This window comes from Aythya ferina (genome assembly GCF_964211825.1).
Source record: "Aythya ferina genome assembly, chromosome: 11".
Lineage (NCBI taxonomy): Eukaryota > Metazoa > Chordata > Aves > Anseriformes > Anatidae > Aythya > Aythya ferina.
The window spans coordinates 1424064-1665000 of record NC_140307.1 but is presented as its reverse complement, the minus strand read 5'-3'; the positions used below and the strand labels follow the sequence as shown (position 1 = coordinate 1665000).

The 240937-nt window shown below is 50.9% G+C and overlaps 8 protein-coding genes and 3 long non-coding RNA genes across 25 annotated transcripts in view; 7 read left to right on the top strand and 4 right to left on the bottom strand.

Moving 5' to 3' along the window:
- MAP2K5 (mitogen-activated protein kinase kinase 5) overlaps window positions 1–35320 on the top strand; it is a 127195-nt gene extending 91875 nt beyond the window's left edge. For all 5 annotated transcript variants that reach the window (XM_084532596.1, XM_084532594.1, XM_084532595.1 and 2 more), the window contains 3 exons: window positions 12057–12118; window positions 14655–14700; window positions 33855–35320. In XM_084532596.1, coding sequence (XP_084388722.1) covers window positions 12057–12118; window positions 14655–14700; window positions 33855–33959 — 213 coding nt within the window. In that variant the 3' untranslated portion in view covers window positions 33960–35320. The remainder of the gene's footprint in view (window positions 1–12056; window positions 12119–14654; window positions 14701–33854) is intronic.
- A 6398-nt stretch (window positions 35321–41718) lies between these two features.
- SKOR1 (SKI family transcriptional corepressor 1) lies at window positions 41719–46467 on the top strand. The gene is made up of 9 exons (XM_084532375.1): window positions 41719–41752; window positions 42370–44368; window positions 44458–44557; window positions 45012–45119; window positions 45210–45281; window positions 45565–45639; window positions 45737–45811; window positions 46173–46238; window positions 46360–46467. Exons 2-9 carry the CDS (start codon window positions 42386–42388, stop codon window positions 46455–46457), a joined length of 2577 nt encoding a protein of 858 aa, XP_084388501.1. The 5' UTR covers window positions 41719–41752; window positions 42370–42385; the 3' UTR covers window positions 46458–46467.
- An 8680-nt stretch (window positions 46468–55147) lies between these two features.
- Window positions 55148–62229, top strand: LOC311442748. Its single transcript, XR_014696821.1, has 2 exons — window positions 55148–59615; window positions 59811–62229. It is a non-coding gene; the product is annotated as an uncharacterized lncRNA (long non-coding RNA).
- A 3255-nt stretch (window positions 62230–65484) lies between these two features.
- On the top strand, window positions 65485–118328 carry PIAS1 (protein inhibitor of activated STAT 1). 6 transcript variants are annotated; one of them, XM_084532317.1, is made up of 14 exons: window positions 65485–65550; window positions 84529–84973; window positions 97713–97797; window positions 98413–98460; window positions 99996–100086; window positions 100721–100855; window positions 103664–103769; window positions 105276–105349; window positions 110599–110759; window positions 112328–112458; window positions 112778–112955; window positions 113868–114010; window positions 114334–114371; window positions 116084–118328. In XM_084532317.1, the coding sequence occupies exons 1-14, from the start codon at window positions 65527–65529 to the stop codon at window positions 116117–116119; spliced, it is 1695 nt and encodes a 564-aa protein (XP_084388443.1). In that variant the 5' UTR covers window positions 65485–65526; the 3' UTR covers window positions 116120–118328. The 6 variants fall into 6 exon arrangements, with proteins under 6 accessions (XP_084388443.1, XP_084388439.1, XP_084388441.1 ...); XM_084532313.1 differs by having other exon boundaries at window positions 115884–118328; XM_084532314.1 differs by lacking the exon at window positions 65485–65550 and adding an exon at window positions 81744–81758 and having other exon boundaries at window positions 115884–118328.
- On the top strand, window positions 70594–76673 carry LOC311442749. 3 transcript variants are annotated; one of them, XR_014696823.1, is made up of 3 exons: window positions 70594–75737; window positions 75832–75909; window positions 76064–76673. It is a non-coding gene; the product is annotated as an uncharacterized lncRNA (long non-coding RNA). The 3 variants fall into 3 exon arrangements; XR_014696822.1 differs by lacking the exon at window positions 75832–75909; XR_014696824.1 differs by having other exon boundaries at window positions 75832–76673.
- On the bottom strand, window positions 78525–89049 carry LOC311442750. Its single transcript, XR_014696825.1, has 2 exons — window positions 85324–89049; window positions 78525–78943 (listed from the first exon to the last, which is right to left on the bottom strand). It is a non-coding gene; the product is annotated as an uncharacterized lncRNA (long non-coding RNA).
- Window positions 118329–120851: 2523 nt separating the features above from the next.
- On the bottom strand, window positions 120852–124914 carry CALML4 (calmodulin like 4). The gene is made up of 5 exons (XM_084532319.1): window positions 124387–124914; window positions 124247–124277; window positions 123276–123416; window positions 122870–123058; window positions 120852–121149 (listed from the first exon to the last, which is right to left on the bottom strand). The coding sequence occupies exons 1-5, from the start codon at window positions 124513–124515 to the stop codon at window positions 121052–121054; spliced, it is 588 nt and encodes a 195-aa protein (XP_084388445.1). The 5' UTR covers window positions 124516–124914; the 3' UTR covers window positions 120852–121051.
- Window positions 124915–125029: 115 nt separating this feature from the next.
- On the bottom strand, window positions 125030–133120 carry CLN6 (CLN6 transmembrane ER protein). The gene is made up of 7 exons (XM_084532318.1): window positions 132983–133120; window positions 131426–131540; window positions 130766–130864; window positions 128146–128334; window positions 127979–128034; window positions 126709–126831; window positions 125030–125695 (listed from the first exon to the last, which is right to left on the bottom strand). The coding sequence occupies exons 1-7, from the start codon at window positions 133063–133065 to the stop codon at window positions 125407–125409; spliced, it is 954 nt and encodes a 317-aa protein (XP_084388444.1). The 5' UTR covers window positions 133066–133120; the 3' UTR covers window positions 125030–125406.
- Window positions 133121–135887: 2767 nt separating this feature from the next.
- Window positions 135888–142325, top strand: FEM1B (fem-1 homolog B). The gene is made up of 2 exons (XM_084532819.1): window positions 135888–136504; window positions 139228–142325. The coding sequence occupies exons 1-2, from the start codon at window positions 136257–136259 to the stop codon at window positions 140861–140863; spliced, it is 1884 nt and encodes a 627-aa protein (XP_084388945.1). The 5' UTR covers window positions 135888–136256; the 3' UTR covers window positions 140864–142325.
- Window positions 142326–146330: 4005 nt separating this feature from the next.
- ITGA11 (integrin subunit alpha 11) lies at window positions 146331–205889 on the bottom strand. Of its 2 annotated transcripts, XM_084532183.1 has the most exons (30): window positions 185352–185510; window positions 180021–180132; window positions 169730–169839; window positions 167850–167941; window positions 167477–167591; window positions 166431–166558; window positions 165224–165372; window positions 164388–164532; window positions 164068–164233; window positions 163322–163392; window positions 162548–162692; window positions 160811–160959; window positions 160531–160671; window positions 159615–159818; window positions 158932–159062; window positions 158107–158273; window positions 156830–156972; window positions 155921–156031; window positions 155344–155429; window positions 154255–154462; window positions 152966–153064; window positions 151976–152052; window positions 151046–151135; window positions 149847–149937; window positions 149651–149764; window positions 148936–149022; window positions 148642–148752; window positions 148216–148311; window positions 147881–147994; window positions 146331–147529 (listed from the first exon to the last, which is right to left on the bottom strand). In XM_084532183.1, exons 1-30 carry the CDS (start codon window positions 185401–185403, stop codon window positions 147458–147460), a joined length of 3576 nt encoding a protein of 1191 aa, XP_084388309.1. In that variant the 5' UTR covers window positions 185404–185510; the 3' UTR covers window positions 146331–147457. The 2 variants fall into 2 exon arrangements, with proteins under 2 accessions (XP_084388309.1, XP_084388310.1); XM_084532184.1 differs by lacking the exons at window positions 167850–167941; window positions 169730–169839; window positions 185352–185510 and adding an exon at window positions 205014–205889.
- A 1148-nt stretch (window positions 205890–207037) lies between these two features.
- Window positions 207038–236790, top strand: CORO2B (coronin 2B). Of its 3 annotated transcripts, XM_084531579.1 has the most exons (13): window positions 207049–207099; window positions 216104–216170; window positions 223244–223444; window positions 231523–231639; window positions 232471–232620; window positions 232892–233056; window positions 233254–233370; window positions 233605–233709; window positions 233813–233909; window positions 234263–234375; window positions 234798–234888; window positions 235016–235155; window positions 235581–236790. In XM_084531579.1, the coding sequence occupies exons 2-13, from the start codon at window positions 216120–216122 to the stop codon at window positions 235710–235712; spliced, it is 1479 nt and encodes a 492-aa protein (XP_084387705.1). In that variant the 5' UTR covers window positions 207049–207099; window positions 216104–216119; the 3' UTR covers window positions 235713–236790. The 3 variants fall into 3 exon arrangements, with proteins under 3 accessions (XP_084387706.1, XP_084387705.1, XP_084387707.1); XM_084531580.1 differs by lacking the exon at window positions 216104–216170 and having other exon boundaries at window positions 207038–207099; XM_084531581.1 differs by lacking the exons at window positions 207049–207099; window positions 216104–216170 and adding an exon at window positions 212798–212819.
- The last annotated feature ends 4147 nt before the right edge of the window (window positions 236791–240937 follow it).

Genomic DNA, 240937 nt, shown 5'->3' with positions numbered 1-240937 from the left:
AAGGACAAAATGAAAAGGTAAGGAGTAGAAGGTCCAGGTGCGAGTAGCAGACTCCCTGTCTGAATTGAGGTGTAAGGAGGGGGTTGCAATTCTTGATAGCAAATCATTTGAGTGCTTTCTCAGGGCTGACTGCCATCAGTTTTGCTTTGTTTGTTTTTAATTTTAATAAGGTGCTGTTGTTAATTAGGAACCATGAACAAGGAAAAAGTCGTAACTTTTTAAAGACTTGCCACAACCTCTAGCAGCACGTCCTTGCTGGCTTGCCAGGTCATGGTTGCTGGCTGCTGGCATGCCCCGTTAGATGTTCGCTAGCCCCAGCCCAGCCCTTGCAACGTGTTTGTTGAGCTTGATCTAAGCTCACCACCGGTGCGATGCCCGAGTGCCCGATCTCAGTTGAGTCTCAATCTGTAACTACTCCTTGCGTGAACCTGCTGCTCTTACCTGCGGTGAGCACTTTTGTCCTTTTATTAGAGAATGACTTATTGACTTGGCTGAACTTCTTTTAAAAGTGACATTTGGGCCTTGAGGGATGCAGTTAAATTGAAATGAACGAGTATCCTTTGTGTAAAGGAAGGAGGGAGTTCTTCCAGTCCTGGCAAGCCTCCAGCGGTGCTTGCTCTTTTACCTGGCTCTTTACGGCGCTCTGTTTCTTTGAGTGGTTTTTAGGCAATTTTGCTTCTTTCATCTTTTTCATCCATTGTTACTCCTATTAAGTGCGTTTTTGTATACGACATGAGAATTCCAAAACACCAGTGCTGGTTACACCAGTAACAAAAGGCCATCCCTGTCCTGAAGATGTGAAACTAAATATGCTCATATTTTTACGTGTTTTGCTACTGCTAGGAAAATTGCTTTTAAATGGACTAGACAAATTACTTTTAAATAGTGGCACCTAAATCCGAGTTCAATATTCTAAAACAGAGCCTTAAAGAGTTACACATTATGATGGAGCTTCATGCAGCTTTCTCATACTTTCTTCAAGACCGGGATTGTGCCCATCTTACAAAAACCTTAACCAAGGAACTTGGTATAGACATCTGAGTGCCAAGCTAGCTTTAACGTTAGCATTCTGGTATTTACTCCTTTTAACTTGATGTTCTGCAGTATGCCACAGAGCCATCATTCTCCTGAGCTGGTGTTTCAGGGAGCACTGCGCTTGTGGGCATGTTGAGACTTCAGGTTACGGAGCATAGCTCAGCTGAAAGTTCTTTAAGTGCAACTCGCTTTGTTTTGCAACACACTCAATGTCTAAATGGAAGTTGCATGCCATAACGTTTAGAGCCCGGGGGGAAGAGGAGAATGGATTGGCTCTGTAGTGTTATTTGCTCGCTACGTGTGTATTGTGAGGGGGTCATTTAGTGAGATATATAGCGTTTTGATAGTGGCTGCCACACCTGGAAGTGCAAATTCTTGGCATGATGGTGTCTTGGAGGACATTTATATTAAGGTTATTCTGTTCTAGCTGATGGGCAGCACTGACTTTAACAGTTCCTCCTGCCACCCCAGTGCTGTCCTGTATACAACAACCTCAGAGCAAAATGTGTGTAACTTCTGTTTTTTTCCTCCTTGCTTTGTCTTTTGTAAGATGCCCATCCTGGGGACCTGCTTATTTGGCTAATACACACTCATCCTTCTACGCAAGGACCTTTTTTAGAGGGAGTCTCTGCACTATCTGCTACTCTGAGTGTTAAAGATTAAAAATGTTTAGTGTTGTAAGACTGATGGTTTTGGGCCAAACTTTTCCCTTGACTGTAAGGAGGTCCTAAACCTCGCAGGAGACAGGATCAGAGCCCCTCTCCTGCAGCTGTGCTGTACACCCCATCCCTAGGGCAGCCCCAGAATTCCCCACCTCACTTAATGACGGTCATGGCAGCGAGGAGTGATGGTCTGTAGCTTGCTGCTTCCTCCAAGCAGACGGTGCACAGCAGTGGTCCTATAACGGGATGTTTCCTAGAACTTGTTTCTCAAGTCCCTTAATAAATATTTTTTATGTGACAGAAGATAGTTGGGACCTCATACCAAATAGCTCATACCAATAGCTCATACCAAATTTCTCTTTGCACAACTATTTAATCTCTTCATATAGCTTGGAACATACGAGCCCAGGAAGGAATCATATCCCCAGTGCTCCAGGCTTGCTCCAGGCTCACCCAGAGAGATGGGGAGACAGCACCAATAGCTAAGACTGGTGGGGAAGGCTTTCAGCAGGCACAGTGGTTGTCAGAGGCCTTTGAATAGACCCAGAGTACCTGATAGAAACATAATTTTTTATTTTCCGTTATTTGAGGCCTAAATTCAGTGAATAACCAGGTGTGTTGATGGTAATTTATAAAAATATGGCAGCAACAAGACTTAAGTATCTGCTTCATTAATTTGGTGTTACATCGTATGTGTGATGAACTGCATTTTCATAGATTTTATTTTAAAAATTATACAAGTAGATTAGAGAAAAGTAATGATATCTTCTCATGTTTTGGTCAGTTTGAACAGCAATTTAACAATATATTTTTGGGAGATGGAAATTTATTCTGCTGTTTTTAACTTAAGAAATGATCCAAAAAATCTGACTTCTCTTGAACTTCAACATACAGAAACTAACACAAGTTGTCTTTAAAAATGATGAAACAGACGTAATTTAAGGCCTTGATTCCTCATAATAGTTGCTTATTGTATTGGCAGTTGATGTGTTGTTTTTTTTAGAACTGGCCCACGTTCTACCAAAATATAGAGGTAATCCAAAAGTTAATGTTCTGCTCATTCATAATCATCTTTAATTCATAAGATTTGTCAAAGACTGAACTAGTTAAGAGGTTGCTTGTGTACTACCTATGTATCATGGACTCATCATGCTCTGTAAGGTAGCACACGATGGAATAAAAACCATCCATGGGAGTTTTTAGATGTTCTGCAGTAGTGAGATTTTTAAGCTGGCCTTTTTCTTTAAACTCTCAGGGAAATATGTGAGACATAACAGGTGACTTTTGCAGTTTAAAAAATCTACCTGTTTGTTTCCTAGGACTTAAATTTACTTTGCAGAAATTCTGCAGAATGAGCAAGTGGTTTGAGAAGCATTGTAAACTGTGCCTGACAAATTTTTGTTAAATTATGTTATCGGGCTTTTAATGACATTGTTTCTGGGATGATTTTTTTTAATGCCAAAATTAGCGAGAATCATTGTGTGAATAGGATGCGTGCCTGCCAGGACCTTTATTTTTTAACATGTGGTAACTTACAGTGAAATCTGATCCAGCTACAAATAAGACACGCTCATTTAAGCAACAGTCCTAATCATAGCAGCATCTCCCACCATGATAAGACTCCTGCTTCTGGTCCAAAGATGAGGATAAACTAGTTGTTAATGTAGTTCATCCTGCAATACAGCCAGCAATAAAGGCAGTCTGCTGTTATTTGAGATCTGAGAGTAATTTAATATTCTAGCACTCAACTTAGTTTGTCTCCAACTTACCGAAATGTTATATGGAAAGCACTGAGCGGTGCAGATGAATCCCTATTGGGAAGGACATGCATCGCTTGCTGTGCGCAGAGCCTTTCCAGAAACACTCCAACATGAAGGAGAATGGAGTCCTGCTGGAAGCAGGAGCCACTGCCTGGCTTGGAAGATGTCCTAGATGTGCCCCTGTGTTTCAGGATCACGCAGCCAAAGAATTTGCAATGCAGTCTACTCAGCAACAGGACCATGCTCCAAAAGCTCTAGGTGCACAAAAAAAAAAAAAAGAAGTTGGTATCATCTGAGTCTATTCCAGGCAATAAATTAGAAATATAAACAGCAGAACCCCAGAATAATGCCGTTAATATTACAGGCCCAGAAGTGATGCATCAGAGAAATGCAGGCCACCCAATTTTGCTTAGTGGGTTGACTCTGAAACCTGAAGATTGCAATTAAAATTAGTGTGCTCTTCAACCTCTCTTGCTGCTCACAGTCTCGGAATTCCTCCCACAATTTTTTAATTGACAAAACACCTTAACTGCCCCCTGCCCAGCCTTCAGATCTCCAACAACCTCCCAAGCACCAGCATGGTCTGGTTTTGTGCTCACTTAGCTGATGTTTGCACGAATCACCCAGTAAATCAAATTCCACTTCAGAGCAGAGATTATGAGAACCATAGCTTTGATTATAATTGTGCATTTTCCTTTTCATGCATTAGAAGACTCTACGTTTAAAAGGTAAATGAGGGTGCTGTAAATGTCCAGTTCGGTAAGCAGTGGGTTACTGGGCTCTGCAACCCTGCAGCAGAAGGCAGGTTTAAGTTTTCAGGAAAAACAGGGCTATGATCATAGGATATTTTTGCAGAAAAGTGGCATTGTTTTCGAGCTTCTCCCAACCTGTAGTTGTTCATTTCACTGTTATCTTGGTGTCAACATGTATTATGTCGGAAATTACTGTTTAGTTGCTTCCTCGTTGTGTTCCAGATGCAGTATTTCTAAAACCTTCTAAAAATGTCATTTTTCCTGATTGCCAGTCAGATCAGCAGTTAGTAAAACACCTAGGTGATTGCAGGCTTGCAGATGAAGATCCCAAAAGGCCAAACCCGACAGCTCTTCGTTTTTCAGCACGTCAGCTTCCCATCCTTTCTGTCCTGTGGTTTTTGGCTTGGCAGGTAGCTGCTCTGTAGCTGGAGATGGCTGGATAAACAAAACTTGCCCTGTGGAATGCATCCAGTACGCTGCCGTCCTGATTTAAGCAACTACTTCAAATTTTCCTTAAGCTCTCCAGGGCTATTTTGTTTGACCTTTATTTAGTTAGAGTATCCCTACTAGGAAACCAATTATTGCCAGCCCCTTGGGTGGTTGCTGTAAACTGGGTTTCTCTGTACTGGAGCAGTTGTGGTCACAAGCTCTGTAGTTAAGCATCAGCTCTGGTTTGTAACCCTTTCTTCTTCATAATCTGAAACACATTAATTTTGATTTCCAAGTTTCCATAGCTTGTCTTAGTGTAATAGTGTCTTAGGTGTTGGTTTGGGCTTTTTTTTTTTTTTAATATGTTCAAGTAAGTAGAAGAAAATAACCTTATTTTTGTCCATCAATTTTAGTTAAAATACTGGGATTAGTGGACATCCAAATTAATTACATTAGAAGCTTCAGGAGGAAAGGCTTTCAAGAGCAAGTCCTATTTTTGCACATAGGAGACAGCATTGAAAAATCTTCATATTTTGATGAGTCAGGCAGAAATTTAAAAGAAAAATTAATTAGTTGTACTCGTGAATCCTTACCGTGACAGCTTCATGAGTGAGTAGTGAGAAGCTTTCCATGAGTTTCCTGAACATTTCTGTTAAGTGCCCCCACAGAGATACTCGGTCTCACAAGACTGCAGTTTAATCTAGCTCAAGGACTTTACAAACTTCACAAATCAAAGACCTCTTTTTTCTTTTTAAATTCATACTCTAGAAACATTTAGCAGCATCAGTTAATGTTAGCATAGTGTTAATGTTGAGCCATGAAGCATTTCAGTGTCGATAAATTTTCAAATTTTTTCATGGGAAAAACAACTTGGACTTAATACATGTATCCTATATAGTTATTTCTATTCCTTCTTTTTTCCTCCTGGTTAAATACATCCCTCTATTTATTGCTACAGCACAGCCTTAAAAATTCACAGTATGTTCAGCTTGATCAAATAACACAATGAAGACCATTGCCTCTTGAGTGCTGAATTTCTTTACCTTATGCATCAGTGCTACATTTTGCTCTTTCTATAAAAAGAAAGTAGAAAACTTGACAGGCTCTGAATGAAACAAGATTTTGGTTTTTCTTTGGGAATTTCTTCTTAGATTCTTATGAATTGATTCGAATGTATGGATCTCTCTGTTTATCCCTGAAAATTTCTGGAGTTTTGAAGATTTCCATACAAGAAAAGCAGGTGTTAGAGGATACCCACGTATGTGTGCATGTGTACGCATATCCACCGTAATTTGTCCTGTGGATAAGTTGTTTTGGGGTATGCTTTTATTGAGACAAAAACTGTGACCTTACTAGTGTATGAGATTCAGGGACTTATATAGGAACAAGGTAAAACCACAGGTAGGAATTGCTGAATAATTACCTTTAGACCAACCTGAGCAAGAACCTTCCCAAGAGGGCAAGCTCATTTAATGGTTCCTAAAACTCAATCTTGTGGATGTCAATGGTCATGCTTGATTATTTGCAGCAGTGTTTTATGAAAAAGCAATAAAAATGCATTGGGAGTGTACAGAGGAAAAAGGGAACAATAAATGGGTTTAGTTTTTCAATTGAGTCCCTTTGGTGCGAACAGGTAGAGGCTACGTTTCATGCTGCTGTGCCTTAGCTATTTGAAATGTGCGTATGTGTGTGTATCTACCCAAAACACTGCTGTGCTCTGCTAGCTTATGATCGACAAGAGACCAGCAATGAGAAGAAAAAATTCTTATGTTTGTTTTAGAGAGAAAGCAATTACAGTTACGGTTAAAGGATTAACCTGTTTTCCAGCTACCTGTACGCTTATCTGCAAGGCCCTTTAGAGAGCCTCACTAACAAGTACAAAGCTTGGTAAGAGGTAGAAAATGTCATGTTGTACACTCTAGATTATTCCTAATGTTAATTACACTCCTCGGCTTCTTTCCTTGCCTGTCCTGGGTTCTGAAAAACATCCCACAGCAGCCAGTGTTGCAGAAGTGACAAGCCAATAGCTCCAAGTACCTGCTGACAAATTTAACCACGAATGTCTGCGTGCCTCCCGTACAAATGTAGGTTACTCATACGGTGTATTTTCAAGAACTTGGGGTGCAGGTAGTTCTGCCTGAGAGAATAGCTGGTTCTCACATGATTTGAGGTGTTAGAGGTAGGCTGAGGGTTTTGGTGGATAAAACACTGGCCTTTTGACCTTGGTTCCAGTCCAGCTAGAGATCTGGAAATAAATGAGTTTACTGCTGACACTCCAATCCCAGCAGACGGAACTTCACACCAAAATGCCCCCACGTATAATTTGTCACATTTGGCATCTGCTACTAAGAAAAGAGCAAGAAGCGACCTGGCGCAGAGATGTAATCATCTCTCACCTTCCTGCTAGGGGTGGGAGTATAATGGGGACAATCCAGAAATTCTTTTAAGTCTGGGCCTCTGAGCCCCCTCCAGACATCATTGCTTTCTGCAAACTTGCTACTTGTAAGAGTTCACCTGCCATTAGGCTGGTGCAGGGCTTTTGAAGTAGATTGGCTAAAAGTCAGCAATGGAATTTTTTTTTTAGGAATGCTGTAAAAGGAAGTTGACCTTGAAGGAGTAAATCTGAACATGTACAATATTGTAATTTGCTGTTCTCGTTGAAACAGCTCTGTAACTGCAGTGCGGTTATTACACATAATTGCAACTGGCAGCATTTCTGGTACAGCTAAAACTTAAGTTTGTTTGAAAAAAAATCACTATTTGGCTGCAAAGTAAAAAACAAGTAAGGGTATTATTTGAAAGCTTTAGCAACAGGGAAGCAGGAGTGCATACAAATTCTTCAGTCCTAGAGATTTGTCTAGGCTGAAGTGATAAGCCAAAAATGCTTTGTAAAGCGCACACATGATTTATTAAATACTGCCATTTCAGCATCAATGGACAAGTTGCAGAATAGGAATATCTGCCCAGAGGAGATGATAATTTCAAAGACAGGGTGTGCTGGGGAAACCCAGAGGAGAGAGTAGCTGAAGTTCGGTTTACTCGGTTCTGCTAACTTCCCTCTTGTGGCCATAGAGCCATAGGACCATGGCATTTCCTTCTGCACAAGCACGCACACTGAGGAGAGAGTATTGCAAAATCGCAGTAGCTCTGGAGCTGTGGGGAATGGGGAATTTTAACCCTTCATGGAGAGGGAGTTAGCAGATGAGGAGGCAAAACTACTTGTGAGCTGTATCTGTTGCTTGAATTTGGGTTTACCCAGGGAAAACTTTCAAGTTGGACAGAAAGGAGAGGAAGGTGCCTCATCCATATTTATTCTTCTTTCCATCATTTGTGAGTTTGCTGTACATTATTTTTTCCCTGAGCCTCAGCAGAAGCTCTGCTACTGCTCTGCTTGATGGGAGCAAAACAGATCAGCAGACATTTCGGATAGCAGACTTGAGAAGCAGGTGAGAATAATGCTTACACCTCTCATTTGAACTCTTATTGCACAGACAGGAAAGGATTGGTTGGCTTCTGGACACATTACTAGGTTGTTCACTCTTTGTTCAGACCTGTGGGGGTGGGAAAAAAAGAAGATGCAGATAGTAATGTCATCAGTCCCTTCAAAAGAAAGGACTTTTGAAGGGATTGTTATGGTGTTCATCTTCCCACATCTTTGTCTAAATAATGGGACTTCCCCTAACTCTTGGAAGTCAATAAGGTTTATACCAGAGCATTGGCACTCCATAAATTAAATATTAGGATCAGTGTTTGAAGTTTAAAGCCCTCCCTTCTCCTGCTAGCTCAGATTTTCTGCCGCTGTGCTTTTTTCTTTATGCCTGAGCACCTTGCTGACAAGTGCTAATAACAAAATGCCAAGAGAGGGTCCAGTCGGAGTTACCACACATTAAACATTCTGAACTTGTCCTTTTGCTCATAGATTGTGCATAATTAATAATTAAACGGTTTCAGTTGTAATGGGTTGACCTTCTTGAACTGTTCATTATTCACAAGGCAAAGGCATCACTCAAACTTTTTTTCCTATTGCCCTTCCCCGTTCGCACCGTATGTGCACGGTTCGGCTGGTTTTGAGGCTGATCACAGAGAAATCACAGAGGTTGATCCTGTCTTCTCCTGCAGCAGATCCCAGTTGCAGAAATGTTGCTCGGGGGCTTGGGACAATAGCCAGCCTTGGGAATAAGCAGCCAGGGGATGTAAGAGGCAATGGGTACGTTGCCCCTTGCAACCATTTGTGACTCTACTGCCATTTTAGCAGCATCCACAATATATTGTTCTTCAAGATATTGGTTAAATATGTTGTCTTTAATGAAAATGAAAAGTTCCCATCCCTTTGAGAGTCAGCCAGAGTCATAGTCTGAGGAACATCATGATAAAATACAGGCTGTACTTATTTTGTGTAGTTTGGGAAAATTTTGCTTATACCTGATGCAACAGCATCGTAATTGCTCGAGTTCCAGAGGCAGCAATAGGAACACGTCTTTCACTGGAATAGCTCAAAGTACAAAATACTCTCATCTTTCCACTACTCAAATGTTCTTGAATAGAACAACGGCAGAAACAGAAATATTTCAGTCACCGGTTTCCCCAGGTAGATATCATAACTGAAGGGATGTTTTCTGTTCCTGAAGTTGTTTTAAAAAAGGAACTTTTCAGCATTTACCTTTGTAAGTAGTTGAGATCTCATGCTTTCCTGGTTCACCTAAAACCAAAATCTGCAGCCTCCTCCCCTGACTTACCTAATGCTGTAAAGTAAGAATTGGCTCATATTTACTGGAGTAGAATTATTTATTTCCACTGATCTGTTTGCCCTCAAACACACTTCCTAGCGAGTATTTTCTTGAGATCGATGTATCATCCCAAAAGACTTGCAATTCATCAAGTGAACGACCAACAAATGGGTGGGACGTGCAGTCTGAAATCCTTGGGAAGGCTGCATGAAAGCATCGTGTTTTCATACTGCTGAGATCCAGGTTTATCTCCCTGCTTCCACAATCTCTTCCTGAGCTCCAGAAGGAAGGCCAGCAAAGACCTGGCCATGCCTGCCAGGCCTGGGCTGAAGAAGCTAGGCCCAGATGAGGTTAAAATGCTTGAGTTTTGACAGAAAGCTGTGCCAAAATGTAGTGTTTGGGGTCGGTGAGATATTCTTGCATGCCTATATCGGAGCACCTCATCTTCTGGCTGTGTTGTAGTTCAAAAGCCACCAAATGAAGGCACCCATGTGGGTCTTCATGGCCTGGTCCCTGCCGCTGGCTTTGCTTGGCGCAGCCCAAGCGAGAGGCTAGTGGCTTCAGAGCAGTTCGTCAGCCTCTCTTCAGCTCTCATAATGAAGCTTCACTCTATTAGGGGTCCGTCATCTCTTTGCGATTGCAGAAATTATCACCTACCAAATTGGTGCGAAGTGCCGCGTGCCCGTCCTGCTCCCCCAGCGCGCACCATCCGCGCTGGCAGCCCCGCCAGAGGGATGCTCGCGAGGAGCTCCTCGCTCCCATTGTGCTGAAACAGCGGGGGAACATCGCCAGGCAGGGCCACTTCCCCACGGAGAGGGCTCCGGTAGCTTCGCCTTACAATTTTCAGTGATCTGTAACATGTGCCCAGCATCTTTCTCATGCTCCTGCCCCGATTCTGTCCCTCTTGGGGACGGCGGTGTTTGCCACCCCAGGTGCCAGCGAGGGGAAGACTTCTGCAGGACAAGAGAAAAGGATGGGGAGAGGGATAAACCTGCTGGGCTCCACGCAGTGGAAGCAAGCCTGACATTTGGCTCTGCGTTCTCTGTATTAATATGAATAATTTTCATGCACGGTCCTTTGAAGTGGAGAAAGTTTAATTGCGCTGTTTATTTCCTTGTGTTCCTTCCGCTCTCCAGTGCAAACCTTCCTATATTGATGTCATTTATAAGTTTGGAGACAATAACCTCTCCCTCGCCCGGGCTAAGTTCAAAGAGAATTTGGGCATGGTATATCAAACAGTCCTTGTATTTAATAGAACTCTTTGAAAATTGTAAAGCAATTTTGGCTTCTCCTTTTACTCTTCACTTACTTTTGATTTAATTGTATTTTCCAGCAGTTTCCAATTGTTTGAATTGGAAACAAAGCCTTAATAAGAGTTCTAGTTAATTTTCTGTCTTGTAATTACCGATCTCATTTTTCTGATAATTGGCCACAGCAATTATATGTATATTTACTAATCACATAGGAGGCTCTGCAGTTGTGTCTATCTGCCACCATTGATAATGGCACACACATTGCAGAGGTGCTTTTATCATCTTCTTTTTTCCACTACATCAAAGCTATTTCCTCACATTCTCAATAATGAATACATGCATGCATTTGACACAGTTGTGTGCTAGAGAAATTGTTTGGCTCCCACCAAATGCTGCACGCTCTGAGTTTCTTGCCTGCAGCGCTGGAAGGTTGTATGTAATGATATATTGCTCATCCAAATGGCCAAAGCACTCCAAAGCACAGTGAGATTAAAATAAGTCATTCCTTTGTTAATTTAAATAGGTGCATGTATCATACTTTGCAGGGTACTTTGTGTAGGGATGTCAGGGAGGAAAAAAGCCGCCGAAAGGTATTTTTAATAGCAAATGAGAATAGATGAGAATGGAGTCATTTGCAGCTGCCTGTTTTATGTGGCTCTCTTGTTCCAACTGTAGGTCTAATGAGATGACACTGTTAAAGTACTCTGCAGTGTAATTTCATTACATCCTGAGCTGTTACACTATAAACACAGTGGAGCTCTCTGTCATTCTTGGAAAAACTCCTAAATTCGTAAAGCCCTTCTTTGCAAATGGTGATGTTGTTTGTTCCCCATTTCTATATTTTTTCCTTGTGCTCTTAATTTTTTTTTTTCTTTCATAAACACTGAGTGGTTATTTTCACTAGACTGGTAAATCTTGCATATTTTCCCCCTAAAAATTATTTCATCTTTTAAATCTAGAACAGACTGCGAATTAGGAGAGCCTCTAAAATGAATAAGTGTAAATAAACATGAGTGTAAATAAATAGCAAATGCAGTGAAAGAAACAAAGGTCAACACAAGAATAATTTCACAGCTCTTTGTTAATTACAAGACCATTTGTGTGTTACTTAAATAATCATTAATTTCTCATTTACACTTTCCCTACCTTCCTTTTTACCCTGTGGCTATCATTGTCCTTTTTTCACCTCCCCTCAGTGTCTTTCCACATGTTTTTACCCATTGTGTAATACTCATTAGTTGAAATTCAGTGTTTTATAACACATTCTCGGAAGAATTTGTACCTTTCTCCCTCAAATTCTCTGTGTGAAAAGGAGGCTTTGTTGATTCCTTTTTTTTTTTTTTTTTTTTGGCTGTTGTTGTCTCCGTTATATTACTCTCCTTCTAAAAAATTGTCTTCTCTGCTTCTGACTCTGCTTCTTGTTTCAATCCAATCCCAGGAATCGCCCGTCCTTCCAGTCGGGGAGTTCTCTGAGCCATTTGTACACTTCATCACTCAATGGTAAGCTCAGTTTGCAAACATGCCATGCCCTCAATGTAAATGATACATGCCATTAACTCTGCAGCTCTGCGAGACCTTATGGCTTTCCTTGCATCCTTTCTGAGAGAAGAGGGACTTGGGGGCCTTGGGCAGATGGGGCAGCAAAGCTAAGCAAACTGTTTAAATTATGTAAACGTTATTTACACAAAGGGTCGTAAAAGTACTTACAAGGGTTTTTCCTGTTTTAATAAACCTGCCCTGGATGTGGGTGCAGTCTTGTGCAATGAGACTCTTAAAAATTCATCTGAGGGTAAAGAGGCCACAAAAACCCAGGTGTATAATATCATTATTTAGGGCTTTTTAAAATATTACTTATAAAATTGCCACAATGTTTAGAAAGGCAAGTAGCCTTGATTAATTCATTGGCTTTTCAGTAAGTAATTTTTACTGAGAATCGTATTTTAAAACACACCATAGGGTATATTTTCTTTCCTTAAACTGAATAGTTCATTGAAGACCATTTAAATTAAAGGAGAATAGGCAAGGAGGAATTTGTAGAATAAAGAATACACTTCTCTAGTGACAGGAGAATAAAAGTCTTATGGGTAAGCTATCCTAAAGAAACAGAGTGAAGGGAAAATCTTTTTTAACTGTCATTCACTTTAAAAAAAAAATAATAATGGGCAGTCATTTATGTATGGCAGAAAAAACAAGCTTGAATTTTGTACATTTAGGATTTGTTTGACAGAGAAGCATCCCTTTTGTGAGCATGCACTTCCAGGATGCTCAGCTGTGCTAAATCAGATGGAGCCATCTCAGTGTGTGCCACTGAGCAGCAGCCGCGTGGACGAGAGGACTACTTCAGGGATGTTTTCTCAGCGAAAACAAGGCACTCGAAACCCTTGGCTCCACGCAGATCTGTAGGTCAGGCTTCACAGCGTTTTCCAATTCTCTGTACTGTGTGCGAGAGCCACTGCAGAAAAAGCCATCTAAAATATTTCTGTTTTGAACATCTAACATAGGAGAGAGTGCCTTCCAGGTCTGACATAGTATGTAACAATCAATACAGAAACAAAAAGCAGTCTGATGATCAGTTAATTAAAGCAAATAAATAATTCAAGTTTGCATAACGTAGGCCTCCTTTTTCAATAGTTTCAGTTTACAAAGAGCACCTCCATTCGGGGGATTCTGCAGCACAACTGATGTGCATGAAGCTGTACGTTTTTAATCCCTTCAAAAAGTAACGACAGGCTGTTGTTTTTTTTTTTAAAAAAAAAAAATTAAAAAAAAAATCTCATTGAGGCTGGGGGAGGGATAACCTGTGTTAAAATTTCCACAGATGTCAAACTGAAGCATAACTGATGGTGGCTAATAGCCTTGTTTTCCCTGGGGACGCAGCTACTTTGGACTGTCAGATTAGAACTGTTACCAACCTACTCGTCAGACAGCTTGCTTTACTTGCTCATGCCTGCATTATTTGAGGTGCGTGTAGTTATTTGTAGGGAAGGTAAATCGTATCATTAATGCAACCTAACTGCATCGTGGATTATCTAATATTTTAGATATAGTGTTATGTAGGCTGTAGAGCACACAGCTCTTTTTAGAAGGAGGCGTTACTGTTTAAAAAAGCAAACTCTGAATGCTATTTAAGCAATCAATTTCTAGTAAGTATTAGAGATGTCAAGTGAGCAGCATATCAGACATTATGACTTTATACCAGATACGCCATAAACACTGGCTGTTTGGATGTAATCCAATTAGTCAGTAGGCAGCTCCTGATGGTCACCTCTGTGCCATGTTATTGTGTTCCTTCATGCAGCTAAGCACAGTCTTCAATAGCTAATTGCACCTGTTGCACAGAAAACTAGGACTATTTGGATGAGAAACATGATCTTATAAACAGCTTAATGCTGTGTAATGAACTATCACCCTGCAGTGTAATGGAAATGAATGTGAAAAAATTAAGGTAGAAACCCCAGGGTATTGTGTGTTTTCCTGAAGCTGTTTAGTGTTAGAGTTAAATTTCCCACCTGTTTGTATAATATGTTATGTCAAGCTATGTAATAATCCCTAGCAAAATGAGAATCAACTTATTATACCTTCTGAGCTGATTGGTTTTCAATGATCTTCATATTTACACATATTCATGGTTACAAGCAGCGTAGACCTATAAATAAAAGGGAAACTGTTGTCTCTACGTCTCATTGAGAGGAAGGCATTAGTAGGTATGATGTCTTTCAAAAATGAAGAATGAAAGCTAGACATTTGTAGGGAACTTCAAAGACACATGTACATACAGAAAATTGAAAATTGGCTAACAGTAAACAAAATAATAGAGGAACACTGACCACGAGGGAGAGAGAGGAGAGGAGAAGTTGATTAACATCTTGGCCACCGTTAGGAGCCCTGTCTTCTGTTGGTATGTGATAAAGTTAAGAAATACATTGAAATTCTAGACACAGTCTGTCTCTGTTAAGAGAGGATGTCTTCACTATTTAAGCAAATGGAATAAATAAACACTTGTTTATATATGAACATTTTGTTTTATGTTACACAGCATGAAAAAGCAACCAAAGGAAAGACCAGCTCCCGAAGATTTAATGGTAAGTAAAACTTCAGAGCCCTCCAGTGTGGTTTTTGTATGAGTGCTTTTTATTAATGTATAGGGAAGTGGAGTTTTTGCCATTTTTTGTGTTGTGTTTTTTATTCAGCATGTACAAATTTAAATCTGAACTGTTTCTGGCCTGTGCAGCAATTACACACTTAAAGAGAACACCCAAACAAAAGGTGGGATTCTGATTCTGCTCAAGTTAATGGATGTTTTGCTGTGGCAAAACAATGGATGTTTGTTGTGGCCAAAGCTTCATTTGTGGTTTGGGGAGTTAATACAGAACTTTCACAGCCCGTATCAAGTTTCAATCAAAGCGATTGTGATGCTTAATACACATTTTTTTCAGTTTGTATGTCCAGGGATTACAGCTTAATGTAGGTCACTCCTTGTCATCGTTTGCTAGTCTTAACCTTTCAAAATCTGAAGATTGAAAACAGGGGATGTGGTTAAAATACTGTATTTTTAATGAAATGCAGAAGCTACTGTTTTCACTTATATTCATGTAAAATGAAATCAGTTTGGCTACAGAAGATTGAGTTAATATGTTGCTTTGGTCTTTCCATAGAAAGGCTCTCAGTGTTGGAATCTGAGCTCAGAGACCACTTCTTTTTCTAGCAAATGTCATTTTTTCACTAAGGCAATAATGGGGTACCTGCTCTTAAGCTGGTCCCTTGTGGCTGTGCATTTAGTGCAGAGTACTGTTTTTAAGCTACTAGAAAAATACAGAATCAAACAATTGTTTAAGTATTTACAATAATTTATATGGGAGATAGGAGTTGTAGTCTCCTCTGATTCACATCAAGTATCTTTGGTTTTCAAGTGTTTCATTACTTTTTGTATGTGCTATGTTTCCTGGCACTTCCAGATTTATGTAAAAATATTATAATTTATTTTCTGTGCATTGAATAGGTAGGAATAATTTTAGCAGACTTCAACAAGATATGGAACACGTTTGCGTCATTTCCTTTCTTGCTTACATGCTACAAACTGCAAGTAAAATAAACAATTGTTTTTACTGCAGTGATTCTCTAGTTAAAGGCTAATCTCCACAGATGCCCTGGGGCAGATATCTCACAATCCAGACTAGTCTCAGTGCAGACCCTGGTTAGTAAAGTATTTAACTGTGAATCTCATTTTAAGGATATTAACTTAAATAGATCTGCATTTGAAGTTAGGCACCTGCTTAAATACCTTGGCAAAATGAGGCCTTGAAGTTTATCAGAGCCCCCTCCACTTTGTGGTGGTGTGTGTCTCGTATGAAAGGCTTACTCTGCCTTATTTTGTCTTTTTTATTAACTTTTGATGGTTGGAAAATTCTTGCAGTTAGTCACATCTGAGAAAACTTGGAACAGGTTCTAGAGATGTAGACACATTTACCTTGTGCACTATTATGCTATGGCTGGATAGCTTAGCTATTAAAACAACGGAATAGGGTTTCATAAAACCTGTATCTGTTTGTAAATGCATGTTTCAGTGATGCAATAGGCCTGCCACTTATAAATAAAACATCTGCAGATCGCACATACCCCCATAAGTATATATGTATGTTTGTAAGCAATAACACCACTCCAGGGTGTAGAGTCATAAAAATGAGGCCAAAGGGTGAGTGCCTGCAGTACCAGGGAAGTGCACAGATTTATCTTTACAACTACATGCCCTGGAGTGTGCTAGTCCCCTTTTAAGGAGGTATTTTGTAAAATAATTTTAAAATTATAGCAGCCCAGGAAAAAAAAAAAAAAAAAAAAAAAAAAAGAAAAAAAAAAGCCTTCCTACTTTTTAAACAAAATCTTTTGTTTAACACATTTTTTCCCTCATGCTACTTCCTATTCAATTATAAATGAACTTGCAACAGCAAATACTAAAGCATGAAGTAGACTGCTGCTGAAATAGAGAAGTGACCCAGTCCTTGCCTGCAATGTGGCTGACCCTCATAAGCTGGCCTAAATTCCCTCTCCCAGCCGGATGGGCTCAGAGCACCCTGTGCTTTTCTGCAGCAGGCTCTCTGCTAGCTCAGTAGTTGCTCTCCGGTCGGGTCCTTTGCATTCTTGCACTGACCCAGCCTTGTCAAGGAGCACTTCATTTCTGATATTTATATGCATACATACATTTGCATATATATGCAATAAATACACGTACATAAGCATATCAGAACATACATATGTGTATGTGCATTTCCATGCTTAGCTGGAAAACGGGGCCAAAACCTTTAAACATCCTCTGAATTCTGGAATTTGTGACCGCAATAGCCTTTCTAATTCCCCATCTTCTGTTTCTGAAGCCTCTGTTGTAATTCTGACGGCTATCTCTGTGTTAACTAGCAGTAGCAGGTAGAGTGATGCAGATACTATCAGTGAAATCCTGGACCTCTCAAGGTCAGCTTACCGTTGATTTCACTGAGAGCAGGATTTCACATTGTTCGCTGTTTGTTTTGAAATGTACTAGCAAGGACGAAAGGTGTAACGTGTAATCATCGTTAGCTTCAGACAAAACAGCAGAGTGCAAGTTTTCTCCCCTATGGACATTAACCGTACTGGAAGTCACTATTTTGTAACCAATTTAGTATAATTAAAGACTGGAAGCAAAATGAAGGGAGCAGAACATCAATCTTTTTCTGCTCTCCTGATAATCAGTGAATTGTTAAATGCATTTTAAGAGCCAACTAACAATACCTGGAGAGCCAGATTGGCAACTCCAGTGAAGTCACAGGGTTACATCAGGGATGGATTTACCCCGTCTATCATGCTAAGAAGCCCTTTTTTTTCCTTTTTTTTTTTTTTCTTTTTATAAAAGTCACTACACACATTTTGTTAGAAAATAGGGCCAAAGCCAAGGCTGTATGAAATTCCTGTATAAAATCAGGCTTTCTAGTACCATAGGTATTCTTGTGGAAGCGAACACCAGATTTCCGTAACAGCTGACAAAAAATAACTTCCTCTATTTATACCCAGTCTTCCTTACACCTGTCCACAAAAATGATGTAACACCAGTTTCTCTGTGTATACATAATCAGCAATTTAGTTGATTCAAAGTATTTCCAATTAGCATACTTTTTCCACAGGAGTGTTTAAAAAAAAAAAAAAGTAATTTCACCAAGCAATGGGAAAATTGTCCGTTCTGGGGAAGGAATGTTCTTTATAATTCACCAGTGGTTATTCTGAACATTGTTCTTACTGTGTCTGCTCTTTTGTCTCCAATTTGCTCCTTCTTAAGACAAGAAAGGCATAGAGTCAATTAAATTGAACCTGCTCCTGTTTCAGCACCATGGAAATCTGCACATCTTAGTGTATTCCTCCATCTCTCTTCCCTCCCCTTCCAACCAGAAAAGCAAGATCTCAGCAGTTCTTCTCTGTAAAGATTATTTTTTTCCGTGAACTTCCCGTTTTCATTTAAACCACGGAGCCATCTGGCATTGCAAGCCAGGCTGCTGGGGAAGCACGGACAGTCACGAGTGGGGTGCATGCAGTTTGCGAGCGCGACGTGGCGGCACGGGGAAGGTTCGAGCTCCTGCTTGTGCCGAGTGTATGGGTAGGCATCCGCACGCTGGTTTGGCTCAGGAAGCTGTAGATCTGACTGTATTTACGGTATTTTTCAGAAGCTTTCCATTCTAAGCTCTATTTAATGGAATCTATGCATAGTAAGTAATCAGGTCAGAGAGAAGCAACATCCCCTGTTTGAGATCAATCGCTGGCTAATACTTTATCTAGGCCACTTTATTATCTCATGCTGATTCCATTCCCATTCTCCTCCTCCTTTGTACATGCACTTCAGCTGTGGTAAAAGTACGTATCGCATACATATTAAAAACATATACCCATTCTATCTGTATGTAAATGTGTGAGACACAGCTGGATATTGCAGGAGTTTGATTTACTAATAGTTATTATCTGTTCTAGCTGTTCAGAGGCAAAGAGAGTTTCAGAAAACAAGCTAGCGCAGAAATTGCCTTTATGATATCACTATCCCGCTTTGGTAATTGTTTAAAATCTCTTCTTTAGCTGGAAGCTTGGCCTTTTATTTTGCAGATTGTATGTGCTTTTCAAAAAAACAGCAGATTTGCTGAAGTCTCCGGTTGAGTTTTTTTGTTAGTACAGCATTGAACTCTACTAAGCTACATATTGCTGAATAAATGAAAGCGATCTACTTAAGGAAATTGTATTTGAAATACCAAAAGTCAAGCATGTAGCATTTATTTCTTTATGCTTTCCCATGGATGCCTCAAAGTACAGTCATTAGGATGCCATTTGGATTTCTTGAGGGACATATTGGGCAGATAGAGGCAGTGCTTTTGGCCAAGGATCCAGTCAGCTTCTGCACTTGATTCCTTTTGCACAGATCTCCTCATTTTTGTTTAGATCTCCAAATAGGAATTACAACTTCTAGCTTTTCTCCTTTTTTTTTTTTTTTTTTAAACTTTAAATTCATGATACTTCTCATGTTGGCACGTGATTAATTCAGAATTGTATGATAAATTGTACATTGTCTGTGTCAAAACCACTGACTTGCTGAAAATATTTTTTTATTGTTTATTATTATTATGTTTGTTTGTTTTTTTAAACGCCTAGTGCAATATCGAAATTCCCTATTCCTGTGCATTCAGCAATCCCTCTGTACACTTCAGGAATGACATTTAGGTAGGCACCTTGGTCTTATTAGCTACAGTGGGCATTTTTTCATAGATCATTTGTTATATTTAAATATGTTTTCATGAACATTGCAGACTGTCAAATATGGATTCTGGTTGTTTGTTCCCCTACCTGCAGCAAATGAGAAGCATTTAAGTAGCACTATTTTAAGTAGTCATTTTCTAGAGAGTCTGATCAGTAGCAGTTCTTACCAGGGAGAGCTACATTTTTTTGCAGCTTGTTGTGTTAAACCATAGTTTGTAGCCCGTGGGAAATACTTTAGTGCTTTAAACAAACAAGTGGAGGATCAGCGTAATCCTACCTGAATTTCCCTGTAAACCTTCAGAATAAAGCCAATAGCGTACTTCCACTCGTGTTTGTCAATAACAGTGTTTTCCCCCAACAGCTAATTTGGCTTTGCATTACAGCAGTGGCATCACTGACTGAGTAGCTGAGAGCGCTGAACAGGCTGGGTTTTTTGATGACCTTAAATTTTGACAAAAAGCAGAGGGCTGTCTGCACTTTGCTTTTCATAGATGCATCCAGTAAATCTTCTGAAGACAGCTTACAGATAAATGTTTTCTGTCTCGATCTGTCTAGATGTTTATGCATCATTGCTGGATCACATTGAGCCAAGAATTTTCACTCTTTGGCTACTTACAAGCATATTTTTTTTGTCCCCGAGCCAGTGCAGGATCACCTATCAGAGATGATTTGTCCAGCATAAAATTGTCAGTGCTTGAACCTGTGATGGATAGCTTTGTTTGCAAACATTTAGGCTGTCCTCTGTCACAATGATCCCAGTTCATTCACCCCATGACAAGGAGAAATTCTGACAGACACCAAAATACATACCAGATGTAAAGGAAAGGGCTTTTTCTTGACTTCCTAAGGAAAAATAAAGTACAGAGCCAGGTATTTCAGCTGTTGTAAACATGATAAATATTAAACTGTGTCCTCAATCGATCACAGACACACAGTGGACAAGGAGTCCTGGATGAAATCCTGGCTATGCTGGAGTCAATGAAGAATTTATATTGACTTCACCAATGCTGGGATTTCACACTAGGATTCGAGGTGTTCCTGTTACTGTGTGTTTGTCATCTTCCTTGGTCAGGATAGTTGAAGATTTGGAGGAAAAAATGTATATTATTTCAGGAGGCTGCATTACTCAACACTCTGCTGAAATAGGGGAAGGTGGGTTATGGATCTTCCCTTCTCTCTCTTTCCTTCGCTCTCTCTCTCTGCTGTTTCTGTCCTTAGGGATATGATTTGCTCTTCTTTGTCACTTGAGAAATCAGCTATCGAAATGGAGAAATACATTCTATCAGTGTCACTAAATCCAGCAATTACAGAAGACTAAGAATGTGACAAGGTTAACTTGTTAGCATTAGAGTTTTAAGGTGTTATATTCATTCACTGTCTTCTGCAGTCCCATTGCTCATACCACTGCTGATTTTTTATAGAAAATGTGAAAATCTGACTCTTTCTTTCTAACATGCCCTAAAGCTGCACAATATAGTGGCATTTTCCAGTGAAATGTGAAAAGAAATAACTTGAGCTGGCACAAAGAAGTATTGAAAATCTAAGGAAATTGGGCAAAAACAAATTGGCAACAGCTTAGAGTGATACAGCTTAGATGATAGTTAATATTTTTGGTGTCTTGAGTCTCTTGGGCTTTGCAGTTTAATTTGAGCAAATGTTCCATTTGGCACTTCTAGTTGTTCTGTAGTTCTCCAGACACTTAGGCAAATATTTACATCTCACTCATTTTGGTAGCAGAATTACAAGTCTTTGAATTATGATACATTGAGAAGTTGTGCATTTATGATATTAATATTTCTATGTCAATTGTCTTCCCTACATATTTTTTTTTTAAAGAAAGAAAATGTTAATAGTTCCAAAATAAGAGGCGTATCTGTAACTCCTAGAATACTATCCTTCCTTTTTGTTCCAAATTCATCACAGAATTTGCTGTAATGGGCAGCTCTGGAAATCTTTGTACAGTATTTATTTGTTTAATGACACCGGAATTTAAAATTGATTCAGACACGCTGGACAGATTGAAATTGCTGACATTTGTATAGTACCAGCAACAGTGGGCCTGCGTTCTGATTAGCACCTCAAGATTCTCCTGCAGTATTAAATAAGAGTAGTAATTGCCTATGAATGAGCAGGGTATAAAGCAGGAGATACAGATATGGCTTCCTATGACCTGTGTGCATTATGCCTCAAATCCCTTAATCAGATTTGTGCCAGTTGATTCTTACATCCACAGAAATTCAGCTGGAGGATCAGGGCCTAAAGTAGTAAAAAATCAATTAATACGACTTTCTAATTTGTGCAGTTGACAAAAACGCATATAAATAGGGAACATTTTTCTACTTAAGAGGGCCGCACTGAAAGATTTTTAATTGGATTTTCATTGTGATTGACAGCACTTGATTATGACAGTAACTTTATTTGGCTGGACTGTTATAGCCCTCTTGTTCGGATTTTTTCCATCAAAGCTCTTTTTTATCCGCTGAATTCCCAGCGGAGCAGCAGTGGCTGTGAAAGAGCCTTTTAGCACCTTTGTTGCAGCCATCCCTGGTGATGATTGGACCCAGCTGGTAGCAGATAAGAAAATGTCCCTCTCACAAAGAGGTTGCATCTCCCGTCCCCATGGCTTCAATAATTTTAAGAGCCCCAGAAACCTGTTGAGGATTAGAAGTAGCTTTAGATGTGAAATGAGTGTTAAGTATTAGTAATCGGGAGATTAGGGCCCCGGGGACAATGGGAGATAAACAACTGCAATTAAGGCAAATCTGCCAGAGTAAACAAAATTTAGCAGAAACAGATGCCCTAACCATTTTGGGGGATTGATTGGAGGGCACCGAGGAATCGATTTTTGTCTTGTTTACACTTTCAAACCCCTGTGATAAACTGGGAGGCTAAATATTTCATACAGCCTGATTTTAGTTAATTTTTTTCCAGCTCCTCACAGTAGGTCTGCTCTCTTCTAACAGTGACCAGGCCTGAGTTTATTCAGCGTTCACAGGGAGCAGCTAATTGTCTATGAAGGGCCCCTGTGTTTAAATGGGCTTGACAGGAATTTAAATTTTGTTTCAATCAACCTCTGCGCTCACAGCCTGCTCCAGTTTCTAATTTTTAAATTAAACATGATTTTTTGAAGCCGCGGCCTCTCCTCTGGAAGCGGCTGCCCGCGCTCCCGCCGAAGGCAGCTGCCGCAGAGCGGGAAGCGCGCGGGTTTATTAAGGCCGTAACGGCAAAGCGCGACGAGCCGAGGCCCTGGAAAAGTTCATTGTCCCATAAACACACATCTGCCCCTTCCAGTTTAATGGGGGATGCTGGGGTGGATGCTCAGCTGGTGTAGGCCAGAACGGCTCCGCCAGTGCCTGCCTGCGCCATGGGGAGCGCGGCCCTGCCGGCCTCGGAGCCGAGCTTGGCTCCCAGTGGGGTCTGGGGGAAGTGGTCGAGATGGCCTTGGTCGTTTGCACACTGACCTTGTGTGGGATTCAAATGATTTTTTTTTTTTTTTTTTTTGCCAAGCCAACTAGTGGTTATTTATTTTATGGCCTTCTCTGTATTTTTAGTAGGGTTCCATACATTTATTGACACATAGTTTTGTACCTGGTCGTCAGCTCCTGACGCAGCATGGTTAGACTGTATGTTTGTGCTTCAACATTTAATACTTGCTCTATTTATTCTTTTTACTGAAACCTGGCAAACATAGCCGTGTTATTTTGCGCTAGATAGTGTTTAGGCATGTGATGGGATATGATCTTATGGAGTACTTTTAAAAACAACCTGTTAATTTGCAGAAACTTCCCTATGCCAGTGACGTGTGGGATGGTTCATTATTCCTTTTTGTTTCCAGTCAAATCATCTTTTTTTTTTTGTTGTCATTGTTTTGGTTGTTGTCGGTGTGTATATGTACGCTCACATGTATTCACACAGCATTTTCTACTCCAAAGTTGGAGGATACTTTTCCAATTTTTTCCAACTCAGTCAGTAGAAAACAGTTTCTTTAAACTTGGAGAAAGCACATTTTTTTTCTCCCTTCTTTCCCTGTCTGGGAAATTTGTTTGAAGGAAACACTACATCAGTTTTTAGTGTTTGTCTGCTTGGTGTCAACAAGACTGTCACAGTGAGCCAAGAGCTAAAGTACCCTGCTGAGGATGCATCTGAATTAACATTAGAGTTTAGGTCAGGTGTGCATTTTGGTTTGAATCTCCACATCTTTCAGAGCTACTGCACTTCCATTCTCATCACAGATGGGTCTTGAAGCTCATGAATCGAATCAATTTAAAATGAAACCAAAGCAGAAGATGTGCTCCAGGCACATACCTCATGTGCTCCAGCTACTAATAGGCACTGCATCCATAGACCAGACCAGAGCTGGTCAAAAGTAAAACCTCTTCCATCCCTGAAACACTGCACCAACCATTTCACTCTGCAGATCTGCTTCTGTTGTCGACAGCTTGCTAATGTTGACATACTCTATCAGCCTTGGGCCACTCTCTCTATTCCTCTTCTACAGCTCTTCTTAACCTCAGCAACACTTGCAAAAGCATGTTCCAATTATATTTCGGTTGCCTTAGTTTTTTTTAAGAGTCATCATGAAAAATACCTTTGCTGGGAGTTAGCTCGTTTTGTTAGCTAAGCACCAAGAAGCATGCCAAGCACAGTTATTGGTTTAACGGCAAATATCAAAAGCAAAACTGCTGTAGAAAGAATGATCTGCAGATGGGTGAATAGATCTGCCTGTGCCACAGCCAAAACCAAAACTCCATTGCACATTTAAGACGAGTATGCACAACAGGAAGAGCGTAGCAAAAATCAGACTCACTCGTGCGCACCCTGGGGTTCTGCAGTATGGAGGAATTGAATTACAAAGTCAAGTCAGAGGAGCTGTACTAGTTGCTGCTAACCTGATCTGAAAGAAAATCACCTCTTGACTCCGAGTCTGGTGATAAGTTGCTGTCCTGAGCGGCCGGCCCAGACACACTGGTCAGGGCTGCTTTTAGGGCCACCAGCACGTTATTTGGCTATGGCCAACATCCAGAGCTTCAGAAGATGGTTATAAAAGGGGTTTTAATCATAATGGAAGATGTATATTACTGTTTAAAAGTGCAAATTTGGGTGTGATTTGTGCACAGCTTGTCTTCAGGTTAAGGTTTTCAGGTTTAAGTTAAGCTGTTGTTCCTCTGGATCCACCCATTGTGCTTGGAAATTGTTATTATGTAAAGACAAGTTCTGCAAATTGCAGAAGAATTTTGGTGCATCAACAAAACTACTAAACCTTCTGAAAATCATTTACCATTAATTTTATTTTATAAAAACTAAAAGTGCATTGGAAAAAGTTCATCTACATTCAGAGAAGTAACATGGAAAAAAGTGAAAGGAGTCTTCATCAGAGGAAAAAAATATATATAGGAAATTGAGCTCCAAGACTTCAGCATTTCATAGTGTTATTCATTTATCATTGTTTAGTACATTTTGTATCATCTCCTCACTATCTTAAATATTATCAGAGGGATAAAATCATTAGTGTGCTAATCTAGATAGCCGCAGTTCTAGCACTGACCTAGGCTAATCTGCCTTTGCAATTTCAAGAACTATGTTTGACTCCTCTGAAAGTAACCTTAAATTGTAGTCTTGTAAGAATTCCAGAGCTGTATCCTTCACTCCTTCTCCTAATGAGGTTATGACCAAATGCTCATTATAATTGCTTTAGACTCCTTTTAATTTTCAAGCTTATTAATCATAAGAAGAGTTATTTAAAATTGCATAAATTAATCTTAGATTAAAAGCCCATCAAAGCCTCGAAACAATTAAGAATAAGTAGGATTTCCCTGGGGCAGCAAGTTTTATTTTAATAGTGTAGTCAGGTGGATATCAGAACATTGAAGTATGGTAGTGATTAATGTATGCAAAATTTAAATGAGAGTTTTTAAATGGCAAATCTAAATCACATATTGACCTAACTGTAGGCTTTAACTGCATTGTCTGTCATATATTTAAACTGTTTAGTAATCAACATTTTAATTACAGTGTATGTTAGGGAGGCCATGCAACAAACAAAACTCACCACTTTCCGACGCTCCGCGTGGAACTGTTTAGCAGGCGAGGGCCGTGCTATTAACTGCTCAGAATAAGGAATGAGGAAAGAGAGCACAAACTTCAAGGAGACTAATGATACTTGATTTTGCTTATAGGTGTATTCTTGTCCCTGCTTTATCTACACCCAGGAAAAGCCACTGATCAGTGTAGTTTCTGACCCACTTCAATACCCCCACCATAGACTAGACAAATGGGTGCTTTGTGCTCTCCAAGATGGCAGAAGCTACAGGTGATGTCCCCATGGGGTGGGAAATTCTGGGAAAACATTATTTTCTGGATGCTTTCATCTTCTGATTCCTGAAGTCCCTCTGCCCCCCACAGCTTTGCAGATCTGTTTGAAGACCCCTGTCTTTTTGGCCCATGCTATGGGACATTTCGCTCTAGCAGCCAGTTGAGGACGGACTTGTGGGCGTGCTGAATTCTTTGCCAAGTGCAGTGAGAGGCAGCCCTTGCCCAGAGTAGTCAATATAGAGAGGGTGGCAACTGGGGGAGAGATCTGGGCCAGTAAACACTTGGTTACCTGCTGTGGGCAAAACACATCCTAAAATCGCAAAAGTGAAGCAAGGGATGCAACAGCCAGATCATACTTCAGTAGTGTCTGGCAGGGCCTTCCCACTCGTGTATATATCCTGTGTCTCCACGGATCAATGTGAGCATGTGGAGCCTTCAGATTTTTTACCCCCATTGAGCCTTAGAAGAGAGCGATGGAGGGAAGGCAGCTGCATGGCGCAGCCCCTGAGGAGGACTCTGACACCTTCTGTGCCTGTGAATTAACAATGTTTTGGGAGTCAGCAGTAGAGTATTGGCCTGAGGATTCCTCGCTGCTATTCCTGGCTGTGGGAGCAGAAATCGGCCTTGTGGATAGCTAGCACAGATAATTAGAACAGCGTTTAGTTTGGCTTGTCCTTGGAGGCAGAAGCTCTAGATGTAAAATCCTCCACGACTGGAGGCAGTAGTAATGAAATCCTGCGTGTGCAGAGGTCACTAGAGGGGGACGCAGGGTCAGTTTGGGGGTAATTTGGGTTGCTTGAACACTTTGTCTCTCCAGGCATCCGGGGAGGTAAAACAGCTCCAGAGCTGAGGTTTTTATTTGTCATTTTGGAGGTCTGACTTGTATTCCCACTAAAGATGGGAGTGGGCAAGAATTTCCTCTTGAATATGTGCCCTCATTTAATTATAAGAGCTGTAAATAGCATAAAAACATCAGTAGCAATCGGAGAACTAGCTGGGATGCTAACTGTGGTGCACTAGTTTACAGCCAAGTTCTTATTTTCCATAATTGCAGGGCTTGCACTCCTTCAGACAGCAAAGGGATGAGTTGCCAAACAGACTTTTTACAGATCAAGCCTGCCTTCAAACAGAGGGCACCTCCAGTGGAGTAAGACATCCCAGCTCATTCAGGAGCAAAAGTGGGGTGGGGTGGAAATGGGTCACAGATGTCCTGCAAGCAGCAATGGGGCTGTGCAGAGCTGGGGCAGAGCAAGTTCTCCCAAGGTCTTAACTCCACCTGCCAGGGAAGCCTTACCCGTGTCATCAGGGGTGAGGGAAGGGCACTGATTTTTTCATTTTTTCTTAAAAGATGCCCCAGTGCTCAGAGCTGCCATGTTTTTGCAGGAAAAGCTCTGCGTTGAGGCATCTGATGCACCACGGAGATACTCGGTGCTGCAGAGCAGTGACACGCCGGCTCCAATATTGCCTAATAAACTGCTGCATTGTCTTTTCCCTCCCCCTTTAAAAAATGGCATCAGAATCGCGTGTTGAGCGGAGAGTGAGCTTCCCTTAAAGCAGCCTGTAGCCATCAGTAATATTTATTTTCTCTATTTGTTTTAAGCCTGTGAAGACTGTGGTTTCCTCCATACTGTCCTGATGGAGCCCTGACCAGAAAGCGTGCAATGCCCCTAGCCCTAATGTGCCATTAATGATAGGTTAATGTACAGTATAATGTTTTTTGGACTATGGGTTCATTACACTTCTGAGTGCAAGGTCCTTCTGCAGAGCGCCCAAGGTCCCATTGCATTATATCATGCAATAAAAATACCCTTTTCATATCACAGGCTAATAAACTGTATTTGAAATGCTGTCTAAGGGCACTGCCATCGTCTTGATAGTCTATGTCTGCAACAGTTGGGATCTTTTTATTATATTTTTTGTTACGCTGAATTCAAATTTTTAAATGAAATGCATAATTTGTCTGTGCCTCCCCGTAATAAATGGAGCACAGTGCTTTTACTACACAATCTGGGAGGATTCCTGTAAAAGAGAGCGTGAAAAGGCTCGCGCTGGTGCAACCAACAGCAGCGCTGCCTGTTTCCTAACATCCCTTGCGTAAGCATGAAGTCCTTTAGGGTCGTTTCCAATTTGCCAGGTGTTGTGATCACGTTTGGATGTCAGACAGTTGTTACCAGGAGGTTTTGGGCCCTGAAGTGGTGTCCCTCCTTCCTCCTCCATACCCCTCAGGTTCGTGCTGAGGTCTGTCTTTGCAGCTTGCTGCTGAGAGGCTGGCCCTGGCCGTGCAGGATCAAAAGTCAGGGCATGGCTTTTTTTTGCTGGGGAGGAGGAAGGAGGGAGGGTGTGCAGCACCCCAGGAACCTGCTGCTGCTTTCACCACCACCAAAATCAGAGGTGGGTGCCGTGGGGGCACCTGGCTGTGATCCTGGCAGTGGCATGGGCAGGACAGGCACAGCGCTGCTCGTCCCTGTGCTGCTCTGGCCAGAGCCATCCGTAAGCTCGAGGGGCCACGGGATGGCATTCCCAGGTGTCCTCCCCTTAACCTTCGTGTCCTCCTGCAGGGATGCAGCTCTCCGTGCAGGTTTGAAGGGCTCACGTGCCCCTGAGTAATGAAGTGAGCCAGCCCTGATCCCAGCACGTTCTCCAGGATAGCCAGGAGCAAGTTGTGCTGCCCCAATTAACCTCTCACCGCCCAGCAGAAAAAAATTAAGGAGGTGATGCTGGGGTTGGATCTGACCGTATTATCAAAATAAGAGCAGTGTCCCTGGGCACCGCTTGGATCTAACGTTCCTCTCCGTGTCCTCCATGTACCCCCATGTCTTCTGCTCCAGGAGATCCCACCCTGTCATTTTTGCAGATTTGCAAGGAAATAGGTGGCTCATTAGTGTTTCAAATTGGGAATCTGCTTTTTCACCATCCTGGTTAAGGTCAGCAGCTGCGTATCTCTTGGACCCATTAAATCAGCCTGACCCACACTTGCTTTGTGCTTGCAAAGTCCTCTGAAATCACAGGAGCGTTGCTTAAACAATGTTATTTATTGTCTGCCTGTCCTGTGGCAGTGGTTATGGACCTGGCTGTAGGTCTAAACCTCCATGGTGCCATCCAGACGTGGACATTTCATAGTCAGTGGCAGAGGAACCCATGAGCAGAGCTGCCCCTGGGGGCAGGAAGCACCCCATGTGCCTGCAGCCCTGCCGAGGACACGATTCAGGGTCTGTTGCAATAAGCTCTGTGCAGATTAATATCAAAAATGAAGATTTCTTAGGCCGGAGGAGAAAACCATGAAAGCAAATTACTGAATTTTAAGGGTAGGTAAAATTATGGAACTTTTACCCTTGAATAATGGCGATTTAATTGACTGGGCTAAATGATTGATGGCGTGTGGGCAACGAGTTCGAATTACCAGGGCTGTGTGTTCAGGGGGGTGCTGCCCTTTTAATTTCATGTCAGATATTTAAATCATTTATATCCCCCTCTGCGAGGCGCTCCCCTTCGAAAGAGTTAACCTGTCTGACGGGACACTGCAACTTGAGAAATGTACCCTTTATCAAGAGAACGAGATGAGACAAGTTCATTTAAAAAGCCTGGTTTGTCATTGTTTATCTAATTTTCAGAGTTGACACACAAAATTAGGCTGGCTGACACTCACTCTGTGGCTATCCCCGGCCCCGTCCCGCCTGACCTTTTCTGCTCCGAGCCTCCGGCAGCAGAAATCGCCGCAGGCTGTGCCCAGCCAGACCCCAGGGCTGGGGCGAGGCGGATCAGTGCCTGGCCAGGATGGGGGAGTGCTTTGGTGCTGGCTTTTGAGCGTATTTTCTGCTGCTTGGGTCTGCTGGGTGTGCTGATTGCTGAGTATTCGTCACGGTGAGTATTTAAGAATTGGCATTTGCAAAAATGAAACGCGTCAAAAAACGGATGGCAGCTGCAGCAAGGTACGTGCACCACCCAAACCAAGAGAGCCATCCTGCTACTGGTAACCATCCACTGCAACAAAAAAAAAAACACGTTTCAATCCTCCGTGCATTCACCCTTTATCAATGTTAGCTTGCAAAGCAAAGCAAATCTACGCGGGGATTTTTAAGTCCAGCAGGTTGTGTTTATTTTAGAAGGCATCGCTCACTGTTGTAGTGAGGGCTGGGATCCCTGTTTGTTGCTGAGTCGCTCAGTGACCAGAATTCACTAATAGCTGGCCTCCAGTGTTGCAGCTTGCCTTGGCTTTTTTGTTTCCTGAAGTGACAGTTCATCCCCAGCCCCATCCTGCAGCCTGGGCATGCTCTGGGGCAGTGCAGCTGCATTTCTCCTCCAGCAGTTTTTTTTTTTAACCTTTTTTTCCCTTGTATTTCCCTTCCCTCCTCATCTGATCTCCCTTCCCCTTCTTTCCACACTCCCCTCCAAAAAACATCTCCAGTTTAATTCGCTGCTTTCTGAGGTGCATGGTTTGGTTTGTGGGAGTTAATGGTTGCCCTTCTCTAGGTGCCTGAGAAGGGATGGAGTCAGGGACTGGATGCAGAATAGTGGCAAAACGTGGAGAACCCGACGGGGTGACCTTGTGAAGAAGTTGCGAAGAGTAGAGGAGACTGCTGCTGGTGCAACCATGGTGATTTGAGCCTTCAGAGGAAACTTTGATTGTTTTCCCCGAGACATTTCTGGATGCCGAGCTGACTACAAGTACCTCTTAGATAGGTCGTACTGCATCTCAACTTAAACGCTGCTGTGAGCAGGCCAAGGGCAGGTTTGATGGGTTCACACATTGTCCACAGTTGTGTGCTCTTTGTGTGTTTTTGTTGCAGTTGCAGGTGTGACTGCAGCAGCAAGGTGCTTCTGAGCGAGGTGTGGTCTGGTGAGGCCGGGTATTAGAGGCAGGAAAGTGATTTGGGGCCATCCATGGACCTTGTGCACCCTGTGCTCCTTGTGACTTCCCTACTTGATGTGCCTGACCTCAACGTGCCATGGGCTGGCTACCAAGATCTGCAAATACAGGTCCCACTGACGCTGTAACCTTAGCTTTGGTGGAGATGTCTGTTCTCACATTCCCCATTAAAAAAAAAAATATATCAGCAACAACAAAAAAGAGCCTGGTAAAAACATCCCTTCAGGCTGAGAAAAATCCTCGCTAGGGCAGTATAAAGACGAGAGAAATCTAAACAGTGGTTTCGGGTGAAACTTATTTCTAGGGAGAAAAACGAGTGCGTAAAACCCAAGGCTTCAGCGGAATAACCCCGCAAAGCAAAGCAAACAGGATGAGCAGCGTGGCGAGCTTTCCCTGCGTGCTCTGAGCAGCTGAACGGCAAGGATGTGGTGGGTGGGAGACGTCTCCTCTGCGGGGAGCCGCTCCGTCGTAAAGGAGATTCATGGGAGAAGCGGACTGTCTTGTAATAGCTTTTTTTTTAATTGCCCCAATGCATCTGCTCTTCCTCGTCTGTGGGCTCCGTTGTTTTTCCCTAGTTCTGACTGGTGTCCTTGGCTGTTGTTTTGTGTAAGAGGCAGAGCAGCTACCTCTAGGCTGTGTTGCTAATAATAATAAGCCTTTCCCTTAGTCTTGCACTTTTTGCACCCAAAAAGGTGGCGGCGTGGTGCAAACCACGCTTGCGCTGATCCTTTCAGCACTCCCACGAGAGAGCAGAATCGCGTGTTCCCTTTTAGCCATAAGGCTGCGGGAGGTGAAGCAGCCTCCTGAAGGTCAGGCTGGAAAGTCTGTGGCAGCGTGGGGAGAAACCCCAGGACTCCTGCCTCCGGGTCCCAGGTCGTGCTCCCTCCCAAATTGTGCCCTAGGTAGGAATCGAGGCATATTTCAAAACCGGGAAAGTTTCAGATTGCATTTGTTTAAATAATAAAACCCAAATGTTTGTGGGATAGCTGCAGTAAGGAAAAAAAAAAAAACAGAGGGTGTAGTCTTGCTCCATCGTTGTTCCTGACGTTAGACATTCAAGACCAAAGCTGAAGATTTCTGGTAGCCAGGTGTTGGAAGGGAAAAGACGTTGTCCATATGCTCAGTGCCGCGAGCGTCTGTGTACTCAAATGCATCATTTGAAGATCATCCATCTTCCCTCGGTAGCATTGAAGTGTCTGCTGCCATCCTCCGAGCTCTCGAACGGACTCTGGGACCTCTGGGCATGTTCCTCGTCCTCGGCGGGCCGTTTTACCAGCAGTGATGGGGGCCGAGCTCACACGTGCCTGCCTGCACCTGAAATTCAGAGCCCTCGAACAAACCTAGCGTTGCTCCCTGAAGCCAGACATGCCTGAAAGGAGGCTTCAAAAGAACTGAATATTGGGGGAAAAAATATCTATTTCTGTAGCAGTTAACAAGAGCGAATTTGGAGCATCGCTGTGGCTGGCAGGGGTTTGTGCTTCAGAGAAACTCATTGCCGGGGCTGTTAGGCAGCTGTCAGGGCACCAGAGGCTGTGAAACAAAACACTTGAGACGTTTGTAGCTCCTCGTGGTCTGTGTGGGGTTCCCCTGGTGGTGGACCTCCAGCTCAGCCGAGCACCTCCACCAGAGGATTGCTTCCATCTCCTCCCAGAGGTGAACTGGGCGAGCAACCCGAGTCTTACAGGTCCCAGTAAGACTCGAAGAAGGGCTCCCCACATCTCAGACTTCTCCCAAAAACGTTGTAGCTGAGATTCCAGCCATCCCAAAGGGCTGAAGCACCAGCGTCTCGCCCTTCCTGCGTGCGTCTTGCCGCTGAGCGGTGTGTTTTATCCCTGCGCCTCCTGCGTTCGCTGGCCCTGGCCCGCCGAGTGTTTTATTGCTTCAAGCTGGCGCTGCGAGGATTTATTGTGCTCTATTTAGCCCAGTTGCTTCTTCATTGTTCCGCTCGGTGCCATCCTACCCCGGCCGACCGCAGGCATCCCGGGCCCCGTGTCGGACCCGCTCGGTGCCGGTAATTCCCGCATGTACGTCACCGTCCCCGCGGGCTCCCCGGCAGATCGACTCCGATTCCTTTCAGGCATTGTTTGCGAGAGCCATGAAGTTTAGTGTTGCAAAAACTGAGCTGCTTTTGAGTGATTTGGAGGGAGAGGTTTTCATCATCTGTGATGGTTTCTCCTGGCGATCGCTTTCTTGCAGCCGTTTCTGTAATTGCGGTGCTTGGTTTCCTGTGGATTTTTATACTTCATTTGAGATTCAGCTGAAGATGGCGTGTTCCCATCTCTAGGAATGGGGCCAGATTGAGGCATGAGCTGCCTAAGCTGGCTGCTGAAATTGCAGGCCGTATTTTTGTTTAATCCTGAGATGCTGTTCTGATTTTCGGAGGTGCCTTAACTCTTCCGCGGTGTCTGCGGTAGCCGTATAGTTTCATGGGTGAGAATATTTTATCGTCATCCCTCCTTCCATCGTACTCTGGTTCTTGCAGTAGCTTCTCCTGAAGGCCTGTTAGGGGAATGCTTAGGTGAGATTTTAATTTCTTTGTCAAATGATTGCTCCAAAGGACTTGTGCTCGCATGTGTGTGCACGCGCCATGCCTCTCCTGATGGCTGCTGGGTGCTGCAGAGGCTGGAGCCTGGTCCTGCTGCATCTGCAGGCACAGAGCTCAAGTAATTGGGGGAATTTAACACCAGGAAGGGCATCGCTTTTCCTAGATAGTTCATACAACCATCTGTGTAAGGGTGAGGTGAAGAGGAAGGTGCCTACTGGCAGAAGTCAAGGGTCTTACAAATCCTCTGCACAAGGGATTGCATTTTGTTACTGAGCAGGAGAGTTGCACAAAGGGGCTATTAAAGAGAGAAACCTAAGAAATCGTGGACTTTAACAAACAGATGGGTGGGTTAGTGTTTTTGTCAGAATATCTTTTTATCAAAACGTGATTTTGTGGTTGAAGAGCCTCGCAGGCTGTCCTAGGAAGGAGCTGCTCCAAACCGTGGTGAGCTCAAAATGTTTTTTTAAAAAAAGAAAACCTGATGTTTTCAAGGCATGCCAGGCTAAGGCCTCAGCAGAGTTTGGGTTCTCCCAGCCTTCCCTTTTCTGTATAAAGGACGTATGTGGATAATATGGATCCAACTAAAAGTCCACTGGCTTGAGTAGGTGTTTCATTGCATTTTTATCAATGTAACTGCAGCACGTTCCAGTGCATTTTTTCCAAACATTACAAATAATGATAGAAAAACAACTATTTGGCTTTTCTTAGGAAGAGTTGTGCTTCTCTTGGCTAACTCTGCCTGTCCCCTTCTCCAGGGTCACCCGTTCATCATGCAGTACAACGACGGGAACGCCGAGGTGGTGTCCATGTGGGTGTGCAGGATGCTGGAGGAGCGGCGATCGACGCAAGGACCACAGTGAGCTGGAGCGGCTCACGGCAGCAGCTCGTCGGGGACTAGCACAAGCAGTCCCTCGCTTCGGACTCTCAGTCTTTCTGGATCATATTTTGCTAAAAATATTTTCTAGAAGCATCAGCAAAATCTTTCAGGATGTTTGTTGATGCCTCCCTCCCTCCCTCCCATACACACACATTAAGGAATTTCCTTCACACATTTCTTTTATTGCTGAGCAATTTAATGTCCTCAGATTAATCTTCAGTTAAACTGTACACAGCCTTAAAGCAAGTATTTTTATCTATATTTTTTTGTTATTGAATGTACTGTATATTTCATGGCTCCAGAGTATTTTTTAACTGTTAGTCTTTTGCTATTGTAAGAGCGACACGCTGACTGTTTGGAGGACTTCCTAAGGAGTTGTTGGCTGTCTTCTGAGCGCAGACATCCACGAAATGCTTGTTTGAGATTGTTGTTTGTTTTTTAAGGGAAAAAAAAAAAAAAGAAAGTGTCTGGATTTGCCCATCCTGCAAGGAGGTGAGGGAATAAAAGCATGTCAGGTGTATCAGGAGTCGTGCTCTCACGTGATGGGTGATGCTCTGTGCTCCCGGGGGCTTGCTGCTGGGGCTGGGGCTTGCTGTGAGAGCCACGCAGGGAAGGCAGCGCCCAGCCCTGTGCAGAGAGCACCCAGCCATGGCTTGGGCACCTCGGGGTGCTCCCCGTGTGCAGGAAGGTGACTTCAGCCCTTGCCACACCAACGTGGTGGCTTTGCTGAGGTGCAGAGGGAGCAACCGAGGGCAGCCCTCTCCTAAAAGGGGAGCACCAGGTGGGCACGGGGAGCTGGCAGCAGCTGTAGGGTGCTGCTGCTGCACCGTATGAGGAGGCTGAGGAGCACGACACGGGCTCACAGCATCCCCTGACCTCGTGGGGGAAAGGACGAGGTGCAAGCAGCAGGGCTGAAGCTGGCCCCGTGCTCCCCACGCGTCCCCGCTGCCTGTTTGGGGAAGGGGCTTGGTGCTGGGGGCACGAGCGAGCGTGGTGGTGGCCACCAGGAGCCAGGGAGCACCGCTTGCTGCTGCTGGGCAAAGCTCCTGGCTTTGCTCTTACTGCAGAGGAAAAAAAAAAGACATGAGCATCTCTGCTGTGTTTGTCAGTCCTGCAGTGTCTGTGTGTGTTTTCACAACAGGTTGGCACCCGTTTAATCAGTCCTTGTGTTCGGGTGCTTCCTGCAAAAATACAGCAGAGAAGAGGAGGGTGACAGGCAGGCTTGGCGTGTAAACAGAGGTTTAGGTCAGCAAACTGAGCACTGCTGCGACGTGGGCAGGGGAGGAGGTTGAGGGGTTTGTTTGCTTGTTTTTGCATTAGAAATAAACTTTTGCTAAAAGAAAAGCTCAGGTAGTTCATTATGTACCAGCAGCCTGAAAAAACACGCAGTGAAAAATTCCCACCGAAGCGCTACAAATCCTAAATGTTACTTTGGAAGCAGCCTGGAAAATATTTGTTTCCTTCCTTGGAGGGATCATTTGTCTTCTTTTGATGTATAGAGGTTGCAGGCATGAACTTATAGACTAAAGTTTGTCTTAATTGCTCTGATGTCACAACCTCCCTGGCAGATAACAGTACAATGAATGAGTCAACGGGACCGATACCTTCAGGTCCTTTTTCTAAAGTGAGACAAATTTCCTCCCTTTGAGCCAACCAGACTACAGGCAGCCCTTTCATTTATTTATCTCTAACAGTTCGCATTAGCTTTCTCTGGATAAAAAGTCTCTCCCTCAGATTTACTTAAAAAGTCAGTAAAACCAAGGCTTTTCCTCTCGCTGGCGCTGGCAGGGAGGTCGGGAGGGGAAGACGTCACCCTGAAAACCTGCGCTGGATGCCAGCTGATGGGAACGTGACAAATCTGCCAGCTAGCAGGCTGACAGTGGCATAATTCACTGGCACAGGTATTAACCTTGCTGTCTTCATCAGTGTGCTTAATCAATCCCACAATCATGGGGGAAGTTTGGAGCCTCTGTCCCATTTCCCTCCCCAAGTCCTTGAGCTCGGTCCTGGCCTCCCCTGGGTGCTCCCAGCCACGCCAGGTGGGTCCCTGCTCCTCATGGCTCCTCTCCCTGCAGCAAGTGGGTGCTGAGCCCACACCGGTGCTCTGTGGGGTGTTGGGAGCTGGGATAAGCCTGGTGGGGGGCACCCACGAAGACAGACAAAGGAACCCCCCCGGCATGCACCCTGCAAGCCGCTGTGCTGCATTTCAGCCGCGGAAATCCTGCCTCGGCGGGGCTCTGCGCGCTCGCAGAGGTGACTTTGCTCTCAGCAGGATGCGCACAATGTGCTGCTGCGAGCCCGGCCCCGGGCTGCTCTGCCTCCAGCCCTGCACCAACATCATCCCAGCCCCAAAACCCGCTGCAGGGATGGGAGGTGAACAGGCAGGGAGGATTCCCCAGCCACCAGGCAGAGCTCGAGGCGCTGGGTGCTGCTGCGGGTGCTGGCTGCTGCACGTGCCCATCCCCATAACGTCAGTCGTAGCGGTTCCGGGGGGTGTTTGGGGAGCCCCCAGGCTCTGGGAAAAACTGGGCATGCCCATCGGTGCCAGGGCCTCAACTGTTCCAGTTTTCTCTGCCCCTGATCCTTGCCAGGCGCTCATCCTCTGAGACAAGCTGGGGGGGTGTTTGCCCTTACACACGATGCAGAATTAGAAAAGATTTTATTTCTCGTGTCCTGTGGCCAAGTCCATCCTGCTGTCAGCTTTCCAAAGGCAAAGTGGCAGCCTTTGTTTTCCGAATAACAGCCTGAAAAGCTGCCCGTGCGTGTGTGTGTGTGTCTGCGTGCACGCGTGCATCTGCCAAAGGCACCACAAAGTGGGGACTGCGGCCGGCTGCGGCTTCGAGGGCTGCGTGCGGTCCCTGTCCCATCCCTCGCCGTGGGCTTTAACGTCTGTGGGGCAGGGACAGCACCGACCGGCCGCCCCTGCAACCGAGCAATCACTGGAAACAGCGCCGAGGAGCTTCATTTGATCCTTCTGACATCAGAGAGCAAAAGCAAACCGGAGCGTGGAATCTGCGAGCAGCTCGTGGAGCTCTGTGGTCCTACAGGGAAAGTTTAACGGGAGGCAGCAAGGGGAAGGGGACGGACCGTGGGGGACCCTCTCCGTGATGCAGGGAGCCTGGGGGGCACCTCTGAAGCAAAACCTGGGAATTTGGGTCTTTGTGGGAAAAGAAAATAAAATAATCTAACCTGCTGGCTGAGAGCGAAGGCTTGGGGCAGGAGGTCAGAGGGGAGCCCCCGGCATCCAGCCCCCAGGGCTGCACCCAAGGCCCCCAGGAAGGCTTCGGCCTCAGCCAGAGAGGAAGAGGAGGGAGGAGGCAGGCGGGGGCTGCTGCAGGAGCCACGGTGCGGGGCTCAGGGGGGTCACCACCGGTGGCTGCTCCCCGCAGCGCAGGGGCCAAGGGCAGTGGAGGCACCCTCGGGCTCAGGGAATCGGAGCCGCAAATCCCGTGCCTTTGCAGGGATTTGGAAGCAGGCGGCCCCCACGCTGCTCCCTGCAAGAGCTCCGCAAGGCGCAGAGCGGCTCAGCCTCCTGGGGACAAAGCATCTTTGTGCAGAGGCTCGTCCTGTGCTCGCACGAAGGTGTGCAGCCAGCAGACCCCACGGGTGAGACCCCCACGGGGGAGACCCCCACTCAAGCAGCACCGCCAGCAGCCGGCCTGTGCAGGGCTTGGCACCCGACAGGCTCTGACGGTGCTGAGTTAAACGTGTCACAGACACCCCCAGCGCTTGGAGAGCCGCAGAACAACCAGCTCCGGACCCCCAGCTTCTCCAGAGGGTGCTCCAGAGGGGGCTCAGGGTCCCTCTTCTGTTGTGCGAGGTTATTTGGGGGTGGCTTTCCATTGCCTGCTGCGGCACAGGAGCAGGGCTGCAGCCTCCAGCTGCTCAGCGCCCTTTTGTCTGCTTTCCCTCGGCCCCCCCGTACCCCACACAGCCCCCCCTGCCCTGGGCAGAACCAGCACGGCCCCAAAAACCCCAGATGAGGGGGCAGCAGCAGGAGCCGGGCCCTGGGCAGCAGAGGGGCTCTGTGGCACCGAGCAGGAGCCGTGCCCCGCAGCGTGGTGGCGGGGTGCTGAGTCACAGCAGTTATTTTTGGATAACCCATCCTCAGCCTCCACTGGGGACTTTTCAAGCTGGGAGGGGGCTCACGGGGCACAGAGCCTGACCCCGCTCACCCAGCTTGGTGGTACTGCAGTGCCAGGTGGGTGAAAGTCTGGTGGGGGAGGAAAAAATAAAAATAAAAATATAAAAATCTCCAAATATTTTGGGCTGCAGGAGGCTGCAGCGGGAGTGCTGCGGTGTAGCTGCCCCGAGGATGGTTTACCTCCAGGCGGTAAAGGGACGGCCATAAAGCACCGGGGTGCGCCCAGCCGGGATTTATGGGGTGAGCCTCACTGCCTACCCCAGCGGCTGCCGCTCCGCCGGTCCCCCCCGCGGCGTCCTGCAGCGAAAGTTCAAGGTTTATAAGGAGCCGCTCAGCCCCGGGGCCGCTGCATGGCAAATGGATCTCGGGGGGGTTTTGGGGCGGGGGGGGGACTTCGTGGCAGCGGAGACAAAGCTGAGGGGGAGGCGAGTCCCGTCCCGTCCCGTCCCGTCCCGTCCCGTCCCGTCGGGGGTCGCAGCTGCGGGGTGCTGGGGGCTCGGGAACAGCCCCGCAGCCCCCGAAAAAATGTGGGGGGGGGTCCCGAGGCATGGTCTGGGCGGTTCGGGGGGGTCTCAAAGGTGAAGGGCAGCGCTGCCGTCGGGGGGTGAAGGGGGAAGTAAAGGAGGCGAGGGGCTGAGGAGCATCAATGGGGTGCAGAAAGGGGGAATCGTGGGGGGGAAGCAGCAGAGGGGGGGTCACAGCCAGGGCGCTGGGAAGGGGTCCCGGGGGTGTCCCCGCGGCCCCCCTGCCCAGCGGGAGCTGAGCACGTCGGGGCGGGCGGAGTGTGCCCGACCTGCAGAGAGCCGCCGCCCGCTTCCTTTGTCAATGTCCAGTAATTAAAATGTCACCGTTTAATTTTCAGGCCTCTCGGAGCAATCTTTTCCTAATAAAGAGTCTAATCGAAACGCTCCTTCCCCCCCCCCGCCTCCCCGGGAAGGGCCGCGGAAGAGGCTGTAAATGCGCAGAGCCGCTGCGGATCGATAGAGAGAAGCCCGGATTGATCGGCCTCTAAAATTAAATTTATTGGGGTCATGGTTTTATATGGTGCTGATACAACTGTTAAATGGGGAACATTCATTTCCAATAGGAGGCGTTTATTAAACTTCCACTGAATTAGACCGCCGTGATTTATGTGGCAATCTCGGCGCAGCCCTCCAGGAGAGAAGGGCCTTTCGCGGCCGGCCCCGGGTGATTATTTATTTATACACCCGTGACACGGCTCCCTAAGTTTTAACCTAAATTATCCGCCGGCCTCGCCCGCCAGCGGCACGGGCGCGGGGGTCCCGTCGGGGCGCAGCTCCCTGCCCGCAGCCCCTCGGCGGCCGCGCACCCCCGGGCCTGGGGGGGGGACCCAGGGGGGGCCCCGGGGCGGCGGCGGCGCCCGCAAACGTCCCGGCTCTCGCGTGCGGCGATCGTTGAGCGTTAATTAGAAATTCATTACAATTAAAAGCCGCGCGCACACGCCTTAATTACATCTGATTTTTAATTCCGAATCCGTGTTTACACAGTAAGCGAGACGTACCTCCTGATTATCCCCAATACTCTTTATACTGTACTAATTATGTAAATTAAACCTAATTAACTGACAAAAACTGCAGTCAATTCAACTGTTAAAAGATACGGCGAGGAGCGGGGAGCCGGCGGGGAGAGCGGCCGGAGCGGCGGGGCCGGAGCGGAGCTTCCCCGGCCCGGGGCTCCGCGCTGTCGGGGCGGCCTCGGCCGGCTCCGGTGCGGGGAACGGGGACGTGCGGGGACGGAGCCCTGCGGGGAACGGAGCCTTGCGGGGAGCGGGGACGGCCGGGGCACGGCCGAGGGGGCCGGGGCAGAGCCGCAGCCCCCTGCCCCTTGGGGACCCCCGACGTGCCGCCCCCCATCCATTCCGGGAAGGGGCCGCCGGTGCCTCGCAGCCCGGCGAGGAGCAGCAAAAGGGGCCGGAGCCGGGCTGCCGCGGCCCGGAGGGGGGGGGACTCGGCGGGCACTGCGGGCATCCAGCCCCCGGGGACCACCCCGAGCCGGCGGCGAGAGGGGCAGCGCCTCCAGGTCTCCCACCGCCGGCTCCTTCGTCCGCCCGGCTGGAGGACGAGGGAGCGGATAAATAATTAAAAGGCGAGGAATAATTACCGGCTCGGGTTGCCATCGCCGCGGGAAGGCCGCGCTGCAAGGCCCGGCCGGCAGCACCCATCCCGTCTGTGTGTGTGTCCCCCCCGCACCCCCCGACGGGGCGTCCCGACCCCCGGTGCGGCGGGGCCCCGGGGGCAGCGGCGGCCGCGCTCCGGCCCCGGTGCTGCGGGGAGCGGGGGGAGCGGAGCGGGGTCGGCTCCGGCCCCGCAGCCTCCGGGACCGCGGCATCGGCGGCTCCGCACCTGCGTTTCGCTCCGCGCCGGCTCCGCCGCATCCTCCCGGCGCCGGGGACAAAAGTGATAGCTGGGGGCGATCCGCGCCGTTATTAACTTCTGTTTGATCAGTGTAATTGCGCCGATCGCGGCCGGACGCGATGATTAATTACAGTTTAATTAATGTGGCCGTGACGAACGCTGCATGCGGGAACCCACCCAGGGCGGAGACGCGGCTGCGGGGCCCCTTCCGCGCCGGTAGGACCTGGGGTGTCCCCCCCCCCCGGCTGCGGTGGCCGCCGGTGCTGCCGGCGTGGAGGGGGCCCCCGGAGCGAACGAAAACCCGCGGCCGTGCCCCCCCCGCCGCCTCCGCCCGGCGATTTCGTTGCCGGCCCGGTTCCCCCCCCCCCCCCCGCCTCCCATCCCCGCCCGCATCCCCCCGCGGCCGGTCCCGCAGCCCCGGCGGAGCGCTCAGCCCGGGGGCGGCGGCGGCGGCGGGGGGGGCCCGGCGGGAGCCGAGCGGCGGCGATTTCGATGGGGCCCCTCCGCCGCCCCCCCCGGGCTCCTCTTTTCGTTGCCTCCCTCGCTCCTCGCCAACTCGCAACGAGCCGCGGCCCCCCGCGGGTGCCCCCGCCGAGCCCCTCCCGGTGGCGGCTGCCGGGGGGCGCGGAGGGACTGGGGGGGGGACGCGGGGAGGGGGCCCGCGGAGCCCCTCGCAGGTGGGGCCGGGGCCGGGCCGCGCTCTTACCTCGGGCAGCCCGGGCGGGTCCCCGCTCGGTGGCGGCCACCCGCGCCCCCCCGTGCCTGAGAGCCGCGCCGTGATTGACTGGAGCGCGTCGGTGATTGACGGCCGCGGGGTCCCGGAGGCAGTTAATGTAAATATGCTGGTGCTAAGTGGGTGTGTCTTCCCGTTATTTTAGCTGTCACCGGATCAATGTGCGGCGGCTCCAAGTACGGCTCCGGATCCTCCCTCGGCGGCGCGGCTGGCCACTCGCTCTTGTTGCATCTCGCCCGGGCAGACGCGGCGGCGGCGGGGCGGGCGGCGGCCCCGGAGAGCGGCCGGGAGCCTTCAGCGGGTGCCCGAGGCCCGCCCGGCTCCCCGCGGGGGCGGCTCGGCGGGGCCGGGGCCGGGGCCGGGGCCGGGGCGCCCCCCCCGCCCGCCCGCCGCTCGGCGGAGCGCGGCCCCCGGCGGATGGCGGCCCCGGCGGCGGGCAGCGGAGCGCCGGGGCTGCGAGGCGGCCGCTAGCCCCGAGGAGAGCCCCCCCCCCGGCCGCCCGTCCAGCCGGGCTCGGAGCCCCGGTAAGTGCCGCGGGGCGGCGGGGGACCGGGGGGGGGCTCTCGGGGCCGGGCGCGTCCCGGGGAGCCGCTGCCGGCGGTTCGCGTGATGGCCGCGGAAGCCGCTTAGAGCCCGGCTAAGCCCATTTGTGCTCCCCCCCCTCCCCGGGATCCGTGCGGAGGCTCCTGCCCGCCCCGGGCCCTGATCCGCCGGCACCGGGAGAAGGGGCGCCCGCCCCGCTGCGAGCGGCAAGTTTCGGCCCCGGCGCTCCGGGACGCACCGGGACGCGCCGGGACCCACCGGGACGCACCGGGCAGCCTCCGCCGGTGCCTTTCGTTGGAGCCCTCCCGGGGCTCGCCGCAACGGCCCGGCTCGGTTGGGCACGGCACGGCTCGGCGAGCCGGCACAAAGGGACGCGGCTCGACCCCCGGGGCGAGCAGCGGGGTCCCCCCCGCACCCCCCGGGCCGTCCTTGCCCCGGGCGGCCGCTGCGTCCCCCCGGGCTCCGGCTGCGGCGGGGCCGGGACCGGCGGCGCTGGGGATGCGCGGCGGCCCCGGGCCGGGCCGGGATGGGAGCGGCGGCGGCTGCGGGGCCCCGGGAGCGGTGGTAACCGGCGCCTTTCCCCGATTTTGTTTTGCAGGGGCGTTTTGGGGGGAATGGAGGCGATCGCCAGTCAGATGGGAAATGGGAGAGATGCAAGCTCCTCCCCAAATTCAAAGCAAGAGCTGCAGCCGTACCAGGGCTCCAATACCCTCAAGCCCAACCAAGTGGGTGAGACCTCTCTGTACGGAGTGCCCATCGTGTCCCTGGTCATCGACGGGCAGGAGCGGCTGTGCCTGGCGCAGATCTCCAACACGCTGCTCAAGAACTACAGCTACAATGAGATCCACAACCGGCGGGTGGCCCTGGGCATCACCTGCGTGCAGTGCACGCCGGTGCAGCTGGAGATCCTGCGGCGGGCCGGGGCCATGCCCATCTCCTCCCGCCGCTGCGGCATGATCACCAAGCGGGAGGCGGAGCGGCTCTGCAAGTCCTTCCTGGGCGAGCACAAGCCGCCCAAGCTGCCCGAGAACTTCGCCTTCGACGTGGTGCACGAGTGCGCCTGGGGCTCGCGGGGCAGCTTCATCCCGGCGCGCTACAACAGCTCCCGCGCCAAGTGCATCAAGTGCAGCTACTGCAGCATGTACTTCTCCCCCAACAAGTTCATCTTCCACTCGCACCGCACCCCGGACTCCAAGTACACGCAGCCCGACGCCGCCAACTTCAACTCGTGGCGCCGCCACCTCAAGCTCAGCGACAAGACGGCCACGGAGGAGCTGTCGCACGCCTGGGAGGATGTCAAGGCCATGTTCAACGGCGGCACCCGCAAGCGGACCTTCTCCCTGCAAGGCGCCCCCGCCGCCGGCCCCGGCGGAGGCTCGCCGGCGGCCAAGGCCTCGCTGCACCCTCCGCCGCCCGCCGGCCCCGAGCTGGCCCCGGCGCACAAGAGCCTGCGCTGCAGCGGCCAGGAGCCGGCGGGCGAGCGCGGAGCGCTGGGGCTGCCCGCGGCGCACGGCGGGGCGGCGGGGGCGCACGGCGGGGCGGGCGCGGTGCGCAGCTACCCGGTGATCCCGGTGCCCAGCAAGGGGTTCGGCATGCTGCAGAAGCTGCCGCCGCCGCTCTTCCCTCACCCGTACGGCTTCCCGGCCGCCGCTTTCGGACTGTGCCCCAAAAAGCAGGAGGACGCGCTGGGCGGCGCGGGCGGCGGCGAGCCGGGCAAGGGCGGCGCGCTGCCGTCGGGGATGTTTTGGGGGCCGCCGCACCCGCACCCGCACCAGCCGGCGCAGCCGCCCCACCAGCCCGGCGCCGCCAAGGACGGCGGCGTTTACCCGTCCTTCCCCATGTTCTGGCCGGCCGCCGGCAGCCTGCCCGTGCCGCCCTACCCGGCGCAGAGCCAGGCCAAGGCGGCGGCCACGGCCGTCGTGGTGGCGGCGGCGGCCGCGGCGGCGGCGGCGGCGGCCGAGCCGTCGGGGCTGGCGGGGCGGCACGGCGAGCCGGAGGGCTCGGAGCCGTCGGGCAGCGGGCGGAGCAGCGCCACGCCGCAGGAAGGCTCCGGGGCCGACGGCGAGCGCTGCTCCAGCGCCCTGTCGAGGGCGGCCGGCGAGGAGGAGCGCTCCGGGGACGAGGCGCTGCTCGGCCCGCTGCCCCTGCCCAGGAAGGGCAGCTACCTGTCCGCCTTCCGCCCGGTGGTGAAGGACACCGAGAGCATCGCCAAGCTCTACGGCACCCGCGAGGCGTACGGCGGCGGCGGCGGGGCCGCCCGCGGGCCCGGCTACCTCTCCCCGGACTTCCTCAGCGAGGGCAGCTCCAGCTACCGCTCGCTCTCCCCCGGGGGGGACACGGCCGAGGAGCCCGAGGTGGACGTGGAGTCCAACCGCTTCCCCGACGACGACGACGAGGACGCCGCCGCCGCCGCCGCCTCCGCCGCGGCCCCGGAGGAACGGGAGCCGCCGCCGCCCCGGCTGCTGGCCGGGCCCGAGGAGCCGCTGCCCGCCGCCACCGACGGGCCCGAGGAGAAAGCAGGCGAGGCGGCGTCGGAGGAGGGCGGCCAGCCCCCCGACGGCAGCCCCGAGCGGAGCAGCAGCGGCAGCGCCTACGAGGTGCGGGGCCCAGCGGGCTCTGCCCCGGGGAGGGGGGGGCTCTGCCCGCCTCCCCCCCTCGCCCCGGCCCTGAACTCGCTTTTTTGTAGGTTTACGCGCCGGAGCGGGGGGAGCAGCACCTGCAGCCGCTGAAGACCGCCGCCTCCCTGGGAGCCTCGGCCGCTTACCTCTGCACCCCCGAGGCCAAGGGTAAAGCTCGCCGCGGGGGCTGGGGGGCTCCCGGCCGGGGCCCCGGGGGGGTGGCGGCGCGGTGCCCATCGACGGCGCGGCCCTGGGTGCCGCTTCCCCCCGCCGCTCGGCCCCGGGGGGGAGCCCCGGCCGCTGCTTTCGTTTTGGGGGGTTTTTGGGAGAAGAGCGAGAGCGAACGGTTTCTGGAGAGGGGTCGGGGCGAGGCCCCCGCCGGGCCCGGGGATGCCCCCGCCGGCGGCGTGGGACGGGGCCGGGGCTGCGGGGCCGGGGCTGCGGGGCCGCGCGGCGCGGTGGGGCCAAGCTCCCGGCAGCAAGCTACTTTCCAGCGGCAAAGCGATTAGGATGTCCGCTAAGAAGGCTTTAACGAGGGCTTTGTCCTTAATTATGTAATTAAGGATATATCAGGACCATACTTTCGTTGCTTATGGTTGAAAAGCGGTTTATTAACTTTAAGAGCAAGATAAAGAAGACAATCACTCGACGGCAGAGGATTTAGAGACCAGAAAATCCTATCAGGACCAAAGGAACGTCTCGCATCCCAGCCCTGTAAATACCGACAGAGGTAAGCGCCGGCCCCTCCGCGGGGCTCTGCGCGGCCGCGGCTCCCCCGACGGCGGCGGCGCTGACCCCGTGCGCGCCCCCGACCCCGCAGGAGAGGACGGCCTCGGCATGGACGTGGCGGGGACGCAGCTGGTGGAAAAGGACATCGAAAACTTGGCCCGAGGTGAGGCCGGGGGGCGGCCCCCGACGGGGTGGGCTGGGGCGGAGGGGAGCGGCCGCTCCGCGGAGCTCCGCGCCCCGACGGCGCCCGTTGCCCCCTCCCGTCGGGCCGGGGCCGGGCAGGAGGGACCCCCCGGCGTCTCCTCGCGGCTCGAGGTATTTAGGTTTTCGGCAGGAGTGATTAACTCCTGTGATTAATGTAACGTAATGCGATTAGCGCCGCGCTGAGCCGCCTCCATCTGGGAAGGCGCGGGCTGCCCCCGACCCCGCCATGTATTTTTAAACAGACGAGTTGCAAAAACTGGTCCTGGAGCAAATGGAGCTGAGGAAGAAGCTGGAGAGAGACTTCCAGAGCCTGAAAGGTACCGGCGAGCCCCCCTCGCTGCCCCCCGCCCGCCCCGCGCCGGGCAGCGGGAGCCGGGCCGGGGGCGGGCGGCGCTGACCCCCCCTGCCCCGCAGACAACTTCCAGGACCAGATGAAACGGGAGCTGGCGTACCGCGAGGAGATGGTGCAGCAGCTCCAGATCGTCCGAGGTATTTTTTTTTTTACCCGTTTATATATTTTTTTATTTTTATTTTTAAAATTTACGCCTATTTTTGTTTTACTCCGCATCCTTCCGTGCGCTCTGATCCCCTCGGCAGCGCGAGCTGCGAGGCATCGTTACGCTGCGACCCTTCCGAAGGCAGCGATTTCCCTCCCGGAAAAAAAATAAAAAAAAATTGCAAAAATTAAAATCCGAGCCGCAAAATCAGCCGGGAGCGCTGCCCGGCCGGGTCCCCTCCCCGCTCCCTCCTCCGCGCCGTCCCCCCGGCCGCGCAACCCGGACCCCCGACGGGGCGGTCGCACCCCGGTGCCCCCAGCCCCGTTGTGATGCTTTTACCCCCCCCCCCCCAGATACGCTGTGCAACGAGCTGGACCAGGAGAGGAAAGCTCGCTACGCCATCCAGCAGAAGTTGAAAGGTACCGGGGGGCAGGACTGGGGGGGGGGGAGGGCGCAGCCGTCTAAGGAGGGGGGAGCGACCCCCTCCCGACCCCCCACCCTCGACCCCGGCGATGGGGTGACGGCGTTGTCGCTTTGCAGAGGCCCACGACGCGCTGCACCACTTCTCCTGCAAAATGCTGACCCCGCGGCACTGCACGGGGAACTGCTCCTTCAAGCCGCCGCTGCTGCCCCAGTGAGCCCCCCCCCACGACCCCCGGACCCCCCCCCTCACCCCGAAGCCATGCGCCCTGCGGCGCGCCGCAGCCGAGGGCAGAGCCCACACAAGCCATTTCCACGAGGAGACACTTGTACATAGAGGACTCGGAGCTCGGCCCTCTCGGACTGGCAATACGGCGGGGAGAAGCCCCGGGACGGCGGGGGGGGGAAGGCACCGTGTCCCCCCCGTCCCTCCCCCGAGCCCCCCGGGACCCCCCCCCCGCTCCGCGTCTTCCCCTCCCTCCCTGTGTGTCCGCTTCTTCCACCCTCGTCCAGACTGGAAACAAAAGTGGCTATGTGCAATGGATATAAATGTACTGTGATTCTCTTGGTACAGTATTTGTTGGATTTTTATTTATTTATGATGTATATTTATTTCCCCCCGAGCCCCCCCCTGCCCTTCCTTCCTTCCTTCCCCCCCCCCCCCCGTACATTTATGGATGTAACAGCACTTTAACGGGCGGTTCGCGACTCCGCAGACAGAGACACCACCGCGCTCGCCCGCTCGAGGGAAGAGGCACCTCTGTACGCGATTTTGGTTCTTTAATAAAAACCGACTTTAAGAAGCCGCCTGGTCCGTGGGGCTGGCCCCGGGGGGTCGTGGCCGTGGGGTCCCCGCGGGCACAGGGCGAGGGGGGGGCTCGCGGTGGCCCCGCACGGCTCCGGTGCGCAGGATGCGGCCGGGGCCGCCCCGTCGGGGCGCGCACCCCGGGGGGTTTCGGCGGTGCCCTCCCGAGCCCTGGGGGGGTCCAGCCCCGGCTCTGCAGCCTCGGGGGGGGCCGCCCGCTCCCCCGCCAGGTTCCCCGCTCCCCCTCCTCCTCCGCGCCGCAGCCGGGAGCTCATTAATGCCCATTTATATGCTCGTTTCACACATGAAAGTATTACGTTAATGAGCTCCGGGAGCGGGCTGGGGGGGGGGGCTCGCACACCTATTAGCCCGAAATACCTGGTTCCAGCCCAGGATTAACCTAGCACGGCGCCCCCCCCCCCCCACCGGGCGGCAGGGGGTCGGGGGCCGGCCCGGGGAGAGGGGCTGCGAGCCGGGGTCCTGCGGCGCCCCCGGGCTGCGGTACCGGGAGCGCCCCTCGGGGGTCGGGGTCGGGGGTGGGGGCACCGACGGGGCATGGGGTGTGTGTATGGGGGGGTCAGGGGGTGCTCGGGGGGGTGTGAGCTGCGCCTTGCCCGGTCGCGCAGCGCGGAGCTGCCGCAATTAGCGGCTGGCGCTCATTAAAGCATCCCGGGTTCCGCGGGGCTGCGTCGCCACCGCGTGGGCAGAGCCGGCGGTGCAGCCCCCCCCCCCGGCGGGCAGGGGGCTTCGAGGGGGGCCCGGGGCTCTCCCCACTAAAGGGACCGGGCGGGGATGGGGCAAAAGGAGCCGGGTCCGGGGCTGAACCGAGCCGAACCGGGCCGAGCTGGGCTGGGATAGGGAGGGAGGGGGGGGGGCGGCGCCCCTGCACCTGCCCGGCATCACCTGGGTGGGGGCGGTGGTCGCGGATAAAAGCCGGGGGTCGAGGGGGTGGCTGCTTCCCCTGGGCTCCTTTTGGGGTGCCAGTGAGGTTTTGAGGAGCTTTCCGAGGACTTCTCCTGGGACAGAGCTGAGCAGGTGCCTGAGGTGCGTGACCCGGGTGGGATCTCTCATGGGGGGGGGGCTGTGGGAAGGGGGGGTCTTGCTGGGGTGCTCAGCTGGGGAGGCTCCGGCAGAGAAGTAAATAGAAAGTTAGAGCCGGGATCTGCATGCCAAGAGGTTGGTGCCTCGTGGGGATGGGGTGGTTGGGCCTCGGGAGCTTGCGGGGGGGCAGCTGAGATCTTCCTTGAGCACTTCTCCTGCTGCTCCCTGGGGTTTGCTGCTCCTCTGGGGGCTGGAAGTGGCACGGGGCGACCCTGGGGGAATCACGCAGGATCTCACCCCAAATCCCATCCCTTGCTGCGGGGAGGAGCGTGCTGCAGCACCCCCATGGGCTCCTCTATGGGGTCCCAGAGAGGGGTGAAGGGCCCCAATCCTCTCCACGCTCCCCTTTTCCCAGCTCCAGGCACCCGGGGCCGTGTCCCTGCTGCTCCCCGGCACTCACCTGCCCCGCACGCTGCGTGTGGCACCGGCGCCTACCAGCGTGGGTGCAAAAATCAACTCTTGCCTTGTATTAATATTTTCACACTACTTAGCTCTCATTAAAATGTACTTTGCTGAATTTAATATGCGACTTCAAATGACACAACGTATTAAGTGCTTAATATACTAGAAATTATGAAACTATTATAGTCTAAGTAATATGAAATAATTAGAGTGAATTAAACTTCAGCAGCAGAATGAGGGAGAGGCTTCAAATATTTTTTTTTTTTTTTTGGTCTTAAAATAATTGAATGCAGTAGCAGTCCATGAAAATAAACAGTCAGAGTTAGGATTTTTAAATAATTAAAGCAGGAAAAAGCCTGGAGTGTCTGTATTTGAGCCTGTGATGAATTCTGAATCGGGGGAAGCAGAAGGTCTGCTTGCTGCAGCTGATGGAGTTGTTCTTTCAGGCCAGTGGCAGAGCAGCTCCGAGGAGCTGATCACCAGACCTCCAGCCTCGCCAAGGCTTCTCCCCATATGCCATTTCCCTCTTGTGCTGTTTGTTTGGAGGCAAGCAGACGTGGTGGCTCCCAGTGACGGAGCAGCGCCTGCGCTGGGTTTTGCTGCCGCGTTGCCTCTTAGCTGAGAGCCCCCTTTGCTGAGCTGCTCTCAGAGGAGGGTGAAAGTGCCAGAGACCCCAACATTAAACTCCTGGCAGCTGGCTGGAGCCTGGTCTCGTGTTCTGAGAGGTGCTCAAAGCCCTCGGGGTGCCATCCCAGGTGGGAGCACCTGGGGGCTGCTGTAGGCTCTCGAGCAGGGCTGCAGCAGCGATGCGAAGCACCCCACAGATCCCCTCTCCGCTTCAGGCTCCCGCAGAAGATGCAGGATGCTCGTGCTGTGGCGTGAGCACGTGCTGGGCCCAGCCAAGTGTCCCCGTGTGGTTTGGGTCCCCAAATTCAGCCACCGACCCGTGCACAGTGGGGTCAGCTCAGCCGTGGCTGCCTCGCGGGCTGGAGGCAGAGGACGCCAGGAGATGGCGTTCCCAGCGCCGCGCTGCTGCTCGCTCCTGCCAGGGCTCTCAGCCAAGGGGCTCTGCAAGCTCCGTGGAAAATACTAAAATTACCCCTTGGAGAAGCAGCCTGGGCCTGGGGGGGTGCAGGCAGAGCAGCTCGGCTGGGCAGTGTTGGGCCATCGCACCCCGGGTGAGCAGTGAGGGAGGTGTCCAGTCCCTCCTGAAGCAGCTCCAGGGGCAGGGAAGGGAATGGGGGCCCAGGAACTTGCTGTGTGTGGGTTTTTTTGGGGTGATGGGTGTTGCTGCTATGATGTGGGGCGGTGTCCATCAGTGACATTGTGAAATATCCTGAATAATGGGAGGAAAAAGAGCAGTGGGTGGGTGTAAGCCCCTGTCCGTGCAGTGCTGGGGAGCAGTCCTGAGAGATTCCTGTGCCCCTCACAAGCTCCCATCACCCTGGGGAGAGGGAAAAGCAGCTTTCCTGTGAAATGCCTGGTGTCAGGCAAAACCTGGGCTGAACTGAGGTCCCAGACCTGCTGCTGGGCATGGATCAGCAGTATTGCTGTGGATAGCTAAGATGCTCTATCCCAAAATGAGGACTGATACCTTTAGTAAAGGTATCAGGCTCTTAGCGGATTCATGGAGCAGTGTCAGAGAGACAGTGCTGTACTCTAACTCGAGTTAAAAGTGAAGAAAATGATCCTTAATTTGCCTCCTTGGATTATTTAGGTTCTACCAACTGTATCATCAAAAGACGTGTTTGCTTGGAAAGTCTAATCATTAAGTACAAAGAACTTGCCGGCAAGCATCTTAGAAGTGTTAAATTTTTATATATGGCTCTTTGATTTCCAGCTCCTATCTGCTGTTGGTGACAGGGAGGAAAAATAATCACCTGTTCATTTTTGTTTTGAAAGTGGGTCGGTCTAATCTTCAGCTAGCATGGCATGCTTCCATAAAGCATAAAAGAGAAGTGCTTGTAAGATTCGCCTGACTTGGAGCGTGCCCTTTCCGTGCAGTTTTACTGCTGTAGGAAGTGCTGTCCCAGGCTCTGGGCTGATGAGTTGCCTCTCACCATGCTCCTGGGAGAAGAGTCAGGCTCCATCTCATCTCCACCCTCCCATTTGGGATGAACAGACAGCAGCAAGCCCTCTCCTTCCCCTTCTCTTCTCTGGGCTGAACAAACATCTCCCTCTGCATCTCCCCATCCATCGTGTGCTCCTTTCCCAGCCCCACGTCCCACCAGGACCTTCCTGTGGGGCTGCTGTCCAGCTGCTCACCCCCAGGGGCAGGACGTGGTGTTGATCTCCACGAGGCCCTGTCACTTCTCCAGCTTCCCCAGCCTTCAGCCTCCTCGCCCTCCCCAGCACCAACTGCTCCTCCTGGTTTGCTGTCACCTGCCGACACGGTGGGCACCTTGGCACTTTGGGCATTTGTTTGCCCAGGTGGCCACAGCGGAGCTGAAACCTGCAGCTGCAGCAGAAACGGCCCTTTTCTAGGGGGAAAATCCCATCTAGTCCAGGGTCTGGTCCTTGCTGGGCTGGAGGCTCCTCCTGCCTTCATCTCGAGTGCTTTGAGTGAACCAGCTCGGTTTGGTTTGTGCAGGGGGTGCGTGGCTGGGCTCTGGGTTTAATTCAAGTATGTCAGGGACAAGTGTGAACAGGATGGCCGTGAGCTGTATGTAAACAGGCTGGAGCATCCGCATGCGGGGAGGAATGGCTTTAATTAACTTGGTGGAGGTTTGGGCGCAAGCAAGGCTTTCCATGTTGTATGGATGAGAGGCTGGCGCATGGCAGCTCCGCGCCGCTTCCAAAATCTCACATTTACGCTCGTGTAACAGTGAACTCTGCGGTTTCCTGGAAACTTAAAACATATTTTCCCATTTTTAAGCTGAGAACTCCTTCCTTTGATCTTCTTTTTGCCTTGTAATGAAGTTGCAGGCTCTGACATCCTGCGTTGTGCCCGTTGTGTGCGCTTCGCTTTGCTGTCTGCGCGCCGTGGCACTGAGCTCGCTGCTCCGGGCATCTCACACCTCCTAACGCCGCCCGGCTTCAAAGCATGCCACAGACACCGAGGGCCCATGGCTGCACACATGAAGGCCAGGCTTTCATTGAAGTCCGTACGAGGTGAGCATGCGCCTCCAAAGGCATAATTTGACACTAACAAATTAATTCTCACTATTTTTCTGTGTGGGAATTAAGCCGATATCGCCCTGGTGCGGGTGGATTCCCGAGGAGGGGAGGGCTGGGGAAGGGATGCTCTCCAGCTCTCCAGCCCATCATGTGTTGGAGGCAGCAGCAGGGCGACTCAGACAGTGGCTTCTCTCCCATTGCAGCTAAATTGGTGCTAATTGCCAGCCTATGAAATGAGCAGTGGGCACTGTGCATTGCGTGGGGCTTGCATGGAGAGCTATGGGGATGTTGCTCCTATTTTGCTCATTTCTAAACCCCCCAGTGGGGGCACTTGAGGTTTGCCCCCACCCCTGGCCTGTGTGGAGGTGATTCGTGGTGGGTTCCTCATCCCAAGTTGCCAGTGGGGAGGACACAGGCTCACAGTGCCACAGCAGCTCTTGCACCCAAGGCAAAACCCTCCTGGGAGAGGAAGGGAGCGCTTTTGGGGAAGGCTTTGCTGCTCCTGCCTGTGCTATCCCAGCTCTGGAAGAAAGAGCAGCCTTCAGCTGCTAGGGCCTTTAATGTCACCTTTCACGAGTGCTACGCTTGCAAAGGAACCTGCCAAGTATAGCACGTTTTAATTTGCTCTTTTCCCATGCATTCCTGGATTTATGGCTTAGTTTAGTCTGGTTACTGCTTGCTGCGGAGATGTAAAGCCCCTCCAGAGGGTTGCTCCGTGCTGCAAGCCCCGTGGGTTCCCTGGAGGAAACCCATGTGCTATTCCCTGAAGGGCAGCCACCTAGAGAGGGGGTCCACGTTTGATTTTGCAGAAACTTGATCTTAGAAAGCCACCGGGGAGATGTCTATCCAGTGCTTACACCTCACAGGCTTCTGTCTGAACACAGATACGTTACTCTGCATTCTCTCCATGCCTCTAAATTCTTAGTTGTTTTTAGGTAGTATGGGTTTGGCAACGCGTTAATAATGTGTAAAATGAAGAGGAAAACAGCTTAGATGAAATGCGTTTTCAGTGATGCCTGCACCAGGCTGGGAAGTACATTTGCAGTTGCCTGCCATCTGTAGCAACTTGTCCAAAGCAAACATTACCAGTCAGGCCAGGTTTGGCTGCATAATTGCCATAAACCATCGCAAGGGCATCCAGCATAGCACAGCCCTGGAACTACTTCTAGGATTAGGTCCTACTCCCTTGAAAAATAAACCTTGGCAAAATCTCAGTTCTCCCTAATAAAAATTCCATTTTCACAGCTCTAATCAAGTTTTCCAGAGCCGTGGTCCAAATTAGAAACTGCATGCAGAATATCTGACCCAGGAGAACAAGATGGAGATTTTCATTTAAAGCGGTGCCAGGCTGGAAATTTCCAAAGTTCTCAGCAGTTCACCTACAGCAAGAGCACGGATTGTGTCCGAATAACCCAGTCCCTTCCACGGCAAAGCTTGGCAGACCCAAACTCCTGCTCACCCATGGGATAATCTCTGTGGGGGCATCCTCTGCCAGAAGTGACCTCTCCCCTGAGAGCACTCACCTGGAGCTGGGAAGCACCAAGTGTTTTAAGAGCTGCTCGTAAAGTGAACAGCAAATACAGCTTTTTATTTCACTCCCAGAATTGTTTTCTACCTTTGTCTTTCCAGCCTTAGATCCAACTGTCCATCAGTAGCTTTCAGTGTGAATCTATTTTGCTTTTAACCTGGTAAACACTTGTCTTGCAATAATTTGCAAGCAATGGACCTGTTAGCGTCTTGAAGATGGATAATCCAGCTGTATATAACATTGGGGAAAATCTCTGCTTGTTCTGGTGAGCAGCGCACAGGGTTCAAGCAAAGTAAGTTTATTTTTTTTAAATGCAGATGCAGAGGAGATCTGTGCTGCACGGGCCACAGCTGAACTTGGCCGTCAGTAAATGGCAGTGTAGTCTGCAGCAGAACAGAGGAAACCACAGCCACAGCTCATCTTTGTATCTCGGGCTGGCTGGGCTGAAAGGTTCGCAGAAAAAACCCTGGGCAAGATCATTGCTTAAATGCTCACGTGGACTCCTAATTGTGGAAACATGCTGAATTATGTGATACAATGCGCGGTTATATAACACCTTTTATGAAATTCTTGGCAATAAAATAATGCATAAAAATAACAGATGTGGCAAATCACAACCACGTTCCGAAATCTTTCTGTAGTTCGGTTTTGTGAAAACAATGGGGTTGATTTAAATGGATTTTTTTTTCCTTTTCCCCAAAATGTCCACGGGCAAAGAAATATTTGAAAGAAAAGCGAAAAGGCTAAAAGTGCAAGCAGGGTTTCTTGTAAAGAAATCTGTGTGTGCCTGTTAACTCCAGGGCTGCGGGAGGGAGCAGAGGCTCCAGCCCTGCTCGTGTGGCTCCTGCTCCCTTCAGCACGGCCGTCCTCATAAGCCAGGTGAGTTGTGTCCCCGATGGTAAACTGGCATGAGCATCCTGAGCAACACCAGTGTGCAATAGCCTTTGTAGGCTCCTTGCTTCACCCAAACCTAGCGGATTGCCAGAGGTGAGCTGTGGGGGCTGCTGTGAGGGCAGAGAAGGGCTGTGGGGTTGGTGTTGATGGCTGAGACCTGGTGGATTTCCATGGGTTAAACAACCAAAGACTCACCGTGGTGGAGCTGTGGGCTGGCTGCTGGATTGTAAAGGGCCCTGAGAGTACATGGGCCTGATCCTGCTCCTTGAGAGGAGACAGGTATGTGAAATATGGGCTCTCCATCTTCCTGTTTCTAAGGCTGAGCATCCTTAGCTGAGCTGCCCGTTGTGTCAGGCCCTAAAGCAGCAGAAGGAAAGCCTGGTGCCACCGCAGCGCAGATCTGCTGCTGAGGAGCATGCAGGGCTCTGGCCGTGCCCTCAGCCCCTCGCTGTCCCCAGAGGCTGCCAGGGGACACCAAAGGAGGGCTGGCAGTGCCAAGGGGACAGGTCTGGGGCTCAGCTCTCCCCGTGCTGCTGTGGAGCTGTGTGGTGATAACGGGCTGTAATCAGGGCAGCATCTGCACGCGAGCAAACGCTCTGCGACTCCACGGAGCTGATAACGAGGAACAGGCCCCAGATAAACACTGACAATTTACTCCTCTTCGCTGGGGGACATGGTGTGCTGAACGTGGGCAGCCCACAGCTCAGGGAGCCTAAAACCAGACCCAGGGCTTTAAACCATGAGGCAAGGCCGTGCTGCTGCTGTGCATGAGGGACAACATGGGATATTGCTGATATTTGCTTGCTTTATGTTTTTTTCTTTAATCCTCTTTTTGCTTTCTGGCTACGAGCCTTGTTACCAGCTGATTTTTACATCAGCTCGAGACCTGGCCCCATGCGGGACTGTCCCTGACATGATATCTCTGCAATAACTGTGCTTCCCAAAACAGAATTTGGCCCTTGGTCTGCTCTGTGATGTCCCAGGAACACCCTGAGCATCGCCTGGCAGCCCAGACGTGGGCGCAGGACCATTTCTGAGCAATCTGCTGAAGAGGTGCCAATTATTTCTTGGTATCATTTTAAGAGGTTTTTGTTCCTAGATGGAAGAAAACGGCAGGACATCTTCAATGAAAGAGGGAAAAATGGCATTAATAGCTGATTTTTATTAGTAGCAAAAAGAAAGACCTTTCGGTGAAAGGCTTCCAACTTTAAAAGAGGAAATTTCGACCAAAAGAGAGAACTTACTGTTTTGAAAGAGTTTGCTGGGTGGAGGCATCAGACTGAGAGGATCTTGTGCAACTCTGCTTTTTAGGCCTAATACTAAATTCGCCCACTTATTCCTTTGCTTTGCATGGGAAAATCACTGCGGAATGCTACAGGAAAGGCAGATTTTTAGTTGAGAGCTCTTCCAGGATCAGGAAGGCCACACAAGACGTGTGTGGGGTGCTCTGTGCAGGTGGTGGCAGCTCGGGGACCGGGGCACCGTGTGCCTGCCCCTAACCCCGAGGCTGGAGAGGTTCATAATGAGAGAGGTGCTGCTGGTGCAGGGTTTCCCCTTCTCTGACGTTGAGCTTTGGGCTTGCTGCCCGTCCTCCCCCTTGCACTGCCCCAGCGTGACCCAGCTGCCAGGCCCTGATAAGGCTGAGGGGAGATAAGAGGCTCGTTGCCTTCTCCTTCATCTGCAGCCCCAGCAAATGGTGAGGGTCAGCTCTCAAAACCCTGTGAGGTCTGTGAAATACAAGGGAAAGTGGCTCCCGAGTGCAAGGGGTCATGCACAGCCCTGTCTGTGGAGGACGGATGTGTTAAACACAAAGCTTTGGTGAAAGAACTGAAAGGGGAAAAGGATTAAAGGGCAATAGCAGGGAACAGGTTCCTCTTTTCCCCCGCACAACACCACGTCCCTCAAGAAGATGCCTTGAAGCTCCAGGAAGGTTTTACCTTGAGCCAAGCCCCCGGTTGTTTATGTGGCAGAGGGGCAGAGACACACCCCGAGAGACACAGGTAGGAATTTGGCTCTGGAGCAGTTTCCACTGGAAAACAAAGGGGTTTCTGTGACAGTCAGGAACAAGTGCCAGTTAAAGGGCATGAGCTCCTCTCGTGCTGTGTTCAGCTGCAGAAACTCAGCGGCGAGGTTCACAGGAGCCAGCAGCAGCCCCCTGCGCCCTCCTTCCCCAGGCAGGCTGAGCACAACGTGGTGCTGCAAAAAAAAACTGCAAAAACTTGCTTCTTACTGCCTCTGGGCTTCTTCCTCAGCAGTGCATTTTTAGGGTGACTGGAAAAGTGCTGTTCTTTCCCCAGAACGTGGTGTTTCACTGCACCAGGACCTGAAGGAGCAGCGCACACAAACTGCAGCGGGGCACGGAGCTCTGTGGCCAGCGCGGTTTCTCCTGCAGCACGTGCTGTGTCCCGAGGAGGCACGAGAGGCAGAGCATAAAGCAGCAGCTATGGACTGCCTGGGGTCTTCCCTGCCCCGAGCTGTGGCTTTGGAGGCTGCTGTCACTGCAGTACCTGCGCTGGTGTCCGTAGAGGATCAGGTTCAAGCGCTTTTGCTGCGTCGTGCAGGGATGAATTATGATGTCAAAACAGAGCGATGTTGTCACACAACCACCTCCCCTCCTGGGGTCAAGGTCCTGTTTTATAGCTTGAGAGCCCATCAGTCCGTTTAAAAGCATATGGCCAAGCACGGCCACAGAAATCTCGTGTGTTTGGGTCAGAGCCGCAGACAAAAGGCTCTTTGTGCGAAGAGCTGACAGTGACAAATAAAGAGGAACCTGTTGATCTGGGGGAGAAATGGAGGATTATGAAAAGATCACATGGTGAGAAAAAGACCTTGGCTGTTTGTCTGGATGTCAGTCTTGTCTGTCATTAAACTGCTTTCTGCAGCTATTTGCTAATAGAAATACCACGTGTGTTTTGTCTGTCCTGCAAAATGCTACCTGTGTCTGAGCGTGCCAGCCTCGTGGGACCACATCAGAGAGGAGATATGCTCTTAACTGGATCCTTGCCATGTGCTAGGTGTTGCATAAAATAGTTAATGCTTGCAAATTCCTCTGAAAGCACTGGTAGTACCAGAAACAGTAAACGCTTAAAAAAAAAAATAATGGTGTCTGTCCAAGCGTGCTACATCAGCACAGGACACACGGACATGCACACAAAACACCAATAACAAACCCCTTATAATTCAGCAAAGTTATTGGAGGCTGAACCAAGAGCTATGTCTAATGCTAATAACAAGGATATTTCCCAAAGGTGACATTTGATTTCTATCCAAACCCAGACATATTTGAAGCTTTGCCTGGAAGTCGTTGCATCGCAGATTAACTGGGACAATTTAATCTGTGAATAACTTTGTAAAGCCTTCAGCCAGCTCTGAGGCAACAGCAATACAGTCTTGAGACTGGGCTACAAAGCACTTCACAGGTAATGTGTTTTTTTCCACAGTAAGTCTGGAGAAAATAGAGAATTGCTTTGGTTTTGTGGGACGCGCATCTGGCAAGTGCGTAGTTCTGATCGGCGTGCAGAAAACACTCTGAGCAAAACCATTTATATCGGGCATTGATGGGCTGCCTAAAATGACCTCCAGAGTCTATGAAGTGCACCATAGATTTTTAAAAAATCTATTATAGTCCATTACGTTCTGGATTGTGTCCGAGCACATCATGCTGGAGAATGAAGCGATTCTATTTCCTGGAGTAAAGGAGACCTATGGAAACGTGTTTAATTCAAAATAAATGGGGAAAATAACAACAGAATGCCTTTTCTCTGGTTTTATTTATATTTACAGCTGGAGAAACTGAGATGGGGAAGGTGGCTGGAAAATGAAACACAGAGGGAAACGTCCCTTGCTGTTCTTTCTGCACTGGTTTGAAATCAATGCAGATAATGCACTTGGAAGGACTGTCTCATTTACTGGTTTTCAGTAAATTGCTGGGCTGTGTTTCCCAGTGATAACGTGATAGTGACGTCTATGCCAGTAAGAATATACTTGAAAAAAAAAAAAAAAGTCTGCAACCCCTTGCAAGCAACGTTTGGCTAGTTTAGTCTGGGATGCCCTAATTCTGGACATTGACAGTAAATATCTGGGGCTGCTGCCTGTCGCTCCCGGTGGCACAACGTGCTTCTGAATTATCTGTGGCTTCTCCCAAAGACACAACAAACCCCATTTCAGCACAATAGCCTCCTGCAGTGTCAGGCAGCAAGAAATGCCATTGCCTGCTCACTACAGCCTCGCACAAACCTCCCTGGCACATCAGAGGTGTCTTCTAACCAGGGCTCTTCCTTCTTCCTCAGTCCTGATTTTTTGCTCTGAAGTTGGTGATAAACTCCCAGTGACTTTGTTGCTGCTGGATTAGACTCAGGGTCCAATTATCCTCCTTAAAAGTACAAACTAATAATTCATACTTCTAAGTAGGCTTGCTATGGACAGCACCACTAGGGATTTAGTGCACAATACTGGAGTTGGTGCTTGGGTTTTCTCCTAATAATATTTTTTAACTGGAGGCAGATCTATTTATATATGCACCAGGAGAATAATTTTATGAGTAAATATGATCTTTATTAATATTTTTCTTTGTTAATTCACTCATGCTAGTAAAGAACTTTGAAGATGAAAGCACTGTATGCAATAAACATTAAGATTATTCCAATTTATTTTAATGTTGCCAGCATTCCAGCTCCATCATCTTTCATCCAAGAATCTCAAAGTACTTTCCAAGTGCTAATAAATTTTCTCCCAACAGTCCCGGGAGATATTTATTATCATCATCCCCATTTCATAAAGGAGTCCTTCTGAGCGCATTTTACTTGGTCAAAATCGGGTCGTATGGCAGGAATCTATTTGGGAAGGAGCCAACAATCCCTGATTCCCATTCTCCTGCCCTTGCTGCTAGACCACATTCCCTTCTGGGGAGTGTGGTGTGACACTCACCCGCGGCGCTCGCCTTCCTTTGTCAGGTGCTTGCAGTGGTTGCTCTTAAAACAAAAAAAATAGACAACAATAACATGCCCCACCCAGGATGGGAGAGGAAATGAGACTCTGCAAAGTCAGAATGATCGCAGTTGTTCATCGCACACAGTGGGCTAGGGTGAGGTTTGCTGGGAGTCCTGGTGTCCACCCACCTGCCTTGTAAGCGTGGGGACAAAGGGGCTGCTTGGAGGGACAGATCGGGGACATGTGTCCACGTCTCCTAGCTTGCAGGAGTAAATCTAAATTGGAGGCTGTTTTAGAGCCCTGTTGTAGTGCTGGAATCTTACAATCCATACCCAAAAGACAGTTAAAATGGAAATATTTTTCTCAAACAGCATAGGTGAGGGTGTACAGAGGTGAAGAGCGCAGCTAAGCGTGAAAGATCTGGGCTAAATAGCACACGGCGCTGCTGCACTTCTAAAGCACTCTCCCCAAACCAGAGGCTAAGCTAATGATGAGAAGACCGTTTAGAGACAGCATGACTCCAGCAATCCATGAGAACAATGCAAAGTTCAAAAATAGCAGTATCGACTGGTGGAAAAACAGCATACATATAATTTTCAGGTAATTACTACAGTATAATTAGCTCTGTTGTTTTCCTAAGAGCCATCTGAAATGAACTCTACTTGCTGCTGGGACCCGGCTTTATTTACAGCGTTCCCAGGACTAAAGTGATTCTTTAAAAATAGAGATTAGGTTAAAAAAAAAAAAAAAAAAAAAAGATGCGAGCGCTTCATGTGCGATACCATCTCCATGCAGTGGGTGGAGGCTACCTGCTGACGTCTCGCTCTGCATTTCATCCGCCCTACTCCGAGCCACGTTGGGCAACACGAGAGCTGAAGAGCTGAGGAGCAGAAGCAAAATCTACTCCTAGGCTGTCTGTATGAGGGGGAGTAACGTGTAGCATCATAACAGGCATTTACTCTCAAAGTTATGGAAAATTTAGCACCTTGATTTATTTTTTTATTATTCTTTTTTTTTTCTTTGCCACAGAACTTTGCTTGTTAGGAATTGCTCAGTACCAGTAAAAAAATAAATTCTTGAGCACTGGGGCCTTGCAGTCTCATGTAAAAACACTTTTAATTGGAATGAAAGAGTTTGTCACAGTTAAAGCTTGTTTTTTTTTTGTCCATGTCATAAGTCTGTGTGGTTTAATTATAAACCTGCCTCACCTCTCTGAAGATATTCTGGAAGTAGATGTAACTTTCTGTAGTTTTCTGTCATTGTGTTTTGAATTGTTCTTGGCCAATTTCGAGCTCCTGAACGATCTGACACTCGAGGTGGTGCTTGGCTTTGGTACAGCACTGCACACTTCACGGCTCACTCTGAATCGGTTACGGCCCGCTGCAGTTGCTTTACTCTTTCTTCTTGTACTGTGCCTACGTGTTATGAAAATGGGTGCTAATGGGGAAAAAATCACAATTGTGACTCAGTGAAGTGGAATTTTGTTGACAAAATCTGAATTCAGCTCAGCCAAAGGAAATGCTTTTTGAAGTGTAGATGAATATCTCAGGAATGACCATTTCTTCTAGCTTTCATGGAAAGAAAAATAAAGGAAAGAAAGAAAGAAAGAGATGCAAATTCTAATAAAAGGCCAGAGAAAAGTGAGCAAATATATATACAGAAATGGATCCACTCCACAGGGGCAGTTTTCCTCGGATAAAAGCTACAGAAGTTAACTGTTGGTAATTAAAGTAAATGTGGGAAGGCCAGTGGGATGCTGTCACCTTCTTAGCTAGGACTGTCCATAACTCGTGTGCCTCACCTCAGTACAGACCACAGTTCTCCTATGGCATAAAATCACCTCGCACAAACAACTTTAGCTGTTGTGACTACTGTAATCCTGCATAAAATCCAACGAGGCTGCATGAATGCCTTTTCTTGGGAACCCTCGGCTCCTGAAGCCTTTTTTTCCCCCACACCTTGCTTTATGAGCGTGTAAAGCCCCAAATGCCCCGGACAGCAGCAAAGCACCACTGGGATCTGTGGGCTGCGTGGTGCAGTGGGGCTGGTCCCCAGGGAGCCCCATGGGGAGACCTCCTTCTCTTCATCCTCACCGAAAAACGTGGTCTCCACTTGACATCACCGATGCTTCCTTTGACACAGCCCAAATATAGAATAGGTTAATTATGAAGGACGGGCCTTAAGGACATCAGCAGGGCTATGAGCAAGCACATATCACCCGCTGATATTAGGGCGGAAAGAGCTAAGCAAATAGTTGTAGAGAATGGGCTAATTGTTGTGCCTATTACTATTGTCCTGCAGCTGCAACACTTTGTATGGCAGCAGAGCACACAGGGAGCCGGGCTGGACTTGGCATCAGTAATCCCAGGCAGGGAACACAATCTACAGGGCATTCAAATAGCAGCGAGCACAATTAAAATTTTGAAAGATTAATGCAAAATTGCAACGCGAAAGGAGTTTTGTATCACGGCCAAGGCAGGCTACGGGTGCTTGGCGTTGTAAACTGCGCTCGTATGTGTACAGTAATAAGGCGAGTTGATATTTAGGAACTGAAAAAACAGGAAATACGCAGATGAAGCCTGTATGTGTCACGCTGTAACGCTGCATATGTAATTAAAGATTATAGTAACTCATTTACATATGCTTTCCATACTGCAATAACATTGTTATACTGGCAAGTCTGAGGATATAAAATAGGTAATGTTAACAAAGTGCTTCAGTATCTTTTTCTAATTTAGGATTTTAGGTGATTAACTCCCTCTCTGTAAATTTTAATAACACTGCCAGCAACGATGTAGTGAATGTTCTTTTTCTAAATAAGCAGCAGCCCTTGTTTTGGGCCTAATTTGAGAGATGGTGATAATATATAATAATAATATAAAATAATATAATTAATATAATATTGCACTTGGATGTGTATTTAGAGGGAGATGTGTGTACCAGCTGAATCTGAGTTACTTCACATTGTTGAACTTACTGTATAGCACATTGAGCAATTCCATGTGTATTTCATATAAAGAATTAAATGGACTTATTTTATCACCTGTTGTACTAGCTACTCCATCATTCAATTTCTTCACATATATTGAAGTAATTTCCACTAAAATCTACCTCTGCAACCTTTTTATTTTTATTTTTTTCACCAGTGACACATCTAATAATTTTTTATGCTTCCAACAGTCTCAGAAATAAAAGATGATTTTAATTGTTTTTATTGGCTTGATTGTGTTTTTTCTATCAAAAAAGACAGTCATTGAGAATCTCTCTTTAAGTGACTTTTAACATTTATATTCAGGATCAAAAACACTTCCCCTCCCTTGCTTTTGAGCAGAAAGCAAGTTTGGACTATTGGAAAAAGGGGAAAGTCTTGGAGACTCAGACTAATGAAAACAACATGTCAGTAGAAAAACTGAATATCTGTATAAGAATGTTATTGTACCCGAACATGGTTCTCAGAAAGTGACTTATGTGACATGGGGCATTTCTGGGGAGGTTAAAGAATAGGAAAATGGAAGATACAAGGGTGGAAGGTAGATTTTGGCCAGTCATTTACTTTACTGCAATCTGGCACAAAGCAGGAAATGAACTTCTGAAAACTGAGAATTTTAAATACCCAAACTATGAATACCCAAACTTTGAATGGTTAACAAAAGCCTTTGATCTTTATTTTCATCCCTCTTCTCCTCCCTTGGCGGATGTTTGTGTGTGTGTGAGAGGTTAAAAGAAGGAAATATTGCAGTTTTTGCTCAGAAAAACAGAGGTGACTAACAAGTGGAAGTCTGTTTTGTAGTTGTTCTTAACCTGCTCTGGTAGCAGCCTTGTTGCACTGCTTGAGGGCCATGTCCTCTTGAAATGAAGACAGAATTGTGACAAATCTGAATGTTGCTATCACCGACAGAACTGCAGTAGAGCTGGAACAACTGAGAGCATCTCTGGAAATTACTGTCTGTTGACAAAGTCTTTTCTTGGCAAAGAAACCATCATTTAAGTCTCAGGAGTAGAGAGGAACAAAGTTTCATTACTTGTAAATAATTGTGTAAAAATAGAAGCACAGATTGTTTTTCACATTAAGTTCCTTCTTCAAACCAAAGTCTATACTGCATTAAAAAAGAAGGGACTATCAAAAGTCTAAACTCAAAAACAAAGGGCCTGTACTAGCTTTGTTTGTAAAAATACAGTACTTCGGGAGGACTATTTTGAACTGAATATTCTGTACCCTCTCATTTAGTTTGCTTCCTTATTTTAATGTATCTGAAGACATTCTCAGCCCGTTTTATTTAAAGCGATTTTTGAAAGAGGACACTGTGGTTTATGGCCATGTGTCAGGTTTGATAGTGTTATGCCATGATTTAGCAAAGCACTTAAGCACATGTCCACATCCCACTGAATTTGGTAGGAAGTGAAGAAGCAGAGAAAAAAAAACTGTTTGCTGTGCAGCAAGCTTCTTTCAGGAAAAAAAAAAATAAATGAAAAGAGGATTAATCTTTATATGATCATAGATCTTTTCGCCAAATTCTTTAAATTAGACACAAACTAACATATTAAGATCGTGTTTATTAAACATATTCAATCAATTGCAATGAAATATTCTAAACTGGGCTGGTTCAGACCACTGAAATAGATCAGCTAATTATGGTACATGTGGGTGTACTGGGTAGTCATCTGACTTATTTTTTTTAGATATCTTGCCTAGCGCCCTCCCCCCTCCCCACACCAGCCTTTTAGACACCACGATAACTCTTCATTACATGCAGTATTAAGCCAGAGTATCTGAGTATCACTTATCAGCCTTTGCTAATTGCTCCTCATTTTCTGAATGTTTTATTCGATATGCCAATGCTGAACACCAAAAACGGTAAAAGAAATCAATGAGAATGGTGGATACTTGGCGTATCTGCAGCAGAAATGGGACGTACACATGACCTGGGGAAGAAAGTGGGGTACCAGAGAAGTCAAAAAATGCACCTGCGACTTTCTGTCAATCTGGTCTTGAGACCAAGCTGGGGAATGTTTCTGGATGAAATGCTTAGAAATTACATGTTTTTGAAGCGATGGAGGTTGTTTTCCCTTGTTCAGAGAAACAGGACTTCGCCTGTATTCTTACTAATAACAGGATGGTATCCAAAAGCTACTTAGTAGAAAGATATTTGATACTGCTGTCGCATTTTTCCCTCAATGGAAACTGCCTAATTTTAAATTGTGGCTAACTATTCAGGTCATATGGGAGATATAAATTATAATTCAGTAATAATCATGAGTGGTAATCTCTTCACCACTGATTCCCTGTGTGGCCTCAAGCATGCTTCCTTCAATCTGTAGAGTGGAGACATTAATGCTTTTATATCTGGCAATGCAGATAATGTGAGTGCTTTCTGAATGCATGATGATGAATTTTATAGAAGCTATGGAAAACTAGCAAATTTGGTCTCTATCGCACACTTAAAAGGATGTACAATATTGACCTTGTGTTCCGGAAAACTTTTTCATCCTATACTCTAAGGTGAAGGCCAAGTGGAGAAAGTGCCATGGTGCTCAGTAATTACAGAGCAAGCCACAAGTAGAAGGCAGCCGAATTGAGGCAAGGGGCATGACAGATGCTAGTGTTGAAGCTGATTGACTTCACAACTGCTGCAGTCATCTTGTCAGACAGCATTTTCCCCTCTATATTATCAGGTGTGCTGTTGTACAGCTTCCACCCCAAAACGAGATGACACAGGCAATTACAGATCTTAAAGCTCTGCTCTGGTGCTTTAGGCCTCCCTAAAAAGATGCAAACGGTGGATACTCGCTGCTTTTTGTGATTAAGAGAAAAACCCAGGGAAGCTTGTATGGATTCCCTGAGAATTCTGTGCAGTGGTTCAGGAAAACAAAACTATTTTTGGATCTCGTTTTTGGATTCGGGTACTGGGGGATGGAGGGCACCCCACTCCCTCAGCCCCCGGCTCGCCCTGGGTTTTTTCGCTCCTCAGGCGTTTCAAGCCGCCGCTTCAGTGGCAGGAAACAGAGTTGAGAATTCCCATTTTTAATCAACTTCTAACTGCAGGAATGCGCATCCACCTCTCCCCTCCGGTGCTCCGCTTCGGGAGCCCCGGCACCCCGGGGTGGGGGGCAGCTCTGAGGGGAACCCAGGGACCCCTCACAGCACCGGGATGGAGGGGAGGGGGCTGCACTGCCTGTGTGTGTATGTGCTGGGGGGGGGAAACTTTCCACACTGAGCTCTGCCTGAGGGGCTGTGGGGGGGGGTTCATCGTCCCCCAACACCACGAGGGGACGGTGTGTGAGTGAGGGGGGGCGATCCACCATAGCCCCCGGGGAGGGGAGGCACAAAATGGCGCCGCGATTCAAACGCTGCGTGCCGGGGGGGGGGCGAGGCGGGGATGGAAGAAGAAGGAGGAGGAGGAGGAGGAGGAGGAGGAGGAGGAGGAGGAGGAGGGAGAAGGGAGAAGGGAGAAGGGGGGGGGGGGGGCGGTGTCCCGGCGGGGTTCACTGCGCCTGCGCCCGGCCTCGCAAGATGGCGGACAGTGCGGAACTAAAGGTAGAGCGCAGCGCCCGTCCCCCCGCCGAGCCCCCCGCGGCCGCTTCGTCCCCGCTCCGTGCCCCGGGGCGGGCGGGAGGGGGGGGGGGGAGAGGACAGCAGGGAGGCGCTGCTCGGCTTCGCTGCTTCACCGTGGGGAAGGCGAAGGGGTTGTGGAAGGGCCCTAGCTGGCTGAGCGGGGGTTGAGGTGGACGAGAGCGGGGCGGGGAAGGAAGGGAGCTGTCCTCCGCTTCCCTGCCGGGCAGTGCTCCTCGTTTGTGGGGAGCCGCTGTCGGTGGTGGTGGTGGTGGTGGTGGGGACAGCGGCTGGGTGGCTCCGGGGATGGTGTGGAGAGAGGTGGGGGGGAGAAGCAAGGAGAGGGCGGCGGCCGGGAGCCCCAACCCGGGGGTGGGAGCTCAGGGGGTGCTGAGGTGCTGGGGGGGGCAGCACCGGGAGCCCCGAGAAGTTTCCTGAGGGGCTCCGGGAGCGGCACCGGGCACGGGGAAAGCCGCGGGGTTGGGGGTGTGGGGGCTGACAGGCGGCCTGAGCGCGGGTAGGGGTGGTGGGCAGCCCGCGGTGGGGTGTCGGAGAGGGGTTATTTGTGGCCGCAAGGTTCCCAAAGAAAGTTGTTTGTGCCCTAAAAGCCCCGTGGAGAAGTGATTTCTGCCCTAAATGCGTGAAAACTCGGCGGGGGCCGCCAAGAAAGTCGGTGGGAGCCGGAGGGGGATGGAGGGGGGGATGCGGCTCGTCAGGGGCTGCGGGGTGGGTGGCGGGGGACACAGGCTGTGCGAGGGGGAAAAAAGAAGAAAATTTTTTAAAAGAATCAAAAGTTTCCAGCCGCTTTGCGTTGGCGAGGCGGGGGTGCGGGCTCTGCGGTGCACGGGTGTGTTGGAAAGTTTGAGAAGCTCCCTGCGGCTGTCACAGGGTCGTCGTTCGGCAGGAGGGCTTCGTTTTGGGAGCATTAACTTCAAAACGACAGAGGATGCAGGGATCAGAAGTGTACCAAACATAACACAGGCTTCAGAAACTGAAAGTATGACCGGGGAACCTTTTGTCTTTCCCTAGAAGCTCTCAGCTCTCCGTGCACCAGAGGTCCTTGTGCTTTCGTTTTGAGGTGCTTACAGAGCAGGCAGGATGGAAAGGAGGAGAAATATTTTGTGCGTGTTCCAACTTTTTGGGGTCTGTGTCTGCCAGGTCAGGACAAACACTTACCCCTCTGTTCTGCGTTTTTCAGGGTATGTTGCCCCCAAGATTTTTTTTTTTTCTTTCGAATTACGCTTCCCACATAATGGGATAAAGGCTTGAGACTTGATTCCAGCGTTAAACTTTTGTTAATCTTGGCAAGCCGAGTGGAGTGGTGTGTTTTGGTAGGTGGCTCTAGAGCTTTCGGTGCACAATAGCTGGTTTGGGTACACGCGAGCCTGACCTGAGTGCGGCGAGAAGAGGCAGGAACTAGGGGATAAAGTTTTTCTTTTTAATATGTGGTAAGGTGGCAGGATGGTGGTCCACGGGCAGCGCTAAAAGGCATGGCTTTCCTATGAAAATCAACAACTTATTGATCTCGGGAGCTTTGAAATCTGAAGCCTCTCGTCCCTCGCAGGGCTGCCGGGCTCTGTGTCCATCTACGTGTTGCAGAGCTCTCTGCCAGCACGGCGGAGGGGAGAGGCCCGTCCTGCTCTCAGAGCTCTCCTGGAAGTGTGTTGGAGTCTGCTTGTCATCCCTGACTTCTTTATTGATCTCTTGCTGAAACCTGCTTCTCGAGAGCCAGCGGAGGGAAGTTATGATTTTATTTTTTTTTTCTTTAAAGTACTGTTGCTACCTCAGGGATCCAAAGGGTAAATGTCAAGCTGACTAGTTTATTTTCAATCTGACTTCGCTGCTCAGGATATTTAGTGGTGCTTGCAAGCTGGGACTGTAGGAGGGTAGCTCTGCATTCTGTGAAAAGATGTTTTTTGGTAGCTGGGAGGGCTTGGCAGTTTACATAAAGGGGAAAAAAGTTAGTTCATAAATCCATACTTTGAGGACTTCAGCGTGGAGGGGCCTGAATGCATTTTTTCTCTAGTCTGTACAAATTAAAAGAGGTGTGTGGATGTGCTCTTGCGGGGAGAGGGAAGGATGGGGGCGTGATGTTTCTGTGCAGAGTTGTGGCTGTCACACACTGGGTTATTGGGCACTGGGTGAGGTTGGTGCTCCTTGGAAAAACGAGGCTGATGGAGAGCAGTTACCTGCTGCACCCAGCTCCGAGGTATTTGCAGGCAGGAGTACATCCCCAGAAAGCACACTTCTACATTCCTTGGGTTTTGAATGTTGAAAGGAGACGTAGCTAGGAGAGGGTTTGTGATAAAGGCTCTGCTATTTGAAGAATGAGCGGTGAATTCCTTTCATTATTTTAATTTTCTTGGGTAGAATCCTTCCGCGTTTCTCCTCTGATCAATTAGCGAGTGGCATTGATTTTAGATCTAGTGACCTTTAAAACTGAAATCAAATGGAAGAGTTGCACAGTAACTCACTTGGCTGCGCAAGGTGAAGTTTGTCAGAGAAACTTGGTCACATTTTTGTCTCTAAAACTTGTCTTCCTGTGCAAAGAGCCGTGGGGTAACGTGTGGGTGTAGTGTACGTGTGTAAATAGGAGCGTGACATACAACACGTGTTGTGTGTCAAATGCACAAGGTAAAATAAAAGGTCTTGCTTCTGTGAAGAAAAATAGCAGTCGTTCTTGTTTGCCACAATTTTAAATCACAAAATAATGTTTTCTGTAATGTGTTCTTACCGTGATCAAGAGTGTTTCAGTCTTTTGTCCCGCTCGGAAATGTTTGTCCTGCTGGAAAAAGAAGAAAATGAGATAAGATCAAACGTACTTTGCAGATCCCAGACTTGTGAGGTTACTGAATTCCTTGGTGCTCTCGAAGTTTTGGATTAATCGAACCAATGTGTTGTCATTATTGTTGATGAAACAAGGTAACTGCGAAGTCTGTTCTTCGCTGGCTTACCTTCCTAGCTATAGGCAGAGGCATATGTGAATTTTCCTCATCTTAATTACTATTCGTGTATAATTGCGTACAGACTCTAATTTATCTCCAGGTAAGCTATTTAAAGCTCTTTCTAATTGGAAGGAGTATACTTGAGTGATTAAATCTTTCCTTCAATATTTCTTACATCTCCTTAAATTGGTTATTAGATTGTTGTGATCTTTGCCTTCTCCTCCAGTCTTTTGGAAATCATTACACAGTTTGCAATAATCAATTCAATTATACGTGGATCAAAGAATGAAAAAGAAAAGCTTATGTTCTAGTATTGTCATTCTTGATACTGTCCTAAGAAGCTGCTTTGGAAAGCACACGCTGGGAGGTTTTCTCCTTTGTTCTCTCTCCTTTTAAGAAAGTGCCTTTGGGGATTGGAGAGATCCCTGGTGTGTTTCTTGTTAGACACAATTTATACTTAAAAAAAAAAAAAAAAAAGTGAGCCAAGAGTTTGAATGAAAATTCATAATAGCATTTGCACACAATGGTGATGGAAAACAAGGCATTGAAAAACATGCGGTCGGGCACTACCCCTCCCCTAAATGCAGGGGGGAGTTTGGTGAGGGGAGAGGCTCTCAGGTGGCGGTGGTGTTAGTGCCAGGCAGAGCTCCGGTATGGAAATGTGTCCGTGCTAAATTACATTGTCAATGCTAATAAGCATAAGCTACCTATTTCGGCGTTCAATTAGAATTTTACTCTTCTGTATTATGAGCTATTTTTGCTTAATCCTTTTATAAGTTGCTGGGGTTGCATGTTTCTGTGATTAAAGGCAATATAATCCACTTTTCATTGTTATGCGAGTCCACGGATTACGTTACTTTCATTCCCATCATTTGGCGTGTTGTCACTGTAATTGTATTTTTACCCGTATTTTGGTCTCAGTATCTTTTTTTTTTTTCCGAGCTTTTGGTCCTCAGCGCTGGAGTTGCAGATATCAGATGACTGAAATTGGCAGCTGGGCATCACTGTTTAGCTGTCGGATTCCCAATCCATAACGCTTCTTTATGGCCGATAAAAACAGATTTGCTTCTTGTATACACGTAAATACGGCGTCAGCACATTTCTCGTGCAAACCCCTCCCAGGCCATCCTGGAAGTGTTTGTAGGCCGTGCAAATAAAGTTCAGATTTATTGCCACTTGTGAGGAGGAGGAGGAGGAGAGGTGTAACAGCCAGTCCTTCGTAGCAGTGGGCTTCTGGTTGGTTTGGGTTGCAAAGGTGTTTAGTGATCGTGGTTAAAAAGCTTAAATGGTAAGAAATGAGCAGGTAAAAAGGCTCCTCATTTAGCTTTATACAGGTAAAAAGGCTCCTCGTTTAGCTTTATGCCATTAAAAAAGGGAAAAGAGCCACCCTAGGTATCGGAGAGGCTGAGGACAGCTTGTCTGGTGAGGATGGCTGTGGATCAGCCACAGAAGAGCAGTATTTAAAAGCATCCCTTGAAGCAGCAGGTAGACACAGATGTCTGCAGGTACGGGGGTGTTTGTAGGGCAGCAGCTGATCGGTGTGGTTCATCCTCTCTTCTCGCAGAAGTCAACATCTGATCTTTTTTCTCTTTAGTGCCATTATGGTGAAAAATAAAAGGGAACTTCTGAACGCTTGAGATGTGAGTGCTGTGTAATTGTGCTGAGATAACCCAGCCCCTGCTGCGCTTCCCTGGTCCTGAGCCACTGGGCTCCGTCCCCTGCAGCAGCTGCATTTGGGGCACTCGCACCTATATTGCTGTGACTCGGTGCTTTAGAAAGGTTGCTTGTGGGGCCTTGGGGTCGCCCGTTGTTCAGGGGATTCGTGGCTGGGAAATGGATTGGGTTCTCTTGCAGCTCTTCTTACACGGTGATCCCGGTGTTTGGCCCTTCAGCTCCACAGGGAGGGCTCGCTACCTGCAGGCATCTCGGAAATGTTTGTTTGCTGCCGTGCTTCCACTTCAGAAACTTCTGCTTTGATGTAAGACGTTACAGGTGCCCTTCTGGAGGAAGGCTCTGCTTTATTGGCCTCCATAAAAAGAAATAAAAGTCTCAAGAAAGCCGTGAGTTTGTGAAGAATCTCGTGCTGTCAGTAAGTAGGAACTTCACCTTCGGGTAACACCCAAACGTGCCTGCAAGAATCAGAAATGTTTGCCCAGGTCTTAACAGGAGACAAAAGGGAAATAGTGTTGTTTGGGTGGCTGCTGGGACGTGCTCGAGCAGCTTTGGAGTCCTCCGTCAAGCTCAGGTATTGATTGTCTCGTTGCTCTGTCACTGCTGCAGCTCTGTGTAGAGCAGTAAGTGTGCATTTGGGCTTTTTTGAAACAAAACCGGATTTCACAATGCAAAAATTGCATATAGTACCTTCACAAAAATAAACACCCTTCTTAAAAGTAGGTTCTTTTGCAAGTAAAAATGATAGGAGGGGGTGAGGAGAAGAAAGGACTTCTGGTAGTTTACAAAATGGATTTTATTTCTGTAGCTTAACTCGATGCTATCAAAGCTATTTTGAACAACTACAGTCATTGCCAAACCTGTGGCTATTTCAGAATAATTTAGAAGCTTTGGGGCTAAGACAAAAAGTGGAGGATATTTAAACCTTTGAAACGGAGACTGTACAGAGTTGAGGATGCACGGGATGGGAGATGCTGGCTCATCCACACTTGTTCAGATCTTCCAAAATGTTTGGTAGCAGCCAGGACCCAATTAAACCAAGTAACCTTATACTGTTGCTCACTGAGTGCTGTGACGTGGACCTTTATTGTCGTTTCTGTTCTTACTCCTTTGCTGATACTCCTGTGTCTGCTACAGTTTTATTGATCCAAGAATTTCTCAGCCAGTTGCTTAATCTTATTCTCCTGCTGGGATTAGGGATGGCACGTCCCTGCTGTTATCTTCCCTCTCTGAGCATGTACTGCAGGGATAGCAGAGCCTCTGTAAACAAGCATCACCTCCTGAGACTAAAGAGATGCCTCAGTCTACTCGTGAGTAAGGCAGGCAGCAGCAGCAGGTGAGTATTACGGGGCTCATCTAGGGTAAGTGAAACAAAGAAATGCAAAGCTGGAACAGAACTAGCCCAAAGGTCAGCCAAAGCTTGACCTTTATGTCTATAGGAGATGATATATGAGAGATTTATACAGGAATTAGAACGGTAATTAAGGGAGGAGGAAAAGGAGCATCTTAAATCCATCACTTGATGTGGATAACACGTGAGGCCGTGCAGCAGAGCAAAAACTGTGGATATGGTGAGGTTTGTTTAGCATGGCAAACGTGGTTTCCTTCTTCAGAACAGCTTCTTGGCTGGTTTGCCACGTGAGCAGAGAGCTTGCCTCCACTCTCTTGCCACACAAAGGAATTCAGCATCACCTAGGGTGGGACGGTCAGCTGGGAATCATTCAGAGCCGAAACCTCTTGCTTAACCTCATTTATAGTCTTCTGCAAGATGTTCCTCCGCTCCCTCTGTACAGTGGGGTCTAAACTTAATCAGGCTCTTCGACTGAAAACAGCACTTGCTAGCAGGCAAAATGCAAGGTGGGATGGAAATAGCGGTGAGCCTGGTTTTGCTTGGCAATTTAGCATGGGTGCAGCTCACTTTTTGAGAAAACCAGAAGACACACACAAGCAGAGGTTAAATCCAAGAGGGACAGCACGTTTGGTTCAGGTAAAAACTCGTAATCTGAGCTGCAGAAGTGTGCCGTAAAAAGTTGTGTGGATGAGAAAGTATGAGGAATGAATAGATCAGAACAGAGTTTCTTGAGACTCCCCTGACAAAATGATCTCACTCTTGTGCAGATGTTGTATCTGGTTTCCCTGGTGCAAAATAAGAGGCTTTGAAAGAGTCCAAGTATTTGTGTAGATTTTCTCAGCTTATTGAAAAATCTGTTAGAGACAGCTCTGCTCAGGCTATCTATGGAGTTGTTGGTACACCTATAAATATATTGCACCAAAATGAAAAATGCAGGAACTTGAGCAGTGGAACAGAAACAAAGCTGTTCTTTTTCTTAGCTTCCATGTTGATTTAGCAGTATCTCCGCAGTGAATCTGCTGAGGCCACTTGATGGCAGGACTTCAAATTTTTTTTTAATCAAGTACCAGTGCTATTGTCGGGTTGAATTGCGAGTACTTGGGATAATATTTTTCTAAGGGGTGTACACCCAGGTTTTCGTGCGGTTCTTAATTTTCACTTTTACCTCTTTGTTGCTAAAGCTCGACTCTTTCAGCTGAGAAGTAGCATTTTTGAGAGCTCTTGACAGTGTCATTTGGAAATGGCTAAAAATAGGCGTGGGTTATAAACAGAAGTTTAAGAATATAAGGCCGAGAGTACAGCTAGCCCCGTGCTGTCTCCTTACAGCTTGCAGAAGTGAATGGCTAGGGAAGGGCGAAAGGGGGACGAGCATGAGAAATAATTTCCCCCCTCCCTGCAATCTTCCTCTGAACCTGCTGGGGGCTGCGAGCAGGGCAGGCTGTGGCAGAGCTTTCCCCAGTGCTCGTACAGGTTCCTCCCCAACCTTTCTAAGCTGTTTTTTTGTTCCCAGCATTTTGACAGGCATTTCTGTTGTTCTGCTGCTGGCTGTGTGAAGACCCTTCTCGTTTCAAGTCCTCTCATTTGAGCTTCGTGCCGTTTGGTGGAACAACGGGGCTGAACAGCTGATCCCTGTCCACTCTCCTTGTGCTCCGTGGCTTTATAAATCGCTGTCGTGTACATCCCTACGTTCTCTATTTTCAAGGTTGAGTAGTCTTAGCTTTTGCCAGACGACTTCTGTCATCCTTCTGTGAACCTTGTCACTTCGAAACTTTTTAATTTTTTTTTTTTTTTTTAAGGGGAGCCCACCAAAGCCACCTGCACTTTGCGATCAGGGTGACCCAGGGATTTGCATAGCGTGTAGTGATTTATCGCTTGTCCTGTTTCTTTTTCTAATAATTTCTGGCAATGATTTGTGTGCTGGGCTGCTGCTGAGCTGATGTTTCCGTCTGTCTGTTTATCTTGGGCCCGGAAGCTTGCTCTGGAGTGGGAAAGGTCACGGCAGAGCCCATCATTTCACATGGAGAGCGAGGGCTGCCCGTCTCCATGGGCATCGCTCTCCCTTTACGCGCGTTGGATTGCTTTCGGTCTGAGGTCTTTCAGTGGTTCTTCAGCCTTACAACCACGTCGTAATGTCAGCAGCTCTGTCAACACATTGATTACTTCGTTTTCTAGGTCGTTAACAAATGGGTTAAGCTCCAGCATAGCCCCTGCAGAACTCCACACCTGACCTTCCTCTCTGGTTTGGACAACCTGGACAAATTCATGATAGAAGAACTTTGAATGGCAAGCTAAGGATCTCTGGCCTGTTTATTTTTTATTTTTTAATAATGCTCTAAGAATACCTGGTTTGTGTGAGTACTAGGTTTTCCTAGTTTCCTTCCACCTGCACTATTCTGTTGTTTTTAAACATATGTACAACTCGGAGGTGTTGCCAAGCTGTTTTAAGGGGAAGCAGAGATGTGTTGGAACTTGTTCTCTGTGTTCACTTAATTAGATAAGTTTTCTTGAAACGTACTTCATGTTTCCCAGCATACATTCACATAGCTCAGTGAAGGACTTGAGCTAAATGTTAGTTGAAGCACTGCTTCACTCCTTGAGGCCTTTGTTGTTTTTTTTTTTTTTTTTCCTGATGCAAGGCTGCTCTTCTCTTTCGATACAGAGGCTGAGCAAGGTTATGAAATAATGCGATGCTTACAACTTCTTTACCTGGAAATAGAAGCTGTGTGTTACCGAGCGAGTGCATCAGGAGGCAGAAGGGTGAAGATGCTACTAAAATGCTGGGCTGAAACCCAGAAGATGCTTCTTTTGCCATGAGATCAGAACTTTTTTCTTCCTTACTGCCTTTGACCCACGTGTGTGAAAAGGGGCAGGCAGAGCCCAAATGCATGGACATGGGAAAGTCATTATTTGGATGACATTAATGAGCTACAAAAGGCTGGTATATATGCAAATTCCTGCTCAGAGAGGGATTTGGATGAGTGCAGCTGATGAGGTGGGGCAGTGGTTTGGTGGCTGGAGCAGTGTCCCCCCCTCCTGCCCCCTGCCTAGGGCTGGGAGGGCGAAGGAGCTCTGCGTTTGGGGCAGTGCTGCGGGGCCGCCCCGCGCCCTCCGCTTCCACTTGCTCAGGATTTCCATGGAAGTTTCAGCTCGCTATCAAAGTTTTCTTAGGCAGCTCTTTCAAGCCTGGCTGTTCTCGCGGGGAAAGCCAAGTTAAACGCCGGATCGTTTCTGGAGTTTACTCGCGATGGTTTTAATGTATTTTAGATCATAGGCGTGGCTGGAACTTGGCTTATAAAACCCTTCATTCCATCATGCGGCTCGGTTCCAGGCAGGGCAGGGGTTATTGTGTGAACGGATCAATTTTCTTCGGTCTTATTTTGATCCTGAGAAAAGTGCAGTGCTCGAGGGATGAAGCAGCGGGGCAGGTGTCGGTGTGCTGAACTGATGGTGTGGGGAAATGGGGTGTCCCTCGTCCCGCTGAGCACGGATCCCTGGCGCGTCCCCGTAACGCACACCGGCATGGTTTTGGAGGGAGTGCTCCTATAGGCCCCGTCTGCGCTGTGTGTGCCAGGAAAATATTGCATAGGGAATGTATTCTTAGCTTGCTTTCGAACTCACTGCTGAATGTTTTGTCCTGGGATTAATCACGGCTAACTAATGGGTTCTTAAGCGCTGCGTGCTCGTCTCCGAGCCTGGAGGTGACACGATGCAGTTAACACACGAAAAAGTTCATTTTTCTGTTGTAGACATCCCCAGAAGGCAGGAGGACAGCACCTCAAACTCTGCAGGGCGAGGTTGGCTTGGGGGTTAGGATCAGCTCTCTGAGGAGTCTGGATGCCTCTTGGCAGCCTGTGGCTGTCTGGTGGTGTCACTTGAAGCTTTTCTTTATCCTCGTCTGAATGCAGAAGAAAGGCAGGAAGGTCTGCTTCCTCTCCTATTATTCCATCATCTCTCTGCATTTTTCATAGTGGGAAGAAACCAGTCGTGGCGGGGGCTATGAAAAACGGAGCTTCCTGCTTTCTCTGCCTTTGTCCCCTGCCTCTTTTTAGAGGGGTGGCTTTCCCAGGCTCTGGTGGGCTGCTGCCCACCGTGCTGGGATCACCGTGATTCCTGCCAGTCGTGGGGTGGTAGCACCGGGAGCATCCACTGCAAAAATCATCCACATCTCAATAACTGGACTCACCCAGGATCCTGAACCTGGCTCGGTAGGGACTGGTGAGGTTGTGGAAGCAGGAGGTGAGCTGCAGAGTTCAGCATCTCCACCTGCCTTTGGACGAGTGACATACGGGTTTTTTTTAGCCAGGGACTCATTCTGCCTCTACAGTAATAAATGCATTTTGGCATTTCAGAATTGATCTGCCTCCATCTGATGTAAACGTGAATTCTGTGTCGTGTTGTTGCATGCAATAAATAATTCATTTTTTTAATGCGTCCCTCCAGTTAGGAATAAATTAGCTTTTAGTGTACATTCAACGGCTCTGTAACCCGTCAGACCTGTGATTTGTGTTTCGTGTTGTGCTGTGACTGACAGCGGTTCTGCAGCGTTTGGAAAACTTTCCTCTGGAGTTACTGGGTGGCCACGTGTGGCTCAGGCACAGCTTTCCTGCTGGCACCCTGTTGCTTCTCTCCAGATGCCTTGTTGAGACAGGACATCAGGTGGGTAAGAGTGACTTTACTGGCTGACTTGGGGCTGGTTGGATGTGCAGCCCTGTGCATTCCTCCAGTAAGTATCACGAGTCCTGTTCCAGTGCTGGACCATTCCCCGATTGATGCCCTCTCCTCCTTTGCTAGAATAAGCCTGAAATCCATCCCTCGTTGAGGCAGAGGAGAACTTTTGATGAGCTGGGCTTTGGGAGCACCGATACGCAAACTCCAGGCTTCCTCGGCTTCCAGCAGCGTTAGGCAGCCCCTGCAGAGCAGGGGAGATGATATTTCACTGCGTGGTGCACCTTACCTGGTACTCCGAGGAGCAGTACAAGGAGAATTTCTCACTATTCAAGCTTTTAATTCGTCCTGACGACTCACTGCTATATGCCTGCTTAAAGAGAGTGTGTGCTTTGGCTTCCTTACATCTTTCTGTGTACGCCTCTGAAGGCCATAATGGGAGACTTTTAAAAATAAAGGAATCGTGTGCAGAATGACTAGCTTTTTTTTTTTTTTTTTAATTAAGAAAAAATAAGACTATATTGATGCCAGTATGATTGCTTGATGGAATATTTGTTTTTCAGTTTATTGACACAGTGGGAACTTTTGGCTCCACTGCTTATTTCTGCCATAACAATTAAGACTAATTGTTAGTGGTAATAAATTATTATCCTCGGTGGACCTGTATTAGAAGGGAGTAGGGTATTTGGGCAGCGTATTTCGTAAGTATTTGGTGTCAGGAGATTTATTTCCTTTGGGTTCCGTTTCTCCCTTTGGAAAGGGAAATCTTTTAAAGATAAATCACCGAGCGTTCCCCATGCACGACGTTTTATCTGATCTCTGACTTCCCTGGTCTTCGCTTCCTCCGGAGCTTCCTTTTCCCAATTTTCTCTTGATGGACTTGCTGTTGCTGCCGTCCCTTGTATGCTCACGTGGCTGCAGATGAAAGCACCAAACACTTTGATGCCTTCGGTGAGAACAAGGTGGTGCTGCCTCGTGGTGCACGATGCCCTTAGCTCTGTGCCCGGATCCTGCCTGGTGCTTGCTGCCTCCCTGGGGGCACATTTCTCACAGTGGAGCTTTCTGAGGAGGGTTGCTTTAAAATCTAATAGGAGATGCTAATTTTATCACATGGCATTTTGGCTTTTTTTTTATTTTTTATTTTAATGAGAATTGTGAACGGATTATTCCAGTTTTTTAATTTTCCTTCTCTGGGGGCACGATTGGTTACTTTCAAGGGAAAGGAGAATCAATTACAGGCTGGCTTCAGTCTGCTGTTCAATATTTTGCAAATCGTTATCCAAATTTAATGTGGTTGCTAATGAAAACTTTTTTCAGATGTCAGTATGAAAGTCAGTCATGATGCAGCCTCTGTCTTGTGTTATGCCCTAGGAAAATGGGGCAAATGAGGGAGGAAAACCCCCAAACAACAACGGGAGCTCACAGAAGTCTGTTCTAGGCATCTGTGTGTATAATTTCATACCCTGGAGTGTTATCTCAGATGAAGCTAACTGAATAATGAAGCTTGCAGTGGACAACCAACTCTGCAGCACTTGCTGGTAACTTATGGCATGTGCAGAATAGAGCTCTGTGCAGTTTTGTAATGTATGGAAGTAGTATTAAAAAAAAAAACTTGCATGAAAACCTGCATCTGTGATTGCAAAAATCAGTTTTACTCAAGTGATGCTGAAGTTAGCTGGCATGCGTGAAGGAATGATGCCTGTCGATGCAGCGCAGAGTTAAATAGCTGTTGCAAGCAAAAAACAAAACCGAGAGCAGGAGTGGAAGTCCTGAAGCTGTTGCCTGGCCTGCTGCGAGGAGGGTCTGTGAGCTGCTGGTGGGAGCCGCCTCTTTATCCTCGCTGCAACGCGAGCGCATTCATCGAATTCCAGGTGCATTCTTCCCCAGCTCTCCTTCGGAATCGACTTCCAGCAGCTCCACGTGCTTCAGGCAGATATTTGAGATATTTAGGAACTACCCAGAGCTTCATTCCCTAGGGTTCTGCTGACAAACAATAGCCGAGCAGACCCTCGCTTGGTAATTCAAATCTGGAAATCCCCAATCAGTCCAATTGTTTATGTAACCATTGTTTGTTTAAATTGGATGTTAAAAAAAAAAAAAAAGTGTATTTTCCTTTTTAACTTAAATCACTGGGTTTAGGAATAAATGCGTGTTGATGTCCCATATGGCTTCCAGAAGCCTGAAACTTCTTGGTCCTAATTGTGTGTGGGTTTTTTTTTTTTTTTTTTTGGTTAAGTGAATAGATAATATTTTGGACTATTGTTGAATGCTGTGGAAGTTATATTCTGATTTTTATTTTTCCTACTAGTGTAGGCTTTTTGCGTTACCCCTTAGGTTAGAATAGGACACTCTGCATTTAGGCAGGTCTTTGGCCAGCTGTGTTTGCGGCTGGCTTGGGCTCCGCTGAAGTTTATTGCGTTGGAATTAGCTCTTCTGTCAGCCGGTTGGAAGGCTTAGTTAAGGATAAGAACACGGTTAATAAAAAGTAAATTTGTCTGGCAATGACCCTCTCCCAAATAGCTGCAAATAATTGTCTTCATAATTAGCCTTAGGTGTAAGCTGTTTGTCTTGAGAGGCATGTTGTTTTGTATCCAGAGATTGTCTAAACTAGCGTTTCTGCAATTACTTGTCATGAAAATTATGCTAGCGCATAGCTCTGTAAAAATAATTCCCATCTGCAGGGATAAATACACGAGGGACAATTAAGTCTGAGCGCGGCTGAAAAAACCTTTTGAGTCTCCAAGACCTGGAATGAAGATTACTACTGTCAGCAATCTTATTTAATAGCAAACGTACTAATATAGCTCACCTAGTGGATCAAATCTCTTGAGAACCACAAAACTTTTGTTACGGATTAAGATAAAAATGGGCCTTGCTTTAAATCAAACCCGACTGAAACTTGATGGGAGCGTCAGGCAGGCTTCCTGCAGCACAGCCAGCGTGTTGGGGTGCTGCTGTGTGGGTTTTACCTGTACCGTGTTAAAAGAATTTGGGGTTTGAGTTTACAGGCACCGAAGTGGCATTTCGGGCACGCCGTCTGTTGTGCTGTGCTCTTGCAGAAGCATTGGGAAACGGCATGGAGAGGAGATCCGGGGGCAGCCCCTGCAGTCATTTGCCAGGGGGTGTGTGTCAAGGCTTTTAGAGGGTATGTCACATTTCTGAGACCGTAACGAATACTCTACCACATCAAAAAAAAAATATAAAAAATTTATATAAATAGCACCCAGCAGCTTGAGCTTTGCATCTCACTCACTTCACTAGCATGGGAAGAAATAAGTGAACAGAGGAAAGTCCTGAATACAGCACCTGACCTTAGGAAGCCCACAAAAGGAGATGAAAACAGCCCGGATTGAGTGCTGGTGGCATTTGCAGTGTACGATCATCACACTGATGCGCTCCGAGCGGATTAAAACGATTTGTGTTGCCAACTGGGTGAACGTGGGGATTTGGTCACGCAATTGTGAAAGGTTCTTTATGAGCACAGATAGAGTGGGTAAACACCGAGTGCTGCTTAACCAAAGAAACCCTATCTCCCTCTGCGTGTAATAAAAGGCAAATAAAATTTGTACCTGCCATTGGTTTGCACCTATTCTTTGCGTGCTGCCTCCTTGCCAAGCTGTGGGACGCACCACGCTGGCCGACAGCTGAGTTTTTCATTATTAAACCAAGAGGCTCCTTACAGGCTGCAGCGCGTTGCATATTTACGGCCGTTCTTCTGGGCTTTTGCCTCCCTTCCCTCCTGAATTACTGTGACTTCAACCTTTTAGTGGTTTGGTTGCATTAGACAAACGCAGGGAGTTACAACCTGTCACAGAGGCGCTTGAGCTTCCACGAATCGCTTGTTTCACTCCCTCCTGCAGCTTTTCTGGGGACTGATTTCTTTTTTTTTTATAGTTTCACCTCGACAGTTTCCTTGCGAAAGTCTTGCAGATAGAAACGAGGGGATGCGCCTTCATAAAAGATGGGAACGTTTTTACCTTCGTGGTCTCTCCTGTTCCAAAATCTGACGTTTCGAGGAGCCCAGGAGCTCAGCCTGTGAGAGCGGAGGTAGCTCATGCACAGCTTTCTTCTCCAGAAGATTTATGTCACGGGTTAAAGAGCCTGTTCATGGCGTGCAGGAACTCTCCTGTATTTTTACAGCTGGATGTTGGGAACACGCTGAGATTAATTCAAGACCATTTCCATAGTAATCTAATGCTTCCTAGTCCCTTTTGTTAGGGGGGGGAAAAAAAAAAGAACAATGCTGGTTCTTTCTTCTTTTTCTCTCTTCCGCCCGGTGCGAGGTGTGTTCTACTTTTCTTCCTCCTCCAGCATTGGTGGTGATGGTTAGGGAGCCGTGCGGGACCTGTTGCATAGCTCTAGGCACACACTGTGGTGTGGTACCCAGCCAAATGGTGCTGGTTGTCCTGGCAGATATTTCGAATGCGTTTTGGAGCCTGTTCACAGCTTCTGGTTACCATAAGCATCCGGAAATAACTGCAGTTCTCCGGATAGGTCCTGGGGCTGATCCCTGGCCATCGAGCACTAACCCCTTCCAGAAAGCTTTGGTCTGATGGCTGGGGCTCTAAATGCTGCTGCTCCGAGTGGGTCAGGGGCTGCAAAATGCGCAGTGACACCGCGGTGTGTGCCAGGCTTGTAAAAACCTCACCTCTAGACTTTGGGGGACTTAAAGTTTTCATGCCTGAGCTTTTGGTATAGCCACTGAAGGAGCAGCAATGCGGGAAGGAGCTGGGGGCAGAACGCCCTTTCCTATTGCCAGCCCCGGGGGAGAAGTGGGTGGCTGATGAAGGATGCCGCCCGTGGGTTGCTTTTACATCCTGAAGCTGTTTTCTTTCAGCCCTTGCCATTTACCTGAAGCAGGCGTGGAGCAGGATGGATGCCCCCTTGGCTCCAGCTGAGGTGGCTGAGCTCGGTTTCCTCAGCGGGCAGGAACTGGATCAAGTGCTTGGGCTCCTGGCCGGGAGAGCCACGGCCCCGATTTGGGAACAGGGGGGAAATAAAGCAGCCTCGGGATGCTTCCGTGACCCTCCTCCCTGATAAATAAAACGTGGTGGCTTCTCTCGGGGCACCCAAGGGCTCTGCTGGCTTCGGGAGCCCTGGGCGAGGGGCTGTGGGTTGGGGGGATGTTTGCAAGCAGCCAGGCGATGCTGGTGACTAACGCAACGTCTGCGGGGAGCACGTGGCTGTGTTGTGCTGTCGAGCAGGAAATGTCAGCTGTGTGTGTGTGCAGATCAGGGTTACCTTCTAAACCCTCTGAAGGTCTGCGCAGTGAGTCAAAAAAGCGCTCCGCTAAACTGCGGCGAGTTTCTGCAGAGCTGGTTTCTGCTCTTCTGCTCCTTGAAAGTTTTTCCTCTTTTCCTCACCCTCTCTCCAAACTTTAGATGCTGGGTACCAAAATGCACCATACCCTCAGCACACCCACTTTGTTTGATACCGGTTCTCCCGCTGCAGTTACACAAGCAGCTTAACCTTTTCTTGGCCAAATGGCCCCGATTTCCCCTGCACTGGTGCGATGTCTGGAGGAACAGGGATGTACTTGAGGACACAACACCTCCTTACCTGTAACTGCAGTTTGCAAATCTTTCCCTCTTTGATATCTGGATTTAACTCGAACCAACCTTGATTTATTTATTTTTTTTTTGCCTGTTCCTTCCTCTAGCATTAGGAAGGAGCAAACAAGCCTCTTGCCTGTGCTGATAAACAGCCAGAGGTAGGGCCGGGTCTCGTCCTGGTTATCCTGGCGTCGGGAGGAAGCAGCTGCACTGCCCCAAGCGAGCCGTGGCCGCCCAGGACCAGCAAGGCTTCCCCAAGCAAAACGCCTCGTGGCTTTGCTGATGTAGTTGAGCCAGCAAAGGGCTCGAATTGCCACGAGGTGTGGCAAAAAAAAACGTATGGACTGGTGCTTCCCGAGCCTTTGCTCTGCCTGCGGGGGGCTGCTGCCCTGGCGGGGAGGTTGGCCAGGAAAATGCAAACCGGAGCGAAACCACAAAGCTCTGTTGCTGGTTGTGATTGACTGTTGCTAATTGACCCATCTGTCGGTGCCCCTAACGTTGCAAGGAACATTTTTTGTGTTCTTCGCAAGGACTGTTTCAGGGTGGGGAAAATCTGAGGAATTTTGTTTGCTTTGGTTCGAGAGCCTGGCTGCGCGACCGGCCCTGCTGTCGGTGTGCTGACTCCTTACTCGCCTGTAACTTCAGAAATGGAGAACTTCCAGGGCGTAGCAGCAGTTTCTCACTTAGCTCAATTATTTCTTATTCCTCAGCATTTATTTATTTTTTTTTTTGCCAACGGGGCCTGTAAGTTTATAGCAAAACAAGCCCACGGAGCAGCTCCGGGAGCCGGCTGCCGCGGAGGGGATGCTTGATGGTGACGGTCACAGGCGGAGCCCTTCACTGCAGCTCCTCGTTCTGCTGAAGAAATACTTGCTAAGCATTGTGGTGTGCCTCTCCGTGTTTCAGAGCTGTTTGTTTCGCTTTCCTTTCAGCTGTCAACACTTCAGCCCGTAGCAGAGGTGTCTTGAAAGAGTAAGGCGTTGCGGCTCTTACGGAGTGCCTCGGCTGTTCCCGTTCGTGGCTCCGTGACAGGCCCGTAGTTGGAGGTGTGAAGTAGGTTTTTGGGGCTTGGGGAAGGGATGTCAGCAGCCTCCTGTGGGGAAGGGATGTCAGCAGCCTCCTGGAGGAGCTGAAGTCTTCGAGCCAGCCTGCAGCGAGGCTTCTCCCGGATTTGCAGCACGGTGGTTCGGTTCTGTTGGTGCAGTTCATCAGAGCACAAGTGTTGTGGCACAGTTAGGTAAATCTACCTGGGTGCATTCCTCATTAAGTACATGAATCATCTAATCTAGGACCATTAAATAACACAACCTATTTCAGTGCAGGGAAATAGTTCCTTTGGACACCCGTTTGGTGAAAATCTGGAGGTTTGAGGAGCTGGTAGGAGTTTCAGGCTGTTTTCATTAAAGCAGGGATAGTGTGCTTCCTACTAGGGCACTTCAGCTGTAAGAATTGATGGCAAAAGACCTTGAGTAACACATGTCTGAGTATTTAACGCAGTGAAGAACTGGAGAGGATGAGACCATTTGTACTCTGAAGGCTGTTTGCGAACGCCCGTGCTGAGTTTGGTTATTCAGCAGAGGGTATATTGCAGGACCCTGACATGCCGAATTAACTAGCACACACAACATCCTGCAAGTACTATTTAGAACTTGATTTTTTGGAATTGATGACAAAGTATTCAGGGTATTGAATGGCTTCACGCAGAAGATCCAGATAGCCGCTTGTGGCAACGGGTTGTAGGCGTCTTACTCTCACGGGATGTTTTGCGAGTCCAAAATTCCGCAGGAATATCATTTCAGCTCATGTCGTGGGCCTTGTTATGGTGAGTAAGCCACTATCAAGCGCTGAAACAGGCTTTAAAATAGAAACCGGGCTGGTGAGCTGACTTTCTGGCTCCTGCTTGACCGGCGGGGAAGTACTTAGTGCGCTCAGGCGATTGCTGGTTTCGCTGCTTTGCATAGTGCTTTTCTCAGTTCCTGAAGAAGTGAAGCAGTTTACAAGTCCTACCAGTTTGATTCATTAGCCCATACTGGGAGACAGTAAAAGACTGCAAATGAAGATGCTAATTACCAGAGGGCAAAGCCAAGCTGCCCTATCCAAAACAAAACACGTGGCTCTGATGGGAGAAGGGGAGTTAGCAGCTCGAAACTGAAGTTCCCTGTAACTCAGTAATGGTCATACACATGACCATTACACATGACTCAAGTTATAATTTCTTCTTTTTAGCATCAATCATTTCCCTCCTTTCCTTTGAACCTGTGTGGAATAGTTATGCTGCGTGGCAAAAAGTGAGAGAGGGACTTGAAAGTGAAGTAGGGTCCTGGAGTTAAGGGCTGGCGCTGCTTTTAAGTGCAAGTACTGGAAACTTGGGTATTGTCAATCCGTGATTTTTTTTTTTTTTTGACTTGCAGCTAGATGAATAAAATTGTTAAATGTTACAGACGTTAGCGGAAAACTGATTAGGAAATAGTTCTGTTTACAAGTTTAATTTTTTGTACTGGCAAGTTGTCCCGGTCTCAGTTTTTCACCAGTATTGCTGTCCTGAATTCCTTATGGCAAATGGAAATCCCTTGAAAATTGCTCGTTACAGACTTTGGAAGTGGATGCACCTCTCTGTGAGCAAGTCCTGGTTTCACTGCATGTCAGAAAATCAGTGGGAGAAGAGCAGTGGTGGTGTGCCTTGAAAAATGTTATGCTTAACAGGCTTAAGCCGCATCCTAATGTTAGTGTTTAGGCTGATGTAACTCGAATACTAATTTTTTGTTTTGTTTCTTTTAAGCAAATGGTTATGAGCCTTAGAGTTTCTGAACTGCAAGTACTTCTGGGCTACGCGGGGAGGAACAAGCACGGACGAAAACACGAACTTCTCACAAAAGCACTGCATTTGTTAAAGGCTGGCTGCAGTCCCGCTGTACAAATGAAAATCAAAGAACTCTATAGGCGAAGGTTCCCGCAGAAAATCATGACGCCTGCAGACTTATCTATCCCCAGCGTGCACTCGAGCTCCATGCCAGCCGCTTTGTCTCCGTCTACCATTCCACAGCTCAGTTACGATGGCCACCCCGCCACGTCACCGTTGCTTCCCGTTTCGCTCCTGGGACCTAAACACGAACTGGAACTCCCCCACCTCACATCTGCGCTCCACCCTGTCCATCCCGACATAAAACTCCAGAAGTTACCTTTTTATGACTTGTTGGATGAGCTGATCAAGCCTACCAGCCTAGGTAAGGTTGCAAACAACATTCGAAGGCTTTTTAAACTAGTAATGGAGGAATTAATCCGCTCGTGCAGTAACTGGTTAAATATTGCATCACATCGGTGTTTAGAGAATTGCTATTTTTGGTAACTTTTGGAACAGATTGTTCTACATGGAGAGGCATCTTACGTAACGCTCATTAGTTGCTTTAGCTGAGCCACTAAATGTGGTTCAAAGTTCTGTTATATTTAAGGGGTGAGTTTGAGAGGAAACAACTGAACCTTAGAAAAAGGAACTTAAAATAAAAACAACAACTCACATCTGTCTGCTTTGAGTGGTTTTTAAAAAACATTCAGCTTAATTATAAAAAAAACAAACCTTGAGTCCATCAGGCCCACAAAAATCTTCTCGTCTGTGCTGGGAAAGAATGCCAAGCTAGATATTTGCTGTGATTCCTTAGGGCCTGGACATCCGAGTTCAGGATGACTTATGGTTCTTTTGCTGTTGTGGCGACTTTTCTTGAAACTTTTTTTTTTTTTTTGATGAAGGTATAAATCACTCGCGTAGCTGCTGAGAATCATCTGATGCTTACAGAGCATTATATAACAGTGGGTGATTTTTCTGGTGTTGACTCCATGTAGCGCTTCAGAGCGTGGCTAACTTTTAATACTCGTAAATACTGCTGAAATACAATGGTCCTGTTGATTCCCGGAGGGGCTGCTCGGATGCTGGGGCCTTCTGCTGTCTTGAAACCCTGCACAAAAATCTCTGAGGACAGCCGGTAGGAGGAAGAGATTTCAGAGAGCAATAGGAAGGTGGTGACTGAAAAGGTTGCCCTTTGCAGAAGGGATCCCTCGTAAGCCAAAATGAGCAGGTAATTCACACTGATAATTACCCCAATAGTCTGAGCTGCTAAAGGAGGCCTGATAGTGAGCAGTGCTGGTTGTCTGCAGGCTTCTGAAGCCTGTTGCACAGTTGTCACACGCGTTTTAACTGCTGCATCTGAGACATTGTGAGGAAAAATAGAGAGTCACGCATTCAGGTCCAGGTATTCTTTTCAGAGGTATGCTGGATCTATTTAGCTCTAGTCTAAAATCTGATTGATGGGTAAGCATTCCAGGCAGTGCTGGTGGTACGGGATAATTAGGTACTTGGAATGTGTTTCATCACTTTTACATTATAAATACTTAAAAATAACGCTGTAATTTCAACAAGACATTCCAATACAGGAATTATGGCATGCATTTATTCCTAGATGCGGTAAGAACGCTTGGCTGTCAGCACCGTGCCTGCCAAACCAGCCCCGAATTAAGAGACCATAATTCACGCTCTGTCATTTCTTATTGCTTGAGGAGTTCACATACTATAGGAGATTTTTTTTTCCCCACTTTGTGGACTCTGAGTGCTAGGGTAAGAAAACGGAAGTGGATGAAACTCCAACCAAGCACCTTCTGAGTAATCTATTTTGTTTTTTTTTCGGTTAATGTTTGGGGTTTTTGTTTTGCACATGCATTCTTCGTCTTTCTGTCTGTCTGAAGCAGTCCTGTTAAAAAGCTGATTTACCCTGTGCTTTGCAGGGAAGAGAGCTTCAGTGTCCATGCATGTGAGAGACATTTGTTTCCTTTTGTGATGGAAAGTAACGTGGCTACGGATTGTAAAATTGTTAACTGTAAATGTCATGAGGGCGTTTTAAAGTAATTAATGTATATGTTGATGACAAAAACGATTGGATTAATAACCAGCAACATGCATTTTTATGCACTTTAACAGTATCCCAGAACGGCTGAGCCCTCTGGCTCCATCTGGTCCTCTCCAGGTGGTCCAGGCAGGGCTACCTGTGGGGGCTGCCCAGGGCAGAACAACTTGGAGCAATGGGCTGTGCAGCTCAGGGGCTTTAAATGGAAGTGCAGAGCGGACTTGGATTTCTAACTACATAAAAAAAAAAGCAATTAATTGTATCAATTTCTACAGTTACTGGCTCTCCAATTAAAAAAAAAAAATAAAAATGATTTTGTGAATATTTGCCCCAAATGGTTAGAGCTTCCTCGGTGCTGCAAGCAGTGTGAGTTTCCTCAAGTACCAAATTTCGAGGTTCTCTGGCTCTGTTTCCGAATGGCAGATGCATGCTGCAAACTCAGAACTTCTCCTTGGCTCCTGGCCAGCATTGCAGGCTCTCCTGCTTGCTCTTCCCCGGCAGATTCGTCATGAGGTGGCACAAGAAACTTTGAGTTTTACTTCGTTTCCCTGCACCGCAAGAACAAACTTAGGAGCTGATGAGGGATTTTGGATGATCGTCTCCCTGCTGAAGTGGAACCTGCTGGAATGGCAGAGATGTGTGAGAGAGAATGAGGAAAACCCCACTGGTTTGGCAGTATTTGGATTCTTCTGAAATAATAGTTACGTAGAAATTGGGTGAAGCACATCTTTGGATGTGATTCTCCCTTGGTCTTTCTCTATTCAAGGTGGGGCTGTTTGAAGATTGCCCTTGGTAGTCCTCTGTCCCCTCCAGAAGTAATTGTGAATTAGACAAACAATAATTTGACAAAGCCGTGGGGAAGGGAGTCGCAGAGCAGGGCACTGGAGCATGCGTTCTGTGCCCAGCTACTGTACGCAGGTAGGCAGTGCGCAAGCTAATGTGAATAACAGATAAGGAAATTAAGTCTGCTAACTATTATTTTCGATGCGAAGAACAAAAGGAGGAAATGGATGTTACCTTCTTACACTCGCTTCCTCAAAATGTAGCTCTGACCTGCGATAAGATCCCTGTGCTGGCAGCTGGCTGGGCAGGACTCACATGGAGGAGGGAACTCGGTGCTTTATCTCCCGTGCCCTGCTCACCAGCAGCTGAGGAGCCTTTCTGCAACGCCTCTGCCTCTGAAACACGTGCAAAAAATCAAGGGCAGAAGGCTTCTGATTAACTTTTTATTTATTTATTTATTTTTTACTTTCTCTGGCTCCAGCAGCCCATAAAACTGGAAGCAGCGAGTGGGATGCTTGCGGAGCTGCCTAGCTAGTTGAGCTTGTAAACTCGGCCTCTGCTACTTCAACCTGCTCGTCTTTGAAGAGCCCCAGATAGCACCTAGGTGCTGCTGACGGTGGGACTCCTCTCCTGCTGCTGCCCTGCTCGGTTAGCACAGTCTCTTGCTTTGCCTTCCGAGCGTTTCAAGCACAAAACCCCTGCGTGGTGCTCTCGGAGCCCTGCAGCTAACACTGGCAGTCATGGTTGTGTCAGCTGGGCTTGGGGGGTGACAGCGTTCTCCTTATCCCAAAAAGACTGTCAGGTGCCTTGCTTAGCTCAGAGGAGGAGCAGCTCTCCAAATGCAGTGCAGTTTGATCCATATTTGATAAGTCATCCTCACTGCAAAATCAAGGAAGCACCCATCTTTGGTATTTTTGTGCACGAGTCGACAAAGGATGCTCAGTTACGAAAATGTGTGGTTGTGGGTGAATCTGTACCCTGAGCTCTTGCAGCACTAAGGAGAGCCTGGGCACACTGCTCTGTGGTGAACAATTCCATGTCATCCAGTTTTTTTTTGGAGGAAGAGAGATCCCATTTGGCCTCGGTGAATGTATGAAAACTGCCTCTCTCCTTGGTTTTCCACTTAGGAACTCCTTTAAATAGGAGAAGTTTGGTTGTTAGTTTCTCAAGCGAAGCTGCAGCTTTCACTTATTTTTTTTTCCTTATTTTCAGCCCTCAGTGAGTGCATAGGCACGGCTAATTGGTTGGTTTTTAAGCGTGGGGCCAATTTTCTAAAAGAAACTTCTATCACAGATAATATCTCGTGTGTGGTGAAATGTGTTTACTATGAGCTGAGTAATGAGTACCCAAATTCTGCCAGATTCTTAGGGAAGGGACATCAGATCGTTAAACAACATCTTAAAAATCCTTCTTGTTATAGCATATGTCATTGCTAATTGCCTTAGCTCTGCGGTTGTTCCAAAAAGCGCTGTGACTGGGTTACAGGTCTTTGTTTACCTGTCTGTACCGGGAGATTAACCTTTTCTTTGCAATTTCAGGGATTAAAGAGGTTACGGGCTATGCTGTGGGATGTACGTACACACTCCTGTAAAGCTGTCTGGAACACGTAGGGAAGATCAGCCTGGAATTTGTGCTTCTGTGCTAAGTGATGCGGAACACGATGGTGGGTCTTAAATCAGGGCCCTAAATCGGAGCTGTGGAAATGGGGCTTTTTGCCTACGTTTCTTTGCACGCGATTGATCAAGGACACGATGCCTTCCTGAAGGCAGAGCCTGAAACTGATCTGACCGAAATCTTCAGGGTGGCTGTAGTTCTAGCTACAGCTATAAAACAATTTAAATCAGGTAGAAATCTAGGTTGGAAGGTATAAAAGTTTTGTTTGGCGAGTGTTTCACCCTTTCGTCTATCAGCAGGCTGATCTGTTGCTGTGTCTAATCGGTATCATGGTTTAGATGAAAGTCACGCTTTTACTGTCTTCTCTGTTTGTTATTTTTTTAAATGTGCTTTGCGGGAGGAAGTTCAACAAAATACTCCATTCTCAGCTCGGGCCTGAGCCATCTGACTTCCTGCTCGACAGCGTTTAATTGTGCAAGAGTGAGCTGAAATCTTCGCTCCTGCTTCGTGCTGGAGCAGAGCTCGAACTACAGCGCGCTGGGCTTTCTCTTTTTGGCTTCGGCTTTTATTTGCATGTGGTATGCTTCAAGGTCACATATAGAGAATCTTTCCATCGACTGCAGCCTGTTTCTCTCGAGTATGAGGTAGTTTTACCCAGCTGTGTTAAAAGAAAAGGAGAATTATTTCTTCCTCTTCACCCCAGCAGATTGCTGTCTCCCCATGCTTGGATGCCCAGGTTCCGGGACCCAGGACTCTGATATAAATGGAGCTAGGAAGCTACCTCGCTTCCCAGGATCAGATTAGGGTATCTTTTTGATAATTTTAGTAGAAGGAATTATGGCAGACCACACAGTTTACTCAAAATACACGAGGAATCCATGAGCACTCGGTGAATAAGCTCGGAGCAGGATCCGAGTGTGCTGGGGCTCGGGAGTGTTGCTCACACAGCGTGAGGGAGGAAGCTGTGCTATTACAAGGTGTATTTTTAAGACTTCCACTTGCAGCTGAGACGCTGGTATCGCTTCACAGATGCTAGAAGTGCTGCTGGGACTTCCAGCCTTCAGCTTGGACCCTTACAGATACTTCAACCTCCCGTTAGGGTGGCTTTCAGGAAAAGGTGTTGTGGGTTGTGCTGCTCGTAGTACCGAGCTCAGCAGGGACTCTGTTATCTAATCATAAACTTCATATTTATTGTTTTGCCTTCCTCCTAGGATTATAAAACTCGTTGCTAGCTTGTTAAGACCAAAAGCACGCTAGAATGGGGGTGGGCCTTGCAGTGATGTGGCGGTGCCAGCTTCGTAGCACGGCTCCCTTGGGGTCCTTACCCACTGCCTGTGCTCACAGGGGTAGAAGCCAAGACTACCCAGCCCGAGTGGCAGCAGTGGAGTTTTTGGGACATGCATTGAGGTGTCTGGGTCAATCAAGAGGCTTGAGCAGGGTCTGGAGGCTCCGGTGGGCTCCTTCCCTCCAGCAGCGTGATGGAAAAGGTCTGCAGTGGGGATCTGTGGGCCCATGGGGTTTGGGGCCACTTAGTGCATGGGGTGGGATGGCAGGGGGAGAGCCCTGGCACTCACAGTCGGCGTGGAGCTGGCCCTGTTGGTCGCCAGAAATCCATGTTGCTCAGAAACGCAGGAGTATGTGACCGACATAAAGAAAACAAACCCAAAACCCCATAAATGTCTGTCCAATTGCACGGAGCTTCCAGCTGATCTAGTCTTTTTATACAACATATCATGAGAAGTTATAAAATGCATAATACTTATGAATTAATTGTAGCCCTTGGAGTATTTCCAGGCTATTTCTGTACGTGTATATTTAGGCACTGTTTCAAATAAGCTCTCTTTACTCCCTGCCTTTCCCACCCCCACTGTAGCTATGCCTATTGCTTCTGAGTATTAACTGTTAGCAGCGGTGACTAAAGTCAAGTAGAATCTGCAAATGGTCCTCAGAGATGAGTGCAGCAGACTGACCAGAACCCGAGCTCATTTTTTATCAGTTTTAAGCCCCAGGATGTGATGCTGTCACTTGACAGCAATGCTGTGTGGTTGTGAGGGCAGCTGTAAGCCGTGGAAGCGGGCTGGGAGCTGGGCCCTGCAAACAAAGGCAGAATGGGTTTAAATTTCCTTAAAACACTTCCCTCTGAGGGGTCTCGAAGTGCCTCGAGGTGTCAAGGTTGTGCGGTGTCTGCTGGGGTAAGTGGTTGGGGTGAAGTAAAGGAACTGAGGGATGGCAGCAAGCAGGGGGGTGATGCAGAAGCGGTGGCTGGGGACACGCAGGGTGGCAGGAGCTGGGCTCGGCGGTGGTCCCGGTGCCCACAGCTCAGGTAGGAAGAGCCCTGTGCAGCCCCACGGCCCTGCTCTGCCCTGCCTGGCACCCGGTCCTGCTTCAAACAGGGCTGGTGCAGCTCTGGTGGCCCTCAGGAGTTGGGTACGAGGAGGTGAGACCCAGAACGGGTTGCCCGGAGAGGTGGCGGTGAGTACCCCATGGCTGGAGGTGTCCAAAGGTGTTTTGGTGGGGGCTGTGGGTGGCCTGGGCCCATCACAGGGCCTTGGGGCAGGGTCCTTGTCACCCCCAGCACCTCTGGGCCCGCTTGGTGTGGCGGCGGTGCTGCTCGGCGCTGAAAGGCTGCGGTTAATGGGAAGGAAGCGCTGGCGGATAAACACTTGCATTACCCACGAGCTTCATAAATTGTGGTGGTTTTAAAAGCGCTACTGGGGCATCCGGAGGTGCTGCGGGTCCCCAGTGAAGGTGTATCGGTGTCTCCTCGGTTCTGCGCCACTCAGAAGCTTGCTTTTTCCCCCTGTGGCTATTACCAGGTGCTGTAACATGCATTCGGTCTCACCTCCCAAAAATCTCCAAAAATCAGGCGTGCAACTGAGCCCCTTCCTGGATCGATGCAAGAGGACTTGGGCGAGCTGCATTACCAGTATTTACGTACATGGTGTTATGAATTTCCTGGTTCTCTTGCTGCTGAGCACAACCCAAAGCCTGCCTGAATTTTGCCTTTTTAAAAGGTGAATGTTTGCTGTGCCTCCATCTGAACACGGCAATTTTCTTCCTAGCGTGGAGCCGGCGTGTTAAATTTTCAGCGGTGCTACTTGAAAGGGGCTCGAACGTGAATTGGTACAACGCCTTCTGCAGGAGCTGGAAAGGACGAAGAAACAAAATGTCTGGTGCAACAAAATGAGGCACCTTACGCTGGGGGGGGAGATGCACACGAGTATTTATGTTGGGTTGACAGCTTCTGCGGCGCTTAGGCTTTTCTGGTCAATATTTTGACAAAATTAACTGATCAAAATTACGTACTCGATTAGCTCAGTGAATAACCAATTAGACAGCTCTTGTTTAGCTTACAGCATCGAGCAAAAATTTGCTGTAGTGTTGCTCCTCTTGCTTAACATAACTGTTGCTGCTCCCAGAAATAAACATGCGATTATTCCGAATCGCTGGGAAAAGGCCAAATCAGAGAGCTCAGGCCAACAGAAAAGCGAAGGTAATTGTTATGCTATGAAATGCAAGCTTAATTTTAGCCGGTGTGTTTCTGCATAAGAAATTAATGAGTTCCCTTTGCTATTTAATAAGCTACTCCCCGTGCAGATGGATGAAGATCAGCCTCAGTTTATTGCCCATCTGATGGTCAGCTGCTGTCGCGTTAGGAAGCATCGGAGCCTGCAGCTTCGGTGAAGGCGTGCAGGTATCTGGGTTTGAATGGGACTTTAAAGGCTGGCTTTTTCCTCAAGACAGCGAGAGGTATTTCACTGCAGAGAGATTGTGTGGCTATTTTTAGCTGTGGGTACTGGTGAGGTGGAACAGAATATTTTTAGAGCTGGGGAAAATGCAGCCACTTGAGCTGCATTCGAGCCACTTCTTTTTTCACTCTGATGCTGTAGATTTTATTTTGTTTCAAAATAAAGAGTAGAATTGGTAGATTTATCGTTATTACTTATATTCATTATCTTCATATATAAAATATTCATATAGATTTTTTAATAAAGTGTTCTAGCCCTATGAATGGTATTCCAATGTATTAAACTAGTTTTTGCTCAAATTTTGAAAACTCATCACTCGTGTGAAATGTTCAATAAAATATGCAAGCAGCAAGGCGTAATTGAGTCACTCTCCCTTAATGCATACCAATCCCATATGTTGTTTGGATCATTACTTGAAGGAGGAAAGCACGAAATAATTCGGGAGACTGTGGTGATAGTGAAATGGTAAAAAAAAAGAATTATTTTGGAGGAAAAACACTGCTCTGCAATGTTTGTGCAACGTTTCGGCATGTTAGCACGTCTTGCACTGATGCTGAGGACCTGCAGAGGCAACAGATCTGAGCATGTGCTGATTCCTGATGAATGTAGGTACGTGTCCACAAGGAAACGTGTATTTTCTTCGTTGCTCTTCCCAGCTCGAAGCTGGTTGAATGAAGTAGTAGCGAATCGTTCCCTGCAGCACCCCCTGTGAGCTGGGAAGTGGGTATTTGTATGGCTTGTCTGAGACCGTTCCCGCTGATGCTCATTTAATTATACAGGTTTGCTCGGAAAGCTTTTCTCGTATGCACTTTCAAAAATGTACCCTTCCAAATTCCTGAATTATTCAGGAAACTTTTTAGCAGCAAGGTGAAGCGATACTTGCGATTCATGGCATTTTTTTTTTTTAATTCTTTGTTCTTAATATGTAAATGCAGAACAAAAACCCATCCGCTAGACGTTCGTGCGCCATGCCTCCTCCCTGAGATTGCAGAGAAGTGGCCTACAAACCCCTCCTGCAAGCTCTAGCGTTCACAGAGTGCTGGAGAAAAGGTTATAAAATTGAATAATTTATAATTATGGGGAAAAAAAAGCTTCTGGCAACTTTTGTCAGGGTGTTCATATGAACTGTTGCCTTGGCTAGATTCCAGCTTTATTAGATTACAAATTCTATTTTAATCTGCTCGGTTTGCAGTTGGGGATCTATTTCTGCTTTTCTTTTGTTAAATAATCATAGCTGTTTGCGGGGCATGGTTGGAGGTTTTTAGCCATAAAAAAAATGATTTTCTAGTATGAAACTCTATTTTCTTATTTCTGGTTTTAATTGTACTCCAGAACTGTGAAAATAAACCCTGTTTGTCTTGTCAGGATCTGTTTGGTGTTCCTAAATCCAGCAGATAACACCAGATGAATTAAGAGAAACCTGTTATCTCTTCTACACTCTTGAAGTCCAGGCTTCCAGTATCTCTTCTGTGGGAGATCTGAAATCCTTAGAAATGGGAGCTCGTACAGTCAGAGATGAGCTTGGAAGCTTCGCATTGAGTGGTGGAGCTGCTAAATTAGCTCCGTTTAATTTGTTTTGTTGAAACTTTCATGCATCGTTTGTAGGGTAAATAGATACAGAAATAATAGATAAGGATATAAAAAGATAGTGAGGAAATGTATGGGGAAAACCACAAATGAAAAAAAAATAAAATAAAATCCTCCTTCCCCTCCCGGGACAGCCTTGCGCTTTGTTAGCAGCACGCCTTGAGGATGCGTGAGCTGTCACCCCACACCCCCTAAAAACAGGAGGGGGAAGAAAACAACCTGAAAAACCAAGCCCCAAACCCTCGGGTTTCCACTGTTGCTCCTGGCTGTTTGTTTGCTCTTGCTGGTTCCCAGTATGCCAAGAGCATAATGTAGAGGTGCTGGGCGGTGTGGCCGCACGTCGTCGTCCTCTGGCTGCACTGCTCCATCCATCAAGGGTTTTGCAGTCTTTTAAGATCAGCGTTTGGATCATCTTGCACTAATTAACAAGTTGCTTCTTCCTCCTTTGCATTTTGGCCTCACTCCCATGGTAATCGCAAGGCTTGCTTGTACACAAAGCAGCAGATTGGAAACGCTGCGAGGGGGATTAATGCTGCTTCCCGGGGAGGGAAGGCTGAGCGGCGCGTGGTGGAGCTCATCGCTGATCACTGGGGCCGTGGACTTGTGCTTACAGATGTTGGGATGAGTGCATCTGAAGGTAACAGCCAGTGTAAGAAGTACTGCTGGGGGCTGGCTTGCTCTTGGAGCTGCAGCTGGCAATGTTAGGAGGAAACCAGCCCAGCCCCAAAGCTTTCCTCCGTCCCTTTTTTGCTCGCAGTGGGCTCTAGTTAAGGGTCAGTTTAATATGTGCAGCACAGTTCTTGGTATTGCTCACCTCTTTGATGTTTTAAAGCTTTTGGGTTTCTGTTGCAAAAGAACTTGATTCAAGCAGAGGCAGTTCACTGCCTTACCTCCAGAACTGCAGCTTGTGAAGATGACTTGAATTACCAAAGCTCCCGTGTCAGCACTGAGGAAGAAACTCTCATTTTCTGCCATTTTAATACATAATGTTTTAACTTCACCGATGCAGGAACGTGATGAAACTGAAGCTGGAAACTCACTTCAGAGAATCAGAATGGCTTGGGCTGGCAGGGACCTCAAAGACCACCTTGTGCCAACCCCTGCCACGGGCAGGGACACCACCCGCTGGATCAGGTTGGCCAGGGCATCATCTAACCTGGTCCTGGACACCTCCAGGGATGGGGCATCCACAGCTTCTCTGGGCAAAATCCCACTATTTAGCAAAAATAAGCATTATTTTAGTACTAGCCAGTAACGAACAGAGGGAAGGGAATGAATTTTGGGATCACTTCTGCTGGTCTGCTTTGTGTTCCTCGCTACACCAGAAAGCCTTTGCAGAAATCTGTGTTAATTCTGCCCTTAAATTGGGAATGCTGCAAAAATGGAGCAGGCCAAAAGTTGAGCAGCTGAAAGGGAAACAAGATTACTTGGGAAATCTGGTTTTAGACTTTCCTTTTGTGAGTTTTGGTAACTGCTGTTTAACTTTCTTAGTTTTTAGTGAAGGTAGCCTTAGCTCGATGCCTTGTCCTTATATTAAAGGCATTGGAGTTAGCAACAAGAGCTTCCAGAGACCTTCCAGAACTTCTCTAAGAAAACCAGAGCTGGCAATTTTTAGGATAAAGCAGATAATACATAAGAAGAAAAATAAATTAATAAATTCAGGCTACCTTAAAAATGTAAAAAATATGAAATAATTTATATTCATCCCATTCTCTGGCCCGCAATGCATTATTTAACATAACTGACTTATCTCGCCTTGATTACAGGACATCACTCTGGTCCTCCCTTTTGTAACTAAAAGTAGCTATAACTTTTATTGTTTGTGGCCCGTATATGACATCTTTTATAACACATTGCGTAAGCTGTGTTTGCATTTCCTGCAAATCTTTACACTGTGATATTATGGCTGGCTGTCATCTCGAGTCCTGCATGTTTTCACTTGAAGAAATGGAACTGAGAATATATTAAAATAAAAATGGTGTTGGGTGACACTGCAGGCAGGAGTGTAAGGAAACATTCACTTGAGGCTGTGCTGCACCCCAGCCCAGCGAGAGCTTTTGGACCTGACAGCACAACCTGTTATTAATACCTGTGCTTTATTTCCTATTTCTGCACTCCAGGGAGCACTCACGGTATGCCCGTTATGATATTTGTGTAGGAAACGACTAGTAAAAAAAATAAATACATGTATATAAAAAACAAATATTTTGTCATATAACTTAATGCTTCTAGAAACACTGGCTATAGGTAATATTTTCACAAAAATAGAGGTTCAGGATACATTGCCTATTCTTGCCCATCTGGCTTTAGAGCAGCTGATAAATGAACTGCATGTGGATGCTGCATGTAATGTAATAAAATGCAAAGGTCTTGTACTGCTGTCATACGAGAAAGGTATAAATGTAATTTCGTGTGATTGCTGCTGTTAATATTTATACGAAGTCAGCGTCTCTCCTTTTGTTGGTTCCAGCCTACCACATGCTGTTTTTAACCAAGGATCTGAAGTATCACCCTGAAGTATTCACTCAGCTGTCACTTAAGAATGAGTCAGGAAATGTATTGTAGTAAAACAAAAAAGGATAAATTTTTATTAGGCTATGAACAATGGTTCTGTACTGAACATTCAAATGCTAATAACGAAATCGAACGGTGAACTTGCTCATCAATACGGGTATTGAAATGAAAGTTGTCACCTGTCAGACACTTCTCTGGGAAGATGGTGATGCTTTTGGTGTGTGTTTTTTTTTCATTTTCATAGCCATTGGGTATGGTTCTGCTGGGTGGTGGTGCCTGCAGCCCCCCAGAAGGGGTGTCTGATATAAGCACTCCGTTGGAGCTGTTTGCATATTATATGTTTGGTGCATCTAACTCCACAAAATAGATTCTGGAAATGTGAGAAGTTGCATGCCTTGTACTTGTCTTTCTGCAAGCTTTTACAGGGTAATCCATGATCTCATGTGTTAAAGGAAATGAAGTGATTGAGACTTCCTAAGAGGGTTGTTTTTATTTAATATCAAAGAATGCTTAATGTTGAGTTACCGTGACTGATGGTCTTAAGCTGATTTATCTCAGTTTTGCTGGTGTCTGTATTGCTTTTTTAATGTATACTTTATATATGAATATAACATCTGTTTATTGTGTTTTTATTTACAAGAGGGATTAAATGGCAAACTTCTTGTTGGCTGTAAAATGGCTTACAGAAACAGATGTAAGCCGAACTAGTGGGCTTGCCATAAAAATGAGTGTATGTATATTTAAAGGTTTAATGAAAGGAGGTTGTTCTATTAATTATTCTCTATTTGCTGTTTTTAAAGTGATGGTCTCTTGTTCTCTTCTAGCATCAGATAACAGTCAGCGATTTCGAGAAACCTGCTTTGCGTTTGCACTGACGCCACAGCAAGTGCAACAAATCAGCAGCTCAATGTAAGTGAGTTTGACCAAAAATACAGCATTTAAATTTCAAGGGGAAAAAAAAAAAAAAAAGCTCAAATACCAAACCTAGCTCGCCCCACATAAACCTAGCTCACTCCACATCTTTCATTTTAAAATGCGATCTTCAGCAACACAAATGTATGCAAAGTGTCTCAGAATACTCGTGTGGGGAATGTTTTCCTCCTTTGCATGTACGCTGATGGAGAAGAAAAGGGTGAGGAACTAAATAACACCACCACTGTCTGGTGGTTTCCTTTGTACTAAGTGCTGTGTAAATTCATAACTGCCCTACCTGCAGCCCTTTCTCACCCTCGGTCAGATCCTTTTAAGTTCTATGTAGATTTGGTGTAAAGATGTTCCTAAAAGTGACCAACAGAATTTTCTTTATAGTATACAAAAAAAAAAGGTAGGCAGATGAGAACATAACCGGTTTATTCACCTTGGAAAAATAAAAAGTGCACTGTATCTTGCGTGGTGTTTTGACTGACCAGAAGGCAAGTGCGGTATGTAAAGGGGTTTACGTACCTCTTACAGCAAACTCTGACAAAACATGGAAGAACCTGTTACACAAACAGCGTGTTGTAACCTGTTTTCTCTCTTTGCTAGGGATATTTCTGGGACCAAATGTGACTTCACAGTACAGGTCCAGCTAAGGTATGTATTCCTGTGACCTGTTCTCAGTGGTTTTGATTTTAAAAAAGCCAAATATTTACTCCCTGACATGTCAGGCTTTCCTGTATGGAGAAGAGTCTCATCCTGCTGTAAAGCTTGCTGTTGGCCCCCTTGGAAAAAAAGGGAAGACTTAACTACTTGTCTCTGTTCCACGCAGCTTTCCTGAAGCTCCTGGTGGCCCAACATCTGGCATGTCAAAAATTCTGCATGTACTTAGCTGTAACCAGCTAATTTCTTCCTTTTTTTTTTTTTTTTTTTTTTTGTTTGTTTGTTTTTTTTTTTGTTTGTTTTTTTTTTGGTTTTGCGTACGCTCCTCTCTTTTAGGCTGCAACCCTCAGGTTTGAGGTGCCTGGGCCTTCACAATTTATGTGCAGGGAGGGTTATTTTTTCAGCAGAGAGGTCAAACACAATATCTGCTGGTTGTGGCAAACCACAGTCTCCTTTTTTTTAGGGAATGGAAGGCAAGACTTCAGGAGTGACCAGTTCTGGTCTTAACCCATCAGTTATTTTAGAGGCTTTGACAAACTTATCATAAGTTGATTAAATCCTACGCATCCGTGTAATTCTGTGTAAGTCAGTAAAGGTGATTTCACAGCTTACTCTCCTCCACACTGGCTGTCTTGCCTTTCATCCTCCTGGTCCTGGAGGCTGTCTCAGTTCTCTTGCACTGGGTCTGCTGCTTGCATGACCCCACAGTGAGCAGAAAACAGCTGCTTTTGGGGCTCGTTCACCGGGATGCCCCCATCTGCTGCTGATCAGCAGGTCGGGCTGGCTTGGTGTGGGGTCAGGTGGACAACAGGACAAGGAGGGAATGGCAGAAGATGGGAGCAGAAGGCAGCAGCCCTTGCTTGCAAGCAGCAGGCTGTTAGGGTCAGTGTTGAGTAGCTGTACCCCCACAGGGGGTGCTTTGGGTGGCTGGGGCAGGCCCCTGGAAGAAGCCCAGTGGAGCTAAGAAACTCCTCTTGGTTTGTCCTCTGAATATCTATGGTCTGCTCTCTTGGCCTGTACATGTTTTATAGGGCAAGCAAAGCTGTATTTTTTTCTTGTTGCTCCACCAGCAAATAAGCCTTTGAAATATCAAAGCCTCTCCGAGCTTAACTGGGAAGCTTGAGGTAGGCACCAAGATAGCATTTGATGCCGTTTGCTGGCGTTGGAGTTGAAGAGGCTGTATGTGCTGTCCTCTGCGAAGGTCTTGCGTTGAAAAGTGGTGGGAAAGAAACGTGGATGATCTCTCTCTTGTAACAGGAACCTGCACATCTGAATGAGTCCATTGTTAGGCAGACCCAGCCTGAGGAATTCAAGACATCTTGATGAGAAACCTCTGACTGCCTAGATCCAAACCTGTAATTTTGGGGTGCTTTCCTGCTTAATGATCCGCACAGCTAATCTGGGAACTTTGTTTAGCAAGATTTGGCATGTTTTCACAACTCAGTGGGAGGAAAAAATGTTCATTCTAGCAAGTGGTGGTCTTTAAATTACATCAGAAATGAGTGGTGATGGAAGCTCTTTGCTTTTAGGTTTTGTTTATCAGAAACCAGTTGTCCACAAGAAGATCACTTCCCACCCAATCTGTGTGTGAAAGTAAATGGGAAACCATGCAGCCTTCCAGTAAGTAAGATGTTATTTTGACATACATAATTGGATAGCAGTGGTAAGAGCTGTCTGTCAGGAGTTTGCCTGAGAATGTATCCTAACCTTTGTTTTCACGTTTTGGAGCATTTGAATGAAGATGGATAGATGAATGAAAAAGGTAATTAAGTAAATTGTTTCTCAGGAGACCAGCCAGTAGATCAGGAAGATTTAATACTCTGAAAGCATGACAGTAAATTTTCATTTGACAAGCATCCGCCGAGCCTGGCTAAAATTGGACTATTTTGGAGGCTGCGTGTGCTGGGAACAGAGCATCAGTGACCAACAGGAGTAGTCCTGGGGCAAAGCACGGGGTTGGGTTGAGCAATGTTAGCTTGGCAGGTTGAATAAGAGCACTGAGAGACAGCAAAGCTGCTTTTTAATGTTCCAGCGGGCAGGGTTAGGGTTTGGAAAGTGTCAGGCTTAGCGTAAAGAAGAAGGACTTGTGAAATATCTCGTGTTTGCTGTCCGACAGGTGTATTTTTAAACTGAAGAGGGAGCCTGGCTCAGGTGGGACACAGCAGATACTGCCGTTGGGTTGGGGGGAGCGGGGAGGGAGAAGGCAAAAGCACTTTTCTTATTTTGCTGAGAGAAAAAGTACTTTGATTCCCAGGGCTATCTTCCACCAACCAAAAATGGTGTTGAACCAAAGCGACCTAGCAGACCAATCAACATTACCTCACTCGTCAGATTATCGACGACGGTACCAAACACAATCGTTGTTTCGTGGACTGCAGAAATCGGAAGAGTAAGTGACTTTGCTTGGTGCACAGTGCTGTCTGAAGCTTACTGATTTCTGCTTTGGCATCTGCTTGAAAGATTTGAAAGATAAGCAAGTTTAATTGTGCAGAAAATGCTTCATGGTTTAACAGTAGGATGTTCCTTCTTTTGGTTGTGTTTCTGTTACTTTATGCTAGGCAGATAGGACACGCTCCCTTAGATCAGTAGTCCTCCAATTTTTTGGCAGTGCGAGCTCTCCTTCACCCACTGCCTGTCCATCTTTGACTTGGTGAAGGCACAGATAACAAGTTCAAGAAATAAAACTAATTTATTTGTCCTAACTTCAGGCATTAAGCACTTCCTGACTTGGGGACTTGACAAAAACCAACTTTAATAAGTCAGTCCTTGAATCAGCGCATTGCTTCTGCTGATGACAAAACACTGGATGTGCACTATGGCATCTGTATGGGCTTGAAAAATTCTGGCTTTGCCACTGCAACCGTGCTTTTTTTGAAGTCCTGTGAATTGTCCTGAGATGCAGCTTTGTCCAAGAACTGGTCTGTGTGCAAAGCCCAGGACTCCTGAACCAGTGTGGAAAAATGCTCACAGCTCAACCACGCACAGCAGGCGGTCGTAAAACATCCCGGTGGTATTTCACTCCCTCTGTGTCATGATGGATTTCTTTGGGGTGTAAAACAGCCGCCAGTTACATCACAGAATAAATAATGGCAGAATGAGTTTTTTCAAAGTTGTCTTTTATCTAACGAGAACCACAGGTGTCAGAAATAATGATGTAAAATATACCTATTTCGGTTTGTTGCAGAAGTATCTGCACACAAATTGAGGAATCTGGTTACTGCTTTCAGTAAGGAGCTGTGCTTTTCCTTAACATGAATTTAGGGAAAATAAATGTCAAGTCTGCATGGACTCCAGGCTGTTCCCTTGTGAACTAGCTCTTTTCTCAGCTTTCATAGATATTTCAGCTGTAAAAGAGTATAATGGCTAACTTCTAATTTACAGTATGAAATCAAAGATAGGGGCAAATTCTTGGTGTCCTTGATGAGAATTATGTGCTGGTCAGAACTTCCCCACTCCTAAGATCTAATGCTCCCTAATGTTGGAGGCCTTGACAGTTAAATCTGGGGAATTTTATTTTTAGATGTGCCTGTGTGGAAGAAAATTTGAATTCCCCTCCTCCCCTCCCCTTAAGAGTCAGTTGCATGCCTCAACTCGTGCGCTCTACCTTTCCTGAAGTCAGAATGGTGATTTTTACACAATCTGTTTCAAGAGCCTTCTGTACAAGATGCCTTGGGCAAGTTCCTAGCTTTGTAGATTCAAGCTGTCTGTAAATAATTTCACAATGTTAATTAGCTTTTTTTTCTAACTTCTATACTAATTGAGGCATTAAACAAACAAGTTAAAGCAGTAGTGGTTTTTAACGATGTGAGAGGCATTCGTTGCAAGAATAAAATATTTAAAATGTGTTTCTGATGCTATTTCCATTTGTGTAATTCTATACTAAGATGTATGACTGAAATCCTGTCTTTGGATTATGATGACATCCTAAATAGTGGTAGATGTCACAACTGGATGGATTTTTTGGATTTGTTTTGTTAGTGGAAACCTACATGACAGTTGCTGGGGGCTAAGGGGGGGGGGGGCAGCTCTTTCATTTCTCAATTTTAAGTATATGGATGCAGCTACAGGTTCGGAGAACGCTCTTTATATCAAAAAGTAAGTGTGAGCATGCAAATTCTGTGCTTCCCTTTTTGTTTCTAGGGTGTGGGGGTGGTGGCGATGATGCTGGTGAATGCATAGTACAACATCCCATTTTTAGAAGGATGGTCTTACCTGCTGGTAGTAGCTTGCAAGAGAAATGAAAGCTTCAGGAGCCGTAGGTGGTGCTCTGAGACCCCTTAGGGATGCCAGCAGGAGCTGCACTCCTGCCTGCCCTGTCCCTGTAGCAAAAGGGGAGCTGGTGGGGAGGTGTTTGCCCTGCCTGCATGCCAAATCACCTTCTGGAGGGGCAGAAGCGAAGATCTCCGGCTCTTTGCTGACACAAATAAGGAACATTCGCCTGGTCTGGTCTGCCAAAGGGGAAGGACAGGCGGTGGGGAGTGGCGATTTCCTGCCCCCCTTGCTGGATCCTGAGAGTATTCCTTGGCCCCCTGGCACTGCTGAGCTCTCACTGCCTTACTGCTGCTGAGCTTCGGCAGTGGATTAGCCACAGACATTTCACAGACAGATAAGTGCAGGAGGATAAGAAAGGAAGGCTGAACAGTGCTTCCAGACCGAGTAGGGGACTCTCCAGATGATGCATCTTAGTTATTACTTTCAGAGAGACACAACTGTTGTTTTTTTCCTCTTTTGAAAAAGAAATCAGCTTTTATTTTTAAAAAGAAAAAGAAAAAAAGATCATATTTGGTCTGACAGCTTCCCTTGGATGTGTTGCACAGCTGTAGCACCTAACATAATTTATGTGAAATTACCCTTTTAAAATGGGCTGTAGGCTACATGTCCTGATTTAGATGTAAGACTTGTAGAAGAGCCCTAAGTGCTCCTTTGATAGCTGAAGGAATAGCTTGTTTTGCAGCTAAATCTAATCTCAGTGAAGCCCGAAGTCGCTCTTGTTGCATCTCTAAAACTGCAGCCCTGTGAGCTTCCTGCAGCACCGTGGGTTTTGTTTAGGTTGAAAACTGCCTCCTGACGTTCCCTAACTCCTTCAGAATTGCAGGGCCCTGTCATCGTGTAACAAAGGGCATAAACATTGCATAAGATGCAAGCTATCTCCTGATTAAAACGGTTTTTATTCTGATTTTTTTGTCCTGTTTTCCAGAACTATTCCATGGCAGTCTATCTGGTTAAGCAGCTATCCTCTACGGTGTTACTGCAGAGGTTGCGAGCAAAAGGCATACGGAACCCCGACCACTCTCGAGCACTAAGTATGTCTGATGCACTTCTCGTTTAAAAAGGAAAAATAGCTTTTGTAAGCGAAGATTTGAAATAGAAATAGAAATACTAACCGAGGTTTGGACTTCCTACAATTCTCTGAGTTTCGAGAATCTGATAGTGGTGTTCTTTGTATTCAGTTCCAATTCAAAGACTCAGAGGCTTTTGTTTGTACTAGGAGCCAGTCCAGGAACCCTGTTGACACTGTGTAGGGAAAAATGCAAGAGAATCTCTTTCAGTTCAGTCATGCTGGCTTTGTTTCTTCAGAATACAACAACTGTATTTACATAGTTAACTGGTAATTCAGTACCTCGAGCAAGCTGAACTAAATGGCAAATACTGAACCTTGATGCTGAAGTGCTGGGGGAAGGTCGTCGTCAACATGATTTCTGTTCCTTTGGCACGGTACTGTGGTTGTGGAGAGGGCTCCTGGAGATAAAGAGTCTGGCACAATGCTCCCTCCACTCCCCTCCTTCCAAATTTAGTGTGAGGTTTGCTGCTTTGTTGTTTTCTCTGACAAGTACGCAGCGGTATAATAAAAATGCAAACAGAATCTGCTACACACCTTTCTTTTCAAGGGAAAGGATGAAAATACCAACACCTGCCAGCAGCTGTTGGTCAGACTCGTTCATGCCCTGGTGGGGGATGCTCAGATGATGTGCGTTGTGCACAGCACGGGACCTTCCACAGGAGGGAAGAAATTAGCCCACCAGTAAACGCAGTGCTACAAAGCCAGTGGTATATAGCACCGGGCATCAGCTTGTGCTAATCCAGTATGATTCACAATGCACAAAAATCCAGAGTTTTTCCAGGTGGCTCCTGCTTTTTGTCTACAAGGGGACAATGGGTGTAGGTACGGTTCATAGAGCAGGAAGAATGTGGAGCTGTGACTTGTTCATTTAAACAAAAGCTGCTTATAAAACAGTCCTTATAGATAAAAATAGAGGTTGGGCAGAGATGAAAGACTTCTGTAGTTTCACTGTTATTTTCACTGCAGTTATTTAAAACACAAATTTTGTCAGGGTACTTCTGTAGTTTTCTATTTCTCAGTTTGCTCTTCAGTCTTGAATCACAGGATTGCTTGATGAGTATTGCAGAGGTTTACATAGACTTGTCCACGTTTGAATTACCAAAGTTTTTTTTTCTTGAAGTTAGCAGTAGTGTTAATGTTGCTCATTTTATTGATGGATTTTAAGTAACTTCCAGCTATATATTTGTGTATATATGGAAAGACACATCTCTGTGTAAATATTTTTTCTAGGGATCTTGGTTTAAGATGAACTTTTCCTGTTTTTAGCTTAAATTATCATTTATGATCTTTCTAGACAATAAAGACTACTTATGTTACATATTCATTGTGCAGGTTTGAAACAGTAGGTACTGCTGTTTGCTTCCAGTAGATATGGTAAATTGTTTAGCACAGAGTTTTAAATCTGTTTTGTCATCATTTTTTAAAAAAATCACTATAAAGTTAACATTGTTTTTCTTTCAAATAACAGTTAAAGAGAAACTGACCGCAGATCCCGACAGCGAAATAGCAACAACAAGCTTAAGAGTTTCTCTTCTTTGTCCAGTAAGTGTTCTTGATACCCTCACAACTGATTCTGATCAAAAGGAAAAAACTAGCTGTTCACAGACAAGTGTTTGTAGAGGTTAGCTTGTGCACTACCTTTGTGGGGATGGGATTCTGTACTGAGCTTAAGCATGTGCTTTGGCCCTGAGCAGATGAGTTATTCCCTTTACTTGAAAATGCTATGCAAAATTACATGTAAGCATACATTTAAATCTATCACTAGATCATGTGAATGTGCAGCTTGGGTCCTTGGTTGTGATAAAACCACTCTCAGCAGTAAGGTAGGTGAATCTATCTATTAAAAACAGCTCTTCAGATGGTGTCTGTAGCCAAAGAGTTGAGCATCTTTTAGTTGATTATATACGTGTGTACACTTAAAATATTTCATCGACTTAGATGAAAAATGAAGCAATGTCCTAGAGGATGTTCAAACAAAATTTGTCCCAGCTTTGAAGTGGGAGAGTCCAATTCCAGTGAATGTGGAAGAGGCAGGCTTAATGTTTCTTGGCCTGTTAATTGTTTAACCAAATACATGCAGGGATAAGCAGTAGGTTGTACCTGGATTTGTTACCATTGTCTGAACTGCACAATATCAATATTATGTGTGCTTTCTTTTAAGCTTTGGGACATGGTGCTATTCTTGTTTTAAATATCATGCACCTCCAGAATACTGAATTGTTCTGTGTTGATTGACACATTGTCTTTATTGCCGTATAACTTTTTAACCTCTCGTCAAGATTAAGGATGCATCTGTTTCCTGGTTTGGCTCAATCCACTCAAGCTTGACACGAAATTCTCAGTTCTGAAATCTAAAGAAAGTTGACTTCATTTATTCTTAGAAAATGATTTTTCAAGTTACTAAATACCTGCTTATACTCTAACAACATAAAGATAAACTTTTTACGAAGCAAACCTTTTATATCTAACTGCATATTTAACACAGTTGTTACTTTTTATTAAAAAAAAAAGTAGATTATCTGTGTGGTATTTGCACAATCTTCAGTCTTAACACTTACCATCAGTGTTAATATGGAGAACTGCAAGTAATATATTTACTTACAAGCATGTTCTGTCTTTCTGTAAGATTTAGGAATTGTCTTTAAGATAAAATCCTGATCTGTAAACTTAAAACCTCATAACTTGAAATCTTAGAAACATGTAACACTATGAATCACATCGAAACTACTGCAGATGTGGAACACTGAAGTGTTTCAGGTCCACACCTGGTAGTTCGTTTTGCTGAGTCGCTTTAGTTAATTTTTGTTGTGCAGTCAATACTTTGTTATTCTAGAAAGTATCACAGCAATAACCCCGCTGCTTTTTACGTCATTCTTCAGGCATGATGTTTTTCCCACTTTATTAGTTTCGAATACAGACAAAAGTAGTGAACAATTAGTAGGAATTAAATGACTCTAAGAGTTTAGAAGTACCTATGGATTAATTCGTTATCCTAATCTTCATGCATCTTCTGGAATTACTTTTTTTTGTAATTTTTTTTTTTTTACTTTAGCCATGCTTAGTTTGTCAAAACTGCCACTTCAGGTAGTCAGGTTTCTATCCTGTCTTAAGTTTTCTGGCATACTTCAGTTTGCCCTAATTGTGTCCATTTGATTTCTAAATGCATCTTCCTCCTTGCTGACTGTGATTCAGATCAGTTATTAAAGCAGGAAGATACAAGATTAGGTATTTGTAAACTTGCAATCCTAAAAACAAACGCGTCAAGTTCTACTTGTCTTTATCAGTTTTGTCAGGGATTAAAATGAAAAACTAATCAACCATTAGGCTGCAGCTTATCAGAAGTGCTACTTTCTTCAGTATTTCCTCTTTGAAACGTAGTTCTTATCTGATAGGCATACAAACAGTCTGTGGCAACATATTTGTCTCTGTCATTTTAATACTGCTTACAAAACGTGTATGCTTGAGTTTGTTCCAGCACGTTCCGAATTCTGTGCTGTTTGATCTCACTGTAGCTCTTGGAATAATCCATCATTGCAAAGCTCTTTGGGACAGAGCCTGGCCCTTTCAAACTGTCCTGTGAAGAGAAGGATGGCTAGCAGGATTCAGACTGTCCTCAGGTCTGAATGCGTTTTTATTATAAGCTCCATATTTTCACCTGCTGGTTTGTAATCATTTGGCTTAGGCAGATTTTTTTTTTTGCCTGTACTTTGTGCTCACTTTCTAATGCTTGAGTGGAAAGTGGATGCCTCGAAAGTATGCCTTGAATATGCTTTAGTCTCCAATAGCAGAACCAAAGCTTAAAATATAATGCATCTTCGGGTCTGTTGATGTGAAGATGCTGTTCCTCGTATCTCATTCATTATGGGTGTGATTCTGTCATGTTATGTACATGTGTGTACTAACAAAATAAGTGGAATTGGATAGCTGGATAAATAAGAGTGGCAGGTTTAGATTTTATAACCTTTATTTTGCCCTAAGAAAAAGCACAGGGCGAGACAGCTTCCTCCGAATGTGTTTTGGATTGCTGCTGAGCTTTTTTTAGCACAGAGGCCTGCTCTCCCTCAGAGACCGTGTAGCGCAGAGAAAAAGCTGCCCTTAACTGCTGGCTGAATCTAAGAATCAGCAGGCAAGGAGGCTGGGCTGAATCTGCGTTTCAGGAAGGCACTTGGATTCATGTTCCCCCTCCTCTTTCCCCCCTGGAATAAAAATAAATAAATCCTCGGGCTCTGCAGCAGGACCAAATATTTAGCTGAACAAAAATTCCAAATCTAGCATTTTACTGTAGGTTTTGCAGCGTTGTTTACAAATTCTTAGCTCCTGTTCTGGGTGCATTTTTTAACATGAAGAGATAGCAATGTTTTGTAAGCTAGTAAAAAAAAAAAAATAAAAATAATAATGCAGTGTTTCTTCAGCTGATGGGAGGCAGGGATCAAACAATAACACTATTGGGAAAGAGTTTTTCAAAACTTGGGATGCATCCTTTCTTTTGTGACCTTTCCTTTTTGTCAGTTCTGGCACAGCTTGGCCAGTGTGGCAGAGCTGATCCGGGATGTTCAGTGCCAAAAGTGGGGAAAGGAGACGTGGCTCGTTAACGCTGTGTGTGCTGCTTCTGTCAAAGCCAACTGCTGCATAGAAGTTACAGGCACGGTTCTTGTACCAAAAAATTGTGATTTTTTTCTGGTTTAAATCACTTGGGAGCGTTTGTTCTCCCTGCAGCACGTGTCTTTGACCTGTTTGCTTTTCTTTTGCATCGCATGGAAGCATCCAGGTTTTATCTCCCCTACCCTCACTCTTGCTCCTTGCTGAGCTAGGAGACTCGTTTTGTGCCCAAAAGACAAATGAGCCATTGACCTGCCATCTGGGAGATAAGAATCCATAACAGACATGGATCAGGGGGCCTTGCTTTGTCGGGGGTTGATTATGTGATAGAAATAATGTGCTTGGTCATGGATTTTGGGGGAGGGGGTGCCAACCACATGGCGCATCCAGCACCTCCTGCTGCCTGAGCTCTCCAGCACCATTACTGCAGACTCCCCAGGGAGTTCTCTGCTCCCCTCCCATCTGGTGGCAAGTTTTGTGACAGTGACTGAAAGCCAGGGGGGAAGAAAAACAAGCGAGATCTTGTAGCTGAGCTGAGTTTGCTGAGAACAGGGTGGAGGGGTTTCTGCTTACAGGAGATGCAAAAAGAAAAAAAAAAAAAAGTGCATCATGGAGGAAGTAGTGGGCTGTGAGAAGAGCCTTTGTTCTTGATATTGTTTTTAGTTTTTTGATATTCTGAGATTGAGTGCCATCCTGTGGCACCCGTCTTGTATTGCTCATAATCAGTATGCATGACCACATCGCTTGCTTAGGCCAAACCAAAAACAGTTCCTCCTCCTAGCTGCTGCTGCAGTTGGCTGAAGGTTTTCAAATCAAGTAATCGTGTATTTTGATCAATTACATATAACTTCAAAATCCTTGGTATAAATAGTCCTTAATAAATCTCTTTTTCGTGTTTCTGTTTTTTCCCCATGGAGGGGAAAGTCCTGTTTAGATGTTCCTACTTCTTAGTTTTAGTGAGGTCAGTTAAAGCCCTTCCTAAACTGCAGCATAAGCACTTCACCAGCAAACAGCTGCCTGTTTTTTGGGGAGAAAAAATAAAAAAAATAAATCTGATTAATGAGAGAGGACTTTCACTGCCTAATCAATTTTGCATTCGTTGTAATCATATGTCAGTGTTTGGTTTGGGTTATCATTGATTTATCATTGATCAATCTAATCCAAGTCAAGATATTCCTGTTCCTAAATTCAGTCTGGACACCTCCTGTGGGTACCACTCCTGTGTTTGTCTGCTCTGTGTAAGCACCCAGCTGTGCTTTCTGTAGTAAGCTTCAGGAAGCTCTGCTGGCCTGCAGACCCCTGCTGCCCTCCTGCTCTTCTACAAACACGAAGGAAGGGTGCTCCCCGTCTGAAGGCTTATTTAGAACTTGTTTTCTCCTATGTCATCTTCCACTAACATTTGCAGACACTTTATAAAGTTGAAAAGATGTAATGTGTGGTAGGGGATAGTCAGCTGTTTGTATTTTACATCAGAAAAAGGGCAGCAAACGTTCAGGGTAACTCAAGTGTATGCATAGCAGTGGTGTTTAGCACAGGGGAGGACGTATAAAATAGCTTCTTAAGAGTTAACAGGTGTGACTTATTTTGTGAGTAGTCACTTTCTGACAGCTCCTTGGAGAAGGCAGTGAAAATAACAGAGAAAAGTACCAGGAAATGAGCTGTAACACTGCAAATGCATTTCTGTATGCTTGCTTCTGAGTGTAAAGTCGAGTAAGTAATTATAGCAGTGCCCTGATGGATGCAAGGTGGACAGCAGTTTGAATGCACACTTTGTCAATTGTCAACTATGAATGAATAGGAGAGGACTGACCCATGTTCACCAGATTTTACAACACTAACAATCACAGAGAACTGTTTTTTGTGGTTTGTCCAGGACACTGGTATGCTACAGATGGTTGGTGGGCTCTGCATGTTGATGAGGGGAGTATGGAGGATGTAGTCCTCAGTTTCCTCGATCAAATGTAGTTAAAAATTTGATTTTTAGTAACATTTGTGTTGACAATCAAACCTACATATGAGGAAGGAGGGAGTAATGTACTATGGCATTTGTTCTAATTGAAACTTAAATTTGTGAGTTCCTTCTCAAGTAGAATTCATCCTGTCCCTGTATCTATTCAGACAGAAGACAGAAAAGCCCTGCTTGTTAATTTAATGACAAAGTGATGCAATCTTGTTGTTTTTTTCTCTTAAAGCTTGGTAAAATGCGGCTAACTATACCGTGTAGGGCCTTGACTTGTTCGCACCTGCAATGCTTTGATGCCACTTTGTATATCCAAATGAACGAAAAGAAACCAACTTGGGTTTGCCCTGTCTGCGACAAGAAGGCTCCCTACGAACATCTCATTATTGATGGGTAAGTACAGCTTAAACCAAAACGAAGGGTATAATTTACACTTGTGTTACTGCATTTGTGCAGTACAGAATATGTTGCTCTGCAGTCCTGGTTATCTGGCTATGAGCTGCTTTAAGCTACCTCGTCTTTTAATTTCCCTGCTGTTAGGAACTATTAACGAGTTGCATCTTCATTCAGTGTCCTGGAAGAATTGTGGTGGTCAGACCGTTATAATTAATAGCAATGAAAGGTGTTCTTTTCAATCCCAGGTAGACTTTTTGAGCTATTGTGCCTAATGGACAGTTATTCTTTTTAACATTCCATATTTCTGGATTTCTAGGTGAAAACAGCACATTCCATTTTTTTTTTTTCCCTTTTTTTAAATGGGGCAACTGCACAGATCTGCCAATTGATAAGACATTCATGTTAGATCAAATTGATACTGCCACCTTGCCCCCAGGACGTACATACGATTTCACACTTGAGGGGTTGCTATATAGAGAAAGTGACAGAGATTGATTCCCTCCTACTGGCTACCTGCAGAACATTAGGAAACAAATATCAGTCTCTATGAAGAAATGCTGGATAAGAATTCCTGGGTTTGCAGTTTGATTCCCTAGACAGGAGCCTTTTTTCTGGAGTGTGATAAAGGAGGAGAACAGGTAGAGTATCTTGGAGAACTATATATGAATGTTTTATGGAAAAGAATAAAAAAAAAAAAAATGAAAACCACCCACAAGCCTTTTTGGAGACATTTAAGGCTTCCACAGGCTGCTTTAGATTCAGGGAGCCCTGAGCTTACATGTCCTCTGCTTTGGATCAAAAAACTGTAGGGTTCCTTCTTCTAGCTTTACAGCCTATACCAATAGAGGCTAACAGTAAATAATTCAAACAGTGTGTCATCCTTATTTCTTCTTGTGTTGCCCAGTGTGGATGGTGGCATTTAGGTGACGTAGCAGCAGAATCCCAGAGAGAAAGTTCTTTCTAGAAAATCTTTTAATCTGGGAAAAAGCAAACTTTCTCACTAATTAAAGCAACACTCTTTGCTAGGCGAGAACCACATGAATAGTCTTGGTCAGAAGCTGGAATTCCCTCTGGGAGTGATGTTGTGCCAGCATCCTAGACGCTTTAGGAGGCACAGCAGGGAGAAGAGTCTGAGTTTAGATTCCCATGCTCAGACTTTGTTAGGAAGTTTTCACTTAAAAAGGAAAAAGAGGAAATACTAGCCTTGAAATATTCAGCTGTAGGGATTGCTTTAATTACTTCCTCAGTTAAATATTGTTGAATATAAATAGGAGTAACTGAGATTTTTCATTTTTCCTTCATTTTGGGAAATGGAAGGTTCTGTGTTTTGAGATTTGGAGGATCCTACACCTGTTGTTTAAGTGAATGTGCAGATTTGTATTGTAAATTTATTTTTCAATAGTTTCTTAAGGAATCAGATAAGGAAAGGTTAGAACAACAAAAGTTCTCGAGTCTTTTTCAAAACTTATTCAAACTTATGCTAATAATAAAGATAGTGAATTTACTGAATTAGAAATGAGCTAAGCTCTTTTTGAGGACTGATAAAAAAAATTTTTGATCGACAGGTTGTTCATGGAAATCCTGAAGTATTGTACAGACTGCGATGAAATTCAGTTTAAGGAGGATGGATCGTGGGCTCCTATGAGATCAAAGAAGGAGGTGCAGGAAGTAACTACATCGTACAATGGAGTTGATGGTAAGTCATGTTTTGGGACATACAGACTGACTGTCAGACTGTTGAACGTTGCACTTGCTGCTATTCCTTTAACTTTGATACAAGGTGCTTATTTTTGCACTTTTTTTTGTAGCTTTTGATAAACATTTGTGGGAAAGATTACTTCAGTAATACCTGCTTGGGGCTGGTGTTACTTCTAAGGTATAAGGAATGTTATATAATATTGTCTTCTCTTCTAAGTTGTAAGCTTTGTGTATGAAGGCATATCATAATTGTGATGTTACGATGATTGTAGGGTTGCTGAAAGCTACAGCTAATAATGTTGTTTGACTTTGTGTAGGATGCATAAGCTCTTCCATGGAACATCAGGTGTCTTCTCACCAACAATCAAATAAAAATAAGAAGGTAGAAGTGATCGATTTAACCATTGATAGCTCATCAGATGAAGAGGAGGAAGAACCATCTGCGAAGAGAAGCTGTCCTTCCATATCTCCAGCATCACCATTGAATAATAAGGGGTGAGAATTAAGTATGCAGACCAATGCAGAGAGAACATATTCACAATGGAAATATTGATGAACTTCAAGATAAATTGTATCTAGAAAGTTCTGTATTCAGATTACATCCTAAGTTAGAAGTTAATAGCAAAGGAATTCAGTCTCTTCTTGGAAAGCCTGAAAAGATTGCAATACAAGAATGTTACATACGTTGTACGTAACAGAAGGTATCATACTTATAACATTACATATATAAGGGATGTGCAGCACATAAAGATAAATATATACAAATTTCTATAGTTGTGAAAAAGTAACTGAGTTTTTAGGTGTGTAACAGTGAAGTTTTTTAATTGCATTTGTGAAAATGAGTATAAAACCACACAAGAGGTGGTGGCTTAGAAGTATGTTTTTGTGGGTTTGAAAGTGTTTTTGTTCTATGGAGAAACAGAAAAGCAGCACATCTGGAGAGAGCAATGAGAAACGACCTTGGGTGTGGTATGGGAGTGTGGGTTTTGCCAGTGATTACTACCAGTAGTATAGTGATAAAGAATGCTGGAATAACCTGATTATACCTAAGTAGCCGAGCTGTTAATAGCACACTGTTTACACAAACATGTAGCAATGAAAATTGAGGCTGAATCTAAGGGATTGTGCAGACTCATTGAGGTGCTGGAGCACTGGAGATGGTGCAAGACTCACTGAGGTGTTGGAGCAGCATCTTGGTACTCTCCAGTGAAGCTTTGAGATTTAGTAGGGGAGTTGTTGCACATCTCTCACAATGTTCATTATGTGTATTGAAAAGTTGACTTTGTGTTAATTTTAAGAATAGGTATAACCTGCATGGGACAGCAATAAAAACTTTCAAACGCTGTACTTTTAGCCTTAAAGCCAATATTAGATTTTACACTCATAACAAACCCTCGTTTCTTCCAGCATTTTAAACTTACCACATCAAGCATCTCCTGTGTCAAGAACACCAAGCCTTCCAGCTGTTGACACCAGTTACATCAACACGTCGCTTATCCAAGACTACAGGCATCCATTCCATATGACACCTATGCCTTATGACTTGCAAGGTGAGCTTCTGTTTGTTCATAGCTGTAAGTACAGCTCTCTAAGCAATACCATTACAAAAGGATTTAAACAGTCATTTTACAATCCAGTACTACAAAATACTATTTTACACCCACAGAAGATGAAATGGTATTTTAAAAGAAAGTTTAGGTTAGTGTCTTAAGGTTTTAAAAGCCTGACTTCAGACTCTCTTCATTACCAGAGGTTGCAAGAAGTGTAATCAGTTTTATGCTGATTACGTTTATTTCATTTGAAAATAGGGTGGAAAAAAAGTGGGAGGTGCTTGTTTTGAGAAGCTGAATTTCTTTTCTTTGGCTCTTCACAGGTTTAGACTTCTTCCCTTTCCTGTCAGGAGACAATCAGGTAAGTTGAGGAGAATCAAGTCACGTGGCAGATTTCTTTTCTGACTTCTTTTCTGAGAAGGGGTTGCTGGCATGAGTGTTTAGGTGAGGAAGGAGCAGACTTACGATGCAGTTGTGAGTGCAGGCAGGCTGCAGCTTTTTCATATACAGAGAAACTGTAAGCAGACATAAGCATTGCCATCCTATTGGTGTAGGATGAGGCATAACACAGGTAAACACTTCACTTCTCAAGGGTTTTAAGCTAATCATCTGCAGCTGGACCTTCAGCCATGGCTGAGGATCATTCTACAATGCACCAGCCACCTCCTGAATTTTTCAGACCTTATGTCTGGCCTTTTGCTGCCTGACAGCGCTGGGCCCCACCAATGGGACTCTTGTCAGTCCTCTACACAATTCTGAGAGTCAGGGCAGCTCCTTTTTTTTTTTTTTGAGGTCATTTGCCTGTTCACTCTGCCACTTTTTTGTAAGTGCTTACTGAAACAGGCTAGATTGGTGCTCTCTCCTCCAGTTTTGGGAACTAAACGGTTCATTCTCAAAGGGAGTCTGGGTTGGCAAGCCCTCTCATTTGATTGCTTTTCTCCTGTGCCTTCAAGAAGAGAGGGGGGTCTGGGGTAGTTCACCTTCCATTTCATCCCTTCATGCCTGTTCTGCCATCTCAGGTGGGAGAATCCTATTAAATGTAGAAGGGATACTTCCATAACAAAGCTAATTCTGACTAGAGCCTGTGTAGTAGAATTTCAATTCAGAAAAGCTGTCTTGACTATGCTGATATTCAATAAAAAACACAGACATGAGAATTACTCTGAAATGAGTACTACAGAAATCTGGCATAACTATACCAGTGCGTGAGTGTCAGGGAACAAGGCCAAATAGCCTGCTTGATGTTTCATCAAAGTGGAAAGAAATACCAAGAGTAAAATCACCTTACAGGTAAATTGCATTTAAAATCTGATTATTGATAGCTGAAGTTCTTGCGTTTTGGGGGCTGCCTATCAAAGAGATTAACTTCAGACAGCCCTTGCTGCCTTCTGATGGAGCTAAACGTGCTATTTCTAAATGTATTTTTCACTGAAGTATGCTTTCCTCCACCAGCAGTGATTAGCACATAGTTTTACCAGCTCTGGTTGGTGACCTCTGAGTGGAGGAAAGGGATGGCAAAATGATTCTTTGAATTTTGGGGAATTTTTCTAACAAGGAATTTTACGAAGAGGTAAAAGAGTGCTGCTTCTTACAAATTCTGTTTGGGTGTCTTGCAGTACTGTTACATTTCTAGTGATTATGCTTGCTAATGCCAGTATTTCCAATCTTTTCTTTGGCTTCAGAAATCAGGGGCTGCAGAGGTAAAAGTTCACTGCATCGGTCCAATTACCTTACAGAAAGGTTGAGTAGACGAGCTGGTGTGAAATCCAGAAGCTGTCAGAGCTGTAGCTTACAAGTATATTCTCTTGTGCTGGTCTGAATCAAAACTATGGTGTCTGAAATGTAACTTGAAAATGTTGTTTTTCCCCCCCAGCATTACAACACATCCCTTCTTGCTGCTGCAGCTGCGGCAGTTTCCGCATCAGATGATCAAGAACTCTTACACTCTCGTTTTTTCCCATATACTTCATCTCAGATGTTTCTCGATCAGCTAAATGCAGGAGGAAGCAGTTCTCTGCCAGCCACAAATGGTAGCAATAGTGGCAGTAACAGCAGTCTTGTTTCCTCCAACAGCCTGCGAGAGAGTCATGGTCATCCAGTTGCAAGTAGGAGCAGCACGGACACGGCGTCTATCTTTGGTATCATACCAGACATTATTTCATTGGACTGATTTTTGGAGCAAATGAACTTGTCAGCGGAAGTCTTTGTGCTTGATTTTACTTTATGTTAGAAACATAGACAAGTTTTTTTCCTTTTTTAGGGAAAAAAATTTACATGTACAGAGAACAAAACTATATTTTCAGTTTTACTTTTGTATATAAACCTAAAATGGCCTCACTGGTAAAAATAACAAAAAAACACAAAAAGAAAAAAAAAAAAAAAAAGAAGGAACTTCAGTTCAATTTTATGGATGCTGAAGATTTTACACCTGTGCATTTGTCATGTCAGTTACTTTTTTTTCCCCTTAGTTTGGACACAAATGGCATTATTTTTCTTCACAGTTACATAAATGGGAAAGGAACTGAACTTTTGAAGTTCAAACGTGTAGGAGGGTATTTTTTTTTTTTTTTTTTTTTTTTTGCCTCTTAGAGACATTTATATGTGGTGGTGGAATCTAATTCCCCCATCTCATTTTTAGTGCAGATTTTATTATGCTTGAAGTGGAATAAACCCTACCCAGACTGTTCCATACCATTCCCTCTGTTTGCAGGACAGCCTTTCAGGACTGTGTTTTGTCACTTCTGGTTCTGTGTGACCCTCTGTTCAGATGACATTTTTTTGGAACTCCATGCTTCAATCAGGCATGTTGCAAGCTCATTAGTGCACCAATTATTCTTGAGGGCCAGACTCAATAAAATCTTAGGCTGAGAAATTACTTGGCTGTGCTTATGTGGGACAAGACAGAATTTTTTTATAGAATCTAGCCCCGACTAAAAGCATCGACATATTTGACTGTAGGTTTTTGTTTCTAATAACTTGCTATGAAATCCTTTGAAAATAACTGAAAATCCTAATCAAAATATTAAGCATGTGTCAGTTTTAACTTTGTGGAACTGCTTGTGCTTTCCAGTTAGCCATGCGTGTATAAGCGGCCTACTGAAGCGAGGCCTATCTCGTTCTGTCTGGGAAAACCTACTTTTAGCTGCCGTAGATCAAATTCCTGCTTAAAAGCGAACTTTTCAACAAAAGGAAGAAAATACAAATACCAGCGCGCTATTGCATGGTTTGTGCAGCTGGTAATGGTTTTGGTACACTGTCTCTTGATTTCACATTCATCAAAATTACGTTGATATTACGTGTCCAATGCGAGTCTGCTAAACCAAAAACTAATCCCAAATGCCCTACCCTGCACTTAAATGAATTTCTGCCTATTGAAGTCTCTTAGGGTAGCGGGTTTCATATTCAGTTTTCTCTTTTTGGACTTGCAATTACTGATTTCCCAGTTTTTCAGTATGTTTATGTTGAACTTTTTGAGCCACACTTACTTCCTGGTTTCTTTTCTGTTTTTTTTTTTTTTTTTTTTAGGTTGTGCATGACATAGGAAAATCTTTTTTTAAGAACTGGTGGATCATTTGGGCTGATCCATTCTTGTTACAGAGAGAAATGTGTAAATAGCTGGAATGCAGTTTTTCAGGAGATTCTTTAAAGTAAGAGTGGGGGGAGGGAAGGAGGTGATTCTCTTGCGTCCCAAAGTCCACGTCAGAGAGAGTAAATATTTCCTCTGGTGTGAAAAATATTTTTTTAACTGGTTGAAAGTGCAGGTAACAAGTTTATCAGGAAAGAGAGTAAGGAATACTAAAAATAGCAGATTGTTGTCTGAATTTTTAATGTCCAAAACTGCAGCTAGTTGCTTTGAGCATTGACAAGGGCCACCTTTTGCCTATGAAGTTGTCTCAAAATCTTGCATTACTTAAAAAAGAAAAAAAAAAGAAAAAAAGAAAAAAAAAAAAGAAAAAAACTTTAATCCAAGTAGCATTAGGTATTGCTGTATGATCAGTTGTATGGTTATTTGAAAGGTTCACATGATTATGTGGCATCAAAATTGTTTTTAGTGTTTTTACAGCATCCCTCTGCCACTAAATAGTTGACTTGAATTTTGAAAACAAATGTTTGTGTTTATATGTATATGTGTGTGTATATATGTATTTATAGATCTGTGTGTGTGAGTTAAAAGTGAGTTAAATAGTTTTTCCCATGCATGTGTATTTCATACATATCTGGCTGATATATATATATATATTTCACCATACACCAGTTTTATAATTTATTAAATGTCAGTTAAAAAATAAATAAAAGGATAGAAAATGGGAAATACTTATTTTTTAAACTCAGTCTGATTTTGAAGTGATTAAACCTACATTAGGAATATGTCTCATACATTTTAGTCATGAATCCTAACCTGGTAACTTCAGAGCATATGCTTTGCTATGATACCTTTTGTAAATCTGGAGTAACTCCGGTCCTTCCCCACTGCCATCCGGGTAACTGGGAGCGTGCGTGTCCCCAGCTGCTGGAGCACCTAAGAGAAATTCTGGAGAGCTTTTGCTGATGATTGCACAACGTTTCCGTTGCCTGTATTGTTCAAGGTGAGATGAAAAACAGCTTGCGTCAGTTTTGACGATGGTATTAAAATCCTGTTAATTCACGTATAAAATTAATCGTGGCAAGCGTATGGTAACACAGAACCTGGCACCTTTCTGCCTGTGTTAGTTTTTGGAAAGTGAGGTCAACTGATGATGTCTTCCACTTCCTCACAAGTTCCCCTGAAGGGAAGGAAGGCCGCTCAGTTCTCTGCGAACTCATTTTCTAACCTCATCGCTCTACAGAGAAGGGGGAGAAGTGTTCTCAAGTCCTCCTTTGTGGTATTAATCCCGTATGCTTTGTGAGTTTTCCTATTTCATGCTAAGGTGTTCTTTATAGTTGATAATTCTCTGTGCCTCTGACCACAGTTAACATTACTTGGTAGAAGTCTCAGTCTGAGTTCTCGAAGTTCCCTGCAAATGTATCTCCAGAGGTTAATCCCCGTTAGTTTGCAGTACCTGAAGATGCAGCGAGGTGACCCAGCACGTTCCTGGCTCACGGTACTGCTGGCTTTGCTGTAGCTTCCGAAGCTCCTGTAATCCTTGGGCCGGTGGCTTCGTGTCCTCAAATTCTTCACTAGAAGGGTTTGGGGTGCGCACACGCCTGCGTGATGTGTGTAGGTACATCCACACGTGGCATGGGGAAATGCTGCTGCTCCAAGAGCAGGGTGGAAGCAGCTCTGAATCACTCTCGTGGGCATTATTGGTGTGTCTTTGGGAAGAACAGAACACACTGAGCTATAACCTAGAGCGTGCATTGCAAACACCGTGGTACGTCCACAGTTAAAGGCGAGATAGCGATTTGGGCTTGCCCATCCCTCTCCACGGCAAGGATTCAGTAAGGCAAGGATTGAGTAAGGCAAGGATTGAGTAAGCCTTCCAAGGACGGGCTGCCTGATAGGTTTTCCTTGGACTGTCTTGGAGCTGCCTCCTAACACAGAGCTAAGGACTGGGAGGAGAACAAGCTGGAAGTTAATTCTTTGCTGCAGTTCAACATTTCAGGGTTTTAAGCACACTTTAAATATTTTCAGAAAGGGTTTTGTTTCGTCAGTGTAACTGTTTTTCTTTCTTTTTTTTTTTTTTTTTTTAACCAGAGCTTAGATTTCTAACAAGGGAAAATTGCTGGTGGTCCCCGAAAGTGCTGCTGTTAATTGTTTTAATTAACAAAGGGAAAAATGTATATAAGCAGAATATTAAAATTACCATTAATTCCATGAATTTAAATCTGTCATTCATTGCCTTAAAACTTTCTCTTAGTTTCCATACGGCATGCCAAACCAGTAAATGGCTTTTAAAAATGTATAGTAGACCAATGTCAGTTTGTATAAAAGTACCAAGTGAAAATATTTATTATATGCATTGGAAAAAATGGTTTACCTATTGAATGTTACCTGTTTATGTAGAAATCTTTAGATGTAATAAAAAGCATTCAGCTATGTTGTGTTCTCTAAAAAAAAAAAAAAAAAAAAAAAAAAAAGGGGGGGGGTTTGCAGGGTGCTTTCTGTGAGCTCAGAGTTGCAGAGGAGCCTCTTGAGCAGGAATGCTTTGCTTGGAGATGTTTTGTGGCATGGAGTGGTTCAGGCTTGGCTCTCCCAGCTCTGACAATGCTGCTTTGTTTTGTGAGTACACGTGAAGTGCCGTTCCCTTTTGCTAGCTTTTCTGCTTTTATTTGGGTAGTGTTTACCCAGCCTGAGAGGGCAGCACCAGCCTGCTGCCATACGGGTGTGTTCTGGGGTGATCCGAAGCGATTCTGAGCTGATCAATCCCTGGGACATCCGAGCTTTTATTTTGTCTGCAGCTGAAGAGATTTGTTAATCAGCTGTTCTGGTTAATAGAGAAGTATTAAGCACGGTGCTGGATCATTTCTAATTTAGCTCTTGATGCATATTGGAAACAAATCATCCTGAATGAACTCCTTGTTTCATAAGCTAATTGTATTCACTCAGAGCGAGCCAGGGTCTTGCTCCCTTACCCTGCTACGAAGCACCAAAGCCCTGGAGCAGCTCCAGTGGGCAGGAGGCTGCAGCCTGCGGGCGGACTCGGGGTGCCCAGAGGCTCTGCACCAAGGTAGGTGAGGTTTTGGCCAAGTGTCGAGATGAACGGGGCATAGTGGGGACAGTTACAGGGAAACGGTGTCCCTGCTGTTAGCTGGAACCTGCTCCTGTTCTAGGGAATCCCAAGCTGTATGGCACACCATGGACGTAAGTGCACTTGTTGAAGTAAGAGTTGTTTTTTTAAGCACGACACGTTTGACACAAGGAAATGTTACATCCCGTTTATTTAAATATCAGCTCGCACTTCGCAGCAGAGCTTCTCTGGAAATGGGGTGGGAACCTGTGTAAGTGCAGTCGCAAGGCAGAATGGGGATCCTTAAAGGCAAATGCTGATTCCTGAGTCCAAGCAGTAAGGAGGAAAAAATGAAAAAAGTTTCAGGTCCTGCCCTTATCAAATCTCCTGAATTTCAGTAGTCGACTGTAGGAATACAAATGGCGTGGGCAAATTCTTCATATCTTATTGTTCCATTTGGTCCAATCTTAGCCTCTTTTAGCAGGTCATCAACTGAAAGAAAGCACAAAAGAAAATACAAAGATCAGATTTGGTACATATAATGGATGTTTCAATATTCAAAATAAGAGGTTTTCAAAGTGAGTTTCCAGGATCACTCGCAGGTGCCAGCCAGTTTTAAGCTCAAATTGATTTTGATTTGATCCTGGTGTCAGTGTCTAACTTTTTAATAAAAATTTGGAGCAGACATTTTCTCTGAGTTCCTGTGAAGCGTGGTGCTGGTAATGAAGCTCTTGCTGGGTCACACCAGCTGAAGATCGGTTCCTGAGGCTTCCCCATGGAAAAGATCCACAGATTGAATCCAAATCAGCGTATAACCACTCTTGGTAGGTTGGGTTGTTGGGTTTGAGTAACAAAATTGTTCCTATTCAGTTTAGCTGAACTAAGTGCTTATATAGATTACATGCCCGGCTTTAAGTAGATTTGTGTGCCACTTCTAATATCAGCTTTGTGTTTGAAAGCAAAGCATCCCCCTCTTGGCTGTGGCTCCAGCTGAAACCCATTCCTGGAGAAGCGGTAACTGTGGTCACCGCCTGGCAGCAGCGATGCTCCTCGGGCTGGCGTTGGGAATGCCTCGGGGGTGATGTCAGTTATTGGACTTAAAACGTTCCTTTCTGCAACAACTAAACCACTAAGAGGTATTTTCCCATGAAATAGTAAAACGTCAGTAAAATAAGAAGCACATGAGGAATTATGCATAGAAAATACTTGCAGGCAGGTATCGGTGTATGGATAAAGGGATATGGGACCAGCAAGGCGCTCCGGGGAGCTGCAGACACGGAAGGTAAGGAATGATCCCTTGCTTCCAGATCTAATCCTCTCAAAGAGAATATCCTGATGGAAATCGAATGCTTCTAACGGCATAAATTCGGAAATAATTATTCCCAGAACACTGAGAAATAACACAGAAGAAAAACGTGTCGGTTCTCATTTGGTACGAGTACATTAGAGGAAAACGAAGCGCGAGCTTTTCTGGAAGCCCTGTAAATGAAGGTATGTGCCAGTAGTTACTGAACAGCCGCAGATGCTAATGAAATTGAGTCTGCTCTGGCATCAAATATTTATGGCAGCTTAGCAAGCTGGAGTTCAGCGTGTCAAGCCAAAGGGGGAATTTCTTGTTGAGAAGAAGCATCGCTTGCTTCATGGGATCTATGGTGCTGCGTTAGGAGCTGGCGGATGGGCTGCACGTTTACTCCCAGAGTAATGGGAAATCCCCCCCGCGCCTCCCGAAGCTTCTCTGTGTAATAGTGGTTCTTGCTGGGATGCCTTTAATTAGGGTTAATGCCTCCGTGTCTTCACTGTTTGTTCAGCTCTCATAATAGCTCCGAAAGTGTTTTCAGATGTAAATAGCTGCATAAACTATTATTCCAGTTAAACAATTGAGGAAAACGCTCAATGTTGTGCCTTGCTGGCACATCACCCGTAAGGCTGGCTCAGCTGATGAGTGCACCAGGATGGACAGACCTTGTCCTGATGAAATCCAAATCTCCTTTACCATCAGGAAGGCCCTCAAGGAGCCTGACGGGGGCTGCACAACCCCAGCACCTTGGTAAAACCGTGGTAAAACTCCCCCCTTGCCTGCCTCAAACCGCTAGTAGGGGTTTCTGGTGCCCCAATTTTGGGAGAGGGGAGCAGCTTTCAGACAGGCAGGACTATTTTTCTCAGCTCAGGAGCACACACTACGTCTCTGCTACGTCTCTGTCTGGTGAAATACCTTCTTCCTCGGAGAGTTTTTCTCCCAAGTTTGTCAGCTTGGCCCTCAGCTCTGAGACGGTGATGACCCCTCTCTTCTGCCTGTCTATCATGGACAAGGCCGTGAGGATTTCCTTCTCGGGCTCCTCCTGCTTCGTTTGCCTGTACATTATGTTCAGGAAAGTGGAGAAATCCAGTTCAGCATTTCGCTCTGGGGAAAAAAAAAAAAAAGAGCAGATTCTTTACGAGGGGCTCAGTGCTGCAGTCCCCACCCAGCCCTAACACCCTCCTCTGTCCTCCCCCCAAAAAAAACAACCAACCAAACAAAAACCCCTGCCAGGACCAGATAGTTTAACTTCAATGTGCTCATCATTTTTTTTTTTTCTGGCTGTAGCCCAGCTCGATTCCCTCGGCTGCCCTGGACTCACCGATTTTGTGCAGGTGAAGGTGCCTCTGCACCTCCCCTGGCGTGGGGCTGGCTCCCAGGCACCGCATCACGGCCATCAGGTCGCTGGCTTTGATCTTGCCTTTCTGTTTCTTGTCGTACAGGGAGAAGCATTCCTTGAACTCTAATTAAAAACCAAAACTCGCTGTTATGCCATGTAAGGTTACCTCGAGCTGCAGCCCTGCTCCTGCTGCCTGCGGGGCGGCGTTGGTCGGGTTCCAGCGCGGATATTGTGTCTGCCTCCGGTGTCTCCTTTCACAGAGATACTGGATTGGGGGGGATTGGGGAGGGGGGAAAGGACCCGGAATATACTGCCAAGGGTAATTAAAAGTCCAGGCTTACAACTAACTGAGCTGATTAGGGTCCTTCGGTCTAATGAGGGAAGTCTGAAAGCGGAGCCTGGTCTGCAACCGAGTTCAGGACCATTAGGAAACGTTTTTCTCCCCGTTCCTGGGGGCAGGAGGGGAGCTGGAGGCAGGGATCGGTCCCTGCCGGTGCTGCCCTGCAGGTGGACAGCTGGACCTTCAAATGCCAGGTGAAGGAAGGGGTAATGCAAAGCACAGCGGGGTTTGCAGAGGAGCTGGGAGAACCCAAAACCCCAAAACCAGCCTCTTCCACACCCCCCCCATCACCCCCATCCTCGGTGCCCGTGTGGGGGCCGGGTACCCATGGGGGCTGTGGCCCCGGCTGCCCCCTCCCACGTTGCTGAGCCGCAGCTTAACAGCTTTGCAGTAATACTTGCAGTAATACTCTTACTCCAGCTCTCTTCCGTGTTTCTCGTAGCAAACCCTTCCTGCTTGAGGCAGGGGCCCCCTTCCCACAGCCAGTCCCCATTTCTCGCCCTGAGCCCCCGCTGCCCCGGGCTGGCAGAGAGGGTTTGTCCCCTCACCCCCCTTTGCTCTGATCGGAGGCGAAATGGTTGTAGGTGAAAAAAAAAAACAAAAAAGTACTTACCATTAATTTGATCCTGCGACAGAAATTTTGCCTGCAGCGAAAAAGGGGGGAAAAAAGGGAGAGAACAGCAACACAACTTTAAAATCTGGAAGGGGGGGCATAGGGAGATGCGGTTTGTATCAGCCCAAGCCCTCGCTCACCATTATTTTGGGTCTTTCCGTGCGTTTCAGGCTGTGGGGACGGGCGGCTGCTGCCTTCGGTGTCAGAAGGGCTAAAGTCCGCCAGCCCTGGGTGGCGAGGCAGGGCTGTAATAAATACCCCGCTGCCATGGCTACCGGGCCTGATCCCTGCCCGGCCGCATCCCGCAGGGCCCCGAGCTCTTACACGGGGCCGAGAGAGGAGGATTTGAGCCCAGATGCCGAAGCAGAGGGGGGTCTGCAGGAGGTGGTTGGGTTTAAAACCTTTTTTTTGGGGGGAGGCAGCAGCCTCCGGCTTGTGGGGCCTAGCCCGGGTAGCTGCGCTGTGTCTTATGGCCCCTTGTGGTGCCAGGCTTCTGGCACTCGGTTGACATGCAGGGTATTAAAAAGCAAGGATTATGTACAAAAATGCTGAGCAGAACTCACTGTCTTGTCCCAAAATAATAAAAACTGAGCCAGCAGCTCAGCTGGGCGCTGCTGTGCCCTGCTGGATCCACCGGCAGCCCCTAAATAACGCCTTCAATGAGCGCTGCAGCACGGCCGCATCCTTCCCAGCCTGCTACACCCCGAGGCACCGGGTCCTTGAGTCCTTGGGATGAAGATTCTCCCCTCAGGGAACTGCTTCAAGTACAGCAAGTCACTCGGCTTTTATCAAACGTTTTTATTCAGTCTGTTTTGCTATTAACTTTATTTTTTAACCACGTGGGTTCTGTCACACCGGGGTTTGATACAGACTTTGTGGACATAAACCATGACAGGGATTCAGCCGGGGTTGGAGGAGCTCAGCTCCATCACCTGAGTAGTGAGCGGGTACAGAAAATAATGCTACCAGGGGGGCGTAGGGGACCTGCAGGATCAGCCCTTTGTGCTTGGGGGCTCGTACGAAACCTCCCCTCCTTAGCTGGGTCTGGGTAACACAGGACATGCCTTGCGCCTACGTCAGTCAAGGAATTTATTTGAAATGCCTCTACATTAGAAAAACTATTTTTTTTTTTCCTTTGAATCACTCAGAAATATCAAAACTTAGAAACTTTCCTTTCCTGCGTGGAGGTTGTTCATGTGCAGGGTGTAAAAAGCCCATGGCTCGGGGATATAGATCACGCCAGGGTACTTCTTCCTGAGGATTTTGTCGTTCCACAGCCAAATCACCCAGACAGCAATGAGGACCAGCGTTATGATGAACGAGTAGAAGAGGAAAAGCCCATTGCTGTCCAGGACGAGTCCTTTGCGTTTCTGGTGCATCACCAAAGCCATCATGGCGAAGAAAGTGAAGATGTAGAGGATGAAGATCTGCCCCTCTGTCACGAGATACCTGCAAAGCAAAAGGAGCCGTCAGTGCTCTTCGTGGGGAGCTGGGCTCTGCAGCCAGGTGAGCCGAGCTGTGCTGCTGCCTTGGGCAGCCCTAAAATTCACATTTTGCACGAGTAGTTGTCCAGGCTGTTTGTAGTTGACAGTAAGAGCTCCTAGCAGTAAGTATCCTACGTATTTTTCCTTTATTAAAGCAGGAATTGGGGGAGAGGCAGCAAACTCATCAGGAGCAGAAGAAAACAGATGTTTGGGATGACAGCTCCTGGGAGAGCCCACGTGGGTGGAGGGGCAGGTGGGGTTAGCAAACGGGTGCCTCCTTGCAGAGACCTTGCTGAGGAGCTGCTGGGCTGCCAGGAGGAAGGAGAGGAACTGCACTCAATGCGTCTTAAATCACCAGCACACAAATTGCAGAGACTCACGCTGATGTATTTAAAGGAAGTGCAGTGGGGTAACTGGGAACTGACCAAATCATCCTGATGATTTTGACTATCAAAAATTAATTTACTGTATAAGAACAGGCTCAGCAGGGGGGGCAAAGCCACAAGCAAGAGAGAGCATCATCTCTGAAGATGAATGGGAAGTTGTTTGGCTGCCATCAGGGAAACAGTTTGGGAAGATGAGGCTACTGAAAATGAGAAATAAATAAGACCTCTCTCAAAAGGCTATTTGGACCTGCAGGGCAAGCCAAGGAGGCAGCGTAACAGCATCAGGCAGGCAGCCTGGGCTCTACATAAAGTCTCTGTACCACTGGTGAGAGCATCCTTGTTACCACAAATGGCCTGAGACCAGGTGGATGTGCTGTGGGCACCAGGAGATCACCCCAAAATCTGTGCTGAAGCTCTCCCAGCTGGTAAAGGCTACACAGGCTGCCCATTGAAATGAGATTTGATTTTTCCAGGCTTGCATAGGAGGAGCTACAGCAACTTCTGCTCTGGGAGAGCTCCTGCTGCACCCTGCAGAGCCTCCTGTGCTGCTCCCTTCATCCCGCACCTCTCCAAGAGGACAGAAGCCACTTACCAGTAATAAAGGCTGCTCGGCCCCATCAGCAACAAGGCAGCCACCGGCATCCTGCTCTCATCTTCAACAGGAGTGAAGCAGCCGGTGAAATATATGAACAGGATCAGAAAGAAAGGGATGTACCTGCGAGCAGAGACAGAGCTCCCATGGGTGGTGTGACCCCACAAAGCGGCACCGCGGTGCGCCGAGCCCTGGTTTACCTCCCCTCCTGTGCCATGGTGGCTGCAAAGGTGCAACCAGCGTCACAGCTGCTGAAAACAGCCTGGTGTGGGGCTGCTGAAGGTAACAAGACTTGTGGGGCCCTCATGGGAAAGAAAGGCCAGAATTTGCTGTTTAGCTCAAGTGCTCAGCCCAACACTTGTGGTTGTTGCCCTCGCGGGCTCAGAAGGCTGCGTGAGGGCAGGGGGGTGAGCTGTGATGTGCCAAAAGCTGAACGGCAGGCAAGCAGGATGCAGACCAGGATCTGAACAAGCTAGAAGTTTTGTTTTTAATTTTGGGATTTGCTTCATGCTGCCTGAGGAACAGCAAAGCAACCTGAAAAGGGGAGAGATCTCCCTGTCCCCTGCCTGGGATGTGTAAGGATAACCAGCAGCGGATAAAGGGCAGAGCTCTTGGGCTGCAGAGGCTTGAGCACGGGGTGTGCTTGCACTGGGGGTGAGGCAGCACGCAGTCACACAGAACCAGGCACACGGTGCTTGTAGGACCAGCCTGGGGCAGCACTGCTGCTGTGGTGGTGAAATCTGTCCCTGAATTACCACGGGAGCAGCGTGGCCAAGCAGCCTCTGCCACTGCAGACACAAGGGCGCCTGCCCTCTGGCCGCAGGGTCACCAAATGGCTGCGTGGTGGAGGAGGAGAACAAGCACAGGGCCAGTGAGACAGGGCAAAATCAGGCTGTTTCAGCTGGTCTCCAGCAGAGCAAAACCCTCAACAAGTCTTCAGCGGCCTCAGCCTGGCACTGTAGCTGGCCTGGGAAAGGTGGCTGGGGGAAGAGAAGAGCAGGGCTGCTCCTGCTGCTCCCCACAGCTGTCAAACAAGCTGCACATCCTCAAAATATCAGTGAGAATGACAGGGGCAGAAAAAAAAAACCTAGCAGGAATGGGCAATTTTCCAAGGGAGAGAGCCACTGTAATTACACTAGCTGTGAGAATATTATCCCTGGCCGGCTCTCATCAGCTGTGCTTTATTTTTTACGTATTAACCTACAAAGAGCCCTGGCCTGCCTTTCCTTGCATTGTGCTGGGGCCACCAGATAGGCTGGAAATTGCTTACCACATCGAGTGACCTAAATATTCATCGTAGTAGTACAGCAGCTCAAAGGAATCAATCTGCAATGCAACGAAACAGATTTAAAAGGGCAAAAAGGGAACAGAGCACCGCGAAACGAGAACAAGCAATTAATACTTGTTTTAAGTGCTTGTCTAAAACGTCCTCTTTACCAGTGTCTCCGGCTTCAGGTTCTTGATGATGGGGTTCTCCCTTACAGACAGATGGTGCTGGTAGCCGCTGAAAATCAGGCGATGGTTTACAGAGTCCCCAACCAGGTGGATGCTCGCGCCCATGACGAACATGATGATGCTGACGTACACCATGGAGCGTGGCAAGGTCTTAGGGGAGCGCTCGATGAGCTGAAAGCGCAGAGATGGTGAACAGTCAGGAGGTATGAGCACAGAGGGGTGAGGCCGTGACGAACTCAGCCCTCTCCCACTTTTACAAGGGCTTGGAAACGTCACCTTGAGACCTGCAGAGATGTTTCGCTGCCATAGCAGAGGTGAGCTGCTGCCCACAGCTGCCAGCACCCTGCCTGGATGTGTCCACCCCAGGCAGATCAGTGTGACCGACCCCAAGGGAATGCGCTTCCCTGACCACAGCTGCTTTCCCTACAAACATCTCAGACGTGTTTCTACCAGCCTGGGTGGTTTTCAGTTTCCAGTACACACTCCTCTTCCTTTTTGCAACAAACAAACCACATTTTTGGCCTTGCTGAAGCTTTCTGCAAAGCAGCACCCTCACCTGAGCCAAGGCTTCGGCTGCAGCAGTGTCCCGGCACTTCTACTGCAGCACTCAAAGCAGCTCAGCCACCAGATGTGATCAAACCATGATTAATTAGAAACAAAAAGGCAGCTGCTTTCTAGAGCTCCTTGCCTCTTTGGAAGCCTCCCTGTGCCCTCCAGTGGCGAGCAGAACCTCCAGCAGCACTCCCACGGCGCTCGGCACAGACACTTGTTCCTTTGTACCTCTGCTGGATCGCTTTCAGAGGCCTCTTGGTGAATTGGTGGTGTTGTTTTGTTTTTTTTTTTTCTTCCTAATGGAATTGGACTCAACCCTCCCCGTGTGTTTGGCTCTAAAGAAGAGGCTTCAACCAATCTGCTATGTAAGAAAACTCTGCCTGCTGACACACCGGGGCTGTGGGTGAGGCAGCCCTGGGAATACCAGCGGCGGATTTAATGACGAGCTCTCCCTGTCCCATCTTGTGGTCTGCCCGGGTCTGGGTGGAGGCAGGCACGTGAGGCTGACGTGGAGCCCAGGGAGCCTGCGGCGAGATCTTGCAAGCCCGGTTGGAGAAGAGAAACAAGGGTGGCTTAACTCACACGGAGCTCCCTGCTCAGCTTGCAGAGCGGGGAAGGTCTCCAAATACATCGCTAAGGTGCTTCAGCCTTTGGGATCCAGCCCCTCTCCGAGCATCTGCTGGAGGATCCTCTGCCTCCCTGTGCTGCCAAAGCAGCTTTGCAGCCCTTCGTCTGCATAAACAGGGAAAAGCTCCTTATTTGTAATTAATTTTGAGGCTTAGTTTTCCCTTTCTCTGTAACTGCTGCGTGAACGTCAGAGGATTCAGGGAGAGGGGAGGAGAACAAAAGGCTCGGGGAAGCTCTGCTCTGATGGAGAGAGAAAGCTGGAGGTGTCCTTCGGGGGGACAGCAGGTAACAGAAATGCACCAAAGGCAGCAGGTTTTAACCTGACAGAGTACTGAGCCTGCAGAAATCAGCTGTGTCAGGCTCGGACAGGTCTGACCAAGTTTCATAGCATTAGGTTCCCCCAGAGGACCAGGTGCTGAATATTTCTTTCCGGCCACAGTGGTGTTTAAAACCTCCCAGGCAGACTCAGGAGAGAGAGAAAAGCATTTACATCTTGGGACATAATTTACTTTCCAGCTAATGAAGGTTAAAATACATTTATAATTGCTTTCTCCTATCTTCTGGCTGCTAAGTATTTAATATGAAAAGATTTCTAATGATACTGGAGTCTAACCTCATAAACGGTCTGCACAATCCGGTGGCTGGCAGATGAAGCTAGATAAAGTCAAGCTAAAGATATGATTCTGATGTCAAAGAGCAAGTGTAATTAAGCACTGAGCAATTTAGAAAATCTACTACAGCTCCAGCTGTCTGGGAAGGTTTTTAAGTTGTGGGCTCACGTCATCACAGACACACGTTAGGTCAGCCAAGGTGAAGGGCTCTGAATTCTCCTGAATCTGGAGTTTCCGAGCCACGTGCCTTGCTTTGTATATTCAGGGAGCAGGGGTAACGAGCAAAAGGCTTTCTGCTGGGCTTGAATTTCTACAGCCTTCTCCTCGAATCTGTGCTGCTGTCAAAGGCAGGAGGCTGAGCTGCCAGGGGAACGTGCAGAACCCAGTCTGAGCAGGTTTGTTCCAGCCCGTAAAACACAGGCAGAGCAGCCAGCCTGGTCTCCTACTGCTTCGTGGCCAACAAACTGCACAAAAGCAAGAGACTACGTGATTTGTCTCATCTATTGCCTGTGGCTGGCTACTGGACAATTGTTAAAAATGTTTTTTCCAGCATGCAGAGAGGTGGGGAGATGGTCTGTGAGCTGTATGAAGGTGGGCACTGCTTCAGTCCTTAACTGGCATCATAAATTCTTGCTGGAGTAGAAAACCTCGAGTATACAGTAGGACCAATCACTAGCAGGAGTGTGTGAGTAACTTCTCCTTTGTTCAGTAAGTTCCTAAGAAATTCTTAGCCTTTACAAAGCAGTGGTACTTGCCCTGCTTTTACAACTAGTGATATTTTAAAAAGTTACCACCAAAGCCTTGAGGTTTACCTTTAGCAGAAGAAAGGGTGTGATAACGTTGTAAGCCATGTGAAAATAATCTCCAGCACTCGGTTTGTTTAGAGGAAACCACTCCAAAGGCAGGATTATCTGAGGAGAGGGGAAAAAGGCACATCAGGACATCCCCGTGACCCAGCTCCCAGTTACCGTGCTTGGTTTTCGAAGCACCTGCAGCCCTGTAACAAGCTCCAGGACAGGGAGGGAGAAGACCTTTGCTCTGGACTTAAACCCCTCGCTCCTGCAGCGCTGCCAAAAGCTGAGGCTGTGATGTTGTGTGGCCCAGGGAGTGAGAAAGCACCGGGGAATCCGACAGCAGCAGATCTCTGCTATGGTGCTGTCATGTTCAGGTGTCAGCAGGAACCCCAGGCTCAGGCTATCCAGGTACAGGGAAGAGCAGCAGAAACCTCTCCAGGTAACATTTATGCTATGAAAATGTAAATTTGTGGGACAGGTGGTGCAGAACCGCGTTATCCAGATACCTTCCCTGTGCCTGGAACCCCACACCAACACCTCGTGGTGGTCCTCGTTTCAAGGACAGCTCCTCCAGGGTGTCCCCTGGGTGCAGAAATCAGCTCACCCCTCTGCAGGGGAAGTTCTGGGCCACCCCAAATGAGTGCGAGGCCAGCAAAGCAGCGAGCCTGCTGTGCTCACCATAGCAATGGGACGGCCGAAGTCCAGCACCCAGTTCTGCAGCGTGAAGTAGAACCAGAGATCAAGGTGAAACTGGGAGGTCTTGAAGGTGTCCTCGTTCTTGCCAGCTCCATGCCTGGAGGGGGACAAAAGTCACCGTGTCAGCCCAGCACCGCCGCTTTCTGGATGGGGATCGCTCCAGTTTTGCACCACTAAGATTATTTCTCCCTCTCCTCAAGATTTTTGTCAAGAGTGAGTGTTTTGGGTGAGCTGTTTGGGTGTATCAGAGCCCTGCTGGCTCTGTGCAGCAGCACTGCCGCCGCCTGCTGCGGACGTGCAGCAGATAAGGGATGGGGAAACAGCCCAAATACCTGGGGTCATGCAACAGGTCCCTGAGGAGGCAGGGAGCAGGCTCCAGGTCTGCGTCCCCACCCAAAACCTGCGCTGTCCTGGCAGATGTTCGGAGAGCTGTGGCACATTTACGAAGTTGAGGCTCCAAAGAGAGGAGGAGACAAAGCAGCACGAGTAAAAGCTGGCGCATCCCCGTAAGAAGGCTCTCCCTAGCCGAGAAGGGAGCATAAAGGCAGGATGAGAAGCTTAAGTGCTGAATTAAGTGCACCTATTTTTAACTTTTGCATGACAAAGCAAAATTAAACTCCCAGGGCACTTCTGCCAAACGCTTAAAAAAGTATCCGTGCCCGCTGGTGCTGGGGCCCGGGGATGCTCAGGATGCGCTGTCACCTTCATCCTCCTCTCTGGAGATCCTTCTGTCCTCTACCTCTGCAGAGCAGGGGCTGCTCCAAGCCCAAGGAAGTTTTTCCATCGAGCAGCCCTCTGGCTCCCTCGGTTCTTCCCTGGTGCTGAGAGTGGAGGGGGAGCAGGCAGCCAGGAGCTGTGCTACGAGAGCATGGGGTCTGCAGCGAGGGATGGGCAGGGTGGTGGCGTCCCGTAAAATTTGGGATGTCCTGGGTGAGCCAGGACGGCCCCAGGGAGCTGGGGAGAAGCTGTCAAAGCCTTGAGAAGTTGGGGTTCCCTCCGCAAGCCGTGGCTAAACCTGCACGAGGCTGGAGACCCCATTGATGTGGGACACCCCGGACCACTGCAGCATCTCGGGGAAGGTGGTGGGACCCGGGACAAGGTGTGGGGACCCAGGACAACGTGGGGGGACCCAGGATAAGGTGGGGGGACCCAGGATAAGGTGGCAGGACCCGGGATAAGAGCCCAGGTAGCCCAGGATGAGCTGGGATGGGGGGGCTGGATGGGGCTGGGGTATCGGAGGGGAGCCCATAATGATCCCAGAGGGGTGCAGGGGGGAGATGGGGTCCCCTAACCCGGCTTGGGGTGCAGGGGGGAGATGCATGAAGCTGGGGGGACCCCAACCCGGGTGTGGGGTCAGGATGACGCTGGGGTGTCCTGGGGGAGCTTGGGGGGGGTTCAGGATCCCCCAGAGGCTGCTGGATGGGGTTGGGGCACGCTGCGGGGGGATGCTGCTGGGGTGCGGGGCTCCGGCGTCCCTAAAACAGCCCCGGTCCCATCCCCGCCTCTATCCCCGTCCCCCCCCCGGTCCCCGCCGCTCACCTGCCGGGGTAGAGCGGCCCGGGGGGCTGCGGGGAGCCCGGGGCAGCCGCCGGGAACGGCCTCCGCCTCGCCGAGCCCTGCATGAGCCCGGGGAGCCCGGCCCGGCCCGGCCCGGCCCGGCTCGGCTCGGAGCGGCTCCGCCCGGGCCCCGCCTCGGCGCCGGGGGCGGGCGGCGGCTGCGCGGCCTTGGGAGGTGGGGGGGGGACACACAAAAGGGGGGCCTTTAGGGGCTTCGTTACCGCTCCTGGAATCGATTTGGAGGGTCAAAATTTTATTTTTCACTATTTTATTTTCATTTCTTATTTTTTTTCATCAATTGGATTTTTATTCTGTTTAGGCCTCCTCTCGTCGTTTTATTATTTTTGGTGCCATTTATTTATTTATTTATTTATTTATTTATTATTTGGAGGATCAATATTTCATTTTTCACCATTTTATTTTCATTTCTTATTTTTTTCATTAATAGTATTTTTATTCTCTTTAGTCCTCTTCTCGTCATTTTATTATTTTTGGTGCCATTCCTTTATTTATTTATTTATTTATTTATATTCCATTCCTGTATTTTTATCGTTTTTATTATCGTTTTATTACTATAAGCACCAAGCACACACACACTGACACTTGTCCTGCGTTTGCACGCAGCGCTGCCCCAAAAGATCAGTGACGGGGCTGAAATCCCTGCTGTTCAGCCCCAAAACAGCCCAGCTGGGCATCGCTGTGTGGGCCCGGGGCTGAAATCCCCGTGGTTCAGCCCCAAAACGGGGAGCAGCCCGGCTGGGCATCGCCGTGTGGGCCCAGTGCCACCCTGCTGCCTCTTCCTCCTTGGCAGCCTGGTGCTGGGGCTGGGCGGTGTGGAGGAAAAGCTCCGAGTGCTGTTATTTCCTGGATCCGAGCACAATAATGCGCAACGCTCTCGTGGTGTTTGCTCCAGCTTTCACCCACACCCTGCAGACCGCAGGGACCCCCGGCACCCGGGGCTGGATGGGCGCAGAAAGGAGCTGCCGTGGTGTTGGAGAGGAGCCGTGAGCCCAGCTTTTCGGAGGGGCAGTGCTCAGGGAATCGGCCGGGCCCACGGCCTTCCCCTCGGCGGTCTGTCCCTCTGTTCCACAGGGAAAAGCCGGGCAGCTTACTCGCTTTCCCTGTCCAAAGCACACTCAGATAATCTTTGCTATTTTTAAAGTAGAGGAAGGGGAGAAGCACAATGTTTAACTCTTTCAGGGCTCCTCAGATAAAGAAACAAAAACTACTGGCCTTGAAGTACCTCCGTGTGCTCACGGAGTACCTCCGTAGGCTCACGCACCCTCAGGATCAGCCCCTCGCTGGCTGCACTGCAGTAATTCCACTGAAACACTCATGTTTTTGTTTCTTTGTCAGTGTGAATTTGCGTAGATGAGAGGGTAATTGTAGAATAATAACTTCAGACTGCGCCACACTGACAAACTGTGGTCCTGAGTGCAGCCAGCTTGGAGTGAGGGGATTCCTGCTGAAGGCGATGAGGCTGCAGGACACGAGGGATGGTGGCAGTGCTCCACCACAGGCACCTTCTTGTACACTTGGGCAGCCGTGGCTTTGGTTGGTTAAAACAAAAAGCCTGCGAAGTGGAGGAGATCATTGATGTAATGGAGACAGGCTCCGCTGACACCGAGCGTGAACCCTGCTTGTTGGGCTGCAGCTCGGGGGCGCGTGTGCCTGTCAGGAGCTGATCCCCGTTGACTGAACACCGCGGCGCTGACCGCCTCCAGCCCAGCATCGCCCCCAATCTCCTCAGCGCTCGTTTTGGCGATGTGCGGCCTGGCCAGCGCTGCCATGCATAATGCAGGGGGCCCAGCTGCCTCGCAACTTTCCACCGGGCTCTGGTTGCACGGCGTTAAATTAACTATTCATACGGCCGACACCGTATCCCCTTCAGCACAATGGCTCGCGGCAGGTGGCGGCGCAGGCTGGGGGTCGCCTATCGCTTTACTTGACGTGCCCTCAGCAGCACCTTGGGGTGCTGTTGGTGGTGGGGGCTGCTAGGGGGTCCCAGTAGTGGTGGAGAGCCCCGTTTTGGTGGTTGGGGCTGCCTTGGGGTCACCTATCACTTTACTTGACGTGTCCTCAGCAGCACCTTGGGGTGTGGTGGGTGGTGGGGACTGCCAGGGGGTCACAGTACAGTGGTGGAGAGCCCCAGTTCGGTGGTGGGGGCTGCCTGAGGGTCCTGGTTTGGTGGTGGGGGCTGCTTGGGGGTCCTGTTTTGGTGGTGGGGGCTACTGGGGGGTCCTGGTTTGGTGGTGGGGAGCCCCACTTTGGTGGTGGGGGCTGCCTGAGGGTCCTGGTTTGGTAGTGGGGACTGCCAGGGGGTCCCAGTACAGTGGTGGGGAGCCTCAGTTCGGTGGTGGGGGCTACCTGGGGGTCTTGGTTTGGTGGTGGGGGCTGCTTGGGGGTCCTGGTTTGGTGGTGGGAGCTTCTGGGGGGTCTTGGCTTGGTGGCCACGACGTGCTGAGGGGAATGGCGGGGGCACACCACTGATGGGCTGCACAGCAAGGACTTGGATCTGGGGACGAGGCTCTGAGGCCGGGCACAGGCAGCCCACAGGCGGGTGGGTAAAAACTGCTGCTTTGTTCTGTAAAAATAAACACACACACACAAAATAATAATAAAAAAATAAATTCAGCCTGAACCCAACTGCAAACAAATCCAACCCAAACCCAATCCCAGGCCTGAGGAGGGCAGGAGGAGCCCCGCAGAGGCTGGGCATGGACCCGGGGGGGGGGGGAAGCACAGCCCCAAACCCCCCCTCCCCTAGGCCCCTTGCAGCCCCCGGAACTCCCGTTCGCTGCCTCCCGTTGCCGGCAGGGACCGCGGAACACCCGTGCCCGCCGCGGCCCTTCCGCTTTCCCCCTTCCGGAGTCGGCGGCGGGGGCGGAGCGGCCGCGGACGCCCGGTGCCCGCCGCGCTCCCGGCGCTGCCCCCCGGTGCCCCCCCCACCCCCTTCCCATATCCCGGGGGTCGCGGGTTCGAATCCCCCCGGGGGCGGCAGCAGCAGCAGCAGAGGCGGAGACGGGGGCCGCGGGTTCGAATCCCGGCGGGGACATCGGCCCACGGGGATGGGCCTGGGGTGAGGCGGCGGGCGGCGGGTGCGGGCCCCGCCGGGCTCCCGGCCCTCAGCGTGGGGCTGGCCGGGCCGCATGTGCCCCGAGGCGGCACGGAGCCGCAGCCCGAGCCGGGAGCCGGGGTGGTGGCGGCTGAGGAGGCGAAGAAGGAGAAGGAGGAGGAGGAGGAGAAGGAGGCGGCGATGGAGGGGCTGGCAGGGTACGTCTACAAGGCAGCGAGCGAGGGCAGGGTGCTGACCTTGGCCGCCCTGCTGCTGAACCGCTCCGAGAGCGACATCAAGTACCTGCTGGGCTACGTCAGCCAGCACGGCGGGCAGCGCTCCACGCCGCTCATCATCGCCGCCCGCAACGGCCACGCCAAGGTGGTGAGGCTGCTCCTCGAGCACTACCGCGTGCAGACCCAGCAGACGGGCACGGTGCGCTTCGACGGGTAGGTGGAGGGGTTTTGGGGGGCGTCACGCCTCGCCCGGCTTCGTCCTCGAGCGTCGCATATGTAGGGGATGAGGCTGGGTGAGGAGATCTGGGGGCCGCGGGGGTGAGGCTGGTGGCCAAAAGGGTTTTTCTGTGACATCACGCGGTGTGGTGTGGTGTGGTGCGCCTCTGGAGGCACTAAGTGAGGGTCAGGGAAGGGCACGAGGTGAGGGGAGGCGATTCTTCATCGCCACCCGTCACTGTGGGGATAGGCAGGAGGGGAAGGTGGCAGCCAGGAGGGAAAAGTGGTGACCAGGAGGAAAAAGTGGCATCCAAGAGGGAAAAGTGGTGACCAGGAGGGACAGGTGGTGACTAGAAGGGAAAGGTGGTGACCAGGAGGCACACGTGGCATTTTAGGGCAGGAGCTATGCAGGGAGCTGGGTGCACTGGTACAAACCCCAAGCCCAGCTCTGGTGAACAGCGGTGGTGAAAGGAAAGAGAAACGAGCACTGCTCTGCCACCAACACTGCTGCCGAGCCCTCTGAATGGGTTGTTTGGGGAGATGCAGCCAGGTCGTTGCAAAAAGCCTGGTTGTAAACACTTCTGAGTCTTCACAGCACCAGTGTGAACTTTTTGGCACATCACTAAGCGAGCATGGTCACTGTTCTGTCACATTTTTGGAGTAATGCTGCTCATCCTCCCATTAAATCTGCACAGAGTCGTGCTCACACCTCCCTGAGCTGTGCTGCCATGACCTTCCTTACCTCTCCTGTTTATAAAATCTCCCACAACGCTCACCAAGTAGTCGTCCCTACGTCATGCTTAAAAATACGGCTGACTAAGCCCGCAGGTACGTTGTTGGCCCTCTGAACAGCGTCAGGTTTTGCAGGTAGCTGACTGCGTGCAGCTCCCATCAGATACGGGGCGGGATCACACTGCCCCCCCTCCTGATATCTTTCATCTGGCTCCAGCTTTACGGGCTGTAGCTGTGTCTGCACAGCTCCGCCCAACGCAGGGAGAGACCGATTTGGTTCTTGCTTGCTGAATGAGGGGCAGGAACTGGCTTCCCTCTGGCTTTCTGTTCCCTCTTCCAGCCCTCTTTTCACAAGTGGCTGAGACTCCCTAGGGTTGTGCCTGCCCTGATGTCAGATAAGGGAAGTTCTTCTGTTGGCAGAGCAGGCAGGGAGAGCCGTTTCCCCCTCTGCTGCTGAATTTTCTTGCCTGCTGAGCATCGATGGGGTGGCGATCTGCTTGCCGGAGCCTCTGCCTGACAGAGACACAGCTTAAAGGAGGTGTTGTTTGGGATACAATGGGCGCAGTGTGCCGTTACCTCTTCCCTGGCCTCAGTAGGAGTCACAGCCTGCTGAGAAGAAAGGCAGCACATGATCCCAGCTCATGCTTGGCATGATTTTCATTTTTGTGATAAGGTGGCACAGAAACCCCACTGGGTTGGGCTCCGGGCTTTCGACTTGTAACCGGACCTGCAGCACACCGATAAATTGCCCTCTGTTCGCTAGCGAGCCTTAGATCCTGCCTTACTGCTTCAGCACAAAAGTACTTTAATGTGGTTATATTGGTGCAAAATAAGGCACTTCTTGCTGTGAACAAAGGTAGCCACGTTGGTTACGCAGACATCTCTGCCTGCCAGAGCTCTTAAACAGCCTCTCAAGTGTTGTCTGGAGGTGCTGGGCTTCCAGACGGCCAGGCAGCTGCTCCTGTGCAGCCACGCGAGGGCTTTGGAAAATGATAAAAATTGCAGCCCAGCTTCACGTTGAGTCGGTGTTCCCGTGATATTTTAATTTTGGAAAATGTGACTCTCTGGGCATCAGGAAATCGGATATTTGTCCCTCCTCTGCGCCTTGGGATGTGCCTTGAATGTATATTAGCTGCACCGCCTGCTTCTGCGTTTAAGGGCTACTTCAAAGGGCTGGGGGGAATGGAGAGGCCATCAGCCTTATCTGTGTAGGTAACAGCGCTGCGATTGGGAATGAGACCAGCTCAGGAAGCCGTGAGGTTTCGCTGAAGTTAGCTGTCCCCACGTTCACCAGTGCCAGCGAGCTGTCTGCAAGGCCGTAATGTAAAACAGATCTGCGAGGCCGTCCAGCTTCGCATAGCTTCTGCTTTTGTGAATTTTACTTTATTCCTCGAGTTCTGCTTTTTTAACCTGCTCACTGGCCTGTTTGCAGCGTGCTCCCTCACACCAAAAACCGTCGGCACAGCGGAAGGGGTGGCAATTGCAGAGACCCAGAGAAGTGATTTGAAATCCCCAGGGCCAGGCTTGCTGCCACAGCCGGCGTATTGCCCAGCTGTGCTGTTGCCCGTGCCCGAGTTCGGAGTCTCTTTGTCAGTAGCTGAATTTAAGCTTTATCCGTTCCTCGAACGTGCCAGCTTCTGGCACAGGGGATCAAAGACGTGGTAATTTGCTGTAGGCTGGGGGCTGGAGCTCGCAGGTAGGATCTTCAAAGCAGCCCGGGAAGTACTAGTGCAAGCTGTGGCTAAATCCCTGGGCTGCTTTGAAGTTCAGCTCCCATCTCTCCTTCCTTGAGGAGGTCCTTGTGCTGGGTAAGGCTCCTGTTGGCTAATCCACCAAGTCCCCTCGCTTTTAGATTCAGGGTAGCTGTAAAATACCTCCTGGTGGCTGGGTGCCTGCCTGCGGCACGGTGCTTGGCTCTTTTTTAGAGATCCCTTGCTCTTCTCAAAGCGCAGCCCTCTGACGGCTTCTCTCTGCCCTTCCCTTCTCAGCTTTGTCATCGATGGAGCGACAGCTCTGTGGTGCGCAGCGGGGGCCGGGCACTTCGAGGTGGTCAAGCTGCTGGTGAGCCACGGCGCCAACGTCAACCACACCACGGTGACCAACTCCACTCCCCTGAGGGCCGCGTGTTTCGACGGCAGGCTGGACATCGTCAAGTACCTGGTGGAGAACAACGCCAACATCAGCATCGCCAACAAGTACGACAACACCTGCCTCATGATCGCGGCCTACAAAGGCCACACGGACGTGGTGAGGTACCTGCTGGAGCAGCACGCGGACCCCAACGCCAAGGCCCACTGCGGCGCCACGGCTTTGCACTTCGCGGCCGAGGCCGGCCACCTGGAGATCGTCAGGGAGCTGGTCAAGTGGAAGGCGGCAATGATGGTCAACGGGCACGGCATGACCCCGCTGAAGGTGGCCGCCGAGAGCTGCAAGGCCGACGTGGTGGAGCTGCTGCTGGCTCACGCCGACTGCGACCGGAGGAGCCGGATCGAGGCGCTGGAGCTGCTGGGCGCCTCGTTTGCGAACGACAGGGAAAACTACGACATCATGAAGACCTACCACTACCTGTACCTGGCCATGCTGGAGAGGTACAGAGACAGCGAGAACATCATCGAGAAGGAGGTTCTTCCGCAAATCGAGGCCTATGGAAACAGGACTGAATGCAGAACTCCTCAGGAATTAGAGTTGATAAGGCAGGACAGAGATGCCCTTCACATGGAAGGCCTCATTGTGCGGGAGAGAATCCTGGGCTCGGACAATATCGATGTGTCTCACCCCATTATTTACCGGGGGGCTGTGTACGCAGACAACATGGAGTTTGAGCAGTGTATCAAGCTGTGGCTCCATGCCTTGCATCTGAGGCAAAAAGGCAACAGGAACACGCATAAGGACCTCCTGAGGTTTGCCCAAGTCTTTTCTCAGATGATTCACTTAAACGAGCCCGTTAAAGCCAAGGACATCGAGAGTGTCCTGAGGTGCAGCGTCTTGGAAATAGAGCAGGGCATGTCCCGGATCAAAACCACCCAGGACGCCGACATCCACACAGCCATGGACAACTACGAATGCAACATTTTTACCTTCCTCTACTTGGTCTGCATCTCCACCAAGACCCAGTGCAGCGAGGAGGATCAGTCGCGGATCAACAAGCAGATTTACAACCTGATTCATCTCGATCCCAGGACGCGGGACGGCTCCAGCTTGCTGCATCACGCTGTCAATTCCAGCACACCCGTGGATGATTTCCACACGAATGATGTCTGCAGCTTTCCGAACGCGCTTGTCACAAAGCTCTTGCTGGATTGTGGTGCCGACGTGAACGCTGTGGACAACGAAGGAAACAGCCCGCTCCACATCATCGTCCAGTACCACCGGCCCATCAGCGACTTCTTGACATTGCATTCCATCATCATTAGCCTGGTGGAGGCTGGTGCTCACACAGACATGACGAATAAGCAGAAGAAAACCCCCCTGGATAAAAGTACAACGGGGGTGTCTGAAATACTCCTTAAAACTCAAATGAAGCTGAGTCTCAAGTGCCTGGCTGCCCGAGCAGTACGGATCTATAACATCAGCTACCAAAACCAGATCCCCAGAACTCTGGAAGAATTTGTCAAGTTTCACTAGGCCACATAAGATCTTTCATGGTGGTGCTATCCCATCACGACATCCGTTGCAGACCACAGAATATATGTGTGTACATGGAGTTGTGTTTCTCTCTTCTGTCACTTTGGTTCCTTTGGATTCAGTCTGCAGCCTCAGTTCTCATGCAGATCTCGGGGGGGAAAAAAAAAAAAAAAAGCCACAAAATTTTCCTGTAGTCAAATCTGGTGTTGGAGGTTTTGGTCATTTCTTTTAATTAAAAAAAGTAATAACTGTTTTGTTATCTCTTGTTTTTATAAACAAAAGGAAAAGATTCCCAATATAACTGGTGCAGAATGTTTTGTTTCAAACACACATCTCTGCTGAAGATTGCTTTAAGTAGTTATACACAAAGGCACTTCTGAAAGCCCTTGTCACGCTGCTGCTGAGGCAGTGGCTTTACAAATTTTAAAACTTCCTGAAGTGAGGTAGGATTAAAAAAAAAAATATGGAAATTACGTGGTAGTTAAAAATGAAGTCTCAACATACAGAGCAGTCCGCTGCTCTCATACCTCACCGTCTTTTTATGCCTTTCAGTTAATGCTGAAGATGTTGGTAACATCTGAGTTTTATTTTATTTTTTAAATTAAATTTTGAACAGCAGTTATCAACAGCTACAGAAGTAAGGAATGCTCTGTTAGGAAATACAGGTTTAAATTCAGCTGTGGTGTATTCATCTAATAAAAGTTGAAACATCAAGCTCTCTGCTTCCAATGCTACAGTAAATACGGAATAACTTTTGAAAAATGAACTTGCACATTGATCTAAACGAACCAGAACCATGGTTTCTTTTTACGTAGCTAAGTTGCTCATATATAAAGAACATGCATGGATACCTAGAAATTTTATAGGGTATTTGTGTTTGTGTGTGTCCCAACATTTCAAAACGCTTTTAACTTGTTTTTGTTGTTCCAATGATCAACACGCACCTTTTTTTTGACTCAAAGTATGTAAAAGTGCACTCTGGATTCCAAATGCTGTATCTTCCTAATGGAGTAGTCTGTCGCCAAAGAGAGTCTTCCTTTGGAGCGTGATACTGCTTGAAGCTGGTTTTTCCAACAAGCGTGGAGTCTGTGCCTCCCCGAATTGGACTGGAGAATTTTTCATGATTTTTACTCCTTTCATTATGAAAATCTCTATTAAAACTGATTTTTAAAAAATTGTCCTATCATAAGATCTTTTATGATAAGCAACTGATTGTATATTAAAACCGTTGCTTGAGAAAGTACTTCTCCTTGGTAGAAGTTGCAGATGCTCCAACAGTAAAATGTCACTTGTTTTGACAGGCTACTGAGAACTCTGTTTATTTTAAACGCAGCTTTTTAACTGTCAGAAGATGAAAGAATGTTCTGTAGGTTTTTTTTAAACTATCCGGGTAGAACTTTAAGGCAGGATTTGGGCACACGTTTCTATTTGTATTACAAATAAATAAACATTGAATGTGGAATTAGTCTGTAGCTCTAATTTTTGCCTAGTGCCAAGAATAGTGTCGCGTAGACTGTGCGATGCTGTCAGCCTTGGCTGTTGTGTCTCCTGAATGGGAAGTGCTTAAAAAACACGCCGGCTTCCAAGCTGCAAACTTTATTCTGCTGGAAGCTGCCTTCTAAAGTGCAAATGTGTCTGTCACTTACATCTCAGGTAGGTTGGAAGTTTAAAAGACACGACTTGCAGCTGAAGGTCAGGCAAAATGGCAAAGCCACGCTCAGCCACCTGGAGCCTTACAGCATAAGCAGGTGTTCCCAAACAGTTAGGAAGGGGTTCGTGTTCCTGCAGGGGGCTGCCCCAAATGTCCTTCCCAAGCTGAGATGCATCAGGAAACCTGCAGTTTGTGTTTTGCTTTAATTTACTGTGGTGATTTTTAGCCTGACAGGTGGAAATATAAAGCATATTTAACTCGCTGTGGCTCCTTGAGACGTGGGGAGTGCTTGAGGATCGCATCCGCCGCTGCTGAAGCTTTGCCCCTGCTCCTCGAGCACCTTGTGAGCAGGCACCAGCTGGCTCTTGGCAATGCTGCCGGTGGCTGGCTTGGTTAAAATGAACCAACACCTGAATCAGCATTTGTGTGCTACACAAAAAGACTTCTGTTAACCCGTGCCACGTGCTTGGAAGCCAGCTTTGATGCCATGCTCTGCCTTTCTGTGTTTGCACATGTATAATTGATAATGTGCATACAGATAAAATGAGAGCCCATGGTCCTTGAATGGATTTGACCTGGGAAAGGGGGTGGGAGGTGAGGAGAGGGCTGAAAGCTTTTAGGACCTGATGCTGCTTGCTGTGTAACAAAATGGTCTGGGTTGCTCTACTGGAAACCACCATGAGTTGCTGTGCTGTTGATTAAGACAGTATTTCCTTGCACTGTTTTTCTCAGGACCTGTTTCTGACATGGAATAATCTCAGTGTTGTGTTCTTGTGAAATACCTGTGTAAAACCGCTCCTGGAACAAGCACGCATGCTGAATGTCAATAGGTAACAGTAAGGTCGAGGAAGCTGCTCCTCCCACAGCTCTGCTTTTTAATAAGAAAAAGAACAAGTTACACCAAACAATCTTGTGGACAGGCTGCTTCTTCCTCCCTTCCCGTAGCTTTGGTCTGATCCTTTCCTGCCTGGGCTGCGTTGCAGGATATTTTCAGAGGTTCTGCTTTGTTCGTGCTGTTCCTGGGATGATTTCAGTATGTGAAGACCTGAAGAGAGAGTGTGCTGTTACCAGGAGCAGTGATAAAGCTTTTCAGGGGGTTGGAAAGCATGTTATGGGGAGGGGAAGAGCCTGAGTCCCTGTGCTAGGCAGGAGGCTGCGTGGCGTCAAAGATTTCGTGCACGCCTCGGGGTGCGGCACAGCCCGGCCCTGCTCCCCCAGCCTGGGACCTTCCCACTCCTTGGTCTGGAAATCGCTTTTATTGAGCATTAAAAGCTGAAAAAGTGCCCTTGCTGTCTTTGTGGGAGTTATTTAAAGCTCTTTAAAAAGCTCTGTGTGAGACGCACAGGAAAAAGGAGCCGCATGCTGTCTCCTCCGGCAGCGATGGCTGGGTGGGTGCCTCACTTTTAATTTTTTTCCCCAAAAGGAGAGCCCCAGGTTTTGGGGTCAGCAGGGTCTGTGTCTCAGCCCCAGTGCTGCAGGGACACCACATGGGGCCAGGCCTTCCCCACACCCGGCCCAAATTCTTGCTGAGGGAGGGAGGTGCAGGACCAGGCCCTGCCTCGGGCTGTGCCAGTTTGCAGAGCTAAGGAGGTTACTGAAGAGAAAGAGGTGACGTGTTTCTTTCCAGCGGGCTTAGCAGGGCTCATTTCATTTTATTATGCCTTCCCCAGGTGCCACGGGGTGGGGAAACACTTGGTGACCCAAGGTAACTGCATAGAGCAGCTTGTCTGCCATCCTGCGCTGCCTGAGGCGCGGTGACAGACCCCAGTGGTGTAAATGGGTGCACAAATTTTACCAAAATGCCTCATTTTGGGCCTGCATGGGGACTTTGTTCTCGCCGCGGGCAGGCGGTGCACAGTGAGGCCCAGGGGCATCGGCTGCTGGGCAGGGGGCAACGGGGGTGTAAATGTGTGGATGTGTAAGGGGGGGTGCACACATACAGGCAGAGTCACAGGCACATACAGACACACCTCTGTGTATACACATGTAGATGCACACATTACAGACCTATTTTTATATACACACACCCTATAGATGTATATATGTGTATAGATACATATATACATACACATAAAAATACGTATATTTAGCTGCGTGTGCACACATACATTCAAATACACCCCCATATACACATGGTCCTATTCCTATTTACACATACATGTGCACACACAAACACACACACAGGTATATGTACATACACACAGGCATATATATATGCATATGTAGAGCTCTACAAACACATACTATATATACACACAGAGAAGTATATACATTATGTATGTACATATTTGTATAGACACACATTATATGTCAGTATGCATACATGTATGTACACACATACATTGTATTATATAATAGTACACATATATATACACGTATCTATATCAGTTTATCTCTATCTGTCTGTATCTATCTATATGAATATCTATAGCTGTATCTTCTGTAGCTATAGCTATCTATAGCTACATGTACTGCTATATCTAGATCTCTCTATTTTCCACAGCTTTCAGCTCCGGGCAGTCTTATTCACGGGGGAGGCTGTGTTCTGTATTGGAGATGATGTGGGTGTGTGTATCTATGTGTGTCTATCCCACAGCTTTATTTATATATATACATATATATGTATATAAAATACACTCAGACTTCAGATACACTCTCTCTCTCTCCCCCCCTTCACCCCTCAGTGATGCACATTCTCTCCTGTGATCAGGAGATCCCAAGGGGTGTCTGTGTATTTCTGTACGTGTGTGTGCCCCCCATGTATACGTAAACCCCCTCCCTCCCCAGAGCCACCCCACACACTCGCCCTTGCTGCTGGGTGGCCGTGTGCGGGGCAGCGAGACCGTGGGCAGGGCATGGGCTGGGCCCTGCTTTTTCCAGCCCTGGGAGGAAATCCCTGCTGCTGCCACGCTTATTTTGTGGCATTGCAGAGCCACCCTGGTGTAAGACATCTTGAAAACAACCCAGGAATAGCTGCTCTGAGCTGTGTGGATGAAGCTTAACGTTATAGTTCAGTGTTGACAAAGTCAAGGGAAATAGCTAAGCACATTTGCACACCCTGTGCACAAACACACAGCTTGCACATCAGCCACACACCCTGGAATAAAACCCCCAATTCAGCGCCCATCCTGTCACAGAGCACCCATGGGTGCCATGAACTTGGGTTTCTCTCATGGGAGCTTTCCTTGCCCATTGCCTGCTGAAAGATACGGCCCTGCCATTGCTGATCTTGAGCTATTTTTTTGTTGTTGTTGTTGTTTTCAGACTGCATTGTAATTAACGTGGCTGCTATTTTCACGGCACCAAGGTCTGGGATGCTTCTGGGCAAAGCCTTGAAAAGCAGTGAGACTTTTTCCCCAGGAATCAAGCTCTAGACTGATTTCAGTAGGAAAACTGGGGGATCCTAAGAAAGGAGAAAAATTAAGCTGCAAAATTCAAGCACTTTGATGACGGCAGCGGGTGCCAGCACCACACCAGATTTTGGCTCTCCGGGGCAGCCCTGCACCCCAGCCGGTCCCAGGGACAGCCAGCAGCTGTGACATTTAGGATTTCCACCCCAGGTGAGGATGCCAGCAGTGAAAACCTGATCCCTCCCCATTTTATAGCATCAGTGGGGCTGATTCTGCAGCACGCTGGCCCCAAACCCGCATCCCCTGGCCACATGTCCCACCTGACAGCATCCCTTTAAAAGAAGGCTGCAAACCCCTTGCAGCCCATAATAAATCAGTGGCAAACCTCAGCCCCGTGGTCCTCATCCCAGGGGCAGGAGCAACGCCCCGAGTGCATTGGGGTAGCAGAGAACGGGAGCAGAGGCTCTTTGTTTTTTTTTAAAATACCGTATTTTTAATCCTTAAAAAATACTAGGACAGTATTTAACACACTTCATTCATTACACATCAGGTGGACATATGCTTTCTTCTCCTTCATAAAATTAATATTAGCATAAATAATTCTGTTATGCAAAAAGAAAGATTTTTGTCGAACAGCACTGACCATCTGGCTTGGCGTGACACCAAATATATACACTTATAGTACACGTGCGGACCCTTGCTGGACGCAAGCTCTTCGAAACTGCTCAGTTTGTAGAAAACACTTTGAACATTTTTTTTTTTTTTTTGGATTTTTTAAAAAAGATTTTTGAAAAGATTTCTTGATTTTTTTTTTCCTCCTTTGCTTAAACAGGCAAATATTTCTAGAATAAGTATGTACAGCTGGACGCTGGAGATATGCGTTAAGGTGCTTTAATTTGCTATTATTCGTATTCAGTGCATCAAGAAGGCAAATTAAAACCTCCAGCTGATTGCTTCATGTAGCTGAGCAGTCCGAGAGCTGCAGCTTCGCTGTGCCCTGTGGGAGCCCCCCAGACCCCGCAGCCCCTCGGGACGGATTCATTATTTCCACCCAAGTTTGCTCTTTTTCAACCCAGCCGAGAGATTCCCCTTCCTTGGGGCAGGGGAGCCCTGGGGTTTGACACAGCCCCACTATGGAAATTAAAAAAAAAAATCATGAAAAAATGGAAATTGCTAAAGATTGTTCCCCTGGGGATGCTGCACCTGGTTCACCCCGGGTTATGGGGTGCGCACTTGCCCCGTCCCTTCTGCACCACTGCCAGCCCTGCTAGGGCAGGGCTGTCCTAAAAGCAGTTTGAACCCATGGCATAGGGCCACCAAACAGGGGCTGGGTTTGTCTGCTTCTTGCTTTTTTTTTTTTTGGCATGCTTTTTTTTTTTTTTTTTGGTGTCATTGGTCTTTTTTTTTTTTTTTTTCTTTTTTGGTGTTTGTCTGTTTTGGACCTGTTTAGGCGATTTCACACAAAGGGGTGCGTTCTCGTCTCGTCTCTCAGCCCCCAAGTCCCTCGGCATCGAGACGAGCATCTCCCGGTGAGCAGCGAGCGCCAAGGAGGGCGGCGAGAGGGGGCCGAGCCCCCCGGCCCCGCCGGGAGCATCACTCCAGCACCTTGGCGCTCTGCTCCTCCTCCGCCTCTCTCCTGCGGCTGCTGCTTTTAAAAAATCCGAGCTGTAGGGATCAGAGAGAAGAGAAAACCCCGCTGTTACTTCAGCTGGCTGTGTGGGGGTGCCTTGCTTTTCAAGGGGTGTTGTCAGGCAGTTCAGACCCCAGATATAAATACAGGGGAGGTGGAAAGAGGCTGGAGAAGGTTTTGATGCCCAATGGAGCATCCCCGGAGCTGGGACTGGAGGGTCCAAAGCTGTTTTCTTGCCAGGTCCCCCATGAGAGGAGGACGAGGTGGTGCTGGGGGGCTGTGGGTGTGGAGCTGGGGGCAAGGGGTCCCTCCAGCGTGGGACACCACAGATGGGGGTTCTGCCGAGCTGCAGCCACCCAAAATAGATGGCCCAAGGGGCTGCTCACCTTCCAGAGCGCGAGCACGAGCAGCGCCAGGAGCAGGAGCCCCCCTAACGTGCTCCCCAGGATGATCCAGATGGGGATCTGTGACTCCTCCGGCTTGGAGATTTCAAATGTTATCTGCAAAGAGCACAGAAACGTGATGGTGGGGATGCTGAGGGTGCTCGAAGTTTTGGGGAGCTGCTGGTGCCCAGCTCCAGCCCTTCTGCCATCCTCGGGGCTTTGCCCTGTGGGGTCAGGGCTCGGTGCTGCAGCCTCCCCAGAGCTGCTGGGGCTTCATGGCACCGTCCTGCCCCACGTTTTTTTTGGGTTTCCCAGCCTGGGAGCTGGTCCTGGCTCACCTGGCGGCTGGGGTCCTCCTCGCGGAAGACGAAGGGGCTCCCGAAGCGTCGCTGGAGGGCGGCGTTCGTGGTGAGCTTCAGTGACTTGAACTTCAGCTGCACAAAGAGAGGCTGGAGCTGAACACCAGGCGTGGCACAGGGCCCAGCAACCCCGGCTGGGTGCCCCCTGCTGCCCCCATGGCTTTGCCCCAGTTGATCGTGCAGGTCAGCGAGTGAGGGTGGTTAATTGCAGCAAGAAGGATTGCTCGGGATTAAATTCCCTGTGTTGGAATAAATAAGGTTTGAAAGAAGTCACCCCACACATACCCAGACTTCCTGGGAGGGAGAACAATTGCAGGAGAAAATAAAAACAAACATGTTTGCACCAAGTGAGGGCTCCTCGGGTGTATTTCTCAAAAGCCACGCGTCTGCTCTGGGAGGACTTACTGCTTTCAGTGACTTCATCCACAGATTGCCACGCAAGTGCAAGTTCATCTCCTCGTTGGGGGCTAGTTTCACATTGCAGTCGATGGAAACGACGTCGGAGTTGCTGTGGTTCTGCAAGGGGGGAAGGTGGTGAGGGTTGGAGCAGCACCCCTGCGGGCTCCGTGCCGTCCCCGCGTCCCCGCTGTGCCACCAAGAAGGGGACAACCCGTGGGGCACCCCTTCCATGGGGTTTCTCTGTGGTTTGGGGAGGCAGGGCTCAGCACGGGGCTGGGATCAGCCCATGGGGACACGTACCAGGAGCGGGGTGCGGGACAGGTCCTCCTCGGTGGGCGTGCTGCGGTAGTCGGTGGTGTTCCCCCAAACGTTGCAGGTTGTGTTCTCCTGGGGAGGAGCAGGCAGGGATGGGGACAGGGACACGCTGGTGCCACCTCCCCGTGTCCCATACCCATCCTGGTGGGATGGGGGGGACCCGGACCTCCCGGGGGGCTTTGCTGATGTTTGGGGATCTCATCGCTGCACTGCAGCCCCGCAGGGGGGACATGGGGGTGACCACGGTGTGGGGCACCACATGGGGCTCTCCCAGCTGCTCTCATCAGGCTGCGGTGCTGCTCTCACTGGAGCACACAAAATACCCCAAAGGAGCCTGAGCTGCCCTCGATGCCCGTCCCTCACACAGCTCTCCTCCTCGGGGTCTGCTCCGAGCTCTGTCGCTGCTTCTGCAGCCGCTCAAGCCCCCGGTGCGCCCCAGGCACAGCCGGCTCCTTCAAGACCCTCACGAATTCATTCCATACCGGAGGGAGGTCCAGCAGGGAGAGCTACTTGGACCAAACCCGTTGGCTGCTGCCATTTTCCACGTCTCCAGCCAAGTGAACGCAGAGTGGAGAAGCTCAGGGCACGAGCCAAGACTTTAATAGGGGCGTCCGCGCCGCTGCGAGCACGGGAAGGGAGCTTACAGAGAATGGGGCACCTCCCACCTGGATTTTTGGAGGCCGAAACCCCCCCTTCCTACCTGGTCCACCACGAATTCGGTCAGGAGCAGGAGGCGGTTGCCCGCCCTGGTGGCCATGGGGACGGTGAGCTTGATGGTCACCCCCTCCACGGGGAAGAAGCCCAGGTTCTGCAGCTGCGAGGACAAAGGACGGGGATGGGGGACAGGGGACGGGCAGGGTGACCATGTCCCAGGCCGGGACATCGCCCTGCTTTACCTTGAAGGTGCAGTGGAAGGGGGGGCCAATGCTGTCGTATCTCTCCAGGGAGCTGTTGGATTTGATTTCGTAGTAGTCCAGGCTGGACGCCCTGTCGTGACCGAGGAGGAGAAGTCGTGATGGGGGCTCGGAGCAAGCAGAGCATGAAGAAGCCCCTTTACACCACCCCCAGCACCTCCAGCACCTCGATAAACAGCTGAAAACCACCAAAACCACCCAGAGCCAGTGCCCCAAGGAGAGGACCTTGGGTCTGTCTGTCTGCTTCTGGGCTGGAAACCATCGCCTGCCTCTGCCTCACATAAAAAGGACAGAGGATTTTCATGCTCTTCTGCAGAATTTTCCCCTTCTTTGTAGATTTTTTTTTATTATAACGGAGACATCCAAGGCCCTGCTCGGTGCTTTGAATCTCACATAAATCAGAGGAGGCAAATCACATTTATATCTGGAGGCTGGAGAGCAGGGAGAGGAGCCAGGAGCACCCGATGGGCGAGCTGCCCCGGCACAGGGCCCCAGGGCTCCTTGAAACGATTCCCCCTTTTCCTCTCCAGGATGCCCAAACTTGAGGCTTTTGTGCTATTACCTTTCCTCCAAGTTCTCCCTTCTCCCATAAAGGTGATTTTGGCATTTATTAAATTGAGAATCCCTCCCCCCATGGAAAATTTATGGAGTGAAGTGCCTTTATTTTCTGTGCCCCGCTGCCTCGCGCATAAAAAAAGAGTGGCTGAAGGTCTCCAAAACCTGCTAAGAATTACGGCGAGCAGTGCCAGGGAATGTGCTGCTTGGGCCCGTTTTTTTCCTTGTAATCGGGTTAATAAATTATCGTCTGTGCCTGAGCTCCCTTCTTGCTCTGGACAGCGGACAGACACTGCTCTAGTTGATGCCGATGCCCAAACCCCTTCCATGCGCACCCTCCCTGCGTCCTTTTGGTGAGGTGATTTTAAGTGGCGTGGCTACCGGCCCAGACACAGCTTTACAGCCCCGGCACGGGCTGCTAACACATGTTATGAACATTAATACCTACAAAAAGTCGATTTTCCCCCTTAAAAAGAAATCGCACTCACACCTTATTTAATAACACCCCTGTGTCTAAGTGCCGTGAAGCGCGCACGGCACCTCCCTGCTTCTGGCTGTCGGTTTTTCTTTTTTTGCCCCCAATTTTGTGCTTCCTTCACCCCCCCTAAGCCCTGTCCACCCCTCACCTGGTGAAGAGCAGGTCGGCTTCGTACTTGAGGTGGAAATTGAGGTGGGCGACATTGTCCTCCTTGGTGCTCTCCTTTTCCTCACTGTCACTGAAACATCAGCAGAGCACAGGGTGAGCACCTCCCGGGGGGTTATTTTTTTTTTTGGGGGGGTTGCAGGAAGCACATGGGGAAGGGCTCAACTTCTGCTTTATGGCAAAAGGCTCAAAGAGAAGCAATCTTACTCCTTTTTATGAGCCCAAGGCCATAAAAGCCAAGCTTTTGGAGGAAGGTTTCACACGCAGCAGCAGCAGCAGCAAAGCGGTCCCGCGCGCACCAGCCCCGGCAGAGAAAACCCTTGGCTGCTCTCTGCCGCGGTGATTGATGGAAACGAGAAACAAACCCTAACGAGGTTTCACTTGGCTGTCAGAAAAATTTACCTGCGCGGGGCGAGTGAGCGAGGAGGGTTTGGCGAGGCTGCTAGGAGAGGTTTTTCCTGGGAATATTTGCAGCTGAGCGAGTGGCTGCGGGGAGCAGCGGTGGCCAGAGACCCTTTGTGCTCAGCGCAGGACCTGGCAGCCACTGCCCGGGCCTCCCACACAGGGGAAAATGAGGGTTATAATCTCTAGGTAAATAAAAATAGCCTAAAATAAAAACGCAGGGCTCTGCAATAACCTATAGAAATTGGGTTTCCATGCGGTTACTCCCCGAGGAGGGTTTCTGGATGCCTCCAGCACCACCTACAGCTATGGAAGCAGCAAGCCCAGCACCAAGCAAAGCACCGCAGGGTCTGGCCCCCCCCAGCAAAACAGCTCCAGCTGCAAATGGAGAGGGGGGGAAGGCAGCAGCAGCTTGGCTGCAGTGGGAAATGTGGCAGGATCAGGGCAGGTGATGTCCCGCTGACATTGCAGACCCGTGCGAAGGCAGCAGAGGGAAGAAGCAAGCGTGAACCTGTTGGCAGTCAGGTAGATCTCCATGCTCTGCAGGAAAATTGCCTTGCTGAATTCAAAATCCAGGCGAAAAGCTACCTGCGGGGGTTGGAAACAGAGGGGAGAAAATATTAAGGGGGAAAAAACCCCCAAGTGCCAGCCGGGGGAGTGCTGCTGGGCTTTGGGCAGAGCCTTGCCTTCCCTGTGGGAAGTGAGGCCGTGCCGGGGATTTGCAGGATTTGCTCTCTGCCTACGCCGTGCTGCATTTTTTGCTCTGAGGCTGGAGAACAAAAAAAAAAAAAAAAAAAAAAAAGCATCCCCTTAAAAGAGGGAAATCTCCGGGGGACCGGCAGCGAGGGGCCGGCACCGCACATCTGCAGCACGGGGTCCGCTGGCGGGGGACGGGGGCCAACAACAATAAAATGTGATAAATGTCACATCTGCGCGAGCCGTGGCAATGACCTCAAACTGTCTGGGACGGCACAGCTGATTATAATATTAGCGCTCCTGCTGCTGGCCGGCCAAATTTCCATTTCCAGCTTGTCTTTGTCTTGGCAGGACCTGGCCTACCTGATGCCACGCAGATGCATTCCCAGCCCCCGTAGGTCATGGGGAGTCGGGCTGCTCCCTCCTCGCACATGGCCACAGGCATCCAAGAGGGCTTTATTTTTTTTTATTTTATTTTTTTGGGAGCTTTAAAGCCCAGAGAGGTGCCTGGAGCTCGTCTGTCATTTTTGAGCTCCTGACAGGCGAAGGCTCTGGCCGGACGTGGTGGTTGGAAAGATTTCATCACGAGGGGCTCGGTCGGATGCCTGCAGGCACGTGGGGAGGGCAGGTGGCATCTCATGGGGAGCGTGGTGGCTTTGTGTTTGTTAATCCGAGTCAGGAAAAGGCGCAGTGGAAAGGCAGAGTGGAAAATTTGGGTCCTGCTTGTGAAAATGAAGTGGCAACCCCCTCACCCTGCACACCTGGGGCTCCCAAAGCGAAGCTGTTTTCGGGGGAACTGCCTTACCTTGGCTTTCGCTCGGAAGAAGGGGTAGCTCACGTTGCAGACTCGCTTGTTGGGGTGCTTCTCGTCGCTCATGCAGTCGATGTTGATGTCCGTGTCATCCTGAAACGGGATGCGGGGCGTTCATGACATGGGGTTTGGCCACGGGCACCAGCCCCACAGCCACACACGTCACAAAGCCAGCCAATGTGCCTCGGGAGAGGGGCAGTAACTTTCAAGGAACACAAACAAGCAAGCAAAAGCCTCCCTGCAGGCTGGCAGGGCCATTCTTGGAGAGCAGCACCTCTAACCCGCACCTTCCAGCTTCCCCAGTTAAATCCTCTGCCAAAATTCAGCTACGGAGATGAACGAATAAATCTGATTATTCTTGGCACCGTGGTCAGGAAGACGATTTGTCTGTGATCACGGCTCACAGGGAAGCATGAGGTAACTACAGATGTTATTCTGCAGGGCCACTGGCTAAGGGGTAATAATTAATTAGCTCGTCTCAATAATTGGGTGCCTGCTGCTGGAACACCCTCCAGCTCGCCAGCGGGGCTTGGGAGCTTTTGCCCATTGCTCCCGACCGGTTCCCTCTGCTTGGCGAGCTGCTTGATGGCAGCACGAGGCTTCTGCAACCAGATGAAAATGTTTTCTGTAACCACTTGCTGCGTTGCTCTCCCTGTTACCTAGCACCGTGGGCTTTTCTTCCTCTGTTAATTGGGAGGAACCCATCACCAAACGCACTCCTCTTGCTCTGCGGGCGGCGTGCCCCACAATTTTCTGTTGGCACAGGGCTTAGGAAAACAAACCGTGGGCCACGCCACCCGCTGGAGGGTATGAAGTCACTGGGGGGGGGGACCAGAGGGGGCTCAGCACCATCAGCAGCTTTCCCAGACCTTGCTGAGAGAGGGTTTTGCATAGGGCTGGGTGGACGAGGGGCAGGAGCGGTGCCCAGGCAGGGTGCCTGTGGCACGGAGCAGCGCTGGCCATGTGGCTACTGGCCCCTGTGTGCAGGAGGTGGACCTCAGCGGCAGCAATGCAGCCCTGACGGGAACTTGGCCACGTGCAGCGAGTATTTTTAAACCGTTGGAGTAGGAAAATAAAGAGGGGAAAATCGGTTCATCTGCATCCGACCTTAGTTCAGGCTCGGAAGATGAAAACGTTTCTCTGTTTCCAAAATAAAGAGGCCACGGACGCTCAGGAGCCAAGCCCGTACGCATGCCAAATTTACGAGGGGCAGAGAAATTTTGGGCTCTGGTTTTGGGCTCCCCAGCCGGGCAGGGGCTCCCCACACAACCCCGGTGCGGCACCTTGGGGATGAGGCTGGCGAACTGGAGGTTCCTGGAGAAGGAGATGTTGAGCACGGTGCTGTAGGCGTTCTCGCCGCGGTTCTCCAGCGTCGCCTCCACGGCCACCCTCCTCCTGGTGCTCTCGATGACGAAGACGGAGGCGTCGAAGGAGAGGCTGAAGGAGGAGCAGGCGGGCGCAGCCCTGCGCAGAGCCCTCCTGCAGTACTCCCTGTGGGAGGAGGTGGCCGTGAATCCCACGGGACTCGGGCACGGACCCTGCCCCTTGGACCCTGCCCCTGCCCGGGGGGGTTTAGGAATCACGGCTTCCTCATGTGGACCAGAGAGGAACGCTATTTTCCTTCTGATTTTTTGAATAATGGTGTCCGGCTGTCTGGGACCCAGTTATCCACCCGTAATGCAGCCGAGGAGTAAAAATAAAATAGATCTGATGCCACCGACAAAGGGTGAGGACGGCGTTTAGCTCCGGCCAGGCTGAGGTCGCCGTCCAGGGAAGTTCACCAACAGACTGCAGAGGCAGAACACGGAGTGATTTTGCAGACTTGGTGAGTGCTTGGGCCTTAATTTTCTTTATAAAAAATATGGGGAAAGGAAATTATAAAAGGTTTCACATCAGGGCTGCCTCCTCCCTTTAAGAGCAGAGCAGCCAGGGCGCCGTTCTGAGGGAACGTGTCTATTCCAACAAGTAACCCCAAAAGTGATTTTCTCAGCAGAAATCACCATCGTACCAGCTCTGAGCAGGGGTTCGGGCTCCTGTGCTCCTGAGGGATGACCTTTAAAAGCTCCTTAAGGGATCAGACACAGCGTGTAATTACTTCTGCTGCGTGAGTCAAGCCTGCGACTGCCAGGTGGGTAACGCCAGCCTCGCATTTTGTCCCCTGTTATTTACTGATTTGTCTTTGGGGCCCATCACCACGGCACCAGATATCAGGAGCTTTGTGGGCTCCCTGACCAGACACCAGTTTGTTCCACCAGCAGCAGGAGCAGAATTGTCCCCAGGGACCGGGTCGCAGCTGCTGGTGGTCACTGGGGCTGCAGAGCCCCAGATTTAGGGAGCCCAGGGGGGGAGGATGCTCGGTGAAACCCACTCACATGGCACTGGGCACATCACTTCGGGCATCGAGGACCAGGTCAGGGACGCAGTGCTCATCCTCGTTGCATCCATTCCAGAACGGGACCTGGTGGGGACGACAAGACAGCGGGGTGATGCTCTGTGCCCCTGGCTGTGAGCCGCAGGCTGCAGGGGATCCTGGACATTTTGTGATCACAGGAGGGACGGGGGGTCACAGCCCCAAGACAAAGCAGCAGATGGTTCCCCCAGAGATAAGCCCACTGACCAAGCTTAGCCCCAAATTGGCTTTTCAGCTCCAGCTCTGGACACCGGTGTCCTCTACAGTCCCTGAGCCCCTCCAACTTCTAGCACCCCTGCGGGACACTAATCACTCCTGGTATGCACCCAGCCTTCAACAGTTAAGCTCCTCTTAAGAAATCCCACAGCAAAACCACCCGGCAGGGAAACAAGAAACGGAGATGCTCAGCCTCTGGAAGAGCTTTGCAGGATTGCCCTTGCTGGGTGGATTTTGCTCAGCTCCAGCTGACAGCAAGGATTCCTCACCCGCTGCCTTGCAAAGCCCCTGGTAAGGCCCCCAGGGGAGGGATTTGCACGTACCGAGACCTTGAGCGAGGTGGGCCAGCCGTCGTCCAGCATGGGGCCGCTCTCGGGGTGCTCCAGCTCGTAGTCGACGGAGAACGTCACCGGCTTCACGTAGTCAGCCGTGTCCTGGGACAGGCAGAGAGCACGGCTGAAAGGGGCAGGACCTCTCCCAGCTCTCCCCGTGCCTTGCCCCTAACGCACGAGGTGCGCTGGGCTGCTCTGCACCGAGCTCCTTCTGGAGCTCAATCCCCGGCTCCGGCTCCAGAACCGAGTTTCCCAGAAGTTCATGGCAGTTCAGGCTGGGGCTTGGGGCCGGGCCAGTCTGGCAGCTCAGCCCTCGCTGGCTTCCGAAGAATTCTCATCATTCTCTGGGAATGTTTGATTTTGGCCAGGTTTGTGCATCAGCTGTTCCCCACGAGCCATGCCGAGGGTTTTGCTGGCTCCTGCGCCTAGGGAGATGAACCTGATGGTCTGGGCTGCAGAGGATGAGAGCAGCGGGGGCTGGCACGGGGATGCAATGGCTCCCGACGGAAAATAAAAATGAATTTTCATTGATTTTGGAGCAGGAGGACCAGTCTGATCCAGGCACTGAGTGCACGCTGTCCCTGGTGCATGGTTAGTGGCTTGTAGAGGAGCGCAAGGAGCAAGCTGGGGTGTGATGCAGCCCGTGCTGCAGCTCCGTGGCCCTGGTCCACCCCCGACCACATCAAACCCGGCGTGAATAAATCCGGGCTCGTGGCCCAGGCTTGTTTCCAGCCACGGGAGGCCATCGACACCACCATCACCCTGTTGATGCATCCCCACTGCATCTCTGCTTTGCGCGAGGAAAGCGGCTTCGCTGGGGCAGACACAGCCCCGCAGCAGAGGCTCCTGTCCCATCCCATCCCGTCCCATCCCGTCCCATCCCATCCCGTCCCAACTTACCAGCACGTGGAAGTGGAGCCTGTCGCAGTGCTCCTGCCCCGCCAGCAGCACCAGTGCCTGGTGAGCATGCCGCTCCCCGCTCTCGTCCAGGAGAGCCCTCGGCGTGTACCGCCGCTCGTCGATGGTGGCATTGTAGTGCAGCGCTGCAACGAGAGCAGGGCGGCTCAGGGCTCTCCCCGTCCTCACATCTCCTGTGCACCAACCCCGGGGTTAAAAATTGGGCTCTTGTGCACTCCAGTCCTGCCACTCTGCTGGTGCCGAGATGCCTCTGGGGGTGGAGGGCAGGGGCGCGCCGCGGGGAAATTCGACTTGGCTGCTGTTGCCTTTAACCCAAATTTCTTTGGAATAAGCATCCACTTTCCAGGTCAAACCAGGAACTTCAAGACCGAGTAAAATTAGTGCAGGATATATAAATATTTGGCTCATATATCCACGTGCTGGCCTGTAACCCTTCTGGAGGTACTGCTGTGCTCTCCCCGCGGCTTTGCTGCAGATGTTTGCTTCCTGCAGCGCAGGGGCAGCAGCCGAGGGTCCCCAGCCGGTGCTGAGCAGGAGGAATCTGCACCCACCACAGCACCATGACACAAAACGTGCAGGGAAGCAAAGAGCTGGCAGCAGCACTGCCCACAGGGAGGCATTTCTGGGTAGAAATCACGTGAAAATGAATACATTTGGCTCTGCTCGTGACCTGCTTTTTCCCGTGCTGGAACGCCCTGCGAGAGCGATTGCTGCTGGGTCCCGGGGGCTGAGCCGCCCTCGTCCCCTCCTGCTGAGCCACGGGCACCCCCTGGGTGGGCGCGGGGTCACGGCTACGTGCGGGGCTTTCAAAGCAGAGCCGGCCAACCCAGCCGTAAAGATCCCCTGAGCCGTTCAGCAGGGCGCACATCTGGTCCACAGATGTGTCCCGCAGCAGTGGAAGGATGGAGGAGGTCTGCGGGACAGCCACATCCCCTCCTGCCCTGCCCCGGGGGCTGCGAGGTGCTGAGAACAGCGCTGTCACATACATCATGGCCAGGCAAGCCTGGGACAGAGGTGAGAGGAGGCTGAGCCCTGCCAAGGGTTTGTCCTTGGGGAGCTCCTTGGCACGGCGCAGCGGCGGAACAGGGTCCCCGCTACGCTAGCCAGGAGCAAAAAGGATTTGAGGCTGCTGGTGGTGTGCACACCCCAAACACACCAAGCTCCTGGCTGGTTCCCCGAGCTGGGATCTCCCTCGGGGCTGGAGAGCCCTGTAATGAGTGATTTGGGGTTTTTGCAGCACCAGCAGCCCCGCTGCTTACCCACGCTGGCTGTCTGGAAGTGGGCCGAGAGGAAGACGGCGGTGAAGCAGATGAAGGCCGACATGCAGGTGGCATCCTTCCCGTTCCGCTTGCAGTCCTTGGTGAAGATGTTGATTTTGGAGGGCTCGAAGCGGATGCTGGCGTTGATCTGGACGACGCTGCGGGACCTGGGGGGGTGAGCGAGGGCCGGGAGGTCGCTGCAGCACGGGGCACCCACGCGTGGCTCAGCAGCCCCCGGGAGGCTCCCACGTCTCCAGGGGAGCCCTTTCCACACCGTTCCCAAAGGCCACCACGAGGTGCTGACCTGCCCTCAGCTCAGCTGTGTAATGTTGGAGGAATAAGATCTCCAGCATGCGTTGGCCTCCTGCTTATGGCAGTGAAGAGGCTCAGCACTGAGGGCAGGATTCGGCCCCTTGCACCCACATCAGCGTGTCTGAAGCCAGCCCCGGGGTGGGTGCAGGTGGCACAACTCTGCTGGGGCAGCTACCTCCGTCCTAACAGCCTCAAGGGGCCTTAAAAATGTCAATCAGATTGGAAAATACCGAGTTGCTTTGTTAAATAAGGAGTGAGGGAATCTGAGCGAATCATCACAGATGAAATCACTGCTTTGAAGCTCCTGGGGAACTAACAAGGAAATTGCGCACAAAACAACCCTGATGTCCGGCTAGGGCTCTGCTACATCTGAAATCCCCTGGCCCTGCTTGGAGAGGGGTTGTTATTCTGGAAAGACGGGTCGGATTTTTGGGAGGTTACTTCTCCCCTGGAAACGTGAGCGAATTGCAACGAAATTGGGGCAGGGGCAGTGCCAAATGAGACGCAGCTAACCAGAGCAGCACGGCGTTCCCAAGAGAGCCAACAGCTAAGTCCACGAGCCCATCTTCGTTCATGTCCAGCTGTCCGTGGATGCTGCATCCAAAATACATCAGGCCTGGTCCGAGGTCTGCAGCTGCTATCCGCTGAAAAAGCAAAAAAGGGGAAAAAAAAAATAATCCAGCCTGGTTTCCATCAGGAGCACCTCTGCCTGCGAAGCTGGCCTCCAGCCGCAGCCACATGGAGGGGGCTTCACACGTGAGCAGGGGCACACCGAGGGTCGCTGTGCCAGTCCCTGCCACGTTACTGGGTTCCCCTTCCCCAGTAATTACACCAAACTTAATTTTGGGACTGAGGGCAGTTTCCCCTCGGAGACACCATCCAAAGATTTCTGCTGACGTTTACTGTTTCTCACAAGTGTTTCTAATATTTTCTCCAAGGCAAGTCCCTGCACCGAGCACTAAGCATTTCCCCTAATTTTTAACATGTTTTCCATACCGTACACTTGTTTTGCCTCGGGCCCACCAAAACAGAAGCTAGCTAGTGACTGTGCAAGGAGGAAATACTGAGCACTAATTCCTGGCCCGTGGAAGTCTTTGACCAAACACCCTCCGACTGCGCTGGCGCCCACGGACATCGACTTCACGCTGAGTTTGGTTGGTGAAGGATGGGGCCGACCAAAGCCCCGGGAGCTGTACCTGCTTGTACTTCTTCAGGACGGTCTCCTGGAAGCCGAGGAAGATGTATATTGCTCCTTGGTGGTCGTCCTCCAAGGGCGCCCCAACCACGACGTCGTTGTAGGAGTCCTGGTTGAGGTCGGGCACGGCGGCGATGCAGGAGCCGAAGCGGGAGTTCTGGTAGCTCTGCAGGTCCCCCAGGGCCCCGCTGGAAACAAAGCGGTTCTGTGGGGATAAAAGGGGAAAAAATAACTCAGCAGCAAGCTTGGAAAGCCAGGAAAACCCCCAAAGGCAAAGAGACAAGAAGCAACCCCTTGGAGCCCTATAAAATAAAGAGCCCGACACCTATCCATGGAGCCTTTCATCCCCTGGGTTGCTGGGATGAACGGAGGTGCTGTGGGGTGGAAACGTGCCCCTGGCAGTGGGGGCAGCTCCGGGGATGCTCTGCTGCTCCTCTGCAAAGCCTGGTGCATGCACAAACTTGGGGAGAGCCAGGAGCTCACAAAAAGGAGCCCAGGAAGAGGGGTGCTGAGTTGGCATGAGAAGGAAATGGGGTGAGCCTTCAGCCAAGGTGTGGGTGAGCCCCATGCTGATGGCTGCTTTGCCTTCCTTTTAAAGCAACATAAATAATTGCACGAAATTTTTGCTTTAGATATGGGGATCCCTGCTGTGCCGGGCAGCCTGCGCAGCCTTGAATTCTGAGCACCATCTTCTTGCTGCTCCTGAATCCCCAGGGCCCATCAGATTTGGGTCAGAAACTGCATTTTTTTTTTTTTTACCAGGATTTTAGGGCGGCAAAGCAGCAGGCAGGAAAACCAGTATGATACGTCCCACCTGTGCCTCAAAGTGCTCATGAAAGGGACAACATCGCCTGGGGGCTGTGGGCGAGGGGACCCCAGGGACCCAGCCCCACGGTGGTGCCTGGGTGTGCCCGTACCTCTCGCAGGGCGTAGACGTAGACCTTGCCCCTCTCCCTGCCCTCGCTGAAGTACATGGGGGCTCCCACCAGCAGCACGTCCGTGACACCATCACCATTCACATCCAGGGAGTTGATCTCGCTTCCGTAGTAGGAGCCGATCTTGGGGAAGACAGGAGAGGAAGGCTCAAACCCCTTCCTTCCCCGAGCTTTGGAGCCGTGGGTGCACGAGACCCCTGACCACGGGCAGGTTGTGCTGCTGAGCCCCTCAAACACTCTGAGCACCGTGCCCTGGTGTTACCTGCTCTCCCTTCAGTGCCTGGTGGATGGTGAGGTTGCGGTTGTTGTGCATGGTGAAGATGATGACCTTCCCCGTGTGGTTGAAGCGCGGCGCTCCCGCGACGTAGAGCCGCTCGCGCGCGGTGGACACGACGGAGGAGACAGTGTAACCTGCATTTCGGGTGTGGGGGTGAGCAGGATCTGTCCCCCTGCTCGCCCCCCATCCCACAGCCTGCCTGGGGTCAGCTCCATGCTGCCGGCACAGCCCTGAACGTGGCTTTGCCAGCGATGCAGTGATGCAGGTAAAACCCCTGTCATCACGCACGGAAGGTTTTGCTGATGCTGGGTGTGAAAACTCAGGGTGCAATAAAAGCTGTGCATCCGTCCCAACCATCGCTCACAAATACTTATGCCAAGCTAACGACCTCCAGCCATCCCAATTTCTGACCCCGCAGGATTATTTTCTGTGCTGGCACCAGCAGCGCTGCATGTCACGCACTTGCTCACGGTGGGCTTACACAGGAATATAATGCTGGGGTTGCAAAATCCCCTTTTTCAGACTTGCAGGCAGCTCCAGGCTTCTGCACATTCGCAGCTGGTTTTAAATGCTGCTTAAATTATCAGACACTCAAAGCACGGCCAACACTACAGCTGGATCAGATCCCTCAGGGTCACACCAAGCTGAGTTTTGAGTAAGAGAGGGGCTGGTGGGGCTTACAGAGCCCTTTCCCTGGGCACTGACTGTCCCTTAGTCTCTGCCTTCCCATATATTCCCCTCCTGGGAGGAGATTTCTAAGCAGAGCATCAGCCCTGAAGCACCCAGGTCCTCCTGGAGCTGGGCTGCCGTGCCGCAGGATGCACCAGGGCTTTCTTAACATTCCTGTCTTTCCCATTGCTTCCAGTAAGCAAAACAGCACCTGGGGTTGTTTGTGTCCCCATCCACAGGGGGAAGAGCCTCCACGTGCCGGGGGGTGACCCCACAGCCCCCAAACCCTGCTCCGTGCCCAGCTGGGCGCACACAGCCCGGGCAGAGGCTGCGTTTTGCAACCAGCTTGGGATCCTCACCGCGGGGCTCCCACACATGGAACGGATTAGCACAGCAGGTATTTCCTCCCCGGGCATGAAATTTCATCAGTGTTTCTTAAACTGTTCCAGTAAGCACTGCGAATGACCCGGGCTGGACGGGGTCTGAGCTGCTTCTGCACTTGAGTCGTGTTTGTGCGGCACGAAGCTGTCCCCGGGTGCCAGGGGCAGGGCAGGTCCAAATATTAACCAAATATTAAGCACCCAAATATTAAACACCCAAATATGAAGAGCCCAAATATAAAGCAATTATTAAGCAGCCAAATATTGAGCTCAAATATTAAGAGCCCAAATATTAAGAGCCCAAATTTTAAGAGTCCAAATTTTAAGCCCCCAAATACTAAGCCCCCAAATATTAAGCAAATATTAAGCACCCAAATAGTAAGAACCCAAATATTAATCAAACATTAAGCACTCAAATATTAAGTGCCCAAATTTTAAGAGCCCAAATATTAAGCAAATATTAAGCAACCAAATATCAAGCACCCAATTATGAAGCACCCAAATATTAAGCAAATATTAAGTACCCAAATATTAAGCATCCAAATATTACGCACCCAAATATTAAGAGCCCAAATATAAAGCAAATATTAAGCACCGAAATATTAAGCACCCAAATATGAAGCACCCAACCACGACCGCATCCCAGCGATTGTGCCCGGCGGGGCTCCCTCACCCAGGTAGGCGCCGTGGTTCTTCAGCTCCTCGGGGAACTCCTGGAGGTAGGACTCACGCAGTGGGATCACCTTCCCGCTGCTGGTCTCCTTCAGCACGGCCCCGTTCCAGTCGTAGGCACCCACAGCCCCCAGCAGGATCCCATCCTGGGAGGGGGGACAGCAGCCGTCGGCACAGAGCCAGAGCACCAAAAATCCCGTGCCAAAGCTCTGCAGGTGGCCTTGGGGATGGGTTTGGGGCCTCTTTTTGTGCTATTTTTCTCCTATTGGAAGCAATTCTTGCCCTCACCGCCCGTAGGGGTGAAGCTGATGCGTGCAGAAGCTGGAATGGGTGAGGAACCGGTGGGCTGGGTTTTGTGGGGGAATGCTCACGGGGGTCCCTAATCCTGGGCTGTGTGCCCTCCGAGGGATGCAGGGTGCGGGGAGGGAAAACAGTGAATGGTCCCTCCCAGAAATCATGGGTTTTGCGGGAAGGGGCAGGAGGAAGGCCCCTTCTTAGAAAATAAAAAATAAAATAATATAAAATAAAATAAAATAAAATAAAATATAAAATAAAAAATAAAATAAAAAAATAAAATAAAAAATAAAATAAAATAAAATAAAATAAAATAAAATAAAATAAAATAAAATAAAATAAAATAAAATAAAATAAAATAAAATAAAATAAAATAAAATAAAATAAAAACCACTGCACTCCCTCCCCACCCGTTTTCCACCGGTCAGCCGCCCACAGCAAACACGCAGGCGGGAGCAAAGCAGCGGGGTCACTCTCTTACTTCCACGATGTGAGATGAGAAGCCCGTCTGGGACATCTCCAGTCCAAAGGAGATTTCATTCTTGTTGGTTCCTTCAATACAAACAAACAAAGACGCTGTCGTTAAGGGGAAGCTTTCCAGGAGATGATCCCTGGGTCTGGCTGGGCTGCAGGGCCACCTCCACCCTGCTGGAGCACAAAGGTGCCCGTGCCCCCCCTAAATACCTCCAACTACACATGCTCGTGCTGCTAATGAGCCACTGAATAAATGCAGAATAAATAAATAGCAGGAGTGCTGCCCCGTGTCCTAGCTGCAGACTGCAGGAGCTCATAAACATGCGGATTCAGAGGATCTCACTTAATTATTGCAACTGGCTGAAATTCCTCACCCAGTGAAATGTTCTTCCACAGAAGTGCTGGGCTGGCTGAGATCACTGGTGGGGAGTTTATGGGCTGGTTTGACCCAAATTCCCCCAAACACAAACGTTCAGTGAAAACCCTCCACTTTTTATTTCAAGGCTTTGTCCCAATATGCTATTTTCTTACGAAATTTAGAGAAATGTCATTTTAAAGACAAACAAGCGTGGAAAGAAAAAGGAAAAAAAGCTTTTTAACAGACAAAATGTGTGTGAATCAACTGGAGGCTCCATATTCCTGCCCCCCCCAGCACAAACCATTCCCAAAATGACCCAGCACAATAAATCTGGCTGGGATGCGTGGTGCTGAGCAGCGTGTCCCCGGGGAGGGCAGGGGAGGAGCCCCGCTCACCTTCCAGGCTAAAAATCCTTTCCCCCAGCGCGTCCACGATGTCTTTGAGTGCTGCCTCGTCGGTGACGTTGAAGAAGTGCTTGTCATCCGGGTCGCTCGCTATGAATTTTATCTCATTCAGAAAGGCTTCGGGATTGATCCCTCTTCTGTTATAATAACCCAGTACCTGGGGTTGGGAGAGGAAGGTGTCAGGCGTTTCCACGCGATGGATAAAGCTGCCCCAAAGCACCCCAAATCTTTGTGCCTGGCACCCCGCGATGGGAGCAGACTGGGGGGCTGTAAGGATGGATGTGATTCGGGTGCCCACCCCCAGCACTCACCGCCACCGCGTATCGGGTGACGTTGTCCTTCTCGCTGTCCTCGATCACCTTCTCCAGGTCTGGGCTGTCGTGCGACTCTCCATCTGTGATTACAATCATTACTCTCTTTGCCCCTTTCCGGCCACCTTTCTGAAACGCTTCCGAGCTGCAATTGAAGAGATGCCCTGGGCTGCTCAGCGTCGCCGGCGGGGTCGTGGCAGCCCCCGCGCGCTCGCCCGTGTCCCCGAGGTGTCACACAGCGCCCTGCATGCCCTGCGGTGGGACACGAGCCCCAGTGGCCAGGTCACAAAGCACAGCGGGGGAATTAAGGGGCTGCTGGCACACAGGGAGGTGCAGTGGGGTGCGGGATGCTCAGGGAATGCTTTAGGACTTTGTAAAAGGGTTTTTTCCTCTAGTGGAGCTGGCTTTTTGCAGAGAGCATCCTTTAACTCAGCAGGATGCACTAAATCTGGAATATGGGTCAGGCTGCGGTAAAAATACGCAGGGACAGAGTTAGTCCTGGGTAAATGAGGAGATGGAGCTGTGGGTTGGGGCTGTGCTGGGCACCCCAGTACCCACTGGGTGAGCAGGAGAGCGGGGCAGCTGCAGGGCAGGACTGGGGGCTGAGCTCTGGGTGCTTTCAGAAAGAGGAGACCCGTTCAGGATCTGCTCCTGTGCCCAACCCCGGTCCCTCTGCAGCTTGAAAACCATCAGATGAGGACTGGGCATTTTTGGAGAAGCATGCTGAGCCCCTGCCTTGCAAACAGCAAGGAGGGATGGAGCGTGGTGGTGGTGGGGGGGAAGGGAATTAAAACAGTCACTGCAAACTCGTTGGGGTGAACGTGAGAGATTTTTACCGAGCAAACTCTATCCCATAGGCGGTCCTGGTTTCTGTGCCTCCTCTTTGCTCTATGTGACTGGCAGCCGCCACCACGTCTTTTACAGACCTGTAGTCATTTAAGTGAAACTCGTGGACCACGTCTTCTCCGTACTGAACCACGCCGACCTAGGGGTTACAGACAGGTCACACCAACAGCACAGAGGGCTCCTGCTCCCAGGAGCACCGGGTCTGCATTTTGGGCACCCCGGCGCTGTGAGCTGCCTGGGAACCATGGGCAGCAGCACGCTGCTGGCCTGGTGCCTGCTCCACGACCCAAAAAATGCACCACGACGTTGCATGACTGAGTATCCATTTGCGTGTGCACAAGCTGCTGCAGGGGGGTTTGCCACAGATGCCTCCTAAAATTGGGCCAGGCAAAAGGATAAAATAAAAGAGGGAAAAGCGCAGCAGGAACTGGATGATATTTTGCCAGCGTTTGGGGCTAGCAGTGACAATAAATATCAAGGCCCAAGAGTGTTTGCAGTTGTGTTCACCCATGGAAGAGGAAGCCACTGGGAACAGGGACTTGGCAGTTTCTCAGCCAGTTTTGCTCCAGGTTAGCGGAGCCAGCAGCTGAGCATCCCTCACTGTGTTCCTGCTGCTACTGGGATCTGACCTCCCCGGCTGTCCATGGCCACCCATAAAATCTCGATTTGCTCCAGTTTTCCCTCTATGGGACCACTGATTGGGACCAATGCTCAATTTTCTTTCCATTTTCTGCCTGCTGTTGCCCCCTGCTACACAGGTGCAGGACAAAGCGTCCGTGCTGTGTTGTGGCCCCACAGCAGCCCCAAAAAAGACAGGACAAGGTTATTTGTGCAAAACACTGAGGACTCAGGAGCAGCCAGAACACATCTGCCCTCCCTTTCTTTGCTTGTCATGGAGCTGAGCACAATCCCTGCGCAACCAAGCGCACGACTGCAGGGCAATTCTCCGATATTTCCATATGATTTCATCCTCCCCATGCCTGGCTGGGGTGTGGGTTGCTGCTCTCCCCGTAGCTCATCTACGGACATTAATGTGAGCATTATTTCCATGGGCTCAGCTTTGCAACGCATACGTTGGAAGTTCCTTTTGAGAAAGCACAGGGCTAAATTACGGTGCTTTTTGGCAGAAAAGAGACTTTGAGAAAAGCCGGAGGAATCTACGTGACACGGGAACGCACGAGCTGTGCACGGGCTTACTTGTATCTGGCCGGGGCCGATGTAAAATTTTTTCAAGATGTTTATCAGGAAGTGCTGAACTTCAACCCAAGGATAGATGCTGTTTGATCCGTCCAGAACTATGATTATGTCCATGTACGTCTGGCACCCTGTGAAAAATACGCGGCGCGTTATTGAACGGCCTTGGCAACACTTGTGAAGGGGGGATTTATGGCCTCATTCCTCGCAGGCAGGTACTTGCTCTTGTGATTTGTTGGGAAAAAAAAAGAAATCTTACTTCAATCGCTCATAAAGCCCTTCACTCCAATATTCGCTGCAATAGGGCAGACAGAAGCCACGTGCATCCTCTCTGCCAAGAGAAGTCTGGATAACTTTCTAAGAATAACGCCCCGTGGTCCTGTCTCTGATTCAGATTTGGGCCTCTATCCTGCCTCATAAGCTACGTACATCAAAGGGCATCCCCCTGCGGGCAGGATCCAGGCCCTGCTCCCCCCTCAGCGCCGTGTGGTGCTCCCGAGCCTTTTCTGCCTCTGCCACCCAAAAATCCCAATTCTCCCCCAAGCCAGGATGGGGAGAAGGAGCACTTGCAGAGGCTGGTGCAGGGCAGCCCTCTGTAGTTTCCTACCACCCATGGGAAAGCCAGGAAGCTCATTTTATTGCCTCAAAATCTAATCGTGTCCCCAGATCTACAAATTTGGGCCAGAACATTTAGCATCCAGTCAATGAGCTCTTTGTTTTGTGCGGCCAAGCTCTGAATTCTTCCCCTATTTTTCCTCCCGAGCCGCGCTGATAAAATATTCTGGATGCTTTTTGTTCTGTTTTGGGGAGAAGAAGGTATTTTTTGTCTTCCCCGGGTGTCAGTCAGAAGGAAAATGTTTACCAGATGTCTGCGTTTGTGACCCCCTTTGAATCACTTCCCTGCAATAATTTCCTCCGCTATCTCGCCTTCTGGCAAGCACCGACGGAGCTTTGTTTGCTCAACGGTACCGAAGTGCTCAGGGCACAGAAATTTGTGCTAGCTTTGAGCTCAGGGTGAGGGCTGGAGGCTACATAAGAATTTCTCCTACTCTGCAGAGCCGGGGCCACGGTCTTGGCGAATCTGAAGTTGGCGTTGACGCGGGAGCACATCCCCGTGGTGTAGTAGGAGCTGCCGCACTCGTGGGACCAGAGCGGGCTGCAGGCCTGGGGAAAAACAAAAAGAAAGCATCAGGGGTGGGCCTGAAAATGCCACTTTTTCACTGCCTGGATGCCGAGAGGCTGGGCAGGAGGAGGTGGGGAGAGCAGGGGCTCGGAGCATCACCGCCAGGCAGAGCTAAACCCCGAAAGAGCAGAGAGGGGTGGCAAAGACCTGGAAAAAGACGTGCCCGCATGCAGACATCCAAACATGCACATCAGGGCGCACTCTCTGCGTGCACCTCTACACGGACCCTCGGCCCTCACCAGGAAGCTGCTGTCCTTGGGGTTGGTGGCCAGGCTGAGCCCCAGGCGCATGTTGTCCTTCCTCTCGGACACGTTGGACAGCGTGACTCTTCCTTCGGAGAGAGGAGCTGGTTAGCGGGGCGCAGCACGCCTCGGTGCCGTGGGGTTTTTTTGCTTTCCCTTTTGTTTTTGCAGCAGTTGTCAAGATAAGACTTTTTTTTTGTTCTTTTTTTTTTTTTTTCTCTTGCCACAGTCAACAAAGAGAAATTTCTTCTGGAAATTAGACTGTGAGTCACTGAGTCTTACGTAGTAAATCCTTAGGAAAGAAACCCTTCTGAGCAGCTCTAGCATCTCATCCTTTATTGTCAGGCCAGCACACACTTAGTGGCTGATTTATGTTTGTGCCTTTCTCTCATTTCCCATGTCACAGTCCAGAAACCAGAAATGGCCCACGGGGCCACCCTTTATTTAGGTTAACAGGAATAGCATTTCGCCCTGGCAAAAACACTTTCTAACCATCCGTTCCCCCAGCACAGCTTCGTGAGGGCACCCAAGCTTCCTCCGCCCCGGCTGGTGATGCTTAACCCTCGGTGATGGCCAGGTGGGGACCGTGGGGGTGACAGGGATGATGGGGACAATGGGGATGAGGCTCCTGCCAGCCTTTCTGGCTCCTGCAACTGCTCTGCACAAGCAGCACAGGACAGAGCCACAATGGTCACCTCGGCCACACAGGCACCTGGCATCCCCACGGGGAAGCCCTGTGCCTGCTTTTACTCAGGTGACCTCAAGGGATTGTGCCAACAAGACAAGATAATCAAAACCAAAATAAAATAGAGTGTGCTCACGGAACTGATCTTTTCATCTGAAACTGGTTTCCAATGGGAAAAGATTGCTTTTTAGCAAGACTCAAATTTGCACACAAAAGAGATTTATTCCCTGGAAAAATCTTGGTGTTCTCACAGCAAAAACCAACCAATCAAACACAAAAAAACCCAACAACAACAACAACAACAAGCACCACCGCAAAACGAAACAAAACAAAAGCCAAAGCAAAACAAAAAAATGCCCAACAAACCCACAATGCTTTCAAACAAAGATGTATTTGGTTCCAATCAATCAAATGCTTCAGATGAGCCAAAGCTCCTCCTCTCTTATCAGCTCTGGTAGAAACCCAGAAGAGTTTGGATTAATGATGATGACAAATAAAGTGGGAACTGCTGCTCCAGCGGGAAACCTCCCCAGACTTTGCCCCCGAGCCCCATCAGTGCTCCTCGAGACCCTGGGAAAGTCCCTGGCTCCCACGTCCCCCGCTGACATGGGGTGTGGGGCTTTGTCCCCTTTGGCCTCGCTGTCAGACAGAGACAGAGGAACCCTGACAAAGGGCCAGGCATTTCCCCCTCCTTGGGGCTGGCTGGGGATGTGTGAGACCCCCCAGATCTCTCCTCCTGCCATGGAAGGGCCCTGGGGGTGGTGGAGCTGGGCACCAGTTCCCCCAGTAGCTGGGCAGGATGGTGCTGGAGGCGAAACTTGCCTCCCTGAGCATCCCCTAGTGGGACCACAAACTCTGTGACACGTTATCAGGTGTTTGATAGTGGGGTAACTCTGCTAACTCTGTCCTGATCGAATAAACTGAACATTTTAAGCTCCTTTAAATAAATCACTTCTTTTACTCTTGCCTGATTTGCTTCATTTTACCCTGCTGATGCTTAAAGCCCAGCACCAGGAGTCATACGAACACCTGAGCTAATGACCTCGTTAAAAAATCCTCCTGAAATGTGGTCCCCATGCTTTTGGGAGCAATCTGGGCAAGACACCAAGGCGAATTTTAAAGAATAAAGCCGTGACAATGAGCAGAAGCTCATTAGAAACGCCCTGCTCCCCCCGCACCCCGTGCCCCGTACCTAGGTTGAGCTTGGTGCAGTTGCTGGGGCTGTCACTGGTCACCGGGCACTTGTAGACATCTCCCGTCTTCTGCTGCCCGTTGGTCTCGTAGGGGGCCCCCACCACCAGCCTGCAGGAAAGAGGTGCCCGTCAGTGGCCTTCAGAAAACAGAGCGTGATCCTGCAGGGATGGGGTCCCGACCCTCTCATCTCTTGCCTCTTGCAGGGTGAAACCCGGTCCCCACCAGCCCCAGGGGACCCTCCAAGCTGGCCAGATGAATCATGGAATCGTAGCATGGATTGGGTTGGAAGGGACCTTAAAGATCACCTAGCTCCAACCCCCGACCCCAGATGACTCGCTTGGAAGCAAAACCCATCAGGTTATGGGGTTATGAGGTCTGCAAACCCATCTGCAGCATGGGGAGGAGCAGAGGACCCCCTTGTCCCCTCCTCTCGATGCATTTTCACGGCTGGCACAGGCAGCAGGACCAGCACTGATGCCCTCAGCATCCACCTGAGGTCCCCAAGGTGGCACTTCCCACTGCTGGGATCACCTTCTGGGCATGGATGTGTGCCAAGGAGTCCTAGTTCCTGCTGAGATACCCAAAGTAATAAGCAGTTGTAGCTCACGCTGGGGTCCGTGGGGAATTTTCCCCACTAAAAAGCTAAAAATGTGAATTTTTAGGACTTTTGCACCGAGCTGGGGTTGCTCGCTAGCAAACAGCCCGGAGCTGGTGGTGGGGTCAGCAGTCTGCAGGCGAGGAGCTGGCACCCATCTGCACTTCAAAATAAGCAGAGGTTTATCAGCTGATAAAAGCACAAAGAGCCAGCGAGGGTGTGGGATGTATCTGGGACATTGCAAGCATTTTTCTCACTTTTTCCTGTGGACTTGACCAGACCAGTCGAAAGCAGCAAACCGAAGGCGGAGGAGAGCAGGACCCGAGGAATTTGGCCGTCCCTTCCAGGCTAGTTCAAAAATACCCCGAACTGCGGGTTTCTGGCATCTCCTGCTCCCGACGTGTTAGCCCAAAATAAACCCAGTCCACTGCTTTTTGATTTTACAGCCCGATTGGTGGATGCAGCCGTCCCTGTCCGGATTGCTGAACAAACAGGACCTCTTTTGTTCTGGGTTGCCCTACACAACAGCTGGCGAAGCGACCACTCCCAGCACAGATGTTCCCTGTTAGGCCAGAAACGGCCTTTTTTTCTGTTTTCTTTTTTCTTTTTTTAAGCACTGCTTCTACAAAGACACTAAACACTCGTTCTTTTATCCCATCACTATAAAATGGGATTGCTCGCCAACTGAAAACCTCCAGAATCTAAGAAGCATTTAAGGATTCTCATGGAAATACTTCCTGTCTTACAGCTTCGCTGCTAACGAGGAGACTAATTAGGGTAAAATAACAACCATCTGGAACCGTCCCCAGTAGCATTCAGAGGCTCAGGCAGATCCGGTGCCTGCCCCTGGACCTGGACGAGGAGGTTGCTCGTGGGTCCCTGCTGTTGCCACACGATTGATGCTCACGGTCAGAAAGGGGGATTGGCAGCAGATGTGAAAAGATATTGGGGGCGAGGAGGGAAAAAAAACCTTGAAGGTGGGAAGGAAAAAAGGTTGAGGTACCTCAAAGGATGGTGTTTTCCACTCTTCGTTTCCCAAGGATTTAACACGAATAGGATTTGTGCTCCCCTGCCCCCAGATTACCCCACCATAATAAATGCCGAGCTGGGAATCCCCCAGTAATTCTCCCTCCCTCATTAACAGTGTCACACCGCCCATTAACCCGCTCAGCAGCACCCAACTGCAGCATTTACGAGGACGAAGCAGCTCTGCAAAACACGAGATGATGACGACTGCAGAGCAGCCCATTCCACCCATTCCCCAGCCCTACGTCAGGCCTCGAGGCTCAAAGAAAGCCCAAATATTTACAGCCGCTGCCACAAACGCAGCAGAAATGCATGAAGGGGCTGTGAAGCTCGCAGAATTTTTTGTCTCCCCAAGACAATGGCATTGTTTTCCCTTTTGGGTTAAATTGAAATGATTAAGTAGCTGAAGCTGTCAAATTCCCATGGAAAATTGGCAGCTCAGGAGAAGATTTTTCCAGCTGTTGGGAAGGTGACGGTGCTGGCCGCAGGGCTGGGAAAAGCTTCCCCAAAGCTGGCTGGCAGTGCTGCTGCTGCTGATTGCACCAGCTCGCAGGTTACAGACCCCCTCCTTCATTTTGTGGTTTAGAAACTTGTGGTCTAAATATTTTTATTTTTTGCTTGTTTGGTTTGCTTTTTTTTTGTGTTTGTTTGTTTGGTTTCATCCCAAATGACCCAAATCTAATGAGAGCATCCTGAGCATCCGCAGGGAGCCGGCCCCCTCCCTGTATGCACCCAAAATCTCCCCCCTTGTCCTCCCTCGAGGGTTGCAGCCCCCGGTCCTTGCAGAGACCCGAGCAGCAGGCCTTGCATCATGGTTTGGCTAATGGAGGAAGATTTAAAAGAAAATAAGAACCAAACAAGCCCTCCCTCGCCTTCCTTTTTCATGCGCTCCTTATGGGGAAAACAAAAGCAAAAAAAAAAAAAAAGGGATTAAATGTGAAGCGCGCAGACCGCTCAGAGCAACATGTCTGAGGACATATTTTTAACTTTTATCCTGGGAAAAAAAATGGAAAACCAAGATGTCAGTGGAAATGCCTGAGGAGCATCTGCTCTGCCAGTGCAGGAAGGGGAGCAGGGGCTGAGCTCCTTCTGGTCCTGCAGGAGCTGCGCGCTGGGGCGGCTGGGGCTGAGGCTGCAGGCTGTGCGAGGCCCACCTCAAGCACCAAAACGAAGCCTCAAAGACAAATTGGGAATTTTCAGGTTTTTTTTGCACTGTTTTAAATGGTTTTGTCTCACGTGAATGTCAGTGGCTTGTACAGTGCCCTGCTTCTAGGCCAGCGGAGCAGCACAGACCCTGGGAGGCTGCAGTACTTTGGTGTCTAGAAAACCTGGTACCGAGTCATTGTGCTTTTTTTTTTCCCCCTTAGCCCAATTATCTGGAGAAATTCCCTGTGCCACGGGCATTAATTCACACCTGCTGTCTCAGTAGTGAACCCAGCAAAGGATGCTTGGCTGGAGCACATCTTCCCCAAAACCATCCATCCGTGCTTTGAAGGCGTCGAGCGCTGGAGAATCCATCCTTTCCCCAGGGAATTTGTTGCAAATCTTCAGCCTCAGCCTTCAGCCTCATCCCTTCAGCCTCATCCTCTCAACCTTCAGCCCCATCCCTCAGCCCCAGGCTCCAGCACCGAGCTGATGGCACCACGTGTGGCCACGTCGTCTCCCAAGGAGGGGGCACCACCGCCACCAGGTCACCTTGTGATGCCACCAGATCTCACCCCCGTGGTTCTGCTTGACCTGCACGGTCCCTATTTCTCTTCATTATTCAGTCTCTAGTTCATAATTTTTTAATTTCTGCCTATTGCCCCTAATGTGCTGCTGGTCCCTGCCTTGCCTGCCCTCCTGCTCGTACCGCGGGCCATCCTGCCCCGAGCTGTGCCCCCCAGCACCTTCGCCCAGGCTCAGGTCACCTCCAGGCAGCAGAGAGGTGCAGTCACCACTGGTGCTGTGCACCCCGAATTAGGGATGCCTGAGACGCCCTCGAGACTTTCTTCACCCCACCAGCTCCTGGCTTCTTCAGGCAGCAATCCCCTTGCTCACCGGGCTCTCTGCGCACACGGCGGAGAGGTTGCAAAGCTCATTTGGAGACCCAAAATGTTTTGATTAAATGGAAAGGAGTCAGGAAAAGAAGGTATGTCTAGCTGGTGATCCGGGAATGCAGGGATTAGGGAGGAATGGAGAAGAAACTATGCTTTTCACAGGATTTTTCAATCAATGGGACACTTAATCTCCTGCAAGGCAAATTCGCTTGTAGTTAATTTATTCAAGATGGGCCTGGATGAAGAAGTGATTAAGGAGGTTCAGGAAAAGGAGAGCTCAGCTGTGGAAAACTTTAAATTGCTTTGTGGCTCCTTGGACAGGACGTGGCAGGGGAATGGACTTTGAGATGTTTTTCTCTACATTGGCAAGGGTGGAAGAAAAAAAAAAAAAATAAAGAGCTGGTGGGAGTCCAGGGGGAGGCAGAGCCGGCAGAGGGATCACGGCATGGGAGGACGTGGGACCTGGAACCAAGTCCTAGACCTGGCTCTAGCAAAGCGTGCTGCCAACCCGTGGCCACAGCCTTGATTTTGGGACACCAGTGATGCCATCCAGCCCCTCGCTCGGTGACCGTCCCATCGCACGGCGTGGGCAGGAGCAGGGGGCTCCCAGCTGCTCCTGCTCACCTCGAGCAGCCAAAGCCCTTGTGCTGGGGACCAAGTGCTTCTACAAAACCACACCTGGGACAAACGGCTGTGGCTGAGCTCCACCACGCTCTGATGGAGCTGGAGTCGGTGCCTGGTTTGTTTTCAGACCCAGAGCCATCCTCAGCATGCCCTGAGGCACAGCCAACGCCTGGCGAGGTGCAGCAGGGCCAGGAGGTGACCGAGTGCATTTCTGTGTCCAAGTTAATGGGTTAATTTTGGAAAGCAGGTTTGAGAAAGGATGGTGCACAAGGCCAGGAGTGAGGCAGGCCTTTGCTTTCCTGCGTGATGGCAGCGAGAGGGCTCATCCAGCCTCCGCCCAAGGCTGGGTGCATGGCAGGGAGGTGGAGGGTGAGGATGGCCACCACCAGCTCAGGGCTGAGCTAGCAGTGGCCGCAGGGGAATGTCGCACCCTTTGCAAGACTCCTCTGTCCATTGAATGCCTGCTGAATCATCCCTCAGAAGCATTCCTGGCCTCAGAGCCCCCATTTAGCAGACAGCAGAGCAGTTGCAGAGCTCTGTCCCCACGGTTTGAGGGTTTCAAGGGGTTTCTCTCCCAAGACACGGTGCTTCCTTGCTCTGAGGTTTGGGGTTTGGGACACACCAGCCCAACAGAGACCAGACCCAGACCTGCTCCTGGACATGAGCTTTGTCCCTGTCCCCTCCTGGCCACCTCCTGCTCGGGGACAGCCAGCGGGAAGCCGTCCTGCCACCGATGGGCACAGACACCCTCGGCGGTTGTCTTCCTACGGGCCGATCAGTGTTTTCCCTGCTGTACAACAAACCCTCTCATTGCAAAACAAAACATAAACACAGCTGTAATTTAACCAGCTGCTCAGGTCGAGCCAGGAGGCTCCGAATCGCACAGCCCCATCCCACAGCTCCAAACGCTCCCCACGGACCCAGGGGGCTGCCTCCATCCATCCAGCACCCACATAATGAGAAGGGGACACCACCAGGACATGGGACCAAGGGACCAAAGCCCAAGGCAGGCAGTGGCTGAGGTGAGGGATGCACCAATTCTGCCATAGGAACCCCGTAGCCGTCGCAGTAAGCGCAGCTCCCGGAGCTCTCCTTAAAATAACACATGACGGGCGTGCTGCAGAACACGGCCGAGGAGCTCGCAGAATAGTGTGGTTAGAAATAATGATACTTTATTTTTCTCGGTGTCATTTTTTCCCTTTTACTTAGGGATATCGTAACCCAGAGGTGTTTACAGGCGAGGCCCCTCGGCGGTTCTTGCCTGGGCTGTGGGTTTCCAGCACTGGTTGATGCTTTTTGTCAGCATCAGGCACTCTGTTCATCCAGACCCTTGTGATTTTTGACTTTCTGCTGGAGGTTTCCGAAGCAAACCCCAATCTCCAACCTTGCTAGGTACCTCTTGCTTTCCCAAATTGCCCATCATCACCAGCTGATGGTGTTCGTGGGGGTTCCCACACCCCAACAGGTCACTGGCTCCATCCCGCTAACCTGCGGTGCTCTGTGACCACCCAACCCTAAATAACAAAGATGTGACCACAGAAACCTTGTCGTGGTCGAGCAATATGAGATGGGAAGGAGCAACACCCCTCTAATTCATAAAGATCTGCTGCAAAATACCTCCAGCCTCACATTTCTCTGTCCTCATTCCTGGAGGGCAGTGAGAGTGTGTGGAGTGCTGCAGCTGCGGGGTGGGAAACGATGTCTATTTTCCTGCTTAGGCCAAAATCTTTTTTTAAAAAAAATAAATGAAAGCTGAAGAGCCTAATCTTATAGCTGATGCTTACCAGCCCTGGAGCTGATGACAACCGTGCTGCTTCGTGGCAAGGAAAATGTGCCCCGAGGATGTCAGATGTCCCCTGTCCTCCTCGGTGCCAGGCAGTGGGGAACGGCCCCAAAAACCCCGTGATGCTGGTAACAAAGCCCCTGCTAAATCCCCCGGAATTACACCCACAATAACACCAAAGAGGGGACGACCACGGAGCATGGGAGATGGGAAAAGGGAAGAGCGGGGCTGCGGCGCGTCCTGCAGCCCTGGCGTGGTGGGAGGGAGAGCCGGGAGCAGACACGGTCCCCGCGCCGAAGGAATGCTCTGCAGCTATGTACCCTTTCACCAAAATAATCCCAGCGCTGGGGTACCGGCCAAACCACAGGAGAATTGCAGCCAAGAAAGCCTCGCAGTAGTAGGGAAATAGCAAACCCTTTAACTGTTTTTCCAGATCAGCACAATTACAGCTCGAAATCCACCGAGCAGACTTTTCGCTCCTCTCCCTCCTCCTGCTCCCTTCGGTCGTGCTCGGACTGGAAACGTCACGTCTGTGCCTGGAGCTGCCGGGCACCCACGGGGGGTTTAACCACGGGGGTCCCCTGCTGTGGTTGAGGGGCCAAATCCTGCACCCAGGCTTTGCAGCACCCCCCTGGTGCTGCCGCACAGCGAGGATGGGGCTGCACGAGCTCCAGCAGCTGGGGATGCTCTCCTGGGCGATGCCATCTTGCCAGCAGCATCAGAGAAACCCTGGCCCCAGACAGCTCGGGAACGCTGTATTTATTATTTTTATGGCTTCTGAAGGCTAATGGATGTTTATTCCCAGGGCTTTCCTTCCACAGCCAGTTTTCCTCAAGCATCTTTATTTTTTCTTTGCATAGCTGGAAACGTGCAGCCCGCAGCCACAAGCTGGTGCAGGGCCCTGGTGATGCTCTGGCACAGCCCAGCCTCTGCCTCCTATTCCTGAATTTTTGATTTAGATGGGAAAGGTGGGGATGGAAAGCTGGGGGTGATGGCTGGGCTTTCTGCCTGGCATTGGACTTGCTGTCAGCGATCCATCTCAGGTGGTGAAGTGCACCGCTACTACTTGGACTGCTCCCCAAAAAACCTGTGCCCTCCCCAGCCCTTGTCCTGCCAGCATGGGGACCCATCCCCACTCCATCTGGGGCACAGAGCAAGCGGGGGGCTAATCTGAGATACCTGGTGGCACAGCCTGCAAGAAAAGGGCTGGAAAAGTTTCCAGAGCAGCATGAGAGTCAGCACGTGAGCAGAGCAGGGAGTTCTCCTTCCCTGGGGAGTGACACTAAGGCCAGGATGGTGGGGAGCTGAGAGAAGCCAAGAGGAGAGAGCAGGTGAAATAAGGAGGGAACCTTTTCCACTTTTTCCCTCTTTTCCCCTGATCTTGGACCTCTAAGAACGTTTCAACCTGAGCTCCAGGTGATTCTGGTTTGTTTGACCCCCCTTAACCCTAAAAATCTGAACGGATGTGAGTGGAGCAGAGGAGCAGCTCCAGGCCCTTTGGGACACCACCACCATCACCTCTGCCCTTAAAACACCTTCATCTTCTTCAACCCAAGCTTCTGCCAGGCTGCTTCACCCTGCTCACGGCAGCCTGGGGGAGCTCAGATCCCCCTGGCTTCATGGTGCCACCTGGGGAACCAGCACCATGGTGCCGGGATGCTCAAACCCCTTCACTCCAGGCAGAATTTGGCCCCAGGTGCAGCAGGAGCACTGGGTTGTTGCCACCGTGTTGCACGTCTGGGTGAGTTTCGGTAGCCAGCTGCCCTTTTTTTTTCCATTCACATACTTGGAAAAATCACAGATTGCACCTCCTGCTCGATGAAAAAGGGAGAGAAAGCGGCGAGAGGGAGGTCTGAAAGTCAGCTACTGACTGCCAGCAGGAGAAGCGACCCCCCGAAGCGGCGAGCTGTTAGAGCAGTAAATTTCCAAGTGCTTTTTTCCCCTGGAGTTTAATAATCCGAATTCTTTCCTCCCAGGTTTTCCACTATCAGGGCTGCAGTTATAGCCCCCACGTGCAAGCTATCTGGCTCCCTCCTGAAAGGCTGGAGAAAGAGAAATAGCCACAGCGAAAAATATGCCTGCAGAATGTTTTATGTGTGTGTGTACGTCCGTACACACAAATAGCCCGTACACTCACACACACACATATAGAAGCTGCTTTGAAATCCTTCTGAAGCCCTCCACGCTGGCCAAAAGCAGCATTAAACGGTTCAGACCGGAGCAGAGGTGCCAAAGTCCTCGGATTCCACACTTGGTATTTGGCAGCCGGCTCCCCGCGTGTTGTTGGAGCAATCCCTCCTGCAGCAGCCACGTTTCTGGGATGGCCATTCAGCTCCTCCGAGCTCTGCTGTACTTTGGGGGGTTTTGCTGAACTCCTCGGGGCCAATATTCGATGATGCTTGCCTGGCTTCTGCCTTACTAGCAGCTGGGGTTTCGTCTTATCATCCCCTTTTCTTCTGTTTTCTGGCAGCTCCTGAGCCTGGCCGAGGCTCTGCACAATTACCATCATGTGGCGGAGCTGCTCCTTCTCTACGTCCTCGGTTTATACTACAGACGTTTTGTTTGTTCAGTCATTTATCCTTTAACCAGAGTGAGTCATGGTGGCTGCAGTTTTTAACTATGTACACATTTAACAGACATCCTATACTGTGTAATTGCATGCTATAGTGCACACTGTATTTATGGAGATACCTACGCTTACTCAGGGCGGTGAGCATCCATTTTTGCATGCAGAGGAACCAAGAGAGGAGAAAAGCTCCAGCTCTGCCCTGGCCAACGTTGGCTGGGGAGATGCAGGAGATGCCAAAGCCAGATCTCATCACCCCCTGCTGCTCACAGCAGTGTGGTGGCACCTGGTCGTGCCAGGGCCCTGCTGTCTTCCTCTGTGACACCGATGTCCTGCGCAGACGGATGCTGGCTCATTGCTCAAGGAACACCAAGCAGTAGCACACCCATGTGCCATCCTCGTTGGGTTATGCTGCTCTCCGCCAAGGTTTTTTGGCATTGGATGGATGAAATGTGATACGGAAATGATGTTTTCTAGCAGCAGAAGTGGTAGGAATGTGATGGCAGGGACACACGGTTCCTGTTCCTTCTCTCCTTCGGAGAACTGCGGGCTCCCATCTGCATTTCCCAGGCTCAGCCTAACCTGGGTAGCACAGGGCAAGAGCCTCTTGTGGGGGCAGCTCAAAACCCACTGAGCTGGGGTTTGGGATCTGCTCCTGGGAGGAGATATTTCGCAGCAGAACCTGGTGCAAATGGGAGGCTCGTGTATGCCGGAGCTGCGTACATGAGCACTTCTGGAGAGGTGGTCCCCACCCTTTGTGGGCAGGAGGATGAGGATGGAGACAGCAGGCTGTGCTGGTGTGCCCTGAGAAGCCACCCTGCGATTTTTGGCAAGGTTCTGCCTCCTTTCCTGGCCCTACCAGCACGCTGACAGCCATCCACTGCACCTCTGCACACCAGCACAGCTTGCATTTGGGTTGCAGTAAAGAAAGACCATGAGGGTTTGGGGCCATAAAATGGGCTAAGAAATGATTCCTTTGGGCTCAAAGCAGCTGTGCCTACGGGGGCACCTGCTCCAGCATCACATGGAATGAGACCACAAACGAAAACTTGACCAGCATTAATGCCAGGCTCACTTTTTGCCCTAAGCCTGGCTGTAGGGCACCCATGGGGCAGACAATTCAGCTTGGTGGTGACAGAGTTTTGGGGTGTTTTGTCTGCTTTTGGCTCTGGTAGCTGGCTGTGACCTTGGAGAGCACCCAGTGTCCCCCCAGCCTCACTGGGTGGCCACTTCACCCCCCCAGAACCTTAGTGAGCAACACAATACCCCAGAAGCCCCAAACCCAAGCAAAACCCCGAGCAAAACCCATCCCAGCTTCTCCCCACACCCCCGACAGCCGCAGGCGGCTCTGATCGCTTCTGCAGACCTGACTTCTTGGAAACTCTATAAAAAGGGATGGCCTCAGCCCAAAACCCCGACGGGTTTCCAGCAAGTGCTGGAGCCAGGGAGCCATGAACCTGCCTGGGGCGGCTCCTCGCAGCACCTGCGAGCCCTGCTCCAAGCACATCAGCTTGGCCCCAGCATCACCAGCACCAAATCTCACTTTCCTGCCAGGCTTGGGCTCTGCCAGCCCCAAAAAGGTGGTCGGGAAGAGCAGGAGATACTCAGCATTCCTGTAGGTTGCTGTAAACCCCCTCCTTTTTGGGGTTTACTCACCATTTCTTGCCCCCGATGTCGTGCTGCTGCACCGTGTAGCCGAAATAGGCGTCCTTAGAGCCGGCTATGATTTTGGGCTTCTTGGTGTCGATGTTGAAGGTGTCGCTGAACCCTGGGGAGAGAGGAGAAGGATCCCATCAGGCAGGGTGCTGAGGGAAAGCGCTTTTATGGTGCGGGAGGCCAGACCCCACAGGGGTCATCCTGAGGGGTGCGGAGCCTCCATCCACGGGGCCGTTCATGCTGGCCTGCCAGAGCTGTTTTGGGCCCAAAAGTCTCCAAAGGAGCCTCCAGCCCCAACCTTTCCCTGAATGCTGCTCCCCACAGTGCCTATCGGGTCCCAGGAGGGCCCTAAGAGACACGGGGGTGGTTTGACCCCATCACAGCAGCTCTGGGGCACCTCACCAGCTGGACGGGGTGGTTTTAGGTTTGCCTTAGGGATGCTCTCAAACCCTCCATGGGTACAGATGCTGCACGGCTTCTAAGAAGAGGTGTTTTTTTTTTGTTTGTTTGTTTGTTTTTGTGTGTGTGTGTGTTTTTTTTTTTTTTCTATACAATATTATTTTCCCTGCTGGTTTGTGCCAGGGCCCAGCAAGGAGATGAGGTGGATCTGATGCAGGGAGGGATGCGGGATGGCTGGTGTGTCCCGGCTCTTTGCTCGCCCTCGGGCAGCAAACAGGTGCTGGCTGGCTCATCCCTCTGCAAATAACAGTCCTGGCATCACAGCAAGGATGGCTTTAAAGGCAGCAGAAGCCTTACGTTTGGTATTTGTGTGGGTATAAAGGGGATGTCAACAGGAGAGGCTGGGAATGTCGCTTCCCAGGCAGAAAGTTCAGGGTGGAAAGTGCTTTTGTAGGTAGGAATGTTAGGAATAAACCTGAGGTTTTTTTTTTTTTTTTTTTTTTTTTTTGCAGTCATAGAAACAGATTGGCGACGTTGGCTTGGTAAACAGAGAGAAGTAGAGTCTCGCCAAGGAGAGCTGAGGTAAGAAGCTTTAAAGTCCTACAAAAAGAAATTCTAGAAAGCAAGGGGAAAAAAGGAGACGGGGGAGATCAGAGCCAGCACATTTTGTGGTAGATTGACCTTATTTAACATTGCAAAACAAATTAAAACGTCCTCTGAGTCAACCGTTACCCAGTGGCAGCATCGCGAAATTGCGTTCTGGCCACGGGGAGAGGCGATGGGCAAAGAGGGTACGGGGGGGGACAGGGCAGATGGGGCATCCCGGGGGGCACAGGGGACATGGGGGGACATGGGGGGACATGGAAGGGCACAGGGGACTTCCTAGAGGAGGGTGCTCGGGGGCATTTCAAGCACCAGCCAGCAAGGCTCAATTCCAGGTGATGCAGAGGCATCTGCAGCGAGCGGAACAAGTGTCACAGAGAATATCACAGGTTTTCCCCTGATTTTTGCAGAGTTTCTCCAAATTTGCCCCCAAAAGACATGTTCCTAGGTAAGCCTAGCTGACGGGAAGGCAGATGTCTTTGGCAAGTTGGGGATGCCCATCCCACGGCTCCTTGCCTCCTGGAGCAGTAAAATGCAACCAAATTGCTTGCAAAAGGCATCTTAGAGGGGCAAAAAAAGCACACACAAGAGAACTAGTAGCTTATTCAATGCAAAGGTCTCTAAACCAGGAGAAGCAGGGATAAGCATGAGATAAGCACATTAATGCAGGTGGAAAATGTAAAGAAAAAAGCAATTTCCCACCCCTTTTGGCTTGGCTGCCTCCCCAAAGGGCAGCACAATGCAAATTGAGGGGCCAGGCGTGGGCTCCAGCCTGCTGGTCCCTTCTCTTTAAAAGTACCCAAATGCTCGTTTTTAACCAGAAATAAAGCCCATGTGGGCATAAGGGGCTGCAGCCATCCTTGGCCCGATCCCATAGCAGAAATCCATCGGATCCCGAAATTGCAGAGAGGGGGCTCTGAGGGCTGCAATGCCCCGTGCTGGTGGCAGGTAGCGGGCAGAGAAATGAAGAGGTCGGGAGGAAAGTTTGCAGACAACGGAATGCAAAGCCCCTGGATTTTGGGCACAGGAGGGAAGGAATTGGCGTGGGTGCATTCGAGGCAGGAAGACAAAAAAATCGGACAGAATTTAAACCGTCTTAAATTAATGGGATCTTTTTGAAAGGCTGTCAAGGAGACTTAGCAACCCGGAGAACTCAGTCTCGTTTTCTTGTCAGGAGTGACATCACTGTCATAAATAAGTGACCAAAACCCACATGTTTTGCTTGCGATCGTGCCAAGGCAGGAAGCCTCAAATACCTCCTCTCCGAAGTGGAACTTCAGCCGAGGCCAAACCTTTGATTTCTGTCAGGTCAAATATTGAAAAGGAAAAACAAAAACCAACACAATTGGGGAACAATACTGGGAGTTCAAGGCACCTTTCCTGCCAAAAAGAATAAAAACAAGTCCTCCTTGTGCCTTGAGGTTGGTTCTGCTGCCATAAGAGGCTGGTGGCTTTAGCTGGTTGCTTTGCTCCAACCTTTGGTGATTTGAGGAGACCTGAGCAGGGCAGCAGAGCTGCCGGAAGAATTTCACTTTAATTTAATTTTATTTTATATCTGACTGCAGGCAGGACAGCACGATGTGACCCTAAACCCAAACCTGGCGTTTTCATGGCTCGAGATGGAGGCATCGTGGGGCGAAGGCTGTGGCTCTGGTGCCCAAGAGCTGTCCTTGCAACCCTCCCTTGTTCACCACTCACACCCACATGGGAGATGCAATCCCTGTGGTGGGACAGTGTGTCCAAAGACCCCACCATCACCAACAAGAGCCACCACACAGGGGTGACCCACGCCACCCCATGTCCCCAGAGCTGCTGGCCACGTTCAGCCAGGCTCCTGTGATGGGTCCCCATTGCCATGTGGGCTTTGGCAGCTTGGGATGCTCCTCTGCAACCCATCTGTCACACACATTGTTTATTTTTATATCTAGGATTGCCTTAGAAAAGCCTTTGAGCTTGATATAGGGTATTTGGGCAAAAGCTAGCAGGCCCCGAGGAGAAGCAGGGCGGACCAGATGTTCCCAGGCATCCCTCTAGCCTCAGCCCCTACCGCGCTCTCTTTGCAGACCGAAATGCTGAAAAAGCACCAAATTCCTCTCCAGGTCGCTATCTCGAAGCCAGCATTTGTCATCAGCTATTAGGAAACAAATGGGGTTTGGTGGCTGCCGAGGCTGCGGACGGAGAGCCAGGGAAATAGTGGAGATGACCAGGAGATCAGTCATCGTGGCTGCGTGTGCTGTAACATTCCTGGTTACCCACAGAGTCCCGACCAAAACAGCCCTGGGGCAGCAGCTACACAAGTACCTTGTGCTTCCACCGTCCCAGCTCTCTGGCCCCCAAAAAGCCAGGGAGGAGCTGCCCAAGTGCTTAAATAGCAGCCGGGCACGTTAAGGAATGCGTTGATTGCTCGTTTGCAGCGTGTCCTGCAGCCAAAAGCACCACGGCGCTTGGGGGTTTGGATACCATGGACCCTCCCTGGCCAAATCTCTGCTAGGGATGGAGGACGTTAGGTGTGGGATGTCCTTGCACTGCTCTTTGGGCCATCCAGAATTTAGTTCCCAGCCCCAGGTAGAACTGGGGGGGTCCCTTTTGAACCTACCTGGGCCAGCCCAAGCCCCCCCCATGGAGCAAGCAGAGCGCCTTTAATGCTCAGTGACCCTCTGTTGAGGGACCAACAGACCCCCTTGTCTGGATAAAGCAGCTGAGGAAGGAAAAGAGCTGCATGGAGTGGGACAAGGGAAGTCATCCCAGGGCAGACACCCTGTCCCCGTGGCCGTGGGTCACATCTTCCCTGCGATCTGACCCCTGACGGCTGCTGCTGGGAGGCGTTTGTTTCAGCAAGTCCTTGGCTGGGCTCTCCTAATTCAGAGCTGCACCCCAAAGCCCCGGGGGAGAGGAGCTGGCCTGGACCTTAGGGACAGCTCGGTTTGTCCCCCAATTGTGCCCAGACATCGCAGTGCCTCCGGGGACTCCCAGCCTGGGAAAATGGCTTGCAGACCATGGCACGCTCCAGGACACGCGGGGGCTGCCCACACAGCAAAGGGACCGTCCCCGAGGCCACATGTCCCATCCCGGTGCCAGGGCCTCCCACGCGTGTCCCAAATTTGCTTTGAGTTCAGCCGGTGAAAGAAAATATACCACAAAATATACCACCCCACAGCCACAAAGCATCCCAGAGCATGGGGACCACCACGGCGCGCTGGAAGCTGCGCCCTAACCCTTGCCACCGGCACAGGGCTCGTGGGGCAGCGCCGTCGCCCGCGGGCATGGCAAAACCCCGTGGGCAAAAACATTCACCCGGAGGAGTTTTGTTCTTGCAGGGGAGCTCTCGGAGGGGCTGCTGCCCACGTAAGCACGGCCCCGGCAGCCCCGCAGCCCCCCGCGGGCAGCCCCGCTCGCCCGCCGCCATGCGAGGCATGCACACATGTTCCCCATTAGGCAAAGAAAGGCAGCTCCGCCGCGGCTGGCTTCAGACGATCGAGCAACAGTGCAATTAGAAAAGGGGAAAAAAAAAGAAAAAAAGAAAAAAAAAAAAAAAAGAAAATTCTGGCGTGCTTTTCCACCAGGATGTTTAGAAATGTTTACAGTGGCATTAGTGCTCGGCGCTGCTGGCTGCCGGGGGTGCGTTAGCGGGCGGCGGCGCTCCTGGTAGCGGTAAGCAGCTCTTTTCTTTTTTTCATTTTAAAGCTAAGAGAGGTCCCAGCCTCGCTGCTGCCAGCCTGGGAGGATGTCAGCCGTGGTCAGAGCCCAAACGGAGCCTCCTGCTCCCAGCACCCGGCCGGCGAGGGGCCAGCGAGACGCCGAGCTCTGCTCCCACCCCTGGTTGTGCTCGTCCCGCCGCGCACCGAGCCGAGCAGGGGGAGGCTGCAGGAGCACATCCTTAAGCCAAATATTGACCCAAAGAAAGCCCCTCGTGGGTTGTTTAAAGCCAAGCACTTCTCTTTTGCGCTGACCCCTCACGTGCGGCAGGACAAACCACCTGAGGGATGCGAAAATTAACCCTGCCTAAGAGGGTCAGGCTGTCTGGGGGGCTTTTTTCCCCTCCGTCTGATGCTCCAGAACACTTCCAACTAATCTGCTCGTGCCTGCAGCCCAGCGCTGGGAGGAAGGCAGCGCTCCCCGCTCTGTCCCAGGAGCCCATCAAAGCCCTTCATCCCCTTCAACTCCTCTTCGCCTGCCTTGAAGGCGCCCGGCTCTCTCCCTCCCTCCTGCTCCCGACTTTTCTCATTAAGCCTGGGCATTCCCAGGCACCTTTCCCTCCTCGCCTAAAAAAAAGCAGAAGGTATTTCCCCGTTGCTGGCAGCAGCCGTGGGGAAGGGAACGGGAGCTTACCGGGCAGGAGGCAGAGGGAGCAGGTGAGGAGCAGCCCACTGGGAAGGTCCATGGGAGCACGGGGGGCCCCGCTCCCCGGCCCCGAGCATCCGCCGAAGGCACCCAGCCAGACTGGTAGCCCTGCTCAGAAAACCTTTTCCTTATCCCCAGCCTTCCCCGGCTCCCTGACAGAAGGCGAGCATTGGGAGGGAGTGGGAGGGACGAGCGGGACTTGTAGGAGGTACAGCAGGAGAGGACGGCAGAGGGGACAGCCCGCGTGCAGCCGTGGCACCCTTTAGGGATCAGCTCCGTGCTGGGGCTCTGCTGGCTCGGACACGTGGCCCCGTGGCCGTGCCGGCCCCACAGCACCCGCTGGGGTCCCTTGGGTGCCCTCACCGTGATGGGAGGGTGGTGGTGGGAAGCCTGCGTGGTGCCACTGGTGGTGGCGGGTGCCAGTGCTGGGTGGGTGCCACCTCTGCCCCAGTGCCACCGAAATTCAGGGTGCTAATGAGTGCTTTCTTCCCCACTGCCAGGGCTGGCCCCATGCACAACGGGGTGCTTCAAATACCCACAGCCCTTAGACCAGATTCCTAATGCCCCCACGACAGCCATGAGATGTCATTTAGGTCCCCGTCACCTCCAACCCAAAACCTCTGATGCACAACAGCATCCCCAGGGCGGGATTTTCTCCTTCCATCCTATTCCTCTCTGATATGGGGACACCCTTTGGAGGAGGCAAACCCAGGGCAGCTCCAGCAGGAGCTCAGCTGGCCCCACAGCAGGGTTTTGGGGCTGGGACACAGCCCTGAGCACCTGTGGACCAGTCCCCAGAGCCCCAGCACACCCAAACCTTGCTCCTAGCTGGGGTGGAAACAGCCTGGGGGGCTCCTCTGGGGAGGCAGGAGCAGCCAACACCTTGCTACGTGCCCTCCCTTTTCCCAGTGGGAAAGTTAAATTCCCCCCCTTCCCTCCTGAGTCGATACGTTTTGGGTCTCCAAGCGGGAGAGGACACATGTCTGGAACAGAGATCAAAGCAGCAGTAGGATCCAAAGCGTCTCGGAGATGCGGATGCTCCGCCGCTTGTTTGTATAGCACCCCTTCCCCCAGCAAAACGTTTTGACAAAATTGGAGATTTTCAGTCCTAACTACGTTTTCCAGCTGTCTCGCCCATGCCTTACCCTGGAACAAAAATCAGAATTTCAGGAGGTAGCAGGAGCTGAAGGGCTTTTTGTTGTTATTTTTTGGTTTTGGTGGAAGTTAAAAGTTTTTTTTTAGGGACTAGAAGGGAATATTAAAAAGCTCCAGCAGTAAGCACAGAGGAGATTTACAACACGGTGTAACCAGAGCACAGGGGGAGCGATTGCTGCTTCTCCTGAGCACAAACAATCCCTCAGGACGTAGGGAGCATCCCAGGACCTTTCCCTTGCTCCTGAGCCTTGAGTTTCCTGCAGCACCCGGGGTGCCAGGGGGACCCCTGCCCTTGCGGCTTCGCTCGGGGCACGCGAGCGCTTCCGAGCAGCTGGAGAAACGTCCTGCTGGGAACTACAGGCTTCCATTCCACTGAAAACAAAACCATTTTTTTTTTTTTCCCATGGGGAAAAATAGAAAATACAAAATGCCCACGTGATCTCGAGATTTGCATCTTGGGGCAGTTTTCGGAGCGGTGGCTTGGAGGCAGCCCCCTGGGAGCAGCAGCTCGAGGGCGGCCGAGGTAGGGCAGGAAAAGGAAGGGCTGAGAAAGGGATGGGGGCCTTGCACCACCCATCCCTCCCCACGTGGAGCTGAGGGGTCCCAAGCACAATAATTCAGGAGTTAAAAAGCTCCATGGAGAGCAGAGCTCCTGCCTTGAACTCCCCGACCTGGAAACCAGCTCCAGGTGGGATTTACAGGGCCTCTTGTGCCAGGGACCTGGTGCCTGGAGCAGGCAGCACTCGAGGACATGCCAGCACCTCTGCCTGTCCCCAAAACAGGACCACTACCAAATGCTGACCCCAAGTTTGGGAAAAGCAGAGAGGTTTTTGCCCTTTTTTTGTCTCCTATCATTATCCGTTAGGGTTCCACTTTGCTTTGCCAGCTGTCCCCCAGCAGCTTGCAAACCGCCCAGGGTCTCTCATCAGCCTGGACGCTTTTGGGTAGCAGGGGTTTGGGATCCTGCTGGCCTGATCTTTTGCAGAACTGGCAGAAACTGCAGCCACTGACAGGGCTGTGGTGCCACGAGGGGGGATATCAGCATCCCCCTCCTCTGCCTCCAGCCACACTGCTTCGCTCGGGGAGAGACACCACGGGGCGAGGGGAGAGGAGCTGTGCTGCAATACCATTGATGTAATGCTTCCAAAATGCACGCAGCTGTCACTGGAAGTGATATAGGGGAAAACAAGGAAATAATAGTATTTCACCCCCTTGCAAAAAAAAAAAAGAAAAAAAAATGTTATTTGAGGAAAGCCAAGTTGTTCCAGGGCGTCCCATGATATTCCAGCAGAAAATGCAGCAGCGGGGCTCTTTAACATCCAAAAAGCCTACAGAAGATAATTCTCATGTATTCATCATATGATATTAATCCTGCAAAAAGGAAAAAGCTGGGCTCGCATTAAAAGCCTCCTTCCCATTTCATTTTGGATCCCGCTGCGATTCGAGCGCTGTTTTGGCCAGCCCAGGCAGCGCCTTCCAAAAAGCCTCGCCTGCAGCAGCACGGGGGTAGGGGGGGGGGACCCAAACCCTCCCCCAGCAAGAAACACAGCACCACAGAAGCTTTTGGGGGCAATTCGGTGACTTTCTTCAGTTTTATTTGGTTTTTCCCCTTCCCCACGTCCCAGCTGCGGGCAGCGCAGCAGCCAGCTCCAGCAGAGAGCGGTGGGGCTGGAAACAAACAGCCGGCCCCAGCCCCGCACAGCCGCTTGGAAGAGAGCTAGGAAAAGATGTGCTGCGATCTCTGCCTGGCTCTCAGCGAGCCCTTGTGATGGGTTTCTTCAGTTTGGGGTTTGCTGGGGGTGAAGAAGGGGCAGGGGGTCCTTGGGGCAGGGATGTTTGTTCCGCAGGTGCGTGCAGGATCAGTCCCGCTGGTGACCCGGGCATCCCACTGGGCTGCAACCCGGTGAGACACATTGAGCCCTCAGTAGCCAGGAATAAGTTGGTGGAGAAAGCAAGAGAAGGAGAAACTTTCCCTTGAAAACAGAGGAAAGTGACAGCTCTCGGTGGTGACAGCAGCCCCTGGTTTCAGCCCCCCCAAAATTCTGTCCCAGGTGCCAGAAGTTTGTGACCAAAACCCTCATATCGTCTCTGTAAGGCAGGCACCTGCCAAGAAAAGTGCCAAGGCACAAAAAAAGACTCATGGACACTGGCACAGTCAGTGCTCTGCGGCCAGACACCGCTGGGATAAAGCCACCCCCTCCCCTTAGCAGGGGAAACAAAACCCCCAAGGTGAACCCTGCACCTGAGCCCCGGGCAGGGTTTTGCATCGGGACCGTCGGCGTTTCCAAGTGCCACTGCCCCTCCAAGAGCCCCTGAAAGCTGGTAAAAAGCAAGGGGAGAGCAGGCAGGGACAGCTTCGACCCAGGCAGCAAGTTCACTTGGCTGCGGGGCTGCTCAGGGAATTACACAAGCTGTTTCTCAGCCGTTCCCGAAGGGAAGGTCTCGTGTCTTCCCCAAACGAAGAGCTTTGGATGGGCTTCCTAAAAAAGCTGGAGAGGAGGAAAGTGCGCTGACCGGGCCCTTGCTCGGAGCCAGGAGGCAGCACCAGATGACCCCGAGTCCCCTCCTGAATCAAGCAAAACTTTGTTCACCTCTTACAAAGAAAATCCTACACGCACCAGACATCAGCATCCATCCCCGCATCCCAGCCGAGCCCCAGCTCAAGGTTTTTTATTTTGCCCCAGTGACTCCAGCGCCAAAAGCAAAGCCCAGCTGACCTACTGATGACCTGACCTTACTTCCCCTGTGTTTGGAAGTCAACCTACACATTGCTGGTGCGTTTTCCCCACACGTGGTCATCTTTTCCTAAATCCAGCCTTTCCCTACAGCAGATGCCTCCTTGAGCCTGACCTTTGGGAGGGTGTCATGCGCTGGACGCTACCGCTCTGTGAGTTTCAGAAGAATTAAGCTAGGATACAAGGAATGTAAACAGAGCCCAGGAATGAAAACAAAATCCCCAATTCCCTAAAATAAGCGGAGGAAGGGCTGACGGTGTTGCATGGGGTATTTCATGGGGAGCTGCCCCAGAACGATGGTGCTGCGGTACCGGGTGCCGCCAGGGCTGCTTCTCCCAAAATCCGGGGGCAGGATCGGTGCAGGGGGGGTGCTCAGCACAAAGTGGGACCGGCAGCAGCCCCCTGGGGTCTGGCCACACTCGGAGCCCCGGGTGGGCAGGCGATTGTCACCTTAGGGTGGCGGGGAGCAGCCCGAAGCTGGCTGCCGAGGGGGCGCGTGGTGCCGCCCCGCCTGGCCGTCACGCGGCCCCGCTGAGCTAAGAGCTCTGGAGACTCGGTTGTCCAAAACAAAAGCTGATGTAAACAGAAAGCCACGCTCTTCCAAGATTACCAGCTCCACGCGACGCCAGGAAACGTTACGTCTTTCAGGATCACAAGGCTGGAAGTGAAAGCATTAAACCCGAGCAGGAAGATTGCAGGCAAAAGGGGCTGAAAAGCCCCAGGGCGCAATCAAAAAATGTCCCAGCGCAGGAGCTCAGCCCCTTCCCTGTCTCCTTTGCTGCCTGCAGCACCGTGTGGGAGCCACCTCGAGCATCCCCACGCAGGGATGCTGCAGGGCTCTGCGTGCCCTGGGGTCTCCCCACAGCTCGTGCTACCCCAGGGCAGCACCAAAGGCACAGCTGGGTGAGGTTTGGGGAGGGAAAAGGGACCCCAGGGTGGCGAAGGGGGGAGCCCCCAAAGCTCTCAGCGTACAAAGCAAGAGCAGAACGGTGCAGGGAAATAGTTTCAACCCCGGAAAGCAGAGCCTTGGAACGGGTGCAGTGTTTGCAGGAACTCTGGCCCCGAGCTGTGAGCCCTCCCACGGGGCTCTCGCCAGCTCACGTGAGCTTTCACCCGTGGGTTTAGGAGGGTGCCAGGCTGATTTACCCAGCAAAGCCCCCCCAGGTGACATTTCTGCAAAAAAACACGCAGAATCCCAGTAGCCCAGGCGTTTGCTGTCGGTTGTTCCCTAGCTGGCTTGGTGGTCGGCACCCTGCTGTTAACATCCACCTCCCGACAGATCACTTCGCACTCCGAAAACCACTTCCCGAGCAGGTTAAGCCTCGCTGGAGGAGCTGGGGCTTGGCTCCATCCCTCCCCAGGTGCCTGCTGCTGCTCGGTGACTTCACCCTTCAAGCAGCTTCCCCAGCATCGCCCTCACCGAGCTCTAACCTTAAAAGCAGCGTTTGCTACTGAGGAATTTCTTTGTTTGCTCATCCAGCATTATTTTTCCCATTTATTTAGTCTCTCCCTGTTTATTTCTTACTTCTGATGAAATTCAAGCTCCCAAGCATCCCAAGCACTTAATCTGCTGCAAGCCAAGTCGGATGTGAAGTTTGGGGCTTTTGCACTAACCTGGATGAGGCTCAGGGCACCCGCGTGGAGCCAGGACAGGGCACAGCACCGCGCGGCCCTGCTGCCCAGGGGCTCATCACGCTCCGCCACCTCCTCGTCTACTTTTAATTAAAAAAAGAAATTAAATACCTCACCAATAAAACCAGAATATTTCCCCTGGGAAGCTTTCCACGGTAGGAAAAAAAAAAAAAAAACTCTTGCGTAACTCCCCTGAACTATTATTAATATTCCTTTATCTCCTGCTCCACAGAAGCGCTATTTACAGCCGCGCGTTTCTGCTGTCTCCATTTGCCCACATACAGAGATTCCTCTCCGTCTGGAGAGAATTGCTGTGCAATACGAGTCCTGGCTATTTTTTTTTTTTCCAGGTTAATTCTACTGAAGTGACACACGCAGCTAAGCCCCACGTACAAATGGTAAAGCCATTCGAGCCGGGATTTGTTAGAGAGGGTGCCAAACTGGCCGTGTACAGTTGGCAGCCCGTAAAAATCACAACTTCAGAGGAGAACTTGATTAATACGCTGCTGAACATAATGGAGGGGAAAATATGCAACAGTAGAAGAAACTCTGGGCACACTCGTTTGCAAAGAAGAAAAAAAAAAAGTATTTCAAACTCGCTTTTTCCTTTCTGCTGTGTGAAGCGGGGAGGCAGGGCAGGGAGCAGGGTGCTGCGGACCTCTCCCATGCACCCATATTTCCCCAGGGATCAGACAAGGGGCACTGCTTGCACCCACACAGCTCCGTGCCTTCCCATCCCAGCTCTGCCAACACGGGGACGATGTTCATGACAGGGCCAGGAGCATCATCACATCTCCACCACCCCGGATTCTCCCCCTCTGCTTGCTTCCAAGCACATCCAAACCATGGCTGGTGAGGTGGGGACCCAGCCCTCTCCCCGCTTTTATGGGATTTATCGCTTCTCCTGATTCAGGTTAGGGGCTGAAGAGCTTTGGTCACCTCTCCAGAGCAGTCTGTAGCAGGAAACAAGCGTGTTGCCTGCTCCAGGGCACAGCCTGGCTGCTACAAACTGCCCTCTGCCTTCACAATCCTTCCTCCGAGTTCCTCCTTCCAAAGCAGGAGCGAGCGGGCCAGCACCACATCCACAGCTCCCCGTTCACCTGACCCCAAGGGCGCCCGGTGCTGGCCTTCCTCACCCATTCCTCTATAAAAAGAGGAGGATGAGCCGTTTTTAGACCCTGGAGATGGAGGTGACACATTCCAGGCGTCTGGAGAGCGCTGGGCTCTGCCAGCGGCGCTCTGCTAAGGCCATTACTGGCCTGGTGCTCCGGGGAGGGCGAGCACCGCAGTCCCTCTCCCTCAGACACTGATGGCCAGGAGCCAGGGCCACATCCTGTGCCCAGATGGCACTGGGGACATTGCGAAGCTGTGGTCGTGCCATGGTTTGCCCCTGCGTTGGGGAAAAAACCCTGGAGGGAGCGGTTGGTGCAGGCAGGGAGCCCTGCTGTCAGCAGCCCGCTGCCAGGAGCGCATCCTGCTGGCCTTCGTTTCCCCGCCGTGCTCCTGAAGAAGCACTCTGCTCTTCCAAGTGCTCCTGCATGCAGTGCTGTGGGGTTTCCAAAGCTTCCTCCTCCGGTTTGTTTCACCTGCAGGTGGCTTTGCAGCTTCGCACCCTTTTGGGGATATCCAGGCATCCAAAACCTTTCTGCTGCAGGAAGTTTGAAGCACGGACAAGCCCCTTCTGCTGCATGTGCTGGCCCTTTGGCTGCTGTCTTTGAAACCAACAGGTTTTGATCCCTCCAAACTTGTGATTTCCAAGTCACAACACAAACTGTGCCCAATACTGAAAACGCAGGAGTGCCAAAAACAAGAGAGGCACCCCCAGACCCACGTCCTGTGAGAGCACAGGGGTGGCACCGCTGCCAGGCAGGCGCTGGGGATGGCAGAGATGCAAGGTGTGAGCACGGCAGGGGACAAACACGGTGGTCGTGGCACCCCCAGCCCCACAGCTCTAACCAGGGACCGAGTCAGTGCGAAGCTCCCTGCTCCTGCCAAAGAGGAATTTGCAAGCTGGATTTTTAAGTCAGGAGCAGCCAAGGGAAGGTGCTTGCTTTGTTAATGAAGCTTGAGGTTTTATTACAAAGCTAAACGCCAGCACATTCTCAGCTTGCTTTTTTTTTCTTTCTTTCTTTTTTTTTTTTTTTTTTTAATGTATATTTTATTTTGGAAAAAAAAAAAAAAGGTTGAAGGCATTAAAAAGAAAGGGAGTTCTTTTTAGGGAATGCTGACCCCACTTTTCCCCCCTCCCCGAGATGCTGAGCTGTCTCCTGGCTGCCTGCCTTGGCCACAGCAGCCGCTCTGCCATGCGGCGTTGTCTGCAGACCAGGAAATACCAGCCCAAGGCATCCAATTAAAGGAACCAAAAAGGACGGAAAAAGGAAAATGTGAGCGCGTTTAGCACCGCAGCCATCAGACCGGCTCTCCCCCAAACAGCCTCCGTATCTAAACAAATGCCTCGCGGATGCTGGAGATAACACCCCGGGAGTATTTCAGAGCTCGCTGCCTTGCCAAGCAGGTGACTTCCCCTCACCCAGTCCCCAAAACCAGCCCCGAGCCGTCCCGGTACGAGGCTGCTCTGAAACCTCCCAGCGCCCTGCCACCCCAGAGCTGCTCGCCCTGCCCACCAATGCACTGGAAGTTTAACTCTGCCACTTGCCCAAAGTCATGTAACAGCTTTGCTAAGTCTTTCCCTCATCATTTGCTTGGATTTGGGCTTTCTCCTTGGCATTTACCACAAAATGGGGTCAGGGGAAAGGGTCACCCCTGTGCCACAGCGGCTGCAGGGTACACAAATCCCCCAGCCATGGGGGCTGCGCTCACGCTCCCTTTCTGCCTACCAGCAGAAGCTCCCAAACTACATTTCCCTCCGGCTTCCCCCACCTCTTCCCACGTCTGATTTTAGCTCTGTTATTTTCCACTGCGCTCCCCGGTCGCTGGGCATGTGCAGGAGGAGCGCGGGGCCGGGCGGGCGGCGTGGAAGCGACTGCCTGCGAGGAGCGGGATGACTCAGTGGCACGGAAATGCCGGCTCACAGGGGAGGGTGCAGCATCAGCAAGAAACCTGCCCTGGCTTGTAACGAGAAAAAGATGTTGTGCTGCCCAACCCAGCCCACGGGCTGGCAGCGGGTGAGGAGCAGAGGAAGCTCCTGGCCGGAGCACACGAGGGATTGCCGGTGGCTGCAGTGGGCTGGTGCTGGCTCGTGTTGGCCGGGGAGCACAGAGCAGGGATCAGCTCATTCTTGCTCTTTTAACCCAGGCTCCAGCCTCTCCTCCAGCAGACGGTGCTGCACGTCACCCACGGCATCTCCCTGCAGCTGTGCCACGCTCCTGCTTCACAAGCCTTTCCCGAAGCAGGGGACACCCCAATGTCCCCACCTGGGGACGGTGCAGAGGAGCTCACACAAACATCCCCAGCGCTTGTAACACTGCACACCACCGATAAAGTCACTGATTCGTGCACCCAAATGAAATAAGAGCACAGAAAGCAGGCTGCCCACTCCATCTTCCAAGTTATGACACAAAAAACAGCTCCATTCACAGGAGATATTTATACCAAGTGCAGCGCTGCAAGATACGAGCACCTTCCCAAACGAAATCTGTCCGGAAACAGGTTTTAAGATCTTCCTTTCAGCAGACAAGCAGATTTTGATGTGCCATCTGTGGGCCACATTTGAGGTGGAGTTGAGCACAGCGCGTGCAGAGGCCCCGCTCACTGCACCAGGAGCCGCTGGGGGCTCCGGAGCCAGCCCACGAGCAGCCTGGCTGGGTACACGGAAGAAAATTCCTCTAACAGAGGAAGATGGCTTGGGTTTCAGATCAGAAAAGGGTGTTGCAACTGAACGGCAGCTCCAGCAGAGCTCGTTTTGCACAGCTCTCTGAGCAGGAGTCAGAACTCACACCCATGCAGAGCCGTGCTTGGGGCAAAGCGGCGCCGACAGCTTGTGGCATGTCCCCACCTTCTCTGCCTTTGCTTTCAGCTCCTTGTTAGTAAAAAGCTCTATTTTCTGCTTTTAGGCACTCAACACCTTTTGGTGGTTACAGATTTAAAAGGCTTGAAACCATCTTGTAAACCTGGGGGTTTAATTGCTCCCACTTTTATTTTAAAGCCAGCCTTCTCCAGCATGCCAGCGCAGAGCTGACCCTCGCTCGGCGTGGGGGTTCACGAGCACCTCACTTGCTTCCTTTTTAATTAAGCACATACAGCAGGACAGCATCCACCCCCTGCAAACACTCCCCATATTAAAGCAGACTTCAGCCTTTCTCCCTCCTGCCCAACGTGCAGCACATCCACCCGCTGCTCCCGCGGGGCGCGCGCTTTTCTCCTTACTCCTGAGTGGGCAGAAGCCGTCCCACTCCTGACTCAAAAAAAAAGCTATATTTAGCACTTTGTTAAAAAAAAAATAAAAATACAGTTTTGCAAACTGTAACTGGAAGAGCATGTCATTCTGCAGACGTTTTCCTCCAGGCCAGACTGCTGGGAAAACATGTGCTCCATGAGCTGCTGCAGCTCGTGCAGGTGGTCGGCTCGGGGGGAGCCAGCCCCCTGGCAGGCAGCCCTGCTTGTTGTTTGGGGAGGGGAGCAGCCGCAAATGATGTCAGGAAACCTCTGGACATCACGCTCGCAGTTCTAAAGAAGTGAGGTGGGACTTGCCAAAGCCTTTAAAGGTGATTTTTATTTTTTTTTTCTCCCTAGCACCACCGGAGTTTTGCAGGAAGGAGACCACAGGAATTCAGCGCGCCCAGGTGCAGGCACCACCTGGCTCTGTAAGTCACTGCTCACCGGGCACAGACACAGCCCCAGGAGAGCAGGTCCTTGTGGATCAGCTCTGTTTTAGATGTGCAACAAGAGCAAGAGCAGGCAGGGAGGGGAAGGGGCTGGATACCACAGCCAGAGGCCAAGCACCAGGGCACGGCGATGGGGACCAGGCACAGCACCGCCCTTTGCCCAAAGCGCATCCTCCCCAGTAGGTCAATAAGAGCTTCACCCCAAGCCCACCATGGTCCTGCTGTGTCATCCAGCCCTTGGTGCGATCCCACAGCACCCACAGAGCTAGCTGGGGACAGCCAGAGACCTTCCTGCAGCAGATGCCTTCAGTGGGACCATCCAGGCTCAGCCAGAGGTGCCCTGCTACATCCATCACCGCAGCGCCTCTCAAGTGTAAAATTACTGCAACTTTTTTTTCCATACTCCTATCACGTAAAAAAAAGTATCTCATTTTATGTGTCCAGCTCTCTATTACTCTTAAGCATGATGTATTGGTAACACGGCTATGGAAGCAGAGCCGTGCCTTTCATTTGGCATTACAGCCCCTGTTACGCTACTGAGTCACACCTGAAAGCCATTTAGGGGAGCTCTAAATTATCGTGTGCTGCTGCCGTGCTAGCCAGGGTCTGTTAGAAAAATCAGAGTGAGCAGAGTGGTGTCTCCTCTGCAGCACTTGGCAGCCCGTCCCAGGCCCGTTTCAGCTGGGTGAAGCTGCAGAGGAATCTTTTATGGCATTTTTCACTGAGGCATGCAGCCTCCTTTAATCGCCCTTCCAAGTGGTAAGTGGGCCCGTACCGAATGTGAGCACCTTTCATCCCAGGGCAAGGGGAGTTTCCAAAGCCCCTGCAAAGGGAAAATTTAAATTGAAGCAGGAAACACCCCCAAGATGAAGCTTTGCAGCTATTCCTGGTGTTTTGGAGGCTGTGCTGACCTCCCCAGCACCACGGCTGGACCTGCAGCAGGGCTGCCCCGTGCCCGAGGGGTTTTTCTTTTGCTTGCAGAACCTCCTGCTGTGTGAGGACAGCAGCAGCAACGTCTGCATGAACCAGACTTTGCATCACCTCTTCTCCAAGGGTGGGACAGGAGAGGGATTAAAGCCCCATTTTATTTTTTTTCGCTCGCTGGGCAGGGTGGGGAGGGCTGCGCTCCTGCTTGCTGCCCTGCTGGGGAGGACAGGGGGGCAGGTTCACGTCCCCACACCAGCACCCTCCTCAGCAGCAACCTACGAGGAAAACAAACCCAGTTATCAGCACAACTGGCCCCAAAGCACCTGGGGAGACCAGAGATCCCCCTGTTTGTTTGGTCATTTCCACTCCCTCTGCTCTCCTCCAATGTCTGCACATCCGCAGACTCGTGTGAGCAATTTTGCTGTTGAAACTCCCAAGTTTATTCACAGGAAAGTGCATAATACCTAAAAAATGAAAGTGCTGGCTGCCCTGCTGCCTGCAGGCAGCTCTCCCCAGCTCGCTCTTGCTCACAGGAAGGGAAATTGCTCGGAGCCACCCTCTGAGCAGCAGCTGGGCTGTAGCAGGCAGCCTCTCCTACCACAGAGCCCTTCAGGGCTGATCGAGCTGGAAGAAGGGGGTGCTGGCCCCAGGGTGCCCCCAGCCATGGTTTATGTTAGCTCAAAGCAAGTCAAGAACAGGGATCAAGACATCTCACTCTACACAGACGTCAGATTTGAGAGGGGAAAGGGAATCTCCAGCAGGTGGCTGAGAAGAAAACGCACCCAGGGCGAGCAGCAGCAGTTCCCTGCTGCTTTCTCCTCCCCTTCACAGAGCAGCAGGACCCCAAAGCATTGCCGAGAGGAGAAGCCACCTCTGCAGCAGCCAGGCAGGTAACCAGCACCAGGCTGGGCCCCCAGGGCTCCAGCAGCACAGTGCTCAGAGCCGCCAGGCACCCATGGGTGCTGCAGCACCCAGAGGGGCCCAGCAGGCTTCAATAAACAGCCCCAGAGCAACTGGGATGAATCCAGAGAGCACTGCTCAGCACTTCACATGCTCAGGAAGACCCCAGTACCCACCACAGCTCCAAAGCACCATCCTGCCTCCAACCCTTTTAAGCAGAGGCTGCCAATTAGCACTTTCAGCTTAACGAGCCCATTTGCCTTTGGGCTCGCAGCTGGCAGCACACTCCTCTTACACCCTGAAGTGGAGCATCGAGGTGCAGCCCTCTGGACAAGGACAGGGGGATGCAGGGAGGTGAAACAGCCCGAGGTCCCCAAGCCAGATGGGACAGACTGCAAGAGCACTTGGGCAAAAACACCCCCAAACTCCCCGTTTGAGCCCTTAGATGGGCTCCTTCCTACATCAGTGGCAATAAAAGGTGATGAAAATAAGCAAAAAGTGGGAATCATAGGAAAAAGAAACTGGTAAAGAGTAGCAGCGGGGAGACTTTTCTCAGCAGTACTTGGCAGAGCTGCGAGCTGCACGCGGATGTGCTTCCAGTGTGAATCACCCCACGGAAGCGGGCTCTGCGTTGCCGGCCCCCAAACCACGTTTCCAGCAGGACCCTGCTGACTTTTTCCAGAAAATTAACCCAGGGGCTGCGCAAAGCATGTGAGGCATGTGTGGGTGGGCTGGGAGCACTCCTGGTGGAGGAGAGGGGTCAAAGAGCCTTAGAGATGCTGGCAGAGGCAGGAGCTGATGTGCTTTCTCCACGTGTTAGGCACCAAATATCTGCCCTCGCTGCCTGGCTTGGCCTGGGGACTGCAGACAGTAGGAACAAAACTCGCCTCTCCCGGGCAGCAAAAGCGTGTGTTTAAATAAATCATTTAGCAAATAAACACATCTGCTAGCAATGATGCTCAGAACTTTTTTCGTGTGTGTGTGTGTGAAGGATTCTCCAGCCGACGTGTCCCAGGCACTGCAGAAACCCCGCGCCTGCACAGTCAGTGCCTCAAGGCTCCTGGGGGCTGTTGGGGTAAACTGAGGCACAGGGGGGCTCACAGCACCACGGGGTCAGCAATCACCTTGTGGGAAGCACGTCTGAGCTCTGGCAGGGCTGGCAGGGCTGCTGGAAAGACACCTCAGCATCACAGCTCCTTGCTCATGTTTCGTGGCTTTCCCGGGAGGAGCCTTGTTTGCTTTTATTTTGCTTGGAAGTATTGGCAAAAAGCTTTGGAAATGCAAAAGGCCGTAAAGCCATGGGGTCAGGTGTGCTGGGAATGCGGTGGATGGTATTTGACGTCAGGTCGTGGCATTGCCAGGACTCTTCTGGAGTGTCTTGTACCGTCCCATCCCCATCCCCATCCCCATCCCCATCCCCATCCCATCCCCATCTCTATTCCCATCCTATCCTAATCCCCTTCCTCATCCTCATCCCCATCCCATCCCATCCTAATCCCCATCCCATCCCATCCTAATCCCCATCCCATCCCATCCCATCCCACCCCATCCCATCCCCACCTCCCCACGCACAATTATCCCCGGCTGCCTCCAGCCCTCCCCTCCCTGCGCTAAAATACCTGCCGGCGGGGGAAAAGCGGTGCATTTTCCCCTAGAACCATAGAATTTCGTTAAAAATACACACCCCTTTCATAGCCTCGGTGAGCCCTGTGGTGGCTAGAGGACGCCCCAGCGAGCCCCCCCCCGTCCCCGGCGGTGCGGGCGCGGCGCTGCGCAAGGCGGCTGCGGGCGCTAGAGGGCAAACGCGGCCGCTGCTGCTGCGGAGCTTGGGCTCGGCCCTATTATTACACTGCTGTGCCTTGGGCTCGGCCCCCCCAAAACGCTGCTGAGCCCCCCGATCAGCCCCGTAAGCACGGTGCTGCGCACCCCGGAGCCGCCCCCCGGGACCCAGAGGTGCTGCAGCGCGGGGAGGCATCGGCCCCGAGGGCTGCTCTGCCCCACCGAGGGGGTGGCACACAAAACCACCGGGAAAAGGGCTGGATTTGGGGCTGTGCTCAGCACCCAGGGGGGGCTGGGGCAGCCGGGATTCCCCAGGGAGGGCCGGGTCCCCAGCCCTGAGCACCCCTGGCCGGGAGGTGCCCTCCCCGTGCCATCCCCGTCTCCATCCCACCCCACCTCATGGGGAGTTGTGAGGATGCTGCAGAGGTTGGGGGAGCTGAGGAGGATGAGGAGCTTCAGTGGGGGGTCCCTGAGTGCTGGATGTGGCTCTGTGATGGCCCCAAGGATCCCTGGTGGGCAGCCCGTGGGCACCAGCAGGAGCGATGGAGGGGGCCTGGCTGTTTCACCCACCCCAGGGGCTGGCAGGGACGTGGTGGGCAATTGTCAACGGTGCCACCACTCCCTGCTGCCCCCGAGCCCAGGGGGTTTGGGGCTGCTCGTGCTGCAAGGGGAAAAAGAGCAAGTGGGCCAGGCGTTTCGTGTTTCCCTTTAAAATGCGCGTTGGATGCGAGTGCCAAACGCGCTCACCAAACAACAGACACGAGCTATGGAAAACCCTTCTTAAATTGCCCGGGCTGGCTTCCCACAGCCCAGGACTCCTGCCAGGGCTCTCTGCTTAAAATGGAGTCCTATTTCCACATCCTCCTCCCTGCAGGGAGAGCTCCCGAGTCCTGCCACTTTCCGATCTGCCACTGGATCCTCCACGTTTCCAAATCCAACCCGTGCCTCTCCCCAGCAGGAGACGCGGCTCAGCGCAGCCTTGAATCTGGCCTCTGCTTAAATATAAATCACCCTCAGGCATGCGACTGTCTGAGCCAACACAGCTCAGCCAGGGGGATGAGGCTGATGAGGGGCAGAAAATGAGCTCGGGGGACTCAGCCTGTGTCCCGCTGGGAGACTTCACCTTGCACCTGCCTGACATTTCTGCGTGTTCTTCCCAGACAGCATTAAGACCCTGAGAAATTTTTGGGATGCATCCACAGCCCGTGGGTGCCACGTCACCCAAACGGTGCTGGGCAGGGCACAGGCCCTGGAAGAGCTGAGAGGCTGAGGCTGGAGCTCGGGGCATGGTTTTAACCTGATGTTTTCCCCCTTTTCTCCTGTGTTTCAGCCATGGGCGCTGGAAGCAGAGAGGAGAAATGGAAGGAAAATACTGGGGGTACCACCAAGCACAGCCACCAGTGCGAGGAGGGCTGCCCACCTCGGGCAGGCTGGGGAGAAGCTGGTTCCCAAAGGATCTTTTTAAATGCTTTGGGTTTTCCCACTCGTTATTCATTTACACATTTGCCTGTGCTCCCGGGGAGCCCATCCATCCCAGCTGGTGGCCAGGAGCATCTTCATCAGGAGAGCACAGGAGCAGGAGGGGCATTGCTGCACCTCAGGCAGGATTTTCTAGGAGGAGAGGGGCTCTGCCTTCACACCTCCCAGGGCAGCAGCATCTTCCCAAGGCTCGGGATCCAGCACCCACTGACAGGCACCCAGAGGTGAGATCCGATTCCAGCTCTGGGCATTACACGTGTTGGAAAAAGAAAAAAAAAAGCTCTTCCCACCAAACGCCCAGCAGCCCTCTCCTTTCCGAAGGGCACCAAACCTCCCCAAAGCACGGCAAGGGTGGGTGGCGCAGGGGGAAGGCTGCCTCGTCCTTTGTCTGTGAGCAGAGCTGCCAGCAGCAACAGTGATTGTGCACGGGAGGAGCCGTAAATCCATCCCAGGGCGGCGTGTCGGGGAGGTCAGCGGGAACACAGCGTGTTGCCTTGTTGGGACACGAGCCACAAAACCCACAACACGCCCAGCGCATCAAAAGAGGGCGAGAGCTGTCAGAGGGCTGCTTTGGGGAAAGAATGGTGAGGTCCTTGTGTGCCGCCAGCCACAAAGCCCCGGTTCAGCAGGCAGAGCCCAGCCTCCTCCCGAAAACCCACGGGGAAGGACTGCCTGAGAGCAGGGGATGCTCCGTGTGGCACCTGGTGAGGGTGAGGAGCCACCACCAGGGCCACCCATGGGTGCTGCTGCAAGCCAGTGGCTCTGCCAAACCAGAAAATGTGGGTGGGGGCCTCTTATGACCGTGGGGACAGGGTGAAGCAGGTCCAAAGGTGGAGACCAGCTTGCATTGCTGGAGAAATCTCTCTCTGCAAGATATTTATCAAAAGTCACCGCCAACAGGATGAGTTTTCTCTGCTAATCGGGACCTGATGCAGCTGAGCTCAGCGCGCTTTGCCTGCTGCAAACGGCACCCAAACACCTGCCCTTGTCTTTGGGCAGAGTGGAAAAACCAAAAGCACAGCGGCTGCCCTGCAGCTAACGCACCCCGTGGCTGCTCTGCAGGGAGCTGGGGCCTCTTCAGACCCATATCCAGGCAGCAACCTGAGGCAGGACACACAGACCCCAAGCAGGTCCCTATTTCTGCCGCGTTCAGGAGCGCTGGCGTGAGTGAATTGCTCCTGTGGGGCTTGAGGACTTCAGGTCTTCACTTGCAGCAAGTGCTGCATCTCCCCCAAATCCACGCATTTCTCTGCGCCCTCTCGTTGCGCTCCAGCCCGTGAGGCGGTGGCAGTTTTCCCTGTTTCTGCACAGCCTTTCCCATTCATCACATGCTATCAAATTAGCAGCTATGGCAAGAGCCGGCTGGGAGCAGGCGCTATGTAAACAACAAGCCACAAGAAGCTGCCGGAGCTGTTCGAGGCTCCCTCTCCCCTTGGCTTCTCTTGGGAGCAGCATTTCCCCGAGGCTCTGTCCCCAAGCAGCCGCAGAGGTGGGTGAGGAGGGGGCTGTGGGGCTGCTCCTGGACCCTGCCCTTTGAGGGGCAGCACCTTGCCATGAGCCTTGTGGGGTGAGGAGGTGATGGGAGCCAGGGGTGCGGGTTGGGAGCCTCCCAGGGGAGAGCAGGGAACCCCCAAACCTGCACCTCGCCTGCAGCATCCCCTTGCCAAGGGTCGCTGCTGCCAGTCCTGGTGGTTTTCTGCGATCTGGGGCTGCTCCGAGGTGGACGAGCTCCCACCACCCACCTCGGGTGCTGCTGGAAGGGGTCTTCCAGCGGGAGGAGCTGCGACATCTCTTGGATTCCCCTCGTTTTGTCTGCGTTTGGGCGCCGCGTTCAGTTCGTATTTGCGACGAGCAGAACGAGCTCCAAGCTCCCCTCCTCGTTCCTTGAGCAGAGCGGGACCTTATCCAGTCCTAATCCGAACCAGATGCCTGCAGCGGAGAAGAGCAGCGAGAGGCAGCAGTGGGGAGATGTTTCCATTTAAAAACACTGTTAGCAAGAACAAACATCTTGCTTTCAGGCACAAGGGCCTGGGCTTGCAGTGCGATCCAAGCACTAGGTTCTACCCAGTGCTGTTATTCCAGATGAACTCTCATCAAAGCAGATAAAAGCCCGTCCCCGGACTTCGCCATAAATTATCTGGTATGAAACCCAAACATTAACCTCCATATCACTCACAGCTGCGCTAACTCTGGGGATAATCCGGGATAATTTGCCACGCACAGGCTGCATGTGGTATCGACGCTGTATTTATTTCAGTGCGATTTTGGCCAGCACGAACAATGCGCTTGTTTTTGGCCACCCCACCAGGTGGGAGCATCACTGGGCGCTGCGCTTCGTTTCCAGCAGGGCAAGGAACCAACACCGAGGATTTTTCCTGAAGAATCACTGATGGAGGAGCAGACTTTCCTTGTTTAAAGGGGATTGGTGCTGCTGAGACCCAGCACGGACCTGGGAAATCGAGGACTTGCTTCCCTGCAGCTCGGCACACCTGGCACAGGGACGGGGACCTGGCTGGTGGCACCCCAGCAAAGCCATCACGGGCTGGCAGCGAGCAACTCACCCCGTGCCATTGATGAATTGTCTCATGATTGGGGCTCTCTGGGGGCACAGGAATTTGGTGCTGCCTCCCCGTTAGCCTCAGACATCCGCGAGCACAGACCCGTGCAAAGGAGTTGTGTCTTTCCAAGGGCTTCATCAAACCAAGAGCCAAACTCGTCCCTGGGGTAACCGGGTCAGCCTTGGAGCTCGCCCCGGAGCTGAGCCCAGCTCAGGCTTGCCAAATATTGAGTAACGGGCTGGTGGAGTCTGCAGACTTACGATTCGGGATGGGCTCAGCAATATTTCTCTCCAGAGCTTCCTTTGAGCAAGGTGATGCATTGCGCTGGGCATGGATGTGAGCGGCTTGGCCGCGGGCACCGGGGCCGTACTCCTCGCACCACCACCATGCCCACGCCGTGCGGCCAGCCAGGCAGGCTCCAGCCTTCCCCGTTCTCGCTTTAATTGCTCGCATCCAGCCAGGCAGCATCTCCTTTCCGCCGCTCAGCAGCGGCAGGGACTTGAAGGCACGGGTAAATAAAGGGGTGGGATGAGCGGCGCGGCAGGAAGGGCGGAAACGCAGCAGAGCTCCGTGCTTGGGGGCCAGATGCAGCGAGACGGGAAGGGGGGGGCACAAGCACACACACACACACACACACACACCCTCCCAGCCTGATTTTCAAAAATCTTTTGTTTAATTAGCCCAGCTCAGAGCCCTGAGCACCCGTCTGCGCAAGGTGGGCTTGCTTTGCTAGAGCAATGCCTGGGGACTTGGCTCGCCCTAAGGGATTTGTCCCCTTCCTACAATGTCCCCAGGGACCCCTGGTGCACAAGGACCCCCCCCTTCCCACCCTTTTCCACCCCTGTGCCACCCGTTGCGGCAGCTGTGTGCTCACAGACCTGCAAGGCCATTGTCCAGCATCCTTCCCCTGGGGCAGGATGGCCCCATCAGGGGGCTGTGGGACCCCAACCCTCATCCTGCCCCAAATTTCACCTGCAGACAACGCCAGGGCTGGCTCAGAGGGGCTCAAGGGACTTCGTGGCACCGCAGGTTTCTGTGCCAGCTCCTCTCTGAGCATCATCCATGCTGTACGTGGGTTCCCTCCCAGCAAGGGCTCTGCTGGGCAGCACAGGCAGGGTTTGGGCTGTGTGGTCCAGCCCAGCCCCACGCAGCCCCCCTGGTGACCATCTCAGACCCTCCTAGACACGTTTCCACGAGCCTTGCACGCAGCACAGGACCTCATTTTTTTTTTTCTGGGGGCTCCCCAGAGGAGGCCAGGAGGGGACCCACACCACACCAGCAGGAGGTGTTAATTCTGCAGGCGCTCAGCACCTCCTGGCCCCGGGGGCTGTGCCAGGATTGCCTGCAGCACCCACGCGTGGTGTGGGAGGGGAGCAAGCACCGCGGAAAAAAAAAAAAAAAAAATCAACAAAAAAGCAGCAGCAAAGCCCATGCAGCCTATTACCACCTAGATTTTAGTCCCAAATATAATAAAATCCTTTCCAGCCTGCCAAAAGCCTGATGATTTGGGCTTGGAGCTGCTATTTTCCAGGCTGGGGGGCAAAGCCCAGGGCCCGTTCGCTGTCAGCAGTGCCCCACGCACCCATCGATGCCATTCCTGCTGGGAATCACGCAGAGACCCCAAAACGGGTGCCCACAGGGCTGCAGGATGTGACCCCAGCTCACAGCCCCCCAGCCACGCACCCTTCCCTCTTGCCCTACCTTTATCAGCTGTCCCGGTTCATGGGTTGCTTCCATCAGCTAATTGGTGCTAATTAATCCCAGCAGCTCCAGCTGAGCGCGAGAGGCGCTGCTGCTTCCACAGCAGGCGTGGGGCCGCTCTCAAAGCGGTGGATTTTGGAAGTCTTTGGGCCAGCAGCGAGTTTCCCCACAGCATCCCCAGGGCTTTGCAGGATCCTTTTTCCCGTCCCCTCCCCGTTTGGCTTTACGCAGGCCCTGGTGTCAATTCCCAGGTGCTGTTCGGTTTTAAGCCTCCTCCATCTGCACCAAGCCTCCCGCTTCGGTCTCCATTTGGGGAAAAAAAAGGGGTTTTTGTTGGGAGAGGTCACTGCTAGGTGGCTGGGGAATTAGAGGTGGCTCGTTCTGCTGGCCAACGTCCTGAGCTCCACGTTAACTGCATTAACCTTCCCCACAGTTCCCAGCACACGGTTTATCTCTGCACACAAAGCTGCTTTTCGGAAGAAGACCGGAGGGGACGGGCAGTTGTTTTTTGGTACTCGCCCGTTATCGGATCCGCTGGTATCTTCTGGGGGAGCTCGGCACAAGAACGAGACTCCATAATCTTCCATCAGACTCTTGGCTGTCTAATCTCCTTACGAAAAGGAAATCCTTTGTTTATTGGCGGAGTACTTCTCCGTGAGGGGAACTGGAAACGCGTTCGGTTTGGGGCTCGAGGATTTTGGATTCAGCAACAACAAAATAAGTGGGTGCAATGTCCAACCTGCTGCCTGGGTAATTCCCTGCCTGCTGCTTTCATTCCCACCTCGCCGGGAGACGATGAGCTAAAATGGCTAAAAGGCTCCTTTTTTCTCCTCTCCAGCGGTGGGGAACCTTCGAAATGTGACCAAATGCTGCTGGGGCAAACCCCGTGTTAGCAAGGGGGTGCAAGGGGGTGCAAGGGTGCAGGGCCTGGCTTTTGGGCAGCACGGCCAGGTCGCTTTGCTCCGTGCTGGGAAGAAGAAATGGGGTCAAACTACCCAAATTTCTTCCTGCATCTGTGGCCTCTTAGCAGCCGTTTGTCCCCAGCCCGTGGGGGTCCCGGGCACCCAGCCCCATGGGATTTAGGGGACACCTGCGTCCCAAATCGCCCTGCGCATCCGAGTGCCCTTCGGCTAGGAAATAGGATGGGGAGCTCTGGGGCAGAGCCGTAGGGTCTGGCAGTGACTCGTGGTCAGGATTTCTCTGGTTTGAGGCACGTGCAGGCATCCCCTGGGTTTTGGGGTCTCACCAAACCTCAGCAATGCAGCTCGACGACTGGGCAGGTTTTGCACCTGAGGTCAGGGATGCTGTAGGATCCCCCCCCCCTAAATTCCCTGAGCCTCCAAAGCAGCCTCAGTGCGTGGGATGCCCCACGGTGCCCTTCTTTGGGGAGAAACCCAAAGGCTGGGGGGGCTGCTTCACCCTGGCACACGGAGCAGGAGCAATTTCCCCTGCAGGAGCCGCAAATGCTCATTTTTGATTTTTTTTTTTTTTTGGGGGGGCACACACACCAAGCAGCAAGGTGCAAACCCCACAGACAGCACCTGGGGGGGGAGTAGGGGGGCACAACCTGCCTCCCCCATCCCTCGGGGATCCCTCGGGGGGATGCTCTGCGCTGGTGGGGGGGGGGGGGTGCAGGGATGGGAGTGGGGGGGGGCGTAGCAGGTGCTCACCCCCCCCAAAAAAAAATATCAAGGGGAAGTTTGGCTGTCAAGGAGTTAACCCCCGGGGGCCTTCCCCTCCTCGTTTGCTCTCTCTCTCTCCCCCCCCCCCTTCCCCACATCCCTCCCCGTGGCCCCCCCCCCGCTGCCAGCGCCGTCAGCCCGGGGGCGGGGGCTGGCCCCGGCCGCTGCCTGCAGCCGAGCTCCGCGGGGAGACAGCAGCGGCGGCTCGGGGCGGGGGAAAAAAAGGGAAAAAAAAAAAAAAAAGGATAAAAAAAAAAAAAAAAAAAAGAAATCCTCCACCTTCCTGTTTGTTTTTTTTTTTTTTCTCTTTTTTTTTTTTTTTCCTTTTTTTTTTCCTTTTGGTTCCCTCCCCCCCCCCCCCCCCACCGTCGACAGCCCGCTCGCCCTGCATGACTGTCACCGAGGTAAGGAGCTGGGTGTGTGTATGTGTGCGTGTGTGTGTGTCCCCCCCCTCTTTACACACCCCCACACACACCCCGGGGGGATGCTGAGCCCGTTCCCACGCCCCTCCGGCCGCCAGGTGCCGGCACCGGGGATCGCGGACCGGGCACCGGGGGTGCGGGGGGGGGCTCCCGGAGCTCGGCCCCGGGCGGCTCTGCTGCATTTTTAACCCTTGGAGCAACGCCCGTAGGATGGGGGGGGGGATTATGGGGGGGGGTTGTGGGCACCCCATAACGCTCGGAGCCCTACAGGTGGCTGTGGGAGCGGATTTGGGGGCAGGGAGGGGATGGGGATGGGGATGGGGATGGGGGGGGGGATCCGTGTTGGAAGGGGATGGGGGAGGTGGGGGAGAGCCCCCCCCATCGGAGCATCCCAGCCCTGGGGGTGAGGTGGGGGGGGTCCAGGTCCTCAAATTGCCCCTGCAGCAGCCTGGGGGCTGCCCCCCCCCCCCCCCAAGCCCTGCTGAGGGGAAGGGTTGGGGTGTCTGGGGGCTGCCCCCCGGTTTTGGCCCTGCTCATGGTGCTGGGGAGCAGCAAGTGTCCCCCGGTGTCCCCCCCCCCCGGCCCGGTACAGGCTCAGGGTGCTGGGGGGTGGTGATGCTGGGGGGCACAGGGCATATTGGGCATTGCTGGGGGGGCACAGAGCATCCAGAGGCACTACTGGGGGGGCACAGAGCATCCCCTGGTGTTGCTGGTTGGGCACAGAGCATCCAGAGGCACTACTGGGGGGGCACAGAGCATCCCCTGGTGTTGCTGGGGGGGCACAGAGCATCCCCTGGCATTGCTGGGGCTGTGGGGGCAGCGGCTGGCCCAGCGGGGAGCGGAGTGGTCCAAGCTGGACCCTCGTGGCCCAAGCCCCCCTGGCAGGAGGTGGCCGTGTAACGAGGCTGGGGGGCTCCCAGGTTCAAGGGGATGCCCAAGTGAGGAGCCCCCTGGGTCCACAGCACTGTTTGGGGCTCTGGTGTGGCCCAAGGGGCTGGGCACGGGGTAATTTTGGGCCAAAACAACGCCACCAGCCCCGGGCAACCCTCGCTGAGCACCGAGGCTGGAGCTGCTCTCTGCACCACGCTCTGCTCAGGGCCCAGACAAAGCCTCTGCCCGCTGCGATGGATGCTGGCGATGTGCGGTGCAGGTGAAAAAAAAAAAGAGGAATTATTTCTCCCCTGCTTCTCGTTCCTTAGCAGACAACTTGCATTTTTGCCTGCTGCGCTCTTGCAGGGCGGTCACCGGTGGTGGTTGCGTCTGTTGTTGGCTCTTTGCAGCGCTGCCCCGAGGTCCCCGCCGGCCGGACAAACCCAGCAGCTCTTGTGGGTAAAAAACGCTCCCAGCCCTTCTGGGTGCTGAGAGGGGGATCGATGGGCTGGCCCAAAAGGTGGCTCGGGTTAAAAGAACCGCGAGCCTGCTGATGTGAAAGTGTCACGGCTCCCAGCCAGGCTGGTTCATTCGGAGCGCTTGTTAACGGTTGTGATTTTTTTATTTTTTTATTTTTTTTCTCCTGAGTGTAAACAGATTTATTCAGAGCTACACTGAGAAAAGGCCAGGCTGTGAGGAGAGCGTGTTCAGGAGTACGGGGAAGGAAGCTGCCGTGATTTTCAGGGACCAGAGGTGTGCTGGGGTGATCTGTACTGGGTGCGCCGAGTACACTTCTACCAAATCCCTTTAAAGCCCTAACACACCCCGTGGGTTTTATTCCCTGCAATGTGGACTGTCTTTGCAGGCTATGAGCAGGGCCCTGAAGGGGCAGGTTGGGACCCAGGCCCCAGCTCTGCGGTGACAAAAAGTGTCCTGAGCCCATGGCACAGCCTGGGCACGAGGCTGGAGCGCAGACGTGGACAGGGTGTGATTTTGACAGGTGATGGGCACCTGTGGGACAGGAGATGCCTTTTCGGTGTGGTTTTGGCTGCTTGCAGGCAGCTGGCAGCCAAGGTGCTCTGGGGGATGGCTCTGGAGCGTTTGGGAACTGGGAATTGTGCCTGTCCCCATGGGAGGAGAGCCTCAGGGCTCCCCACAGCCGCCCAGGGGCAGGTGCCTGAGCCCCAGCACGGCGAGGACAGTCCCACGCCGTGTTCCTACAACAACTCCCACGCTGGGGCCACTTCCCAGCAGCTGCAGCAAACAGTGGCGGTGGGAAAGGTTTTACAACCTTGGCAAACATTCCTGAGCAATTCGCATCACGAGGAAAACCGATAGGATAGGCAGGCCCAGGTGCCCAGCGCCAGGTAGAGCCAGCTGAGCGCACGCCCGAGGCGTGGGGACACAAAAAGCTTTTCTTGGAGCATGGGGGGGCCGGGGGAAGGCGAGGAGGGGGCTGAGAAGCGCTGTCAGGATGCGAAGCGAGCTGGTTTCCTTCGCATCCTGAGCCGCCCCCTCCCCTCCCACGGCGAGGAATGCGAGCGAGCGCGGCGCATCCCCAGACCTCGCTCTGCCGTGGGAGTTTCCTACCCAGGAGAGTTGAGGCAGGTTATAAATAGGATGGAGAAGGGCAGATTGCAAGGCGAAAGGAGCCCACTCCTCCTGGGGGATCTGCCCGAACGCTGCGAGGCCTCCTGTGCATCACTGAGTTATTGCATCGTGCTCCATGCCCTGCCGTGCTCCCCGGCACCAGCTCTGCTTTCTCCACACCGTGCAGTCAGATCCAGCAAAGCGATGGCCTTCAGCTGAGACTTGCTCTAGGAGCTGGGGCAAATTCATCCCTGCTGCAGCTCAGCTGGCTTAGGGGGGCCTGGGGCTCGGGTTTGGGATCCGTTGCGTGCAAGCAGGCCAAACCCATTCTGTACGGAGAGCAGGGCCCACGCCACAAAGCCAAACAAATCTGCCAGGAGCAAACACACGGAGAGCGCCTCTCCCCCAGCCCGACATCTGTCTCCACTTCGGGGACCTGCTGTGCCCTCGGGACACGGCTGTGCTCCGCCGGGTGCGAGGGACAAAGGCACTCACCAGGCTGCTGGGACCCCCCTGGCAGAAAACCGAAGGGGAGGGATACTTGGGGAGCAGATTTTGCCAGACTTGCCTGGTATTTTGCCCGCAGCTGCGTGCTCGCTTGATAAAGCTGCTAGCACTGACCCCCATGTTCATTAAGGGGCAAAGTTCGTGTAAAAAGAAGCGAGAAGTTAGCTGTGGGAGCAGCAAAATGCTGTCTGCTGGGCATGGGTTCTGCAGCAAGTGGAGCTTTGTTGGCTTTGCTGGGCTTTGCTGGGGCTGGGTGAACAATTTTGTGCCCTGCATGACTGGGGCTGGTGTGGTGCTTCCAGCTCTGCCCATCGCCAGGGGCTGTTCCCAAAGACCAATTACCCATGAACACAAATTAACGGGGGCCCAAGGGAGTCTTAATTCGGGAAATATAGTTTTAAAATGACTGGAGGCTTTTCTAAAGGGCAGGGTTTAGCCAGGAGGCAGTTCGGGAGGTCCTGTGGCATGCGTTAGGCGGAATTATCCGATGGGCTCCCCTGGTTTATTATCTATTAATTGGTACTAGTCATCAAGCTACGCTGCGTGGATAACAGCTCATCCTCTTAGTTCACTGAGTCGATGAAGCCAAAAACGCAGAGAGGAAATTGCATCCGTGGCCTGTGGTGGTCAAAGATGGTAAAGAAGCGACGTGGTCAAGCCGTGATTATTACCCCAGGGCCCGAGGGAGGCTGTGGCTACAGCACCACGGAGGTGCTGGCCCTGGTGGCCCCGTCCTCTGCTGTGCCACCGAGGGCAGGTTTCGTGTCTGGGGCAAGTGCTGAGCCCGTGGAAAAGCTGATTGCTGGTTCGATCGATACGAAGCTTGATTGAAGGCATAGGGTCGTGATATCAGGCAAAATGGCTTTGTGGAAAATGGGCTTTGGGAAGCACAGCTTGACTTGGTTTCTGGAGAACTGGCTGGGGACGTCTTCTCTGGATGGTCACGAAACCCAAATTTAGGGCAGTGCTGGGTGTGCTGTGGGTGATGGTGCTTGGGGATCGGTGCCAGATCATATTTAATAAGCCTCATGTTAAAGGGACTGGGTGCAGGGTAACCAACATACACAGCAAGCAGATTAATGGGATTTGTCATTGCATGGGGTTTCGCTAATGGCTTTCAGGGCAGAGCTCTCTGCCTCTTGCTGTCCCGGAATCAAGGCTGGAGAATATTTTTAGTTGAGATTCAGCGATGTGACGGCTGGAAAACCCTCGTGTCTTTGTGCAGCCCAGGTTTTGCTCGGAAATAGGGGCAGGCACGGTGCTGGGAGCCGTGGAGGAGCTGTTCTGTAACATGTGGGTGGCGGAGATCCCATAACGGTGCCTGGGGCCACGGCTGGAAGGAGGGAACAGCTGGGGCGGGAGCAGAAGAGGGCTGTGGGTCCGGGACTGCTAATAAAGCACAAATAATAAGGAGCCCTCAAACAATGTTCGCTAATCTTCGGCTTTGCCGGGATTTCTGGGGGTGGGGAGCGAGCATAACGGCCCGCTTTGAGTCTAAAAATGGAAGCTCCCCATTTCCAGAAGCATTACGCTCATCAAAGGCAACTTATCTGGCCCCGGGGCTTTTTAATGAGTTTTAATTGTGCTTCAATGCAGCATTAATCGGGAGCTTTACGACTGCCCGGCTGCGGCCAGCAGGCTCGCTCGCTGTAACCCATACCATGCAGAATGCGACGCGGGGTCACCCCCGCCCCCCTTCTCCTTTTCATGGAAATTTTATCAAATGATGAATAGTTCAATTCATTAGCCAGCTAGCGGAGAGCTCGAAGGAGTCGGATCCCGGATTCCTATCTCCCAAGTCAGTGTGTAATTACCGAAAGCTGGCAGCAGGCAAAACCTACGTGACGGGGCCAGCTGCTAGAGTCCCCCACAAATCTGTGAATCGAATCTTTCACCGTCTGGAAGGGAACCAGTGCGGAGCTCGGCTCCCAGAAATCTTTCTCTCCTTTGTTCCTCACCAAGCTGTGAGCAAAGCCGCTCGGGCTCGCTCTGCAGGGCCTCGAGCAGCAAAACCTCGGGCAGAGGGTGGAGTGGCTCCGACACCACTTGTGTTGCTAAAAATGGGGAAATAGGGCAAAAACCTGCAGGTCTGAGCCTGGATTTGGGTATTACTGTGGAGCACAAGTGATGAGCAGGGCAGGGACAACGCTGGAGGATGGGGACAGGCTCATCCCCAGGACATGAGCCCCCAGGCTGCCCTGTAGTGTGCTCCCAGCCTCATCCCACGAGGATGTGGCTTTCCCCCTTTGCACATGGTGGTTTTTCCTTGACATCCCACTGTCCTGGTCCCTCAGCAGAGCTGTTGGACCCTATGGAAACCCCTTCAACCCGCTCTGCTGTGGCTCTTGTCCCTGCTGGGGACGGGGACGGCAGCGCTGGGCACTGTGGCGTGGATGCGGTTTGGATTTGCTGATTTGGGTTTACACATCTGGTGGTACCCACGGTGTTTGTGGGGTTGCCCACGCCAGGCAATCCGGGTGGTTTTGGCTCTGTAGCAGGGGCAGAAAGCAATATTTAAACCAGCTTCTGCCATCAGATGGGGAAGTGCTGCAGGCTCCAGCCCCGTGTTGGCAGCGACTGCGCTGCTGGTGGGAAGCTCTGAGGGGGCTGGGGGTGGTGGGCGCTGCTCTAACGGGGCTGTCCCTTTCCTTTAGGGCCCAGGAGCCTCTCCCTGAGCCCCGAGCCAGAAGCTGGGTGTCAGGAGGTGCCCGGTGAGCCCATGGAGCAGAGCTCAGGTGGGGAGCCCTCGCTGTGCCCATGCCGAGCCAGGCCCCGAGTGGGGGGACACTGAGGATGGAAACAGCTCGATTTTGTTAAAAAAACCCTGCTGAGGGCTTGCTCCTGCCCGAACAAGGAGGCTCCGTGTGGCTCCCAGGGCTGGTTCCCCCCCCGAGCCGTGCACAAGGCCGGGTCTGTGAGCAGCGCGCTCGCCCTCGGCACGGGCTGGCAGCGGGGGGGCCGCGGGACTCGGCCTTGGTGCCTCCCACGTCCCTGCCCCAGCACTTCCCAGCCGGCCAGGAAATTTCTGAGGCCTGAAATATTTAGAAGATAGCGTTTGTTTTCCTTTCTTTTTTCTTTTTCTTTTTTTTTTTCCTTTTTTTTTTTTTTCTTTTTTTTTTTTTTTCTTCTTTTTTAATCCTTTTCTGGAAAACTTTTGGCCCCTCTCTGGGATAAACTTCCAACAAACTCTTCCAGCCTTACAAGCTGCCCAGGACCACGGCTCAAATACCTGGGGACACGAGGGGATCCGGGGGGCTGTGTGGGGAACCCTTTGGTGTCCTCAGGCAGGAAACACCACGGGGCAGCGACGTGCCCGACCTGCTCGCCGCCACAGCATCTTCCTGCCTTAGAAAACCATCGTTTCCCTTCATGAATGAGTTTCTGTGGTTTGTTTCCCATACAAAGCTGGGACTTAGTGAGGATTTTGTCAGGATGCCACCTAAATAGAAATGTCAGCGCTTCCTGTGGTCCTTTTTCCACCCCAGTCCCTCAGCATCTTCCCAGACCCCGCAGGGCGCAGCAGCCGCCCTTCTCCCACCTTCCCGGTGTTTCATACCCATGTGTGTGGTTCTTCAGCTCTTTATAACAAAAATCTGATGAGTTTAGGGAGGTTGGATTTATGGCATCCTCCCATTGGAGGCTTTCTCTTGGCACATCGGTAACCCCACTTAACTCTTCCTAAATCCGTTTGGGAAGCCTGTTGTGACCGAGTCCCTGCCTCGGTCCTCCTGGGGACGTGTGGCACGGTTTGCTGACGCCGGTGTGAAATCTGCTTCGTTACCCGCTCACTGAAACACCTGAAAAGGAGATTTCAGACCCTCCAAGTTTCTTAAAAGCCTCTCAAGCTGAGAACGAGCGTGCAGTATCCTTGCCCGAAGGAAACGCTGCTCCAAGAAGCTGCAAGCTCTGCAGAAGGAGGGCGAAATCCCATGCTCGGCGCGGCTGACCCGGGGCAGCTCCGGGGGCCCAGAGGTGCTGGCCTGGGAGCTCAGCCCCCCCCCCCGGCCCTTTGTTCTCCATCAAAATATTTCCGCTGGCTTCGCAGGGTGGGAAGGAGTTGGGAAACAGAGTGGGAGGAAAAGCGGGCTTGTTTACGTGATTTATCGGCCAGCGTGAGCCTTGCATTTCTTCTCAGCACGTGGGCCCGGGAGGTTTGTTTTGCCTCCCCCAGAAAGCTTCCTGGGGGAAAAACAGCCCCAAACGGGGCCCCTGCTGATAGGGAAGCAGCTGCAGCTGCTGTCATGAGCCCCGGCACCGAGCTTTTTGTGGTTTGGGACGTGGGGGGGACCCGAGCTTTGCAGCCTCATTGCCACCAGGATGCTTTGGGGCTGATCCCGTCCCGCAGAGTGTCCCTTTGTCTTGTTGCCCCCCCTGTGGCATCCTCGGGCTCGTGCTTGTGATGTGGGGACCCCAGGGGAGATGGGGTGCCAAGGGGGACCAGCAGGGCTTGGTCTGGGATTGAGTGCACAGCACCAAACATCATCCAGCCCCGAGGAGGGATGGGGACATTTGTTCATGGGACAAATCCTGAATATTTCTCAGATGGGCCTCCCCAGCCTCCCCTCTGCCTGTAGGGGTATCGCGGCAGCACCTAGAAATGGGATGTGGGGCTGCTGATAGGTGTGGGGCTGTGCAGGGGGATGCTGATGTGCACGGGAACTCGGTACCCGTGGTGCCAGCCCGCCTGGGACGGGGGCAGCCAGGCCACATCCACTCTGGCACTTGTGCTTCACAAGCCAATTCCATCCATAACCTCATCTTTGGCTACAGCAAATGCAAAACTCTGCAAATTCAGCATCAAACCCCGTTTTTATTTATGTATTTTAATGCGACCTTAAGCCACGCCGTGCTCTGTGGATGCAGCTGCTGCCGGGAGCCTGTTTTAGAGGAGACTTCTCTTCCTCGAGGCGCTGCTCGGTGCATTGATCCCGGTGTTTCTTGGAGCCCCCAGGTGTTTCCTGAGGCTGGACGCGGAGCAAAATCCCCCCCAGCTGCTCCAGGTGCTCGTGCTGGCAGCCAGATGTGTCCATGAGGAGGAAACAAGGAGCTGTGCTGGCTCCTGCAGGATTTGGGGTCTCCAAAGTGTCACAAATGGGTTGTCGGGCCGTCCCCTGCTCCATGGACTGTGTGTGTGTGGGGACAGGGAAAATGGGACCTGGCCTCAATGGGGCAAGCGTGCACAACTGGGACAGCTTCTTCCCAAGGAGGAGGCTCTTTCCTTGAACATTTATTGCTAATTAGGGACACAAATAACGGCCTGGTGGGGGCTCGGTGGCTGTGGCCACCACCCCGTGCTGGCCTTCCTGCAACCCGCCTTCAGCCAAAGGCCAGTGCTTCTTGTACTGAGTATTCCCAGCCCAAATCCTAAGACCAGGACCTTTAAAATTGTGCAATTTTAGGAATTTGCTTCGTGGCAGCACGCTAACCAGCTTTTCCCATGGTGAGACCTGCCTTTTCTGGTGCCAGCTGCACCGGATTTTTGCATGCACCCCCAAACACTCCCCCTTTTGCATTTTTTCCCCGTTAATGGACATGTCGTAGTGCAGGGTTTGGGGCTGGCAGTGCTCCAGGGGCACGAGCAGCTGGCTGTGTAGCAGGGTTTTTGGGCAGGTTAATGAGCACCTTGATGGGCTGTGAGTCAGGGAGCGCACCTACCTACGTGCACGTGGCAGCTCCTTGTGCTGGCATCGCTTTGTGCTCCAGGGGAGCGTAGGCGGCACCGTGCGCTTCTCCTCAAAGGTTGTGGGGGGCTGCTGGCCCCGGGGGGGGGTCAGCACAGCACCGGTGCTGGGCACAAATTGCCCAAGAGCATCCCCCTGGGGCAAAGGGGCCGGATCCTGCCACGTGCTGGGCCCCCGTGCAGGGTGGCTTTGCCCATGGGTGAGCAACTGGGGGGCGTCTGGGACACCCAAATACCCCCCCGGCTCTGCCCCCAGGGGCGGGCAGGGTTTGTGTGTTTGCTTGTCTGCGCCCCCCTGGGACGGTGAATTGAATGTTTTTGCTTTCCCTCTCTGCACAGAGCTCTTGTCGAGTCAATGAGAGACCTCCACAAGTCTAGCGTGCTGGGAAGCAAGCACGGCAGCCTGGTGAGTGTCCCCGCGGGGCATTTGGATAAGGCTGTGACGGACGCAGCGAGGCCAAACCGAGCCCTGGGCCCTCGGCACAAAAGAGAAATCATTTCATTCACACCCGAGGCTCAGCAGCGCTCAGCACGGCTGATTTTACACCAGGCTGGGGCTGCAGATGTGCCTAAAGGTCCAAGCTTGGTGATCCCAAGCCCGAATTTTTTGGCCGTGATGGGGCAGCCCCCCTGGACCCGTGGTGCCCTCGGTGGCGGAGGTGTTACCGCAGCGAGGAGCGGGATGTGCCTCAACCTTAAATCTGGCTGAGCCTCGTTAGCATGAAAGCCATTAACGTGAACAAAAGCTGCTCTCAAGGTTGAACTGAGCAGCATCGGCAGCACCGAGGAGATTAAACCCGGCGTTTGTTTGGCTCTAATCTCATGTGCATGGAACAAGCAGCGTTTGATGACTAATTTTGGCAGTGCCGGGGATCTTATCGAAATAGTGCTGCTTAATTTCCAGCTTTTCCTTAGGGAGTGGATTCCAGCACCGCAGATCCCACCTGTATGCTTTGCCTTCACACTGCTTGTGCGCCCAGCAGGTCCCATCCTCTGGGTCCAGAGGAGCCTGGGCCCGTGCCTGCCCTGCCCTGATCCTCGTTGTGCCCAGGCTCCTCCTGCTTGTGCATTTCCCCCTTCCAAAATGGTAAAAATACCATTTTTTATTTTTTATTTTTCCATTTGCCACCACTGTTTTATTGTTCTTGGGACCTGGGCAGGGTCGTGCCCAAAAAACAGGGTCTAGGGGGATGATGGCTGTGTCCCAAAGGCACGTGCTGATGTGCCTGGGCGCTGACACGGGGTCTTTCCCCTCCAAATTAAGCCCCGATGAGCAGTTTTGCTATTTCCCTCCCTGTTCCCCATGTGGGAGCTGTGAGGAGCGTCCCTGGGCAGGGGACGGGGACATGGTGGCTGCGTGCTGCCTGGAAATGAAGCCATCTCCTCGGCTGCGAGCTGCCAGCAAGCAGCTCTTTTCTTGCCTGGTAACACTTCATTGCTGCAGCGGCCGATCGATGCTCCAAATGTCAAACCCCAGCTCCGCCGACCTTCCCGATGGAAAACAACCCTGCCCTGTGGCTGCCAGGGACGTGCAGGCAGCGGGTCCAAGCTGCCTGGGAGAGCAGGGGAGAAAAGCAGCCCCCGGGGAGCCCTCTCCTGCCGGAGCTCTCCCCGCTAGCTGGGTTTAAGGCAAGTCCCAGGTTGCTCTCCGTCCCCTGGGGAACACAGCGGGGACACAGGAGCACTGGAAGGAGGCACGGAAAGTGGGATTAATGAGCTTTTGGAAAGGCAAAGTCTCCTGGAGCACCACAAAGCCCCTGGTGAAAGCCCCGGATACTCTCGGCACAAGGCGGTTGCCAGGCTTTCCTTTTCCCAGCACAATTCCTTCATGCGACGGTTTTCTTGGGGACTGAAAAGGCTTTTTCTCGGGAGCTGAAAGCAGCCCTCTCCCTTCAGAAACCTCTTTGAGCTCACGGGCATGCTGCGTGCCATTGCACCAACCCTCGTGGCTGCTCCGAGCCCCCTGGCCCCTTCCCACCCGCAGCAGCCAGAGGGCAGGGGCTCGGGGAGAGGGGGCAACCCCTGCTCCCTGCAGGTGAAAGCAGAACTTCATTTCCCTGAAAGCTCCCACCACGGAGGCCGATTAGGCAGCCCTATATAAAGGACGCGGAGATTTTTAAGGGATTACAGCACCCTTTGCTGGGTGGCTGCCTAGTGCCGCGTCAGGGGCTCTTTGCGCAAGCTCTCCTCCCCGCCTGCTGTTGCCAAGACTCCCGATGCTTGAAAAGATGCATTTAAAAATAAACACATTGAGACAAGGGCTGTGTCCTGCCGCTGCTGGTAGGCAAAGGCTGGAGCTGCCAGGAGATCAGAGAGGCGGCCAAGCAGGGGCTGGGCTTTGCTGCTTGGTTCCTTTTCCCCCCGCCAGCCGCAGTCGCCGTTCCCAGGGTGACCGAGGGGTTTTGTGCGGCGCCCACGGCTTGGATCGGCTCTGCCAGCTGACGTGGGGCTGGAGGGGGCACCCCTGGCACATCACCTCCAGAATGGCTTTTCATCCTAGAGAAAAGCCTGGAAAATAGGGGAGAAAAAAATAGCTCTTTGTGTGTTGGTTTTTCTTTTTTTTTTTTTTTTTTTTCTTTTCAATGCAACTGCTTCTGAAGCCGCTCTCTTCCATCAAACTGGAGGAGGGCCTGGGACCAGCACCTGAATAAATGCCCATTTCCAACCCTGGCATTCGCCCCCCTGCAGCCACAGGATTTCTTTAGGCTCTGTGCCCCGGGGAGCCCCCTGCGCCCCTCACCACCCGGGCGGCTGCAGCCGTCCCTTGCTCCCCTGCCAGCCCTGCTGTATGTGATACCACTCCTGGGATAGATGTGGGGAGAGGCAGGGCAGCTCCTTAAACTTAAAATATGAGGAGCAGACGATGCAGTCTGAGAGGAAAAGCTGCCCGTCCTTCACCAGAGCTGCGTGCTGGCAGGGGCTGCAGCCACCGACAGCTCCCCGGTGTCCTGTGCCTTCATCCAGCACCGCCCCGTATGGAAAATCTCTCGCTAACCGACCTACATTTCATGCTCCCATTCATCTGCTGCACGTAGCTGCTGTTGCTGTGGGGCAGTGTCAGGGTGAGGAATTCAGGGGAGCCTGCAGAGGTGCCAGGGAATGTTGTAGGCTTCCCCCGAGGCTGTGAACATGGGGCTCCCTGCCCGCAGGATTGCCCTGGGTGTCTTTCCCGACCCTCTGCTTTTCCTCTGCTTTTGAAGAACAGCACAAAAGCGATGCACTGACACACGCCCTGAAACAAGCCAGCTCTCCTCTGGTTTTCTTCTAAAGGCATCTCCGGTGACATCCTTTTTGCTGGAGGAAGGATGTGCGGAACAGTTTCCCCTGGCGCAGCGAGGAGCCGCCTCTTTGCTGGGCACCGCGAGCAAAAACCTCCCCAAATCTGCTCCAGCCCGGCCGGGGCAGCCTCCCCCAGGAGGCAGCGCTGGGATGGAGGCTGCCCTCATTGCAGCTCTGTGGCTGCAGGGAAAAAACTGAGCTGGGCTGGCGCAAACGCCCCGTGCTGTGGATGCCGTGCCCTGAGTCTGAAACAGCTCCGTGTCGCTGCCGGGAGCTCCCCAGCACGCCTATTTTCTGCTATATCTCTTGCTGGGAAATAGGTTTCCCCCTTCCAGTGAGGGATTTGGGGACACGCTCTTCCCCTCAAGCACTTAAAGAAGAAAAACGTTGCAACCATCCCAAAAACGCTGGGGCAGAGAGGAGAGTTTCTGTGCCGCCGCGCGTTCCGTGGGGTGCAGCGTTGATGCTGAACGCCGTGGTTGGGGACGTGATTTATTTTATTGCCGTGCCTCAAAGTGCTTTATGGCATTCTCGTTTTTCTTGTAAGCGCTGCTCAACCTAAAACGAGGGAGGAGTTTTGCAATTACAGGAAGAATCCGGGTCCAAGAATAATGCGGGGCTGCAGCGAACACTGGAAGCGGCGGCGCATCAGTCTGAGTCTGGGGGATGGATGGAAACGGCTCCAATAAATCAATAGTTTTGTATTTTAACGTCTCCGAGCCAGGAGGTGATGGAAAAACAAACTGCCATTAGCATCAGCAGAACGTAGAGAAGTGCTCAGAGAGCAAGCTTCATAAAAAATGTGCCTCGTAGGATGGCTAAAGCTGCCCCTTGCTTGGTGCTGCGCGGTGATGGGAGCTGCTCGCTTGTGGCCAGGGCTGAGCAGGAGCCGACCGGGGGCTCTGGGGCTGCCTGCGGCTTACAGTGAGTGTGCAGGTGGATGGCCGGGGCTTGCTGCACGTGGGAGCTAAATTTAGCAGGGCTTTTCTGGTTCCCGGCATCCTCCGTCGCCTGGAGAGCAGCCGGCAGCAGCGCTCCCGTCGGCTGCCTGAAATGAGATCAAGCAAGGGCTTAAATTCAGGGGGAAGGCAGCAAACGCCGTGTCTCAATCTCTGTTTTGGGGGAATTTCCCCATCCCCTGGCACAAGGAGGGCTCACTACACTGATGCCAGCATGTCTGTGTTGTCCACACGCCCCAGGGGACACGAGGTGCTTCGCTCCCCCCAGGCACGATCCTGAGCAAAGCCCCCGGGAGGAAGCAGAGGACAGAGGGGCCGGGGGCTGCGGCGTGGGACAGCAGCATGCCTGCGAGGTTTTCCCAGCATTTCCTCTCCCTTTTGTCTCCACCGAGCTGAATTCCTTCGGGGCAGGGGTTGCTTTCCTCCCCGGCTGGATTGCACAGCCCTGACTAGAAACCTCGACGTGTTTGCAGCCGTTTTCCGTAGTAAAATGGTGTTTCTGGTGAAATCACACATTTTGACTTCCCCGCTTGCAAACTCTCAGCAGCCGTGCCCACAGCAGGAGGTGTGAGACCAAAAGGCCTCGATGGGCTTTGCCTCTGCACCCCCGAAATGCACTGACAGGGGCCTCACAGAGAAGGTCTGAACGCGTGTCCTGGGGAGGAACAAACGGAGGAATAAATAATGGAATGAAACGGGAGAACAAAGCAGGTGGCTGCGTGAAGGCTCGGCGTTTTCATCCCTCCAGAACTGACGCATCGCTCACAAAAACACCCAAATGGGACGGCGCGATGGGAAACCAGCTCTTTTTGCTCAGCCAGGAGACCTTGCCCATTTATTTCGGCATGAAAATCCTCTTGCATGGCCGCGTGCTCCCTGGGGAAGGGGTTCAGGGACCCCCGAAAGTCAGATCCCACCAGAGCCAGGAGCACCTCCACGCACCAAGGCCAGAGGCAGCTTCCCCTGGGTGCTCCCTGCCATCCATCCACGTCCCCAAATCAGCAGCGGGGGGACCTCGGGATCTCCCCCGTGGCACCAGGAGCTATTCCTACCCCGGGAAAGCCTTGCCGGCTGCCAGAACAATAAATCTGCAGGAAACTGGGGGGCTGTGGGCAGCCCCCAGACGTTTCCCGAGATTCTGCTGGTGTTTCCGTGCTGCCTGCGGCCCCGGGGCTGCCGGCCCCTGTTTGCAGGAAACACTCCCGGAGGGCAAAGGAAAGAAACTGGGGGAGCTCTCCAGCCAAACCCACACTCGAGCCTATTGCTTCCTTCCGCTGGCTGCGGCGGGGGTGGGATGGAGGCTTGCCCAGCTTTTGGTGAAAGAACAAAGGGAGGAGAGAAATGGAGAGCTGCTGCAATCCCCAGAGCAGCACGGGGAGGGCGGGCGGCCTGGAGGGTGCATCCACAGCTCGCCTGCAGGGCCCTGTGCTAGGGGTGAAGGATTTCTGCAGGATCCTCGGGGCTCATTTGCTTTGATGCTTCGTTGGGCAGATGCTTCGTTGGGCAGAGGCTGAGCAGGCTCCGTTTCTGAGCGCACGAAATATCGGGAGCCCCTTTTTCCGCATGGGGCACCCCCCTGCGTGGGGACACGCTGCGAGTCACCTGAATTTAGTGTGGAAATATGGAGAGAACGGCCCTCCTGGTAAATGTGGGGCTTTTTCTTACGATAGGTGTGGAGCAGAGCGGCACGGGCAGCAGGAATGGCAGCAAAGCTTCACCCGGGGGCAGGGGAGCAAAGTGAGAGCTTAAAAAATACGAAAAGATATTTTTGTGCTTTTTTGACTTCGTAAATAAGTTAATTTCGTAATAAAAAGTGATCTGTTCAGCAAAGGGAAAATGCAAAAAGCAGTGAAACTCTTGAAAGAAGCAGCCTGGGATGTGGTCGGGGCTTTTTCTTGCCCTCCCTCGCTCTGACCGCGCGGGTAGGTTTGGCAAAGGCTCGCAGCGCTTTGTTGGATGTGAGTCTGCATTTTTCAGAGCAGAATTGTTTCCATGCAAAAAACGTCTGTCTGCTCTCCTTTCGGGTTAAATCCTCAAGGATCCGCCTCCTCTTTTCTTGTGGCCCGGGGACAGCCTCTGATCCAGGGGGTGCAAACCCAGCGCCCCGGGCAGAGCAGGGGCCATGCGCCCACCTCCCCTTGGTGCCTTCGCACGAGGAGAAGGCTGGTGCCCTGAACCCAGAGCTGAGCCTGCTGATGAGCTGCTCGTAGGAGTTGGGGATGGAAACGGCACCGTTTGCAGTCCTCTTTCCTCTCAGGGAGGTGCTCAGACCATGTGCCTGTGCCCTGGGGTTTGGAGGAGTCGCTGGGTTCCTGGGCATCAGAGCAGCCTGCGGGGATGCTCCCCTGGTGGTGCAACTTGCTGAGAGCTGCTCTCAGCAGCTGGCCCAGCGCTCGGGTGCACGCTGCCGTGCTTCTGTCAGCGGCTGTGAGGACAGGAGCTGCGCCGAGCCCTCCAGCAGGCAATTAGCAGGGTTTGGACGGAGCTGAGTGCTTGTGTTGCTCTGAGGTGGCTGGGACGTTTCTGCTTTTCTGCACACTCAACGTGCATTAAATCTTTATAGGGTTTATCCGGAACACGAACGCTACCCTAAGGACTGTTCAAAAAAAAAAAAAAAAGGACCTAAAAGCCTTCCTTTTACTAAGAGAAAGCAAAGCAGGCAGTACAAGCAACAGTGCCCTCATCTCTGTGCATGCACGGGGGGCCTCGGCTTGCTGTGGGGAAGCAGGAGGGGCTGGTGCAGCCCCCGTGAGCAGTGCCCGGCCACAAGGGGAGACCTGTGCAAAAGGAGCCGGGCCAGCTGGGCGCAGAGCAACCACGAGCTGCTGCCCGCTCCCTGTCGGAGTGCTCTTATTCTGCACCGGTGCATGCTTTCATGCGGCTCAGACTAATCCATTTCCAAGTCATCGCATTAAAAGCCTTAATTCCTTTGTCATACGCGCATGAAGTAGCGGTGCTGGGTGTTCTAGATGAGCGGTGCCTGCTGAAAGGGCCATCAGCTTCAATTTTGCAACAGTGCCGAGGCTCTTAATGCCTTCTGTGGGTTGCATCTTGCACCGGGGACACCTCTGGTGCCTTTTTGGGGGTGGTGTGCTTGCAGATCTGCCCTGCCACACTCCCTCAGGCAGGAGCCATCCTGCAGCCGGGGCTGTCCTGAACAGATTTGGGTTGGAAAATCCCCGGGGGGGGGACGTGCTGGTGGTGGGCGAGGGGGATGCTGAGCGCGCTGTTTGCCCCGCAGATGTCATGGCGCCCGCAGTACCGCAGCTCCAAGTTCCGCAACGTCTACGGGAAGGTGGCGAGCCGGGAGCACTGCTTTGACGGCATCCCCATCACCAAGAACGTGCACGACAACCACTTCTGCGCCGTCAACGCCCGCTTCCTCGCCATCGTCACCGAGAGCGCCGGCGGTGGCTCCTTCCTCGTCATCCCGCTCGAGCAGGTGAGTGGCACGGACCCCGCTCGGAGCGCCCCAGGAACCCCACTGTGGGGTGGTGTGGCCCCCTCTGCTCTCCCTTATTGTGGTGTCCTCGTGCTGGGACCATGACTTGGGGGAGTTGGGTTTATCCTTTACGAAGAAAATGCAAGGTTTGGACTCCACGATCTTTGTAGGGCAACAAATTTTCCAAATGGAAATGTTCTGTTCTATCCCATCCCACCCCATCCCATCCCATCCCATATTCCCATCCCATCCCATCCCATCCCATCCCATCCCACCCTATCCATTATCCATTTCCATTTCCTACCCTACCCTATCCTATCCGTATCCCATCCTATCCCATCCTTTCTAGTTCTCAAAGGCTTCTCCCCTTTTTGGCCTCTCCACGAGCACATGCCCGCAGGCTGATGGCAGCAGAGGCCACGCAGGTTTTCCATCCCTGTGTTTCAGCAGCACAGCTTCCAAAAAGCCGGGGGTCCCCAGGATCCCCCATCCTGTCCAGCAGCTCGCAGGTCCCTGTCCTATATGGCTCAGCCATCAGATGTGGTGCTGCACAGCTCTGCACCCAAATTTTCCATTGCAAAATCACCATTCCAGCCCCTTTAAAGCCGGGCTGTGCCCACCGTGGTCCAGATGAGCTCTGCATCCTCAGCTGGCACAACTCAGCTCGGCACAGCTCAGCTCAGCTTGGCACAGCTCGGCACAGCCTGCGGCTGCCCAGGTCCCGGCTCTGACTCATCCGCAGCAGCTCCAGAAATGCCACTTGTGACGTCCCAGTGATATGGAGAGAGCCAACGAGAGGAAGATAAGGAGAAACAAAACCACACCCGATCCATCTCTTTCATTTCCATCAGCTCTCTGTCCTGCGGCGAGGGAACGCCTGGCCCCGGGGACGTCGCTGTCCCCGAAGCCTTTCTAGCAGGGTGTTTGCTCCGTGCGCTGCAGCAGTGCCACCCCCAGCAGGATTTATTTTTAGGACTTCATCACCAAGCTGCAGTCCCTCACGAGCAGCTGATGCTTGGGAGCCACGTCCCGTGCTGTGCTGGGGGTCGGTTTGCAGCTGAAGCTGCCCGGAGCACTGCACACAGGCACCCAGCACATTTTGGTGCCATTAGTGCTCTTTGCAGCACGTACTCCTTCCCCCTGCAGCATGGGGCTTTCACTTCCCCACGAAAGCTTCCCTCAGCTCTTTGCAGGAGTGTCCGCACGGATCTGTGCATCTCTCCTTGACGCAGCTTTAACCCCCCCGAAATAATTCAGCCGGCTCTGCAGAAGCCGCCCTGTCGGGAGCGGCCGCTTCTCCCCACGTAAAGTCCGCGCCTCTTCTGCATTTTTATTCAATTTCTCGAGTAGCACCGGCTACAGATGGAAGAAATTATAATCAGCGTTTTAATTGCAGCGCACAGCTTGACTCTTATTAATATTCTGCAAACAAGGAGCTTTCCCTCAGCCGTCGGGGCGCTGCCGCCTGCATCTCTGCCTCCTGCCCCGTGCTGCGGCGTTGCAGGCACCGAGCCCCAGGCGCTGAATGCGCCCATGCACGCTCTGCTTGTTCGAGGCCCCAAATCCCGAGCTGTTAACCCGGGATTGCCAGAAAATCACCATTTTTTTCCTGGCAAACGGAGCGCAATCCCAGCAGGATGGGAGCAGAGGGAGCGCGGTGCCGCTCGCAACCTGTTCGCACGGGACCGTCGGAGCAGACCTTGGCTCTCCGTGTCAAGTGGCTGCACGCTCCTTGGTACAATCTAATCATTTCATTATTTATTTTTTTTAAAATAGGAACTGATTAGCTCATTAAGAGTAAACTAATTTTCTTTGGAAATCGGCAGCCATCTAATTAATTGGCATCCATATTTAGCCGAACGTAATTAAGGTAACCTAGATACCGCGGATCTGCTCAGGGTTTGATTTGCTGCCATCTTTCCTTTTTTTTTTTTTTTTTTTTTTTTTTTTTTTTTTTTTTCCCTTTCTACATCTCTGCCCTCTGTTCTCGCCAGAAATCTTCCCCAGAAAACCCCTCTGCTTTGTGCGGGGAGTGACAATGCATTTGCATACGGCGGGCCATATGTTCCTCGGCACATCAGAGGCGCTGGGCCCTCAGCCGCGAGCCTGCCTTCGGGTGCTCAGCAGGAGCCAAACCCGGCTCCTTGGGAAGAAAAACCTCATGCAGGAGGCCCGGGACGTCCCCGAGCAGGAACCTGGGGATACTCGGCTCTGTTTTGGGGGAAGAAACCCCCTTTTGGAGCACCCTAGGAGTGAGAATGTGAGGGCAAAGGCGCTGAGCAAGGAGGAGCCGTGGGGTTATGGGAAAGCCAGGTTTTGGCCCGTTTTTTAAAATATCCTCACAAAAATCCTAGAAAAAACAGAAGCGCTGCGTCCACGTTGTAAATACTTTATTAATTGGTTGATTGATTGGCACAGAATGGGCTTAATTGTGCTGTGCAAGTCACAGAGCGGAGCCTTTGCATCTTTGGGTTTCTGGACCACAGCTGCCCAGGCCCTGGAGGTGTTGGGGTGCTGGGGCTTTGGGCAGCCCCAAATTAACGGGGCAGGGCTGGGGGCAGCCCCCGGGCACGCAGCGAGCTGTGGGATGCTGCGGGGGGGGGGAACATGGGGCAGCCTCTGCAGAATCCTGGCTCCTGGCACCGCAGATTTCTGCTTCTGCAGGGGTAAAAAAAGCAGCTTATTGTCCGAGGCTGGACAATGTCGTCTGGCTGTGCCGGGAGGAAGGGGAGAGGCAGGAGGAGGAGGCGTTGTTTACCCACAGGGAGCTGCAGGCCAGGGCTGGTGCCCGTCCCGAGCTGCTCGTGGAGCTGGGCTTGTGTGGGGCTGAGCCACTGTGCCCGCGGGGTGGGCATGGGGACACCCCCACCGTGTCCCCAAAGTCCTTGGGGGAGAGTAAAGCCTGAACCCTGCAGCAAGGAGCTGCCTGCAATTAGTGCTCGTCCCTTCGTTAACCAGGGCTGGCACAAAAAGACTTTGTTTGGTGTCAGGGACCAAGCCCCAAAACCTGGGGGTCCCCAAATCTGCGCGGTGTGCCTGGCCCCGTAGCGCCCCGAGATGCTTCTGCGGGTTTTTCTGTGCCTGATTTATGGATGGAGGGAGACATCTCCTTTTAACCAAGAGATGAGCAGGGAAAAATAATAATAATAAATAAAAAAAGCCCTGAGGCTCACAGAATAAAGTCACCTCTTCGCCGTGCTCTGCCCTGGGGCGCAGACGTCCCAGCAGGTCCCAGGGGGGTGCTGGGGAGCAGTGGGGGGGTCAGGCCGGGTGCTGCCCCCCTGCAGCCCCATCTGGCCCTGAGGTGCCCCCCATGGACCGGGGGCAGCGAGGGGGGGCCCCGCTGGAGGCGCTCGGTGCAGCCCTGCGGGCTCTGCCTGCACCCTCTGCCGGCTAAAGCGGAGAGAAAAGTCCCGGGCTCGCCATTCCCAGCAGGCAGGGGGGGGTATTTTTAGTGTCCATAATCCCATTTAACGGCAGCATTACGCGGGCTTTTGTCTTTTTAATTAACAAGCTTGATCCCAGCTGCTGCTTTTATGGTGCAGATAAATACCTCTGCAGCCAGGCTGCGGCTCCTCGTTGGAGCAAAGTGCCTGGCTCTGCTGTCCGGTGTTCGGCTCTGGCGTGGCTGGAGGAGTTTCTGGTACCCGAAATTCGGATAACGGGTGTGCCGCGGTGTGGCTGGGCAGGAGATGGATGTTTTTAGCCCACCGGAGTATTTATATCACACGAGGGGAGCGGCTGCTGTTTCAGCCTCCGTCCAGGCAAAGCAACGATGTGGGTTGCTTTCCCTGCTCTGCCTCGCATGGTTGCCTTGTGCCTAAAGGAGACGGGGTCCTCGTGCAGCGCTGGGGAGCGCCCGCTGGAGTCTGGGGGCTGCGGAGGCTGGAGGGGGCTGGAGGGGGCTGGAGGGGGCCGGAGGGGGCTGGAGGAGGATGGAGGAGGCTGGTGGAGGCTGGAGGATGCTGGAGGATGCTGGAGGAGGATGGAGGAGGCTGGAGAAGACTGGAGGATGCTGGAGGAGGCTCTCTCACAGCTCTCTGCGATGGCACGGGTGCTGCTCTCCAGCCATGTGCCTGCTGAGCGCAGTGGGAGGTAGCGGCGTGCATATTCTCCATGCAACCTCCTCCTCTTTCTCCTCCTCCTCCTCCTCTTCCTCCTCTGCTGGCTCTGGCCACATGCATCCTGGTGGAAAGGAGGTGGGGAGAGGCTTGGGGCATCTCTTCATTCAGCTGTTGGGCAGGAACATCTCCTTCCATCTGCACGTGGGAATTTCCTTTGGGGTTTTCCCACAAAATATATATTTTTTTGCCATCTCTCAGTGCACTGCCTCCCCTGGCTGAGCTGCCCAGGATCTTGCCCCCTCCTTGCTCAAACAACTCCCCGTGCCCCGCTGCGCCTGCAGCTCTCTGAACCCCCGGGTCTGGTGCTGGCATTGCATGGCTTGCCATGGCTTTTTTGGGTCCCTGCCAAGGATTTGTCCAATTTCCCTCCTGCCTGTGCTGGTTCAGTTGGAATTAGCTCCTAATGAAAACCGAGTCACCTGCGGTGACCTCTGTGTGCACCCAAATCAGCGGGGGCCTCCCCCAGGCCAGCCAAATCCAAGTGATTTTCTTCTCTTTTGGTTCTTGAGGAAGAGAGACCTCATTTAAAGGAGACAGCCACAAATGTATTTACTCTTAATCTCGGCCGCTAGAGACCTGTGTGTACTCAAGGATTTCCAAGGAAACCCTGCAAATCCCGGGCAGCTTGGGCAGACCTCCCCCGATCCCTGCACAACCAGCAAGGGGTCGGGGAGCTGCAGGGGGAGGCGAGGAGGAGAAGGACCTGGAAGGGAACCTGGGGCTACACCTGGGGATGGACTCGGGCATCAGAATTACTCCCAGCAGGGCTTTTCCCATCCCAGGGGTGGTGGTCCCTGCCCTGGGGCCATGTGTCTGCCCATCCTGGGGCTCGGCATGCTGCTGGTGCATCTGAGCCACCCCCGGGGGAAGCTTCCTTAGCAAGGATCCGCAGCAAGGTGACCGAAATGAAGCCACCTGCACAATTCCCTGCCCTTTATTTCCCCTTCTCCCCGCAGGCACAGCACAAAACCCCTTCTCAATCCACAGCCCTCCTGCCCAAAATGCTGCAGCGGCCGGGCGAGGGCAGGCTCTGGGCGGCTGCGGTTGCAGGAAGCATCGCTCCTGCCAGCCCCTGCCCTGAAAATGCCAGAGCCCGGGGGCAAAGCCCGTCTGTCCCCCTCAGGAGCTGGTATTTGGGTCACGGAGCTCCAGGCAGCCTGAGGCAGGGACCCAGTTTTGGTTTAGGATTGGGATTCACTGCAGCTCGCCGCGCTGCTGCCAAGGTGCCTCCGGGAATGGCAGCCTGGGAAACTGTGACCTGAACCCCTGCTTTTTTTTTTTTTTTTTTAATTTTTCTTTCCTTTTTGCCACTATTCTCACTGCTTTCACTCAGCCTGAGGCTCCTTCTCCTCTCGGAGGTGAACCTGGGCATGGGAACCAAGCCCACTGCTGCCCCGGGCTGTGTTTGCCTCGATTTAATCGGAACTCCTGGCTTCTTGGATAGAAACTACGACTCGTAACCAAACCCCGCTTTGTCCTCCTGAAAGCCTAATGAATTTTGACAAAAAACATCAAATCTACTTTGCAAAGAAAATTACTCAGCTGGTTGCCCAGAATTAAAGTGATTGCCCATTAACTCGTGCAGTTAAAAGGTCTGTCCTCCCGGAATTCGGCAGCTGCTGCGCGCATCCCTGCTCCAGACAGGGTGTAGCGATGTGCTAATGCAAATGGGAAAAAGGGGGGGGAAAGCCAGATAATCTGCGCTGTTCGGGGAGGTGATGGCTGCTGTCATACTTAATATAATAGCCTGTAAAGCCGTGCTGGCATCCCATTAATTCCCGGGAGGTGGCAGGAGGGAGGGGGATGCTGGCTGCGACCAGGCGGCCGAGCTCAGCAGTAACATGGCGAGGTGGCTGCTACGTTCCCCTCCACTTCCAGGGGTTCACCTCGGTGTTTCCCTTCCCAACCTGGCCTACTGGACCCTGGGCTGCATCCCTGTAGCTTGCACGTGCTGGGCCTTGCTGCAGGTGATGCTCATGTGCAGGATGAGGCCCTGAGCGCACCACCTCCAGGGCTGGGGGTGCAGGACTGAGCTCTCCACAGCTCCTCCCTGGCTGTGCAGAGTTCTATTCTATTCTTCTTATTATTATTTATTATATTTACTATAATGTGTTGTTATTATTATTATTATTATTATTACTATTATTATTATTATTATTATTATTATTACTATTAAAACACAAAGACCATGATGACGGGAGCGGCTGACCCAGGGGCTCTGCAGCTCTCCCCAGGCGAGGAGCAGTGCTCGCTGCCGTGTTGTGGCAGACGGGCAGAATTATGAACATTTAGGTGCTCAGAGCACGCCCAAATGATGCTTTCAGCACCTGGAGGAGGATGCGGTGCGTCCTTAGGTGCTCATCACGGAGCTACCCTGATGGATATTGGGAAGGGACCTCACCAAAGGGCAGAGGCAGTGGTGCGATGACCCTGCCATGGGCATGGAGAATGTTCACACCAAAGGGAACAGCAGCAGGCACCTGATTTTTCCCTTTTCCCCAAGAACTGAGCTGCCCACATAACCATATCCCTGGTGCCGTAAGGCCGGGCTGGTTCTCATCTCACACCTGAGCCGTGTCCGAGGGATGACTTAGAGCCGCTCCATCAATCTGAGCAAGAACTGGCTCCTCGCTGTACAAATAACCCCAATTTACGAGGCAAGCAGCCCCCAGTGGGGGAGATTTCCCCGGGGCACAGCAGCAGCAGCAGCCTGGTGCGCATCCCTGAGCGTGCGGCCACCTGGAGCTGCCGGCGTTTCGCAGGGTGGATCCTACACAAAAACTGCAGAGCGCAGGGATTTCTCTGTGCAAAGCCCGCTGCTTTTCTTCTCCGGTTCGCTTTGCACTTCCAGCTGAAATGCTCATTTCTGGGCGTGCCAAGGGAAGCTGCGGGGCTGGGTTTTGCTCTGGGGGCATTTGGGGAAGCGCCTGCTGGCCGCGGGCCATTTCTCCTTGTGCTTCCCAGTGCCTCGCGTGATGGTTTTCTGCACTGTCATGCTACAAGCAAGCCGTCCAAAAGCGGCATCACTGCTTGATGGAAAGCAGGCTCCGGGATCCGCGACCGTCCCCGCTTCACCGTGCAATTAGCAAGCTGCGTCTCCCTGGGAGCAAATTAACTCGGATAAATCCTCCCAGCAGCGATGGTGCAAGGGCGAGCTGCTGGGCCCGATCCGGCTGCGCAGAGCACTCCTGGCCATTGCCCTTGGCTGCGGACACATAAAGTGCAGCTCGGTGTCCTCCCTGCACTGCTTTGCTGGTGTTAAATGAAGCCAGGAGCTCGATACTCCGAAAGGTCAGAGCTATGAAATATTCAGCGGCTGTGTCGCGCTGACCTACTTTGTCTGCACGCTCCGAAGCTTGCCACCCCCTCCTGGTGGGTACCCAGGGATGCAGAAAGGACCAGGGGAAGGAAACGGGGGGGGGGTTGCGGGGTCCCGGCTGCGTCAGGAGGAGCTTTTGTGCTGGTACAGCAGGATGCTGAGCATCAGGCTGTGCCGGGTGCCTTTGTCTGCTGCCGCTGCCCTTGCCCAGCCGATGAGGCTGGACCATCCTAAAAGGCTTGCCAGGGTTTCCATCCATGTGAAAGGATCACCTCAAAAAGCCTGGTGTAGCTGGTGCGTTATTGGCATCGTTAAGCAAGGATTTTTGTGGTTCCAAAGTCACGGGGGATTTGTTAAGTGGAGCCTTGTTCAACATTGCTTGTGACGTTCAGGAGGAAAGTACCCAATAATTCCTAATTGACCTAATGGCTGATCCTCCCAGGGATGGGTTCGGTGCCTCTCGAGTCTCTTCCAGCCCTTTTTTCCTGTCTTTTTGGGTGGTCATAGAGAGATTTCTTCCTAAAATCCCCGCTCAGTGCTGTCCCCCCCCGCAGATGCATGGGGGCTCACGTGGAGCAGCCCTGTTTGCAAAAACCTTCATCGCTAAATTCCTTACATTTTATTTTGAATTACAGACAGGCCGGATCGAGCCAAACTACCCCAAAGTGTGCGGTCACCAGGGCAATGTGCTGGACATCAAGTGGAACCCCTTCATCGAGAACATCATCGCGTCCTGCTCCGAGGACACCTCGGTGAGCGGGGACACCCGGGGCTGGCTCCGCGCATCCTGGGCACAGAGAAATGGGCAAATCGTGCAAAAAACAGGCAAAAACCTCTCGGGTGTCCCCTTCAGCTCAGTGTATCAGCGTTTTTTCTTAGCCCAAAGCCTGTCGAGGAAGATTTTGAGTGGGGGAAAAAAAAATCAGAGCGTGGCCGTGAATCACGGAGAGCTGTCTCCCACCTTTGATTACATCTACGCAGAGCTGTGGGGGAAGAGGAGGTGCTGGGAAGGCCTCCTGAGCCTTCACCGCTGTGTCATTAACCTGGGAAATCAAATTAATTATCCCTGGGGCTGTCCCCTGCTGGGGATGTGCTGGAGGGGACGGTCCCCACGGGCTCCCTGCTCCTGATGCCACCCCACGCTTGGGGTGCTGCGACGGGCACGCTGTCAACCCCCCGTCCACAAATACCTCGAGGTCCCTGCTCGGTAACGGCTCCCCCATGGGGACAAGGCTCGTTAATTAATTACCAGGGGACAATTAGCAGCACGGCGGAGCCTCCAGCCCCCGGTTCCCTCTGCAGTGCTGCTGAAATGCTGGGGGCTGCAGCGCGGTGCCATTTTTGCAGCACACGTCTCCCTGCAGAAAGGGGCATTTTGGGGCAAAATGCACCCAGTTTTATCCCTTCCCTGACACCTGGTTTGTAACTGGCCGCTGTCACAAGCAGCCCCTCCAGCAGCCAGCCACCGGGGTGGGCTTCTCCTCGTGTTTCCCTGTTTGAAAACCTCTGATGTCCCTCCGGGTGGGGGACGGGGGTCTCGAGGGGGTCTCCAAAGCCCCCCATACACTCACCCCGTCCCGCAGGTGCGGATATGGGAGATCCCCGAGGGCGGCCTGAAGAGGAACATGACAGAGGCTGTCCTGGAGCTGTATGGGCACAGCCGGCGTGTCGGCCTGGTGGAGTGGCACCCCACCACCAACAACATCCTCTTCAGCGCGGGCTACGACTATAAGGTGAGCCCCAGACCATGTAGGATGCCGTGGCACCAGTGGGGAGCACCTGTGAGCAGCTGGAGCTGGACCCCGGTGTCCAAAATCCCCCCTTGGTGGTGGCCAAATGGCCGTGTGCGCGGTGCTTGGTGCCCGCTGGCTGGGGCTGGGTGGGTTTGGCACAAGCAGCAGCCCCAAAAGGGCGGGTGAGGAGCTTTGGAGGGGCCGAGCAAGCTGTTTGAGCTCCAAAATAGATCTTGGGATGGCCAAAATGCAGCCTCGCCCCCCCACGCAGGTCCTCATCTGGAACCTGGACATCGGGGAGCCCGTCAAGATGATCGACTGCCACACGGACGTCATCCTCTGCATGTCCTTCAACACGGACGGCAGCCTGCTGGCCACCACCTGCAAGGACAAGAAGCTGCGGGTGGTGGAGCCGCGCTCCGGGAGGGTGCTGCAGGTGCGGGGTCCCCGGGGAAGGGTTTGGGGATGGGGGCACGGGGAGGAATCCCCACCAAGACACAGCGACGGCCGCGGGGTGCTCGCAGCGCCACGTGATGGGATGCGATGGAAATCAAAGGGGGAGAAAATGGGTTGTTTAGGGAAAAGCGGTGGTTTCTTGGGGATGTCTGACCCCTGTCCTGTCCTGTCCTGCAGGAAGCGAGCTGCAAAAACCACCGCGTCAACCGCGTGGTGTTCCTGGGCAGCACGAAGCGGCTGCTCACCACCGGGGTCTCGCGCTGGAACACGCGGCAGATCGCCCTGTGGGACCAGGTTGGTGCCAGGCCCCATCCCAGCCCCGCATCCTCCAGCCCTTTGGGGTGTTTAAACCCCCAAAAATCCCACACTGGGGGGCTGGGAGGGCCCCATCCATGACAAAGCCTCACTGGAGACCCCCAAGCTGGGGACCGGGATATCTCCTGCCATGGTGCCGTGGGGCAAGGCGCTGGGTTTGTCCCCGGACACCTTCATTGCCAGGCTGTTAATTGGGATTTTCCCCTTGCTCAGGAGGATCTGTCCATGCCCCTCATCGAGGAGGAGATCGACGGGCTCTCGGGGCTGCTCTTCCCCTTCTACGACGCGGACACCCACATGCTGTACCTGGCTGGCAAGGTGCGCCCGGCGAGGCCGGGGGCTTGGGGCTGCTATCGGGGTCTTTGTCCAGCCCCGTCCCCAACCAAACCCTAACCCTGCCCTCCTCCTGCGCTCGCTCCAGGGTGACGGCAACATTCGGTACTACGAGATCGGCTCGGAGAAGCCCTACCTGAGCTATCTCATGGAGTTTCGCTCCCCGGCCCCGCAGAAAGGACTGGGTAAGGATTGCCGCGCTGCTCGCCCTCCGCTGCCAAACCCGAATGTGCCAAAGGTGGCTGGCAGAAAGTGCCTAATTAAACGGTGTAGGTAATTGTGACCTCAGCTGCTGATTCCTGGGATTTTTCCTCACTTTTGGTGCTCGTCCCTTTCCCACTTCCCCCTCCAAATGCCCCCGGTGTGGCCCTGCCTGCACCCTGGGTCCCCAGGGTGCCTTTGGTGAGGGTTTTGGGTATTTTGATGAAGAACCGTGACTTTTGGGGTCCTGCATGCCATGGAGCTGGCCGGGTCCTAGTGTTTCCAGCACTTGGGGGGTTTTGCCCAGGGGGGGTCATCTTCCACGCCTCGTCCACAGGGGTGATGCCAAAGCACGGGCTGGACGTGTCGGCCTGCGAGGTCTTCCGCTTCTACAAGCTCGTCACCCTCAAGGGGCTCATCGAGCCCATCTCCATGATCGTGCCAAGGAGGGTGAGTCCCCAGGGAGCGTGCGGGGGGGGGATTAGGACACGGCTGGGGCTGAACAGCACCCCTGGGTGCCCAAAATTGGTGCAGCTTCTCCCTGTGGCTGCCTGTATGGACCCCCGCTGCCTCTCCCTGCCTTGCAGCTTCAGTTCCCAGCCAGAGGGAACAGGGACAAAGGCCTTGAAGGTCCCGTATGGCCCCGTGCAGCCCTCGTATCATTTTCTTGCAAAGTGTGAGCTAAATGGGCATAACTCAGAGGCTTTATTTCTGATTTGACTTAATGGGCTAAACACCAGCTCGGGATTTGTAACCAGCCTGTGCGGCTGCGTGTCTGCGTGCTGAGGGAGGGAGCTGCTGCTCATAGCACTTTGGATGGGTTTGGGAGCAGGTTTATGGAGGCTGCTGCCTTTATTTCCCCGTGCCTGTAGTCGGAGACGTACCAAGAGGACATCTACCCCATGACCCCGGGCACAGAGCCGGCCCTGACACCGGACGAGTGGCTGAGCGGGGTGAACAGAGGTAAAACCCTAAAGGTGCTGGGGGTGTCCGTGGGTCTGTCTGCGTGGGGATGTGCTGGGGTTGCGGGTGATCATCCTAGGGGGGAGCCCCAAAAGCGGCCCCTGCTCACCCCCGCTCTGCCCCCCAGATCCCATCCTGATGTCGCTGAAGGAGGGCTACAAGAGGACGTCCAAAATCGTCTTTAAGGCGCCGGTGAGAGAGAAGAAGGGCGTTGTGGTGAACGGCATCGACCTGCTGGAGAACGTGCCGCCCCGCACCGAGAACGAGGTAGGGCAGCGCCGCGCGGCCCCATCCAGCCCAGGAGCAGCCCCGTTGCTCTTCACCCAGCCACAGGGATGATTGGGTTTGGGGTTTCCCCCATTTTTACCCCCATTTTGAGCATTTTACCCCCATTGCAGCACGGTGCCTGCAGCTCGGGGCAGCCCGCTTTACCCGCAGGGCGCCCCGGCGGAGCGGCGTTACGCTCCTGAAAGCTTTTCCCGAAATCCTCCCCTGGAAAAATCACGGGGAGGAGCTGGGGGAGCGTGGCCGGGCGCATCCCCGGAGGGCTCCGCTCTTCTCGTGCCTGCAAACCTCCTGTGTGAGGCTGTCACCGAGCTGGGAGGGGAAAATTCCTCTGCGGCACCTCGGATACGCCGCGGGGGCACGGAGCCGGAGCCGTCCCTCCAGCTCCTGCCCCTTTCTCCTTCCAGCTCCTTCGGATGTTCTTCCGGCAGCAGGACGAGATCCGGCGGCTGAAGGACGAGCTCTCGCAGAAAGACATCCGGATCCGACAGCTACAGCTGGAACTGAAAAACTTACGCAACAGCCCGAAGAATAATTAACTTCCAGGGACGTTTTATAAATAAACTTTCTTTGTTTATACTCGCTCTTTAATTTTATTGTATCCACTTACACAGAATATGAGCCAGAAGCCGAGTGACCTGCCAAGAGCCCAGATGCTAACTGGAAAAAACGTCCTCGTAGCCTCGTCTAGCACTAAAAAAACGGCCTCCACGCTCTGAACGACAGCCACTGCATGAAGGGAAGCCGGGCAGTGCTTGCACCCCCTCGCTTTTCGGAGTCGGTAGGCGAGCAGCGTCGTCTTCGTCGGGGCCGGGCTGAGCACGAGGGTCCCTAGGAAAGCACCCCGGGTGCCTCGCCGTTGATTTTCTCCTATGCAAGGTGTGACAGCGATGCCCGTCGCTGCAGGAGCTGGGATGGGGTCTGTGGGGTGGTGTGGGGCGGGCAGGGCTGTGTCCATAGCCCTCGGCTGCGCACCCGCCCGGCTGCACGCAGACCTCGCCTCTCTGAAGCCTATAAAAATTTTAAAAAAGGAAAAAGAAAAAAAAAAAAAAAAAAAAAGGAGAAAAGAAAAAAAAGGAGAAAAGAAAAAAAAAAAGATAAAAGAAAAAAAAGGAGAAAAGAAAAAAAAAGATAAAAGAAAAAAAAAGATAAAAGAAAAAAAAAAGATAAAAGGAAAAAAAAAGATTAAAAAAAAAAAAAAAGAGAGAAAATAATAAAAAAAAAGAAAACAGAGGCTGGGTTTCCTAGACAGAGAGGGATTTTTTGCTCCTTAACCCTCTGTAAAGTGGGACTTCACCTCCTCCTTTCCCCCCGGGACTCGTGCCAGTGCCCCGGGGAGGGGCTCGACGGGCGCAGCACATGTGTACAGTCACCGTGGTTGTGAACTAGGCCTCTAGCACAGGGAAAGAACCAAATACTGCTCGTTTTTCTCTCTCTTTTCACGGAGTCCAGTGGCTGAGCTGCCCAGCACTGCCAGTGCGACGGTTTCTCCTCCCTGTTCGTTCCCTTGTGCCCCGTACCCGACGCTTCCCTGTCTCTCCGTTACATGTGCTGTCATTGCCTATTATTTATGCTACTACGAAATAGTGACAAAATAAAAGGTTTTCAAGATACCAACCCCTTGCTTGTCTTTTCTTTCTTCAACTTTAAAGCCACCAAAAGCTTTGGGTGCCCTGGAGGGCCCCAAAGGGCATTTTTGGGTCTGCGTGAGGCTGCTCTTTGCCGGCACAGCAGCTCTCCCCCGGCTGGGGCAGTGTTTTTGGGACCAGCCCCAGATTTGCAGCTAGCATGCCCCAGACAGTGGCCCCAGACTGCCTGGCTCCCCTGGGCTCCTTGCACGTGCGAGCAAGAGGGCAGTGAGGGGATGCTGCACCACCAGGGCCGTGTTTCCCCATGTACCCCTTCCCCTGGCCTTGTACCAACCCCAGAAGTCTCAGTGGTAAAAATGTTTGATTGAAAAGAGAGTTTTAAGCTTTATTTATTTTATTTTATTTTATTTTATTTTATTTTATTTTATTTTGTTTTATTTTATTTTATTTTATTTTATTTTATTTTATTTTATTTTATTTTATTTTCATTTTTTTAAATTTAATTTCATTTTATTTTTGTTTATTTTTTCCTGGTGTTGAGAAATGTGTTATAATTTGGTGACACGAATGGAGTTTCCTGCTTTTATCACTCCTCATATTTAGAAGGAGGTGCGTCCCTAGGAAATCAACTCAATTTGAGGATTATTAACGTCTCGGCTGCTTCGTTACTGCCCAAAGCCCCTCCTGCTCCTGGAGCTCAGCCACACGTTCGGAGCCACGATGTCCTGGTCCCACTTGGGGTTATTTATGGCCGCGGCCTTACTCAGAGGCAGTGTGCTGGGCCTGATTTCACCAAATTATCCTTCATGAGGGAAGAGCGAGCCTGCCTCCGAAGCTCCCGGAATCCACACCAAGCGAGCCCAATTACAGCCGCGGGCGGTGATGATTAATGAGGCCATTAGCATACCTGCAAGCATCAGCACAAATCCGGAGCCCTGAGCTTGTGCTGCAGGTGAGGGGGACGCGGGTGCCTGTCCCCATCCCCTGCTCCCCAGCTCGTCCTCTCGGCTCCACCAAACCCCTGCCAGCAGCCCCAGTGTCTGCGCACCCCTGGGTGCCTGCAGGGGGTGGACGCAGCGGGGACATTTTAGAAGGGGCTCCCGAAATGTCCCCACTGTGCTCGGGCTTTGCCAAAACCTCCCGAAGAAGCCACGGTGCTGCGGGTTGTAGGGCGGGCTCCTGCACCTTTTCTTCCCAGCTCTCTTGGGAACAGCTCGGGATTTTTCCTGCTGCTTCCCCCTGCGCCATCTGGGCGCTATTTAAAGCCGGCAGGCCCGTTTTGGGGCACTCCACACGGCCAATTTTAGCCCTGAATTCCCTGTGCTGCTGCAGCCTCACCATAAAGACCTGACAAATCAGCCTTTTGGGGTGATTTGGGGCTGCTTGGGGTGTGCTGGGGGCCATGGGACCGACCACTGCTCGGGGTGAGCCTGCGCTGCTGCGGGGGGCTCCGATGCTTTTGGGTCATTTGCAGCATTTTACCAGGGTTTGAATTAGACCCACGAGCCTGTAACCTCCCGGCTTTTCTTTTCCATCCCTCTTGAAGACAAACAAGCATTACAGGGTGCTAAAGGCCAGCAGATGCCCACCCAGCCTGCAGTGCTCACAGGGATGCTGCCTTGCTCTCCGGGCTGCAGAGCACCTCCAGGACCCCCCGGAGAACCACAGCAGTGCCCAAATATCCTACATACCCCTAGGATTCTCCATCCTGTCCCCTCCCAGATCCAGGCTGAGGTCTCCCCCTTCCCATACGCTGCTCACCACAGTTACCTCTTGATCCGACATCGTTAGGGGCAGCAGGTTTTAAGGAGGAAGGATTCAAGACCTTGGCTGTCCGCAGCAGACAGCCCCTTCCCCGTGCAGCCGTGGGACGGGTTCCCTCCTGCTCTGCTTTCCCCCTCCCCGTGAATGCCATCCCTCCGTGCTCAGCCTTATCGCCCTGACCTACTTTCTGCTTCCTGGAGGGCTGGCTCTGCTCCAGGCGAACACTTTTAGCTTGGCCTCCTGGTGCTGCCCGTCCCCAGCGTTACCAGTTCCCAGCATCTTCTGAGCGCCTACCAGAAGGGATCTCTGGTGATTAACCCCCCTGTTAATTTGTTGACAATATAAGGACTGCTTTTTGAAAGCTAAAATTAAACAAATGTAGAGAAGAAGCCACTGTGCTTGTTTGTTTGTTTGCTGTTGTTGCTTGTTTTATTATTATTATTATTATTATTATTATTAAATGGAGTTTCCCATCACCTTGCTGAGGACGCTCCGTGCTGCCAGAGCCTGGCCCTGCTGGGTTCAGCAGCTCCGCTGTGTCCTTGGGGACCCCCCCCTTGGGAACTCGATTTTCCTCACCGCAAAAAGATCGTGGTTTTAAAATTTTGCCCCAAAAGGAAAGCTCCAGAATGTGATTTTCCCATCCTTTCCTGGAAGGAGGCTTTCAAACACCCCAAGGGCTCAGCACGGCAACACCCCATCCATCCCCTGCGCTATTGCCCTGCAGCACCGAGCTTCTGAACAGCTGGAAAATATCAGAGTGAATCAGCAGTTCTAGCAAAGGTGCTCCAGGAAGGTGTTTGAAGTAAAAGCAGGTGGTTTGCTCACAAGGGAGGATGTTCGGGTTGAAGTCTCAGATTTTAAGTTATCTTTAGGACATTTCTTCCCTTCATGTTGCGGACTGGAAACCCACAGCGTCTCCTTCCCAGGGCTGAATTTCTTCCCACCGTGAAGCCTGCAGTCATGAGACTTCTAAATTTCAGCGCGGGATGATTCACTCTGAGACGTAAGGCATCTTTAAAGGAAACCCTAAGAGATGCTTGGTCACAGCAGGCGCTGTCCTACAGAGAGCAGGGGGGGGTTTAATGCTTCCTACCCTACATCACAGCGCAGGGTAGGACTATGGACTCGCTGCTTTAGGAATCCACTTTGGGCAAGGATTGTCATGTCACATCTGGCTCCAGAACAGGGCATGTCCCTCTGCGTTTATCCAAATTTCCATTCAAAGCGACCTGGAATGCTAAATGTGGACAAGCAGCCCTGCTGTGGGCAATGGGACGAACCCTTCCCTCACTGCCACAAGGTCTTAAGGCTGAAAGAAAAAATATTTAAACTCCTGGGGGTGGGGACTGAAGCAGAGTCAGCACCTGCAGCCACCCTCCTCCTGCCCAGCTGGTGGCTCTGTGGCCTTGGGGACCCTTCCCGACCTTCACCTGAAGCCTGTGCTCTGCCTTGGAGCTCCGCAAGTAGCTGAGGTACAAGCAGCACGATCAGATCAAGCAAGGAGAAGCTGTCCTCGAGTGCCAGAAATGCAAACCACCAGGCCATTACGTTATTAAGGCAGCACAGGGATCGCAGTCCCCATCGGTCAGCTGGGCGCATTGCAAGCGTGAGCGAGAGCATCTCCTCCTGAGCATCTCCTCCCTGCCTGGCATGCATCCTCGCAGGCACTGCACAGCCCCAGGGAACGGGGCAGAAATGCCTCGTACTGAGCAGTGCATCAATCCTCAGAGCCGTGGCTTCACACGCTGCCTGCTGGCTTCACCAACAGATGCAAAAATGCGTATTTTGGAAAGCTGAGTCTGAAAAGCAGGGTCATTCCCACAGCCCCAGCAGCACGTTTTAGGCAGTCTGAGCATTACAGCAGGTGGAGGACAGCAAGGCAAAGTAAAACACCCCAGAAGCAAACTCTTGAGATGTCTGAAATAGGAACCAAGGGAGGGCTCCACGTTGCCTTAAGGCTTCCCGCAGCCCCTAAGGTGCTCCAGGTAAAGCAAGATTCACATTACACGTATGCATGGCTGTGGGTTTTTGTTTGTTTTCCAAGAGGAGGCTGCAAGCTGGTAAATATCTTTATCCAGCATTCACACGCAGGCACAGCACTCGGGAAGCAAGCCCTGGGGTTGAAGCATGACAATTGAGCACTTGGAGAAAAAAACGTGAAGTTATCCATGTTGGGCAAACCTCCTTTTTGTTTTCCATGGAGCCTGATAGCTGCCCCCTCCCGGCACCCAGCCCTGCTGGCCTCCAGCTCCTGGTCTCCCCCCTGAGCTCCCCAAGGATCCGTGTGGGTTTGGGGAGGGCTGAACAGGGAACGGGACCCTGCTGCGGTGGGATCGCAGCAAATTCCACCCCTGGGCAGCAAGGGGCTTACTGCTGCAGTTTTCTTTGAAACCCAATTAATTCCAAAG

Excerpts from the sequence above, each read along its gene's own strand:
- SKOR1 (XM_084532375.1), top strand. The coding sequence starts at position 42,386 with ATGGAGGCGATCGCCAGTCAGATGGGAAATGGGAGAGATGCAAGCTCC. Across the intron at positions 45,640-45,736 it reads AGACTTCCAGAGCCTGAAAG|ACAACTTCCAGGACCAGATG; the intron begins GTACCGGCGAGC and ends CCTGCCCCGCAG. Across the intron at positions 45,812-46,172 it reads GCAGCTCCAGATCGTCCGAG|ATACGCTGTGCAACGAGCTG; the intron begins GTATTTTTTTTT and ends CCCCCCCCCCAG.
- PIAS1 (XM_084532313.1), top strand. The coding sequence starts at position 65,527 with ATGGCGGACAGTGCGGAACTAAAG. Across the intron at positions 84,974-97,712 it reads GATCAAGCCTACCAGCCTAG|CATCAGATAACAGTCAGCGA; the intron begins GTAAGGTTGCAA and ends GTTCTCTTCTAG. Across the intron at positions 100,087-100,720 it reads GGAAACCATGCAGCCTTCCA|GGCTATCTTCCACCAACCAA; the intron begins GTAAGTAAGATG and ends TTTGATTCCCAG.
- CALML4 (XM_084532319.1), bottom strand. The coding sequence starts at position 124,515 with ATGGCAGCGGGGTATTTATTACAGCCCTGCCTCGCCACCCAGGGCTGG. Across the intron at positions 123,059-123,275 it reads CCTTCACCTGCACAAAATCG|AGCGAAATGCTGAACTGGAT; the intron begins GTGAGTCCAGGG and ends TTTTTTCCCCAG. Across the intron at positions 121,150-122,869 it reads AAAACTCTCCGAGGAAGAAG|TTGATGACCTGCTAAAAGAG; the intron begins GTATTTCACCAG and ends GCTTTCTTTCAG.
- CLN6 (XM_084532318.1), bottom strand. The coding sequence starts at position 133,065 with ATGCAGGGCTCGGCGAGGCGGAGGCCGTTCCCGGCGGCTGCCCCGGGC. Across the intron at positions 130,865-131,425 it reads TCGGCCGTCCCATTGCTATG|ATAATCCTGCCTTTGGAGTG; the intron begins GTGAGCACAGCA and ends CCCTCTCCTCAG. Across the intron at positions 128,035-128,145 it reads ACCTGAAGCCGGAGACACTG|ATTGATTCCTTTGAGCTGCT; the intron begins GTAAAGAGGACG and ends GTTGCATTGCAG.
- FEM1B (XM_084532819.1), top strand. The coding sequence starts at position 136,257 with ATGGAGGGGCTGGCAGGGTACGTCTACAAGGCAGCGAGCGAGGGCAGG. Across the intron at positions 136,505-139,227 it reads GGCACGGTGCGCTTCGACGG|CTTTGTCATCGATGGAGCGA; the intron begins GTAGGTGGAGGG and ends TTCCCTTCTCAG.
- ITGA11 (XM_084532183.1), bottom strand. The coding sequence starts at position 185,403 with ATGGACCTTCCCAGTGGGCTGCTCCTCACCTGCTCCCTCTGCCTCCTG. Across the intron at positions 158,274-158,931 it reads GGGAACGCCGTGCTGCTCTG|GTCCCGCAGCGTCGTCCAGA; the intron begins GTTAGCTGCGTC and ends TCACCCCCCCAG. Across the intron at positions 153,065-154,254 it reads TCGCCAGCCTCATCCCCAAG|GATGACACGGACATCAACAT; the intron begins GTGCCGCACCGG and ends ATCCCGTTTCAG.
- CORO2B (XM_084531579.1), top strand. The coding sequence starts at position 216,120 with ATGAGAGACCTCCACAAGTCTAGCGTGCTGGGAAGCAAGCACGGCAGC. Across the intron at positions 223,445-231,522 it reads TCGTCATCCCGCTCGAGCAG|ACAGGCCGGATCGAGCCAAA; the intron begins GTGAGTGGCACG and ends TTTGAATTACAG. Across the intron at positions 233,910-234,262 it reads GGCCCCGCAGAAAGGACTGG|GGGTGATGCCAAAGCACGGG; the intron begins GTAAGGATTGCC and ends CCTCGTCCACAG.